The sequence below is a fragment of the Phymastichus coffea genome, unplaced genomic scaffold (genome assembly GCF_024137745.1).
Source record: "Phymastichus coffea isolate CEN01 unplaced genomic scaffold, Cenicafe_Pcof_1.1 PCOF00035, whole genome shotgun sequence".
Taxonomy (NCBI): domain Eukaryota; kingdom Metazoa; phylum Arthropoda; class Insecta; order Hymenoptera; family Eulophidae; genus Phymastichus; species Phymastichus coffea.
This window is the reverse complement of record NW_026706846.1, coordinates 3,129,901-3,418,258: the sequence shown is the minus strand read 5'-3', so window position 1 is coordinate 3,418,258 and position 288,358 is coordinate 3,129,901. Positions and strand designations below refer to the sequence as shown.

The window sequence follows — 288,358 nt, the reverse complement described above, 5'->3', positions numbered from 1 at the left end:
ATTTATTTATTTATAGTTTCTCATGGGCCAGTTCACATAGTTACGAGCATACTGCAAACGAGCTCTACGATGTGCAGCGGTCAACATCGGCCCACAAGCAACATTTCGACCACGCAGTCCAGCTTCGTGAAGGCGATTCCTTACTGTTGTTCGAGAAATGTTTCGAGGCGGTCTTTGTTGTTGTCGTTGTTATTGTTGTTGTTGTTGTTGTTGTTGTTGATGATGTTGTTGTCGTTGATGTTGACGGTTGGGGAAGTTTTGGGCGATGATGTTTGCTGGAGCAAAAGGTTCTTGAAGGGCGTGTCGAATGATTGCTCGATCGTCTCGGCGAGTCGTCTCTCGATGTCTCTCGATATTGTCCAGGGCGTCGCTCGAATCGATTTGTTTCCAAGTATCGGTTGTAGGCACGAGACACTACCGAGGGACTGATACCAAGTCGTTCACCCACCTGCCGATACCTATACCCCTCCTGAACAAGAGTTACTAGCTGAGCGACTTCTGGGGCAGATAAATGCAATCTTGGAGGCATTATGAAAAAAATTAATGTTTACGAAAATCAAGCAGCTGTCAAAAAGTTCTTTAGAATTTACGAAAAGAAAAGTTTAGTTTTGAAAAAAACTGTTGAGTAGTTTTTTACTAAAAAATCGAAGAGTTTAGAAAAAAACTGTTTTTTTATCACGTTTTGGCTTCATAGAAGACGTTAAAAACTTATCGCGCGGAATTTCACAGACCGAGTATTGGATACGCCTTAGGGGTATCAACTTCGATTTTTTTCAAATCAATTTTTTTTAAGCGTAATTGAGGCTTGAATGTATCCATGACCTAAATGAATCAAAATAAGTGACTAATGGATTATTAATTTTTTTTCAGTAAAGAAATTGAAAATGTTATTTTTTTTTCAATTAAAAAGAAAAATTTTTTTTTCGAGTGTAAATCAGTCGTCAATCACGATGGCTAGAGAATCATATTTTATAGTCAGTGGAAAAATTGAAAAAAAAATTTTTTTTTTATTTTTGAGAAAAAATGTTTTTGTTTTCCATTTTTTTCAAAATTAATCGTAAACAGACATAAAATTGTGTAAACAGACAAAAAAAATGGAATTTTTTGATTTTTAAAAAGTTTGCTTCAAGTTAAGGAACAAAAACTTTGTTTCTTTAATTTTTTATAAATTTTGATCAATTGGTCCGGAAAAACCGCTGAACCGATCGCTCCAAAAATTTAAGGGGTTCTTTGGGGGACATTAGACTGTAAAATTTCTCTTTAACCGTACCTTTTCCGCCCATATTACTGAAGATACAGTCAAGTAACCAAAAAAGGGGAAAATGTCACTTTTTTTCACTTTTTTCAATTCAATGTTAGAGATGGAAAAAATTTTTCTCTTTACTAACGTTTCACTGTATTTCATCGGAAATTTTATAATAATTAATTAATATTAATTGCAACGGTAGTCGATTCGATTAATCGATCCGTTTGCGATTCGGTACACTCGCGATGCTAGTATGAACGAATAAGAGTGAAAGAGAGAGGGCACGCGAGAGTTTGAAAAATTCAGTTAAGCTTCAGCTGTTTTCGCAAGAGTACCGCCAATTTAGTTTTGCACAGTTTTTCGCCGTTTTCGCTGATACAAAGTTTTCCTGGATTTCTGAACGTGCGCGAGTGAAAGCAAGCAGCATCACAGCAGCAGCATTTCAGCAGCAACATTTATTGGAGCGAGCAACAATTGTTCAGCGAGCGAAACAGCGCAGCTGATTTGAGGAGCACCTTTTATTCTCTTCAACAATTACGGGTGATCACCGTATTGCACCGCAGAGTAGGTGCACCTTCCTTTTATTGCGCGACAAAATATTAGCGAGAGTATTTTGTCTATCGCGATCATTATTTTTTGTATTCGTGCCGAGCGTTAGTTTTCGTGGCAAAAGTTCGAATTCTCTCTCTCTCTCTCTCTCTCTCTCTCTCTCCCCGTATTATTATTAATCATTGTAAATCCTATCCGCGTTCGTTAGTCTTACGGTCCGTAAAAGACTGTAGTTTATTTGAATTAAACATTATTAATTTTATTCGCCATATTATATCATTTCGTTTTTAAATAGTTTAACAGATCTATCACGGATTAAATTTTAATCCGATTTCATCTAGGGGATTAGTCGAATTAAGGATTAGGTCACTCACACCGAAGATAGATCGAGTCTCACAAGTCAGGTGATTTAACCCTTTTCCTCCCAAATAACATAAATTTTTTCTTAACTTACATCCTCATATCTTTTAATGAAAAAATCGTATGAAAAATTTATCAAGCATCACATCTTGTAGATTTTGACCTCCTCTTTCGAATACCGTTGACAAAATTTACCTAAATTGTAAGCCGGAAACGTTATAGGCCGGTTTTCCGGAAAATTCACAAATTTTTCGCGTTTTTTTCTAAAAAAAGTATATTTTGAAATGGAAAAACTTTGCACACACCATTGGAAACACTGTTATCGGTGTTATAGATGTCTTTTCTTTCAAATGCCGTTGGATTTTTTCCGAAATTCAAAATGGCGAACACAAAATGGCGTTCGAAAGGAAAAATTTTTTTTTTAAACTTGACGAATTTTTTCCTCCAAAACTATCAAGTTTAGTGAAAAATTTCTAAGAACAAAAATGTCTTAAAATTAGTCAAGAAATACTCTCAAATTTTTTCAGATTTTTTTACAGCGAATTTGGAAATTTCGATTTTTTGATTTTCCACGAATTCTAAAATTAACTCGGAAAATTCTGAAAAAAATTGAGAGTACTCCTTGGTAAATTTTAAGACTCTTTTGTTATTATGAATTTTTTTATTGAGTCAATAGTTTTTGAGTAAATAATTAATCAATTTTATTCCTAGTATACATTTTTTTCAAATTGGTTTCACAACATTTAAAAAAATTTCAAGTCTAACAATTATTTTTTTTTGCTACCCTCGCTAAAAGTCGATTTTCCTGATCGCGACGCGATAGGACTTTAGACGAGAGAGTTAATTTTCGAATTCGTGGAAAATCGGAAAATCGAAATTTTCGAATTCGTGGAAAATCGGAAAATCGAAATTTCTAAATTCGCTGTAAAAAAATCTGAAAAAATTTGAGAGTATTTCTTGACTAATTTTAAGACATTTTTGTTCTTAGAAATTTTTCACTAAACTTGATAGTTTTGGAGGAAAAAATTCGTCAAGTTTAAAAAAAAAAATTTTCCTTTCGAACGCCATTTTGTGTTCGCCATTTTGAATTTCGGAAAAAATCCAACGGCATTTGAAAGAAAAGACATCTATAACACCGATAACAGTGTTTCCAATGGTGTGTGCAAAGTTTTTCCATTTCAAAATATACTTTTTTTAGAAAAAAAACACGACAAATTTGTGAATTTTCCGGAATACCGGCCTATAACGTTTCCGGCTTACAATTTAGGTAAATTTTGTCAACGGCATTCGAATGAGGAGGTCAAAATCTACAAGATATGATGCTTGATAAATTTTTCATACGATGTTTTCATTAAAAGATATGAGGATGAAAGTTAAGAAAAAATTTATGTTATTTGGGAGGAAAAGGGTTAAGGTGAGTTCAACTCGGTTGGAAAGAAGACACTGACACGAAAGTATCAAACGTAAAGGCGAATTCACGTATAACTATACGTGATTAACGGAGCGGCGGTTAACTCTGCATCGTGGGAGTTTTTTCGACAATAAATTCCCTTTATATTAGATAACCCACCCCGTTACATAATTAATCTTATTCATGATAAGATTCATGCACTAAAAATAAAAAATAATTTGCTTTAAAAATTAAAGATTCCAAAGAAAAAATGCACTGTTGAACGAATTACTAATGTAAAAGAGACAGAACAAACCATAAAAACTTTTCCTGTAGTAATAAACACACCCAAATCGAAAAGTAAAAGAGTGGTCAGACTGGTTGTCATAAAGACCAATACTAATGATACTACTAATTTAGAAAATGTTGCTCATTACCTAATAAAAGATAAAACTATTCAACCAAACAAAAATCCATTCAAAAAATAATGAATTGATTATAATAAATTTCATGAATAAAGAAAGAATTAATTCTATTGAAAAATCTTACCAGAAAATTACTATCAACAATAAAAATTAAAAAAAGAACAAATTCAAAAAACAACTGTGAAAGTAACAGGTATTTTGAAAGCTTTCACAACAAATGAGAAATACATTGAATCAGACATTAACCAAAGAAACTCCAATCAGTATGATGAAACTTTAAAATATTACATGTTTATGCTAATGATAAGGCTCAATCAGTAACTGCAATAATTGAAGTAACTCCAAATTTATACAACACATCAAAGAAAACAATGACAGATTATTCCATTCAACCAACTTATCAACGGTAATTTGGTAAAATAGAGCATGCTACAGCACAACAAAGGTTAACTAATTTAAGACTTAGAATATCAAGCAATGCATCGATCGCTTGCTTATTGATGCCAAATCCAACGGATAAATAAATAAACAGTAAGAAGAAACATGGATAATGATGGTGAAAGTAATCTACTTACTGAAGAAAAAATAATTAACAACGAAGTTAGCTTCAATAAATATTAAAAATAAATAGAAAAATAAATAATAGTTTGCATAAACATTAGAAGCTTGAATGCCAACTACAATAAATTAATAGCTTTTATAAACAGGTTCCTTATAAGATTTAGAATTCTATTTTGTACAGAAACTTGGAATCTGCAACATGAACAAATTCTAAATATAGATAGATATAATATGTATTACAATAATAGTAAACTAAACACATCAAATGGCGTAGTGATCTATATTAACATTAACATCAAAGTAAACACAGAAATAATATAAATCAATTACTTAAAAAATATATAACTCGAAAATAATATTACTAAACAATAAAGAATTTGTTCGCTGTTTACAAATACCACGACATGCATAAAACTGAATTTCTGAAGTAATGCGATACATTACAAGGCTTTGCCTGAGAGTGTTGCACTATTTGCAGCACCTCAGAAAAGCCATCCCCGTCCCTTGCCGCCCCGTAACCAGCCGGATAATTAGGACCAACGCACGCTCTAATCTAGACCCCACTTTATTTTCATATCCGCCTAGCCATACCCGACAAAACGACGCAACAAGTCGAAGATCGCGATCCGACAGATGGGTGAAAAACAGCGCACGCACACACATACTCCCGACCACGTTTTGCAGGCTGGAGAGAAAAACACGAAAACTTGATTGGGAAATGCAGCGAAAATGCATGTTAATGATACATATAGACCCGTTACATTCCCAGACACTAGCATGGACACTTGGAGAACGCTGATATACCTGGGACAACCAGAAAATCGTCGATGAAGCAGCACCCGGCAATCGCTGTGTCAGGCTGCTGCGCACCATCGGCGACATCCTGAGCGCTATACACACAGACACTGCTGCCGATCACTGACAACACCCGGAGACACACACACACACACACAACACCGGGGTATACACCTGTATCACACGACCGACGGGGAGCGTTCCAGGAGGCGCTTCGGAGACCGGCAACAGAGCACGAGATTGACACGCGGGAGCGAAAGCGGCTATCTTGTAGAGCGATTTAAACTAAAGGAGAGCGAGCGAGACTGACTAGACGAGAGAGAGCGAGACAGACCATACGAAGTGAGTGAACTAGAATAAATACTATACAAATTCAAATGCAAATGTGATGATGAGGGCGCTACGAAGATAAGACCGACTTACAATTATTTTATCATTACAAATAATTTAGCGATGTGACTTAGACATGGAACTTATTAAAATATAAAATTAGAAAAAAATACTTGTATACGGCCGCTATAATCCCCTGAATGTATTAATAAGCGACAAACAATCTGACGAATTAAATTGATAAATTGATTGATGAAATTCGAAACTCTGACGAAACTCGCTGGTGACGTCACGACCAATAAGCGAATTGGAATAAAATTTGATTTTCATCCGCATCAAAAAATAAATAGGAGTAGTGGTAGATCTTTCTCATCAATCAATGCTGGCTGACTTAGTGGAGGGGGGGGGGTGAGGGGATAAATAGTGACGAAAGTAGGAGATAAAATGAGGGCGCTGTACTTTTCTAATTTACCTATTTACCAATGACGAAATATTCGGAGGGCGCTACCGATATCCAAATTAGTATATCGGCCAATAATAGGATTTCTTCTCGAAAAGAGGAGAGGAAAAAATGATCTTTGATCGCGAAAGATTTCGTCCAGTTTGCTACTGGAGGACAGTTCTGAAACCGATCCTCTTTGGAATTTTCTTGTGAGTGGCCTTAGGTGTGTTGATTGGGAAATCAACCGCAGCTAATTCCGAGTAAGTAGTGAAAGTGCCGCTTGTCATCACGTTTAGATAGGAAACCGGCGTAACGTGCCGTAGTTAATTCGCCGGGACGCGTGGATCCGTTGCCGTCGCGATTAAGCTCACGGATCGAAACGCGCTGACCTTCCGCCATTGTCTAACGTTAATGTACAAATGACCGTTTAAATAAAGGATCAAGCAATTTAATACAGTTTCTGAATGATTTCGCCTTGCTGACCATGTTCCCTCTGCATGCTAATTTATATTCAGCCGCGGATGGGATTTTATAGCAACACTTTTATTTAATTTTCTGCACGGTACATACGCGTATGCGATTCGACGAACCACGACCCGAGACAAAGGAGTTAAAGTTGAGCTGCCTCACACCCACTCAACATGAACCAGGAATTTTCAGGGAAGATTACAGCAGTGAGACAACATCAAAGAGGTGTTCATGAAATCGAATAACGTCGGGGTTCTGAAGTTGTTTCAAATTTGAAAGCATTGGACCAACTTTGCCTGCTTTGCGCAATTGTACGGCAGGCAAACCTACCGACGATTTTGGTTTTAGACTCGACTTCCCGACAATCATCGTAGGCTGGAGCGGTGATCTGGCGCCCTTCTAAAATAATCGAGAAACCGAGTCTAACGAGCATTTGTGGTTGCGATTTCGCTGGTGAGGCCTACGTCCTCCAAAACCCCCTTTCACACTGATTAATATTAAAAAGTTTTTAAAACTCAACAAAAATAAGGAAAATAATGTAATAGTTGATGATTTCAACTGTTATACGAGGTGTGATCAAAAAGTAAGGTGAATTTTGAAATTTAGCGGGCTACGTCCGTTCGATCTTCGACTTTTTTATTTGGTTATGTCGGTACACTCGTCTAGAACATACGTTCCAAATTTCAGCTTTGTAATATGTTTGGTTTGTTTGTGAGAGGTATCAAGGTTAGAAGTGTTTTGCGTGCTCCACGATTTGCTGCTGTCTAAAAACATGGATCGAAGAGTTTGCATTAAATTTTGTGTGAAAAATGGAATCAAATGTTCCAAAACACTTGAAATGCTGAAAGTGGCATACGGTAAGTCTACTTTAAGCCAAAAAAATGTTTACAAGTGGTATAAACTCTTCCAAGAAGGCCGAGAAGACACCGACGACGAACCTCGTTCTGGACGCCCCAGCACATCAACAACTGATGAGAATGTTGAAGAAGTGAAGAAAATAGTGTTGGGAAATCGTCGAATAACCATTAGAGAAATTGCTGATGATATTGGCATCTCATTTGGTTCGTGCCAATCAATTTTGACGAGTGTTTTAGACATGAGACGTGTGTCAGCGAAGTTTGTTCCGAAATTGCTCAATTTCGACCAAAAGAAACGTCGCATGAGCATCGCCGAAGAGCTACTGAATGACGTCAACGATGATCCAGATTTACTCAACAGGGTTATAACAGGTGACGAAACATGGGTATACGGTTATGACGTCGAGACTAAGACTCAATCGTCCCAGTGGAGGCATTCTGGATCACCAAGACCAAAAAAAGCACGCCAAGTTCGATCAAATGTAAAGGTTTTGCTTACAGTTTTCTTTGACTGCAGGGGCATGGTGCATCATGAGTTCTTGCCACAGGGTAGAACAGTAAATAAGGAATATTACCTGCAAGTTATGCGCAATTTGCGCGAAGCAATCCGCCAGAAACGTCCGAATTTGTGGAAAAATAAAAATTGGCTTTTGCACCATGATAACGCCCCTGCTCACACATCGTTGCTTGTGCGCGAATTTTTGGCTAAAACCAACACAGTAACGATGCCACAGGCACCGTATTCCCCAGATCTGGCCCCCTGTGACTTCTTCTTGTTCCCAAAACTGAAGAGGCCCATGAAAGGACGGCGTTTTGCCATGATTGAGGAGATAAAGACGGCATCGAAGGATGAACTAAACAAGATGACAAAAAATGATTTTTTGAAATGCTTTGAGGATTGAAAAAAGCGTTGGCACAAGTGCATTATATCCGAGGGGGATTACTTTGAAGGAGATAAAATAAAAATTGATGAATAAATAAATATTTTTTGAGAAAAATAAAAATTCACCTTACTTTTTGATCACACCTCGTATACTTAGCCAAGAAATCATTGACCAGGAATTTCTACAAGTTTCTAGAAAATGGCTATTGTCCGGGTTTCGTGGTATCACCAGACCATCCATTGATGATAACAATAAAAGTTCGTGCATTGATAATTTCTTCATCAAGCTTGATGAGATAAATTATAATACATATCTATTAAGTACGCTATTCAATAACTATTATCCACTGATGATGTCATTGACGGAGATAAAAAAAAGTTCGACACGATACAAATATTATTAAATAAAATTCTAAAAATTAAGCAGCATAGCCAAAACTATAAATTGGAGTGAAATAGAAATACAAATAGATTCAAACCAAGCTACCTCGACTCTTATAAACAACATTAAATAATGCATATAAAAAGCTAAAATGGTTAGCAATATAAGTAATACAAACAATAATATGGAACCTAAAAAAGCATGGATAACTCAAGCAATACTAATATCATGTAAAACTAAAGTAAAACTTTATAACATCTGGAAATCCGATAAAATTAATACAATAGAAAAAAAAAATTACAAAAATTATGTCAAAACAATTGACATAGTTATTAACACAGCAAAAGAAACTTTTGATAAAAATCTTATTCAAACCACAGCTCACAATCCTACAAGCCTATGGTCAATAATTAATAATAAATTTTAAAAAAATACACAAAGAAAAATAATTACATTGACTACGTCATTGATAATAACGCCAAAACTACTGAACCAACAACAATAGCAGACAAAATTAATAAATTTTTTTGCAATATTGGAATAGAACTTAGTAGCAAAATAAACGCACCACTAAGCCATAACGTAAGAATGACAGAAATGAATTCAAAAATCAATGAAATAAAGGAGATCACTGCCAAAATGAAAAATAAAAACGGTGGAGTCGATTAATATGAAAGTAATAAAAACACATGATAAACTTAAGCATTGAAAAAGAAATTTGGCCAAATACACTAAAAGAAGCAGAAATAATACCTATACACAAAACCAAAGAAAATCTTTTTATAATAATTATAGGCCAATATCACTCATCTCTAACATAGCTTTATAGAAGATTGCTACTTAATATCAAGTAAAAAATTTGGCTTCCAAAAGAACAAAAGCACCAAAGATGCATTAAATTATGTAACAAATATTTTATACAAACAACTCGATCTAAGTGATCCAATTGCTATAACTGTTCTCGACCAAAGCTTTTGACACAGTAGATCATACAATTTTACTTGATAAATTATTTAATTATGGTATTAGAGGCAAAGATTATAATCGTATAGAAAATTATTTAACAGATAGAAAACAAATAGTTAAAAAAACAATACAGAGTCAATGAAAAACAGTAAGAACGGGAGTACCACAAGGCACTATCCTTGAATCACTGCTTTTCATATTATATATAAATGATATTTTGCTAACAATGCGAAAAAACACAATTCTCTCTTTCGCAGATGACACGGCTATAATAACTGCTGGTAAAACTTAGCAAGAAGTAGAAACAAATATAAAAAAATAGTTGAAAGAAATTGGTGATTGGCTTGCAACAAACAAACTATCACTAAATATAGACAAAACAGCATACATAAAATTCGGTAACAACTATAATAAAACTCCTAAAATCCTAAAAATATAATATCAATTCATGGTAAGATAATAAACAGTAGATAGCACGAAGTATCTTGGAATAGATTTGGATAGTAATATGAAATAGAACCTTCATTTGCAAGATTTATACAAAAAAATCAAATACTTCACCTTTATATTTTACAAGTTATTAAGAATTATGACAACAGATATCTTAAGGATGCTATATTTTGTACTATTCCATAGTGTAATTACCTATGGAATAGTACATGAAAAATGTATCCGGCATCGGAAGTCCATGAGGATACAAATTTCCAATACAAGGCACTACTAGATGTTAGGACCTATCTATGTTCACAAGACAAATGTAATTTATATTACAATAGATCCTATAACAGATTAACAAACTTTAATTATAATAATGGAAGAGGGGTCAGCCGCCGCGCGCCTTGAGCTGGTCTCTGCTCATTTTTACTGGGTTCTCTCTCGGTAAAGAAAGCCGGCGCTGACTTTCACAGGCTGACATTCGCTCTGGTTGGGGAGGATGATTCAAATAATCGGACACTTTAATTAACTTATATTACATATGACGATCTCATTTATTGACGCCCTTTTCACAAATGTTCGTTACAAAATTTAATTCGCCGTGGCGAGCGCGCTCGCTCAACCTTTTCGCGACCAGGAAACGGCGCCCTGGCGACGATGGAAGTTGCCGCAGGAATAGCCGCAGCACGGTCTTTACTCCGTGGTCAACGAATGGTCGCTCCGGGAACTGGCTCTGCTTCCAAGATAGCTTTTCCTCCCCGGCAGGTATAGCTGTCGCACTAGTGGCAATGGTTCCTCTGCAGTAGGAACCCTGTCCAAGACAATCTTCTCTATGCGGCCCTAATTACTCGAGAGCTCGCGCCTAACTGCCCTTCTTCTCTCTTAATTTCTAAGCCTCGCGCCGCCGCGCTCCCACTTCTCTCGTCAGACAAAATCAGTCAAAATCGCTCTCTCTCTCTCTCTCTCTCTCTCTCTCTCTCTCTCTCTTCTCGCTCTCACTTGCACTCACGGCGACACCTCGCCGATCGTCGCGCTTCTTTCTCTAGATCCTGCAACGACACAAGTATGTAGTCGCTATATAGCGTATACTTGATCGCTGCGTTCATGCGAGGAGAGTGCCGCACACAGGGCCAGCGAACATCGCTATAGCCCTGTCACAATAAAATAAAATGTATATCCACCGAAAACGTCAACTAAATCATTAAAATGGCAGATGAATTCCAAGATTACTATAAACAACATTCAGACTCACATTAGAAAAAAGACGGCTTTAATACGCCCCTTCACAAGGGCTTCATACCAATAAAATTTATAAAAGCTTCTCACTCCGAATCTGAATCTACAATAGCAAAATACAAAATCAAATACCAACCAATTAAAACTGTCTTTAATGTAATAGGTAAAATAATTGGAGATAATAGCAATAAAATAATTTCAAATAAACCAGCATCAGCCGCTAGTAATCCAATTCAACAACCAAATTGCTATAGGATGACTTACGGAGACATCAATTACATAGGAAATAACAAAGCTGTACTTTATTTTGATAGAGATTTACAAAGTAAACTAACTTTTTTAAACTCTGTTTACTCACTTGAGATTTAACCTAAACACAAAGATCTCATAGTACTTGATGACATCGTATTCACCTCAAGCTGCTAATATACCTCTATAAAGCAACATCAGAGAATTTTCCCCCACTACAGAACAACACCTGCAATTTGTCTTACTTGCCCAACAAGATTCAACTATAGCGAAAGAATAAAACACATTATGGACCACAATGCCATACTAGAAAATTATACTACAGCTAGATCAAGACTTATTCGATTCTGGTGAAGAAAAATACCGAAAAAATGCAATAATTTCATAAAAAAATTATCTTAATATTTCTATGAATTCCAAAAACTGCGAAGTGATAATGAAAGCTAATTCATGTGATTGCGTACGTCGATGTTTTTATTTTATTAAAAAATTAAGAATGTGTGCGTGTGTGTACGTGCGTGCGTGTGTGCGTGTGTTCGTACGTGTGTGCGTGCGTTCGTACGTGTGTGTGTGTGTGTGTGTGATGGAATGTAGAAAATTTTAGACGCTTTACAACACCGATTTTTATGCAGTTGGACGAAATAAAAAAGGCAACTCGCATAAATGGCTCGACATTGATATAAATTGCAAACGTTTAAATAATAACGCCGTAAAATGGGGGGGGGGGTAGTGAACAAAAATAAATATCTATAAATAAAAAAAATGTCCGCACGGATACATAATTTATGAAAACTTGGTAATAAAGTTATAATTTGTATTTATCTTAAAATTTTATTGTGAAACACAGTATGCAAACGAATATACGTTCATAATACAGCTTTTTAGCTACAAAAATACTCAAAACGATTCTATACACGAGTAAATATTTATTAAGTTATTCCAAACAAAAAACTTGAAATTTAATTATTTATTTATTAGCGAAGTTGCCAAGATATTAAATGAAAATGAAATAAAAATTTAGCCTTTTAATAAAGAAAATTTACCTGTTAAATTTGTAAAGAACATATTAATAAGTTTATCTGTAATAGCGATTACACAGCCCCACAAAAAAGTATTCAGAACTTTAACCGCGACATACACATCCGTATGTATTTTTAGGCACTGAGTCCGAATCCGTTGTCAAAAATACTCGTATACCCAAACAAAAAAAAGGTTAGAGCCCAAAAAACACCCCAAAATGAGAATGTCTGTAAAAAAATCATAGCAGGGACAAAACCACAAGTACTATATGAAATCGGCCACGCTGAATCTGAATCTGAAATCAGATTTTCCCTACGAAAGCAGGTTTTTTTTCTAATATCAAAAGATAGATCAAAATAGTGAAAATAGGAGGTAATGCTTTAGAAAAAATTTTTTCCACCATGTATAAGTACAGCTCCCGGCACGTACTTTTGCCCACCCTGAGGCGAAATTTGCCAAGCTTTAAATTTTTATATCTCAGCGAAAAAGAGTCGTAGAATAAGAAACTTGACGCCATTAATTATAACAAAAGCTTTAAGTAACGTTAAAATAATATTGTTTGTACTAGAATTAAGTTTTTTATGCTTAAAAAATAAAAAAAAATTTCTTTTTTTTTCCCATGTACAAATTTATTTATTTGCTACCCAAATCAACGGATCATTGAAAATCCAAGAAAATTAAAAAGTGGAACATTCTTCTTCAAAATAAAAGTGACAGAACTCATTTCTGATTTTTTTACACAGAGATATAGCTTTTTTTATAAAAAAAAATCAATTTTTTCATCAGCTCATATCTCGATTGCTACGCATTAAATAAAAAACTTTAAAAATAAAAGTGGTTTCTTTTTTGGTAAAGAATACAAAAATAAAGTGAAAACTAAGATCTGGAACAAATTTTTATTTTATTTTTTCACGCTAGCCATTTATGTTATAAAACTTTATATTTTCGTTACTTTGAAAGTATTATATTATTTTTGTAAAATTTTGTTTTATTAGAAAAAAAGTTTAATTATATTTTATAACAGGGTGAATTAGCCGGTACAAGATGGGTTTATTAAAGAACAAACTCCCTCGATGCAGAGCTAACTGCCGATCCTTTAAACACGTATGAGCATACGTGTATTCGCCTTTACGTTTGATATTTTCATTTCAGTGTCTTCTTTCCAACCGAGTTGAATTCACCTTAAGTCACCTAACTTGTGACACTCGATCTATCTTAGATGTGAGTGACCTAATGCTTATTAGGTCTAATCCCCTTTAGGTGTAAATGGCCTAATGTTTATTCCAATTAATCCCCTAGATGAAATCAATTTAAAATTTAATCGGTGACGGATCCGTTAAACTAAAAGGGAAAGAAATAATGTAATGCGGCGAAGAAAATCAAAATCATTTATGACTAGAAAATTACAATCTTTAATGGGCCGAACGACTTACGCACGCGAATAGGATTTACATTGTGTAACAATAATCGAGGGGGGGGAGAAAGAGAGAGAGAATTTAAAATTCGACCGCGAAAACTAACGCTTTGCGCGAATACACGAACGGTCGCGGTAAACAAAATATTCTGGTAAATATTTTGTCTCGCAGAAAAAGGGAGGTGCACCTACTCTGCTTTGCAATTACGGTGATCAGCCGTAATTGTTGTAGAGAAATCACTGGTGCTCGTCTGGAATCAGCTGTGCTGCCTCGTTCACGAAGATCAGTGACTGCTGCTGTTTTGCGGCTGCTTTAGTTGTTGCTGCTGATATTGCTGCTTGCGACCACTCGCGCACGTATCCAAACAACCGGAAAAACAACTTTTGGATTATTAAAAAGGCATAACATAATGAAATCTATTTGGCGGTATTCTCTGACAAGTAACAGCTGAGGCTTAACTCCATCCTGCGACCTAACCACGATCGTTGTGTCGGAAGCCACACGCCCGTCTACGTGGACCGTGAGCATCGGCCCAGCACCAGTAGCTCCCCGGGCTCTTTTCTCTTGAGCCGTCGCCGGGAGCGCTGCGGGGGACTCCTGTCCATGTTCCACCTGCAGCAGGGCCTCTCCATAGGCCCACTGGCGTTCAGCCACCTCTGCCAACGTCCCGAGCAGCTCTTCTGCATCCTGGCAGTTCATAAAACGTCTCAGGTCCTCATGCACTTGAGACTAGAGATCTTCGGTGAACTGCCAGGCACTCTCCACCTCGTTGAGCCCCAGACGTACATGTCTGAAATCGAGGAGGTGAGTCTGATGCTCGGGGACACGGGGGTAGTTGCAAACCCAGGCTGAGCCTCACAGGTCTCCCTGGATCCAGGGCACTGGCTCGCAGTGTCCGACGTCTGGGGTACGTCGGACTTAAGGGTCTGCACCCCCTGGTCCACGGTGGACTTGGGACGCTTAACTTCTTCCAGATCCTCGGTTTGGGTCGAAGTGTCCCTGAAAGCCTTCTTCGGGGTGACCTACGTCGCGTCTCGGAGAACATCCGCCACCGATCCGTGGTGGCGCTCCCTTCGGGTGGTCCCTCCTACTAGACCCTGGCGAAGCTCCGCAGACCTTCAATTAGTTGCGTCGCATCAGGGCCCAGCTGCAGATCCAACAGCAAACAGCATCTGGGTGACCACTTCGAAGGTCTCTTCCTCCACGACGATTCTCCGGTCCATCTGTAACATCCAAAAGAACAATTTTGGATGAAACTCCATGCGCGAAGAAATAACTTACTATGCTGCAACCCACCGGGTTATGCGTTCCCTTGTTATTCCTTGTATGAACGCCCTGGCCCTTGTCGGTTACCGCTCCCTTCCCATCTCTTGGTCGGGATGATCGGCCCAACCGTCCTTTGTACGACGGGCACGGTCTTTCGAGGCCTACCTCTCCCTAGATTCCTTAATGGGAGGGTTGACGCCCCTTTTTTAACCAGTGACCGTCTTTGGGACCTTCCGAGGTCGACCTCGACCTCTCTTGGTTGGGGCGGATACCCGTAAATGCGATGCCTCGGTGGGATTATCAGCTACGGCCGTGGGGGGCTGTTATTTCGATTCACTCGCTCGATAAATCCCCGCCCGGATCTTCGCACGCTTTCGCGAAATTGCTCGCCTCCAACGGTCCTTCTTCGCGTGGCTCACGAGGTTCGTTGTCGGTCGCTTCCTCGCTTTCTTCTTCGCCCTGCCTATAGTAAGGTTTAAAGTCTTTGGCATGGAAGAGCTCAGGCAGGATCTCTAGCTGATGACCCAGTCTGTACGAGTTGGAACCATACGAGGTGTGTTCAAAAAGTAACGAGAATTTTTAAATTTCGCGGGTTTGGAGAGTCCGCTCGTATAAAATTTTTTTTTATTATGTTGGTACACATGCCCCTGAAGTACGATAAAATTTTCAGTAATATTCATTGCTTACTTTTTAAGTGGCAGCCGCTAACGTTAGACGTGTTTTTCGAGCTCGGCGATTTTCGTTTGTGAAAAAAAATGGATCAAAGAATTTGTATTAAATTTTGCGTAAAAAATGAAATAAAGTGTAGTAAAGTTTGTCAAATGTTAACAAAGGCATATAGTGAGTCTGCTATGAGTAAAGCAAGGATTTATGAGTGGTATAAGCGTTTCCAAGATGGCCACGAAAACGTTGAAGATGACGAACGACCCGGACGCCCAAGTACATCAACAACCGATGAAAACGTGAAAAAAGTGAAAGAAATGGTTATGAACGATCGCCGAATCACAATCAGAGAAGTCGCTGATGATGTTGGCATATCAGTTGGCTCATGCCATCAAATTTTTTCGAATGTTTTGGGTATGAAACGTGTGGCAGCAAAATTCGTTCCAAAATTGTTGAATTTCGAACAAAAACAGCGGCGAATGGAAGTTGCTCAGGAGTCGCTAAATGAAGTCAATAACGATGCAGAACTACTAAGACGTGTTATAACAGGTGACGAAACATGGGTTTACGGATATGATGTCGAAACTAAGGCTCAATCGTCCCAGTGGAGGCATTCTGGATCGCCAAGACCGAAAAAGGCTCGACAAGTGCGGTCGAATGTGAAGGTTATGCTCACTGTGTTCTTCGATTTTAATGGCATAGTGCATTATGAATTCTGGCCACAAGGTCAAACAATCAATAAGCAGTACTACCTACAAGTTCAACGTCGTTTGCGTGAAGCAATCCGAAAAAAACGCCCGGATTTGTGGCAAAACAATTCATGGCTTTTGCACCACGATAATGCGCCTGCTCACACTTCATTGCTTGTTCGTGAATTTTTGGCCAAAAACGAAACTGTAACGATGCCTCAGCCTCCATATTCGCCAGATATGGCTCCATGTGACTTTTTTCTATTTCCAAAAATAAAGAGAACATTAAAAGGCCGTCGTTTTACAAGCATAGATGACATTAAAAGCGAATCGCTGAAAGAGCTAAAAGCTATTACAAAGATCGAGTTTCAAAAGTGTTTCGAGGATTGGAAAAAGCGTTGGCATAAGTGTATTGTATCCGAAGGGGACTACTTTGAAGGCGACAACATTAATGTAGATGAATAAATAAATATTTTTTTCATAAAACGAAAATTCTCGTTATTTTTTGAACACACCTCGTATATCTCTTCAATCACGTACAGATTGGCATATTTCGGCACCAATTTGGCTGATATGCCTTGGACAGCCGAGGAAAAAACCCTGTTTCTTTTCCATGCCCAATCTACAACCTTAAACTCGGGTTACCGTCTCTTCCGATCGTAGTGACCCGCCTGACGCGCAGCTTCCTCCTTTGACTTGGAGTTGGCCCGCTCCCATAAATTAGGGAGCTTCTCCATATGTTCAGCCCAATCTATTCTGATCTTAGGATCTTCTGAACGTCAAAAGAGGTATCGGCTGACACCCAAAGATGAGCATCGCAGGACTATACCCGGTGGCGCTATGAGTTGCCGAGTTCAATGCGAAGTTGAACTTTGACAGGTGTTCGTCCCAACTCTTATGATCACGGCTCACGTACGACGTGATCATGGTTTTCTTAAATTCGGTCCCGTTATTCGATAAGAATACCTCAGGCGCACCAAAGCTAGTGACAATTCGCTCGTGTAATTCCTTTGCGATCATCTTCCCATTGGCTTTGCGTATCGCAACGCACTCCAGCCAGCGAGTAAAAAGGTCTACAAAGACTAGGACATACTCAAAACCTCAAGAGCTTTTGGGCAATGCGCCAGTAATATCACCGGCCACCACCTGCCAGGGTCGTGACACTTGTCTTCGACCCATTAGTCCGCAAGGTGCCCTTTGTTCCACCTAGCATTGTTAACATACCGGGCAACTCTTTACGTACTCCCTGACCAGATCATACATCTTAGGCCAGTAGTACAAGCGCCTAACCCTGGAGAACGTACGCTCTCGTCCTTGATACCCTGCCGTCGGAGCATCATGGACCTCCCGGAGCACGTGGTGCCTTTTCTCTCTAAGCAACACAAGCTTTCACGCTTCCTCGTTGTCGATGGATCTTTTACCGTCCTCATCAGGCTGATAGTGATATATCCTTCTCCAACTACCTTCCATATACGGTGCGAGTGTGGGTCTTCGCATACCTCCTGGTATTACTGTAAATACCAGGCATCATTGGTCTCCGGCTTACTATTTATGGCACTCACTTCAGTTCCGTCCTCCTCATAGGCCCTAAATAATACGGCTAGCACCACATTGAGATCTCTCGTTCGATATTCAATATCGAAGACATTGCCTTGCAATGCTAGCGCCTAACGCGCTAGTCTTCCCGTGAGATTTTTCATACTATGGAGCCATTTCAGGCAACTATGATCAGTGATGATCTTGAAGTGATGCCCTTCAATGTACGGCCGGTACAATGGCCCATACCACTGCCAAACACACTCTCGGAGTTTGTATAATTTCTCTCAGCGTTGTTTAGTGATCGGCTGGCGTATTCAATTACATACTCTACATCGACATCCTGCGTGAGGACCGCCCCGATCCCACTGTCACTGGCGTTAGTTTGTAGTACGAACTGATCGTTAGGATGGGGTGGTTGCATCAATCTTCTTGAATCAATCTTCTGACGAGGTCCTCAATTTCCTCAAGCTGTGTTTCCGTGTCCTCCCACAGTTCTACCGGTGCGAGAAACGCCAATTCCCGCCCGATAGAAACTATCAATTCCCGCCACTTCCATAGGTACTTTTACCTGGGCGTCCTTCAGCCATAATTCATCCTCATCGCGATTCAAAACTGCTCGGAACTCTCTTATAAAGTTCGCGCCTACGTAGCAGTCATCCGTGAGCAGTGATGTAATGACGACTCTTATCTTTCTTGTGATCCCCCCTACCTTTAAGGGGAACATTACGTGACCAATGATGGGGCATGTGCACCCGTCGGCGAGCCTTGCATCGCTCGCCTTGATCACATTAAGTTCGAATCCCATCCCCGATGCCAATCTCAGCTCTAACTGACCCATTACCGTAGATGATGCGCCGGTATCATAGAGTGCGCTAATCTTAAAGTCACTTATGTCTACCCGCACCTTTGGCCTCATCCTCTGGGTCGTATCCACGAGTCGCATTTTTTCTTCCATTCATCGTGCTTCTCAGCGGTTCCTTCCGCTGCTTCTACGACGATGGGCTTGATCTTACTCGTGGAATCCTTCGGCAAGGGAGCTTTCTGTGTGGAAGGGCTCGACCCTTCAGGTCTTCGGGTTGCTCAAGCGCTCATACCTATCGAGTCTTCTCCCTCCTTCACAACTTGTATGTGGCCACCTAGTCCTTCCAGGATGCCACCCCCTTACTCTGCCGAGGGCCGGCATCGGGCTCGATCGCCTTCTGCTCCGTTGTACTGCTAGGTCCCGGGCTCTCTTGATGCCCTACTAGGATGTGTTTGGATCCCTAGATCGCCGACAACTTGCTCTTTCCAGTCGATGACCCATAGCAAGAGGTTGAATTTACTGGAGGCACGAAGATGACCTCTTCTCTTCGCTCTCCTTGCCGTTTCCCTTGTTTCAATCCGGGTAGAACTTACGGCTGAAACCAAGCTTGCCACAAGCGGAACACTGAAGAGGCTTCGTGAAGTCGATCTTCCGCCTCTGTCCTTCTTGCCGCTCGTCAGGAGACCTGGGAGGAGGTGAATTCCTCCTTCTCCCATGCCATCGGCTTTTGTGCTGTTCTGGAGGGCTGTCCTGCCTTTTGCGCAGGAGCTTCTCTCTGACCTCCAGTCGTTCCTCCATCTTCTTATCAGAAGTGAAGGTTTGTGCAGCCTATACCGTTGCTTGTTCGGTAGGCCTCCTGGCAGGGTTCTCTACTCCCTATCTGCGCTGCGAATCTCCCTTCTTCCTTGCACGCTCCTTCCTTTCTCTGGCTACTGCAGCGGTTGATATGCGTGTTGAGGGAAGATCGTCGAGTTGGGGTCTGCGAATACACGTGGACGACGATCGTAAGATAAGGTGTTCTATACTTCGGTCGCCCTCCTGTTAAATTCGCGTATCGACGTCAACTCGCTCCGACGCAGCTGAATTTGGATGTTTGGAAGAAGGTTTGCATGGAGTAAGTCTAATAACCTCTCTAAGGGCATTGGTAGTTCCAGTCTGTTGACAACAGCCACCAGGTTGGACATGTAGTCTCGTACCAATTCATCTTCGCCCTGGAATCGGTTCTGAGTTTCCTGCAACAGCCTTTGTTACTGTTGCGTACTTGTGCCGAACCATTCTTGAGTGTCGGCGACGAAGTCTGCTTAACTGAGCCACTGGCACTTATTATTATCGTACCAGGTCCTCGCTTTACCTTCGAGGATCTCCGATACGGAACAAAGTACTTCATCGTCGGTTAGTCCTACGCCCACGCGCAGGTCCTCTAACCGTGACAGAAACGTGTCCACGCTCTGGGTTCTACTGCCCGCAAATCTCAATTTCCATCCGTGGACAATTTTTCCCACATCTCGGGTTGTGAGAGCCCTGAGGATAAATGGGGAACGGTTCCAGACGATCCGTTTCGTCTTCTTTGTCGAACGGGTGCGGAACTCCCGTACTCCTCTTGATCCTCTTCACCTCCTCCTCACGGTGTGACATCCCTTCTCCTGGGAACGGGTCTCGGAAGAGCCGGTGTGCTTTCCGGAATCGCTGAGTCGTAGTGGTAGGTGAATGTGTCCTTAAAGTCCACATTGCGTCTGGATCGCGGTTGAATCGAGTCGCGCTGGGATGAATGGACTGCATCGGCCATTTTATGCATTCCATCCTCCAGCTCTCGTATTCTCCGGCACATGACCTGCGCCTCTCGCTCCGCACACACCTATATGCCCTGAAGAGTCTGAAGGGTCTCTAGGATCCGACCGACTAGCTTGCGGTTTCGGTTGACTACCTCCTTCAAGTACTCTATTTCCCGGCCGGCTCGCCCATGGATAGTTCTTCCTGGGGTTCCTTCCGGGTCCAGGACTCCTGCGACCTCAGATCTGGGTTGCTCCTTCTCCTCTTCTCTTCCTCCTGGTTTTGGGTGTGAACTCTCTAGATAATGTCATTCTCTTCTTGGTGGCTGGCTTTAACCTCCGATTCCTCATCCAGGCAGACGAATGTCCTTGACTTATTTGTCCAAGTTATTCCCTCTCTATTGATAAGTCTCAGAGGATGGTCGCTGTGCTTCTCTGCGCTGAGGTTGTCCATCTCGTCGTAGATTGTACCGAGCCACGCTTGTCGGGTGCGCCTCCTGCGTCCCGTCATCTGTTTACTGTGCGTGATCTCCTCAAAATCTGCGACGCAGTACTCACCCAGCAACCATCTCCCTAGCCACGCTGCATGCTGGATGACGCTTCCATCCCTGCTCTGCTCTAATTCTGTCAGGTAGTGTTCGCGCTATGGAGAGGTCAGTTCTAATGCCCACGTGTCGATCTGGACTGACAACAGAGCTATCTTGCCTCCGTACGGGTATAGGATGCGGTCGAGGTTTAAAATATCGACCAATTCGAGCACTACCGTTTCCTATCACCCAAGGTATGAGTGGGGTATTACACTAATTAGTGTTACTAATTACTACCCTTACTGCCTTCTTTTCAAGGCGCAAACTCGTGAGATTATGACCGCGTGCAGGCCCCGCAAGCTATCTAATTATAAGATAAAATATCCTACCTATAGCTCGGAGCCCGCTGTTTGGTTCCTCCGCCTGGCTAATATTTCTAGGCTGCACGCTTGGTTCGCGCTCTCTGCTTTTATCGTCGCTCAGGTGCTTCCGGACCCCCTTTATCCACTAAACCGTGGCTCAAATGGGCTAGCATCTGTTAATAAACAATCATTTGGGATTGCTTCGACCTATTAATTATTACCGCTTTCGGCCGTTATTTACAATAAATATTACAATTTTAAAAAAAATAAAGGTCGAAGTGATTCCCTTTTCCCCCTTACAGAGTGTGCACCGCTGACGATCTCACGCTAACACCTCCTCAAACCTTCCTAAGCGCTCGCGCAATCGTCTCTCTCTCTCTCCCGTGCGTCGATTACCTTCGACGCACAATCCTATTCGCATAAAATGGGTCTTAATGCCGCTTGGGTGCCATGTAACAGAGTGTATTAGCTGGTACAAAATTTTCGCCTCAGGGTGAGCAAAAGTACGTGGCGGGCACTGTATATATGTATATGTTGCAGATCGCACTTAACCTCTACTCGCTATAAAAATCATGAAACTAGCTCTTATTACTATTCTAACCTTAAAAAACATCCACAAGTCCGAAATGCCAAAAAAGAACGCTCTCACACTGAGTTCCGCATAGGGAGGTTTTTCGGGTCGTTAATCCCGAATCTGGAGTCAAATTTTGAAAATTTTAAATGACTGATTCAATATGGCTGAGTCTTTTTTAAAAATCAACATAACCCCGCCAATCTTCGTCTTACACCTCAATTTTGCAGATCCCGGAACCCGGTATACTACAGATACGTATGTCCCGACCCTCATACCTTGATCTCCTTAACCCCTAGAACTCTTTAACCTGTGACGCTGTAATCCCTAACCTTCACGCTCCCATTTTTCTAACCTTCGAGTCATTTAACCTGCAATGCTATAACCCTCGACCCTCATAATCCGATTTCCCTAACTCTCGAGCCCTTTAACCTGTGACGATATAACTTCCGACCCTCATAAAATCCTTAAGTCTCCAACGCTTTTATCTACGTTACTGTAATTTCCATTTTTGATCTTCATTTTTTCTATCCTTGATCTTTTCGATCTCTCACTCCACAACCTCAATTCTCAACCTTTGATCCGTTAAACCTACGAAGCTATAATTCCTAATTTTTTTTGAAATTGGTGTGTAGTCTTATTTTTGGTCAAACTCATTCAAGATAAAATGAATAAAATATATTTAACTTATCACACTTCACATTCAAACTTCATTTGAATAAAATCATAAATATATAAATATGTTCTTTTTCATCTATTTTTTGAGATTAGAAAAAAAAACCCGATGTCGTAGGGAAAATCTGATTTCGGAGTCAGATTTAACGTGGCCGATTTTATATAGTAGTAAATTCTCATTTCAACCCCTATTTTGCGGTGTTTTTTGACTAACTTTTTTTGGAGTGTACGCGTATTTTTGACAACAGATTTGTTCCTGTCTCGCAAAAAAAAGTAAACATACAAACTGGCTGAAACTGTGAGCATATATGAGGGACATATATACTAACTGTAACGGGGTATGAATTCCGTTTCAATTCCTTTGCCTCGCCTAATGCGCAATCGTACTGGAATGCGCGCGACGAGATCAAAATTCAATTTTGTTAACTAACCGAGAAGTGGGGAAGGACGGGTATCAGTCAACCAATTTACTAATAGCAAAAGACTAAAGTAAATTAATGTTTCAATCACATACAGACTAGTTTATTTACTATATAATCTACAACGCATTTGGCCTTGCGCATTAACGTTTATTTGGTGTGCGCGACAATCTTACGCGCCGCCATTTTGTTTTCAGTCGCTCGTTCGAATTACTCGATCGCGCGCTCGCTCGCTACTGATTTCTTTACGTTCGCAGACGTGAGGGAAGAGTTAATATATTACGCGCGGTCGTTTAGCAAAAATCATAACGCGAAGCTGGCCAGCTTACCTTATACGTTTAGTCACGCTATCAGGGGGAGCAATTCAGCGTCGTCTCTCAACGCGAGGCTCAGGTTACCGCTTTTCCAAATCAAAAACAAGGCTTTCTCTGTCGTCCTGCTGCTTCCATCGGACCAGCTCGTTGATTTCGTAGCTGACCTATAATGGCGTGTTAGCGGCGTTATCACGATAACAGCAACAACAAAAACTATTGGCAGTCCATGAATCCGATATCTACACTCTTTGCTATAACTGCCGCACTCACTTACGCTGCTACCGGTGCTAGAGTTATTATTCTACTCACTGCTGCTGATTCTAGCGTTACTCTTCGACTCTAGCACGCTGTTAACCAAGACAGGGATATTTCTCGACTCTCGGGTTAATCCTCGACTCTCGTACGCTATTGACAAAGCCAGCGGTACTCCTCGACTAGTCCTTCTTTCTTCGAGCACGTTCCGCCCCATTTTCGACTAAGGTCCCGTTTATAACTTCCCCCGGCCGGTATGTGCTGCCCTCGCAGGCAACCACGCGATCGAGACGGTAGCGCAAATCGGACGCTCACCGTCACATAACATAATAAAAAAAAATATCGATGATCGAATCTACGTAGCTCGCCCAATTTAAAAATCTACCTTACTTTTTAAACCTCGTATATCGCGATTGAAGTGTAGAACACTTTTTTTGTGGCGCTGTGTTATTTATTAATATCATGTTTCTTTTATTTATTAATTTATGAGCGTTAGAAGAGCCGTACATATACTGCCGTCAATATTTATTTGCTCACCCAGAGAAAAAATTACATAAAATTAAAAGTTTTGTTACTAAGAAAGTATTCATCTTATAGAAGCCTCCGCAAGCTCATTTTGTAAGTTCTGGCGAGTACTTTGAGGTACATTTCCTTTAGACCCGATTAATAATTTCTTTCCATGTTTCATCAATACATAAAGGTAAGTAAAAAATAAATAAAATTTTGCCTACTTTTAAGTCCGAATATTTTTATGGGAAATATTTCTACGATAAATCTAAAAGGAGGATTCGAAAGCTTGTTTAAAGAGCTTTCGAATGCAAGGTAGCAGGATGTTTTTTAATGATTAGCTTAAAAGTTACAGACATTTAAAAGAAAAAAGAACAGTTTTTTTCGAGAATTATTAGTTTGGTATCATCTACTCGTACGGGAAAATTTTACTTGGGAAAAATGTGTAATTTATAGCGTAGAATGAACCTAAGTTTTCTCAGATTTATTTCGGAAAACTTTTTTTTCCTACATTTTGGAGTTAATTATTGTACGACTTTGTGGTATTCCATGAATGAAAAAATCGTTATTTTTATTTCTATGTTTTTTCAGTTCTCTGAAGCTGAAATCAATCTAGGAATTTTCATAAATGCAGCAAAAAAAATTATAACTAAAGGTTTTTATTATCTCTAAATTACAAAGTATAAGTAATATAAAGTCATATCCAATGTATCAACAACGTTGAATTCTTTTAGACTCTAAGAATTGGTCACTTCACTTCAAGCGTAATTCAGCTTTGTTTATAAACATACAATGACACCGTGATACTCTAGGTAAACTCAGTTAATAAACTACCAGTTCATTCATACAATTTTTTTAGTCACCAGCATGTGAAAAACTGCGAATTTAGCAATAGAGAGCCGTAGTTAGATCGTGGCTCCTCACAAAAGTGGTAAGAGCAATAGGGATATAGCTAAAATGCTCAAATTATCACGGGGTACTGTTGATTATGACTTAAAAAAGTTTTTAAAATTTGGCATAGTGACCACAAGAAAAAATGCAGGCAAACCGAGGAAGACGACGAAGAAACAAGATGATAATATAGTTCACTTGAGTACTCGAAATCGCCGCCTGACAGCTGTAGAATTACCATCAGAAGTAAGTAAAATTATTGGCAAATTGATTAGTGTCACTACAGTCAAACCAAGGCTCGCAGAAAAAGGTCTTCATGGAAAAATAGCAGTCAAAAAACCACTTTTTAAAAAAGTAAATGTGACTAAGAGGTTGAAATGAGCTAAAGAGCATAAGGATTGGATTGTGAACAACTGGAGGAAAGTATTGTGGAGTGATGAATCGGAATTTGAAGTTTTTGGTTCGAAAAGAAAAATTTATGTTAGGAGGCGCAAGAATTCTCGGTAGTGCATTGTACTTATTTCTGTCAAACATGGTGGAGGATATGTGGTGGTTTGGGGATGTTTTGGAGGGTCCAGAGTAGGGGATTGCATCCGAATTGAAGGAATATTAAATAAAGAAAAATACAAAAATATAGTTCAGAGGAACGTAGTACCTTCCGGAAGACGTTTGCTCGGTCCCAACTTTATTTTCCAACAGGTCATTGATCGGAAACATACCTTATTAAAAACACAATCATTACGTTCAGTTCACTTATTATTAGAAAAATAATAAGCAATATAGTGTCCAATACCTTTAGCATCAAGAGGTGATATATATTTGACTACTCCACATAATATGAACATCTCATCTTCCACTTTTAATGTATTAGGCAGATATTCAATATCAGATTTTTTATTTCCAGCATCAATATTCCACTCCTCTTTGGCATATGTTGATGTACGATAAGCTTCATCAGTATCAATCCACAAATAAGGTCCTAGGATGTACTTTGATTTAGCACTTATTTCTTTACATCTCTTAGAATAATTCAGTTTATCTTGAAATAATTCATTTATAAATGATTCTAAGTTTTGATATTGTTGTAACTACGTAATTATATAATTAGGAAGGGGTGTTATTATTCTTGGAATTCCTCTTCAAATTTTCAATTTTGTATAATGCAATCATATGACTTTATAGTTTTTTCATACTTGCTCATCAATAACAAGAACACTGATGTTAATATTACAATGAATCTCAAGTTTTCCTTCTATTTTTAAAAGTGAATATAAAATATGTGCTCTATTAGTATAAACTACAATGCTTACTCGTAATGCAAAATAATTAATTACAGTATTAGCATAGCATAAGTATTTTCTGATCAGAGTCTTATTCTTGCTGTTTTCCAAAAGCTGCTTGAAATCTATCACTTTGTTTTTATAACACGCATTACTCAAAAGTTCAGTTATTTTATCAAAAGAACATGCATTGACAAATTGATCGTTTCAGTTTTCATTTGGCGCGGCAATTGTTTGTTGCCATTATTATTTTTTGTTTTAACACCACGTTTTGAAGACTTTTTTTGATGAAGACAAAGTTAAATACTAGGACTCGGCTGCACATGAACTCTTTTTCTTAACTCTTGAGCTTCATCAGAAACTATGACTTTTTTTTATCTTTAATGATGATGATAATGTTTTTTTTATCTCTTTTTCAAAATTTAAATAAGTGTGATCTAAGTTTATTGTATTTTCTTAATTATCAACAATAGGGATTGATTCTGGGAATTTGGTTTTATCAGTGTTATCTAAGCATTGTTTATTCTCACATAGTATTGGTTCTGTTGGATCTATGAGTGATGATCAGAAAATATCTCATTATAGTCAACTAATCTATATACTTTTTTCTCTATCTTTTCACTAGCATCAAATGTTCAGTATTAGTTTCTACTTTATTTAAATTTTTTGTATTCTTTGTTTAAACATTCAAGTTGTTGATTGCAGCGCGTGCTAGTAAAATATCAGCATTTACGAGGTATGACAATGAAGTAATGAGACTGACTTAATGCCGCGCTTGTGGTAAACCTGCGACCTTGAAATTCCCTCCCACTTCCCCAGCATCCTTTCCCTCTCCATTGATATATTTACCATCGCTCTAGCTTGCTTAGTTCACCTGCTGTGTCGTGTTGAGTAAACGTGTTGGTGGTGCTCGTCACAAAAATGGAGAAACGAAATCAAGAGCAACGTATCGCGATAAAATTTGCGCCAGATTTAGGCGAAACAACTTCGGAAACGTACGCTAAAATTGTAAAAGTGCATGGTGATAGTGTTGTTCTTAGTCGTGCCCAGGTCTTTCGATGGCATAAAGAGTTTAAGGGGGGGGGGGCGTGAAAGCGTGGAAGACGAGGCGCGGAGCGGGAGACCAGTCGAGATGCGGACTGACGCGAAAGTTCAGCGTATGCGCACCCTAATCCGTGAAGGTCGGTGTTTAACAGTTTGAATGTTGGTCTCGGAACTGGGTATGAACCGTGAAACTGTCAGATACATTTTAATCGACGATTTTGGGATGAAAAAATTGTGCGCGAAGATGGTTCCACAGAACCTTTCAGAGGAGCAAAAGCAGCAGCGAATGACCGTCACAGAAGACTGTTTGGAACAAGTGGAAAATGATTCCACGCTGCTTGATCGAGTTATTAGAGGCGATGAGAACTGGTTTTTCCAATACGACCCGGAAACCAAACGCCAAAGCTCACAATGGTTATCTCCGCAAGCCCCCGCCCGAAAAAAGCTCACATGAGCAAGTCGAAGGTGAAAACGATGATTATTGCCTTTTTTGATAGCCGTGGAATCGTCCACAAAGAATTCGTTTCATCGGGGTAAACCGTAAATCAAGACTACTATTGCCAAGTACTCGAAAGATTGCGAAAACGAATCAACAGGGTGCACCCAGACATCGTTCGTAACTAGATCCTTTATCACGACAACGCGACGTGCCACAACAGCCTCAACAAAGTGTTCCAATATTTGACCTCTAAAGGGATCGCCGTGTTGCAACAACCGCCTTATTCGTCCGATATATCACCCTGTAACTTTTGTTTGCTCCCTAGAACAAAATCGGTGGTCAAAGGAATCCATTTTGAGTCGGTTACGGACATCCAGGCGGCCGTGACGAGGGTACTCGCGGACATCCCAGTTGAACCGTTCCAGATATCTTACGCGCTGAAATCGTTATATAGCTACCCAAGGGAACTACTTCGAAGGAAGCAGAGTTGTACAATAATTTTTAAATATACGATTTTTATGGAATCAGATTTATTACTTAATTGTCACACCTCCTATATCCTTGCAATGCTTTATTAGAAACTTATCAACTCTCAAATGGTATTTTGCATAGATGCTTTTAAATCACCTATGTAAGCTTCAGCCTTTGCCGAGGATGCCACATTATTACTATTATTGAGTGCTGCATAACATTTGTCCAACACATAAACTCTAAACACAAATTACATAATCTGTTAGCAAATTCTTCAGAGTAATAATCATTACTTTGTAAATCAATATCTACCTTATCATTATTGTTCACTTAGGATAGAGCTTCGGCTTTGATTTGTTGTATGTAAATCTGAGTTAGTGTACTTTTTGTTTAATTTTTTGTTGTATCATCTTCATTTTTATCATAATTTATGACATCAGATGGATTTATACTCGTAGTCTGAGAAGTGTCCATATTAAATTCATATGTTTCCAAGAATTTTATAATAAATATCATATCAATTATACTGATGTTATCAAAGTATCTACAACTGGCTGTTATTAAAAAATATCTTAAAACTTTTTCAAAATGTTCTAATTTTTTTATTGTTGTCATGTATCTCACACATTTCAAAAATAAAAGTTTCATTGCTGGATTTTCTTCATTGTAATCAAACCATTTGGAAACAGCATTCAATAAATGTGCCATATCGATTCTCATCCATATATATTGTTATTGTTATTGTTATTATTATTACTTCAAGAACTACGTCCACGTGGAACGCTGCAGAGGTAAACTAAGTACCTGTACGCATTTGTCTTGGTTCCCTATAGTCATGAATATGCAGACTCACCTTCTCGATCATTTTTTAAATGGTGTAGGAGGATAAAGTTGAACACTCATCATGACTGGACCTACAGTTTAGGGTGGAATCCGAACCACCGGAATCACAGTAACACACATATGAAAATTTCATTTCTGAAAATCTTCACATATCCGGGGCTCGAACCCGCGACCTCTTACACAGAAGCCTGGACTCTTACCCACTGAGCCACCGTGACCCCTATATGTAAATCTAGAAACATGCGTTAACCAAATAAAATCAACAGGCAAGCATCTTTAAATGTTCTGAAAGTAATTGAATTGAAAGCCAAATAAGCTCCATTCTGAATTGCTTTCCCCATGTTTGTCACTAATTCATCGGATATGTCTGCTCTAGATTGTATCCAAGTTTGTACAAAACTTACATGAAAACAAGTATTATTTTTTTCAGATATTGCTTGGCACATAAGAACAATCAACTCACCAATGTGTGTGCAGGCAATAGATAAAAAGTTATCGCTCGAGTCTCCATCTGGTCTGTTTATTTTAAATGTTATTGATAAAATAGCATTCAAACATATTACATTTTTCAATCATACTTGTATATCATTATGTAGGCTAATCTGTTCTGGAGACCAGTACACTATGCAAAGGTGATCGTAGCCTACTTTTTATATAAACCGGCTAAACTTGACGTCGTTTTTTATTGATGCGAGGGAGTCAAATAGTTTGATACCACGCGGTATTCATACATTTTTTTTTACAGTATCTTACCTTGCATTTTGCAGCTGTTTCAGTTTATATAAATTATCTGGCTCTGGATCACCATATTTCATTCTTTTCTTTACTTGAGTTCTGCGCCATGCTTTGGATTGGGTATTCATCAACTCATTACCAATTTGAATTTTGGCTGATTTCTGTAATCTTATTTTGTGTATGTGTGTTCTGCCTTTTATGTTATCAGTTATAACAGTAAATTCATCTGAAGAATAATCTGCAGGTTTTTTCATGACAGAATAAATTTAATACAGCCTCACAAATAGGATTAATACAATGCCCCTGTACTTTTATGTAATCGTCATCACTACCCATACTGTGTCTATCAAAACTATAGGCACATGGCAATTTCTTAGATTGTCATAACAATAAAAGTATAATGTCAGACCAGCATTTTTGCAATGAAAGTCCACTACGACTACTTTCATACAACCTAATTACTGGACAGATCTTTTTCCATGAATCGATTGGCAAAGTGATGATGAATACTAATTTTTGGTTTTTTTTTTTTCGTTTTTAAAGTAAGTATTTTCTTTGTGTTCTTACTATCAAAAACTACTAATATGCCTTTGGCTTCTTCATGCTCTGTTAGAATACTATGTCTACGAGGGTGGTCCGATAAGTATTTAGCCTACAAAAGAAAAACGAAAATTTTGGAAAAGTGGCGTTTTATTTTTCAACATAGTCTCCATTTAGTTCGATACACTTGGCCCAGCGATGCTCTAACTTCTTTAACTCGTCTGAAAAATACGTTTCCTCGAGATCTGAAAAGTAGGCTTCCGTGGCAGCGATTACCTCCTCATTCGACTCAAATTTCTGCCCGGCGAGTGACTTTTTCAAGTTTGGAAACAAAAAGAAGTCGCACGGGGCTAAATCTGGAGAATACGGTGGATGGGGCAGCAGTTCGTAGCCTAATTCGACCAATTTGGCTATGGCGACGGCGGAGGTGTGAGCCGGTGCGTTGTCATGGTGGAAGAGCACTTTTTTCTTCGCCAAATGGGGCCATTTTTTCTGCAATTTGACGTCGAATCGGCCCAATAATTCGGCATAGTACAGCCCTGTCACCGTTTTGCCCCTCTCCAGGTAGTCGATGTAGATCACACCTTGTGAATCTCAGAAAACGGTGGCCATCACCTTTCCGGCCGATGGGGCAGTCTTCGCCTTCTTCGGAGCACTTTCGTCGGGTAAAGTCCACTGTTTCGACTGTTCCTTGGTTTCTGGTGTATACCAGTGGATCCATGTTTCGTCGACTGTCACGAAACGACGCAGAAACTCCTTCGGATTGCGCTTAAACAACGTCAAACATTGCTCTGAAGTTGTCTCACGGTTGCACTTGTTGTCCGGAGTGAGGAAACGCGGCACCCATCGCGCCGACAGCTTTCTCATGCCCAAAATTACATGCAGGACATGACCCACGCGGTCTTTTGAGATGCCTACGATCTTAGCTATCTCGCGCACCTTCAATCGTCGATCTGCCAATACGAGATTGTGAATTTTTGTAACGTTATCCTCCGTGGTAGCCGTTTTCGGAGCACCTGGACGTGGCTCTTCAAAAATCGACGTGCGATCACGTTGAAACTCGTTAAACCAATTTTGACGGTCGCCATCGAAGGAGAAGAGTCACCGTATACAGCATCCAAGCGCTTTTTGATTTCGCTGCGCGATTTCCCTTCCAAAAACAAGAATCAAATCACCGACCGATACTGCTCTTTTTCCATTTTTCAAAAATCAACGGACACACTTGCTTTCACACGCTCTCAAAAATAAACTACAACTACGATCCGGCTGAAATCTTGACAGTAACCATCGAGAAGGTTGTGCTACGTGATAGAATATTTCTTTTGCGAGAGTGGCGCTATCGGGCGGTGAGGCTAACTACTTATCGGACCACCCTCGTATTTTGCTCTACCATCTTGAATAAATTCAGAGGATAGATAGAATTTTCTAAAGAATCACACCCTAATTGCCAAACTTCATCATTTCTATTTTTCAATGTGAAATCTTCTTGATATAATTCATAATTAATTATTTTCTCTGACTTTTTTAGAAGAAACTGCTAGTTGACGTTCTGGCATGGTTATTGGGAAGCTTATCAATTCTAAAAAATAAAATCAGTTATCTAATGATAATATCTATTTAAACGTAGTATTCATTTACATCTTCACTTCAAAAAATGTTTTTTCAGTATCATATGAATTTAAAATTTCAACGTTTTACATTACAAATTATACTTACACAAAAATGCACAACTACTGCTGGCCTTCCTCTTTTTTCTGTAGTCATTTTTATTCAAAACTATAAAACACAGATTAGATTGATTTTTCATTCAGCAGCTATTACTCTTTCAATTATATATATTTGTTATTCAAGAAAAAGCACCTGAGCTTTTACAATTGTGTGTGTGTGTGTGTGTGTGTGTGTGTGTGTGTGTGTGTGTGTGTGTGTGTGTGTGTGTGTGTGTGTGTGTGTGTGTGTGTGTGTGTGTGTGTGTGTGTGTGTGTGTGTGTGTGTGTGTGTGTGTGTGTGTGTGTGTGTGTGTGTGTGTGTGTGTGTGTGTGTGTGTGTGTGTGTGTGTGTGTGTGTGTGTGTGTGTGTGTGTGTGTGTGTGTGACTGTAAAAAAATAAAAGAAACTTACATGTGTAGTGTAAGCATGAGTGATAGAATAAGTGCTGCTTATAAAAAAAATTAGAATTCACCACGTTTTTATTTTATTATCCATGACGATAATTCAATAATAAGGAGTACAGAAATCCAAAATGTTTTCAGTTATACAAATATATGTCAAATTATATTACCGAAACATAGTGTATCATACAATATCGTCAGATATTATAATCTGTCAGATGATGATTTGGACATGGACACAATCAATATATGCTAGGGAATCAGTTCAGCAAGAATCTTAAAAAATAATATGGATACTATCGAAAATTTTACGAATACATATTATGAATAGTTATAAAAAATGCATTACATATTTTAAAAAACTCGTGTGTCTGATTTCAAAATTTCAAAAACATTAATTATACTTAAAAACAATAAAATAAGAATTATAAGTCTTTGCTAATTGTGATATCCACCTGTGAGCCAAAAAATTTAAAACAAAGAAAGCGTCCTTCTTTATATTTGAACAGTACAAATATTATAAATAAATAGGTATTTAATGTATCTGATTATTTTATTTCGACAAAGTCCACAGCTCAAGCTTATGTAGTTACTTCAGCTTTTTCAATATAGAGAATCCGTCATTCTTTTTAAGTTTCCTATTGCAAAGTTAACATAAAATCGATCAATAAATGTAGCGAGAACATCGAGCGTTATAATTAATATACATATGCATATTCTGTGTGTGATTACGTTTGACGGTCTCTGTTTGGAGACGCTTTTTCTAAAAACGTTATAACACGTTTTTATCTCATTGCGAAACGAGCTTCATTGATTCACGCATGCGTAGTGTGCAGGCGAAAATTTCGTTTATAATTCTTTACGTTTCAAAAAAAAACTATTGAACTGTTGTGATAAATTAGACCTGGGCAATTTGAATTGATTCGTGGGCAATTTTTGCATCTTTATAAACTACAAAATACCAAAAAACACAAAAAATACAGAGGTTTGTAATGTAACAATAATGCAGGTTATTATAATTTTTTTCTAACAAACGAATGTTGGGTAAATAAATATAATTACTGTAAGGGGGTGTGAATTCCGTTTTCATTTCTTTATCTCGCCCGATGCGCAGTCGTACCGGAATGCACGCGGAGATCGAAATAATCAAGTTTTGCTAGCTAACTGAGAAGCAGAAGAGGACGGATATCAGGCAACCAATTTACTAATAGCAAAGACAACAATAGATTAACGTTTCAATCATGCACAGACTACTTTATTCATCATGTAATCTACAACGCACTTGGCCCGCGCATTTACGCTCATACGATGTGCGCGACAATCTTATATACCGTCATTTCGTTTACAATCGTTCGATCGAATTACTCGCTTGCGCGCTCGCTCGCTACCGATTTCTTTACGTTCGCAGACGTGAGAGAAGAGTTAAGATATTACGCGCGGTCGTTTAGCAAAAATCATAACGCGAAGCTGGCCAGCTTACCTTATGCAATTAGTCGCGCTGTCAAGGGGAGCATTTCAATGTCGTAGTTCAACGCGTGGCTCAGGTTGCCACTATTCCGCTTAAACACGAGGCTCTCTCTGTCGTCGTACTGCTTCCGTCGAACGGATTCAGCAACCTCGTGGCTGGCCTCCGATGGCGTCTCAGCTAGCCACTCGAATTCGCAGAAACAACAAAGAACTATAGGTCGTCTAAAGTTCACGCTCCTTATGGCGTTCACGCGCACGCGCGTCGTTAGGCGTGGTAGAGATATCCATATAAAATCAAGAAAATGATGTATTAAAAATAATGTCTGTCATGCTGCAATTAAGTGAATTTAATAAACGATCGAAGAAATAAAATGGATAATTTGACGACACAAAATTTTTACTGATTTTGCATGTCTACATCTCACAAGAGAGGCAGGGAGGTGTCCGTCACCAATTTTCTCTAAACTTTGCATACGATTAGAGTATCAAAAAATATTAGACACGTATTTTTTTTTAGCAGCCCATACGGTAATTTAGGTGGTAAAAACAGGGTTGCCAATTATAATTATCTACATACGCTTGAAGTGCATAAGTTGGCGAGACGCTAAATTCAAATTATTATATCTCGGTGAAAGAAAAAGATATCTGAACGATTCAAAATTCATTTTGATGGGAAAGACTCATACTTTAAGATATATTAATTAGTTTGACCGAAAAAAATTATCTTATGATCTTACATAACCTCAAATATGTGTAAAAGTCGTGTTTTTTGCACTTGAAAATATTTACAGTGTTTCTTTTGTAATGTTTTTCGTTCCTTCAAATAGGAAACTCAGTTTTGTGGGTCCAATTCCAAAAACTGGCCTAAATCTGGCTCAACTTGAAAATTTCAAATGGAAACTACTGTTGCTTATGGCAGATTCGAATTATGGGGGAAATTACACGTTCAAACGTGATATCAAATTTTACCGAAAAAATTTGTATTTTGAGTCCCAAAGTGGCACCAAAAATAAAAACCTGTGGTTTTTGGGACTTTTTGAATTTCACAAACTTCGCTTGTTTTTGTTTCTTAATTTTTTTCTATTGTTTATTATAAATATTATGCAAATTTTTTTGAAAAATGATTTTTACGCAGTTTTTTTGGCTCAAAAAATAATTTTATTTTAGTTAAAAATTTTTCTGAAAAAACTATTATCAACCAGTTAACAGTTTATTATGATTTCTGTTATTATTATTTTTATTATTATATTGTTATTATTAGGAGATGTATTATTATGAATTGTTATTGATTTTCTTATGTTCCTCATCGTATTGTATACTGCAACGATTACCGAAAATCGTAACGACTCGCGTGTACAGTCAAGCGTGGCTATGCGAAATAGCCGTGATCGGCTTAGGTTAGCGAGAGAGAGAGAGAGAGAGAGAGAGAGAGAGAGAGAGAGAGAGAGAGAGAGAGAGAGAGAGAGAGAGAGCGTTAGGGGCAACGACCGGGAGGGGAGGGCTAGCGAGTTAGTATAGCAGAGTTCGTCAGCCTAGCTACATCGTTGTCTTTCGCCAAGTTACTTCGTTCACAGCAGTGTTAAGGTATTTATAGGAGTGAATAAAAGATATTCTGCGCCGAGTGTTGTGAGTGGAGTGCGTGTCCTGCACCTCGTGCACAGCAACAACGGCTGCAACAACAACCCTGCAGCAGCATTCGCAGCGCAGCCCAACAACAGCAGCCAAAGCAGGTTGAAGCGGCAGCTCTTAGCTTTTGTAAGCGGATACGGTTGGCCACCGTATCCTAATCATCCTTGCGGTAAGTGCACTGCACTTTTGCGTTGATTTTGCATGTGATCCCGCGCAGCGTGCGCGGTGAATTTTGGTAATATTGTTGCGCGTGTGATTAGTCAGCGGCGTCCGCGGAATTAATTCTCTCACTCTCCCCATTCGATTGTACTTGTACACATCGCGTGCATCCAAGACTCTCGGCTACCCTTCTCGTGTATGAGATTTGTTTATTGAAATAAAGTGGTTTGTGAGTAATACGCGACGACCTTATTATTTCGTCTCACCTTGCACCGGTGTTTATGTTTTGTTTCGAGCGCGCCGAGAATTCAGCATAGATCGCGAGCGCGATAGATAGAATCGTTCGACCGAACAAGTTATCGGCTGCGGTCGACGGAGCGCTGGCGTAGCGAGCGCACCAGCACCTCTAGCGGCTAGTACGAGCATAGAAGTTGGTTCGCTACGAGAACTCAGCGCAAGCGCACACCGGCATAAGGTGAGTTAGCGTGCTCTAAGCACGCAGTTAGCCGAGCACCGGTTGGCCGTTACGGCAATTAACATTGCTTGAGTTTAGCGACTAAACGGCAGCCTGTTACAATACCTTTAATCCATTGATGTGCATATGAATATAAAATCTTATCACCAAATAAATAATTTTGTATTTTGACAGCATTAATTATATGTATAACAATAATACTAATAAAAATATTGCAGACACTTTGTTGTTATTCTTTTATTGACCACTGCAAATGCGGAAACCGCGATTGATTAATCATATTGATACTAATATGCGGAAGCAGTGCCGCAATAGTTAACCACTGGATATTTTTGACAATGTTCGGTTTTTGTTATCTTTATAATATTATTTTATTTTGCTCATAAGGAAAAATATAAAAACACGTTTCATGAAAGGTCGAGTTTAGTTTAAAATTGTACTTGTATCACATAACACCTGTATATATTCAGTAAGTGCCAATGCATTTAGATATACAATTCATATAAAAGATTGTTCATAAAATTGTTAAGACTGCTTGAAAATAATTAGTTTTACTATCATCGAAAATTCTGTGCTCAGAATTTGATTGCGTGACTTTTCAAATCAGACTTTTCACTATTCGTACATATTGGATACTATATATATTTAAAAAATGCCTGTTGATGCAAAAGTTGTAACAACCTTACTTTCAATGACATTTGATCGGAGCAATAATGGCGAACCAAACTTTTTAATCAGTGACGAAGAAATGCAATTGCACAACATACTGGAGAAAATAATAAGACAGCATGCAGAAAATTCTGATGTTGATGTTCAAGAATAAACGACATTGTATTTTTGCGATGAAAATGAAATTTATCCAGAAGCTATTGAGTACATGCAAAACGGAGAATCTGAGGATTTTCTAGAAGAATTAAATAATCCATGTGAGCAAGACAAAATTGACTTTAAATATAAAGAAGAAGCAGTAAAGTTTTGGTTGAGTGGAAAAGGTAAGCCTTATTCATTTAATACTGTAAAGCACAAATACAAACAAGTAACTAGCGAGCGACAATTACGACGATGAAAACAGCAAGTTGAAGCAGGAGGCAGTAGATATGATAAATTATTCAAGATATCAGAATATGTTTTTAATAATTTTAATGAAGCTATGATATCGAAGATGACTGTACATGATATTGATTTGAAAAGATGGGCTTTACAAAAAAAAGCTGAAATAGTTATGCCTTTGTTCAAAGCATCGAATTAGTTGATCTGGCAATTAAAAAAAAAACATAATATAGTATCTCGAAAAATCACTAAATTTGTTACAACAGATTCATTAAAAAATATTAATGAAATTGAAAATCAATGTGAAACTTTTAGAGTTGAAATTAAACAATTGCTTACAAGATACGGTGCAAGCAATGTATATAATTCTGATCAGAGCGGATTTAATTTGGAGATTCACAGTGGTAGAACATTAAATTATAGAGGACTGAAATAAATTCAAAGCATAGCACAATCACTGTCTTCCTTAACACACAGCTACACTATTCAACCTGTTATAGCAGCAGAGGGTAATTTTCTTTCACCTTTATTTTTAGTATTGAAAGAAGCAAGTGGAGACTTTGGGCCTCGAGTTAGACAGACATTATTTACACCAGAAAATGTATTAATACGAGCTTCTACATATGGAAAGCTTTCTAAGCAACTACTTCAGACGTGGATGCAAGAAGTATTTTTTAAAAATACTGGGAATTCATCGGTCTTACTTTTAGACTCTTGGAGTGGGCAATGTAATAATACAGTACAAGAAGTTGTACCGGAATAAGTAAGTTTAATGGTAATGACAATACCTCCTGGCACTACAGGTAAAATTCAGCCTTTGGATGTTTATGGTTTTCGATTCTGGAAGTATTTTGTAAGAAAGCTATCTAATTTTATTATTTTAATGCAATACAATATCAATTTACACGAAAGAAATTTTATCATAAAAATGCAATCCCTCGTACATAATCAGTTATCTTCTCCGAGGTATCATAATACTTTTAAGTATGCATGGTTCAAAAGTGGTTATATTGATAGACCTCCAAAATTTGATAATCCTGTTGAATTTTGCTTTGCCATAAAAGAAGAACCTGTATGTACCTACGAAGATAACATTGCAATTATAATTTGTAGTTGGTGTAAAAAAAGTGATGCTTCAATCATTTTTTTACAGAGTATCATTATTGTAAGAATTATATACTATAATTATATAAAATAATTCTCAAAAATGTCAAACATATGTACGGGATAAATAGAAAGTTGTATTTTATATATGTTAATATGTATATGAATGTAATTATTAAAAAAAATAAATAAATAATATTTATAATAAACAAAATATATAATAAAATGTTTTTTTATTGCCACTTTGGGACTCAAAATACAAATTTTTTCGGTAAAATTTGATATTACGTTTGAACGTGTAATTTCCCCCATAATTCGAATCTGCCATAAGCAACAGTAGTTTCCATTTGAAATTTTCAAGTTGAGCCAGATTCGGGCCAATTTTTGGAATTGGACCCAAAAAACTAAGTTTCCCATTTGAAAGAACGAAAAACATTACAAAAGAAACACTATAAATCTTTTCAAGTGCAAAAAACACGACTTTTACACATATTTGAGGTTATGTAAGATAATAAGATAATTTTTTTCGGTCAAACTAATTAATATATCATAAAGTATGAGTCTTTCCCATCAAAATGAATTTTGAATCGTTCAGATATCTTTTTCTTTCACCGAGATATAATAATTTGAATTTAGCGTCTCGCCAACTTATACACTTAAAGCGTATGTAGATAATTATAATTGGCAACCCTGTTTTTACCACCTAAATTACCGTATGGGCCGCTACAAAAAATTACGTGTCCAATATTTTTCGATACTCTAACCGTATGCAAAGTTTGAAGAAAATCGGTGACGGACAGCTCCCTGCCTTCCCTTGTCAGTGCTGTTTTTCTTGAAAATTTGAAACATCTTTTTTCATTGAATAATCTTGTATTTAAGTAAATATACGATAACGAGTGAATATTTCCCTGGGTATGTCGCTCTCTCCTCAAACCCATACACACTTACACACTATATATATATGCATATCATACACAAATATATGATGTTTCTTTCAGCAGTGCCAACAGGTAAGTGCGAGAATGCACGCGCCAATCACCGTTCAATTAGAAAGAGAGAGAGAGAGCGTAACTCATTTACGCGACTCCGAAGCTAGACACGCGGCATAAAGAAGAGAGGAGGAGGAGAGCCCTTCGGTTTACTACTGACGGCATTCAGAGCGATACATCTGAGCTCGAAGCACGTTTCTTTTTTTTACTCGTTTTGCTATCCGTACTCGTTCTTTTACCAATTATTACGATTTGGTTGTCTTCGCGTCGAGTGCATTGTCCTTGCGATCCCGCGAGCAGTGCAGTGACTTTGTCAGTGCCCACGTGTGGACAGAGTGACTTAAGGTGCGTTTGTGCGAGCCGGCGTTGTTGCCGCCCGCCTTCTCTTGTACCTGCACTTACGACGACGCGTCCTCGTTATACCTATAAACAGCGACGGCTACGACAGCCCCAGCGAATGCGCCTTTTATATGTAAGTGCCAGCCCGACTTTTCTCTCTCTTTTTGTCGCTTGCACACCTCTCTCGCACCTACGCTGCGTGTAATCTTTCTTTTGTTCTTTATATATAAAGCTATTATATTACAATTTTGTGCTTCTTTTACTTGTGCCCGATCCTCCACATTTCTAGTGCTTTTCTATTGCGTAGCCATTTGTATATTCCTCATTCTTAGCCGCGACGAAACGACACACGACGCCTTCGTGGGCCCATCGACAAGAAGGCTGTGTAAGAGGCATTTCTGTAACTACAGATTTCGCTTAACTTCAACGGCCCGCTCCGTGTTACTTCATCATCCATTGGACACTTAACTTAAATTAATTATAGCGGGGTATTGCACCGCCCGATTTCCCTCCCCATTCTAATAAATAGATGTTGAACTTTCTGGTAATGATACGCGTATTGACCATCATCCTACATGATGCGTTGTGCTGTGCTATATCTGCATACCGCATGACCCTGTCTATTGTTAATTTCCTGAGAGACGTTTCGCAAGCTGTTAGATCTTCGGTAGAAGCCCTAACGATACGATCGCGAATGGCATCACGCACATGCCGTGGTTGGCCACCATCGTGATTTTTGACTGTCACCAATCTACCAGGATGTGGTCTATTCGGATAATGGATCGCGTATTGCCGAGGAACTTCATGAGAGTTGCGGTTGACAGCGTCAAGTTCTAAAACCATCAGTGTATTCACCGAGAGTGTAGTGTAGATGACGATCGTTTGCATTTCTGCGTCCACGACCATCATTGTTAATTTGCACTATTGCGATGTAAATGAGCGATCACAAAAATGACTCCATCGACAGTCACAAACACATGAGCATTTTGCAGATCATTGGCTTAGTCGATTTTCAACTGTTTTTCTTAATTTCGAATACTATTTTCAAAACTTTTTAAAAATTTTTTTCAAGGGATTAGTTAATTCAATTGGTGATAGGTAACTTTGCTGATCGACGGAGTTATCGTTATGCGTTTTCGTCATGATTCACTCCTTCGCAGAGCAACACAGGCATGGCTGGTTGTTACGAAATCGTTGTATTCATACTTCTTAATAATATGCTGATATGATATTATAATTGGAAAACTAGCTACTCAAAAGAGTACCGATCAGGTACACAGCTAGCAGGCGGCAAGAAAACAAGAACAATGGTAATTTCTCAACAAGTTTTGGTCGTAACAAAATAATTTTTTTTACTATTGTCAAGTTGAACGGTTTGTAATAACAATCACATAAAAGTACATTAATTAATAAAAACAACAATAAATAATTATTAGCTTAGTCTCCATTTGAAATCGGGAGGAATACGTATTCAACATTATCACCGAAATATGTCGATAACATTTTCTCGTGTAAAAAAATATAAGTAACGTAATAATGTAATATTTTTCAAAGTCGATGGAATGCATGTATGACAAACATGAGTTTGTTCACAATAATATTGTTCATAACGCCAGAGTAATCATTTAAATCATCCGAAATTCTACCATACGTTGTCACGTCGCGCCAGTTCGCTTGAAAATTAAAAAAAATGATTAAAAAATAACTCGTATAGGTTCATTCTACATGGATTCAACCGTCAAAAAATTGATATCTTCAATATTTTTGAAATTCTAATATGTTATGCTATGTCAAATATCATGAGACACGTGGTTTTTCTTTTTTTCGAAAAACGTTTTTGAAGTCATTGCGGGTGGGGTCGAAGTTAACACCTTGAAGTCAATATATCGAATATGGAAATTAGCATTATTTCCAAATGATCGACATTTTGGTCTAAATTATGTTAAAAGAAAATTTTTTCCTTCAAAATGTGAGGAATATAATCAGCATTCTCATGATGTTTTCAAATTCTGAATATCTTGAAAAACGATTGCGTAAAATAGCTAGATCTGTAAAATCATTTTTTTTTTTCAAAATCGATTTTCTCGAAAAGTACATCTTCGATTTACGCGAATTTTTTATGTTTTTCAGGACTATATAAGCTATCTTCTGATCGAACCCTAATATACCTTCTGACTCCTTTCATAAAATATAGTTTAACAAACATAAAGTGCCATTTTTTACATGTTTAATCTAGTGTTATACTCAAACAAACATAGTAGAGTATAGTATTCGTCTTGTTATTCCGTATTTTTAAGCACACTTAATCAATTTAATAGAATCTGTTCATTTACAACGATACAGTAATGTTATTAATAGCAATTTTTAACTGTTATCAATTACCATATCAATTATTACCATTTGAATTATATAATTCAAAACAGTGATTCAAATAATTATCAACTACTGCGCCATCTATACGCTCTAGCTTTAATGATAAGTATCAGCTAATGCCGGCGAGCAGGCTGCACTTCAACGCCGGCTGCTCTTTGCAGATGTTCGGATCTGAATAAACAGCTTCGTGTTATCTCTTATATAATATTTCTTTCTTTAACTAATGCATTTTAATTGAAAGCTTTTGAACCAATTATCATAGTGTGCAAATACGTTACATCGAAGTGTTACATAAAACTATGTAGAAATAAGAAATAAATAAACTTGTATGTCATCATTGATGTTTTTGAGAGGTGAAGGTTTACTGACTTTTAAAGAGGAAGTAAAAGCAGTATTTGCCTTAAACCTTTTTTTTTTCGATTCACAACTGACTATTTTTTCTTTAGATTGGATTGGGCTGCGTGAATTTATTAAGAAAGGAATTAGTACTGCCTGCAGGAATTGAAATTATCAACAATGAGTGTACAATATTACCAATGAGCTCAGAAATATCCAGATTTTAGCAAGATTCGTAAAAAGGTTGTGTACGAAGATAATAAACGCCCGTTTAAAGTACTCGGTGATGTAGTTGAGTGAATTGTTGATATCCGAAGAATATCAAAACCGTGATATAACAGAAGACACGCCTGTGTGTTCTCTTTATTATGACAAATTACAAAAAATATCAACAGAAAATCTTGAATAAGCACAAGAATTTGTTTCTTCTACTCCAGCTAGTGAATCTCAAAACAACTTACCAGCTGATTCTCAATCGTCAGTGAACAGTATTCAATTACACGATGAACCGAATAACATTATGATTAGGAATAATTTATCACTATCACTATTGAAATTTCCTTCGAGCATTAGCTCAGCAAACGTAGAAAATAACTTCAATTGCAAACGCAAACAATTATTCAATACGTTCACCGAAGAAAGTGATTGCAAAATTAAACAATTATATGATGTTTCTACGGACAAATTAGTATTTTATAAATACAAGATATGTCACGAATTGAAGAAAATTTCAATTCGATAGTATCAAATATAAATGTGAATTATCAAGAAAAGTTACGTTTAGCAATGCAGATTCCTTCAAGTTTTCAGAAAACTTACATTTTGTTACATATCAAGTACATGATACTACAGATTACATGATCCGAAGCTCATCAAAGCTTGTGCAAACTAAAGGTATATATAAATAGTCTGACCCGTATTATGGAAATCCTGTTGAGAGTGAAGCTATCGATTTAGTTAAAAGATATTACACGTACGATGATCTGGATTGTTCCAGATAAAGTCCCAACAAAAACGACGTCAAAAGTACGAAAATGGATGAAGAAATAACAAAAAATCAAACAATTCTTCGCTCGTAGCATCAAAGAAATTTGTGATTTGATTTGCAAGCAAAATCCAGATTTCAATTTTAAGAGCAAAGTTTTATCAATTGCTCGAAAAATGGGTCATTATTCAACCATTTAACGATTCGTGTTTACGTTCATTGTGCCAATTTCGACCTTTCAGTGACCGTTTTGAAAAATACACTCAAGAAGGGACATTCTGAATTTTCAATTTCAGAAGAAGAACCGTGATTATTCGCTATATTATTAGAGAAAATGATTTTTGTATTCTTCGAGAGTGTAAAGAACGCCAAAACAAAGTTATTACTGGAGAAAATTTTCATGATGAAGTCACTTACGTAATCTAGGAGAATAACGATCTAGTGAAAAAAAACTCACATATTTGATGTTTATTTAAAGGAACTAAACAAGTATGTAGAAAAAATGAGTAAGCATAGACGAATTAAAGAGCTTTAACAAGGTACCATCAGGTTAGAGAAAGAAGCCGGCAAGTTGAATAGCCATTGTCTCATTTTTCATGAAAATTTTGCAAATACGAGGTGTGTTCAAAAAATAACGAGAATTTTCGTTTTATGAAAAAAATATTTATTTATTCATCTACATTAATGTTGTCGCCTTCAAAGTAGTCCCCTTCGGATACAATACACTTATGCCAACGCTTTTTCCAATCCTCGAAACACTTTTGAAACTCGATCTTTGTAATAGCTTTTAGCTCTTTCAGCGATTCGCTTTTAATGTCATCTATGCTTGTAAAACGACGGCCTTTTAATGTTCTCTTTATTTTTGGAAATAGAAAAAAGTCACATGGAGCCATATCTGGCGAATATGAAGGCTGAGGCATCGTTACAGTTTCGTTTTTGGCCAAAAATTCACGAACAAGCAATGAAGTGTGAGCAGGCGCATTATCGTGGTGCAAAAGCCATGAATTGTTTTGCCACAAATCCGGGCGTTTTTTTCGGATTGCTTCACGCAAACGACGTTGAACTTGTAGGTAGTACTGCTTATTGATTGTTTGACCTTGTGGCAAGAATTCATAATGCACTATGCCATTAAAATCGAAGAACACAGTGAGCATAACCTTCACATTCGACCGCACTTGTCAAGCCTTTTTCGGTCTTGGCGATCCAGAATGCCTCCACTGGGACGATTGAGCCTTAGTTTCGACATCATATCCGTAAACCCATGTTTCGTCACCTGTTATAACACGTTTTAGTAGTTCTGCATCGTTATTGACTTCATTTAGCGACTCCTGAGCAACTTCCATTCGCCGCTGTTTTTGTTCGAAATTCAACAATTTTGGAACGAATTTTGCTGCCACACGTTTCATACCCAAAACATTCGAAAAAATTTGATGGCATGAGCCAACTGATATGCCAACATCATCAGCGACTTCTCTGATTATGATTCGGCGATCGTTCATAACCATTTCTTTCACTTTTTTCACGTTTTCATCGGTTGTTGATGTGCTTGAGCGTCCGGGTCGTTCGTCATCTTCAACGTTTTCGTGGCCATCTTGGAAACGCTTATACCACTCATAAATCCTTGCTTTACTCATAGCAGACTCACTATATGCCTTTGTTAACATTTGACAAACTTTATTACACTTTATTTCATTTTTTACGCAAAATTTAATACAAATTCTTTGATCCATTTTTTTTCACAAACGAAAATCGCCGAGCTCGAAAAACACGTCTAACATCTTAAAAAGTAAGCAATGAATATTGCTGAAAATTTTATCGTACTTCAGGGGCATGTGTACCAACATAATAAAAAAAATTTTTATACAAGCGCACTCTCCAAACCCGCGAAATTTAAAAATTCTCGTTACTTTTTGAACACACCTCGTATCTGGTCCCTCGTTCCGAAAAATGCTATTCAAGGATTTGATTAAACAAATACACAGATCTCTATATTTATACCTGTCTGTTACATTCGAGAAGTTACCGAAACTTTAAGAGTAGTCAATGATGACAGACATGATCCAGCGTTTGCTTTGAAAGCTATGAATTTGATAACAAGTGAGTGTAAAAAATTAGTGGATACGATAAATAGTTTCACTGCAATGTATGATAGCGTTTCAGCTCATTTCAAGAATAGATTCCAGTTTCACGACTTAGGTAATGATTATAAGAATGTAAAGTGGATCTTTTCAACGACGGGATATGGAAAGAGCGCATGAAATGGTGTTGGAGTATTATTGACATATTACACTACGGTTCATAACTTGTCTTCATCGCGAATGAAAGTATACAAAACGCTGAAGATTCTGTTGAATATGTGATGAAGTATACCGATAAAATAAGACTTATACATTTGAAAGCTGAAGAACTTGAACTTTCGTACTGACAAGAGCGAAGAATGGAAGTCGGTAGTCTGTGAAAGGCATTCGTAATAACCATATTCGGCAAATGACAAGCAAATGATGAAGGAAAATCTATTGTACAAAGAGCTATAAAAAAAACAACTAAAGATGAATAGATACATGTTCAGTGCTAAATGTTTCTGAAAATAATACTACTAATTACTGTATTTTTATGTGATTTATCAGTCTAAAAATTAATATTAGTAAAATTACTGTATACTGTAAATGATGTAAATGTAATTACTGTAAATGAACAGACTACAAGGGTGGTCCGATAAGTACTTAGCCTACAAAAGAAAAACGAAAATTTTGGAAAAGTGGCGTTTTATTTTTCAACATAGTCTCCTTTTAGTTCGATACACTTGGCCCAGCGATACTCCAACTTCTTTAACTCGTCTGAAAAATACGTTTCCTCGAGGTCTCAAAAGTAGGCTTCCGTGGCAGCGATTACCTCCTCATTCGACTCAAATTTCTGCCCGGCGAGTGACTTTTTCAAATTTGGAAAAAAAAAGAAGTCGCACGGGGCTAAATCTGGAGAATCGGCGGATGGGGCAGCAGTTCGTAGCCTAATTCGACCAATTTGGCTATGGTGACGGCGGAGGTGTGAGCCGGTGCGTTGTCATGGTGGAAGAGCACTTTTTTCTTCGCCAAATGGGGCTGTTTTTTCTGCAATTTGACGTCGAATCGGCCCAATAATTCGGCATAGTACAGCCCTGTCACCGTTTTGCCCCTCTCCAGGTAGTCGATGTAGATCACACCTTGTGAATCCCAGAAAACGGTGGCCATCACCTTTCCGGCCGATGGGGCAGTCTTCGCCTTCTTCGGAGCACTTTCGCCGGGTAAAGTCCACTGTTTCGACTGTTCCTTGGTCTCTGGTGTATATCAGTGGATCCATGTTTCGTCGACTGTCACGAAACAACGCAGAAACTCCTTCGGATTGTGCTTAAACAGCGTCAGACATTGCTCTGAAGTTGTCTCACGGTTGCGCTTGTTGTCCGGAGTGAGCAAACGTGGCACCCATCGCGCCGACAGCTTTCTCATACCCAAAATTTCATGCAGGACATGACCCGAGCGGTCTTTTGAGATGCCTACGATCTTAGCTATCTCGCGCACCTTCAATCGGCGATCTGCCAATACGAGATCGTGGTAGCCGTTTTCGGAGCACCTGGACGTGGCTCATCAAAAATCGACGTGCGACCACGTTGAAACTCGTTAAAGTAATTTTTGACGGTCGCCATCGAAGGAGAAGAGTCACCGCACACAGCATCCAAGCGCTTTTTAATTTCGCTGCGCGATTTCCCTTCCAAAAACAAGTATCGAATCACCGACTGATACTGCTCTTTTTCCATTTTTCAAAAATCAACGGACACACTTACTTTCACACGCTCTCAAAAATAAACTACAACTCCGATCCGGCTAAAATCTTGATAGTAACCATCGAGAAGGTTGTACTACGTGATAGAATATTTCTTTTGCGAGAGTGGCGCCATCGGGCGGTGAGGCTAAGTACTTATCGGACCACCCTAGTACAGCTTTGAAAATTTCGACGTCGAATTTTATGTCAAACGACTTCAATCAACTACTGTTCTGCAAGAAAATTAAGATATATACCATAAACAGGCTAACCTACCTTTAACCTAAATTATATCATTCCCATAAATCCTTACAACCCTTAAAAACCACCCCTGCCAACCCTCAAACAGGCTAACCTACCTGCGATAAATCTGGGTAGAGCGAGTTTAATCGACTGCTTTTCTATTAGGAACCTAAGATCTCAACCACAGATAGGCTTATCTGTTTTCTCCTTGACGTAGTCTATCTCCAGATACCCTTACAACCCTCATAAAACGCCCTACCAACCCCCAAGCAGGCTAACCTACCTAACGCTGGTTAGAACGAGTTTAATCAATTGCTTTTCTATGAGGAACGTAAAATCTCAACCAGATAGGCTTTCCTGTTGTCTCCTTGATGTACTCTATCCTCAGAAAACCCTACAACCCTCAGAAATCCCCTCTACCAACCCCCAAGCAAACTAATCCACCTAACCCTTGGTAGAGCGAGTATAATCAACTGCTTTTCTGTAAAAAAATGAATATCTCATTGACATTGTCTGATATACCCCTCCTCAGGTAGGGGTGGTTTATAAGGGCTGTAAGGGTTCGTGGGGATGAAGTAATTTAGGTTGATGTTGGGTTAGCCTGTCCATGGTATATATCTTAATTTTGTTGTAGAACAGTAATTGATTGAAAACGCTTGACATAAAATTTGACGTCGAAAAGTTCAAAGCTATATGTTCTGAAAGGTACAATATTCATGAAATGAAAAACTTTGAAATTTAATATCTCAAAGAAAAAATAAGCAAACTGAGCAAGCTTAACGGCATTTAAAAGGACTAGACTTCTTCTTTAATATGTCGTTTGTAGTTTTTTCGTGTAGATAATGTCGTGGTGCTACATAACTACAAATATAGGTAAAAATCGCTATTTTCACACTTTTAGATTAAGATATCTCAAAATCCTGACGTGCTGGAGCAATTCTGAGGCCGGATTTGGTTTTAGCGCCAAAAATTCGTTGGGAAAACATATACGAGGTGTGATCAAAAAGTAAGGTGAATTTTGAAATTTAGCGGGCTACGTCCGTTCGATCTTCGATTTTTTTATTTGGTTATGTCGGTACACTCGTCTAGAACATACGTTCCAAATTTCAGCTTTGTAGTATGTTTGGTTTGTTTGTGAGAGGCATCAAGGTTAGAAGTGTTTTGCGTGCTCCACGATTTGCTGCTGTTTAAAAACATGGATCAAAGAGTTTGCATTAAATTTTGTGTGAAAAATGGAATCAAATGTTCCAAAACACTTGAAATGCTGAAAGTGGCATACGGTGAGTCTACTTTAAGCCAAAAAAATGTTTACAAGTGGTATAAACTTTTCCAAGAAAGCCGAGAAGACACCGACGACGAACCTCGTTCTGGACGCCCCAGCACATCAACAACTGATGAGAATGTTGAAGAAGTGAAGAAAATAGTGTTGGGAAATCGTCGAATTACCATTAGAGAAATTGCTGATGATATTGGCATCTCATTTGGTTCGTGCCAATCAATTTTGACGAGTGTTTTAGACATGAGACGTGTGTCAGCGAAGTTTGTTCCGAAATTGCTCAATTTCGACCAAAAGAAACGTCGCATGAGCATCGCCGAAGAGCTACTGACGTCAACGATGATCCAGATTTACTCAACAGGGTTATAACAGGTGACGAAACATGGGTATACGGTTATGACGTCGAGACTAAGACTCAATCGTCCCAGTGGAGGCATTCTGGATCACCAAGACCAAAAAAAGCACGCCAAGTTCGATCAAATGTAAAGGTTTTGCTTACAGTTTTCTTTGACTGCAGGGGCGTGGTGCATCATGAGTTCTTGCCACAGGGTAGAACAGTAAATAAGGAATATTACCTGCAAGTTATGCGCAATTTGCGCGAAGCAATCCGCCAGAAACGTCCGAATTTGTGGAAAAATAAAAATTGGCTTTTGCACCATGATAACGCCCCTGCTCACACATCGTTGCTTGTACGCGAATTTTTGGCTAATACCAACACAGTAACGATGCCACAGGCACCGTATTCCCCAGATCTGGCCCCCTGTGACTTCTTCTTGTTCCCAAAACTGAAGAGGCCCATGAAAGGACGGCGTTTTGCCACGATTGAGGAGATAAAGACGGCATCGAAGGATGAACTAAACAAGATCACAAAAAATGATTTTTTGAAATGCTTCGAGGATTGGAAAAAGCGTTGGCACAAGTGCATTATATCCGAGGGGGATTACTTTGAAGGAGATAAAATAAAAATTGATGAATAAATAAATATTTTTTGAGAAATATAAAAATTCACCTTACTTTTTGATCACACCTCGTATGGTTTGCTTGTGCAAACAATTAAGGTATTTTTGTAGGACTGTGTAATCGGCTGCTCTTGTTTTCTGGCCTGTGTCAGCGCGCCCTCTCGATCAACTCACGTGGTACCCGATTTTCCGACCGCGGACCATGTATCAGCTGACGTTTTCGATGTTCACTTGACTTTTATAAAGCTGAGGCTTTGCTGATCGAGGGCGAGCATAAAAAAAAAACGGTTAAAATTAAGGTCATACGAGGTGTGTTCAAAAAGTAAGGTGACTTTGTAGTTTAAGAAAAAATATTTATTTATTTATCAATATTTATGTTGTCCCCTTCAAAGTAATCCCCCTCAGATACAATTCACTTATGCCAACGGTTTTTCCAATCCTCAAAGCACTTCTCATAAGCACTTTTCGGTATAGCCTTGAGCTCTTCCAGCGATGCAGTCTTTATCTCTTCAATCGTTGCAAATCTCCGTCCTTTCATAGGTCTCTTTAGTTTTGGGAACAAGAAAAAGTCACATGGGCCCAAATCCGGTGAATATGGTGGCTGAGGCATGATTGTGGTGTTGTTTTTGGCCAAAAAATCTCTCACAAGCAAAGATGAGTGAGCAGGGGCATTATCGTGATGCAATAGCCATGAATTGTTTTTCCACAATTCTGGGCGTTTTCTTCGTATTGCTTCTCGCAAACGGCGCAAAACTTCAAGATAATACTGTTTATTGACCGTACGTCCATATGGTAAGAACTTCTGATGCACCACGCCATGGTAATCGAAGAAAACAGTGAACAAAACTTTGACATTTGATCGAACTCGGCGTGCTTTTTTCGGTCTTGGCTCATCTGGGCTCTTCCATTGGGACGATTGGATTTTGGTTTTGATATCATAACCATATACCCACGATTCGTCACCAGTTATGACTCTTTTGAGTAAATCTGGGTCGTCGTTGACGTCATTCAACAGTTCTTGAGCGATGCTCATGCGACGGTTCTTTTGGTCAAAATTTAGCAATTTAGGAAAAAACTTCGCTGACACACGTCTCATGCCCAAATCGTTAGAAAAAATTTCATAGCACGAGCCAAGCGATATACCAACATCCTCAGCAACTTCTCTGATAGTGATTCGACGATTTTCCAGAACAATATTCTTCACTGCTTTATTATGAACGTTTTCATCAGTTGTTCACGTGCTTGGGCGTCCAGAGCGAGGCTCGTCATTGGCATCTTCCCGGCCATCTTGGAAGAGTTTGTACCACTTGTAAACATTCTTTTTACTCAGAACAGTTTCACCGTATGCCACCGTCAACATTTCAAGTGTTTCGGAGCACTTTATTTTATTTTTTACACAAAATTTGATGCAAATCCTTTGATCCATATTTTTCGATAGCAAGAAATCGCCGAGCACGCAAAACACTTATAACCTTTACGCCTCTCACAACCAAACAAAAAATGCTATACACTTGAAACTTGGTACAGATATTCGGGAAGAGTGTACCAATATAACAAAACAAAAAAATCGATAATCGAAAGTACGTTGCCCGTGAAATTCGAAAAGTCATCTTACTTTTTGAACACACCTCGTATATAAATGTGAATACTTTACAATAGTTTTTAACTTGTACCGAAAGCTCGTTCGTTATCAATTTTTAAAGGTGGGCAAGTGAGGCGTACTCGCTTATTAGGCCAATCAATGAAGATTTTTTCGTGACATTAATACTATCAGCAAACCGACTATGCAAAGTTGTTTAATACTATGCGTAGATGAAAACGTATATGTTTGCAACTCGTAACTTTCATTTAATAACTTTTTACAGCCGTTTGAAATTTGCAAAAACATGTTTTTCGCGTATAAAAGCAAAACTATTGAAGTTAGATATGTACCTCAATGGAATAAGTTTTAGATAATAGAATTATCTATAAAATGAGCTATCGCTCATCTCAATGGAGTAACTAATAATCAATATAATTGCAAAAAACATCAAAATTGATCAAAAAAGGTAACATTTCAAAAATTCATATCTCCACATAGAGTGATGTTGAAAGAATTAGCTTATGATATTTTGTAGATTGCATTGTCTTCTTCATGTATGCTAAATCTGAGCTATATATAATTATTAGTTTCGGCACGAAAGTAATGACAATTAAACCTTTTTTTTTTTAGTACATCTTGCAGAATGCCCTGTGGCTCAGCCGTTAGAGTTATACATTATTTGAAAAAAGGTTTTTAAAGCTCAATAATTAAACTACAACTTTGTCATTTGAACTTTTGCTCTAAAATCAGTTTAAAAGGGTGAAATTTGTCGTTGAATATCGGGCAAAATGCGCCCGAGCGTCAAAGAAAGCGAGTGGTGGGAGATACAGATCCCGCGGAGGGGAAGTATATATAGTAATAGAAAAGCCAGGCGCTCGGCGTTTGACTTCAATATTACTTATTTTGATATTATTTACGCTATTTTATTGAAATTTAACTAACAGTTTGAGATATTATTTATAATAATTATAACAATAACCGTTACGTTTTAAGGACACTTATAATGTGATAAATACAAATATATAATTACCAAAAATGAACATGTATTTTGTTTAAATGTTAATGAAATTACTACATTTTTTATGGGGATAAATATATTATAAATAAATATAAATTACGGTATGCCTACATTATAATAAAATATATACATATATTTATATGTTTCGTATTATTTATTTAACAAATATCGAATACGTACTTAATTAACTTGAAAAATAAAAAAAATTTCAGTAAAATAGCGTTAATAATATCAAAATAAGTAATATTCAAGTCAAACGCCGAGCGCCTGGCTTTTCTATTACTATATATACTTCCCCTCCGCGGGATCTGTATCTCCCACCACTCGCTTTCTTTGACGCTCGGGCGCATTTTGCCCGATATTCAACGACAAATTTCACCCTTTTAAACTGATTTTAGAGCAAAAGTTCAAATGACAAAGTTGTAGTTTAATTATTGAGCTTTAAAAACCTTTTTTCAAATAATGTATAACTCTAACGGCTGAGCCACAGGGCATTCTGCAAGATGTACTAAAAAAAAAAAGGTTTAATTGTCATTACTTTCGTGCCGAAACTAATAATTATATATAGCTCAGATTTAGCATACATGAAGAAGACAATGCAATCTACAAAATATCATAAGCTAATTCTTTCAACATCACTCTATGTGGAGATATGAATTTTTGAAATGTTACCTTTTTTGATCAATTTTGATGTTTTTTGCAATTATATTGATTATTAGTTACTCGATTGAGATGAGCGATAGCTCATTTTATAGATAATTCTATTATCTATAACTTATTCCATTGAGGTACATACCTAACTTCAATAGTTTTGGTTTTATACGCGAAAAACATGTTTTTGCAAATTTCAAACGGCTGTAAAAAGTTATTAAATGAAAGTTGCGAGTTGGAAACATATACGTTTTCATCTACGCATAGTAATAAACAACTTTGCATAGTCGGTTTGCTGATAGTATTAATGTCACAAATTACCTCATTTTTGGCTTCATTGATTGGCCTATATAGCAATCGAGGAGGGAAGGGGGGAAAGGCAAAGAAATGAAAGTAATTAAGAAATTATATAAACAACAAATGTCGCAATCAAATCAAATCTAATTCTAATCAAATCAAATTGAAATTACACTTAAACTTCGAGAATACCGTACATTAACAAACCGCAAAATTATACCTATAACCAACTTTTATAAACTCTTAACCTAATGAACACAACGGTGTTACAAAGACGTCTTCACACTAACGAAGACAACGGTGTTCTTAACACCTAATACAATACCAATACAATAAACAAATTAACTAACTTATCGCGCTTACAAATCTAACAGACATACAGCACGCGTCACTCGGCAGATGACCGCCATGACGACGAACCGACTTAGCCTACTTAAACTAAAAGAGAAAGCCGCCCGGCGAGGGATCGCCTTGACGTTACTCTACTTGAACAATTTATGATGCCGACCGTAATTAGGGCAGGTAGCCCACGCGTGCGCGCCTTGCTACCTACCTGACTCTTACGATTACACGCCGCGCCATACCGCTGAAGAGAAAAAGAGAGAGAGAGAGAGAGAGAGAGAAATTAGATTACGAGCCTTGACCTTCAATGCAGAAACGGGAGGCCTGGCTGCGCAAGCAGATGCTGGAATAAGGTATTCATCCTCTTTTCCTCTCGGTTCTTCTCGGCTCCTTGGCGGTGTGTGCATTCGGCTGACCTGACTGCAGATCGACTAGTTATCGTCTGTACTTTCGATCGACTGGAACCTTTCTTGACTGCTGATCGACTCACTACCGTCTGTGTCGCTCATTTTCTTCCACGATTGACAGCTTATTCCTCGTTCTTTCTCTCCCCACTTGACCTACTGATTAAGCGACGCGCGACCAATGCGCTAATTGGTTCGCGACGCGCGCCTGCCTAATCCTGTGTCGGGCATGCACGCCCCTAACTTTCTCTATCTTTCTAACACCTCTATACTCTGTCGTCCACTTGACGACTTCGGGCCGGCTCGGCCTCGCTCGGTAATCTTCGTAAGCTGAAACAAAGACCATGCATTGAGCGCATTCTCAAATGCGCCTAATGCTGGTCACATGCCTTGCCGAGAGAGAGGGGGAATTGGGGAAAATACCGACGAGATTAAGCGCAACGCTTGCTATCGTCACAGACTATTTATTGCATTTTAATAAAGTTATCAAATGAACAAACATATATATGTGATACTTTTTAATCAAATTAAATTTAGAAATATAAACATAAATAATTAATAATATATATAGATATATATTAGAACGTATCGCCGGGGATGGTCGAGTGGGCAAAGGCGTCAGTCTGATATTCCGTCAAAGCGCCATGAGCCGTGGGTTCGAGCCTGCATAGGTGAAGGCGTTTCCATTGTGTCCATCCTGGTATGGCAGGGTGGCGATCTATCGAATTCTGTGACCTTTCATCATTTAACTTCGGTTGCTAAGGTTTATTCAAGGAGCCGGACTGCACTCCGCTACTTCTTCGCAATAAGCCCAGCTTCTAGATATCAAAGGCGCTTCGTCCTGCCTTACCTATATTAGAACGCATAATTAAATTACTTATCATTTTCATTATTACATTTTTTAGATGATACAACATGGAACACGCAATTATTGAAAGTATAATTTTGAAATTTTATAGTATGACTATCGAGCGTTGATGCAGATAAATCAGATTGATTTTCGTTTTCATTGGTTATTTCTTCTGAAACTTTTCTTTTAGAATTTAGTTGTGCTGTTGGTTTATCTTGAAACCTCAATTTCACTGGTAGTTCGGCATAAAAAGGCTTACGTCCATTGGTAACTGATAGGGGCTCATGCCTATTTTTTTGTGGAGTAGTTATTTGCTTATTGCTTGCTGTAATAAAACTGTTTTCTGAAATAAATATTACGAATTAGAAAGTGTTAATAAAGATTTAACTCATATTATTCTAACTAATAAAGTAGTTATTTTAATACTTACTTGGAGTTATTGATAGTGCAATCTTCATTGAAGTCCGACCAATTCATTTCGCAATCAGAAACTTCTTTATGAATTCTTGTTACCTCTGCACTTGTTGATGGCCTTAAATAATCGTCATATTGATTAAATACTTCAGTACTTGTCGATGGCCTTGAAGTATTATTGTTGATTATAGCCTTACATTACATCAGAACGCCATCTTCCAAACTGCTTTAACATTTGCATATTTTCACCAGATTTGCTGAAAAGAGTTGCGGATGTCCTCCGGAAACACTGGCCAGTGTATTTCTTTGGTCCCTTTAAGTTTAAGAATATAGCAATATTCTCCGGAATTTCTCCTATTTTATGCCTCTCCATCGGTTGATGTGTACAAGCAATTTTATAATAGTGCAAGAAAAACCTACCCCTATCCCTAGTTGTATCAGCTGGCCTTAAACAAATGTATTTCTTCACGGTTTTGTAGAATAGATTGCCTACTCGTATTATAAATTAACCAGGATAGTCGTTTTTATCACCATGGATACTGACAAAAAGTTTGTCTCTCAAATCTTCTACGTCATCAGTTTTTATTTTTACTATTTCATTGCATCTGAGACAGATGCATATTCCAAACACAAGGATAATCTGCAAAAAATAATATTACTTTAATGAATGAAATCGAGTTTAAAGATAGCATGAATCATAACCTATATTACCTTTAAACGTAAATACGTATCATCTGATACGTTAGTCATAAATTATATTATTTATTATAAATTATATTATTGTTTATGTATTATACAATCCCAACGTAATGTGTGTACTTTCTTCAGTTGATAACCTTTGACATTATTTTTGATCGTTCACTTTAGGTTTAAAAATATTCCAATGTCAATATCATTATTCACACTCAAAGTTTTTCAAAGCGTACTCCAGACACTTCACAGTGTTGTGGTTTTCATTTATCTTTCAATGAATTGAAGTAAACAATAAGATTGTTCTCTTCTGAATCCGACACTAAACTTTTGTTTTCTTCAAGTCACTTAATATACGTATTATACACTAACTGATATCTTTCGCAAGATTTTTGTGGTAAGGAAGTTGAATGTGCGATTTTCTTCGCCTCCGCGTCAAAGTTGTTCAATACTTCTTCTTCATCTGCTGAATCGTCAGATGATGATTCATGTGTATTTTTTCGTTCACTCATTTTGCACTAAGTCACTTTATCTTTACCAAAGTTATAAGACGGTTTGCTCGGTTAGCAAATGATTTTTTTTCTCATAAAATGTCAATCAATATTATTATTTATTTATTTCTAAATAATCTATTATTCATATATTCAAAATCTCTATTCATCATTGCATACAAATTACAAAAATACTGTGACGGTAAACGTCAAATTAGCGCTAATTGCTTAACCTAGTAGCTGCCTGCGGGGGCAGCACTTACCGGGAGACGAAAAATGTAACAACGGAATTCGGCACGCGAGCAGACGAAACGCGCGCGATTTAAAATGAACCAGTGAAGAATCAGCTACCGATACAGAAGCCAAGGAAATCGAGACCGACAAGCTAATTACCTGTGCGCACGAGAGAGATCGAGAGGCTGTCGTTACAGAGCTACACGGAGCGCAGACCTGAGCCAGAGAAAGCAGCGTCGTTACCTGCGGAATCCAGAGTGTGTGTGGGAGGTTCCGCCATCGAGGGCGAAACCATGTGCGCGCGAACTCGCGATCCGCGGCTTAGAACAGACAGACTTTCCCGTAGTGAGAGTGCGAATTGTTCCCTTCGTCTTCGTACGTCTGCAAAATAAAGGTAAGCTGGCCAGCTTAATCTCGCGACCGCGATTGCATGCATGATAACTAATTTTCCGTACTCGAAGCGAAGCGTGCATGTAATAGCTCTGCTAACAAAGAGCGGCGAGCGATCCGACGCTGTATGTTGTCGTCGTGCGAGCGCTACTGTAAACATAAACACGCGGGCCAATTCTAGTGTAGCATTCAGAGAGGACAATAAAGAGTTTTCGTCCATGATATTAACCAGTACTTTCGACGTGCTTATTCCGTATTGATTCCACTCCTGTAGATATGTTGGTTGACTGACACCCGTTCCCTCTTGCTCTCCGACTTTCTTATTTGATATAGGTGATTGCACGCATCTCTCTACGCGATCGTCCGAATAAAAATAATTAAACGGTAGCAACCCCGTTACAATACATAAAGTATATAGTTTTATTTTGTTATCGCTGCTGATGGCGTTCGTTCGTACATAGTTAAATTTTAATTTAACACTATATTAGGTAACATGCCTAATTACTTGATAAACTATTAATTTTTATAAATTTAAATTAATTATGATTATAACATAACATTAATTTTATGATTCGATATTATTCAAACATATATTAAGCTATATTAAGCTACACCAGAAAAGTTTTACTCGTAACTTCTTACTTTTTGGGATAGTTATAACCTAATTATAATATTCAACACTATGATGTTCCTCTGTATATATAATTATTGTAAGTTTTAGACATTTAATTGAAAACACTGCTTGTATTCACAACTTTCATATTACATAACACTTAATGCAATAAATAAAGTGTATAATTCATAATTTATTTCATTGAGATAAGTGTCTAATATTAATAATTTCTGTTTCAGAAGCTGAATACCCAAACTTTAATGGCGGAAGATGATGTTGAGTGATTCAAAAGTTTATAGTTTTAATTTATAAATAATGTTGACGACAGTATATGCAATATTTGACTGTAAGATGTATATCAAGAAAAATAAATTAATAAATAAATATATAAGGATTATATGAAGATATCGTGAATTCTAATCATCTTAACTTACTTATAAATAAAATTCATGAATATATAATTTCATAAATAGTACTGATTATCTTTGAATAATATCATGATTGGAGATTATTATAAAGACATCCATATATTGAACAAAATCTCTTATTTAACCCTTTGAAACATACATTGTTTAAGTGATCCTATGATCATAAACTGTTGACTCTAGGGTTTTCGGGATCGCTGATTACGAATTTCACGTAAAATTTTAAAACTTCAAGATGGCGATCTATGATAATGGAAGCCTAAACGTTATTTTATAAAAATATTGATGGAAATATTTAGTAGGAGATTTTTAGGATTGGTAATTACGAATTTGATGTCAGCTATTTACAATTCAAGATGGCGGAAGCCAAAACGTTACATTATGAAAATATTAAAGAAAATATTTAGTAGAATGTTTCTCGATTTACCGATTGCGAATCTAAAATCAATTTCTCACCATTCAAAATGACAAATTTGAGATTGCCAAAGCTGCAACATTATTTCTCAAAAACATTGAAAAGATTTTTACTCATAAATTTTTGAGATCACTTATAAAAAATCCAGTCAAACTTAAATTCATTTCAATTATTCTAAATAGTAGTTCAATCGAGTTGATACAAAGAAGTTGAACAGATTTGAAAATTTTTAGTTTTGTCTTGTCTTTTAGTTTAAAATTTTTTTATTTTTTTATTTTGTGTGATTATCAGCAAATAAATAAGTAGTTTTATTTATTTATTTATTTATTTATCAGAGTATATATACATTAATTACACAATCGCAATAAACATACATACATTACACAACTAATAAATTGTGTAATCCAGCAGAGGAAATAGTATTCTTGTTTGCCGGTCTGGACATACTTAAACTTAAAACTAATAAAATAAAATAAAGTAATGAAAAAAAAAAAATATTTGTATAGTTCACTTGAAATTTTATAAACAAAAACTATTAAGTCAAGCAAACTATTATAATTCAGTTAATGTACTTCACAATATTATACACTTATCACCAAAATCGAATGAGCATTGTTCTGGCTCTAGTTCTATTGCTGTAAATTCGTTTTCTATCACTTGCATAGCAGATTTTCTCTATGAGATTAAGTCTGGCCGGGCATGTAAGTCATACTGCATACGTGACTCTATAATAGGGAAACATGCTTTGATGTTGTTGAGAAGAGTAGCACTTACAATTTTTTGTAAAGACTATGTCATCAACAACTATTGTATTTTTATGCTTAGGTTGAAATTTTAGTCCGTGAACGGAATTGGTATAAATTTGGGTGCCTTGTACTCCTCTGCAGAAGTAAAGAATAGCGTTATCATTGCCTAGATAACTGATGTTACTATAAGTCATTCTAATGCAATTTGGTTGTTCTATTGCCTTGCTTGGGACTGACTCAACTTTGTTTGTTATTGCTTTAATGCTGTTAACTTCAGCCATTTGATTTATTATATCAAAAACCGTTTCTATAGGATAACATTTTGTAATGTTCTCATCAGGTGATGATTCCGGTTCTGAGTAATGCTTTTAAAAAAGTTATTGGCTTAAAACCCTTAATGTAGGGTTTATAGGAATCGTCATTTTTTATATCTAGTATAGTTTTATTGATTGTTATATTGTATGATTCAGTGAATTTGTTGGTTAGCCTAATTATGTTTTCCATTTCTTTAGTTGGTCTGTTTAGCATTTTTTTATAATTGTAAACGGTCATTCTAGTGTGATCTATTATTATGTAGGTTACAATTACCCTGAGCATATATGTATGTTCTAATATCTAGTAATATATTGTTTGGGAAAATTGTAGTCCTCATGGACTTCCAATGTCGGATACTCAATTCCATTTTGCCATTTTTCCAATGATATGAGTAAACTCTTGCTGTTGTATTTATCTTTCTTAGTTTTCTTACTCGGTGTAATGTTTTATGGGTTCTGTTGTATCCATAATTTGAGTTTTGTTTTTCTAGTATGTAAATTTTCTATTGATTGAAGTTCTTTAGGTAATTTATTAAATAATGTAATAGCCATAATATAACTATTTTTGATACTGATTTGTCTCAATCTTCTTGGTACTTGTAGGCTGTTGTTTCTTGTTTTCTTGTGTTTATTATTGTATGTTATATAAAGTTCATCCTAATGGTACAATAGTGATTCAAATGAGAAGTTTTTTCCTACATCATGAAGTTGTTTCTCAATGATGAATTTATTTTTTTAACTATTTTAAGTGATCTGTTTTGTAAATTTTATAGTCCTTTAATTCTGCCAAAATAAACTCCTCCCCATGCAATAATTCCGTAAAATACAATGCTATGGAATAGGGCGTAATAGATCATCCTGAGCACTTTCGTGCTCGTTATTCTCGACAATTTGTAAAAGATAAAGGTTAAATATGTGGTTCTATTGTATGAATTTTGTAAGTGAAGGTCTCATCTCATATTGCTATCAAAAGTTACACCTAGGTACTTTATATAGTCTGGTCTTTGAATTATTTTACTTTGTATAGAAATATTGAAGTTTTTGTGTGTGCTATTACAGTTATTTCCAAATTGAAGATAGGCTGTTTTATCAATATTTAATGATAGTTTATTTAAGGCTAACCAGTCATCTACTTTTTGTAATTGATTATTCATCTTTCTTTCAACTTCTATCCAACTCCTACCAGATGCGATGACTGCTGTATTATCTACAAATGATAGGATTTTCTGACATATTCGAAAGAATATTATTTATGTAGAGTAGGAAAAGCAGTCCTAGGATCGTTCCTTGTGGTACTTCCATGTATATTGTTTCAGGTTTACTAATGTTGTTATTTACTTTCACAATTTTTTTCTATTGGTTAGGTAACTTTTGATAAGATTATAGCTTTCCCTCGTATTCCGTAGCATTATAATTTATGTAGCAGTATAGTATGATTTACTGTATCAAAAGCTTTTGCTAAGTCAAGAAAAGTGATAATGATGGGATCTCCTTGATCGAGTTGATTGTATATTATATTCGTTATGTGGTAGAGTGTATCTTTTGTACTTTTCTGGGAACCATATTACTTGTTTGAAATTAGATTGCAATCATTTACAAAACTAGTTATTCTTTTGTAGATTAGTTTTTCAAAAACTTTAGCTAAGTTCGATATAAGTGATATAGGCCTGTAATTTGTTGGTAAATGTTTTTCTTTGGTTTATGAATGGGAATTATCTCCGCTTCTTTAAGTGCATCTGGCCAATTTTCTTTGTCTATGCTAGTGTTTATGATGTGGACCAAGGGTGCTGAGATAAAACTTGTTAATGTTTTAAGTACTTTTGAGTTTATTCCGTCAACGCCACCTTTTTTGTTTTTCATTTTATTGATTATTTCTTATATTTCATATAAATTTGTTGTCTTCAAAAATATAGTTTTGTTGTACATCTCTGGCATTTCTATGTTTTTGTTGTTGGGCATATTGACTTTATTACTTAAGTCTTCCCACGTTGCAGATGAATTCGTTCATTTTATCGGCTATTTTTTGTGTGCGTGTAACTTTAATATTGTTTTTTTTAGTGTTTTTCCCTAATTTATTGTTTAGTATTGTCCATAGATTTCGTGAGTTGCTAGCGTTGAATGTAATTTTTATGCTGTCAAAGTTTTCTTTTGCTTTATTAATTACCTGGTATAACGTTTTAACATATTTCTTAGAATTTTCTTTTTTTACTAGATTATTGGGATCTTTTTTCCAGATGTCATAGAGTTTTTCTTTTGTTTTGCATGAATGAATGATTGCCTTAGTTACCCAGGCATTTCTCGGTTGGTTACTATTATTATTTTTGATTCTGTAATTTGCTGCATTTATACATAATTGAATGTTTCTTATTAGTTTCGTGATAGCTTGGTTAGGATCTGCTATAGTTATTATTTCTGACTAATTTATTGTTTTTGAAAAATTTATTAATTTGTGGAAATTTTCTTTTGGATTGTTATTAATCTGCTTTAAATATTTTTTAATGGAATTAAATATTATTAAAATTGGATAATGATCATTAAAAGGTATGTTAAGTAGGTAAGTAATGTATTTAATATTTTCTAGTTTTATGCAAAAATTGTCTATACATGAGGCTTTACTATTATCATCTATAGAAGGTTGGGTTATGGAGTTGTATCCTGGGCAGTAACCATTTTCTTGTAAAAGTTGTAGAAATTCTTGATCTCGTAATTCTTGACTTAGTGTGTCACAATGAAAATCACCAACTAATATACAATTTTTCTTATTTTTATGTATTAGCAAAATGTTTCGTATACTTGTTAGAAATTCTGTTTTGTGTATGTCGTATAATCTGTAGAAAGCTAATAATATTATTTCTTTTTTATTTTCAAGCTCAATTGTAGTATTTACAATTTTTTTGTTTCCACTATCCAACTTTTGTTTACAAATTGTTGATTTGGATAGTTTCGGTGGTTTCTGTAATTTCATTGTTTATATAGACTACAATACCAGTTGATTTATTCAATTTACTATAATTATAGTGCATAACATAACCATTTATATTGAAAAACTGATGATAATCAAGATTCTATGGTTCTGTGCATACTATAATATTCGGTTTTTTTTCTAAGCTATTAATGAAAGTTAATAGTTTATTATAATTAGCATTTAAGCTACGTATATTTACAGAAAGTATTACATCATTTTCTGTTTTTAACAACTTATTTAGAGTTGCTGTACTGTTGCCATTTATTTCATTCGTGATAATTACATTGTCGGACTCCATTATTTCGTTTTGATTATTTTATTGTTACCCGTTAGGGCTTGGTGTAGTTAAAGAGGCGATTGTTGTACTGCTGTTAATTCTCAATCGCATATTCGTTACCTCGCGTTGTGAATTATTGCGCTCTACTTTATCAAAAAATCTTTGATAATCAGGTTGCATTAGGTAATCTGTCATTTCTATAAATTTTTTAATTTTGTTTTTAAGAATCTCACAGTTTTGGCTGTCATTCACACAGTGAGTAACATCATAATTACTTTTAAATTTGATATTGTAAAAAGTGCAATTAGGACACTTAGGTGTGTCACAACTACACTTATCTGCTGAGTGTTTGGCAGCGCATTTCATACACGTGGTATTTTCTACATTTATTTGTACTATGTCCAAATCTGGATCATTTGTGACATAGTATTATGTTAATGATGTCAAAAACCCTGCAATTCTGATAGCCTGTGAAAATTCCATTTTTGTTTTCTCTTATATGTTTGTTATATTAGCTGGTACTTCAAGTATTGCTATACTAGTTTTTGTTCTTTCATTTGTGCAGAATGCCTGGTTCGGTCAGTCAATGTGATGAATTTTCTTAAATTCATCGCTTTGACTAGGCATTCTGCATAACGCCGGTCGCTCACCAGTCAAAGTGAGTAATACATGATAATTCATCGCTTTCACTAGACGATGTAGTTATTCGTGGCTTACATGATATAATTAATAAGAGAGTGAACGACGTAAACAAAGAAGATGGGAGAGGGGGATATGAATCAGAGTCAAGTAGACCATGTCTATTGAAAATCGCACACTCGTCGGATTATCGTTGGTGCTCGGTGTGACTTGCTGCTGCTCAGTTGTGTTATATTTTGTTTGCAAAGTGTAAAATTCTATTTGCATTTTCTTCTCATAGTTGTGTCATCAGGAATTGCTGTATTTATTTTCTCAGTGTACCTTGGAAAATTTACTGAAAAATGGAACCATTACTAATGGAAATGAATAAAAAATTTAACGAACATGTTAAAGAACTATTATCAGCTAAGGGCGTCAATAGTTTTTTACTTTCCAAAGATGATTACTTGAAGGCTATCGAAGACGTGAAAGAAAAGAAAAGTTGTGAGTATAAGAGGCGTCCCCAAGACTATCAATTTCTACGACGGTATGACGTCGCTGAATTCAGCAATAAAGAGAAGTTGATCTTTCCTGCTAACGAAAACGACACGAAGATTAGATTTTATGCACATACAGAAGAGTTATTCATAATACTGCATGATGCACATAACTCTGTTGGTCATGGTGGTAGAGATCGAATGAGAAGTATTTTGAATGAAAAATACAAAAATATTACAAAAGAAGTAGTTATGGCATATCTCAATCTGTGTGAAATATGTCAAGGTAAACTCAGAGTACCAAGAAAAGGGGTAGTAGTCAAACCTATTTTAAGTACTGAAATGAATTCAAGATGTCAAGTAGATTTAATTGATATGCAATCTCAGCCTGATAGAGTTTTCAAGTTTATAATGGTGTATCAAGATCATCTCACAAAGTTTGTTCAGCTTCGACCTTTAATGTGTAAAAAAGCTGATCTTGTAGCTTACCATCTATTGGATATCTTTCTAACCTTTGGTGCACCGTCTATTTTACAATCGGATAATGGGATGGAGTTCTGTGCAAAAATCATTGAAGAAACTTACAGCTTATGGCCAGAGCTTAAGATTGTCCACGGAAAGCCGAGGCACTCGCAAAGTCAAGGGTCCGTCGAGAGAGCTAACCAAGACATTGAAAATATGCTATCGTGTTGGCAAAAAGAGAATAACACAACTAGATGGGCAGAAGGACTGAGATTTGTTCAATTTATGAAGAACAGGGCATATCATTCAGGTATAAAGTGCAGTCCTTATGAAGCTATGTTTGGATGTAAAGCAAAGGTTGGATTGGCTACTACTTTGACGCCTGACGTGTTATTAACATTAGATACTCAAGAGGAACTTCAAAGTATAATGCACACAGACAAGAATGACACAGAAGAGAAAGAAGATCAAAGTGGGATCGATGAAACTCCGCCGAATCCTCTTAAAGAAAAAGTAGAACAAGTTCGTAAGAAACGAAAAGTTGTTCAATTTAACCTAGAAAAACAAGCTGAAAAAATGATTTCTGCATCGAATGCTAAATTTGCACCTGCAAATTTAGGAGAATCTGTGCGAGTTCCTGTTCCGGATTTAGATAGAAGAAGAAGCGACTCCAGAAATATACTAGCTGTAATTTTGGAGAAAAACAATGATGGTCTGTACAAATTGGGTACAAATCATGGCGTATTGAATCAATTTTACGCCAGAAACCAATTTGCTATTTGCAAAGAACAGTTTATAACCATAAATGACGTTCCAGACAAGATGATATCACTCAGAGAATGTTCGAGATTATTGTCGATGGGCGGTGGACAAGGATACAGTCGGTGCAATTGCCGAGGTAATTGCAAAACAAAAATATGCAAATGTCGTAAAGAAGGAAAACTTTGTAATTCGAAATGCCACCAGAGCTCAACGTGTTGTAATAAATAATTTATTTTATTGACGAGAAATATAAACTTATGATGTACTACAGCCACGAATTTTCATGCATTACTCACTTTGACTGGCGATCGACCGGCGTTATACAGAATGCCTAGTCATTATAAAGAATGCCTAGTCAAAGCGATGAATTTAAGAAAATTCATCACATTGACTGACCGAACCAGGCATTCTGCAGAATGCCCGGGCATTGTACACATTGACTGGATTCATCGCTTTGACTGTAACATATATATGTAAAGCTTTACATTTCTTCTCATAATTATCAAAATTTCTTTGATTTTTATATATTTCAATATCTTTCTCATTAGTTGTAATTGATTAACTTATACCGTGACTTATATACCGTGATTTATATACTGTGACTTTAACTTGGTTTTTTGATTTGTTTTTTTCTTCTTTGCATGTTTTGAAAAGTTTTTTAGTTAAAATATCTTCTAATTTGTTAACATTGTCTTCATTCATACAGTTAATAATTATAGTATCTTTGTTTTTAGAAATTACTTTTTTAGTTTGTATTGTTTTGTCTTTGATAAGATAATGAGCTATTGTATTTTCTAGATTCAAATTATCATCATTATTTATTTTTTTATAACTAGTCTAGGTACTCTTTTATTTTTTGTCTTATTTTTTGCAATAATTTCTGCATATATGTTTTTTAAATTGTAACTCGTTTTATTTTATCTTTCTTTAGTGAGCAATTCTTGCAGTAATTCGTTCTTTTCTTTAGTTTCTCTGTAAAGCTCTTTTAATAAGTTATTTTCTAGTTTTAATGCATGTAATTTATCATAATTATCGATAGTAGTTTTTTCCATTATTTGACCATCTGTATCTTGTTTTTCATGTTCTATTTCGTTTAGTATTTCTTGTCTAATTTGCTCTCTAATTACAGTTTTTATTTTTGCTATGAATTTTGCTACCTCATCTGTTAGTGTGCTATATGGTAGCTGGGAGATTAGTACGGGATCTGTAGTCTCTTTAACCCATTAACGCGCAAAATCGCATTTTTGTGCACACAATTTCAAGCGCCCGACTCATACAGAAAAAGACGGTTTCTTTTTCCCAAAATACCACCTAGGGGGTTTTCGAGGGTGCTCTTTCAGAATCTGGTACCAGTTTTATGTTAAATTGTCAAAAACCTTATTTATTTTGCGTTTTAATAAAAAAAAGACCCATTTTTCCGGTTTTTTTTATTTTTTCTCGATTATTTTCCTGTTGCGGCATTCAAATCAATATTCTATCAACAGAAATCGCGGTCCCGATGTTTGAGCTTTTAGGAACCGCCCGGGGAAATTTTTTTTTCTTCCAGCATTTTTACAAAATGGCTGTTTTTTATGGCAGTGCTGTATGAAAGTTTATAATTTTTTTACTCCAAAAGTATCAACTTTACAAAAAAAGTTAATACTATAATAAATACTTTTAATTATTCAAAGAATACGTGTGAAGTTTTTCAGAGCGGATTAAAAAAATTTTGGATTTTTTTATTTTGACCATATTTTGAAAAATAATAAATTTACGTAAAAATTCTGAAAAATATCCTATGAGTTTTCTGACTAATTATAAGCATATTTTGAAGAAGAAATTTTTTCTGTTCGATTCATTTTTTTCAATAAAAAAAATTCTGAAATTTTTTCCATACTTTCATACACGTTGTTCGAAATCACGTTTTTCCAAAATATCTGATGGTTTCATTATATCAGCTTGAAAAATACCAACTGGCTTTTGTTAAAATACATAAATGATGCTTGTAATGTAAGGCAAAATCTCAGTAAGTCATTCATATTATTAGGCCATTTTTGGAGTAGATTGCGGAGAGGTAAATACATTGATGGATTATAACTAATATTATCGGACTGAAAAGAATTGTCCAATATTTTACTTTTTAGTTTTTGATTAATTTGAAAGGTATAGATGAAGAAAATTACAATGTCTAAAAGGAAAAGTAGTAATGTAAAAAAAGACGTTGCCAACCTGAAATTCAGGTTACAGAATGTGATGAATATTACGATGTCTCTGTAATACCAGACACCGAAGAATCTGGAGATTCTGACGATTTTTCTGAGTCGCATAGCGATTCTGGAGGTAATAATGAGAGCGATTCTGTGGAAACAATAGAGCTTGGCTCTTTGGAAACTTTTAGAACAGTTATAGAATCCTACACTAATTCTCAAACAACTATGACTGGGTTGAAGGCGAAATTGAGTACAATGAAAGTTTGGAAAATGAAATATTATTAAAAGAGTGTGATCGCAAAAAAATTTTGAATAGTTCATTGATAGAAATTTTTGAGTTTTTTTTTCACTTGAAATTAAAAAACATATCATTGATTGTACAAAAGCAAATGGCTATGAACTTTCTTTGGAATACTTAGATAAATTTATTGGAATCATAATTTTCAGGTGCTTCGATAAGAAATTATCTCAAAGAGATTATTGGTCAAAAGATGAGTTTTTGAGATCAGATATAGTGGCATCATGTATGGGCATCAAATAGTTTGAAATGATCAAATCTAAATTAAAACTCCATCATCCCGACGATGAAAATAAAGAAGACAAAGTTTGCCGGGTTAGAACTTTTATAAATATTATGAGAGAAAATATTATGCAATTTGGGGTTTTCTCTACAGCGTCATCAATAGATGAAATAATGATAAATTATGGGCGATGTTCTTTGAAACAATTCATCAAATCAAAACCAATTAGATTTGGAATAAAAATGTGGGGTCTTGCTAGCGCTAACGGATTTTTATTCGATTCTGATATATACTGTGGAAAAAATGGCAAAAGCAATATTTTACCTACAATTTCTCTTGGTAGTCGTGTCGTAATTCCAACATTGGAACAGTTTTTGTTTTGAACTACACCACGTAATATGCAAAAATACCATTTATATTTTGACAACTTATTTTGTTCTGCAAATCTTTTGGTTCATTTAACAAAACTAGGATTGCGATGTACTGGAACAGTTAGACAGGACAGAGTACGTGTAAAGCACAACATAGATAAAAAGAAAGATGAACGTGGAAATTATGAAGAAAAGCACGATAAGAACAGCGGTATCAATTATATCACAGTGATGGATTTTAAGCCAGTCTCAGTATTGTCTACTGCAGCTGGTATAAATCTCATTGGTTCTATTGAAAGATACAATAAAACTGAGAAAATAAAAAAAAACTTGATTCACCAAGAGCGTTTTGTGCATACAATAATCATATGGGTGGAATAGATATTCACGACCAACATTGTAATAAAGTTCTACCTCTTTTTAGATCAAAAAAGTGGACTTGGGTAATTTTTCTTAGATGCATCCAAATGGCAAAAGTCCAGTAAAAAAATTGGAACAAAGGATCTTATTTTAGCTATTGCTAAGAGTTATCTGAAGAAAAAATCTTCAAAAAAAATCTTTACATTGCAGAACAACGTCCCCATCAAAAGAATTGCTCTAATCAAAGTTGCTCTCTAAGGGCTAGAAAGATTTGAAAAGAGTGCAAATTATATTTCTGCAAAAATTGTTTTGAATCTGTTCTTATCAAAAAGTAATACATATAGTATTATTTCGAAAATATCTACAATTATAAAAAAAATAAAAAAAATACAGAAAATTGAATTATAAAATTAAAAAAAAATTAAAAAATATTTAAAAAAATGATAATAAAAAATATTTTAAATTACAGTTTTAGTGATAAAAACTTTTAATAGGATTATGAAAAAATGAGAAGACGTTATTTTTCTCAGTTCTTTGTCATAAGTTAATTCGCAGGAATTTTTTCAGAATTTTTACGTAAATTTTTTATTTTTCAAAATATGGTCAAAATAAAAAAAGCCAAAATTTTCTTAATCAGTTCTGAAAAAATTCACATGTATTCTTTGAATAATTTGAAGTATTTTTTATAGTACTAACTTTTTTTGTAAAGTTGATACTTTTGGAGTAAAAAAATTATAAACTTTCATACAGCACTGCCATAAAAAACAGCCATTTTGTAAAAATGCTGGAAGAAAAAAAAATTTCCCCGGGCGGTTCCTAAAAGCTCAAACATCGGGACCGCGATTTCTGTTGATAGAATATTGATTTGAATGCCGCAACAGGAAAATAATCGAGAAAAAATAAAAAAAACCGGAAAAATGGGTCTTTTTTTTATTAAAACGCAAAATAAATAAGGTTTTTGACAATTTAACATAAAACTGGTACCAGATTCTGAAAGAGCACCCTCGAAAACCCCCTAGGTGGTATTTTGGGAAAAAGAAACCGTCTTTTTCTGTATAAGTCGGGCGCTTGAAATTGTGTGCACAAAAATACGATTTTGCACGTTAATGGGTTAAATTCATTTGAGCGATCTTAGCACCGTTAATGGCTTTTGTTATTGAGGCAGCTCCTCCAACTAAAGCTTCAGAGGTGCACAAAGTGGCAAAAAACGGAATTGAAAAAGGTAGAGCTCCACCCACATTATTTGGAATCGGTAGAATATGAGGCATATTTATTTCTACCTTCAGCTTCCTTCACAGCTTCTTTAGCGGCTTTTATAGCCGAAAGAAGAACAAAGAGATCTGTCATTAGGCACAACACTTCTCGAGGCAGTGTTAATAATTTGTTTCATTGATATCGATAGATTTTTACTTCTTACATTTTTCTTTCTTAGTCGTTGAAAATTTTTCAGTCCTTTGCCTTGTTTTTTTCCTCGTTTTGCAATTTTAACGCCTATATACCAAGCTTACTTTTAATTTTCATTATAGTGGCTACAGCAAACGCAGCAACTTTCTCGCCAAAACTACTACCTTTTGTTTGTACTCTATCCCAAGCCTGTTTAGCTAGAATTTCGTTTTCCGCGTTAATCTTCTTTCGATTCTGATCATACCTCTTTGAAAGACGAAATCATTATGAAACTAAAAGCAGTCTTTTAATAGCTAACGGACTCATTCGTTATTGAATCCATGACGTGTAAGTAAGATGGACTTTTAGGAAAAGAGCAACTGCTTAAGCTTCAAGTCATAAACTGGGAAAATTAACTGTTTACTAACACTAATCATTGATTTTAATGGACCAATAGACTTAGATTGGAAAACGTGTATGTCTACACAAAGTCCTTTAATCAACCCAAGTATAAATTTTTAAAGGATTCATTTCAGCCGATTGATGGTATACAGTATCATGTATTCAGCCAGCATGAGATAGGTGTTTCACCAGATAAAACTCATCCAAACTAGATTATGATTTTCGATGATATAGCCATTGAAAGGCAGGATAACGTGAGAGCATTCTTCTGTATGGGAAGATATAAATAAGTAGATAGTTTCTATCTCTCTCAATCATACGCTCGCATTATATCGTTAAATTTGAGTTCTGAGTTCTTATTTCAGTAAAGCGCCGTAGATTTCAATGGAATTTCGGTCGATTATAAATTTTAAGAAAAACAAGAGATGAAAATTATTTTATATAGTGATAAATGTATTAAAGTAGTGAAAACAACCCCTGAAATTTTTCTTTACAGTACATTTCTTGGGGTATCTCTACTTCTACGTAACAAATTTCCAAATTCAACTGGAAATTGATTGTTACTAGTCAACAAAATTATGCGCCGTATCAATCTTCAAGAGGTTGTATCCCCTAACTATGGTAGGGGTGGTTGTAATTAAAAAAAAATTTCTTTTCCGAAAAAAACTGAAAACGAAATTCAACAGTATTGGTACTGTTTTATTAGAAATTACGTTGAATACTAAAGTAGACTAATACAAGATGTGTTCAAAAAGTAAGTTGACTTTTCAAATTTCACGGGCAACGTACTTTCGATTAGCGATTTTTTTATTATGTTATGTTGGTACACTCTTTCCGAACATCTGTACCAAGTTTCAAGTGTATAGCATTTTTTGTTTGGTTGTGAGAGGCGTAAAGGTTATAAGTGTTTTGCGTGCTCAGCAATTTCTTGCTATCGAAAAATATGGATCAAAAGATTTGCATCAAATTTTGTGTAAAAAATAAAATAAAGTGCTCCGGAACACTTGAAATGTTGTGACTTTTTCTTGTTCCCAAAACTAAACAGACCTATGAAAGGACGGAGATTTGCAACGATTGAAGAGATAAAGACTGCATCGCTGGAAGAGCTCAAGGCTATACCGAAAAGTGCTTATGAGAAGTGCTTTGAGGATTGGAAAAACCGTTGGCATAAGTGTATTGTATCTGAGGGGGATTACTTTGAAGGGGACAACATAAATATTGATAAATAAATAAATATTTTTTCTTAAAAATACAAAGACACAAGAGTTAATCAGATTAAAACCTAAGCCTTTTACAATTACTTAAGCTACTAGGAAAATCAAACGAAGAAAACGGCGAATAAATTTAACAAACTTTAATTAACTAAAATCACTACAGTTTTTGTAGGGCCGAATGACTAACGCTCACGAATAGGATTTTACAATTAACTATTTTCAGTGGGAAAGAGAGAGAGAGAGAGAGAGAGAGAGTAGATTCGAATTCTACCGCGAACTAACGCTCGACGCGAATACAAAAAATTAACGCTAACGCGATTAAACAAAATACCGAATGTATTTTGTATCGCATATTATGACGGATGGTGCACCTACCATGCGATGCAATTACGGTGAGTAGCCGTAATTGTTGTTGCAAAAATCTCAACTGCCACTGCCCCTCGATTATCAGCTGCGCTGCCTCGCTCTGCCTCAATATAACTTTGTTGCTGCTTCTGTACCGCTGCTATTATCTGGCACGGAAATGCCGTTGCACTCACGCACGTAATTGACCCAAAGAAAACTTTACTTTTTGCGAAACAAAGTGCAAAACACAAATCGGCGGTAAACTCTCGTGAACAGCTGAGGCGAAACTGCCTATTCAAAAGATCGCGCGCCCCCTCTCTCTCTCTCTCAATAGTTCGAACTAACGTGCGAGAAGCAGAATCGCGAACGGTTCGATTAATTAAATCGACTACCGTTTCAATTAGTATAATTTATTAGTTTTCAATCTAATCGACTTTTTGAAGGGATTTACGAGTATAAGTATGTATTGAAATGGAAAACTCTACTCACCGAGGAGCTGAACAAACACTTTTGATGATTATACCAAAAAAATTTATCGTTTATATAAAAACGTATTCCACGTGAATTATTTTTTTGTTTAATTAAACTCTATATAAACATGCTAAAGACCAACTTTCAATTATCCAAATAAATCTCTTCGAGATGAATACATTCGTAGTTTTAATTAGCTAAAATAATTATTCTTGAATTTAAATTTTTCAACCCGAAATCTTTTAATGTGAAAGTCCTGAAAAGTCACAAGTACTTTTGTTAATTGTAAATACCATTGTAGAGCTATCAAATTGTACTTTTATGTTATAAAAAAAAATTAACATGTACACAATAAAACAGGTACACTGTCAAAAAATATTGTGTATAAATAATTTGCTTGATAAACATTCGCTTTATTTCAATGCTGTATTATAATTAGAATCATATCTGTGGTTGCATGAGAGAATCGAATAAGTTACTTATTTGTAATTTTACGATTTTTTTTCTATCTTTAAAGTTAGAAAAATATATTATATAGAATACTAACTTATTCGGTGTTTATCATGATTTTGGCAGATCTAGATTGGCTTTTGATTTTTTATGTAAATTATCGATCTTGAGAATAGTAACACTCAAATATGAAGAATTGGATGTTAACTTAATTTCCATACAATTGTCGCTCATCCGGTTCTTCCGAGCAGCCATATGTATATATGTACATGTATTTATAGAATATTTTTTTGCTAAGTATATTTAAATATTTACAAACAATGCCTATTTTCATTCGTCGTAGTCAGTGCCACGATATCTCGCGGGCGAGTTGCACATTACGTTGTGAGTCACCCGGATAGCACAAAACGTTTTCACAACGTTTTTAAAATGTTTTCTACAAAACGATATAACGTTTTGTAAATTAGGTTAAAAACACGTTCTGAAAACGTTTTAAAAACGTAAAATATGTCCGCAGATTTTTAAATATTTATATTTGCAAACGTTTTTATGACGTTTTCAATACAGTTTGAAAAATCGAATCGGGTATTTTGACAGATAATCATCTTAATCGTAAATGTCTTTTGAATTATTTGTGTAATTCTGATTCTGAAGAAGTAAGCGAAAGAATGTTAGAAACTTTAAAACGCCAATCTTTTAAAAAGCATTATAAAAATCAAGAACTTACGAATGATATCACTGGTATTGAAGCCGATACAAGGTTTGATTTTTTCGATGTAATACAAAAATTATATAACGAAAATGATGACGATGAGGAAGAAGATAAAAATTCAGATCCGGAAGATGAGGCAATTTACTTCGATGCATTAACCCATTAACGTCCAAAATGTCAAAATTTCTTGCACGTTTTCAAAGTGATTTTTTCCTATGTAATTGGCGTTGAAAAAATTCTTGAACCACATTTTCTGATGTAAAATTGCATGCTCTTTCAGAATCCGTTGCCAGAATCATGATAAAACTCACAGGAAAAGAGATATGCTCGATTGAAACATAAAAAACACTTAAATTTTCGAAAAAAAAAATTTTTAGGATTTTTTTTTTAAATGTTACGGTAAAGATATCACCTTGCGACCGTGATCAAAGGTGATCATGGGATTTGAAGTTTAACAGGGAATTTTTTTGTTTACCTTGAACCATCGCTTCTTTACAAAATGGCGGAAAAAACGAATTTTTTTTTTTCAATCTTCATCAATTTTTATCTCAAAATCTATGGACTTTAGAAAAAAATTCATAAGAACAAAAATGCCTTAGAATCGCTTGAGGAATATTGTCAAATTTTTTCAGAATTTTTTGAGACATTTTTGAAAATCCCATTTCCCAAGTTTCCCGGAAAATCAAAAATTGTCTTTAAAAATTCTGAAAAAATTTGAGAATGTTCCTCGAGCGATTCTAAGGCATTTTTGTTTTTATGAATTTTTTTCTAAAGTCCATAGATTTTGAGATAAAAATTGATGAAGATTGAAAAAAAAAAATTCGTTTTTTCCGCCATTTTGTAAAGAAGCGATGGTTCAAGGTAAACAAAAAAATTCCCTGTTAAACTTCAAATCCCATGATCACCTTATAACGAGTGAGATTGCCAACCCGTTATATCTCTCTCTCCCTAGTAATGATATGTAAATATAACATATTTCTCCGAACTTATCCTATATATATTTATGAATTTATTATGTTTATATTCATTTATTATTAATATTTGTATATGTAATTACTTTTCGGCTCGAATATAAGGTAAGAGAGAGAGAGAGATGCGAGTACGCAGGGATACTTCCGCGCGCGACCGCGAGGCGCGGAGAGAGAGAGAGACATAGTCGCGCTTTAGCGAGTGACCGCGGGCACTAATCGACGAGACGCAGAGCAGAAAGAAATCGAGAGCCGAGCAGGCAACACGCTAGGGAGTTGCTATCGTGCAGATTTGTCAGCGGGCAGGTAGATTCCTTCGTCTCAACGACTTCCCCTGCTCGCATCTTCGTGGTGACCTGGTGCTTCCCTCTTCTTCGATCTCGGAGTCGTGGCCTTTATCCGGAGAAGAGTTGCGACGTCGCCCGGTCCAGTAGAGGATCTACGCTCGCGTGCTGTAGCTGATAGAGCAGGAGTTCGTCAGGAGGAAACGAGCCGCGGAGTGCACGTGGTGCCCGATAATTTGTGCGTACGCGTTGACGCAAACTGTGCGACTCGTTTGCGTATCTAGAGGACGAGCACCGTCATTGTAAGTACCTGCTGGTTGGTTTACTCTCTCTCTATCCGTTCTCTCAGCGTACTCTCTCCCTCCTTCCGGCCGCTTTTGTTAACTTCTACTGATTAAAAATACTGTTTACCGTTAGTCTCTTTTATTTAATCGTACCCCGACGCCTTATTCAAACGCTCCGCCCTTTCGCGCCTACACCCGCTTTCGAATCTTCGGCTTTTGCGTTCTTCAGCCAACACTACGAATCTGCGCGGATCCGGCTGTCCTGTCACCGGCGTGACGAACACCGGACCTGAGAAGACGGACAGTCCAGGAGGCTCCAGACTTCGCTCGGACATTCCTCATTTAACTTTAGTTATTTCCTTTTTTTTATATTTACGGGGCTAACCGGGCTAAATCCCCGTTATAACCTTTGATCACGGTCGCAAGGTGATATCTTCACCGTAACATTTTTAAAAAAAATCCTAAAAATTTTTTTTTTTCGAAAATTTAAGTGTTTTTTATGTTTCAATCGAGCATATCTCTTTTCCTGTGAGTTTTATCATGATTCTGGCAACGGATTCTGAAAGAGCATGCAATTTTACATCAGAATATGTGGTTCAAGAATTTTTTCAACGCCAATTACATAGGAAAAAATCACTTTGAAAACGTGCAAGAAATTTTGACATTTTGGACGTTAATGGGTTAATGCATCGAAGTAAATTGCCTCATCTTCCGGATCTGAATTTTTATCTTCTTCCTCATCGTCATCATTTTCGTTATATAATTTTTGTATTACATCGAAAAAATCAAACCTTGTATCGGCTTCAATACCAGTGATATCATTCGTAAGTTCTAGATTTTTATAATGCTTTTTAAAAGATTGGCGTTTTAAAGTTTCTAACATTCTTTCGCTTACTTCTTCAGAATCAGAATTACACAAATAATTCAAAAGACATTTACGATTAAGATGATTATCTGTCAAAATACCCGATTCGTCAGCCGTACACATGAGATTGTTATTTACCTTTTGTTTCTTAAATGTGTTTTCTTCTTTATAAGATTTCACGCGGTCACGTAAATTTTCTTCAACATCTTTTTTAAATTTTTCTCTTTTTTGAGCCAATTTTCTACGCATTTGTCTGTCAGACAATAAACTTGGGTGCTTTCTAGAAGACATAACTCTTCATATTCGTAGGCACTGAAACAAAGTATTATATACTTATTATTAAATGTATTTACTAAAGTTAGTCTGTTTAACAATGTCATAAATTTATTTGGCCCTAGAAAAAAATTAAACTCAACGAAAATTTCAAATAATCATTTACGTAATGTAAACATCATTAGAGTTAGCGTCTTTTGGAAAGTCTACACGCTTTTAACTAACTTGACGAAATGTTTCATGAAGAACTATTATTTGTATAAAGAATATAGTTTTGTCAATTAAAAATGAGTAGGGGCGCTACAGTCAGTTGGGCACTTCTGATTTCTCCTACCACTACACGTGCATGCAATAAGGCGCGAGTCTTTAGAGAGTATGCATTGATTTGTTTTTTCTTATTTTTACACATCAAAATTTCTAACCACCATAAAATACAGCATTAACACGAATTCAAGACTACTCAAACTTTTTTATTTGAAAGCTTAATAAAAAAAAGTGAAGCGGCGTCGCACCGAGGCATCAATATTTAATAATTTGTTATGAGGTACGAATACTTACTTTTTTAACCCCAAAATTTCCACACGGGGTAAAATTTACCCCAGCCCTTTTTCAGCAACCTGTACTTCCGTGGTCCTATCCCAAATTAAAGTTATGGCTCCATCTATCGTTAGTTGTGATGTTAGACTACCTGTTCATGCAATTTTGGCGGGTCAGTCTCTCGACAGCTGCCAAATAGAGCGGACGAAAAAATATTGAAAACTTTCAGAGTTATGATTAGTTTTTTGGACTGGGGTTAAAAGAACCCCGTTGTGGCAGGTATGCGACTTTTTGGAGGTGTGGTATTTAAGGGTTAATATAGGAATTTCTTTAAAGTTTTGCAAAATTATAAACAAGCATTTCCTTATTATTTTACCATTAATGTAAGAAAAAAAGAAGTCACGTTCGAGCTTTTGTAAAGATAAGTCATTTGTAAACTCAGTTTCACGAGTACAACTGAGGCCAGAGTGATAATAAAAATTGTGTAAAAGTGTAGTCAGTTTTCATTAACTTCAATTGGTACTGGTTGATGAAATTTGCGATATCTCTGACTACAGGCACCCATTGTAATGTCAAACCTAACTAGTTGATATCCCACGGTGTCAAACTCAAGAGGTAAAATAATTGATCCACGAGACATAAAATTTCTCGTGCATTTCGCAAAAAATATATATAGACCACTCATCGCCAAAATAAAGAGCATAATTATATCTAATGTATGTTCAATTATTCCATACCATTTCATACTTCAAAAACTAGCTAAATGCAAACAATAAAGTCACATAGCCAAGCGCTAAAAATACAAAAACAGATAACTTGGTTCCCCCTGCAACTCTTTCAACAACTTTTAGAAAATAGAATTTATAAGCAGTTTGAAAAAATTCATTATAGAACAATCACTAACAATCACTGCATTGTAGAAGATTCCAATATTGACATTCTCAATAAAGATAAAATGGCAAATTTCTATTCCATATTTGTGGCATACACGTAACGAGCATAAGTATTTAGGAATACATTTTTTACTATAATATGAAATGGGATAAACACATTAAATATATAATACGAAGACCAAGTATCTTATATTGATATTTTCCAAATTAAAAACATTATAGACACCAAAACTCTTATGATAATATATTATGCATTTTTTCATAATATTGTAAAATATGGAATAATAGCTTAGCATGAAGTTTATCCAAACAATTTGAATTTAATACAAAAAATATAAAATAAAATATTAAAAATCCCAAATAAAAATAAATTTCCAGACTTAGAGAATTTTCTCAAGATCAGGCAATTATTCCAACTTGAAGCAATAACTTACCATTAGAACAATCTAAAAATTATTATTTAACTACTAAAAGTGTAACGAGAAACAAAACAATACAATTACCTACATTTTCTAAAAGAATAAGCGAAAAGAGTAGCTATGCTGAAGCTATAAGAATCTACAATAAACTGCCTGCTGAACTTAAGGATCTTAAGACAAGTAGATTAGTTAAAAAAGGCAAATTAAAAAAATTCATATTACAACACAATGACCAAATGTGTAATTATTAATTTGATTACTTACTGCAGAAGTTCATAAACTAATGTGTAAATAAACCGAATAAGATTTATTTTTAATCCGAGTGCAAATTTTAATATAGAAATAATTGATAGCATTAAAAAATACTTTAGTATGTAAGTTATTAATGTTAAATTTTATAGTTTTATTTATGTATCCGGCCTATATACAGGTAACATGTTTACCTCTTTAGGCATTTTTACAAATGTGTGTGTGTGTGTGTGTGTGCGTGTGCGTGTGCGCGCGCGCGCGTGTGTGTGTGTGTGTGTGTGTTTATGTATGTATATATGTATGTATTTATGTATGTATATATATTTGTGTATTCATAGGATTCATATTGAATGTCATATATCAACATGACATTATATGACTGAATAAGAATTCTGTTTAATTGATTGTTGTTTCTGATTGATGTTTCTGTTGAACATGATATTCAATATGAATGCTATGAATACACCAATATTAAAAACATGCAAGATCTTACTCGCATGCATATTGCTTATATAATAGACAATAAATGATTGGTGCAGTTGTTTTTGAATACTGGATTAATTAGATTAAACGATGCAGTTAATAAAGTCTCACCATATTATCCTGGCTATATAGTGATGCGTTTTGCTGTTAAAACTAATTGTATACATAGAGATGACTAATCTTTTTCTAAATAGAGTAGTATAAGTTCAGCTATTCTGTCATATCTTCTTATAGTTTCAATAGCTTTTAGTTCTTTATATTTCATTATTTTCAATTAATCCTAAATAATTATAACAATTTAATTTTAAATTATATCAAATAATTATATAAAAATATAGTTTTATATACAATCATATATACAATAATAATCTTACCTGAACTCTAATAAATTGTTTTTGTTTTATAATGCCAGTTTACGAAATTATCCACTATCACGCCGTAATCCCATTCCAAGTTGTACACAATGAAAGAAAATCTGAAATTGCAGCAATGTTTACTATAAGGCTATTGGTTAAAATATAACTTGAACTATATTATTCACAGTTTAGCCACTATAAATATATATGTCCGTATGTACGTACTTCTAGCACTAAGAATTCGTTGATGACTTTCTCACAGAAAACAATTTCTCAAACTGTCATAACGTTGCATGGGCCGGCCGGCACAGATTTTGGTTTTCACAACACTTACTGCACCTTTGTTCTCTATCGTTGTAGTAGAGAGGCCAGCCAACCAATGACCTTGCAAAGTGAGAGTGACAGCATGTGCGTCTAATCAAGCTATCTCTTTCTACATGCAGTAAATTTCAACATTGCCTCTCAGAAAGCGCATAGTGTGGCAACAGAGATTGAAACTAAACAATGTGAAATTGTCAAAGGTGAAATAGTTTTCTACTAAAATATTACTTTCGTTTCGCGCGCGTGTTTTCATTTCGATTTTTTGTGTCTGATAAAATATATTGTTTCGCACGGACAATTTTATAGACTGTGGTAAAACATTTTTACTTGAAAATATTGAACGACATGAATCGGTGGTTCGTAGTTTACTACGAAGATGAAAATACTGACATTAGTGATGTAAAATCCACGGAGAAGGCTCTTGAAAATGCCAAAATGGGTGTTGTGCCAGATTATTGGATCGACGAAGAAAGACTTGTAGTGAAACTTCCTCCATTTACGACTGATCAGCAATTGAATAAATTTTCATTCAAAAGGATCAAGCCGGAAACATTAGATAATTGGGAAGAGTACCCTATTTTAAAAATTAGATGGGATACAGGTGAGTTTTTAAATTTTCTTTATGAATAAAACGCTCTTCAAGAAAATATGTTAAATTTAGATTAGCCATTAAATTAGTCCTCTACTAAAAAGTCAAATACAACAAAGTTATTCAATATTTAAAATGTTTTTATTTCATATTTATTGATCAATTTTAAATAGTTTATATCAAACCATGCTTTTGACAACTTATCACAAAGGTTGAAACAGCTCGTTCCGGGTATAGAGACTAGAGCTTCTTTCTTCAGTTGATTATATATATATATATAGCTCTTAGATTATTCACTGTAAGAAAGAATGCGAAGGAGTTGAAAATTAATAACTATAAGAGAGCTACTAATAATACAAAAAATCAGTAAAAAAAACAATTGAGAAAATTAATTTTTTATTAATTAAATTTTTTACGTGTTGAAAACGTTCCGTCAAGGTTTAATAATTATTTTGAGCATTATGTCCATATCTATTTGGCTTTGTCAAAAGCATTAGCTAAATGTGCTATTCGAATCATTGCTTACTTCTAAACTACAGACCCAGCAAGTAAATAAATGGAAGAAACGAATATTGTGTAAATTAGCTGAAAAATTAATAATGTATTTATTAACTCTCCTATTTAAAGCACAAGCATAAAAAATTAACTTTTTACTTTTTTTATATTAACATTAAATATTAGTTCTTTCTTGATTTAAATTTATATCTGATGCGATTTTTATTCAGTATTGTAGAAACGTGTATAGAACAATGAACTAAACATATTTTTTTGCTTATAATAAGATTTAAAAAATTAGGTTATATGCCGTTCCTTTACTTTTCTAAAGATAGGGTTTTAAATATGGTATATTCGTTAACATTATTTTTTCATTAGTTCGTGTTACTCCCTAATCGCGCAGACGATTTTCTATTTTATTCTCCTATCTATTTTCTACGTGAGTCTTTTCTTGACAAATTTTTATGGATTTACTACTGTAGGAGTTCATATAGAATATATAGTTACTAATATTGCATAGATTTCTTTATTTCTATTCAATTTCGAACCTTTTTGCAATATTTTAATCATTCCGCATTCTTTGCATATCTTAAAATGCGAGTAATGAAATATGCTATATTTCATTGTCTTTCACGTATTATTGAAGTTACAACCAAAACTAATTATTACGAAGCAGTTAATATGATGAATATTTGCGAAGACCATTCATCGGGTGCAGAAGAAGCGTATCAAAAGCTACAAAATAAAAATCTCAGGAAAACAAGGTCGAAAAAAAACTGGTTCGATGAAGAATACATACAAGAAAAAAAAATAGAAAAAAACCATAGACATGAAACAAAAATAATTGCAACTTTACCTCCAACACCTAGAAAGAACGTACTTTTGACAGAACAATTAAAATCATCTGAAGGTTTGTTTAATAACATTATATTAATTGTCTAACATTTAAACATGGATGTTTTTTAATATTGAATAACTAAGTGTAATAATAAAAATAATAAAAAGAAACAATATTAACAATAATAACAATGTATAACGGGGTGTATATTTGCCCGCGTTATTTCGCGAGAGATCGGTAAATATTTTATACAGCTCGATGCGGGCGTACGACAACCGTACGAGACTATGCCCGGATATTCAGTTACGCCTTAAGGCCCGCGGGAGCGTCGTGAGATCAGTAGCTAGTCTTCTAGATAATTCACCGACGGGAAGAGCGTGGAAAGTTGTAGAGTCAGGTGTAAATGAGAAAATAGGTTACGTAAAATAAATGATATTTATACAGCTTGTAAGTTTACATAGAAAGCAGCGCGGCGATAAAGAGAGAGAGAATAACTAGCTAGCGAGAGAGAGACAAGGTACGCAAGTAGGTACTTACAAATGCGCGCGAGACCACGGAAGAGCCTTATCAACTGCTTGATTACAGGGGGACGATCGACTAGTTCGCACTAGAATAGTCCCACATCTTGCAACACTGCGCACTATTTGCTGTAGGAAGTCTCTTTTTTCTACTGCCGCTGGGCCAAACCAAAATATCTCAGTGAAGATGGGCGATATCTCGACCTCTTTGTGAAAGCCGGCCGGCAAGAACACGTGTGTTTTCGGCCGCGATTCTCAAGCTAATGTCGCGGGAGCGTACCCCCACTCTCTCCTCTACTCTGTCGAACCTAAGTCAGTTCCTGTCGCGCGGCCGTCTCTCTCTTATACGTTAGCGCGCCTTCGGTGTGGATCTGCACGGGCTTATCCTTCCTCTCGCTAGTTCGCGTTGCGGATTAAGTATTCTCTCTCTCTTACCTCGTACTCTATTGTCTGCTGCGACTGCCACTTCTAGGTTTTGTACATAAAGTCACATAAGTTAATATAGATATAAATATATAAGTATATATATATATATAAGAGTGGTTGTTTGAGAGAGAGACATAACGAGTGGTTTATCGCACGTTATAAATGATAATAATTATACTAAGTATTGCACATTTTTCTTATTTGAATAAATAAGTTATCTTTTCAATTTTTAAAAGTCATTCATGCTTTAGTAAAGAGTAACATTTTTTTTATTGATAATTCTTTTTATGATTTTTATTCAGAATTAGAGGATGACGCCTGCCTTGAAATGCAACCGGTGAGAAGAGTTTATGGAAACAGAAAGAAACCAAAAATCATTAATGAAGTCATTTTAAAAAAAGCTCCTGAAAACTTACAAGAAGGACTTTTAAACAAAGTGGAAATGAGTCAAAGTAAGTTACATCCTCGTAATTCTATTCTATTTGACTAAAAAATTAATTAATCATTTCTATTCTATCACTCTGTGCACTTTTTATCATTGTTCTATTTGGGTTTCTGAGTGTGAAAAAAATTATAAATAATTATCTTTTTATCATTTTTTATGATTTTCTTGGGCAAATATATAGTAGTTCATCATAGTTTAGTTTCATCATTTTTTTTTTCATCATAGTTTTTCTTTGAGATTAGTTTTTTACAGCATAGTTTTATCAATGTATTTTTTCGTCCTTGCATTTATTTTAAACTTAAATACTCACTCTTAAATACTTAATCTCTCTTATAGAGAAAAAAAACAAAACCCAGTGAGGCCAATACTTCTACAGCTGAGTTTGAATTTATAGAAACAAATATGCAAGCTACAAACACGACTGATTCATTGGGTGGATTCTGTGCAATGCTTTCCGCAAATAGTAAGTTTTTAATAGTACATTATACGTATAAAGAATTTTGTAGAGTGTTAATTTCATTGATCAAATTTTGTATCATTATTTGTTTTATATTAATTTCAGACACTGGTTTAGAAACAGAAAAAAATTTAATGCCCACTGTCATTGATCTCTTGAAGAAAGTCATAGGTTCGTATGATCTATTTATACTTTCTGATATCTTAATTATATAAATATTTTTATTTCAGCAAGGCAAGATCAAATAATCTTAAACCAGTGTAAAGCTAGTATTACTGCTGGTACACATGCAGTTAATGAGTCATCGAACTCAAAATGGTGTTCACAAAAAGTAGCCTTATTAGCTTACTTAAAAGACATGAAAAAGGTTCACCTTTTTGAGGAGTTTAACAACCAGCTGAAGAATTCACCAAAATTTAAATCAAAAGTTGTAAGTCCATCTTGCACCACTATTCTATATATATTTCTAATCATCGTGAAAATCTTCCCGTACAAGTTGTTTTGTAAAACTGTATTTGATTTCATACAGTTCGTACAATTAAGTATTAATTTTTCATAAAAAATTTAGTTTATCATCAAGTAAATTAAATAAATAAAATGATTAAGCATATTAATTGAAATATTAGACTTTGAAATTGTGTGTGTGAATATCCTCATTTTAAATACCATTTTTTAAGAGAACCTCTTTAATATGTTACGTAATAATTTAAAATTACAAATTCATAAAATCTTACTGAATATATATATACATATATATTCCAGATAAAACTGATGATGGAAAAAATAAATTACGATGACTGGAAAGCTACGACAAGAAATGTACTAAATGCAGTAATGCCTCGAGAGCTGCAGATTTTATATTCTTGTCTTGGCCAAAGCGGAAAACAGCGACTGGAGAACACAAATTTTTACACCCTTTTAGAATGTAATGTATACATTTTGTTTCGTGTAAACCAAAGCTAAGCCTCGCGTAAGTGTTTAAAATAATATTAAAAATTGATTGATGCAAACGTAATACTTATTACAGCGGTTGTTTTACTTGCTTCTCAAGATAAAGAAGGGAAACCTTCAATCAGTGACCAAGATATAAAATCATATATCAGTGAATACTTGAAGTTGTCACCATTCAAAGGAAAAAACTGTAAGTTTTTTTATTGACCATATATTTTTTCCGTTAAGAAATGTTGTAAGGCTAAACGAAATTATAGTTTTAAAAATTAAATTTAATTTAAAATTATTTTCAGATAAACCGAAATCAAAACGAAAACATAGAAAAAGTTCTGTGGTTAACGAAATACTATTTGGAGCTGAACATGCTTCAGATGAGAACGAAAGCGGTAATGGTAATATATGGCCCATTCTCGCTTACGGCGAATGCCTCCAGACCTATATGTCATCGATTTTCATGAAACTTGGTAGGATGATTGTTTATATGAAGAACAATATTCGTACAAATTTTTAGATCAATATATTAATTAATTAAAAAGTTATTAACAATTAAAAAATTTCAACGAATTTTTTTTTTCTATTCATATCTCGCTAACCGCAAAAGCTATCGACACGAATGTTTTTTTAAAATACGCACAAAACTACATACTTTTAAGATAATAATATAGAAAACCATTTTTTTTATTTTTTCAAATGTTATTAACTTTTGAATATAAAAAGTAAATTTTTTTCGATGACGGTAGTCTTGGATTTCAAAAATTCTTTTTCCATTGTATTCCTTGGCCCTTTTTCTATGAAAAACCGTTTTAACATTTTTGTAATCGGCACTTCCAGCCTCGTAATAAACAATAAACTAGTGACGGCGCCGACGCGCCGTTCGGACGGCCGCAGACGCTCGAGCGGCACACTAACCGATTGTAGCTTTCTTGTTGTATTTGTATTTTTTTTTTACTACAATTTGGTCTTTATTACCTCTATTTTATTATACGATTGTTAACCTAATATCAAATTCAGCTTTTATATTAATAATGAAAATGGGGAAAGCTCTAAATAAAATATTCACTTTAATTTTTGTTTTATTTTGAATAAATACATTTGTACATTTATTATAGATATAACAATGGAATTATAATTAAATAACTACAACACGTTCTGTACAATAAATTCATTAGAATATGATACTTTCTTAATTTTTATCTGTTTTTCATTAAGCGGAATAAAAGCATGAGACATTTGTGTTCCACTAATAGTCTTAGCTTTTGCGAAATCTAGTTTTAGTTCTTCTGTTATTTTTGCGTGCTCTTCGTTTGTACAATACGCAAAAGTCATATTCGGTAATGTTGACACTACCCACTCATACAATTCTACAGCATTGCTTATATATTTGCCTCTTAAACTAGCTCGACGGGCTAATCTTTTCACAGTTCCGCCTACTCCATCACACGGACTTTTTCCGTAGTAACTTGCAAAAAAGTGCCACTCTGCATGGATACAATACTTTTGATGATGATGGGCTAAATTAAAAAAATTGTATCGATTCTTGTACTGACTCGCAGCTCCATGAGACACATAAAAAATTTTGTGTACATTGTAGTTCTTACTTTTGATATAATTAATAAGTTTTTCTTGAAACAACGACACTGCTTGTACGTTGTGTTGAAGGTTTTCGGAAATTATCACAAATGATTCCTTCTCTACCTTACCATTTACTTTTCTATAAATAAAAAATGGATGTACCGTTACTTGAGTGTAACGCCAGTGGGCAGCTTGGACTTCATCTTGATGGGTGCAAACATAATTTTCTGCAAAGTCTGACATCACAACTATTTCATCTTCACTCAAATTTTCTATTGTTTTTCTTACAAAGTCACCCTGATTTTTAGCAATATAATTGTGCAGTCTAAACTCTTTCATAAATTTTTGTCGAAAATGTTGAATGAATTCATTTTTTGTATACTACACATCAATTAATTGACATCTATTGTCAGTAATAGCCTATTGCTTAAATTCAAGTGTCTCTATTGAATGTGATTGAAGTACATCGAGGATCTTACATAGTATATTATTTACACCAGGACAGTCAAAACATTCATCATAGTGACATGCTTCCGTTGTCTCTGAACATAATGCTTCATCTAAAATTAGTCGATAATTGAAAGGAATGTGGTCTTGCAATTTGAATTTTCTACATATTTTAAGTATAGGTTCTAGTAGCAGTTTAATATTTTGATGACTGATGCAAACACAAACATTATGAAAACGTTTTGATTCGTCTACTAAAATACATTGCGGAGGGCGATATCGACAAAATGTAGAAAACCCAAGGAACTTACCGTGTTCCTCAGTAAAAAGAGCAAAAATTTCTTTCATACTGTGTAGCAGTAAACGTTTTTGGAGCTTTTCTGATGACTGTCCTAGTTTTACAGTTTTGGTATCCCTCATACCAGGACATTCTCTACTTATTTCAAAATTGAAGAAAAAATCTTTTACCATCTTGATTTGAACATCTGTTAGAGCTGATGACCTATTGCGTTGCACGGGCTGATAAAATATAGTTTCAGTTTCACGAATTTTTTTTGACTCACGAGCAGCATACATTGTACAACCTATTTTTTTCTGCATTTCAGATAGATTCCAAGTAGAATGTGCAAATAACAAAATGTTAATTTTTTCTGAATAATTTTCAGCTTTATGGTACTTTAATTTTAAATCCTGCGTAAATTTTGTTTCAAAATCACTTTGATTATCTGTAATGGCATTTTTGGAGTCTTTGAGGAATAACTTACTGAGACTTAATGTGACAGTATGTAGCTTTTTCTGTATAACTTCAAAATTTTTCTTATCGGCTGTGCTTATAATATCTATGTTCAATTGTTTGCACAATTTATTCACTGTTTCAAGCACTTCATTTTGTTGCTGACACAAACTTAAACTAAAATCTTCGTCTCTAGTGCCATTAGTATCAATGAATGGATTTTGAAATGATTCCGAATCGCACGAGTCTATCTCCATCGGCTCACCTTCCTGGCCTACTGGAGAAACAGATCTATTAATTTCTGATTCAATTTTGCTCTGCTTTTCTTGTTTTATATTTCTCACATAATCTTCTATCGAACGTGGAGTCTGATTATTATTGATCAGATTTTTTCGTTCTTTCATGATCCGATAACATACTACTTGGCAACGTTCACAAAAATTCACCACTTTGCAAAAATGAAGAAAAGGCAGCATAGATCCCATCTGACAATTTTTTGAAATTCCCTTTACGGGCTTTTTCATGTTTATCAAAAATATTTTTGCAATATTTAATGCTTATGGGGCTCGTTCTTACCATTTTGAAAGCACAAAACTTCACTGGAATGGCAGACACAACCTTCTACGTGAACGTTCACGAGAAAACTAAATTTGGAGGACGAACCTCAGAGACTTATCTTTCGGCCAGCCTACCTCACACCTACAAATTTTCTTAATAATAAATATTGTCACTCTCACCTACACTATCTATGAGGCCATAAATTAGAACTGTCATTAGTGCGGCACAGCTAATTGCCAGGTGCTTAAGCCTGACGCCAATAAGCTGTCCAACCGGCGCGTCTTAGGGCCCTTAATTATTATAGATTTGTATCACTAACACAAAAGCTGAATTTATTTGATATTAGGTTAACAATAGTATAATAAAATAGAGGTAATAAAGACCAAATTGTAGTAAAAAAAAAATACAAATACAACAAGAAAGCTACAATCGGTTAGTGTGCCGCTCGAGCGTCTGCGGCCGTCCGAACGGCGCGTCGGCGCCGTCACTAGTTTATTGTTTATTACGAGGCTGGAAGTGCCGATTACAAAAATGTTAAAACGGTTTTTCATAGAAAAAGGGCCAAGGAATACAATGGAAAAAGAATTTTTGAAATCCAAGACTACCGTCATCGAAAAAAATTTACTTTTTATATTCAAAAGTTAATAACATTTGAAAAAATAAAAAAATGGTTTTCTATATTATTATCTTAAAAGTATGTAGTTTTGTGCGTATTTTAAAAAAACCTTCGTGTCGATAGCTTTTGCGGTTAGCGAGATATGAATAGAAAAAAAAAATTCGTTGAAATTCTTTAATTGTTAATAACTTTTTAAATAATTAATATATTGACCTAAAAATTTGTACGGATATTGTTCTTCATATAAACAATCATCCTACCAAGTTTCATGAAAATCGATGACATATAGGTCTGGAGGCATTCGCCGTAAGCGAGAATGGGCCATATATTATAATTAACAATAAAATTAAGATTTTTAAATTGATGTTTAATTATTTCAGATAGCCAAAAACCAAAGAGAGCTCGAATTCCTGACAATTATGATAATGATGAGCAAAGGAAAGCTCGAGAAACTTTGCTGAAAACCATTATCGATGGATCTACCGAAAATGACCGGAACGATTAAGATATTAATATAATTTACTGTAGCTTTGTAATACACTTTTATATAATAAACATGTGCAAATAAATTTTTTTTCTATTAGACGCATTGACAAGACGTTATAATCGTTTAAGCGTTATAGCCAGCATATGAATATATACTTCGAAAACGTTTTTAAAAAGTATTATAAACGTTTTAAACGCTTTTTAAACAGTTTAATAACCCATACAAATTAGTTTGACTTGAAAACGGTTAAACTTTTCGATCGACATAAATGTGTATTTAAAAGCATTTTAAAAACGTGTTGAAAACGTCTCAGAATCGTTTGTGCCTTTCAACCGACGTGAAGACGAATTGGGAAACGTTTTAAAAACGTGTTGAAAACGTCTCGGAAACGTTTGAGCCTTTCAACCGACATAAATATGAATTGGGAAACGTTTCCAAAACGAGTTGAAAACGTCTTTAAAACGTTTGCAATTATAAATAACGAAAAATCGGTGGACATATTTTACGTTTTTAAAACGTTTTCGAAACGTTTTTTTAACCTATTTTGTAAAACGTTATATCGTTTTTCAGAGGCCGTTTTTAAAACGTTTTCACAACGTCTTTGTGTTATTCGGGCAGTTGTCCATTTTTTTTTCCAAACATTATTTTGACTATTATTCTGAATACTGCTTAAATAGTTATCCTAGTATTCAAACAGTTTATTTCTTGTGAGAATTTGTTAAGAAGAAAGAAAGGTTGATTAGAGAAATTGATTTGCATGAAATAAGTTAGTTTTGTGTAGAATTTTGTATCTATACTTATACAAAATCTAGATTTTCGTGCATTATACTCGTATAATGGTTCTATATGAATACGTATAACAAGCTTATTTCTTTGTGTGCTTACAAAAAAGTTTTGCCTAAAAGTATAGAAATAGAGATAACTTTTGACTATTTAAAATTCTCTAAGAGCATAATACGTGCATCTAAAATTCTTCACAAATCAATTATGATCATTTATTTGTTAAGTCTAAAAGATTCTATCAATATGTATCTACACTTTTATGAACACCTTATGAATTTTCAGCATTGAAAATCCATTGAAATGATACTATTAGATTTGCTAAAAGCAGATGATAACATAGATATGATTATGGAAGAATCTTTAGACTTTCAAGAGGAGTTCAAAGACTCTAACGCATATATTGTCAAGGAACAAAATTTGCATACACTACCTGAGGATCCTGAGTTTTCTACAGATAAATGCACTAGCCAGAATGAGCTATTGAGTTTTTGGAGAAGCGGGAAAAGAAAAAGTCTGTCTCTTCGAACGGTACAAATTCATTTCTGCAAGGTGACATCTGAACCACAACTACATCGCTGGACACACCAAATTAAACAAGGTGGTACATAAGTAGTATAGCAATGTATGTTCCAGCACACCTGCGGGGGTCCGTAACCCTTTGTCCTCACTGGCTTAACCCTTTCATGTGAATAATAATTATTATTGTTAACAATTATTATTAACAATATTCGTGGGGGGGTCCCTGGTTTGACCCTTCAATTCTCTGGTCTAACCCTTCAATGTTAATTATTATTAATGTTAGTAATTGTTTATAATTTTTTGAGGAAGGTTTCTAGAGCTCCTATTCCCTAGGGACCCTCTACCTAGTGCTTTCAGTCTAATTAAATTTAAATGTATTTTTTTAAAAAGTTATAGATATATATTATTGACAATTTACTTGCTACATTGAAAATGAAACGAGTAGAAAATAGCGACGATTTTTGAAAAAAATGAAGAGACAGACCGGAGAATCGAACCGGAGTCCTCTGGGTTGGCAGGCTAGCGCACTACCACTAGAGCCAATGCCACATGTACCTTAGAGGATGCATCTTGTGTACGAGGTGTGTTCAAAAAGTAAGATGACTTTGTATTTTTAAGAAAAAATATTTATTTATTTATCAATATTTATGTTGTCCCCTTCAAAGTAATCCCCCTCAGATATAATACACTTATGCCAATGGTTTTTCCAATCGACAAAGCACTTCTCATATGCACTTTTCGGTATAGCCTTGAGCTCTTCCAGCGATGCAGTCTTTATCTCTTCAATCGTTGCAAATCTCCGTCCTTTCATAGGTCTCTTTAGTTTTGGGAACAAGGAAAAGTCACATGGGCCAAATCCGGTGAATATGGTTGCTGAGGCATGATTGTGGTGTTGTTTTTGGCAAAAAAATCTCTCACAAGCAAACATGAGTGAGCAGGGAAAAAAAAATTGAAAAAAATCGAAAAAAAAAATTTTTCGAAAAACCGAAAAAAAAATTATTGCAGTATTCTACGTGAAAAAACAAACATTTTTTCTTCTATAAAATTTTTTTCGATTGTTACAATTTGACGGATATAAAAAATGTTGAAAAAAACTGTCACTTCCAGGAAAAAATGCCCGTGCGCGCGTCATATTTGACGAAAATAAATTTTTGATGAGTGATTCAGATAGGGCTTGGTAATAGGTAAAAAATGGTGTACTTCAAATTTTCGTACGATTTTTTTTCCAAAATTGGCTAATTGTCAAAAATAATAAAAAAATTTCAGAATTTTTAATTTTGCATAATTGTTGCAAAATTTAAAAAAACAATCGATGGCAACCGTGAGTCATACCATTTGAAAGCTCTCCGAAAGACCTTTCAAACGCACTCACGCGCGTCTCTGTACGTTAATTTATACCAGAGATATAAAACTTTGAAGTTAGACTGATTTTGCCCGTGGGGGGGTAAAAGTGGCTGACCGGCACTGTAGATCACAGCTGGTTTGAGGGTGATCAAGCTTCTCCACTACTTTCAGAACGAGAGAGTATCTATGCTTACTACCTTCCCTCTTATCTTATATTGCCTATGACTATCACAAATGCAGATCATAGACGGTTTCAGGATGATCAAACAAACTCATTAGCGCGGACGCGTGACCATCTGCGTTTAATACGTTTTTTGCGGATGACCATAAAGTCACCGGCACGTCAAGATTTATGAAGTTTTTTAGAAAGTGGCAAACTTAAAGTCTTAAAGGAAACTTTGAGCTGTTCACAGTGAAGTGCTGATTGTTTATTATTTAAACAGTAGTAAGTTTTTATATTTTTATAAAATTTATTTAATACTATAACGGGGATTTAGCCCGGTTAGTCCCGTCAATATAAAAAAAGGAAGTAACTAAGGTTAGATGAGGAATGTCCGGGCGAAGTCTGAAGCCTCCAGGACTGTCCGTCTTCTCAGGTCCGGTGTTCGTTACGCCGGTGACAGGACGGCCGGATCCGCGCAGATTCGTAGTGTTGACTGAAGGACGCGAAAGCCGATGGTTCGAAAGCGGGTGTAGGCGTGAAAGGGGGAAGCGTTTAAATAAGGCGTCGGTGTACGAATAAATAAAAGAGACTAACAGTAAACAGTATCTTTTAATCAGTGGAAGTTAACAAAAGCGGTCGGAAGGAGGGAGAGAGTACGCCGAGAGAACGGATAGAGAGAGAGTAAACCAACTAGCAAGTACTTACAATGACGGTACTCGTCCTCTAGGTACGTAAACGAGTCACACAGTTTTCGTAAACGCACGCGCACAAGTTATCGGGCACCACGTGCACTCCGCGGCTCGTTTCCTCTTGACAAACTCCCGCTTTAACAGCTACAGCACGCAAGCGTAGATCTTCTGCAGGGCCGGGCGACGTCGCAACTCCTCTCCGGATAAAGGCCACAGCTCCGCGATTGCAGAAGAGGGAAACACTAGGTCACAATCAAGATCTCAGCAGGGAAAGTCGTCGAGACAAAAGAATCTACTCGCCCGCTGACCAATCCGCACGATGGCAACTCTTTAGCGTGATACTTGCTCGGCTCTCGATTTCGTTCTGCTCTGCGTCTCGTCGATTAGTGCCCGCGGTCACTCGCTAAAGCGCGACTATGTCTCTCTCTCTCTCTCTCTCCGCGCCTCGCGGTCGCGCGCGGAAGTATCCCTGCGTACTCGCATCTCTCTCTCTCTCTCTTACCTTATATTCGAGCCGAAAAGTAATTACATGTACAAATATTAATAATAAATGAATATAAGCATAATAAACTCATAAATATATAGGATAGGTTCAGAGAAATATGTTATATTTACATGTCGTTACTAGGGAGAGAGAGATATAACGGGTTGGCAATCTCACTCGTTATAATACAAAGAAAAAACAAACTATGGAGAATATTATCAAAGCGTGCGAGTTTTTAGAAACTGTGAGTATAATTTTTAAATAATTTAAAAATAATTAAAATAACTTTTAGAATTTTTTTTAATAATAATATTATTATTAAATTTCAGCTTACTAATCCTACCGTACAGGCCGTAGCAAGAGAGCCGTTATATCGGCTATTAATTCTAATATTAATAACTGTAAGTATTTTTTCTCATTATATATTTATTTATTTATTTATTTATTTATTATCATTTATTTTTCAGTTGTAACGATTTGTAGATGAGAGCAGTCCTCAAGCACTGCAAATCCGGGAGATAAAGGCGATTGTCCAACAAGTAAGTATTATTATAAAATTATATCAATTTATATTTTTTATTAATGTTTAATTGTCTTATCTCTTTTCAGTGGATTAAGGAATCTATGGCGGCCAGAATGATGGCGCACCAAGTCGCGTATCAAATTGACAAGATTGTTAATGGTCGTGTGAAGGCAAAGTTGGAACAACGTAAGCGTGCGGACGCTATGAGGAAGCAGCAAGAATCCGCTCGATTGGAATGGAAACGGAAAGCCGACTTAGCTAAAGCGGAGCAAGACGAACTTGCTGCGAAAGTTAAGCGAAGGCTATCCAGCATAAACGAGATTGCTGCACCATCAACAACCGCCATGGTGAAACAAGATAATGTACCATCTTCGAGGATGTCAACATCATCTGCCTCGGTGACATTATCATCATCATCAGCAAGTCGAGATCAACATCACCAGCGACGTCAACAGCAATCTCATCTAAGCAACATCCGCAGGCTGTCAAAGAGACGATGTACAAATCGATATATCACGGGATTTAACTGCTAATGTAAGTAATTACATTATAGAAATAATGAATAAATATAAATTAAAAATAATAATAAAAAAATTTTTTTAACAGAAAAAAATTCCGTTGGTGAAGAACGTCGAGTGTGTTCGACGGAAAGTGATTTTGATTCCGGCCCAACCAACAGTGAGGAAGCCGACTCGCTCCTCTAAGGTCGTCGGATCAAGAAAATTTAAATAATAATAATAATAATATTAAAAAGAAAAAAACTGTATTTTTAATTTTGTAAAATTTATAAAAAAAAGTAATAAAATAAACTAAATAAAAAAATTAATAATGTATTAATTTACTTAGAATCTACCACAGTGGGCCCTCCAACAGAGTGCCCCCACCCCCATTTACCTATTCCACCCACCTACCCATTCACCTACTCCACCCACCTACCTACCCTCACCCACCCACCCACCAACATTCATCTAAAGAGGTTGATAAGGTAGGATGCTGTAGAAGTTGGTAGGGTATTTAGTAAGCTATATGATGGTCTCTCTCATTCTCCTTCTATAGTAGGGAGCATAGTAAGCTTATGCTGGCTAAGTTTGGGCCCTCGGAGAGGGGGTAGCGTCTCTAGCTTGCTAGGTGCGTACGCCGTTTAGTGTGGCTGCTTCTTTCTCTCTCTCTCTCTCTCTCTTAGCGTTATGAGCGCTAAAAGGAGGTCATCGGGCGGGTACCTCACCACCGGGGATATTAATAAAGAGATGCTAGGCCAGGAGCTTGCCGCCCTTATGCGACAAAGAAAAATTTTGATTAATGAAATGTTGCCCCATAACAAATTCCAGCTCTTTAACAATTTAAAGCCCGTTGCACGGGGGCTGGGCTTCAAGTACATCTGGCATAGTGGAGGCAGGTTCCTGGTACGGCGTCGAACTGGCGAACGCGCGCATGTCTTCGATTCTTTATCTGATTTGCAGAACATTGGATCGGCATGCGCCATTGGCACTCGCGTTGGGTCATTGCGGGCGGGGACCCCGCCGTTGGATTCGTGTGCGACCGGAACTGGGACGGAGGTTGCGGTGTGTGGGAAGGGTCAGCAATCGGCGTGCTGACTCGCATCGTTTCCGCGAGGGAGGGGGGTAGCTGCTGCGCTAAGAGCGGGGTTTCTCAATATAAACTCTATAAGAGCGCGGGTTGAGAGGCTCCGTTTATTTCTGGCAGGGAATCCCTCTTACCACGTATTTGGCTTAGCCGAAACTTGGCTGGGACCCATAGTTGACGACCATCTCATAGGGATCGAGGGGTTTACCGTAATCAGGAACGACAGAAATGTGAATGGTGGAGGGGTAGCTCTCTACGTTCGGAACGAACTCAAGGTTAAACGCCTTGAGTTTTCTCTAACCGGCGGGCTCGGGAAGCCTAACACTCCCGAGTATCTTTTCTGTAGCGTGGAATGGAGCGGATACCCTCCGGTACTAGTGGGGGTTATATATAGGCCCCCCCAAGGTACCAATGCAGAAGAACGACGGGTTCTTGGTGCCCTTCGAGACTTGTGTTGTGAGTATAGTCACAAAATTATTATGGGAGACCTGAATGCGGATCTTATGACCCATGCTGATGATGCTAACACCATCAGACGTTTGGCAAGTGAGTTATCGATTCAGGTAGTTCGGCACGGCCCCACACATCGCACTGCAACATCGCGAACGTGGATTGACGTGATCCTTACCGACGAAAACGACTGTTTGTCTGGCTACACTAACGAGTGGCTACCCGGTTTTGGCGGGCATGCAATTATCGATGTCACCATCGATATGTTTCTGCCGAGAGTAGTGGGCCCTGTCTTCTCCTTCAGAGATTACGAGAACATCTGCCCGCACTCTCTGGCCGAGTTGCTGCGGGGCTACAGCTGGGTGGCTGCCGACTCCGTTGAGTCCGATCTGGAGGGTGCGGTGTGCAATTTAAGCACAAATTTAAGAATGGCGGCCGATGCGCTTGCACCGCTTAAAACTATTACTTGCAAGCGCAAGTATGCTCCGTGGTTTGGTCCAGAGCTGAGACTGCTTGTCGATAAGAGGGATGCGGTGCACCGTCGTTATAAACGCACGGGCCGTGCGTCACTCCTCGACGAGCTTATAAGACTCAGCAATGAGGTGGATGCTCGCGTTGAGCTAGATCGGGGCTCGTATCTCCATACCCGGCTCTTGAACGCACTTGATGCTGGGAAGGATGTCTGGGGGGAGATGCGCAGCCTCGGCCTTCTGCCAAAGGGCGGGGGAGGTGATCTGCATGGCTTCTTGGCGGATGAGCTGAACAGCTATTTCGCTGGGGTGTCCATCTCACCTTCAGAGAATATTGACAATGCTATGGACTCTATTTTAACAGCAAGCGAGGACGGTTTTGTTTTCAAACCGGTAACCTATAAAGAGGTTGTCCAAGCAGTTTCTCATTTTTCCTCGCAAGCGAAGGGAGTGGATGGAGTCCCCCAGGGATTGGTGAAGAAGGCTCTATCGGTAATAGGTGCTGCTCTTGTCACCATTTTTAACACCTCCTTCGCCGGGGGGGGTTTTCCGGAGGCCTGGAAGCAGGCAGAATTAATTGCCCTGAAAAAGAGCGGCACACCATCTAATGCGTCGGATTTTCGTCCGATTGCGCTATTATGCTTCCTGTCGAAGGTCCTGGAGAAGCTCGCCCATGACCAGATCACGGGGTTTTTGAACGCGGGAAATTTATATGATCCCCTCCAGACTGGATTCAGAAAAGGCCATAGCACGCAAACAGCCTTGTTGAAGCTTACTGATGACATACGCATGGCCGTCGACAAAGGGAAGGTGACATTGCTGCTTCTTTTTTTTTTCTTTTTTCAGCAAGGCTTTCGACACAATATCACCTTCCAAGCTTCTGCGAAAACTTTTGACGATGGGATTCTCGCGGTCGGCCCTCCTGTGGATAAAATCTTATCTGCAGGGGCGCACGCAAAGGGTCGCATCCGGGGAGGGTGGCTCTGAATGGTTGGGGACTAACCTGGGTGTTCCACAGGGATCTGTTTTGGGGCCACTTCTGTTTTGCCTGTACATCAACGATATGCGGCATAAACTTGATGGACTAGATGTTAAATACATCTTCTACGCGGACGACCTGCAGGTATACTTGCACACCACCAGGGAGGATCTTGCTGGCGGCATTGACAGGCTGTCCAGGGTGGCACACCTAATAGCGGACTGGGCGGAGGCGTCGGATCTATGCCTTAATGCCGGCAAGACTAAAGCAATAATTTGTGGTTCCAGAAGGAACATGAACCTGATCGCTGAGTCGGGGCTTGCTAGTGTTGAGGTGCGGAGGGGTGTCTTCGTTCCGTTCAGCGACGAGGTTACAAGCCTTGGTGTCATGCTGGACAGTAAAATGACATGGAATCCGCATATAAATATGATTACCAAGAAGGTAAACAGGGCTCTTTACACCCTTAGATTCATCCGTGCCTATACCTCGGAAGCACTTAGGAAGAGATTGGTGGAATCTTTGATTCAACCACATCTTGACTACTGTGCGGTTGTGTGCCTGGATGCCTCGCAGGAACAATGTTTAAGACTACAGAGACTTAGCAATTCGTGTGTTAGGTACGTTTATGGTGTCAGGAGGGATGAGCATATCACTCCCTACAGGAGAAGTATGGGCTGGTTACGTGTAAACTCGCGCAGGGAATACTTCACCGCCGTACTAATGTACAAAATCCTGAAGACGCGAGAACCAAAGTACCTGGCGGAACACTTCGAGGAAAATCGGCCTAGGTCTACTAGTAGGGGCGTGAGGGAGGAGCTCAAGGTTCCCAGGGTCAAGACTGAGACCGCCGCGGGGTCGTTCCGGGTGCGGGGTGCTCGTCTGTGGAACTCCCTACCGACCTCTCTTCGTCGCCTGTCAACTTTGGAGTCATTCAAGTTGGCGGTGCGCAAATATTTTTACGACCTCGATCTCTAGCCGCGTTGGAGCGATTGTAGGGGGGATTTTTTCTTCCGCATAGCGCGAGTGGAACTAGGCGGAGGACTGATAAGTAGTATTATGATGACTGCAATGCTCAGTAACTCAACATGTGATTTTTGTGATTTACAGTTTTAAGTTGACTGCAATAAACCTATTGCTAGACTTAACACTTCTCTATATGTTATAATGTTGTTGAAATTGGCCACATCAAGGACCAGTTTCAACATGGACTAAAAATATGTGTATGTGCCTGATGTATATATGTAACTAGGCAAAGTATACTATGTATAGTATACTTGTTGTAAATATGTTTTGCGAATGGCAAATAAACTTCTTCTATCTATCTATCTATCTCCCTCTCTCTCTCTCTCTCTATGACTATAGGTAGTTTGTATCAAATTCTAACAATATATATATATTTTATTTTCGTTTTTATTGAAAAGCATCGTGTACATTGAAGTCTTGTTAATTTTAAACTAATTTTTTAACATCACCACTAATTGGATTATATTGTACAATCAGATCGTGTAATATTAAGCAGTAGGTTGCAGTATCTTCAGGAAAATCGGTCAGAGTTTCAAATTCTAGGCGAACATCGACTGGGGCGCTTTTTAATGATTCATTTTGTTTGGAGCAGTCTATAACTATTAACGGCACTTTATTAATGAAATCCTTTTTATTGAGGAAAGGCTCGTTTTCTTTACCATAGTAAGCGTTTTGAAAATTAGTATACATATCGTAGAGAACAGCAAACTGATTTTGATTGATATTTAAATTGAGATTTCCATATGGATAGCATTGTGAATTGAGGAATAGCTTCACATTACTAATATTACAATGATCAAAATTACTAGAATTAACACTCGCTGAACTTTTACGTTTAGTTTGAAAAGCTAAAATAACAAAGCGAGGCTTTTCCAATTGATTGGAAGTCTTAACACTCCAAACATGGTTTGATGTACGAGGTAATTTTGGATACTCATACATTTCCCAAGTACGATAACTCATAGTAATTGCACGATCTCGTCCAATCTGATTGAGTAATTTGATTTTTTCTTTGTCTGCAACCATCACATATGGCATCAACCATTCAACCTTAGTTAAAGTAATTTTTGATTTTCTGAAGCATCAGGATTCCTTACTGGAATACTTAAAATAGCATTCAAATCATCTTTTGATCTTGTGAGAATAAGTTAATTATCGACATTGACTACAATTTTCCGATAATCTTCAGCAAAGCCCATCAACATACTGAGAGGGATAGTTACATCAAAAAAACCTTGAGCGTTACATATTAAAACTTCATTGTTATCACCATTCCATCCGGCATTTTCAGCGATAGAGCTTTGCCATGGATTGAGTGAAAGCCAATTTTTCATGAGGCTCGTTAAGCCTACATTTTTCACTTTATTAATTTCAATAGCATTTATTTCATATCGTATTTCCTCAAACAAATGACAGAGGGCGTTGTTGACTAATAAAGTGTTCTCCACTGGCGTAGTACCGTCCGGCTTGGTCAACCGACCACAAATATGAATCATACTGCGTGATGGAAGCAGAGATAAATCTTGATGTTGAATTGCTATATGGATTTCATCACTATTATTGAAATATGATAATGAATAAGGCTGATGCGTATGAACTTCATAATGAGATATAGACTCATCGAAAGCGACACCTGAATGAATGTCTAGAATTCCCTCCATATAGTTGTTGTTGTTTTATACAGCACTCTAATATGCATAATATTTTCTTCCACGATTTTCAGAGACTTTCAGTCTTAAGCTTTTCAGGAATTGTCTGTTCTGAGGTGTGAGCGGTCTGATAGCTCGCTGTTGACTGGTTGTTGATTGACATTTTTGTCTCTTAATATATCCTCGACCGGTCTTTATATTGTAAATGATACCCATTACTAAAATATGGTCTTTATATGTACTCGCACTGTGATGACTTCTCCTCGAAAGTTAACCAGGTTTCCGTCTTGATCAACTATACGAATTTGAAAATGATCAATGCTCCTCACAGCGACTGGAAGGTAAATGACTTGAGAGGGAACTTCTATAATCTTATATCCAGGTGGGACTGCTGGGAAAAATTCATGAATAGTACTCGTATGTACTTTGCGATCGTGTATGTAAGAGCCTGTAGTAATATTACACTCTACGTGTAAAGCGTTGACTTTGAGAATAATGACGGGTAAGTCAGAACTATGTGTTTCGTTTTTAACGAGCGTACGTCTAGTGAAGCCTAAAATTGATCCAATAGAATCTTCTGGTTCAAAATGTATTTTTTGACTGCACTGAATGACACTACATAAAGTATTATTATTTTGTTTCAGGCTAAACGATATACCTTTAGATGCTAATGCTTCTTTGAGAAAGCTTTCAATATCTTCTATTTCGTAGCTACCAGTCGGTAAAGTGATAGCTTCTTGACCTTCAATGTAAAACTTATTATAACCAACGTCAATGTTTGGTATTGAATTAAATATTAATAGCTTAACTAGACCAAGAACATATTTTTTGTTTGGTATCAATTCAATCGGTGGAAAATAATATGTTTCGAGTACGGATGATGTTCCCGAGAGACTCAATGTCAGTGTATTCTCCATGACAGATTCATGTCAAATGATAGTCATTCTTTGAATGAGTATTTTATATACTAGTCGTCTTTTCTATAGTTAGTTTAAAAGAAATTTGAGACAAAGATGGCAGCAATTATATGTATTAAAATCTTGATATCTAATATAATTATACATAATTCTATTAACTTTGAGATAAAGCAATAGATCTATAGGACGTTGTAGATTACCAAAACTATCAAAATACATAACCTCATCATCTTCCTTTTTGTATGCCACCCAATGATGCCAACCTGGTCCACGTTTATCATCTAAATTTACAATAGTTCTCTCTTTATATCGTGGTCCATCGGTTGGCAGAGCATTACGCATGAAAACATCTCGAAAATTTGCAATTTTTAGTATTTTAGCATATTTTCTTATATCATGATCTGTCAGTGCTCGATTAGGTAAAGTTACTTTGAGCTTTTTTTTTTTAAACCTTTTCCACTGGAATATGGTTTCAGATGAAGACCTTTACGATATGGTTTCAAATAAAGTCCTTTACCAATAGCAATAGCTTCCATAGTTTTATTATGTCTATGAGCTTCTTTAAATTGATTTTGAGCGGCCTTAGCACAGTTAACGGCTTTTGCTATTGAATCAGCTCCTCCAGCTAGAGCTCCAGTGGCGCTTAAAGCAGAAAATAATGGAATTAAACAAGGAAGCGCTCCACCAACTTTACTGAGAATAGGTAAAATACGTGGTATATTTATTTTACTTCTACCGCCTGCCTTTTTCACAGCTTCTTTGGCTCCTTTTATAGCCGAACGAATAACTACAAGAGCTCGATTGTTAGGCACACTGCTTTTCGAGACCGTCTTAATAATTTAATTCAATGTAACTGACGGCTTTTTGATTTTTCTACATTTCTTTCGTGCTTGGCGTCTTTTAAATCCTCTACATCGTTTCTTACTACCTTTCTTCATATCAACACCCATACCAAGCTTACTTTTAACTTTTATAATGTTGGCTACAGTGAAGGCAGCTGCTTTCTCACCAAAACTGCTATCTTTAGCTTGCACTCTTTCCCAAGCTTTGTTTGCTAGAATTTCGTCAACTTTATTTCTTGTCGCAATATCCTCCAGATTTTGCGCATAAGCAATATCATGTTCTTTAGAAGCAACGTCTAATGGATTTTTACCAGGATCTCCATGTGCCAATCGTTTGTTTAAATTTGTACCAGGACCACAATACTGATATCCAGGTAAGTTAGCTTCAATAGGCAAGTTATTTATAATCTTGTTCACTAGATCACCACCAGTCTTTCTTTTATAGTACGTGATCATACTTCTTCGAAAGACAGCATGTTAATGAAATAAAAGATATATAAGCAGATTTTTTATACCTAACAAACTCATTCATTGAGATTTCGATGATGAGTAAACTACATGGATTTCAAAGAACAGCCTCTTAAGCTTCAACTCATTAATTTCGATAGAGTGGTGGAGACGGAAAAGCAAGAAAAAAGACATGGCGAACTATTGCCTATAGTATCCGTGCCGTTTTCTGTGACCCTAGTAATTGTGGAAAAACTAATTGTTTATTAACATTAATCACTCATCCTAATGGTCTTAGATTTGAAAACGTATATGTCTACTCAAAATCCCTTAAGCAGCCTAAATATAAATTTTTGAAAGATATATTAGAGCCTACTAATGGTATAGAGTATTATGCTTTCAGCGAGCATGAGACATTTGTTTCACCAGATAAAACACGACCAAATTCTATCATGATTTTTGACGATATAGCCACTGAGAAGCAAGATAACGTAAGAGCATGCTTCTGTATGGGTAGACATAAAAAAGTAGATAGTTTCTATCTCTGTCAATCGTACGCTCGCATTCCGAAGCATCTCATTCGAGATAATGTGAATTTACTTGTTTTGTTTCGACAAGATGACGTGAATATTAAGCACATTTACAATGATCATGTTAACTCAGATATGTCTTTTGAGAAGTTTAAAGCAATTTGTTCAAAATGTTGAAGAGACGATAATCATGGGTTTTTGGTTATCGACAGAGACAGACCAATAAATCATGGACGATATAGGGATCAAAGGGATTTGATTCTTTTGCTATAAATATAGAGGAGTGAGTGGATGAAGATTATTTAACTTTAGAAATTACAAGCGTAAACATAGCTGACTTTGAAAGAGAAAAGAAGGTGCTCGAGCAATTATCCATGGCTCGTGATGCCATAAGACGCAAGTATCAACTAATAAAACGCGGTAAAGCTGATTTAGAAAAGACATTGCATGAAACTTTTAAACCTATGGTTGATCCATTGAAGAAACTCGTAGAGGCAACTACTGTTAAAAGTATCGCTACTACTGCTGAACAGCCTTTTAAGAATTTAATCGGTTATTTGGTTTACCTTCGCAAACGGAAAGAACCAAAGAAAGGCAGACGAATGCGGTTGATGTAAGAACTTTATTGATTGGGAGGTTGGCGGAATACACTTGTAGATAACAGAGAAAAGATATATGTATTTACATATATGTATATATATCTATACAGATCACTCTTTGTACTCAATCGTGGAGAGAACCGGCAATGCTCCGACCAACACGAGATCACAGGCTCGACTCGCACCTAGCATACATGCCGTATCCAGAAGAACACATATAATGGTGGCGCTGCTGTCGCTCTCCCTGATTGCCAACTTATACACTAGACAAATGTACTTATAATCCTTTTTTTTTTTTTTTTTTTTACTCCTAAATATATGTTTCCCTTTTACCTCTGTGATAGTCATGCATACAGACTGTTTTAATACAGCCAACGAAAAAGAAAAAGAAAATCGCGTTCGATAATGTTTTCAAGTCAGAAGTAGCAACTGACACTCCCTACAAATCTAGATATTTTAATAGTACTGCTAATGAAAAAATGCTTAAATTCTACATTACAACCGCTTGATCTGCTATTTCTATTGATGATGATGATGATGATCATGATGAATCATCACTTGATACAACTGCTATAAATTTGAACAAAAGTAGTTCAAATGTAACTACAGAACATAGACAACAGCTATTGGATGATTCGATTGTAGGAAACTATGTTAGACTATTGCATGAACCTTAGCAGAAAAGTAATTTAGACAAGACATTTGATGTTCGCTTGCATGAAAATACATATGTCATAGGCAATTCTCCAATTTTCTTCCAAAATGATAACGTGACTGTGAATGATAAAGCATACAGCAAGACGCTTGGTTTAATGGAACTTCTCTTTCGTAAAAAAACTGATTCTAAATTAATCAGTTCATTGGATATTAAAAATTATATAAAAATTCTTGAAATCACTCACGCTCATCGAAAGAGATACGAAACAAATGGAGAATATCGCTATAAGCATGCAAATAAATTCAAAAAGTATATTGGTCCAAATTTATCTTTGAGCAGTAGCGCTAAGAAGCGAAAATCAACTATTGATGGAAGAGGTCTTTTTCCTAACTATAAAATAGCTAGAAAAGGAACGTTATTTGATTACGTATATTGGGATGATCCAAACGAGCTCGTTGATCGATTGAGATTGCTTATTGCCGAACAAACCGCCGGTAATTCTAGTCATGTTAATGAAATTCCTTCAATTATTGAAGAATTACGTGAAGTTGGCTATATATATTAAGAGAATCCTAAATATTACTCAGTAATAAAATGAGTGTTGATGTGTTTGGACGTATATTGAATAAAAAAATGGAGGGTAATCGAGGTCCTCCCGGTGTAGGGTATAAAATCACTAAAGACGGACAATACGACGCGAATGACAAAAGAATTTGTAATATAGCTGATCCTCAGGAGAATAACGATGCTGTAAACTTACGAATGTTGCGAAAAACTAGTGAAGCTAACGTTACTACGCTTACGAGTATGATAAATGATCTTATAAAATCATTGGATACAATAAGATTAGAATTAGTAAAGCATCGAGTAGTTATTAATTAGTTAGAAGAAGATAATAGTTTAGTTAGTTAGTTTATTTATTTACAACTTATATGTTACATTTGGTTTACATTTCTTAAAATACTATTTGTGTCTCGTATCCAGTTTGTGTAGTTGATTATGTATGTGTTTTGTATGTGTGTGTGTGTGTGTGTGAGTGCGCGCGTGCGTGTATGTGTATGTGTTGTGTAAATATGTACCTTTGTAGGTGTGTCTGCAACTCTTGTGTCCCTGTCTTCTGCGCCTGCCTGTTCCTCTTTTCTTCTCATTTTTCTTCTGATTAGTCTTCTCTTTCTCTTTCTCTCTCCAAGATTTGCCTTTTCCGCTCTTCTGTTTTCTTTTCAGCTTTTCCTTTATTACTTTCTTTTTCCTTTTCACCTTTGCCTTTCCTTTGCTTTTGCTCTCTTTCTTGCTAATCATTTCATCTATCTTTCTCCTTATTAAGGCTTTGACACCTTTTTCTTGTTTCCTATTGCTCCCTCTACCTTTCCTTTCCTCAACCTCACTTATTTTTCCTTAGTATCTTATGATTTGTCTTTTAGTTTACCTTTTTCTTGCTCTTCTTCGATTCTTCTTCTTTTTCATTTTGCTCCATCCTCCAATACCTGCTTCCTCTCGCTTGTGTAGTTGCTTTTACTTGTGTCTTGTGTGTGTGTGTGTGTGTGTGTGTGTGTGTGTGTGTGTGTGTGTGTGTGTGTGTGTGTGTGTGTGTGTGTGTGTGTGTGTGTGTGTGTGTGTGTGCATGTGTATGTTTATGTTTGCGCGTATGTTTGTGTTTTGTCTGTATGTGTGTGTATGTATGTGTGTGAAGATGTGTCTGCGAGTCTTGCTTCTCTGTCTTCTGTTTCCGTCTCTCCTTAGGGTCTTGTAAGTTCTTCTTCTTGCTTTTCTTTTTCTTTCTTCTCTTCATTTCTTCTTCTTTTCCATTTTATCTCCATTATCCACGCTATCCTTTCTTTACTTCCTATTATTATTTTTTCCCATTCTTCCCCTTCCTTTCTGCTTTTTTCACATTTTTCGACCGGCTTCCAATTTTCTTCCTCTTTAATACACATTCTGCATCTCTTATTTTCTTCTTTTTCCCAATACCTGCTTCCTCTCGTTTCATCACCTAACCTAAACCTTTCCCTTATTTGCAGGCCTTTTATTCTTCCCTCTCCTTGAATTTCCTTTAACCTATACCTTTTCATTTCTTCTTTCAGCTCTTTCCACTCGTTTATGTATCTTGATTTTTCTAGCTTTTCTTCTAGTTCTTTTTCATCTTTTTTCTTCAGCTCATCTCTTATTTCTTCCCAAAACTCATTCTTCATTTCATCTCCCTCTTCTCTCTCTCTGTATATTTTACTTTTTTCCAGCCTTTTCTCTCTCTGCTCCTTCTTACCCTTTTTATCTTTTTCATTTCTTTCCCTTTTCTTTAATTCTCTCCATGCTTCTTATCTTATTGAGCCATCTCTTTCTTCTCTTATTTTGTTTTCATACTTCATTGCTCTTTCTAATGCTGTTTCTTTCATTTCTTGTCTTCCTGTTGCCCATCGTATTAGGTAACTTGGCGTGTTTCTATCTAATCATAATACCCACTTTATGTATTTTAGTTGTAGTCTCTCTATTTCCTCATATCTCTTCCATCCCCAGATTTCTGCTCCATACATAATCACGCTTTTCGCCAGAGCATCGAACAGGTTCATCCTTAGCTCCCAGTTTTCTCTAAATAGCTTTTCTCCTAGCTCCCATAGTCTTCCGAGTCCCATATTTATTTTCCCTTCTACCTTCTTTATCTGCTTTTTATTTCCGTTATTTCTCCTTATCACATATCCCAAGTAGTTGTACTCTTTAACCATCTCTATCTTCTTACCTTCCCATTCAAATTCTTCTTCCTTCCCCCTTCCTCCTCCTCTCCTACATTTTTTCATCTTTGATTTTCCTACATTTAGTTCTAATCCCATTTCTTCCAGGTATCTTATTAATTTTTTCAGCATCGCTTTCATTCTACTTTCACTCTTTGCCATCATCACTATATCATCTGCATATCCTAACGTCCATATTTTCTTCCTTCCTATCACTACCCCTCCTTCCTGCACCTGCTTGATCTTCACTTCCAGGTCGACGAAGGCAAGATTAAATAGCGTGGTGCTCAAAGGGCACCCTTGCCTTACGCCTTTGTAAGTCTCAAACTCCCCAATTATTTCTCCTCCAACTTTTACCTTACTCCCTGTTTTCTTGTATATTTCTTCTATTCTTTTCCTAATTTTTCTATTTATTCCTTTCTCTTTCATTGTATCCCATATTTTCTTCCTCTTTATTTTATCAAAAGCGGCTTTCATGTCTGCAAAGAATACGAACAGTTTTCCTCCTTTTTTCCTTATTTCCTTCCCTATTATTGTTTTTCATATAAATATCGCGTCCATTGTTCCTCTTGTCTTCCTAAATCCCATCTGCGTATCACTTAGCGTTTCTTTAGCTTCTAGTTCTCTTTCCAGCTTTTTTTCTCAGTATTTCCGCATATATTTTATATCCCGTATCCATCAGCGTTATTCCTCTATAGTTTCCTACTTCTTCTTTCCTCCCTTTCTTATATATTGGTACTATTTTTCCCTTCCTCCATTTTTCCGGATATCCTTCTCCGTTCCATATTCCATTTAAGCATTTTGTCATATCTTTTATCAAGCCTTCCGTGCCTTCCACCCACGCTTCATTTGCTATACCATCTTCTCCTGTCGCCTTTTTCTTTTTCATTTTTCTTATTACCTCTTTTACTTCTCTTTCCTTGATTTCTTCACCTTCCTCTCCTTCGCCGTCTTCGGTTTCTTCCCCTTTACTTTCTTCCTGTTCTTTCTCTCCCAGTTGTTCCTTGAAGTGCTTTATCCATTTTTCTTTTCCTATATTTTCGTCTAATCCAATTCTTTTCTTCCTATTGCCACTTTATCCCAGAATTTTCTTCTCGTCTTATCTGTTCTTATTTCTTCTATCACTCTTTTCCCTTCATCTTCTTTTGCTTTTCTTATTTCCTCTCTGTATTCTCTCTTTGCTTCTAAGTATTTGCCTCTGTCTTCTTCCCCTTTTCTTACCTTATTTAACTCTGCCATCACCCTATCCTTTTTTGCCTTACATTCTTTTCTCCACCAGCTTTTTTTTGATCCTTTTTTTTCTTTATCTTCTTTTTTACAACTGCGCTCTTCACTCTATTTTTTATATCTTTCCATTTATCTGTTCCCTCTATTGCGTCTATCCATCTCTGATACTCCCTTATACCTTCTTCACTCTAGTCGTCTATAATTCTTTCTTCTTCTTCTTTTCTTTCTTCCGCTATTTTGTCTCCCAGTTCCACCTCTATTGGTAAGTGGTCCGATTTTACCTTCTCCTTTATTTGAACCTTTTTTATCGCCTCATCACCTTCCTCGTTACCTACTACATAGTCTATCGTTGACATTCCTCTCGCTCCTATATATGTTATTTCTCCCTCTTCATCTCCTTCTTTTCTCCCATTCGTTATCACTAAGCCCATTTCTCCTAGCCATTTTATCATTTCATCTCCCTTGCGTTTAATACTTTATCTTTGGCCTTAATTTCTTCTAGGTTTTCTTCTGTCTCCCATTCCCTTCCTTCGTTTCCTGTTCTTGCGTTGAAGTCTCCTCCTATAATTATTGTTTTTCCTCTATTCTCCTCTATCTCTTCACTTAGGTATTCATAGTTTTCCTTCTTCTCATGTTGCATATACACCGATGCTATCATGTATTCCCTCCCTCCGATCTTTATTTCTCCTACTATTACCTCACTTGTCCTTTCTTTCTTCCATTCAACTTTATTCATCCCTTTCCTCTCTCTTACCGCCATTATTCCTTCCCCTATTTCTCTCCCCCTTCTTCCTTCTCTTCTTGAGTCCGTCCACTCTATGCTGTACCCTTTCAGTTGTTTCTCCACACCAGTTCTTGCCCCTTGCCTCTTCACCCAGGTTTCCGATAGCCCTATTATGTCGAATTCCCTAACATATTCCCAGTCGTCTTCCTCCATGCTCCTCACCCCCACCACGTTCCAGAATAGTATTTTTACTGCCTTTCTCCCCTGTCTCTCCCTTCTCTTCTCTCTCTCTCTCTCTTTTATTCGTATTGTTTTCGAAACCCTTCCACCCCCTTTCCTACCATTTTTCCCTCTCTCTCGCTCCACCACCATTCTTCTTCCTCTGATTTCACCCCGTTATGCCACATCTTTACCTCTTTACCTTTACTTTTTATTTCTTTCGCTTTCCTTCTTACTTCCTCTCTTATCCTTCTTTGCTTCCACGTCCAGTCCTGATCTATGTATATCTTTTTCTGTGCCAGATTCTTTTTCTTCTTCATAATTCCTTCTTTTTATTCCCATGACGCGCATCTAATTTGCCACATGTTTTTTCTTCTTTCTCTCCGATCATCTCTCTCCGTTTTTCCTCCTATTCTTCACAGATTCACTATCTCTCCTTTCATTTCTAGTACCTCCCTTAACCAGACCTCTGCCTCTCCCTTCTTTTCCCATCTTAACTCACCCTCTAAATCTCTCACTACTATATTGTTTATCCTACTTTCTCTATCCATTTTTTCTCTCATATGCTCTAATTCTTCCTTATTGCCTACTTCTGTTCCTCTTTGCTTCTTGTTTCCTCCTTCTATGCTTTCTTTTAGTTTCACGCACTCCTCTTCTAACTGGTCCATCCTCTCTCCCCATTTTTCCTGCAGTTTCTTTTCTCTACGTTCTGCTTTTTCCCTTTCTTCTTTCGTCTCTTTCTTTCTTTCTTCTCTCTCTCTCTCTCTTGTTTTTTCCTAACTTTTCCGATTTCCTTCTCCCACCTTTCTTCTCTTCTTTTCCCCTCTGCCTCCATTCTTTTCATTTTTCCCATTATTTCTTTAAACATTTCTGTCCATTCTTTCCTTTCCTCCTCCCATACCTCTCTTAATTCTCTTATGTCTGTCCGTATCTTTTCCATTATTTCTTCTGCACCACTACTTTTTCCCACTTCTCTTATCGTGTTGTCCAATCCTTCTCCCCCCTCCCCATCCATCTCGCTTCCCTCGCTCTCACTTTTGCATCTCTTTGCCTCTCTCATTTCTTCTCTATTATTCTCCCTCAGCCCCTCCCCGCTCTCTCTCCCCCCACTACCTTTACTCTTTTCTTCTTTTCCTCCTCTGGGCCTTTCTTATCTAACCTTCCACCTTTATCTCTTAATTTTTCTGTTGTCACAAATCTTTCCATCCTATCCCGTACGCCTTAATTCGACTCTCTATAACTACCCATGATCCCACCTTTTTTCCCTGTCTTACCTTTTCTGTCTCTACCTTTACTTCTTACCGCCCCTCCTCTCTGCCTGCCTTTCCCGCTTTCTGATTTTCTCTCTTAACCTCAACTTTTATTTTTTTTCTTTATTCCTTTCTTTCTGCTTTTTCCTGCTCTTCTCCAGGCCTCTCTCTCTCTTCTCCACTCCTCCTCCTCCTCCACGCTCTTTTCACCTCTATTTCTCTCCTCAAACACTTTTCCTCTTTGACTTTCTCACCAAAACTCGCGCTCACATCCAAGACACGTCCACACTCCCCTCGAGTGAAATCTAACCCTAGAAGAAGATAATATTAATAATAATAATATTTGGTTATGTCGGTACACTCGTCTAGAACATACGTTCTAAATTTCAGCTTTGTATCTATGTTTGGTTTGTTTGTGAGAGGCATCAAGGTTAGAAGTGTTTTGCGTGCTCCACGATTTGCTGCTGTCTAAAAACATGGATCAAAGAGTTTGCATTAAATTTTGTGTGAAAAATGGAATCAAATGTTCCAAAACTCTTGAAATGCTGAAAGTAGCATACGGTGAGTCTACTTTAAGCCAAAATGTTTACAAGTGGTATAAACTCTTCCAAGAAGGCCGAGAAGACACCGACGACGAACCTCGTTCTGGACGCCCCAGCACATCAACAACTGATGAGAATGTTGAAGAAGTGAAGAAAATAGTGTTGGGAAATCGTCGAATTACCATTAGAGAAATTGCTGATGATATTGGCATCTCATTTGGTTCGTGCCAATCAATTTTGACGAGTGTTTTAGACATGAGACGTGTGTCAGCGAAGTTTGTTCCGAAATTGCTCAATTTCGACCAAAAGAAACGTCGCATGAGCATCGCCTAAGAGCTACTGAATGACGTCAACGATGATCCAGATTTACTCAACAGGGTTATAACAGGTGACGAAACATGGGTATACGGTTACGACGTCGAGACTAAGACTCAATCGTCCCAGTGGAGGCATTCTGGATCACCAAGACCAAAAAAAGCACGCCAAGTTCGATCAAATATAAAGGTTTTGCTTACAGTTTTCTTTGACTGCAGGGACGTGGTGCATCATGAGTTCTTGCCACAGGGTAGAACAGTAAATAAGGAATATTACCTGCAAGTTATGCGCAATTTGCGTGAAGCAATCCGCCAGAAACGTCCAAATTTGTGGAAAAATAAAAATTGGCTTTTGCACCATGATAACGTCCCTGCTCACACATCGTTGCTTGTGCGCGAATTTTTGGCTAAAACCAACACAGTAACGATGCCACAGGCACCGTATTCCCCAGATCTGGCCCCCTGTGACTACTTCTTGTTCCCAAAACTGAAGAGGCCCATGAAAGGACGGCGTTTTGCCGCGATTGAGGAGATAAAGACGGCATCGAAGGATGAACTAAACAAGATCACAAAAAATGATTTTTTGAAATGCTCTGAGGATTGGAAAAAGCGTTGGCACAAGTGCATTATATCCGAGGGGGATTACTTTGAAGGAGATAAAATAAAAATTGATGAATAAATAAATATTTTTTGAGAAAAATAAACATTCATCTTACTTTTTGATCACACCTCGTATATACCATATATATGAGCATGGTTTAAATGGATTATACTTATTTATATTAATAGTGAGGCCAACAATAGTTTTTAATGACCAGCCTAAGTCTCTTTCTTGAAATTCTTCGATTTGTTTAAGTATAATATCTTTAACGTTATTTTGAAATAATCTATCAAGATCAGTGTAACGGCGGCTCAAAAAAAAAAAAAACTTATAAAAAATAAGACAAAAAAATACCGACCACACACTTAGCTCGTAAATCACGATGAAAAACTGCGTACAGCTGAATAAAGAAAATTTTTCCTATGAACAGCAGTTTTCGGCTCGCGCATCTGGCAATTTTCGGATGCTGGAGACAATCAAACCGATTTTACGATCGCGTCATCCGGAGTAGCCAGATTGCGCGTATGTTTAGAAAGTAGAGATCTGCAGCGCACATGTGCATCCTGCCAGCAGTACTATTATTTTATTTATTCTTATTATTGCTAATTTCTTTTAAATTAAAGGAAGCACATTTGCTTGCAAGTCTCTTGAAAAATTGCGATATTTATTTTCCCGTATTTATTGGCTTATTTTCTTTGCGAGTCTTGTATGTATAATTGTTGGATGCGCTCAACTTTGCGTTAGACAATTTAAGAATGGCTTGAACGAAAGTTATTAATTATATTTCTTTTAATTAACTCTGATTTTTTCAGTATTTCTCAAATTTTTTTTTTATAATCAATTAATAGTTAAAATTATTAATATCCTAATTGTTTTTAGATAAATATAATTCTTAACTTTTGTTCTGTCATTTAGTTTTATTATAGATTAAGAAACATTTTTGTAAAATTAGAGTACCACACACACAATTAATTTTAAATAGAATTAGTTTAAATAAATAAAGGCCAAAATAGTACATAGAGGGTCATCTATGTGAAGAGAGCCCAAAACACTAAAATGAGGCCACACCCGCACACTCCGCCCCCGGCCAATTAGGGTTCGAACCTTGCTTACGCTGAGATACTCCCCAAATTTTCCAACCAATTAAGTTGAGAAAATTTGAGTTCTTCCTGCCCAAAAATGACAAAGATTTTTGAGTGTGAGTCTCCTGTGAAAAAGTATAAAAGAGATCTTTTCACGAAAATTAGGCAATTATTTTTCTAAATTCAGTTCGTTCAAAGTTAGCAGTTATTTTCCAGTTTAGATTTAGTTCGTTAGTTCAAGTTAATTCGATTCGTGCAACTCTTTTTTTTGACTTCGTTTTGTTGGTGTGTGTGGGAAATTAAGGCGAAAGTAAGTAAAGAAAATTAAACTAAATTCTGTTTTCTCTAACTTCTTTTTGCATCCTTTTCTCTCCGTATTCTTTCCTATTTTAGTTTCGCGGACGATCTACCTTTTAGATAGTTACACTTGATTGCCGAACGTGTGGTCGAGTGCATATTAGATTGGTCCCCCTTTACGTTATTTTATCGCCTAGAGTGTGGTAAAATAACGCGAAGCATTGCTATATTGCCAAGCGTGTGGTGTAGCAGAGCTTCGATTCTCCGTCGCCGAAAAAAGGAATTTCCCGCGATAGTGGTAACGCACGTCCCGGTTATTGTCCGCAAGGATAGACCAAAAAGTGCGCCTGAGAATTGTTTCGTCAACCGGCGTCACATCAGTAGTCTTATAAATGCAAACATTTTCTGTATTGAAATACTTGATTTGAATATCTTCTTCTTGATTTTTCTTTATGATAAATTATGATGCCATTTCTGTATTTATTTTTAAGTTATTATGGATAGCAAGAAATTGAGGTATTTTAATTTGTAAAAGTTGATTTGCGGCAACTAGAAATGTTTTTATATCTAAATGATGTTGATTAACTATACAGACTGTACTAATTCGATTTTCAAAGGATGAATAAATTGGTCTCCAAACAACTCCATCTCCTGGAATTTCATCCTGAATAGCTCTTAATGGTTGTATACTTCCACCAACTTTTATAGTTTTATTTCAATTGACTTCAATAGAATTCAAATGACAAGCACAAGTTTAACACCTTTGTCGAAATGCTCTACTTAAATCAGATCGTTTCATAAATTCATTAATTGAAATTATAGCATTAACTGTTAGATTTCTCCATCTAATACAATCGTCTATATCTAAATCATCCGAATGATTATAAACTTTCCACAAATTTTTAATTGTTTCTTCAAAATAGGCGATAGAAGTCATGTTGTTAGTTATCTAGTTTTTATTGTCTTGTAGAGTCACTTGTCTATAGTTGTATAAAGGATTATTATGATGAAAGGATGGAAAAGGTAGTGAACAGCTCTAAAATGAACTTGTTCTCAGTTGGTAATTAATATTGATTTGTTTAACAAATCAATAAGGATTTAACTAACTACTGAGGAACTACTTGCAAATGGCGTAAGGTAAGGCAAGCTTAGCTCGCAGGCTGTCTCGAGAGACTGCGCTCTTTTACTAGGCCAAAGCGGTTTTTAAAGGTTAATTGAGGGCGCTGCCAGCAAACTGAGGGCTCTGCCTATAAAGTGAGGGCGCTGTAGGCAGTATATGGAAGGGATAGCTCAAACGAAAGAGTGGGGGTGAACCAACTGTAGCACCATCTAACTTATTAATTTAGTATTAAAGGGTTTATATATAGATCTTCAGAATAAAAATATAGTCATTATTGCTTTGAGATACGATTCAGCTTACATATTATAGAGAATAATGGGATTTATATTCTAAGATAGACTATATTTTAGATATTCAAGGCTTTCAGAGTCCTAATAATATTCTTATTTGTAAGGAGTTTGCCTATTTACCAGTATGTTCTAATACTTCACCTACAGTACTACTTTTTAAACCTCCATATCATTAGCTAAAACTGCCTATTGAATATCAAAGTGTTAATAAGTGGTTGGAATTACATCAACATGGTATTTATTTTTATTATCGTTTATTAACATTGATTTTATTTGAAATATTTAATATAATCAATTTTATAGGTATATTATGGAGAAATGGTATTTTACCATATAATTTTTTAAATTGTACTATTCGTAGTCATTTACATAATTGTAGAAATATTTATGTGAAAGGATTACAAAAGAAGCAATGGCTCAAAAAAATTATTCCTGAAAAGTAGGTTCAAATAATATACAATAGTACAAAATTCTAAATTCGAATTTAATTAGTTTTTTTTTTAATTACAGAAATATTTTAGATATCGAAACTGAAATGAGATGTTCGCGATTGGAAGATTTAAGTCTTAAATTTAAACCATCATGCATATATCATAGTCAAAATCGCGAGAATATAGTATGTGCTGCGGTAAATACACAAAAGATACACGATTGGATGATGGAAAGACAAAAACAAGCAAAATCAAAAGGGATTGACACAGTCGAAAGATTTACAGATGACTATAATTCATATAAAAATTCAACTGAATATTTAAAAATAGCTATGTCAGACATTGAACATAAAGATTATAGACAAAGTGTACTCTGCTCAATGTATAATTAAAAATAATAAATATTAAATAAATAATAAAATGTGTACTTATTTAAATAATAAAATAATCATAACGATTGCAAGAAAGGGTGAACGGATGGGAATAAGGTACTCTCCTAGCAGAGATGTTTAGGAGGAACATCTCAAGGAGGTGTCAGTCGAGCGACTGCATTCGTAGTCTCTAGCATTCTCACGAAAACAGTTCCCTTCGTGGAGAGAGCACGCATTGACTATAGACAGCATACGATCCCCTCCGCGCACCATTAGTTAGAGCGTAGAAGAGAGAGAGAGAGAGAGAGAGAGAGAGAGAGAAAGAGAGAGAGAAAGAGAGAGAGCGCACGTTTACTACTATTATAGTAGCGCATCCCCATCAGGCCAGAACTATAGACAGCATGCGCTCCCCTCCTCCTCCCCTTGCTGTGGTCCACACTAAGTCAGAGCTAGATAGATAGATAGATAGATAAGCTTTATTAAGCCGTGGGGTATAACCCCGTAGGCTATGAGCAGAATACAATGCAGATACATTAAGTTAGAGCGCAGTAATAAGCGATAAAGTTATACAAATAAATATTAATTTAAGATGAACATAGGTTAAACATTATAATTAAGGAGTATGAGTGTGAGATTATGACGCATACATAGCAATAAATGATACAATATTCGCATGAGATGGAAAGAATAGAGATATATTGATTGACAATAGGTTAGGTGACAAGATAGATGAGATCACAGAGCGAGGCGTACTAAATGGGATATGATGAACTTAAGTGACTAGTTGTGAACCGGTAAGCAAAACACAGTACGTTATGCTGAAGAGGCCAGAATAAGCACTAAATAAAATCACCAGCCAAAGAGGGTAATTGGAACCAACAAACAAGTTAACAAGCATGGTGGTCAAGCAGATTCAAAACTAAGAACTATCTCGTAAAGCCTGGAGAGATGACGAAGTGACAGAGAAGGTAGATTGTGGATTAGGGTGGAAGTGTGGGTGGGTGTTACAACTAGGAATTGAATGGGGGAAAATTGCAGACCAGGTAGCGACCAGGTGATAGGAGGTACTCTGATGAGGAAGTGAAGGCGAAGACGTTGAAGAGAAGAGGGATAGAAGGAAGTTTCAGGAGCAAGGGAAGATTTGTGAGGTGTTCGGCGTCCACCCTGTGGCGAAAAAGGAGCTGTTCGATCACCATAAAATAGTCATAGAGCCAGCGCCTGAGCCCTACATAGCGAGAAATGTCAAACTCAGTGATGGCCAGCTGGTTGAGGAGATACATGCCATAGGCCGCCGCTGAGAACCTCCAAGCCTCAGTTCTTGGAGCGGGATAGGAGAAGGCCATCGGGGGATTGCGGGAGGAATGCTTAAAATTAGGAGGATTTGGGGTTTTTACATATGTCGTAAGGTAGTACGGGTGTTGACAGCATACGGTTTTGTATGTACGAAGAATGAGAGAAATGTTGCGCTGACTCTCAAGACATAGCCAGCTTAGATGCAGTCTATGGAAGGAGACATGGGAGTCAATGCTTGGTGTGGGGATGAAAGGTATAAAGCCTGTGATGAATCGGACACAAGCATTGAAAGCTGTTTGAAGGGCCAGGGTTCTGGACTTATCAAGTTGCATGAAGGCTATGGATATATAAGAAAAGTGGGGAAAGATATTGATCTTGGTTTGGTGGAAACATTGGTTTGTACCAGGTATTTCCTTGTCTCGATGGTGAGTGACTTTCTATAAAATTTAAGAGAATTTAGACCAAGGTGAACTCTCTTAACAATGTCGGAGATGTGGGGTTTCCATTGAAGAGTCGAGGTGATAGTAAGTCCAAGGCTTTTGACCGATGATGAGAATGGTATCTCAACATCATCAACCTTGAGCCTGGACAATGAGTTTAGGTCAATAGCGAGGACGTGAAGTTCGCTACCAACGATCATGATCTTTGTTTTGGCGACGTTGAGTTGGAGACCGTTCGCTCGCACCCAATCTGCCACCGCCTGTGCATCTAATTGGACCTTCTCAAGCCCCTCAACAATCTAGGAAGGGACGCAGTGATGGTAAATCTGAGTATCATCAGCATAAATCAGGTGCTTGCAGAAAAAAGCACTCATGGGAGGTCATTAATGAAGATGGCAAACAGTAGCGGACCAAGGACGCTTCCCTGCGAGACACCCGTCCGGGCACGCTCCCACCGCGAAACAGTATCCCCATGGTCAATGACAGCTTGCACCCTGTCGACAAGATAGCTGAAGAACCATCGTAAGACGGAGTCACCAACGTGACAAGCTCTGATCTTATTAATAAGCAAGTCATGTGGAATTCCGTCGAAGGCCTTTGAAAAATCAAAAGCGACAAGGATGGTAATTTGCCTCCTATCAATGGCAAACCTCATGTCGTCAAGGACGCCCACTAAAGCAGTCTCAGTAGAGTGTCCCCTACGGAAACCAGCCTGTCTGGAATCCAGAAGGTCATTAGCTTCCAAGTGGTCAGAGAATTGTCGGTGCAATATTCGTTCAAGGATTTTTGAGGGTTCGGACAACTGTGCTATGGGCCTAGTATCAAAAAGAGACTGGGGTGATCTGACCTTAGAAAGAGGACGAATAAGGGTGCGCTTCCACGTGGCTAGGAAAGTAGATGTTTCAATGGACTTGTTATATATTTCAGTAAGGTTGCAGGCTACGGTGTCAAGTCCAAGGAGAAGCATCCCTCCCGTAAGTCCATCACAACCCCTGCCCCTAGAACGCAACGCCCTGATCTCGCTCTCAACATCAGATTGTTTAATTTTTGAAAAGACAAAAGGAGGAAAAGTAAAGGTGGTATGCAAGGGGGAACTGCAGATATTGTCAAATGTAGTGAGGGTTAGGGCTGGAGATCTGTTGACAACTGTGGCAAAGTGTTTATTGAGTTCGTCAGCTGAGAAAAAGAGCAGTGGTGACGGCAGAAGTCGATTGGTTAGGTCGATGTCATGGAGAGTCCTCCACTTGGATTTGGAGCTATTGGCGTGTTCAATGTTATTACGGATGTGGGTATTTTTCTCAGTATCGAGCTCGTTTGAAATGGCAGTTCTTAGGGAGCGATATTGTTGAAGGGCTAAGGATGAGTTGGAGGCTCGAAAGCGTTTGTAGGCTGCGTCACGGATCCGCATTTGGACACGCAGCTTATCAGTCACCCACGGCTTCTTTTTGGCGGAGATGGTAACCAGACGAGAAGGAGCAAGCTCGTCAAAAGCTCCACAAACCGCCAGGGTGAAAGTTTGCTCAAGTTGATCGACTAAAGGAGTGTCTCAACGAAGAAAATCACCCCGGTAATCCCGGGAGACCGAGAACTTGGTGGTGATGAGAGAGTTCAGGACAGATTTATCAATACGATGGAGAGAGCGGGAGGCAAAGGTTTTAGGTTGTTCTTGGGGCGAGGAAAAAAGTATGGAAAGCTCAATTAGGTCATGATAAGGTACAAATGGGGAGAGAGATTTGGTGAAACTAAGAATGTGAGTTGAGGGATTTGTTATGAAAAGATCCAGCGCTGTATGTGTGGCCACTCCACTCTCAGTAATAGGATGGTACGTAGGCTCGATCGAAACAACCCTAAGTGCGTGTGAATCGATCAGATCACGCAATGCCAGGACGTGAGGAAGATGTGATGTAAGGTCGGAGTTGAAATCGCCAGTGATAATGACATCATTGAAGAGAAGAAGAAAGGAAGAGATGGTGTTAAAGAAAAATGATGGCATTTTGGCGGATGGACGGCGGTAGATAACTGCAAATAAAAGTTTTAGGTGGCTTTTATTTTGGATTTCGGCTATCATAAATTTAGGTGAGTTGTTAAATGTGGGATTAGAGGCAGCGAGTAATTTTACTGTCAAACTATTGCGACAATAGAAGCTAACTCCATCACCCTCCTTGCCCTCGCAATCTAGTCGGAAAAAATTATAATCGGCTAGAACGAGGTGGTCATCAGAGATGACATTACAAAGTTTGGTTTCGGAGATGGCAATAATGTCATATGAACTTGTATGTGCCTGTGCTTCAAGGAGAAAGAAGTGCCACGGTACGTTCAGGCCGTTTATGTTGATGTGCGCAACGGTGAAGGAAGATCGAGATGGGATAGAGGCGGTAGCAGAATTATTCACTGAAACCGTTGAATATCATGAGGTTTGAGCTGAGTTAAGGGTTGGCGACTGTGAAGAGGAGGCAGATAAAGTGAACCTTGGTGTATTTGCAAGCGGTCGGATATGAAGATCAGAGCGAGGAAGTCGGAGATCGTGATGGGCACCGCCAAGAGGAGCGAAAGGCGCGGCCGAAGGGTGAGGGTGGTCTGGGGCTTCCGCCGAGCATGCGACAGGTTGGCGAGATGCCAGCCTCGGCAGACCACGCAGGTCAGCCTCCGAGACAATGGGAATGAGCTCCGATTGCGGCTTGGCGCGGCAGAAGACCCGCAAGTTTCGCACCACAGGCCACGCGTATCCGAGGTCATCACTCACTCTTCTGGCCTTACATAGCAGCTCAAAGACAGGCTTGGGATAGATTGGGCGCAGTAGGACTCGTAAACCACCTCCACAGCCAAAGATCGTCTGCGCAGTATGCCCCTTCAGTCTGGACGAAAACTTGATGATTCTGTTCCGAGAGGATGGTGAGTCCAGCAGGAAGGTGAAGAACTTCCTTCGTGTACCTTGACTCGAGTGAGAAGGATTGCGACTGATTTGTGGGCGCAGTAGAGCGAGAAGCAGCAGTGGGATTCCACTCCTTTGTCGCAATAATCGCAGGGAGGTTGTGCTCTCCACCAAAGCCCAGCGTAATGAGGACAGAGGTAGCGGCCTGGAAGAGGGAACCTTGAAATTCAGCTGGTAACCCATGGACCAAGATTTCAGGCTTGTCGACTATTGCGAAGTGGACGTCACGCTCGCGAAACTCATCCTGCATTTTAGTCCAGAGTCCGCACAGTTTCTCAAAGCGCTCAGAATTGAGTTGCGCTTCCTTCGCATGCCGCTCCGCGTTAAGCTGCGACTCCCTGCGAAACCACTCAGGTGCCTCAGACATTGCCGAATAATCGATGTTCCGACCTGTAGACTGTAAGACGTTTCTTGGCGTGTGCAAGAATAGAGGGAGAGTGTCCTGTAGGCGTAGCGAAGATATCCAAGGCGGTATTGGCTAAAGTTGTATCGACGTTCGGCGAGCGGTTGAGGCAGTAGTTAAATTCTGCAGAGTTGTGATTGGCTGGTCTTGAGTTGGGTGAAATGCAAAGGTTATGGCACAGGGAAGTACAGGAGTTGTAGAGGAGGAGTTGATCAGGTCGTCGCACGATCAATCCGCACTTGGCACACACGCGACTTGACATAAATAGGCGAGATAAGTTTAGAAAGAATAGAAGTGCCTATAATAATTTGAATGTTCGCGCGCAATTTCAAGTAGCGCGGATGCGCACGCAACCAACCAGCTATGATAAACTCGGTAAAGTGACCTCTACTGAATCGAGGTGAGATGTAGTCTTAAAATTTAAAAACGATCGATTACAGGTTCGCAGTAATAACAAATAATAAAAGAAAAATGGATAATACAGAGTAGTGGCAAAATGTAGGCAGCACAAAATATTCCTCACTTAACCGACGAGAAAATAGTTGTTCTAGCGATGATATTCGTCGTTGGTAGAGCTAGAACGGCCAGGTAGATGATGAGATGTCCTGGTGCAGTTGTGATACAGCAATTGATTTAGTTAGTAGAGTGACGTATGCAGTGTTGATTCAGGTGAAAGAGGTTAGGTGATGCTGGTTACACAAGTAATGCAAATTCCAGGGCAAAATGCAAATAATTATGCATGAAACAGCGTACACTTGTTAGCCCCGTGGAAGATGCACTACCTGGAACAATTTGTTCGAAAGTGTGATGCCAGATGATTAGATAAACTGTATTTATTGAAGAGCCGTTGAAAAGATGCTGTGATGCTTACCAGAGAGAGAGAGAGAGAGAACGCTCTCTTTCGGCTCTTCTTCACGCCAAGAGAGGAAGAGAGAGAAAGAGAGAGCACGCATCCTCAAGTTAGAACTATAGACACTCCCCCTCCTCCGCACGCTCAGGCCCTATACCAAATGTATGCGTGTGTAGCTAATATACGAGGTGTGTTCAAAAAGTAAGGTGACTTTTCAAATTTCACGGGCAACGTACTTCCGATTATCGATTTTATTGTTTTGTTATGTTGGTATACTCTTCCCGAACATCTGTACCAAGTTTCAAGTGTATAGCATTTTTTGTTTGGTTGTGAGAGGCGTAAAGGCTATATGTGTTTTGCGTGCTTGGCGATTTCTTGCTATCGAAAAATATGGATCAAAGGATTTGCATCAAATTTTGTGTAAAAAATAAAATAAAGTGCTCCGAAACACTTTAAATGTTGACGGTGGCATACGGTGAAACTGTTATGAGTAAAAAAAATGTTTACAAGTGGTACACACTCTTCCAAGATGGCCAGGAAGATGCCAATGACGAGCCTCGCCCTGGACGCCCAAGCACGTCAACAACTGATGAAAACGTTCAAGCAGTGAAAAAAATTGTTCTGGAAAATCGTCGAATCACTATCAGAGAAATTGCTGAGGATGTTGGTATATCGCTTGGCTCGTGCAATGAAATTTTTTCTAACGTTTTGGGCATGAGACGTGTGTCAGCGAAGTTTGTTCCGAAATTGCTAAATTTTGACCAAAAAAACCGTCGCATGAGTATCGCTCAAGAACTGTTGAATGACGTCAACGAAGACTCAGATTTACTCAAAAGGATCATAACTGGTGACGAATCATGGGTATATGGTTATGATATCGAAACCAAAGTCCAATCGTCCCAATGGAAGAGCCCAGATAAGCCAAGACCGAAAAAAGCACGCCAAGTTCGATCAAATGTCAAAGTTTTGCTCACTGTTTTCTTCGATTACCATGGCGTGGTGCATCAGGAGTTCTTACCATATGGACGTACGGTCAATAAACAATATTATCTTGAAGTTATGCGCCGTTTGTGAGAAGCAATACGAAAAAAACGCCCAGAATTGTGGAAAAACAATTCATGGCTTTTGCATCACGATAATGTCCCTGCTCACTCATGTTTGCTTGTGAGAGATTTTTTTGCCAAAAACAACACCACAATCATGCCTCAGCAACCATATTCACCGGATTTGGCCCATGTGACTTTTCCTTGTTCCCAAAACTAAAGAGACCTATGAAAGGACGGAGATTTGCAACGATTGAAGAGATAAAGACTGCATCGCTGGAAGAGCTCAAGGCTATACCGAAAAGTGCATATGAGAAGTGCTTTGTCGATTGGAAAAACCATTGGCATAAGTGTATTATATCTGAGGGGGATTACTTTGAAGGGGACAACATAAATATTGATAAATAAATAAATATTTTTTCTTAAAAATACAAAGTCATCTTACTTTTTGAACACACCTCGTACACAAGATGCATCCTCTAAGGTACACGTGGCATTGACTCTAGTCGTAGAGCGCTAGCCTGCCAACCCAAAGGACTCTGGTTCGATTCTCCGGTCTGTCTCTTCATTTTTTTCAAAAATCGTCGCTATTTTCTACTCGTCTCATCTTCAATGTAGCAAGTAAATTGTCAGTAATATATATTTATAACTTTTAAAAAAAATACATTTAAATTTAGTTAGACTGAAAGCACTAGGTATAGGGTCCCTAGGGACTAGGAGCTCTAGTGACTAGGAGCCCTAGAAACCTTCCTCAAAAAATTATAAACAATTATTAACATTAATAATAATTAACATTGAAGAGTTAGACCAGGGAATCAAAGGGTTAAACCAGGGACCCCCCACGAATATTGTTAATAATAATCGTTAGCAATAATAATTATTATTCACATGAAAGGGTTAAGCCAGGGGGGCCAAAGGGTGACGGACCCCCCGCAGGTGTGCTGGAACATACATTGCTATACTACTTACATATCGAGAGAAAATTGTAAGAATTTTCGAATATACGTTAGAAAATGTTAACTCGGCTCTTGAATCTGGTTTTATAATCCAATGATTTGAGAAGATGGGCTTTACAAGCTTAAAAATTAATTGGAAATGAAGACATAAGATTTACAGCTTCTAAATGGTGGGTTGCAAAGTTTAAGAAAACTCACAGAATTGTGTCTAGAAAAATAAATAAATATATAAAAAAAGTACAGAAAATAGAAAAGAATTGCAAACAAAAGATACAGAATTTTTGTCAAATGTCAACCAATTAATTAATCAAGTAGGTATTGAGAATACCTTTAATTCAGATCAGAGCGGTTTTCAATTAGAAATGCACTCTGGCCGCACCTTAGCAGTTGAAGGAGAGAAACAAGTACAATGTCTTCTTGACTACACCTTGCAACCAGCGATATCAGCAAACGAAGAACTATGATCACCTTTATTTTTGATATTGCAAAAAGGTACCGGGGATTTTGGATCAACCGTATCACAAAAAACCTGGGAAACTGAATTCAGGTAAAATAACTATTCATGTATTGTAAATATGAAATATTAAAAGAAAATCTACAGGTCTCTTCAAAACATGGTTGAAAGAAGTATATTTTCCTAATGCGGGACCTACAACAATGCTATTAATTGATTTTTCGTGGAGCAGTCACTGTCCAGCAGCTGTAGAGGAAGCTACATCGCATGATAAAACGGTACATCTGAAACAAATACCCACTGGAACTACTGGAAATATTTAGCCATTAGATGTTTTTGGATTCCGTAATTGGAAAAATTTTGTTAAGCAATTTTCAGGTATTGTTAACTATATGGACGATGAATTAGAGTTGCATATGAGGAATATTATTATAAAATTACAATCATTAGTCCATAATCAGTTTTCATCCCCACGTTATAAAAATCTATTCGAGTATGCATAGTACATAAGTGGATACCTTGTAAATAAACCGAAGGAATTTGATAACCACGTAGATTTCAGTTTTAGAGATTCATGTGCAACGAATTTTTAAATTCATGGTTGCAATAACGTTGCTATTATTCGATGCGGATGGTGTAAAAAATCTTCGTGCTTGAAGCATTTTTTTGTAGAATACTTATTGTTGAATTAGTATTGTTGAATTTCGTTGTCTGTGTTTTTGGAAAAACAGTTTTTTTTAATCACAACAACCCCTACCATAGTTAGAGGATACAACCCCTTGAAGATTGGTACGGTGCATAATTTTGTTGATTAGTAACAATCAATTTCCAGTTGAATTTGAAAATTTGTTACGTAGAAGTAGAAATACCCTGAAAAATGTACTGTAAAGACCAATTTCAGGGGCTGTTTTCACCCCTTTAATACATTTATTACTATATAAAATCATTTTCACCTCTTGTTTTTCTTAAAATTTATAATCGACTGAAATTCCATTGAAATCTACGGCGCTTTACTCGAATAAGAATGAAAATTATCTAAGGGTAGTTTACCCCCGATACCGTGTAAAAACAAAAAAATTGGAAATACGTCAACTTTAGTTTTCAATGTCCTTTAGGACAATATAAGTTTCGTTGACCTTGGATTAAATTTGTATTTTTCCGAGACAAAAATTAAGAAAACAATAACTTTCGCCCTCTTGAAAAATAAGGGATGCCACCCCTGCGAACTTTGGTGTGCTGTACGATATTTTTATTCAGTAACAAACATTTACCCCAGTTGTTTTCAGAAAGAAATCTTGTATAGGAAAGGAGATATACTGAAAAAACTGTTTTTGGGGTAGAACTGTGGGGGTAATTTTCGTCCCTTTAGACCATTTATTAGAACAAAAAAAAATACGTGTCGCTTATTTTTCAGTCCTCTACAACATATCACAGTTTCATTGGAATTGATTCCACGCACTTTCCTTACCTTCCTTGTTAGTGAGGCTGCTAGACTGTAATGACTAGAACGAATTCTATTAACAGTTCTATTAACAGTATTGCGTGACAATTTTTTATTATTGAACCATGGTTTGCATTTGTTATTGTGATAGCTGTTGATGAAATCGATGCCACTGCCATATGCAATGATGAGTTTGTTTGTGTTTTCTTTGGTGTTTTTATGAGCGGTTGTTTTTAAATCAGTGAATTCCATGCACTGTTGGAAGCATCATTTGAGGTAGCTTTTACACATTGATCAACTTGTTTATTGCCTACGATGCGTATATGTGAGGATATCCAATAAAATTTAATTCGACTTTAATTAATTTTGTTTGTTGAAATTTTGATTTTACTGTTGAGTTCAAACAAGTAAGGATTAGAGTTTAATGTCAAATTTTATGTTTTTCATAGAAGTGAGGGCGCTAAGTGAATCTGTAAAAATGAAAAATTTGTGTTTATTAACGTTTAAAGTACATTCAGTCGCTTTTAAGAGTGCCATATTTTCAGCAGTAAAAATGGAAGCATTTTTATTATTACTAATTAAGGAAGTGGTATCGCGTGAGGGACAGACAAAATTTTTCTTCAGACAGACAGTATCTTATTAATTTTTAACATTAATGCAACCTTTCTTATTTGCTATGAACGCTGGTACTGGAATATATGAGTATGGTTTGAGAAGATTATGCTTATTCATATTGATGAATATTCGATTCATGAAAGCAGATTATACAGAACACCATTCAACACCTTCAATTTCTTAAGATTGTTGATCGAAGAAATTGAAGACTATTTTTAATATATTACCACTGACTTTTATAAGGCTATTAAATTTAAATTTAAGAGAAATCAAATGTGAGTCACATGTCTAATATCTCTGTGCAATCGCCCTACTTACATCAGGATTACTTTCTATATATTCCCTAATATTATCTGATGCTGCCATTGTTTTATCTCTCCATCTAATAAAATCTTCAGTATCAGAAATATTCCGTTAATTTTATATGGTTTTCCCAAAATATTCAATAGAAGGCATATTTTACATATATAACAGTGAAATATAATATAAATTAAAATATAGTATGTCTTATATTCAAAAAGATATTTAAGAGCATAGTTCTCAGTCGAGTGACTTCGAAACTGAGCTGACTACGAATGATTCTCAGCTTTTATGAAAAATAGCGCTGCTCATTAGAGTAGAGAGAAGACAAAAAAATAGTTCACTAAAGACTATAGCTTGCCCTCAAATGGCGAAGGATTATAATGCTCATATGGGATGTGTTGACAAATCAGATCAGATGAAATCATTTTATGAAATCACAAGAAAAAGTAGAAAATGACGGCACCGCTTACTATGGCACTTCATAGATGTCACTCTTGTCAACTCTTTTACAATTTTCCAATTACTCAATCCTGATAAAGATTTGAAATTGAAAGAGTTTCGTTTATTAGTTGTAGATGAGTTGATAGGACTAAATTGCCAAAAGAAGTGAGGATGACCATGTTTAAATAATCCGAAAACTCCTGCTTCAAAAAAAATCAAAACACTTGAAAGTATCAGGACGTCAGTACAGAAACATTTGCCTGGTGTTTATGAAGGACTCTACAAAAATTGTGAGTTTTGTAGTACTAAAAACAATCGAGTTCGATAAAATTCCACTGCACAACAAGCAATATGACTTTATGCATCAATGCGAAGAAAAATTACTTTGCTGAATATCATAAATAAAAAATTACTGCAGCATGGTACTGAATATCAAATTCATATTAAGCAAAGCTACAATTAGATTCTGTTGGTAGAATTTTTCAAATATTTATTCACTACTTTAGATTCATAATCTTTATTTTGAAAATTCGGGACTACACCCGTGATCAGTTACTCTACATTGCAAAACTAAAAAATAATTACAAACATATGTAACTAGTAGAAAATTTTCTAGAATGCTGAAATCAGAATTAGCGACTCCTCAGACTCTCATATAAAAAAAATTATTTTCTAATTTCAAATGTATCACCAGCCATATTGGATCCACCATTTTAAATTTGAAAATCAGATTTCAGATTCGTAATCAGCGACCCTGAAAACCCTTATATATACTTTCATGTCTACGATAAGTGCAGCAGAAAAATGTGCCCCTGAAAGGGTTAACAGAGTTGGTCCAGGGAAAATTTTGACATAAAGTCCCGACAAAAAACAACAAAAATCGAAAGTAAACGGACACATCGAAACACGGAAGGAACTATTATAATATACAATATATAAACTAAGATTAGCTTTGAAATGTCAAAAGCGATAATAGATTTGGTGAAGCGAGTCCTACAGGTATTTCACGCAGCGAATATGAAGTAATCTTGCAGTAAAATCAGGGTAATCACGATCTCATACATCAAACCCTTGAATAGCAGAGATAGTGTTTCTTCACAAGATTGGAACGAGTTTAACGTTAGAGTCGTCTCAGAAGGCATAGAATGGTGAAAAGAAATTAGGCTGAAGAATACTGAGTATCGCGTATATTGTGTTCGGGGTATTTAGCAACAATGGGGCTCTTTCTCGTTCTCCGCGGAGTACATCCAGTGTAAGGTGTTAATAACCAGTGTACCAGGAGAGTTTGAGGTTATATTTATAAAGGCAGGTGAGGAATTCATCCAAACGGCTACAAAAAAGGTTGAAAGCCGAATTATATAACCAGAGAGCGTGAAGGCCGTGTGGATGAACCTACCTAAGTAGAAATACCACTCGGGGAAGTGGAGAGAAATTTGAGATTAGTAAAAATATGCTAAGTGTCTTGAGAAGTAGAGTCTTGGGAGAGAGAGAGAGAGAGAGAGAGAGAGAGAAAGATCGGGAAATTTTATGTTCAAAATCATTGAGGTTAAAAATTTCCTGTTAACCTTGAAGGTTATTCAAAGGTCATTCAATTCTGAGGACTCTTAGAAGAACTCGATTGATGGAAATAGACCAAAGCTTGCTTTAGTAGTTTTGTTTGATCGCAATTAGCGGTGACCTCAAACTCGATCTTGCTTGTATCCTGCAAGGTCATTTCAAGGTCAAAGTTTTTTTATGTCCTCATTTTATATCGGCAATTTAAAGAGCAGATATTCCTATACTTTTACTTTTAGCGTTACCCAGGAACAACAGCGTGGACCTAGTAATTTCTGTTCCCTTTGCATCTCACGTGATTCAATAAATATTTTCTGGCTGTATTATCACAAATGCTCGAACTGCTCTTCATTTACTTCTTGATAGTATTCTAATCGATGGTAAAAAGCACCAACAGCATTTCTGATGATTTAAGTGTAAATAGAATCTGATTCAACAACGATCCTTTGCCGTAATTCATCCAAATTTTAGGATTTTGTTTTGTATATTCGATATTTTAAATATCCCCAATAGAAGTAGTTAAAAGGTAAGAAATTAGTTGACCTAACTGGTCATTTAATGGTGCCTCTTCGTTCTATCCATCAATTAGTAAATACTGCATCTAAGTAAGCGTGAACGGTTCGTGCATAATGAGCTACTGCGTCATCCTGTTGATATCATATGTTATTGAAGTTTTCTCCAATTATTCCTCTCATTGCAGAAACTATTTTATATCAAAGCATAGCTTTATAGTTTTGGGCATTCAATTTGCCATCAATAAAAAATGGCCCTATAATTCGATTATTTAGTATTCCAACCCAAATATTTAATTTTAGTGGATATTGGAATTTGTCCTTTCTTGCCCAATGAGGATTTTCAAATTTCTAGTGTTTACAATTATGCCTATTCAAACTTGCGTCAAGTTGAAATGTAGCTTCATCTGATAATACTATATCAGATACAAAGTTGTGATTTTGAACTATGCGAGCCATCATATCATCACAAAATTCAACGCGACAATCGAAATCATTTTCGTTTAGCTTTGTGTATCAGTGTTACTTTGAATGAATGGAAATTCACTTTCTGTAGTACGCTATGAACAGATGATTTACTTATTCCGTGCTCTTGAGCGGCTCTACGAATGGAAGTATGTGCATCGATAATGAATGTTAAAAAAACATCTAATAATTTCTCTTCACCATTTACTGACCTTGGTCTACCTGATCTAGGTAGATCACTAATAGTGCCGGTATTTTCAAACCTTCTAAGTTTTTTGAACTGTTGAAAATGAAATTATAATTCTATCAACTCTAAATTTTGCATTGAAAATATCTCTCACAGCCCTATGAGATCGCTGCACTGGACCCCAACCTCTCATCATGAGAAGCGTTATTCTTTCTCAGTTAATTTGTTCATTGCACTATACTTTGCAGTAGGTCGTATCCACAAACTAATCAGAATATGAAAATTTAGAAACAAGTAAAATATTTTTTTAAATTGTAAACTATTGCACTGGAATATTTTTTGACGAGTATACCAGAGCAGCTTAAAAGGGCAATAACCAGTATTTCTTCCTGGATAACGCTGAAAATAAAAGTATAGGAACTTCTGCTCTTTCAATTGTCGATATCAGATGAGGAGGATATCAGAAAAAAACTTTTAAATGACCTTGTAGGATACAAGCAAGGTCGAGTTTGAGGTCACCGCTAATTGCGATCAAACAAAAAAACCAAAGCAAGCTTTGATCTATTTCCATCAATCGAGTTATTCTACAAGTAAGAGGTCTCAGAATTAAATGATCATTGAATGACCTTCAAGGTCAACGGAAAATTTTTGACCTCAATGGTTTTGAACGTAAAATTTCCCGCTCTTTCGATTGCTGATGTCAAAAAGGCGCTTTTCTTTTTAAAAAATTGACCTGACCTTGAAAAACTGTCAAGGTCATTTTCAAGGTCAAACCCAAGGTCACTGTTGAACTCCTTGTTAAAAATTACTTCAAAAGTAACCTAGACATATTTTACAACTAAATCACCTGGAAAGTTATTTGGGTGTTTCCAGACTTTTTGGACACCCTGTATGTACTATATAAAATAAGTATTGCTATTTTTTATTTGAAAAAATTTAAATTTGAAAACGCATGAGAGATCATCGCAATCGATGGTCGAACCAATTACAAATCATTTCATCTGTTGTAGAGTAAATTTCTGATTGGTTTTCTAATAAAATAAAAATAGAACCCTAAGATTTGTCCGTTTGGTTGTTTTGTTTGTAAACAAAATGGTAGTAGCTAGCACACGGTTATTCATAACCTTGTTCCTTAACATTCTTAACCTTAATTCTTAACCTTCTTCGTTCCCGCATGTGTTTTTGCTGTGCGCAATCGCATTACGCAATTTGAGTGATAATATTGTGTACGAATTTTGTGGAACTTGGAAGTTTATGATGCTGAGGAGCCTAAAACGATAATTAATTGCTCGGAATTTTTCTGGAACATTGAAAATAATCGAAATTTATGTCAATGATTGAGAAAACCACGGTACAATTATCGATAAAGATAAATTGTCAAGGACTTTTTTGAAGATGTTTTCCTGACTTTTTCGAGGATTTTTTCAAGCATTTTTTTTATGACTTTTTTAAAGACTTTTTTATGTACTATTTTGAGAACTTTTTCTTGTATTTCATATGGACTTTTCCTAATTTTGTTTTTTTTTTCTTTAACACTTTCAGAGACCTACTCTAATAACACTGATAACACTTTTTTATTAAATTTTGTTACGTCTTGACATGTAATTGTTTTTCTTTTCTTTAATGAGTCCGCGATGTAGTAATTGGTCGAACCGACCAAAAACTTAGCAGGCTGAAAAATCAAGGCGCTTGAAGACACCTCATTTCTTTGGCACCTGATTCACGACGCGCGACGGCTAAACTGCTTATGTGAATGCATGTTCGATTTTGCGTTCTTTATTTTTCTATTATTTTGTACTATTCGAATGCATATCACTTTCAAGTTTTATTGCCTTGACTTATATTATAGCGAATTTTTATCTTGAATTATACACCTTATGGCCTTTTACAATGGGTTATCGATTATTATTGATTATTTCTTTTTAAACTGAATCAATTATTACATACATATACCCGAAATTGAGTATTTGAGATTTGTATTTATCGACCTTGACTACATCTCATCTAGGCGAAAACAAATAGTAATATCCAGAGGCGACCAAAGCAGCTGAGTCAACAAATAACAAACCGCGAAGAAAGTAACTACTAGCCAAGTCTTACTATTCATTAAACTATATACTATAAACTATAAATAAATAGTGAAAACATATCTAATTGTATAACAAATCTTGATCACCAAGTCGAAATTTAATAATTTTCAAAAATGTGAAAATATATGTAGTTTTAAATTTAATAGACATATTTTTCAAGGTTAATTAATTTATGAAACATATAATTTAAGAACGAATAAGTTTTATTTACAACAATAATGACAATAAAATAGTTACTAATAAAATTAATCAATAAACATTAAACACATAATTTTAATTATTTATCAACTTCAAATTTTATCTTTTTCATGTAGATTATCATAAGCTTCAGAACAGTAAATATCTAAAAAATCTCTAACACTTAAACTTAAGAAAACAAAACAAAATACAATATGTTTAGTGTTAAATAACTTGATTAGAATTAGTAATTATCTTCAGCTTAACGTGTTCGAAATGTCTGCCGCCACACTCTGTGCAACAATAAAGTCGACGCACGAATTTTCTTTTCGTTGCTTCCAACATTTCGAGCGTGATCGAATCATCATATTGGTACTAGATAGTGTTTTGGTCATTTTCTGACAAGGCATTCAATAACTGTGACAGCTTGTGTTGTAGGAAATCATGGTAGAAATCATGGGAAAAATTCAAATTTCTTGGCATTCATACTGAATTGATGTAAATATAGAAGTCCGACCGTGAATAAATATTAAATGAAATATGTATAGTCGAAGCATAATTGAATTCATCAGTCGATTTCCTAAAATTCAACACCATTTAATTCTGGGAAATTGATGTCTATTAACAATAAATAACAAGTCAAGAGATAAGCGAAAACAGTATTCGATTTCTGATTTCGAGCCAGTTGTTGGACTATTTGAACCATTGGTACTCAAAAGGCATCATCAATATAGTTTTATACATAACTATTAATCAGTACATAGTTGTGTCTAAATGTTCTTTAAGAAAAAAAAACTAGACATAAAATCTTGAGATTTCATGTCTCCACGCGCAATTAAATTGTTTTCTCTCTTAACCTTTGTCATTAAATATTGGTTAGATTATATTTAATTTAAAATATACGATTTTTCTGCATTTATTGTACATTATTTTCTATGCCAAACAACTTTTACTTGCAAAGCTGCGCTATGTCGGCCGATGCTTCCGTTGTCAGAGCTAAGTGGAAGGGATAGCAGCAAACAAGAAGAAAATCTGCGCTCGACCAAAGTGACGCTGTGATTGATTGAAATCATTAATTTGTAAAATAAATTTTCTTGGAAAATATTGAAGATAAAAATTTTGTGAAAATGGCAATCGATTCGGAAAATTTTTTCTACAACCCATTTCTGGAAATTATAATCCTTCTGAGTCACCCTGTATAATATAAATATTTCAAATTATACGGAAAATTAAAATTTTACGCTCTTTTTTATCATCAATCAATCACTAAATCGTTTTGAAAAGTTCCCTGAGGTAGGAGGCCTATGATCACGCCAATACAAGCCACTAGTAACAAGGAAACTCGTGATAATTGCCACGATCTTGATAAAATTGCATGCATATCAGCCTTGCACACCTATAATATTTGTCATTTGTGTTTGTTATTATTATTTTTCCTTCAGTTACCGTTATATTTTACAGTGAATGATTCCAGTGGATAAGATGGAAATACTCTTTTTTTTAATATTTCCACGTATTTTCTAATTACCCAGCTAAAAATAACGATTTTGCGTTTCAGAAGATAAACTGAATTGACGATTTTTTGACTAGGCAATTAATTTCTATAGTCGCAGTTCTATGCTTCGATATACATGCCCGCCTCTTCCAAATTACATGGTCTAAATGAATGATTTATTCTAAAATTTTCATTATAAATTTATAAAATTTTTAATTTTTCTTTTTTTCTTTTAAGTATTTGTGGTGAAATCAAAATTAGAATGGGTAATAATTATTAAAATGACAGATCAGATGATTGAATGATATATTAATACAATTTTTAAAGCGTATGCAATTGAAATTTTGGTTGTGTTTTTCTTCTGTTTGTCAGTTAAAAATTTGATTATATCATGTCAATCAAATCACAAAAACGCTAAGAACTACAGTTATAATTATATTACTTTCATTTCTGAAAAAATATCTTATGAATTTTACGCAAATACACTGTTTAACTTTACAGAAGAAGAAAAGAAATTATACTGGAGTTTTTATACACGCAAAATGTAAAATTTTAATTACGTGAATGAAAGAATTATGAAATCAACGAAGAATCAGCGTTCAGCGACTCTCTGTCACGATGAATATTTTATTAATTGAGAGAATGAGCTTGACACCTTGTCTTATAAAGTTAAAAATTTCGATGCTCCGTAGTCGTATTAATAGATTTTAGCAGTAGATCATGATTTTTAGAAAAGTAACAAGCATATAATTTTGTATCGTGTAAAATTTTATTACGAAGATAACAATTTAAAAAATTTTTTAAATTGATGTTTTAGAACGAAAACAATCTCCAACACTGAAATATTTGTATTTTTAGAATAAATTATAGTATAATAGTATAGTACTCTGGGTGAATAACTAGATATTTTACTTAATTGCTCTGCAAAATATATTTATCGTTTAATATAACAGGAAGATAGGTATCTTTCCGAAGTGTGAATGTCGTATGTATTTATTTGCTTTCATTTACTATTATTCTCCAAGAGTTAAGCCAATTTTGTAGGTCATTTTTTAAGTAATTTTGTAATGTTTTGATTGCTATTGTTGCCGCTGTGTGTACTGTTAAAATAGCTGTATTATCTGCAGATGTCGCATTGTCAAGATATTAATAGACTTTGGTAGGTCCGATGTATATAACAATTATATTGTTAGACCTAGAACACTGCCTTGCGATACTCCTGTTTTTATTAACTTGATATATTTTTATTTATTTTAACTTGATAGGCTCTATTGTGTAAATAAGAATGTAACAATTCGTACTGGGGATGAGGAAGAAATCTCTAGAGCTCGTGCAGTAGCCCTTTCTGACAAACCTCGTCAAAAGCCTAGGCTACATCCAGGAATATACCAGTGCAGGATTGTTTATCTTCAATCGCTTTCCTCGTAACTGATACCTATTTGCTCAATCGTGAAATGGTTACATCTGAAACAGAATTGATGGTCAGGAATGAGTTTAGTATTGTTTTTTTTTAGTATTATTGGGTTCATTCTAGCTTGAATTAGTTTTTCAAAGATTTTATGAAAGTGCTGATAAAAGATTAATCGGTCTATATGAAGCTACCACTTCTTATTCTATACCGGGTTTAGGTATTAAAACAATTTTTGCTAATTTCCACTAGAAAAAAAAAGCAGAGATAGAAGCATGCATTTTTTCAAATTTTGTTTAACGTCGATCTATTTATGCTCCATCAGTGCTAATCAGCGACGGAGGCTTGCAATATGTTTGAGAACAAAGCACATGAAACTTTTTTCAGTGGCACTTGTATCAATCAGCAGGGACTGGGAATCGAACCTTGGCCTACCGGGTGCAAGTCCGTCGCCCTACCGATCAAGCCATTGCAGGCCCCAATCAAGCATGCATTGAAAACAATTGTTAATTATCTTATTGCAATTGAGAGTAACATTTTGATCATTTTTCCTGTGATATTATCAGAACCGGAAACTTTTCTATTCATAATATTATTAATAATTTGTAATATTACCTTTATTTTAATCGATTTGATTGGTGCACTATCTTAGGTGTCGGAGCCTTATATTTCTTCTTCTGTGATTATTCTTTGGCGAGGCTTGAATACTGTACTAAGATGATTTACGAACGTTTCATCTTTTTGCTCGTCCAATCTTGGTCAGTTACCACCAGATTTTCTAATAGGTGGTATAAATGTAGTTGGTCTTTTAAGTCGTTTAGTAGCTTTCTGTAATGAGTAATCTGTTGCTTCTGTAGCACTTATTGATCTGAAATAATTCTGCGTTAGTGTATTTTTTCTTCGTATAACATTTTTTTTAGATCATTGGATGCTTTATTTACTTTAGTTTTATCTTGACTCGATCTATTTATCTGATACCTTTCAATTAATAATCTCTTTTCTTTGATTTTTTGGGTTATTTTAGTGGACGTATTTTGCTGTATTTTATTTTTATTTATCGTAGTAGAGCATTTTTTAATAGTTTCAGCTAGAATTACTTTGAGTGAGTTGATGCTGCTTTCTACATTATTAGTTGTTTTAAGAGAAACGTTACGGGATATGCGTTTATCTATATAAAGAGCATATTTTTTCCAATCGACTGTTATGTTATTGTTACTTTTTTAAATACTTGGTGGTGTAGAGTAATTAGTAATGGCGAATGATCTAATGATAAATTTAATCATGATGATATTTCAAAATAATTTTTGTTCGTACCTTTTACTATAGGAAAATCAAATTCGGAAGCTTGCTTATATCTATAGACCAGTATGTTGGTTCTTCAGTGGATATCCGAATGTAGTTATTTTTTGTAGTATTTCATAGAGTACTCTGCCTCTGTATGTTGAAGTTGATGATCTTGATTCCCATCAAGGATGTTTCGCATTATAATTGCTACTATAAAGCGATTTCCTATTGTATTGAAAAAGTTAGTTTAGTTTTCTTTTGTAAGTGTTATGTTTGGAGGGCAGTAAACATCTGATATTGTTATCGGTTCATTTTTATTTATGACGATTACACTGGTTGCCAGTAAGTATATTTTACTAGCGTAAGTGTGGATGTAGTAATTTGTTTTTGTTTGATCATAATCGCAGCACTTTCGTATGCTTCATTAAGCGGGTGATTGGTTTTATGTATAATATATTTTGGTATATTAAGATAGTTATTACTTGTAAAGTATGTTTCTGATATCAACATGATGTCTATATTTTTATAGATTTAAAATGGTTTTATTCAATATTCCTCTGTACAAGACCGCTTGCGTTCCAGATAGCAAATGTTAGACTGCTCATTATGCCATTTTGTTTACTAGTATAGTTGAAAGATTTAACATAGTATCCATTCTTTACATCAGCTTCTCCATCATATGTTCAAGTATATTATTTGTACTTACTTCGTTAGTATGTCTACTTAGCTTTGCTTGAACAACTGTTTGTTTTAATATTATTTCTCTATATGTTATATTTAGTCTAACTTTATTGACTTTGACATTGAAATTTGAATTTGGATTTTGATGAGCTTGAATACTGTTTTGATTTAATGTTTTCTCTCGTAATCTACGAAATAGTTTTTGCTGTAATTGCTTAAGAACTAGGCATTCTTTATAGTTTGCGGTGTGATATAATTTACAATTTACATATTTTACACCTTCTATTTTTTGATAAATTGGACATTCTTTAGTTTGATGTTGTTCAGCACATTTCATACACATAGCATTTTTGTAACAATAATTTTTTGTATGCCCGTATTCTTGGCAGTTTTGACATTGAGAAAATTCTTTTTTAACGTTCAGTGGCACAAATTTGATCATCGGGTTTAATAGTTCATTTACTTTATAAATTATCTGTTTTTTATAATCATATTCAATTTCAACTGTGAAGAACAGCAATGGCAGTTTTTTGATGTGATGCCTTATATTCTGAATTAACAAGAATTCCCTCCCTCCCTTTTACTCGTTCTAACGCTCGCTATGATGTGCCTCTTGTCCACCTTTAGCTATAAAAAGGTGGCTTCAATGCCTCAAGGGCCGGTAGCCTCAAACATCCTGTTGGTCTGCCGCCACCAGGTTGACCGGCGCGGAAAGATGGTATTGATGATAACGATATGATCCAATGCGTACGTTCACATCTTTGCTAGTCTAAAGTGGCGGGAATGCCCAGGTGAGCTGGCATGACCAAGTTGCTACACTTATAACAGTCGCATTTTTAATCTAACACAACCGCAACTTAATCGAACGCAACTCAAAAAAAACTTAAATTCAACGCAACTTAATATAACGCAACTAAATATAAAGCGTTGAGTCTCGACAGTAGTCTTCACCGATTTCCCTTTTCTGTGCTTTAATCCGAACTATGGTCATGAAAGGAAATCAATGATCAATACCCGCTGTAGCGTTTAATCATTACATGGATAGCGATCGTGTTTTCGTAACTTCAATGTGCCGTAATCCTGCTTTGATGAGGTACTCTAGCACAGCGGGCCCACTATTTACCGCTTTAGTGCTATCTGTGTTCTTTGCTTTTCCTAGCGTAATTAGCGTTTAGCCAGTCTTGAAGCGTGATCTTACCTTATTTAGGCGTGATACATATTGGAAATCCACGTCTTCTGTCTCAAGGAGCCACGTAGGCCTTCATTTGACCGTGCTTATTAAATATGTTTATAACAAAATTATTGTTTCTCTAAAGGTGGCCCATTTTAAAGGAACCACCCCAAAATTTTCTATGTTTGGCATTCTAAAAAAAAATTGTTCAGACAAAAGTTGTTTGGGACAATGAGGGACACCTTTCCCAGAAATCGGATTTGACCTTGAGATTTATTTTCAAGGTTATTTGAAGGTCAAAGTCATTTTTTGAATAGGAACTTATAATTTTGATCCCGGATTCGGAACGAGCGAGAAATTCTACGTTTAGATAAGGTATTATGTTTGGGGTGCAGTTAACCTCCCCTCCCGAGTAAGGTCATGTAGGGGTCAAATTTATTATTTTCTTCATCTACGCACAGGGATGATTGGGCAAGGGTAAGATTAATTGTAATAACCCAATAACTTGCTGGTAATATTTTGCCCCTCCAATTCAATAACTGGACGGTAATATCTTGGTGCAGAACGATATCGGCCTTGAACGTCAAAATTACCTAGGGAGGCTTCGGTACCCAAATCCTGTGAGAATCCGAATCATTGAACGAAGAGAAAGACGTCGACCACGAATACGCAGAAATCGTCGTCGGATTATGGGACAGAACAACGATGATCCATGAATTCTCGGTGTGTTGGCAATGGTTGATTTGGATCATATCTTTGGGTAAAATTCAGAGACGTACTGGAATCCCAAGAACAACAGCCGGTAGAATTTTGCGGCTTCATAGATTTTATCCGTATCACATAACTTTGACTCAAGCTTTGATGCCAAATGATCTCCGCCGCAGACTCGAATTCTGTTATTGGACACAAGCAAGGATTCGTGAAGATCCTGAATTTTTCAGATTCGTAATGTTTTCGGACAAAGCTACATTTCATAGTAATGGGCAACTCAATCGCCATAATAGTCATTATTGGTCTATTCAGAACCCTCATTGGGTACGTCGTGTTAATAATCAGCATAGATGGAGCCTCGTAGTTTGGTGTGGTATAATAAATGGTTATCTGATAGGACCTTATTTTTTCGACGGGAATGTCAACGGCGCAACATATTTTAATTTCCTACAGAATAAATTACAAGAACTATTGGAAGATGTGGACTTGGAAACAAGACGACGATTATGGTTTCTACAGGACGGTGCACCGTGTCATCGCTCACTAATAGTTCGTCACTTCTTGAACCAACGATACCGAAGACGATGGATAGGCATTGGTAGTGACATTACTGAGTGGTGTCCAAGATCACCAGATCTAACAAGTCCAGATTTCTTTTTATGGGGCTATTTGAAAAGTGTTGTTTATGCACAGCAACCAACGACACGGCAAAATATGATGCAACGCAGCATACAAGCTTGTAGAGCTATTCCACGTCACGTTTTGTTGTCCACAGTTGAAAACTTCGAACGTAGAATTCAACACTGCATAAATTTGAAAGCGGTGATTTTGAACATTTTATGAGATAAATTTTTGTGTTACAACCTTGACCATAACTCTATCTGTAGTCATCGTCTTGTCTTCATTGGCTAAGCATTCCCACCTTGCCTTAATTGGCTGGGTAATCAATACCTGTGCATAGATAAATAAAATAATAAATTTGACCTCTACATGACCTTACGCGGAAGGGTTGGGGGGGGGGGGTTAACCGCACCCCACACATAATACCTTATCTAAACGTAGAATTTCTCGCTCTTTCCGAATCCGGGATCAAAATTATAGGTTCCTATACAAAAAATGCCTTTGACCTTCAAATGACCTTGAAAATAAATCTCAAGGTCAAATCCGATTTCTGGAAAAGGTGTCCCTCATTGTCTTAAACGACTTTTGTCTGAACAATTTTTTTGTAGAATGCCAAACGTAGAAAATGTTGGGGTGGTTCCTTTAAAATGGGTCACCCTGTATATAAAATGATTTTTTAGTGTTTGAAAAACTTTCTTTATTATTTTCTCTTTTTTTCCTTTTCTATTTTTCTTTTTATTATTTTCTTTTTCACCTATCAAAAATCACTTAATAAAGCAAACCAAAAATGAAGTCTACTATATCTTTACTTAGATGAATGAAAAAAAATTAGAGCACGGATTCTTGTTCTTCTCGGAAATTAAATAATAGATATTATGATATCCAGAAAAATATTTAATTTAAAATAATTATTCTTGCTACCACATCACCTTCAGACAGAGCTTGGTATTGGTGTGCATCATAGTATTTTCAAAAAAGGAATTAGTTTCCTCATATGATATTAATTCTGTTGATTCGAATATGGACGGCGGTAATTTAAAAATGAATTAGAAGGAAATAGGATAAAATATAATTTTTTAAATTTATAGTTTTCTTTAATGCTTTGCATGTTACCGCTCTCCCTTAATCCTTCGATGGCTCCGTGGCACAACAAGCAGTGACACAACAATTAGAAAACTTTTTAGAAGCGAATCCTACATAAAGTTTAGGAGCTATGGCGAGAGAATTAAGTAAATAGTTATATATTTAAATTGTAGTTCAGAGAAGATATATTATAAAATCCGATAAACATAAAATGTATCCAATGTTTTTAATAGAAAATTTATCGACCGCTATGATCATTTTTTTAGATTTATGAATTAATTCAACAGCTGCTTTCGATGTAGCTTCAATAAGGAATGTTTTTCGCAATAATATTACTGCCACAAATTCTGGGAGTTTGGTAATTATATAATTATTATATTTTTCTTTTTCACATTGATAATTTTTAAAGCGAGTGATATAATAATGACTGGACTCAGAAAATCCTAGTCATTATAGCCTAGAGATTTTCCGTTGCGATTGAACTACGCAGAATTTATAAGAACTCAGCTGGATGATGACAATGATGTTCTCTAAAGGGTTTTCTTTAGTGATGAAAGTATCTTCGCGAAGAAAGGAATATCAAACAGGCAAACTTTGCTGGCATCTCAAGGGAAACAGCCAATATTTAGGAAGATTGATAACTAAGGTAGTTCACTCTATATCTAGAGAAATTCAATAAAATTACGCATGTGTTTAATTACAGAAGCTTGAAAATATGATTATTATACTTTTGTTTTTACTATCGTCATCGAGCTTAATTTGAAACACAGATAAAAATGAATTTCACACACAACAGCACTTTGAATCGAGTTAATAAAAATAATTTATTTATAACACTTATTAAAATAAACATTAATTTGTCATTTTGATTGAAAATCGATTTATTTAAAGTTTGAATGTTTCAATTAAAATGATTAAATAATTGATAACGTAAGGCCACGATAGCTTTAATATATATAATAGGATTTTGTTTGAAATAAATACTTTACTAGAAAAACTAGAGATTACGCTACAATATTGTTGTTATCAATTAATCCTTACATTTTATACTTAGGTGATCAGTTATGGTATAAGCCGGAATTATTAACAACCGACTAATTAGGTCATATTTCCAGAGGGAAACCTTACTGCAGCCACGTATTACGTATTTCTATGAAATAATTTGCGTGCAATGGTTAAAATATCTGGGTTAGAAATAGATGAAGTATACTGGCAGCAAGATGGCGCACCACCGCATAACGCAGCCCGAGTCACAAGATTTTTGGATGACGCTTTTGGTTAATTAAGTTTTCCAAAAGTCTTGTGACGTGCGTTGTTAATTACTTATAAGAAATTGTTTATTAAGCTTACTTACCATACCATCAAAAATTCGATTTCGTTAACCCCGTAATTTCGTTCGTGCGCAATGAGCATTCGACTGGTGTAACATATTGGATGATTGCTATCATCGAATATCTGAACTAAATACGCGCCGACCGCGAAGGAAGAGCCGTTGCAGTGCAAATAAAAGGGGCACGTACAATTAGGGCGCGCGAGTACCAGCGCCTCTGTTAATGCGCGCTTCAACCTTTCAAATGTTACGTGCTGTTCCTCTTTACACTACAACGGTTGATTCTTATGAATGAACTTAGTCAGTGGGACTTTGATCTCACTCTCGTGTTCGATTAAACGCGCGTACCAACCTATCATGCTTAGGAAATGACGTAATTGAGCTGCATTACTCGGCACAGGATAATCTACTATTACGAGGGGGGTCAATAAGTCTTTACAAAATCCAAAAGTCGGCGCTTGTCACGCTGAAATTATGATGTTTTTGGCAAGCAATACTACTATCTAGATATCGTACAAAGTTTCAGCTCGATTCATTAAGGCGTTTTTTTGTGAGCGTTGGTTGAACAAAAAGTTATTGGTTTATTTGAAAAATGGAAAAATCAGAGTCTTGAGCGGTGATAAAACATTTTCATTTAAAAGGCCTTACACCAAAAGAAAGCACAGTTGAGTTGAACGCCGTTCATGGCAAGTCTGCCCCTGTGTTTAAGACTGTTTATAATTGGCTAAATGAATTTAAACGCGGCAGTACAAAAACAAAAGATGAACCTCATTCAGGAGGCCCCGTAGAAGTGAGTACGCCCGAAATGGTCAACAAAATCAACGATATAGTGTTGAGTGATAGAAGATAAAAATTGCGAGAATTAGTTGAGACCACAGGGGTATCAAAGGGTACAATCATTTCAATTTTGCATGAAAAATTGGAGATGAAAAAATTATCAGCAAGATGGGTGCCGCCTTTGCTCACTGTTGAAAACAAACGAACCCGCGTGGTCACCTCTGAGGCTCTTTTGGCACGCATACGTCGTAATCCGGAAGACTTTTAGCGTCGACTCGTAACTGTAGACGAAACAGGGCTAACACCACTACACTCTTGAAACCAAAGAAGAGTCCAAACAATGGATTACCGCAGGAGAACTAGCCCCAAAGAAGGCAAAGACAGTAAAGTCAGCTGGCAACATTATGGCCAAGGTTTTCTGGGATGTGTATGGAATCATCTACATCGACTACTTGGAAAAGGGCCAGACGATCACTGGACAATATTATGCGTCATTATTAGGTCAGCTGAAAGAAAAAATCAGAGGAAAACGTCCTCACTTGAACAAAAGAAAATGCCTCTTTCTTCAAGACAATGCTCGAGTTCACACGTGTGCAGTTTCGATGGCAAAAATTATCGATTTAAAGTTCAAATTAATTGACCATCCACCATATTCGCCTGATTTGGCTTCCAGTGACTTTTTCTTATTCCCTTAACCTCAAAAAATGACTTGCCGGAAAACGATGCACGTCGAATGAAATAGTCATCGCCGAAACAAATGCCTATTTTGAGGTTCTTCAGAAATCATATTTTTCTGATGGTTTAAAAAAACTGGAAGGCCGATTAATAAAATGTATCGACCTTCAAGGAGATTATGATGAAAAATAAAAAAAAATTACACACGCTACTTTTTTTTCCTTCTTTTTGTAAAGACTTATTGACCCCCCCCCCCCCTCGTAGCTTTACCTTGTTATTATCCGGATGCAAACCCTCGGTATCTAACCGATAATTTAAATAAGGTACATCCGTACAAAAGAAATCAAATTTTTCTAAATTGATTTCTAATCCTACACTAACCAAACGTTTCAAAACCTTTTCTTACCATAACACATGGCTCTCAAAATCTGACGACCAGCAAATCATCGATACCAGAAAACGTGCGACTCATACTCTGAGCCGAAAAGTGCATCCATATAAGGCGCGTGAAAGTAGCTGACGCGTTTACCAAACCGAATGGCATTAGCTACAATTTCTATAAACCATGACTTGGGACCGTAAACGCCGCATACTGTTTGTTGTTTTCCGATAACGGAATCTACTAAAATATCGCACGCAGATCTATTTTCGACAGGTAAATCGCTCCGCGCTACCTATCTAAAACCGCGTCTATGCTAGACATCAGATACGCGTCTACTTTCGTTACCTTATTTTCTGGTCTAAAATCGACACAAAACCTCTACCCGCCGTCTTGTTTACGCACGATCATCGGTGCGTTACACCATTGACTATTTAATAGCTTAATTATTTTCGCCTTCTATAGCCGTAAAGATTCTTCCTGCGTAAACGCTAATATCGGGGGCAACATTCAGCGCATCGGCGTCTTTCTCGGGGGCGCATCATCTATATCTATGATGTATTCGATAACTTTCGTAACCGCTGGTGATTCACCAGGTTCCGGGTTAATCCGTCGAACAGATGCCATGATTGTATCTTGTTGAGTCTCCTCATAGCTACTCAACCCTGCACACTGTGTAAACATCTACCGCTTTACTATCCATTTCTGCTAACTGATACTAATCACCTTGGTTATCTGCCTACCAAGCACGATTACTATAACTAATATTATGTCCCACTTATTTCAAAAGTCCACACCTAAAATCGAGTCGTGCTCAAAGTAGATACCACTACTTTCACAATCAACCAATCACTAGCAATTTCCATACTTAGCTTTAAGTCACCCCACATTCGTTGTTTCTCACCTGAGATACCCTGTACGAATATCGCGGGCAATCTTAATCGGTCTCTAAACCGTAAGCCAAGATTCGGCCCTACCACTACTATCTGCGCATCTGAATCTAGCAGCGCTAAATAGACCTGCCCGCCTATGTCGATTTTAATAAAAAACCTATTATCTACTACTGCAATTAACGCTGCATCCGATTCATTTACCGTTTGCTTAGGAAGTTCTGAGTTACACTCAAATCCTTTCCTCATCGAAACGGATAGTGTGTCGATACCAACGACCGAACGTTTACACAACATAACATCATCAGCAAGCTCACCTTCATCATGCGTGACCGTGACCCTTGTCGCAACCTACTCCAACGGGAGCGCAGCGCTGAGCTCACTTTATTAAAAAATAAATCTACCACACGTTCGTTCCTATTTTCGAAGGCAACAGTATTTTCCGAAGCCTGCCAAATTATAGGCAAAATACTTGAACCTGCTTCACTCGCGTACGTGCGTAACGACGGTCTTTTCACTTTGTCTCGTTAGGCATTTCTTGGGCGAGCTTGTCACCGCAAAAATTTCACCAAAATCGACCACATCCCGTGCATCTGTGTATGGTAAAATTTTCTGCATATTTGAACAGTTACAAAAATTAACAACCCTATCTAAGAAAAGAAGCGTAGAACGGGCATTTTCTGCTTTATTCTCGCCTTTCTTTCTTACATTAACTCCAATCTTCTTAACTACAGTGCCTTTATTTTCTCGCGCAGAGCACCTTCTCTATGTAAATGGCCCACTAGATCCATTTTAGGCAGGAGTCGTCGAGCGGTCGACGGATCCCGCAAGCATGTTTCCCTACCTTACATGATTACATGTAGGGCAATCCCTAAAAATGAATCCGACGGTCCCGCAAACTTGACACACCGGTATAGATTTGGTATTTTATACTGGGCAATTATTAGCATAATGCCCTGGTTATCGGTATCTGTAGCAAACTACCCGCGAATTTACCTGAGCTACCATACATTAAGCTCTGCTATTTCCTAATGCATTACAATTAAAACAGGTCCCCGTAAACAGTCAATTTAAATTGCTTCTAAACGCGTTACCTCTCTGATCGCACTGCTGCGGAATCATGCTAGGGGATATATTTGTAACCGGGGCTGACGAAGCCAACACGTTCTGCTGAGCAGGCGCGGCTTTTTTCGCAAGTTGGTTTGTCGTCGACGGCTGCTGCTTACCGATCGCAGCCACGGCAACTTCACCATCCTAGTTTTCTTTTGTTGCTTTGATTTCTTTTTAGATAGTTCGACCACTAAAACTTCCTCTATCTTCTACAGTTTCCACCGATCTTGCTTATCCTGAGACCTTTTAGTTAAAATGTATGCAGATTCCGGTATCAATGTCTCATCCGCGGCTGGTGGCCGTTTCTACCTTTTTCAACTGCCATACGATCCTCTAATGCCATGCCCACCTCTTTAAAACAATTTAAGTCTTTAGAAGTCTTTGTCTCGAGAAATCGCTTATATCTCGGATGTAAGTCTTCAATCAGTATAGCTAATTACCTCTTAATCGAGACTGATGGATTAAATTGGCACAAAATCGTCTGACAAGCCGTGACATAATCAACTATCTTTTCGTCCTCAACCTGTGTTCTCTGCCGAAACTCACTGTAAAGCTGTTCTTTATTAAATCGGCGGCAGAATTTGCTAGGAAACTTTTTTTAAATCCTTAAGTGATTTCTACATATCATGATTAACCTCGTACCGCGAACGCGCTTTGTCGCGGAACGCGGAGCCTATCGCTATAAGTATCTCTTCGTCAGAAATGTCGTAATAACGCTGGCCCGACAGGAAACTCAACGCGTTCGAACCATCCTTACCCGAAAAGCGGAGAGACCAAGTATTGAGGGCGCTCACTCCGTCTGCGGGTATACCATTGATATACTTGACTCGCGGAGGGCTGCCCTCTTTCCTCGATCTCTCTATTTTATTCGGCCTACCTTTTTACGGTGACCTGCTAGTGTCGTAACTATCGATATCCGACGGGCTCGTACTCGCATTGCCTATACTACAATCCCTGAACCGCTCTGTCCTCTTCTGTTTATGTTGCGCCACGTGAGCCACATTTTTTCTGTCGGATATCGAGCGTTCTTCCGACGATGTTGGTATGTATAATATAGATATATAGAGATAACTCAACGTCTCGTTATTTTTAACATTAGATAAGTTAAATTCAACTTGTGCCAGCGCGCATCACACAAATTCGTTTTTAATCTATTCCACACTTGCAGCTTGATCTTTCACAAACACATCTACGCTTTTGTGTTCATTCTCGCGTTCGAAATTACAAGTTATAACTAATCTTAAATTAAAAAATTTATACATCTAGCATCGCTCATCACAATATTTCTTATGAACTAACTAAGGCTTAAAACTTTTTTGAAGTCCTATTTTTTCACGCTCGTGTTTTCAGTACAACGCTTGATCTTACGACAGTCACTCAAGTGCAAAAATGAGGCGAAACAACCTTGAACTGTTTTTCAAGGAGGCTTGTAGAAACTTGAGACAAACATCTGTGTACTTGCCAGTCATCATCGGACGCTGATTTTATTTCAGGCGACATTCAAAGATGTAATCGTGAATTGTTCCTAGGCATGCTCGGCATGATTTTACTCTGATAATTCTATCGTTGATTTTACAATAGTTAGTCATCTGGAACAATTTCAAATTCAGAAATTTCTGAATGCAAATGTTCGCTATTTTGTTACTTTTATAGAATCAATTCAGATAAAATGTTACGACTAATAAATTAAAGTAAATATTCTTTACTTTGTATTATAATCAATTTGTCTTTATATTGTAATCAGTTATATTCTCTTTATCGAAACAAATGATAACGAGAAAACTAAATTTTGGGTGATACAAGAAAAAGAAATAATTGTTTCATACGTGAAATCAATTGTTGTTTTGAATTATTTCAAGTAGTGAATGTCACGTTAAATAAAATACTGTTTCTCTCGATTGTGGTGTTTCTTGTAACAAGGATCTGTGGATCCACCATTTAAGCTCACCTTTCCCATCTGCGCATCTCCACTAAGTCATGAGGATATTTTTTTACGTACACTTACGCTTGGTTTTTGTATATATGAGGTGCAGAATTTTATCCCGGTCCTCCTTGGCGACCTGGTACCTGGCAAAACAGAGAGAGGAATCCGGAAGAAAAGGAGACTTGTTTACAAATTCTCGTGACTTGTTATAAGGGCTATAGATAGATAATCGTTATATCTCATATGAACAAATAAAATTTTTGAATGATGTTTATCTCTTTTATCTAGAGATAAAATGAGTCTTCTACCGATGGTTTTATAAACCTCATGCCATTTCAAAAATTAATATGTTACTGCTCTTTTCTTAATATAGTTAAAAAATTAATTCATATTACGAGCTAACCCGAAAATTCAAAGAAACAAATTGCTTACGTAAATAAAAGTATAAATCTAGCAAATCAAATGGACGTTGCTTTACTTCAATAAACGTTGTAATAACCATCCTAATGCGAAATTGAAAGATGTTGCGCAAAATCATATTATTCTAAAATTTGCATCATTTGTCAACTTTCATATCAAAGCGTATGGTACTCAGGGTTTTACTAAATTTGAATCATCGATCGTCCTATCCATTGGCTAAGGCCTCCATGAGTCAATTAATACTCATTCCTCCTCGTGATGATGAAAATTGTAGATCCGAGGAGCAATGAAAATTAGTGTTTCGACTGAGCAATCACAAGTAGATTCGGAGTTTGAACTAAAAATTATAAGTACTTTTTGTCATAATTGACGAAGAATTTTCACGCTCGGGAATCTGATCAATTTTAAGTAGTTCGTGTAGTGCTGTGCAACTTCAGACCAGAATATGAAAATCGCGATTTTTTTGCCGAGTTACATATTCCTATCAGTGGATGGATCAAATTACGATTTACATGTAAAATCGCAGTACACTTGTTGAAGCATCAATTGCAGGGGTTTACAAGTAATCCTTATCTACGCACGTAAATCTTATGAAACTATTACTACGAATCTATATGGTACATGTACTTGAAGTTTAGTCATATGGTCCTAGTTTCATTTCTTAGATTAACACATAAATGTAGTCTTTACGTAACGATACAGCATTCAAGGAAAATACACTTTTCTAAAAATTCGGCTATCATGACCTATGTACCGTGAACCAATCATCTCCCGTACATTGTGCACCATCTGACATATTTTGTGTATCCACCACCATGCCTGACTACCGAGCATTAATAAATGTGTACTTTCAATAGAGCATCGACCACCGTGCACCAACCACCGTCTACTGTGTGCCTTATACCAACGTACACTGGGTACCATGCTTAGTATACCGAGCATCAACCACCACGCACTGGTTACGCGTACCGTTAACCGTGTGCTGTCTTTCGTATACCGTCTAACATCTGTAATCTCAAAAATCGCTCAAAAGTATATCTCGAACGATTTAAAACTACTCTAAAATGACGCGTTTGGTTTTGTACATGAGGATGGTTCAACTAGTATTTAGTCTCATCGCCCGATGGCACCATTATAGCATGAAAAATATACTATCACGTAGTACATTCTCCTAGATGGCTAATGGCAAAATTTCAGTCGCATCGGATTCGTAGTTTCATTTTGACCGCGTGTGAAAGCGGGGGTGTAAACGGTTTTTTTTTTAATGGAAAAAGAACAATATCGGTGGGTGATTCGATTCTTATTTTTGGAAGGAAAATCGCGCAGCGTAATAAAAAAGCGCTTGGAATCTGTGTACAGTGACTTTTTTCCTTCGATGGCAACCGTTAAAAATTGGTGTAACGAGTTTGAACTTGGTCGAACGTCCGTTTTTGATGAGCCACGCTCGAGTTCCCCGAAAATAGCTGCCATGGAAGATAACATGACAAAAATTTACGATCTCGTATTGGCAGAACGCCGATTGAAGGTGCGCGAAATATCTGAGATAATAGGCATCTTAAAATACCGCGGGAGTATACGAGTATATTCTGGATGAAAATTTGAGCATGAGAAAGCTGTCGACGCAATTGCTCATTCTGGATAACAAGCGCAACCGTGAGACAACTTCAGAGCAGTGTTTGACGCTGTTTAAGCGTGATCCGAAGGAGTTTCTATGTTGTTTCGTGAAACATGGATCCACTGGTATACACTAGACTTCATCTGGCGAATTACCTCTGAAAAAGACGAAGACTGTTTCATCGGCAGAAAAGGTGATGGTCACAGTTTTCTGGGAATCACAAGGTGTGATATACATCGTATACCTGGACAAGGGCAAAATGATGACAGGGATGTACTATGCCGAATTATTGGGCCGCTTCGACGTCAAATTGTGGGAAAAATGGCCCCATTTGGCGAAAAAAAAGTGCTTTTCCACCATAACAACGCACCGGCTCACACGTCCCCCGTAAGCTCGGCCAAATTGGGCAAAATGGGCTACAAACTGCTGTCCCAACCCCTGTACGACTTCTTTTTGTTTTCAAACTTGAAAAAGTTACTTGCCGGGTAAATATTTAAGTTGAATGAGGAGCTAATCGTTGTCACTGAGTCCTACTTTGCAGACATCAATAAAACTAATTTTTCAGTCGGGTTAAAGAAGTTAGAGTATCGCTGGGCCAAGTGTATTGAACTAAAAGGATATTGAAAAATAGTTCATCATTTTTTAAAAATTTTCGTTTTTCTTTTGTAGGCTAAGTACTTATCGGACTATCCTGATATATATTATATCAAAGGTTTTATTTTTTGTTATGTGAAATGTTTTAGTATTCTTTGCAATGGAGTACAATTTCACGGTGGTTCCCAATTCAGGTAGCTCGCAACCATCCTTACAAAATTATTTAAGGTGGGGATTCGGAAAGCGCAAATGTTCCCACGACTGAATGATGCGCCGAGCTAAATGGATCAAAACGCGCTTTAATAAATTTTCCGGAATGAGGAGCGACAATGCGAAATAATAAAACTCGGAGTTATTAACAATCAACTGTAATCGAAATAATAAACTAATTTAACAAAAACAATGGTAAACTTAACTAACAAATACAACTCAAACACGCAAACATAAAAATAACAAACTCCAGCTCGTCACACGATCGACAAAATCTTTTCGCGCCCGAGAAGAAGTTTGAATGGTCGGCAGGACTGCCACCCGCTCCGCCTTCACTATACCGCACTCCGAAATATACAGTGAAATGGCACCCATAACAAAGAAAATTAGCAAACGATCGCGAATGACGAGGTAGCTGACAGATGTGCCGCACTACCCGCTCAACAAGAATGCCCAGAACATGCGAAAGAGAAAATCTGACACCGACCTCGCCCACCTGCCCTTGTCTACATGGCTGCTCCTCATTATACTATCTACTCCTCTGTGTATGTGTATGTGTGTGTGTGTGTGTGTGTGCACGCGCGCGTTAGTGGCGTACGCTTTAGCGTCGCTCTGTGAACTTCTAGACGATTGCCCCCCCCCCCCCCCATCACGGGCAACCACAAACGCCTCTGCGGCAATCCTCCTGCTGCTACCTTACCTCGGGCGTATACCTGTGCTTCCGGGCGAAGTCCCCGTTGATTACTACTATTATTTTATTCGGCAGCCTCAGCCTCGCTCGAAAGTATTTGAGGAAACTCAGCTAGCTGAAAATGGGCGCAAAAGCACGAAGTCGTTTTGCTACAACGAACGTACCGATAAGAAAAGGAATTCTACTAATGGACCAGTCAATGATTACTTCACATAGCATTTATTTATTACTAAGGCTTCCTTTATTGTCTCGACAATCATATATAAATTTTCGGCCTGCGCTGTTATCACGATTTTCTACACGTGGCATATACGGATGTCGCCATCTTATTCGCTACCGCGTACGAGCCACGCTCACTCGCTTACGCTACAATCATTGTACACGCGCGATCGCCTTTTGTCGTTTTGCGATCTCACGTGAGATCGCCGGCGACTTCGTCTTGAACGCGCGAAACTATTAGCACAAAGCTGGCCAGCTCAGCTCGCGAGAACAGCTCTTAACCGAGTCGTCGCTCAGATTAACCTCGATTAGTCTCTTGATCTTTCTAAAGAAGTTGCCTGTATGGAGTTGGGCGTCCGCCTAATTGTTTGCGCACGATCTCTCAGGATGCCCTCTTCTCTCAGTTGATATCCTAATACATATCTCGCGGCACTCTCCTTTTTAAACACCAGGAACAATCGCGCTCTGTAAAGGCTACGTCCGTACATCGCGAGCAGCTATCGTAAACTTTTTCATTCTCTGTATCTATCTCTATCTTCCCGCGCAATGCATGCCCTTAACTCATGTCCGGCAAATGCTGCCCCTCGCGGGCAGTCGTCTTGACGAGGTGAGAGCGCGGATGTACCGTTCATCGTTACAATACACACATACACACATTTTGGCGTGTAGCTCAGAAGAGCAAAACTTTTAATAACAGTGTTATTATTTACACACTAAGTTTATGAAACTAGCAGCGAATAAATCGTTTTGTAATAATAAGAGGTTACGTATTGAAATTGTTCTACTTACTTAACCATTAATGTGACATATGAACATGTAAGATTAGAATAATTGTTGTTCTTTAGCAATCTTGGTTCAAAGAGTAGGGTAAATGGGTAATAGTAATTTGACCCGATTAATTAAAAATAAGTAAAAGATTATTTATAGTAGTCTTTAATATGATCGGGAATTTGGAATATATGAAATTATTTTACTAATACACATATTTTCTCTACAATATGTGTTATTAAAGTTTTATTTTCTATTAACACTTGCAGCTTTAGGTCAGTTCAACATTACGATTTATCTTCCTTTTATTTTTCTACTTAATTAAATACTTTGTAACGAGGTGGGTACCGTTTAATTAATTTTATCCGCGTAATCGTATTGAAAAGCGCACGTAATTACCTATGTTCAATACGGAAGTCGGAGAGCAAGAGGGAACAGGTGTCAATCAACCAACAAATCTACTAATACGGAATAAACACGTCAAAAGCACTGGTTAATATCACATACGAAATCTCTTTATTACTTCTGAATGTTACACTAGAATTCGGCCCGCGTGTTTATGTTTACATACCGCGCTCGCACGACAACAACATACAGTGTCGGAACGCTCGCCGCTCTTTGTTAGCCAAGATATTGTATGCACGCTTTTCATCGAGTCGAGGGATTATTGTTTAGCAATTATATCACGGTCGCGAAATTAAGCTGGCCAGCTTACCTTTTTATTTCAGTTCTCGCACGGATTGCAAGAGGGGAAGGGGGATCCCGTACAGCACGCTGTGTCTTTGTGCACTGTCCGATTGTCGATTGCGGTGTCTCTCGCTCACAGTTTCGCCCTCGATGGCGAAACTCACCACTCACGCACACACTCGTACACACTCAGTTCCGTCAACTATCTCCCGTCGATCCTCGTAGCTGATCTGTCTTCGCGCTCCCAGGAACACTCGGAACAAGGTCAGAAGGTTATGCGGCACGGCTTTGCGATCGGTGATTATTCTGATATGCGGCTCTCGGTATCGGTAGATAGTCCTGCACCTTTGGCCAAGCGTGACGATGACTAATCCCTCACTCGCAGCTCTCCGTATCGGCAGTTAGCTCTCCACTTTGGACTTGTGTATCGGTAGCTGATTGTGCACTTTTGGCTAGGCGTGTCGATGGCCGATCCTTCATTTGCGGCTCTCCGTATCGGTAGTTAATCCTCTACTGGTTCATTTTTAATCGCGCGCGTTCCGCCTCGTCGCGTGCCGAATTCCTTCATTACGTTTTTCGTCTCCCGGTAGGTGCTGCCCCCGCGGGCAACCCCTAGGTTAGGCTATTAGCGCTAATATGACGTTTACCGTCACAACTTCTTTCTTCAACTGAAAAAAGAATCAGACAATTCATAAAATTTCGTTTGTTATTCAATAAGATGTAAAACTAAATAATGTATTAAAATATGTGAATTTTTTAGTGGATAAATGAACTTTTATTACATATTAAGTATTCTATTCGCTTTTTTTATTTGAAACAAGTTCGAAATATTATACGTTAAAAAATTCTCATTATATTATAGTATACTACAAAAATTATATTACTTTTTATAAAAAATATAAAGAAAAATGTATAAAAAGCAACTAATGTTGTATGATGTACATGTACGTTGATCTTTCCAATTTCTCTAGAAATCACCTACGTATCACTTTTCCACAGTTTTATTGTTTTATCATTTTCTAATGCAGCAGATGCTATTATATTATCTGTAGGATGACACGTGGTGCATAATACAACATCTGTAAATAATTATATTCAATTTATGAGTTAATAATAATAAGTTCAAATATGAGTTTGTATGATTCATGCACCTGTATGTCCTTGTAATTTTTGAACTATTTCTTTAGTTTGTAAATTCCAAATATACACCATATTATCTTCTGAGCCAGATACAATCCACTAAAAAGGAGAAGAAATATATATAATACTTTGCAAAATTGCTTTTGGTGAAAATTTATTGAAAATACAAACTTTTCCTCCAGTCACTGAAAAATTCGCAAAAATACAATATTTTTCATTTCTATGGCCTGTGTACGTTTTTAAACATTTTCCTTTGCTGTAGTCCCATAACTTCAATGTATTATCTAGAGTAGCTGCTAAGATATATTTGCCATTTGGTGAAAATTTAACAAACGATACAGGAGGATTATCATCATCAATCAAAGTTTTCAAACACTGTCCAGATGCTGTGTCCCAAATTCGACTTAAATTTAATAAAAAAATTTTTAATTGACGTAAAGATTTTGAGATATGATAAAATATTTGATAATATTAGGCCTACCATAATCCATCATAACTACTGGACACAATCAAAGATCCGTCCCTATTGAAATGAACAGCGCTAACAGGATCTGAATGAGCAGGAAGCGTTTTCAAACATTTACCTGTTCTTACATCCCATATTTTAACACTTTCATCAAACTGAAAAATATGAAAATCATAAACTGAGCGTTAAATGAAAAATAAAATACTTGTAATGATTGTAATTTACCGATCCAGATACAATGAGGTTGGATTGAGGATTAAAATTACAGCAAAAAACATAATTACTGTGACCTTTTAATGTCTTTAAACATTTACCCTATAAATAAAAATTATGATTAAAATGACATATATGTACACACACGCACACACACACGCACACATGTATAGACAGTGTTATCATCAGGTTATTATGATCGAAAATTATTATTTATTTTAAATAATGTTAATTATAAATACTTTCTATATTAAGTCTGAATAACATTTTAAACCTGCCAATAAAAAAATACAATTTTAACATTTTAAAATATGCAATTTTTTTATTTTTCTAAAATTTTAATTTTTATACCTTTTTTCTATGTGAAGAAATGATTTTTAGTATAATAATATACAGGGTGTCTCAAACCACCCGTCCACCCCCCAAAGTGTGCCGAAAAAGTTTTTTTTTCAAAAATTGATAACGTAATTATATATAAATCGAGTACGCTCTATCGATTGGACGTAAAATCAAGTTCCGGTTCCAACCGAAAATGGCCTATTCAGACCGGAAGTGCACGAAAATCCATTTTTTTAAATGAAACATGCATACTTTTTTTTCAGATTCAGATTCTACGGTAAAAAATACGAAAATTTCATAAGAAGAATTATTTGAAAAAATTTAATATTTGACCTCTAATTGACGTCTGAAGTCTGTAATCCACCAGTTCGTACTCAAGCTGCGAATATGCACGTTTTAACAATGGAATAGGATAATGTGGCTGCTCTAAAAGGTTTTCGGGGTCGCTGAGTCCGAATCCAAGGTAAGTTTGATCTTATCAGGTCATTTTAAGGTCAAATCAAGGTCATTTAGAGGTAAAACAAAAAAAAATATTAGATTAATCAAGAATGAAGTACTTTTAAAATTTTAGCCTTAATATTACAAAAATATGAATCTCGTCGTTTTTTCATTTATTCTTGTTATTATTAATCTATGTATTTACATAGCGTACTTTTATGAAATTAGGGGAAATGAAATTCCAAAACAAATTAGTTTAGCGAGATAAAAATCTTTATTCTCAAAACATAACAGAGATTTCGTTGCAGTAGCAACATTTGTTTATAATAACATAAATAATGATAATTTGTTTTATTAGAACCTAACATAATGAAAATTTTTATAACATAATTAGATTTTATCTTCTATTGTTCTGTAAATAAAGTTTTTGTAATTTTAAGGCTAAAATTTTAAAAGTACTTCATTCTTGATAAATCTAATATTTTTTTTGTTTTACCTCTAAATGACCTTCAATTGACCTCAAAATGACCTGATAAGATCAAACTCACCTTGGATTCGGACGCAGCGACCCCGAAAACCTCTTAGAGGAGCCACGTTATCCTATTCCGTTGTTAAAACGTGCATATTCGAAACTTGATCACAAACTGGTGGATTACAAACTTCAGACGTCAATTAGAGGTCAAATATCAACTTTTTTCAAAAAATTCTTCTTATGAAATTATGGTATTTTTTACCGTAGAATCTGAATCTCAAAAAAAAGTATGCATGTTCCATTTAAAAAAATGGATTTTCATGCACTTCCGGTCTGAATAGGCCATTTCAAGTTGGAACCGGAACTTGATTTTACGTCCAATCGATAGAGCGTACTCGATTTATATATAATTGTGTTATCAATTTTTGAAAAAAAAAAAAAACTTTTTAGGCACACTTTGGGGGGTGGACGGGTGGTCTGAGACACCCTGTATATATAAAAAAGTTATTCCATTTTCTTCCATATATACATATAAATTATAACGAATAGATTTATTATTTCATGTGACATGTATACGTACAAGACTGAGACAAGGAATACGAGGTGTGTTCAAAAAGTAAGGCGACTTTTCAAATTTCACGGGCAACGTACTATCGATTATCGATTTTATTGTTTTGTTATGTTGGTACACTCTACCCGAACATCTGTACCAAGATTCAAGTGTATAGCATTTTTTGTTTGGTTGTGAGAGGCGTAAAGGTTATAAGTGTTTTGTGTGCTCGGCGATTTCTTGCTATCGAAAAATGTTGATCATAGGATTTGCATCAAATTTTGTGTAAAAAATAAAATAAAGTACTCCGAAACACTTGAAATGTTGATGGTGGCATACAGTGAAACTGTTCTAAGTAAAAAAAATGTTTACAAGTGGTACAAACTTTTCCAAGATGGCCGGGAAGATGCTAATGACGAGCCTTGCTCTGGACGCCCAAGCACATCAACAACTGATGAAAACGTTCAAGCAGTGAAAAAAATTGTTCATGAAAATCATCGAATCACTATCAGAGAAGTTGCTGAGGATGTTGGAATATCGCTTGGCTCGTGCCATGAAATTTTTTCTAACGTTTTGGGCATAAGACGAGTGTTAGCGAAGTTTGTTCCGAAATTGCTAAATTTTGACCAAAAGAACCGTCGCATGAGCATCGCTCAAGATCTGTTGAATGACGTCAACGAAGACTCAAATTTACTCAAAAGGGTCATAACTGATGACGAATCATGGGTATATGGTTATGATATCGAAACCAAAGTCCAATCGTCCCAATGGAAGAGCCCAGATGAGCCAAGACCGAAAAAAGCACGCCAAATTCGATCAAATGTCAAAGTTTTGCTCAGTGTTTTCTTCGATTACCATGGCGTGGTACATCAGGAGTTCTTATCATATGGACGTACGGTCAATAAACAGTATTATCTTGAAGTTATGCGCCGTTTGCGAGAAGCAATACGAAGAAAACGCCCAGAATTGTGGAAAAACAATTCATGGTTTTTGCATCACGATAATGCCCCTGCTCACTCATCTTTGCTTGTAAGAGATTTTTTTGCCAAAAACAACACCACAATAATGCCTCAGCGACCATATTAACCGGATTTGGCCCATGTGACTTTTCCTTGTTCACAAAACTAAAGAGACCTATGAAAGGACGGAGATTTGCAACGATTGAAGAGATAAAGACTGCATCGCTGGAAGAGCTCAAGGCTATACCAAAACGTGCTTATGAGAAGTACTTTGAGGATTGGAAAAACCGTTGGCATAAGTGTATTGTATCTGAGGGGGATTACTTTGAATGGGACAACATAAATAAATAAATATTTTTTCTTAAACATACAAAGTCACCTTACTTTTTGAACACACCTCGTATAAGAGTAGAAGTTAAAAACAGAGAAGGGAAAGAGAGATACAGTTTAAAGAATTCCCGAATTTCATCAACCCTCGAGCTGGTACCCTGCCACGCTCTAACGCCGAACTCCTACACCCGAATTTCATCAACCCTCGAGCTGGTTACCCTACCACGGTGTAATTCCGAACTCTTAAGGCCAATTTCCTTAACCCACGAGCTGGTTACCCTGCCACTCTCTAACCCCGAACTCCTACACCTGAATTTGCTCATCCCTCGAGCTCGTTACCCTGCCACGATGTAACCCCGAAACACTTAACCCCAATTTCCTTAACCATCGAGCTGGTTACCTTGCCACGCTCTAACGCCGAACTCCTACATCCGAATTTGCTCATCCCTCGAGCTCGTTACCCTGCCACGATGTAACCCCGAACATTTAACCCCAATTTCCTTAACCCTCGAGCTGGTTACCCTGCCACGATCTAACGCCGAACTCCTACACCCGAATTTGCTCAACCCACGAGCTCGTTAGCCTGCCACGATGTAACCCCGAACTCTTAAGTCCAATTTTCTTAACCCTCGAGATGGTTACCTTGGCACGCTCTAACGCCGAACTCCTACACACGAATTTGCTCAACCCTCGAGCTCGTTACCCTGCCACGATGTAACCCCGAACTCTTAACCCCAATTTCCTTAACCCTCGAGTTGGTTACCTTGCCACGCTCTAACGCCGAACTCCTACACCCGAATTTGCTCATCCCTCGAGCTCGTTACCCTGCCACGATGTAACCCCGAAACACTTAACCCCAATTTCCTTAACCATCGAGCTGGTTACCCTGCCACGCTCTAACCCCGAACTCCTACACCCGAATTTGCTCATCCCTCGAGCTCGTTACCCTGCCACGATGTAACTCCGAAACACTTAACCCCAATTTCCTTAACCATCGAGCTGGTTACCTTGCCACGCTCTAACGCCGAACTCCTACACCCGAATTTGCACAACCCTCGAGCTCGTTACCCTGCCACGATGTAACCCCGAACTCTTAAACACAATTTCCTAAACGCTCGAGCTGGTTACCCTGTCATGCTCTAACCCTGAACTCCTACACCCGAATTTGCTCATCCCTCGAGCTCGTTACCCTGCCACGATGTAACCCCGAACTCTTAACCCCAATTTCCTTAACAACCCTCGAGCTGGTTACCTTGCCACGCTCTAACCCGTAGCCCCTACACCCCAATTTCATCAACCCTCGAGCTGGTTACGCTACCACAATGTAACCCCGAACTCTTAACCCCAATTTCCTTAACCCTCGAGCTGGTTACCGTGCCACGCTCTAACGCCGAACCACTACACCCGAATTTGCTCAACCCTCGAGCTTGTTACCCTACAACAACGTAACCCCGAACTCTTAACCCCAATTTCCCTAACCATCGAGCTGGTTACCCTGCCACGATCTAACGCCGAACTCCTACACCCGAATTTGCTCAACCCTCGAGCTCGTTAGCCTGCCACGATGTAACCCCGAACTCTTAAGTCCAATTTCCTTAACCCTCGAGATGGTTACCTTGGCACGCTCTAACGCCGAACTCCTACACACGAATTTGCTCAACCCTCGAGCTCGTTACCCTGCCACGATGTAACCCCGAACTCTTAACCCCAATTTCCTTAACCCTCAAGCTGATTACCTTGCCACGCTCTAACGCCGAACTCCTACACACGAATTTGCTCAACCCTCGAGCTCGTTACCCTGCCACGATGTAACCCCGAACTCTTAACCCCAATTTCGTTAACAACCCTCGAGCTGGTTACCCTGCCACGCTCTAACCCGAACACAACCCGTAGCCCCTACACCTTAATTTCATCAACCCTCGAGCTGGTTACCCTACCACGATGTAACCCCGAAATCTTAACACCAATTTCCTTAACCCTCGAGCTGGTTACCGTGCCACGCTCTAACGCCGAACTCCTACACCCGAATTTGCTCGACCCTCGAGCTTGTTACCCTACCACGACGAAACACCGAACTCTTAACCCCAATTTCCTTAACCCTCGAGCTGGTTACCCTGCCAGGCTCTAACTCCGAACTCCTACACCCGAAATTTGCTCATCCTTCGAGCTCGTTACCCTGCCAAGATGTAACTCGAACTCTGAACCCCAATTTCCTAAAAAACCCTCGAGCTGGTTACCCTACGACGCTCTAACCCAACCCGTAGCCCCTACACCCCAATTTCGTCAACCCACGAGCTGGTTACCCTACCACGATGTAACCCCGAACTCTTAACCCCAATTTCCTTAACCATCGAGCTGGTTGCCCTGCCACGCTCTAACCCTGAATTCGTCCACCCGAATTTCATCAATTCTCGTGCAGGTTACTCTGCCACGCTGTAACCCGTAACTCTTATACCCCAATTTCCTTCACCCTCGAGCTGGTTACCCTGCCACGCTCTAACCCCGAATTCGTCCACCCGAATTTCATCAATTCTCGTGCAGGTTACTCTGCCACGCCGTAACCCGTAACTCTTATACCCCAATTTCCTTAACCCTCGAGCTCGTTACCCTGCCTCGCTCTAACCCCGAACTCTTACACCCAAATTTCATCAATCCTCGATTTGGTGACCCTACCTAACTGTAACCCCAAACTCTTAACCCCAATTTCCTTAAACCTCGAGCTGGTTACCCTGACACGCTCTGATCGCGAACTCCTACACCCGAATTTGCTCATCCTTCGAGCTCGTTACCCTGCCAAGATGTAACTCGAACTCTGAACCCCAATTTCCTAAAAAACCATCGAGCTGGTTACCCTACGACGCTCTAACCCAACCCGTAGCCCCTACACCCCAATTTCGTCAACCCACGAGCTGGTTACCCTACCACGATGTAACCCCGAACTCTTAACCCCAATTTCCTTAACCATCGAGCTGGTTACCCTGCCACGCTCTAACCCTGAATTCGTCCACCCGAATTTCATCAATTCTCGTGCAGGTTACTCTGCCACGCTGTAATCCGTAACTCTTATAGCCCAATTTCCTTAACCCTCGAGCTGGTTACCCTGCCACTCTCTAACCCCGAACTCCTTAACCAAATTTCGTCAATCCTCGATTTGGTGACCCTACCTAACGGTAACCCCAAACTCTTAACCCCAATTTCCTTAACCCTCGAGCTGGTTACCGTGCGACGTTCTAACTCCGGACTCCTACACCCAAATTTGCTCATCCCTCGAGCTCGTTACCCTGCCACGATTTGCCCGGAACTCTTAAACCCAATTTCCTTAACCCTCGAGCTGGTTACCCTGACACGCTCTAACGCCGAACTCCTACACCCGAATTTGCTCATCCCTCGAGCTCGTTACCCTGCCACGATTTGCCCGGAACTCTTAAACCCAATTTCCTTAACCCTCGAGCTGGTTACCCTGCCAGGCTCTAACTCCGAACTCCTACACCCGAATTTGCTCATCCCTCGAGCACGTTACCCTGCCACGATTTGCCCGGAACGCTTAAACCCAATTTCCTTAACCCTCGAGCTGGTTACTCTGACACGCTCTAACTCCGAACTCCTACACCCGAATTTGCTCATCCCTAGAGCTCGTTACCCTGCCAAGATGTAACTCGAACTCTTAACCCCAATTTTCTTTACCCTCGAGCTGGTTACCCACACGCTCTAACGCCGAACTCCTACACCCGAATTTGCTCAACGTTCGAGCTCGTTACCCTGCCTCGCTCTAACCCCGAACTCTTAACCCCAATTTTCTTTACCCTCGAGCTGGTTTCCCTGCCACGCTCTAACCCCGAATTCGTCCACCCGAATTTCATTAATCCTCGTGCTGGTTACTCTGCCACGCTGTAACCCGTAACTCTTATTCCCCAATTTCCTTAACCCTCGAGCTGGTTACCCTGCCACGCTCTAACGCCGGACTCCTACACCCGAATTTGCTCAACCCTCGTGCTGGTTACTCTGCCACACTCTAATCCCCAACTCCTACACCCGACTTTGCTCATCCCTCAAGCTCGTTACCCTGCCACGATGTGACCCCGAACTCTGAACCCCAATTTCCTTAACCCTCGAGCTGGTTACCCTACGACGCTCTAACCCAACCCGTAGCCCCTACACCCCAATTTCGTCAACCCACGAGCTGGTTACCCTACCACGATGTAACCCCGAACTCTTAACCCCAATTTCCTTAACCATCGAGCTGGTTGCCCTGCCACGCTCTAACCCTGAATTCGTCCACCCGAATTTCATCAATTCTCGTGCAGGTTACTCTGCCACGCTGTAACCCGTAACTCTTATACCCCAATTTCCTTCACCCTCGAGCTGGTTACCCTGCCACGCTCTAACCCCGAATTCGTCCACCCGAATTTCATCAATTCTCGTGCAGGTTACTCTGCCACGCCGTAACCCGTAACTCTTATACCCCAATTTCCTTAACCCTCGAGCTCGTTACCCTGCCTCGCTCTAACCCCGAACTCTTACACCCAAATTTCATCAATCCTCGATTTGGTGACCCTACCTAACTGTAACCCCAAACTCTTAACCCCAATTTCCTTAAACCTCGAGCTGGTTACCCTGACACGCTCTGATCGCGAACTCCTACACCCGAATTTGCTCATCCTTCGAGCTCGTTACCCTGCCAAGATGTAACTCGAACTCTGAACCCCAATTTCCTAAAAAACCATCGAGCTGGTTACCCTACGACGCTCTAACCCAACCCGTAGCCCCTACACCCCAATTTCGTCAACCCACGAGCTGGTTACCCTACCACGATGTAACCCCGAACTCTTAACCCCAATTTCCTTAACCATCGAGCTGGTTACCCTGCCACGCTCTAACCCTGAATTCGTCCACCCGAATTTCATCAATTCTCGTGCAGGTTACTCTGCCACGCTGTAATCCGTAACTCTTATAGCCCAATTTCCTTAACCCTCGAGCTGGTTACCCTGCCACTCTCTAACCCCGAACTCCTTAACCAAATTTCGTCAATCCTCGATTTGGTGACCCTACCTAACGGTAACCCCAAACTCTTAACCCCAATTTCCTTAACCCTCGAGCTGGTTACCGTGCGACGTTCTAACTCCGGACTCCTACACCCAAATTTGCTCATCCCTCGAGCTCGTTACCCTGCCACGATTTGCCCGGAACTCTTAAACCCAATTTCCTTAACCCTCGAGCTGGTTACCCTGACACGCTCTAACGCCGAACTCCTACACCCGAATTTGCTCATCCCTCGAGCTCGTTACCCTGCCACGATTTGCCCGGAACTCTTAAACCCAATTTCCTTAACCCTCGAGCTGGTTACCCTGCCAGGCTCTAACTCCGAACTCCTACACCCGAATTTGCTCATCCCTCGAGCACGTTACCCTGCCACGATTTGCCCGGAACGCTTAAACCCAATTTCCTTAACCCTCGAGCTGGTTACTCTGACACGCTCTAACTCCGAACTCCTACACCCGAATTTGCTCATCCCTAGAGCTCGTTACCCTGCCAAGATGTAACTCGAACTCTTAACCCCAATTTTCTTTACCCTCGAGCTGGTTACCCACACGCTCTAACGCCGAACTCCTACACCCGAATTTGCTCAACGTTCGAGCTCGTTACCCTGCCTCGCTCTAACCCCGAACTCTTAACCCCAATTTTCTTTACCCTCGAGCTGGTTTCCCTGCCACGCTCTAACCCCGAATTCGTCCACCCGAATTTCATTAATCCTCGTGCTGGTTACTCTGCCACGCTGTAACCCGTAACTCTTATTCCCCAATTTCCTTAACCCTCGAGCTGGTTACCCTGCCACGCTCTAACGCCGGACTCCTACACCCGAATTTGCTCAACCCTCGTGCTGGTTACTCTGCCACACTCTAATCCCCAACTCCTACACCCGACTTTGCTCATCCCTCAAGCTCGTTACCCTGCCACGATGTGACCCCGAACTCTGAACCCCAATTTCCTTAACCCTCGAGCTGGTTACCCTGCCACGCTCTAACCCAACCCGTAGCCCCTACACCCCAATTTCATCAACCCTCGAGCTGGCTACCCTAACACGATGTAACCCCGAACTCTTAACCCCAATTTCCTTAACCCTCGAGCTGGTTACCCTGCCACGCTTTAACTCCGAACTCCTACACCCGAATTTGCTCATCCCTCGAGCTCGTTACCCTGCCACGCTGTAATCCGTAACTCTTATACCCCAATTTCCTTAACCCTCGAGCTCGTTACCCTGCCTCGCTCTAACGCCGAACTCCTACACCCGAATTTGCTCAACCTTCGAGCTCGTTACCCTGCCATGATGTAACCCCGAACTCTTAACCCCAATTTCCTTAACCCTCGAGCTGGTTACCCACACGCTCTAACGCCGAACTCCTACACCCGAATTTGCTCAACGTTCGAGCTCGTTACCCTGCCGCGATGTAACCCCGAACTCTTAACCCCAATTTTCTTTACCCTCGAGCTGGTTACCCTGCCACGCTCTAACCCCGAATTCGTCCACCCGAATTTCATTAATCCTCGTGCTGGTTACTCTGCCACGCTGTAACCCGTAACTCTTATTCCCCAATTTCCTTAACCCTCGAGCTGGTTACCCTGCCACGCTCTAACCCTGAACTCCTACACCCGAATTTCATCAATCCTCGATTTGGTGACCCTGCCGAACTGTAACCCCAAACTCTTAACCCCAATTTCGTTAACAACCCTCGAGCTGGTTACCCTGCCACGCTCTAACCCGAACATTTAACCCCAATTTCCTTAACCCTCGAGCTGGTTACCCTGCCACGATCTAACGCCGAACTCCTACACCCGAATTTGCTCAACCCACGAGCTCGTTAGCCTGCCACGATGTAACCCCGAACTCTTAAGTCCAATTTTCTTAACCCTCGAGATGGTTACCTTGGCACGCTCTAACGCCGAACTCCTACACACGAATTTGCTCAACCCTCGAGCTCGTTACCCTGCCACGATGTAACCCCGAACTCTTAACCCCAATTTCCTTAACCCTCGAGTTGGTTACCTTGCCACGCTCTAACGCCGAACTCCTACACCCGAATTTGCTCATCCCTCGAGCTCGTTACCCTGCCACGATGTAACCCCGAAACACTTAACCCCAATTTCCTTAACCATCGAGCTGGTTACCCTGCCACGCTCTAACCCCGAACTCCTACACCCGAATTTGCTCATCCCTCGAGCTCGTTACCCTGTCACGATGTAACTCCGAAACACTTAACCCCAATTTCCTTAACCATCGAGCTGGTTACCTTGCCACGCTCTAACGCCGAACTCCTACACCCGAATTTGCACAACCCTCGAGCTCGTTACCCTGCCACGATGTAACCCCGAACTCTTAAACACAATTTCCTAAACGCTCGAGCTGGTTACCCTGTCATGCTCTAACCCTGAACTCCTACACCCGAATTTGCTCATCCCTCGAGCTCGTTACCCTGCCACGATGTAACCCCGAACTCTTAACCCCAATTTCCTTAACAACCCTCGAGCTGGTTACCTTGCCACGCTCTAACCCGTAGCCCCTACACCCCAATTTCATCAACCCTCGAGCTGGTTACGCTACCACAATGTAACCCCGAACTCTTAACCCCAATTTCCTTAACCCTCGAGCTGGTTACCGTGCCACGCTCTAACGCCGAACCACTACACCCGAATTTGCTCAACCCTCGAGCTTGTTACCCTACAACAACGTAACCCCGAACTCTTAACCCCAATTTCCCTAACCATCGAGCTGGTTACCCTGCCACGATCTAACGCCGAACTCCTACACCCGAATTTGCTCAACCCTCGAGCTCGTTAGCCTGCCACGATGTAACCCCGAACTCTTAAGTCCAATTTCCTTAACCCTCGAGATGGTTACCTTGGCACGCTCTAACGCCGAACTCCTACACACGAATTTGCTCAACCCTCGAGCTCGTTACCCTGCCACGATGTAACCCCGAACTCTTAACCCCAATTTCCTTAACCCTCAAGCTGATTACCTTGCCACGCTCTAACGCCGAACTCCTACACACGAATTTGCTCAACCCTCGAGCTCGTTACCCTGCCACGATGTAACCCCGAACTCTTAACCCCAATTTCGTTAACAACCCTCGAGCTGGTTACCCTGCCACGCTCTAACCCGAACACAACCCGTAGCCCCTACACCTTAATTTCATCAACCCTCGAGCTGGTTACCCTACCACGATGTAACCCCGAAATCTTAACACCAATTTCCTTAACCCTCGAGCTGGTTACCGTGCCACGCTCTAACGCCGAACTCCTACACCCGAATTTGCTCGACCCTCGAGCTTGTTACCCTACCACGACGAAACACCGAACTCTTAACCCCAATTTCCTTAACCCTCGAGCTGGTTACCCTGCCAGGCTCTAACTCCGAACTCCTACACCCGAAATTTGCTCATCCTTCGAGCTCGTTACCCTGCCAAGATGTAACTCGAACTCTGAACCCCAATTTCCTAAAAAACCCTCGAGCTGGTTACCCTACGACGCTCTAACCCAACCCGTAGCCCCTACACCCCAATTTCGTCAACCCACGAGCTGGTTACCCTACCACGATGTAACCCCGAACTCTTAACCCCAATTTCCTTAACCATCGAGCTGGTTGCCCTGCCACGCTCTAACCCTGAATTCGTCCACCCGAATTTCATCAATTCTCGTGCAGGTTACTCTGCCACGCTGTAACCCGTAACTCTTATACCCCAATTTCCTTCACCCTCGAGCTGGTTACCCTGCCACGCTCTAACCCCGAATTCGTCCACCCGAATTTCATCAATTCTCGTGCAGGTTACTCTGCCACGCCGTAACCCGTAACTCTTATACCCCAATTTCCTTAACCCTCGAGCTCGTTACCCTGCCTCGCTCTAACCCCGAACTCTTACACCCAAATTTCATCAATCCTCGATTTGGTGACCCTACCTAACTGTAACCCCAAACTCTTAACCCCAATTTCCTTAAACCTCGAGCTGGTTACCCTGACACGCTCTGATCGCGAACTCCTACACCCGAATTTGCTCATCCTTCGAGCTCGTTACCCTGCCAAGATGTAACTCGAACTCTGAACCCCAATTTCCTAAAAAACCATCGAGCTGGTTACCCTACGACGCTCTAACCCAACCCGTAGCCCCTACACCCCAATTTCGTCAACCCACGAGCTGGTTACCCTACCACGATGTAACCCCGAACTCTTAACCCCAATTTCCTTAACCATCGAGCTGGTTACCCTGCCACGCTCTAACCCTGAATTCGTCCACCCGAATTTCATCAATTCTCGTGCAGGTTACTCTGCCACGCTGTAATCCGTAACTCTTATAGCCCAATTTCCTTAACCCTCGAGCTGGTTACCCTGCCACTCTCTAACCCCGAACTCCTTAACCAAATTTCGTCAATCCTCGATTTGGTGACCCTACCTAACGGTAACCCCAAACTCTTAACCCCAATTTCCTTAACCCTCGAGCTGGTTACCGTGCGACGTTCTAACTCCGGACTCCTACACCCAAATTTGCTCATCCCTCGAGCTCGTTACCCTGCCACGATTTGCCCGGAACTCTTAAACCCAATTTCCTTAACCCTCGAGCTGGTTACCCTGACACGCTCTAACGCCGAACTCCTACACCCGAATTTGCTCATCCCTCGAGCTCGTTACCCTGCCACGATTTGCCCGGAACTCTTAAACCCAATTTCCTTAACCCTCGAGCTGGTTACCCTGCCAGGCTCTAACTCCGAACTCTTACACCCGAATTTGCTCATCCCTCGAGCACGTTACCCTGCCACGATTTGCCCGGAACGCTTAAACCCAATTTCCTTAACCCTCGAGCTGGTTACTCTGACACGCTCTAACTCCGAACTCCTACACCCGAATTTGCTCATCCCTAGAGCTCGTTACCCTGCCAAGATGTAACTCGAACTCTTAACCCCAATTTTCTTTACCCTCGAGCTGGTTACCCACACGCTCTAACGCCGAACTCCTACACCCGAATTTGCTCAACGTTCGAGCTCGTTACCCTGCCTCGCTCTAACCCCGAACTCTTAACCCCAATTTTCTTTACCCTCGAGCTGGTTTCCCTGCCACGCTCTAACCCCGAATTCGTCCACCCGAATTTCATTAATCCTCGTGCTGGTTACTCTGCCACGCTGTAACCCGTAACTCTTATTCCCCAATTTCCTTAACCCTCGAGCTGGTTACCCTGCCACGCTCTAACGCCGGACTCCTACACCCGAATTTGCTCAACCCTCGTGCTGGTTACTCTGCCACACTCTAATCCCCAACTCCTACACCCGACTTTGCTCATCCCTCAAGCTCGTTACCCTGCCACGATGTGACCCCGAACTCTGAACCCCAATTTCCTTAACCCTCGAGCTGGTTACCCTACGACGCTCTAACCCAACCCGTAGCCCCTACACCCCAATTTCGTCAACCCACGAGCTGGTTACCCTACCACGATGTAACCCCGAACTCTTAACCCCAATTTCCTTAACCATCGAGCTGGTTGCCCTGCCACGCTCTAACCCTGAATTCGTCCACCCGAATTTCATCAATTCTCGTGCAGGTTACTCTGCCACGCTGTAACCCGTAACTCTTATACCCCAATTTCCTTCACCCTCGAGCTGGTTACCCTGCCACGCTCTAACCCCGAATTCGTCCACCCGAATTTCATCAATTCTCGTGCAGGTTACTCTGCCACGCCGTAACCCGTAACTCTTATACCCCAATTTCCTTAACCCTCGAGCTCGTTACCCTGCCTCGCTCTAACCCCGAACTCTTACACCCAAATTTCATCAATCCTCGATTTGGTGACCCTACCTAACTGTAACCCCAAACTCTTAACCCCAATTTCCTTAAACCTCGAGCTGGTTACCCTGACACGCTCTGATCGCGAACTCCTACACCCGAATTTGCTCATCCTTCGAGCTCGTTACCCTGCCAAGATGTAACTCGAACTCTGAACCCCAATTTCCTAAAAAACCATCGAGCTGGTTACCCTACGACGCTCTAACCCAACCCGTAGCCCCTACACCCCAATTTCGTCAACCCACGAGCTGGTTACCCTACCACGATGTAACCCCGAACTCTTAACCCCAATTTCCTTAACCATCGAGCTGGTTACCCTGCCACGCTCTAACCCTGAATTCGTCCACCCGAATTTCATCAATTCTCGTGCAGGTTACTCTGCCACGCTGTAATCCGTAACTCTTATAGCCCAATTTCCTTAACCCTCGAGCTGGTTACCCTGCCACTCTCTAACCCCGAACTCCTTAACCAAATTTCGTCAATCCTCGATTTGGTGACCCTACCTAACGGTAACCCCAAACTCTTAACCCCAATTTCCTTAACCCTCGAGCTGGTTACCGTGCGACGTTCTAACTCCGGACTCCTACACCCAAATTTGCTCATCCCTCGAGCTCGTTACCCTGCCACGATTTGCCCGGAACTCTTAAACCCAATTTCCTTAACCCTCGAGCTGGTTACCCTGACACGCTCTAACGCCGAACTCCTACACCCGAATTTGCTCATCCCTCGAGCTCGTTACCCTGCCACGATTTGCCCGGAACTCTTAAACCCAATTTCCTTAACCCTCGAGCTGGTTACCCTGCCAGGCTCTAACTCCGAACTCCTACACCCGAATTTGCTCATCCCTCGAGCACGTTACCCTGCCACGATTTGCCCGGAACGCTTAAACCCAATTTCCTTAACCCTCGAGCTGGTTACTCTGACACGCTCTAACTCCGAACTCCTACACCCGAATTTGCTCATCCCTAGAGCTCGTTACCCTGCCAAGATGTAACTCGAACTCTTAACCCCAATTTTCTTTACCCTCGAGCTGGTTACCCACACGCTCTAACGCCGAACTCCTACACCCGAATTTGCTCAACGTTCGAGCTCGTTACCCTGCCTCGCTCTAACCCCGAACTCTTAACCCCAATTTTCTTTACCCTCGAGCTGGTTTCCCTGCCACGCTCTAACCCCGAATTCGTCCACCCGAATTTCATTAATCCTCGTGCTGGTTACTCTGCCACGCTGTAACCCGTAACTCTTATTCCCCAATTTCCTTAACCCTCGAGCTGGTTACCCTGCCACGCTCTAACGCCGGACTCCTACACCCGAATTTGCTCAACCCTCGTGCTGGTTACTCTGCCACACTCTAATCCCCAACTCCTACACCCGACTTTGCTCATCCCTCAAGCTCGTTACCCTGCCACGATGTGACCCCGAACTCTGAACCCCAATTTCCTTAACCCTCGAGCTGGTTACCCTGCCACGCTCTAACCCAACCCGTAGCCCCTACACCCCAATTTCATCAACCCTCGAGCTGGCTACCCTAACACGATGTAACCCCGAACTCTTAACCCCAATTTCCTTAACCCTCGAGCTGGTTACCCTGCCACGCTTTAACTCCGAACTCCTACACCCGAATTTGCTCATCCCTCGAGCTCGTTACCCTGCCACGCTGTAATCCGTAACTCTTATACCCCAATTTCCTTAACCCTCGAGCTCGTTACCCTGCCTCGCTCTAACGCCGAACTCCTACACCCGAATTTGCTCAACCTTCGAGCTCGTTACCCTGCCATGATGTAACCCCGAACTCTTAACCCCAATTTCCTTAACCCTCGAGCTGGTTACCCACACGCTCTAACGCCGAACTCCTACACCCGAATTTGCTCAACGTTCGAGCTCGTTACCCTGCCGCGATGTAACCCCGAACTCTTAACCCCAATTTTCTTTACCCTCGAGCTGGTTACCCTGCCACGCTCTAACCCCGAATTCGTCCACCCGAATTTCATTAATCCTCGTGCTGGTTACTCTGCCACGCTGTAACCCGTAACTCTTATTCCCCAATTTCCTTAACCCTCGAGCTGGTTACCCTGCCACGCTCTAACGCCGGACTCCTACACCCGAATTTGCTCAACCCTCGTGCTGGTTACTCTGCCACACTCTAATCCCCAACTCCTACACCCGACTTTGCTCATCCCTCAAGCTCGTTACCCTGCCACGATGTGACCCCGAACTCTGAACCCCAATTTCCTTAACCCTCGAGCTGGTTACCCTACGACGCTCTAACCCAACCCGTAGCCCCTACACCCCAATTTCGTCAACCCACGAGCTGGTTACCCTACCACGATGTAACCCCGAACTCTTAACCCCAATTTCCTTAACCATCGAGCTGGTTGCCCTGCCACGCTCTAACCCTGAATTCGTCCACCCGAATTTCATCAATTCTCGTGCAGGTTACTCTGCCACGCTGTAACCCGTAACTCTTATACCCCAATTTCCTTCACCCTCGAGCTGGTTACCCTGCCACGCTCTAACCCCGAATTCGTCCACCCGAATTTCATCAATTCTCGTGCAGGTTACTCTGCCACGCCGTAACCCGTAACTCTTATACCCCAATTTCCTTAACCCTCGAGCTCGTTACCCTGCCTCGCTCTAACCCCGAACTCTTACACCCAAATTTCATCAATCCTCGATTTGGTGACCCTACCTAACTGTAACCCCAAACTCTTAACCCCAATTTCCTTAAACCTCGAGCTGGTTACCCTGACACGCTCTGATCGCGAACTCCTACACCCGAATTTGCTCATCCTTCGAGCTCGTTACCCTGCCAAGATGTAACTCGAACTCTGAACCCCAATTTCCTAAAAAACCATCGAGCTGGTTACCCTACGACGCTCTAACCCAACCCGTAGCCCCTACACCCCAATTTCGTCAACCCACGAGCTGGTTACCCTACCACGATGTAACCCCGAACTCTTAACCCCAATTTCCTTAACCATCGAGCTGGTTACCCTGCCACGCTCTAACCCTGAATTCGTCCACCCGAATTTCATCAATTCTCGTGCAGGTTACTCTGCCACGCTGTAATCCGTAACTCTTATAGCCCAATTTCCTTAACCCTCGAGCTGGTTACCCTGCCACTCTCTAACCCCGAACTCCTTAACCAAATTTCGTCAATCCTCGATTTGGTGACCCTACCTAACGGTAACCCCAAACTCTTAACCCCAATTTCCTTAACCCTCGAGCTGGTTACCGTGCGACGTTCTAACTCCGGACTCCTACACCCAAATTTGCTCATCCCTCGAGCTCGTTACCCTGCCACGATTTGCCCGGAACTCTTAAACCCAATTTCCTTAACCCTCGAGCTGGTTACCCTGACACGCTCTAACGCCGAACTCCTACACCCGAATTTGCTCATCCCTCGAGCTCGTTACCCTGCCACGATTTGCCCGGAACTCTTAAACCCAATTTCCTTAACCCTCGAGCTGGTTACCCTGCCAGGCTCTAACTCCGAACTCCTACACCCGAATTTGCTCATCCCTCGAGCACGTTACCCTGCCACGATTTGCCCGGAACGCTTAAACCCAATTTCCTTAACCCTCGAGCTGGTTACTCTGACACGCTCTAACTCCGAACTCCTACACCCGAATTTGCTCATCCCTAGAGCTCGTTACCCTGCCAAGATGTAACTCGAACTCTTAACCCCAATTTTCTTTACCCTCGAGCTGGTTACCCACACGCTCTAACGCCGAACTCCTACACCCGAATTTGCTCAACGTTCGAGCTCGTTACCCTGCCTCGCTCTAACCCCGAACTCTTAACCCCAATTTTCTTTACCCTCGAGCTGGTTTCCCTGCCACGCTCTAACCCCGAATTCGTCCACCCGAATTTCATTAATCCTCGTGCTGGTTACTCTGCCACGCTGTAACCCGTAACTCTTATTCCCCAATTTCCTTAACCCTCGAGCTGGTTACCCTGCCACGCTCTAACGCCGGACTCCTACACCCGAATTTGCTCAACCCTCGTGCTGGTTACTCTGCCACACTCTAATCCCCAACTCCTACACCCGACTTTGCTCATCCCTCAAGCTCGTTACCCTGCCACGATGTGACCCCGAACTCTGAACCCCAATTTCCTTAACCCTCGAGCTGGTTACCCTGCCACGCTCTAACCCAACCCGTAGCCCCTACACCCCAATTTCATCAACCCTCGAGCTGGCTACCCTAACACGATGTAACCCCGAACTCTTAACCCCAATTTCCTTAACCCTCGAGCTGGTTACCCTGCCACGCTTTAACTCCGAACTCCTACACCCGAATTTGCTCATCCCTCGAGCTCGTTACCCTGCCACGCTGTAATCCGTAACTCTTATACCCCAATTTCCTTAACCCTCGAGCTCGTTACCCTGCCTCGCTCTAACGCCGAACTCCTACACCCGAATTTGCTCAACCTTCGAGCTCGTTACCCTGCCATGATGTAACCCCGAACTCTTAACCCCAATTTCCTTAACCCTCGAGCTGGTTACCCACACGCTCTAACGCCGAACTCCTACACCCGAATTTGCTCAACGTTCGAGCTCGTTACCCTGCCGCGATGTAACCCCGAACTCTTAACCCCAATTTTCTTTACCCTCGAGCTGGTTACCCTGCCACGCTCTAACCCCGAATTCGTCCACCCGAATTTCATTAATCCTCGTGCTGGTTACTCTGCCACGCTGTAACCCGTAACTCTTATTCCCCAATTTCCTTAACCCTCGAGCTGGTTACCCTGCCACGCTCTAACCCTGAACTCCTACACCCGAATTTCATCAATCCTCGATTTGGTGACCCTGCCGAACTGTAACCCCAAACTCTTAACCCCAATTTCGTTAACAACCCTCGAGCTGGTTACCCTGCCACGCTCTAACCCGAACACAACCCGTAGCCCCTACACCTTAATTTCATCAACCCTCGAGCTGGTTACCATACCACGATGTAACCCCGAAATCTTAACCCCAATTTCCTTAACCCTCGAGCTGGTTACTCTGCCACGCTCTAACGCCGAACTCCTACACCCGAATTTGCTCAACGTTCGAGCTCGTTACCCTGCCACGATGTAACCCCGAACTCTTAACCCCAATTTTCTTTACCCTCGAGCTGGTTACCCTGACACGCTCTAACGCCGAACTCCTACACCCGTATTTGCTCAACGTTCGAGCTCGTTACCCTGCCACGATGTAACCCCGAACTCTTAACCCCAATTTTCTTTACCCTCGAGTTGGTTACCCTGCCACGCTCTAACCCTGAACTCCTACACCCGAATTTCATCAATCCTCGATTTGGTGACCCTGCCGAACTGTAACCCCAAACTCTTAACCCCAATTTCGTTAACAACCCTCGAGCTGGTTACCCTGCCACGCTCTAACCCCGAATTCGTCCACCCGAATTTCATTAATCCTCGTGCTGGTTACTCTGCCACGCTGTAACCCGTAACTCTTATACCACAATTTCCTTAACCCTCGAGCTGGTTACCCTGCCACGCTCTAATACTGAACTCCTACACCCGAATTTCATCAATCCTCGATTTGTTGACCCTGCCGAACTGTAACCCCAAACTCTTAATCCCAATTTTCTTTACCCTCGAGCTGGTTACCCTGCCACGCTCTAACCCAACCCGTAGCCCCTACACCCCAATTTCATCAACCCTCGAGCTGGTTACCCTGCCACGCTCTAACCCAACCCGTAGCCCCTACACCCCAATTTCCTTAACCCTCGAGCTGGTTACCCTGCCACGCTTTAACTCCGAACTCCTACACCCGAATTTGCTCATCCCTCGAGCTCGTTACCCTGCCACGCTGTAATCCGTAACTCTTATACCCCAATTTCCTTAACCCTCGAGCTCGTTACCCTGCCTCGCTCTAACGCCGAACTCCTAAACCCGAATTTGCTCAACCTTCGAGCTCGTTACCCTGCCACGCTGTAACCCGTAACTCTTATACCGCAATTTCCTTCACCCTCGAGCTGGTTACCCTGCCACGCTCTAACCCCGAACTCCTTAACCAAATTTCGTCAATCCTCGATTTGGTGACCCTACCTAACTGTAACCCCAAACTCTTAACCCCAATTTCCTTAACCCTCGAGCTGGTTACCCTGCCACGCTCTAACTCCGAACTCCTACACCCGAATTTGCTCATCCCTCGAGCTCGTTACCCTGCCACGATTTGCCCGGAACTCTTAAACCCAATTTCCTTAACCCTCGAGCTGGTTACCCTGACACGCTCTATCGCCGAACTCCTACACCCGAATTTGCTCGACCCTCGAGCTTGTTACCCTACCACGACGGAACACCGAACTCTTAACCCCAATTTCCTTAACCCTCGAGCTGGTTACCCTGCCAGGCTCTAACTCCGAACTCCTACACCCGAATTTGCTCATCCCTCGAGCACGTTACCCTGCCACGATTTGCCCGGAACTCTTAACCCCAATTTTATTTACCCTCGAGCTGGTTACCCTGTCACGCTCTAACCCCGAATTCGTCCACCCGAATTTCATTAATCCTCGTGCTGGTTACTCTGCCACGCGGTAATCCGTAACTCTTATACCCCAATTACCTGAATCCTCGAGCTCGTTACCCTGCCTCGCTCTAACCCCGAACTCCTACACCCAAATTTCATCAATCCTCGTTTTGGTGACCCTGCCTAACTGTAACCCCAAACTCTTAACCCCAATTTCCTTCACAACCCTCGAGCTGGTTACCCTGCCACGCTCTAACCCAACCCGTAGCCCCTACACCTTAAGTTCATCAACCCTCCAGCTGGTTACCCTACCACGATGTAAACCCGAACTCTTAACCCCAATTTTCTTTACCCTCGAGCTGGTTACCCACACGCTCTAACGCCGAACTCCTACACCCGAATTTGCTCAACGTTCGAGCTCGTTACCCTGCCTCGCTCTAACCCCGAACTCTTAACCCCAATTTTCTTTACCCTCGAGCTGGTTACCCACACGCTCTAACGCCGAACTCCTACACCCGAATTTGCTCAACGTTCGAGCTCGTTACCCTGCCTCGCTCTAACCCCGAACTCTTAACCCCAATTTTCTTTACCCTCGAGCTGGTTTCCCTGCCACGCTCTAACCCCGAATTCGTCCACCCGAATTTCATTAATCCTCGTGCTGGTTACTCTGCCACGCTGTAACCCGTAACTCTTATTCCCCAATTTCCTTAACCCTCGAGCTGGTTACCCTGCCACGCTCTAACGCCGGACTCCTACACCCGAATTTGCTCAACCTTCGTGCCGGTTACTCTGCCACACTCTAATCCCCAACTCCTACACCCGAATTTGCTCATCCCTCGAGCTCGTTACCCTGCCACGATGTGACCCCGAACTCTTAACCCCAATGTCCTTAACCCTCGAGCTGTTTACCCACACGCTCTAACGCCGAACTCCTACACCCGAATTTGCTCAACGTTCGAGCTCGTTACCCTGCCTCGCTCTAACCCCGAACTCTTAACCCCAATTTTCTTTACCCTCGACCTGGTTACCCTGCCACGCTCTAACCCAACCCGTAGCCCCTACACCCCAATTTCATCAACCCTCGAGCTGGCTACCCTAACACGATGTAACCCCGAACTCTTAACCCCAATTTCCTTAACCCTCGAGCTGGTTACCCTGCCACGCTTTAACTCCGAACTCCTACACCCGAATTTTCTCAACCTTCGAGCTCGTTACCCTGCCACGCTGTAACCCGTAACTCTTATACCGCAATTTCCTTCACCCTCGAGCTGGTTACCCTGCCACGCTCTAACCCCGAATTCGTCCACCCGAATTTCATCAATTCTCGTGCTGGTTACTCTGTCACGCTGTAATCCGTAACGCTTATACCCCAATTTCCTTCACCCTCGAGCTGGTTACCCTGCCACGCTCTAACCCCGAACTCCTTAACCAAATTTCGTCAATCCTCGATTTGGTGACCCTACCTAACTGTAACCCCAAACTCTTAACCCCAATTTCCTTAACCCTCGAGCTGGTTACCCTGCCACGCTCTAACTCCGAACTCCTACACCCGAATTTGCTCATCCCTCGAGCTCGTTACCCTGCCACGATTTGCCCGTAACTCTTAAACCCAATTTCCTTAACCCTCGAGCTGGTTACCCTGACACGCTCTATCGCCGAACTCCTACACCCGAATTTGCTCGACCCTCGAGCTTGTTACCCTACCACGACGGAACACCGAACTCTTAACCCCAATTTCCTTAACCCTCGAGCTGGTTACCCTGCCAGGCTCTAACTCCGAACTCCTACACCCGAATTTGCTCGACCCTCGAGCTTGTTACCCTACCACGACGGAACACCGAACTCTTAACCCCAATTTCCTTAACCCTCGAGCTGGTTACCCTGCCAGGCTCTAACTCCGAACTCCTACACCCGAATTTGCTCATCCCTCGAGCACGTTACCCTGCCACGATTTGCCCGGAACTCTTAACCCCAATTTTATTTACCCTCGAGCTGATTACCCTGTCACGCTCTAACCCCGAATTCGTCCACCCGAATTTCATTAATCCTCGTGCTGGTTACTCTGCCACGCGGTAATCCGTAACTCTTATACCCCAATTACCTGAACCCTCGAGCTCGTTACCCTGCCTCGCTCTAACCCCGAACTCTTAACCCCAATTTTCTTTACCCTCGAGCTGGTTACCCACACGCTCTAACGCCGAACTCCTACACCCGAATTTGCTCAACGTTCGAGCTCGTTACCCTGCCTCGCTCTAACCCCGAACTCTTAACCCCAATTTTCTTTACCCTCGAGCTGGTTTCCCTGCCACGCTCTAACCCCGAATTCGTCCACCCGAATTTCATTAATCCTCGTGCTGGTTACTCTGCCACGCTGTAACCCGTAACTCTTATTCCCCAATTTCCTTAACCCTCGAGCTGGTTACCCTGCCACGCTCTAACGCCGGACTCCTACACCCGAATTTGCTCAACCTTCGTGCCGGTTACTCTGCCACACTCTAATCCCCAACTCCTACACCCGAATTTGCTCATCCCTCGAGCTCGTTACCCTGCCACGATGTGACCCCGAACTCTTAACCCCAATGTCCTTAACCCTCGAGCTGTTTACCCACACGCTCTAACGCCGAACTCCTACACCCGAATTTGCTCAACGTTCGAGCTCGTTACCCTGCCTCGCTCTAACCCCGAACTCTTAACCCCAATTTTCTTTACCCTCGACCTGGTTACCCTGCCACGCTCTAACCCAACCCGTAGCCCCTACACCCCAATTTCATCAACCCTCGAGCTGGCTACCCTAACACGATGTAACCCCGAACTCTTAACCCCAATTTCCTTAACCCTCGAGCTGGTTACCCTGCCACGCTTTAACTCCGAACTCCTACACCCGAATTTGCTCATCCCTCGAGCTCGTTACCCTGCCACGCTGTAATCCGTAACTCTTATACCCCAATTTCCTTAACCCTCGAGCTCGTTACCCTGCCTCGCTCTAACGCCGAACTCCTACACCCGAATTTGCTCAACCTTCGAGCTCGTTACCCTGCCACGCTGTAACCCGTAACTCTTATACCGCAATTTCCTTCACCCTCGAGCTGGTTACCCTGCCACGCTCTAACCCCGAATTCGTCCACCCGAATTTCATCAATTCTCGTGCTGGTTACTCTGTCACGCTGTAATCCGTAACGCTTATACCCCAATTTCCTTCACCCTCGAGCTGGTTACCCTGCCACGCTCTAACCCCGAACTCCTTAACCAAATTTCGTCAATCCTCGATTTGGTGACCCTACCTAACTGTAACCCCAAACTCTTAACCCCAATTTCCTTAACCCTCGAGCTGGTTACCCTGCCACGCTCTAACTCCGAACTCCTACACCCGAATTTGCTCATCCCTCGAGCTCGTTACCCTGCCACGATTTGCCCGTAACTCTTAAACCCAATTTCCTTAACCCTCGAGCTGGTTACCCTGACACGCTCTATCGCCGAACTCCTACACCCGAATTTGCTCGACCCTCGAGCTTGTTACCCTACCACGACGGAACACCGAACTCTTAACCCCAATTTCCTTAACCCTCGAGCTGGTTACCCTGCCAGGCTCTAACTCCGAACTCCTACACCCGAATTTGCTCGACCCTCGAGCTTGTTACCCTACCACGACGGAACACCGAACTCTTAACCCCAATTTCCTTAACCCTCGAGCTGGTTACCCTGCCAGGCTCTAACTCCGAACTCCTACACCCGAATTTGCTCATCCCTCGAGCACGTTACCCTGCCACGATTTGCCCGGAACTCTTAACCCCAATTTTATTTACCCTCGAGCTGATTACCCTGTCACGCTCTAACCCCGAATTCGTCCACCCGAATTTCATTAATCCTCGTGCTGGTTACTCTGCCACGCGGTAATCCGTAACTCTTATACCCCAATTACCTGAACCCTCGAGCTCGTTACCCTGCCTCGCTCTAACCCCGAACTCCTACACCCAAATTTCATCAATCCTCGTTTTGGTGACCCTGCCTAACTGTAACCCCAAACTCTTAACCCCAATTTCCTTCACAACCCTCGAGCTGGTTACCCTGCCACGCTCTAACCCAACCCGTAGCCCCTACACCTTAAGTTCATCAACCCTCCAGCTGGTTACCCTACCACGATGTAAACCCGAAATCTTAACCCCAATTTCCTTTACCCTCGAGCTGGTTACCCACACGCTCTAACGCCGAACTCCTACACCCGAATTTGCTCAACGTTCGAGCTCATTACCCTGCCTCGCTCTAACCCCGAACTCTTAACCCCAATTTTCTTTACCCTCGAGCTGGTTTCCCTGCCACGCTCTAACCCCGAATTCGTCCACCCGAATTTCATTAATCCTCGTGCTGGTTACTCTGCCACGCTGTAACCCGTAACTCTTATTCCCCAATTTCCTTAACCCTCGAGCTGGTTACCCTGCCACGCTCTAACGCCGGACTCTTACACCCGAATTTGCTCAACCCTCGTGCTGGTTACTCTGCCACACTCTAATCCCCAACTCCTACACCCGAATTTGCTCATCCCTCGAGCTCGTTACCCTGCCACGATGTGACCCCGAACTCTTAACCCCAATGTCCTTAACCCTCGAGCTGGTTACCCACACGCTCTAACGCCGAACTCCTACACCCGAATTTGCTCAACGTTCGAGCTCGTTACCCTGCCTCGCTCTAACCCCGAACTCTTAACCCCAATTTTCTTTACCCTCGAGCTGGTTACCCTGCCACGCTCTAACCCAACCCGTAGCCCCTACACCCCAATTTCATCAACCCTCGAGCTGGCTACCCTAACACGATGTAACCCCGAACTCTTAACCCCAATTTCCTTAACCCTCGAGCTGGTTACCCTGCCACGCTTTAACTCCGAACTCCTACACCCGAATTTGCTCATCCCTCGAGCTCGTTACCCTGCCACGCTGTAATCCGTAACTCTTATACCCCAATTTCTTTAACCCTCGAGCTCGTTACCCTGCCTCGCTCTAACGCCGAACTCCTACACCCGAATTTGCTCAACCTTCGAGCTCGTTACCCTGCCACGCTCTATCGCCGAACTCCTACACCCAAATTTGCTCAACCCTCGAGCTCGTTACCCTGCCACGATGTAACACCGATCTCTGAACCCCAATTTCCTTAACAACCCTCGAACTGGTTACCCTGCCACGCTCTAACCCAACCCGTAGCCCCTACACCCCAATTTCATCAACCCTCGAGCTGGTTACCCTGTCACGCTCTAACCCCGAATTCGCCCACCCGAATTTTATTAATCCTCGTGCTGGTTACTCTGTCACGCTGTAATCCGTAACTCTTATACCCCAATTTCCTTAACCCTCGAGCTCGTTACCCTGCCTCGCTCTAACCCCGAACTCCTACACCCAAATTTCATCAATCCTCGATTTGGTGACCCTGCCTAACTGTAACCCCAAACTCTTACCCCAATTTCCTTAACAACCCTCGAGCTGGTAACCCTGCCACGCTCTAACCCAACCCGTAGCCCCTACACCTTAATTTCATCAACCCTCGAGCTGGTTACCCTACCACGATGGAACCCCGAAATCTTAACCCCAATTTCCTTAACCCTCGAGCTGGTTACCCTGCCACGCTCTAACTCCGAACTCCTACACCCGAATTTGCTCATCCCTCGAGCTCGTTACCCTGCCACGATGTAACCCAACCCGTAGCCCCTACACCCCAATTTCGTCAACCCACGAGCTGGTTACCCTACCACGATGTAACCCCGAACTCTTAACCCCAATTTCCTTAACCATCGAGCTGGTTACCCTGCCACGCTCTTACTACGAACTCCTACACCAGAATTTGCTCATCCCTCGAGCTTGTTTCCCTGCCACGATGTAACCCCGAACACTTAACCCCATTTCCTTAACCCTCGAGCTGGTTACCCTGACACGCTATAACGCCGAACTCCTACACCCGAATTTGCTCAACCCTCGTGCTGGTTACTCTGCCACATTCTAATCCCCAACTCCTACACCCGAATTTGCTCATCCCTCGAGCTCGTTACCCTGCCACGATGTGACCCCGAACTCTTAACTCCAATTTCCTTAACCTTCGAGCTGGTTACCCTGCCACGCTCTATCGCCGAACTCCTACACCCAAATTTGCTCAACCCTCGAGCTCGTTACCCTGCCACGATGTAACACCGATCTCTGAACCCCAATTTCCTTAACAACCCTCGAACTGGTTACCCTGCCACGCTCTAACCCAACCCGTAGCCCCTACACCCCAATTTCATCAACCCTCGAGCTGGCTACCCTACCACGATGTAACCCCGAACTCTTAACCCCAATTTCCTTAACCCTCGAGCTGGTTACTCTGACACGCTCTAACTCCGAACTCCTACAACCGAATTTGCTCATCCCTAGAGCTCGTTACCCTGCCACGATGTAACCCCGAACTCTTAACCCCAATTTCCTTAACCCTCGAGCTGGTTACCCACACGCTCTAACGCCGAACTCCTACACCCGAATTTGCTCAACGTTCGAGCTCGTTACCCTGCCGCGATGTAACCCCGAACTCTTAACCCCAATTTTCTTTACCCTCGAGCTGGTTACCCTGCCACGCTCTAACCCCGAATTCGTCCACCCGAATTTCATTAATCCTCGTGCTGGTTACTCTGCCACGCTGTAACCCGTAACTCTTATTCCCCAATTTCCTTAACCCTCGAGCTGGTTACCCTGCCACGCTCTAACCCTGAACTCCTACACCCGAATTTCATCAATCCTCGATTTGGTGACCCTGCCGAACTGTAACCCCAAACTCTTAACCCCAATTTCGTTAACAACCCTCGAGCTGGTTACCCTGCCACGCTCTAACCCGAACACAACCCGTAGCCCCTACACCTTAATTTCATCAACCCTCGAGCTGGTTACCCTACCACGATGTAACCCCGAAATCTTAACCCCAATTTCCTTAACCCTCGAGCTGGTTACCCTGCCACGCTCTAACGCCGAACTCCTACACGCGAATTTGCTCAACGTTCGAGCTCGTTACCCTGCCACGATGGAACCCCGAAATCTTAACCCCAATTTCCTTAACCCTCGAGCTGGTTACCCTGCCACGCTCTAACTCCGAACTCCTACACCCGAATTTGCTCATCCCTCGAGCTCGTTACCCTGCCACGATGTAACCCAACCCGTAGCCCCTACACCCCAATTTCGTCAACCCACGAGCTGGTTACCCTACCACGATGTAACCCCGAACTCTTAACCCCAATTTCCTTAACCATCGAGCTGGTTACCCTGCCACGCTCTTACTACGAACTCCTACACCAGAATTTGCTCATCCCTCGAGCTTGTTTCCCTGCCACGATGTAACCCCGAACACTTAACCCCATTTCCTTAACCCTCGAGCTGGTTACCCTGACACGCTATAACGCCGAACTCCTACACCCGAATTTGCTCAACCCTCGTGCTGGTTACTCTGCCACATTCTAATCCCCAACTCCTAAACCCGAATTTGCTCATCCCTCGAGCTCGTTACCCTGCCACGATGTGACCCCGAACTCTTAACTCCAATTTCCTTAACCGTCGAACTGGTTACCCTGCCACGCTCTAACCCAACCCGTAGCCCATACACCCCAATTTCATCAACCCTCGAGCTGGCTACACTACCACGATGTAACCCCGAACTCTTAACCCCAATTTCCTTAACCCTCGAGCTGGTTACTCTGACACGCTCTAACTCCGAACTCCTACAACCGAATTTGCTCATCCCTAGAGCTCGTTACCCTGCCACGATGTAACCCCGAACTCTTAACCCCAATTTCCTTAACCCTCGAGCTGGTTACCCACACGCTCTAACGCCGAACTCCTACACCCGAATTTGCTCAACGTTCGAGCTCGTTACCCTGCCGCGATGTAACCCCGAACTCTTAACCCCAATTTTCTTTACCCTCGAGCTGGTTACCCTGCCACGCTCTAACCCCGAATTCGTCCACCCGAATTTCATTAATCCTCGTGCTGGTTACTCTGCCACGCTGTAACCCGTAACTCTTATTCCCCAATTTCCTTAACCCTCGAGCTGGTTACCCTGCCACGCTCTAACCCTGAACTCCTACACCCGAATTTCATCAATCCTCGATTTGGTGACCCTGCCGAACTGTAACCCCAAACTCTTAACCCCAATTTCGTTAACAACCCTCGAGCTGGTTACCCTGCCACGCTCTAACCCGAACACAACCCGTAGCCCCTACACCTTAATTTCATCAACCCTCGAGCTGGTTACCCTACCACGATGTAACCCCGAAATCTTAACCCCAATTTCCTTAACCCTCGAGCTGGTTACCCTGCCACGCTCTAACGCCGAACTCCTACACGCGAATTTGCTCAACGTTCGAGCTCGTTACCCTGCCACGATGGAACCCCGAAATCTTAACCCCAATTTCCTTAACCCTCGAGCTGGTTACCCTGCCACGCTCTAACTCCGAACTCCTACACCCGAATTTGCTCATCCCTCGAGCTCGTTACCCTGCCACGATGTAACCCAACCCGTAGCCCCTACACCCCAATTTCGTCAACCCACGAGCTGGTTACCCTACCACGATGTAACCCCGAACTCTTAACCCCAATTTCCTTAACCATCGAGCTGGTTACCCTGCCACGCTCTTACTACGAACTCCTACACCAGAATTTGCTCATCCCTCGAGCTTGTTTCCCTGCCACGATGTAACCCCGAACACTTAACCCCATTTCCTTAACCCTCGAGCTGGTTACCCTGACACGCTATAACGCCGAACTCCTACACCCGAATTTGCTCAACCCTCGTGCTGGTTACTCTGCCACATTCTAATCCCCAACTCCTAAACCCGAATTTGCTCATCCCTCGAGCTCGTTACCCTGCCACGATGTGACCCCGAACTCTTAACTCCAATTTCCTTAACCGTCGAACTGGTTACCCTGCCACGCTCTAACCCAACCCGTAGCCCATACACCCCAATTTCATCAACCCTCGAGCTGGCTACACTACCACGATGTAACCCCGAACTCTTAACCCCAATTTCCTTAACCCTCGAGCTGGTTACTCTGACACGCTCTAACTCCGAACTCCTACACCCGAATTTGCTCATCCCTAGAGCTCGTTACCCTGCCACGATGTAACCCCGAACTCTTAACCCCAATTTCCTTAACCCTCGAGCTGGTTACCCACACGCTCTAACCCTGAACTCCTACACCCGAATTTGCTCAACGTTCGAGCTCGTTACCCTGCCGCGATGTAACCCCGAACTCTTAACCCCAATTTTCTTTACCCTCGAGCTGGTTACCCTGCCACGCTCTAACCCCGAATTCGTCCACCCGAATTTCATTAATCCTCGTGCTGGTTACTCTGCCACGCTGTAACCCGTAACTCTTATTCCCCAATTTCCTTAACCCTCGAGCTGGTTACCCTGCCACGCTCTAACCCTGAACTCCTACACCCGAATTTCATCAATCCTCGATTTGGTGACCCTGCCGAACTGTAACCCCAAACTCTTAACCCCAATTTCGTTAACAACCCTCGAGCTGGTTACCCTGCCACGCTCTAACCCGAACACAACCCGTAGCCCCTACACCTTAATTTCATCAACCCTCGAGCTGGTTACCCTACCACGATGTAACCCCGAAATCTTAACCCCAATTTCCTTAACCCTCGAGCTGGTTACCCTGCCACGCTCTAACGCCGAACTCCTACACGCGAATTTGCTCAACGTTCGAGCTCGTTACCCTGCCACGATGTAACCCCGAACTCTTAACCCCAATTTTCTTTACCCTCGAGCTGGTTACCCTGACACGCTCTAACGCCGAACTCCTACACCCAAATTTGCTCAACGTTCGAGCTCGTTACCCTGCCACGATGTAACCCCGAACTCTTAACCCCAATTTTCTTTACCCTCGAGCTGGTTACCCTGCCACGCTCTAACCCCGAATTCGTCCACCCGAATTTCATTAATCCTCGTGCTGGTTACTCTGCCACGCTGTAACCCGTAACTCTTATACCACAATTTCCTTAACCCTCGAGCTGGTTACCCTGCCACGCTCTAATACTGAACTCCTACACCCGAATTTCATCAATCCTCGATTTGTTGACCCTGCCGAACTGTAACCCCAAACTCTTAATCCCAATTTTCTTAACAACCCTCGAGCTGGTTACCCTGCCCTTTCCAATTTCCTAGTCCGAACCCCGGTTCTCTGTTATTCATAATCCCATTTTCGACATATTTGTAATATCTCTGAAGAAAAGGACATAGGTGAAAAAATTGTAGAAGATAACGTTGAATTTATTTTATTTTTATGATATATTTACGTTATATCAATTCGTCATTTCATCTGATATTGAGATTACATTTTTTGAATATAAAAAGACGATCCGCGCTCATAATCACCGTACATATTGTGAATAACAATGATACTCTATAAATAAATGCTGTAGACGTATTAGTTTCTTACACCATTCACATTTCATAATTGCTATTATCTCACAAATCTCGCAGATTGACTGTTCTGAAATTTCGAAGCAATATTCAACAGCATTGTCGAACGAATCAGGTTTTTTATCTAAGTACCCACTCTTGTACCAAGCATATTTAAATACGCTTTTGAATCTAGGTGAAGATAATTGATTATGTGTGATAGACTATAATTTTATAATATTATTTCTCTCATGTAAACTGATGTCTGATCCGAATAAAATAATGACATCAGATATTTTTCTTACAAAGTTTTTCCAAAATCGAAAACCGAATATATCCAGTGGTTGAATTTTGCCTGTCGTATCCTTAGGAATTGTCATCAATCGGAAATTTGTAACTGCTGGTGTCACTTCTCTTACACTGTCCACTACATGAGTCTAGTAATAAAACAACTATTTTCCCACAGTTAGGAAAAAATACATGTTGCAATCATGTTTGAAGTAATTCACTGGACAGCTTTCCTGATGCACTTGCTCGCAAAAATATATTAGGTGCATTGTATAGTTTTTTTGAAACAATGGGTCGAAACTCTCCGTTTGTTTCTTTTAATACCATGAAAGGGGGTGATAGCAATGTTCCTTCTGCAGATATTGTCGGTTGAATCGTATAACTATACGTAGTCGATGATACTGATTGTACTACTGATTCGACTGTCTTCTTACCTTTTTCGCTCAATGTTCTGCCAGTAAGCATTTCTAAATTGAATCCACTTTGATCGGAATTACATATGTTACTTGCACTTTTGGTTGATAATTCTGTTTTTATGAGGTTAATAAAATTTTGACAATCTAACTTTAAACTAGCCTCATTTTCAACAGATACTTTAGTCACATATTTAGTTATTTTACGCGATACAATTTTATGCTTTTTTTTTGAATAGTAATATCCAATTGGGTGAAGCTTTAAACCAAGGCATATCTAACTCATAATTCTTTTGTAAAGCTCATCTTTTAAGATCTAAATCATGCACTGTTAAATTCCGATCTCAAGCATCTTTGAGTTCTTGCAAAGTATATTCTGAAACATTAAACAGATTCTCTATTTTGGTCCCGCCTGTCAAAATTTGCTGTTTCTATGTTCCCAACTGACGTTCTGACGAAACTTGTTTATATTTACTCTGGACGAAACTTAAAGACAGTTTCTTTTTCTTAACACTTTCCCAATATTCAACAGCTTTTCTTTAATATCCATCGTCGAGTACCATATTTGTTACCGTACAAGTAGGTACCTCAGCATAGTCTACACCATGTATTTCTCCAAATTGCAAAGTTCTATTACTAATTTACTGAGTATGCTGATCGAATATGCTTATATATACTGTAAGTAAATAAAACATGTTTTGAAGTTGGCACCATACAAACCGATATCAAATTAAGGTGCCCGAAGTTGCTCCACTGTTAGATCTTGGCTTATCACATACGTCAACGATTGCGATTTCTATCAAGGAAAAAAACAGTTGCAGTTCCAATCTCACTATTTGAACCACATGATCCGCATTCGTTGATTGTGGTTTCTATAAAGGAAAAAAACAGTTGTCATTCCAATCTTGCTATTCGAACCACATAAACCGCATTCGTTGATTGTGGTTTCTATTAATGAATGAAACAGTTGTAGTTCCAATCTAGCTATTTGAACCACATGAACCGCATTCGTTGATTGTAGTTTCTCTAAAGGAAAAAAACCGTTGCAATTCCAATCTTGCTATTTATACCGCATGAAACGCATTCGTTGATTGTGGTTTCCACATCATGCCACAGTTTGATTTTGTTTTGCCACGCACATACTCGAGTGTGTATGAGGTGGAAAATAAAAGTAAGATTATCTCATGTCAGTATTTTTATATTGGCTAAAACCACCTCGCGAAATACGTACATATACCTATTAATATAGTGAAATCTTTTTGTCGAATGAATTTTTTCGTAATAACATAATAATCGAATTTCCACAGGGATCTGTGATCGATCGATAATATCTTTTGAACATAATGATTTTAAATGAAATTCCCTGTAGCTATTTCGAACTTCTAAAATTTGCATGATTTCGTAGTTGCATTAGCTATTTCCTACCTATACTGTGGGCAAAAAGTAAGGTGAATTTGTTTGTAAAATGAAAAATCTTTATTTATTCTTCTACATTAATGTCATCCACTTCGAAGTAATCCCCTCCCGATAAAATACACTTATGCCAACGTTTTTTCCAATCCTCGAAACATGCCAAATAGTCCCTTTCCGGTATAGCCATCAGCGCCTTCTTCGATTCAGCTCTTATCTCCTCAATCGACTCGAAACGCGTTCCCCGGAGTGGTCTCTTGAGTTTTGGGAATAGTCACACGGAGCCAAATCAGGCGAATACGGTGGTTGCGAAACGATATGCGTCGAATTTTTGGTGAAATGGTCACGAAGAACGAGTGCTGTGTGAGATGGTGCATTATCGTGATGCAAAAACCAAGAGTTGTTGGCCCATAATTCTGGTCTTTTTAGACGAATTGCTTCACGCAAACGACGCATAACGCTCAAATAATATTCCTTATTAACAGTTTGGCCGGGTGGAAGGAATTCATAGTGCAGCACACCACGAAAATCGAAGAAAACTGTCATCATGACCTTGATTTTTGAACGACTTTGACGTGCTCTTTTCGGTCTGGCCTAGCCTTTAGCACGATATTCGCTTGATTGGTCGGTTGTTTCAGGGTCGTAAGCATAAATCCAAGTCTCATCTCCCGTAATCATGCATTTGAGCTTGTCCTGATAGTCAGAAAGCATTGTTTCACACACATCAACGCGGCGACTTTTTTGCAAGAAATTGAGCGTTTTCGGTACCAAACGAGATTTGACTTTTCGTAGGCCCAAATGGTCTTTCAAAATTGTTTTCACAGATCCTTCTGATATTCCGATCATATCAGTAAGGTCTCTAACAGTCTACCGACGATTTTCGAGCACTAATTCCTTCACTTTAATGACGTGTTGGTCATCTGTTGACGTCGATGGTCGTCCGGAGCGCTCCAAGTCATCAACACGTTCTCGACCCTCTTTGAAGTCTTTGTACCACTTATAAACATTTTTCTGCGACATGGTAGAATCACAAAAGGCCTTCCGCAACATCCTCAACGTTTCCGCAGCCGAAATTTCATTCCGCAAACAAAATTTGATGGCACTTCTTTGCTCAATTAAATCAGACATTGTAAAAATCGAAACATGCACTCTTGGTCGTTTGGTAAACACAAGCGTAAATATATTACTGATGATGACATTGACATTAAATTTGTCCCAAATGTCATTCGCAGTCCTACCAACTCAAGAAAAAAAGAAAAAGCCCGAAATGTTAAGCGCGGGAAGTTTAAATTGAAAATTTACCTTACTTTTTGCCCACAGTAATACATAAATATACGTAATTAATTAAACGTTATCTTCTAAAAAATGTGCATATGTCCTTTTATTTGAAGATACTATAAATCATTCGAAATCAAGATTATGAATGACAGGGAGCTGGGTTCCGTATTTCGGAAAATTGGAATGCAGGAGTTCGGGGTTACAACGTGGCAGGGTAACTAGCTCAAGGGTTGATGAAACTGGGATGTAGAAGTTACGGGTTACAGCGTGGCAGGGTATACCGCTCGAGGATTGAGGAAGTTCGGGTGTACGAGTACGGGGTTACAGCCAGGCAGAGTAACCAGCACAAGCATTGATGAAATTCGGGTATAGGCGTTTGGGGTTATTGCGTGACAGGGTAACCAGCTCGAGGATTGAGGAAGTTTGGGTGTAGGAGTTCGGAGTTACAGCGTGGCAGGGTAACCAGCTCGAGGGTTAAGGAAATTGGGGTATAGGAGTTACGGGTTACAGCGTGGCAGGGTAACCAGCTCGACGGTTAAGGAAATTGGGTTTAAAAGTTCGGGGTTAGAGCATGGCAGGGAAACCAGCACGAGGGTTGATGAAATTGGGGTGTAGGAGTTCGGTATTACAGCGTGGCAGGGTAACCAGCACGAGGATTGATGAAATTGAGATGTTCGAATTCGGGGTAAGAGCGTGGCCGGGTAACCAGCTCGAGGGTAGGTGAAATTAGGGTATAGGAGTTACCGGTTACTGCGTGGCAGGGAAACCAGCACGAGGTTTCATGAAATTGCGTTGTAGGAGTTCGGTATTACGGCGTGGCAGGGAAACCAGCACGAGGGTTGATGAAATCGGGGTGTAGGAGTTCGGTATTACAGCGTGGCAGGGAACCAGATCGAGAGTTAAGGAAATTGGGGTTACATTGTGGTAGGGTAACTGGCTCGAGGGTTGATGAAACTCGGATGTAGGAATTACGGGTTACATCGTGGCAGGGTGAACAGCTCGAGGATTGAGGATATTCGGGTCTAGGAGTTCGGTGTTAGAGCTAGGCGGGGTACCCAGCTCGAGGATTGATATAATTTGGGTACAAGAATTCGGGGTAGGAGAATGGCAGGGAAATCAGCACGAGGGTTGATGAAACTGGGATGTAGGAGATATGGGTGACAGCGTGGCAGGGTAACCAGCTCGAGGGTTGAGGAAGTTCGGGTGTAGAAGTTCGGGGTTACAGCGTGGCAGGATCACCAGCTCGAGGGTTAAGGAAATTGGGGTTAAAAGTTCGGGGTTAGAGCGTGGCAGGGAAACCAGCACGAGGGTTGATGAAATTGGGGAGTAAGAGTTCGGTATTACAGCATTGCATGGAAACCAGCACGAGGGTTGATGAAATTGGTGTGTAAGAGTTCGGTATTACAGCATTGCAGGGAAACCAGCACGAGGGTTGATGAAATTGGGTTGTAGGAGTTCGGTATTACAGCGTGGCAGGGTAACCAGCACGAGGATTGATGAAATTCGGGTGCCCGAATTCGGGGTTACAGCGTGGCAAGATCACCAGCTCGAGGGTTAAGGAAATTGGGGTTAAGAGTTCGGGGTTAGAACGTGGCAGGGTAACCAGCTCGAGGATGGATGAAATTGGGGTGTAGGAGTTCGGTATTACAGCATGGCAGGGAAACCAGCACGAAGGTTCATGAAATTGCGTTGTACGAGTTCGGTATTACAGCGTGGCAGGGTAACCAGCACGAGGATTGATGAAATTCGGATGTTCTAATTCGGGGTAAGAGCGTGGCAGGGTAACCAGATCGAGAGTTAAGGAAATTGGGGTTACATTGTGGTAGGGTAACTGGCTCGAGGGTTGATGAAACTCGGATGTAGGAATTACGGGTTACATCGTGGCAGGGTAACTAGCTCGAGGATTGAGGATGTTCGGTCTAGGAGTTCGGTGTTAGAGCTAGGCGGGGTACCCACCTCGAGGATTGATAAAATTTGGGTACAGGAATTCGGGGTAGGAGAATGGCAGGGAAATCAGCTCGAGGGTGGATGAAACTGGGATGTAGGAGATATGGGTGACAGCGTGGCAGGGTAACCAGCTCGAGGGTTGAGGAAGTTCGGGTGTAGGAGTTCGGGGTTACAGCGTGGCAGGATCACCAGCTCGAGGGTTAAGGAAATTGGGGTTAAAAGTTCGGGGTTAGAGCGTGGCAGGGAAACCAGCACGAGGGTTGATGAAATTGGGGTGTAAGAGTTCGGTATTACAGCATTGCATGGAAACCAGCACGAGGGTTGATGAAATTGGGTTGTAGGAGTTCGGTATTACAGCGTGGCAGGGTAACCAGCACGAGGATTGATGAAATTCGGGTGCCCGAATTCGGGGTTACAGCGTGGCAAGATCACCAGCTCGAGGGTTAAGGAAATTGGGGTTAAGAGTTCGGGGTTAGAACGTAGCAGGGTAACCAGCTCGAGGATGGATGAAATTGGGGTGTAGGAGTTCGGTATTACAGCATGGCAGGGAAACCAGCACGAAGGTTCATGAAATTGCGTTGTAGGAGTTCGGTATTACAGCGTGGCAGGGTAACCAGCACGAGGATTGATGAAATTCGGGTGTCCGAATACGGTGTAAGAGCGTGGCAGGGTAACCAGCTCGAGGGTTAAGGAAATTGGGGTTACTTCGTGGTAGGGTAACTGTCTCGACGGTTGATGAAACTGGGATATAGGAATTACGGGTTACATCGTGGCAGGGTAACCAGCTCGAGGATTGAGGATGTTCGGTCTAGGAGTTCGGTGTTAGAGCTAGGCGGGGTACCCACCTCGAGGATTGATAAAATTTGGGTACAGGAATTCGGGGTAGGAGAATGGCAGGGAAATCAGCTCGAGGGTGGATGAAACTGGGATGTAGGAGATATGGGTGACAGCGTGGCAGGGTAACCAGCTCGAGGGTTGAGGAAGTTCGGGTGTAGGTGTTCGGGGTTACAGCGTGGCAGGATCACCAGCTCGAGGGTTAAGGAAATTGGGGTTAAAAGTTCGGGGTTAGAGCGTGGCAGGGAAACCAGCACGAGGGTTGATGAAATTGGGGTGTAAGAGTTCGGTATTACAGCATTGCAGGGAAACCAGCACGAGGGTTGATGAAATTGGGTTGTAGGAGTTCGGTATTACAGCGTGGCAGGGTAACCAGCACGAGGATTGATGAAATTCGGGTGCCCGAATTCGGGGTTACAGCGTGGCAAGATCACCAGCTCGAGGGTTAAGGAAATTGGGGTTAAGAGTTCGGGGTTAGAACGTGGCAGGGTAACCAGCTCGAGGATGGATGAAATTGGGGTGTAGGAGTTCGGTATTACAGCATGGCAGGGAAACCAGCACGAAGGTTCATGAAATTGCGTTGTACGAGTTCGGTATTACAGCGTGGCAGGGTAACCAGCACGAGGATTGATGAAATTCGGATGTTCTAATTCGGGGTAAGAGCGTGGCAGGGTAACCAGATCGAGAGTTAAGGAAATTGGGGTTACATTGTGGTAGGGTAACTGGCTCGAGGGTTGATGAAACTCGGATGTAGGAATTACGGGTTACATCGTGGCAGGGTAACTAGCTCGAGGATTGAGGATGTTCGGTCTAGGAGTTCGGTGTTAGAGCTAGGCGGGGTACCCACCTCGAGGATTGATAAAATTTGGGTACAGGAATTCGGGGTAGGAGAATGGCAGGGAAATCAGCTCGAGGGTGGATGAAACTGGGATGTAGGAGATATGGGTGACAGCGTGGCAGGGTAACCAGCTCGAGGGTTGAGGAAGTTCGGGTGTAGGAGTTCGGGGTTACAGCGTGGCAGGATCACCAGCTCGAGGGTTAAGGAAATTGGGGTTAAAAGTTCGGGGTTAGAGCGTGGCAGGGAAACCAGCACGAGGGTTGATGAAATTGGGGTGTAAGAGTTCGGTATTACAGCATTGCATGGAAACCAGCACGAGGGTTGATGAAATTGGGTTGTAGGAGTTCGGTATTACAGCGTGGCAGGGTAACCAGCACGAGGATTGATGAAATTCGGGTGCCCGAATTCGGGGTTACAGCGTGGCAAGATCACCAGCTCGAGGGTTAAGGAAATTGGGGTTAAGAGTTCGGGGTTAGAACGTAGCAGGGTAACCAGCTCGAGGATGGATGAAATTGGGGTGTAGGAGTTCGGTATTACAGCATGGCAGGGAAACCAGCACGAAGGTTCATGAAATTGCGTTGTAGGAGTTCGGTATTACAGCGTGGCAGGGTAACCAGCACGAGGATTGATGAAATTCGGGTGTCCGAATACGGTGTAAGAGCGTGGCAGGGTAACCAGCTCGAGGGTTAAGGAAATTGGGGTTACTTCGTGGTAGGGTAACTGTCTCGACGGTTGATGAAACTGGGATATAGGAATTACGGGTTACATCGTGGCAGGGTAACCAGCTCGAGGATTGAGGATGTTCGGTCTAGGAGTTCGGTGTTAGAGCTAGGCGGGGTACCCACCTCGAGGATTGATAAAATTTGGGTACAGGAATTCGGGGTAGGAGAATGGCAGGGAAATCAGCTCGAGGGTGGATGAAACTGGGATGTAGGAGATATGGGTGACAGCGTGGCAGGGTAACCAGCTCGAGGGTTGAGGAAGTTCGGGTGTAGGTGTTCGGGGTTACAGCGTGGCAGGATCACCAGCTCGAGGGTTAAGGAAATTGGGGTTAAAAGTTCGGGGTTAGAGCGTGGCAGGGAAACCAGCACGAGGGTTGATGAAATTGGGGTGTAAGAGTTCGGTATTACAGCATTGCAGGGAAACCAGCACGAGGGTTGATGAAATTGGGTTGTAGGAGTTCGGTATTACAGCGTGGCAGGGTAACCAGCACGAGGATTGATGAAATTCGGGTGCCCGAATTCGGGGTTACAGCGTGGCAAGATCACCAGCTCGAGGGTTAAGGAAATTGGGGTTAAGAGTTCGGGGTTAGAACGTGGCAGGGTAACCAGCTCGAGGATGGATGAAATTGGGGTGTAGGAGTTCGGTATTACAGCATGTCAGGGAAACCAGCACGAAGGTTCATGAAATTGCGTTGTAGGAGTTCGGTATTACAGCGTGGCAGGGTAACCAGCACGAGGATTGATGAAATTCGGATGTTCTAATTCGGGGTAAGAGCGTGGCAGGGTAACCAGATCGAGAGTTAAGGAAATTGGGGTTACATTGTGGTAGGGTAACTGGCTCGAGGGTTGATGAAACTCGGATGTAGGAATTACGGGTTACATCGTGGCAGGGTAACCAGCACGAGGATTGAGGATGTTCGGGTCTAGGAGTTCGGTGTTAGAGTTAGGCAGGGTACCCTGCTCGAGGATTGATAAAATTTGGGTTTAGGAATTCGGGGTTAGAGAATGGCAGGGAAACCAGCTCGAGGGTGGATGAAACTGGGATGTAGGAGTTACGGGTTACATCGTGGGCGGGTAACCAGCTCGAGGGTAGGTGAAATTAGGGTATAGGAGTTACCGGTTACTGCGTGGCAGGGTAACCAGCTCGAGGGTTGAAGAAATTGGGGTGTAGGAGTTCGGTATTACAGCATGGCAGGGAAACCAGCACGAGGCTTCATGAAATTGCGTTGTAGGAGTTCGGTATTACGGCGTGGCAGGGAAACCAGCTCGAGGATTGATGAAATTCGGATGTTCGAATTCGCGGTAAGAGCGTGGCCGGGTAACTAGCTCGAGGGTAGGTGAAATTAGGGTATAGGAGTTACCGGTTACTGCGTGGCAGGGTAACCAGCTCGAGGGTTGAAGAGATTGGGGTGTAGGAGTTCGGTATTACAGCATGGCAGGGAAACCAGCACGAGGTTTCATGAAATTGCGTTGTAGGAGTTCGGTATTACGGCGTGGCAGGGAAACCAGCACGAGGGTTGATGAAATTGGGGTGTCGGAGTTCGGTATTACAGCGTGGCAGGGTAACCAGCACGAGGATTGATGAAATTCGGATGTTCGAATTCGGGGTAAGAGCGTGGCAGGGTAACCAGATCGAGAGTTAAGGAAATTGGGGTTACATTGTGGTAGGGTAACTGGCTCTAGGGTTGATGAAACTGGAATGTAGGAATTACGGGTTACATCGTGGCAGGGTGACCAGCTCGAGGATTGAGGATATTCGGGTCTAGGAGTTCGGTGTTAGAGCTAGGCGGGGTACCCAGCTCGAGGATTGATAAAATTTGGGTACAAGAATTCGGGGTAGGAGAATGGCAGGGAAATCAGCTCGAGGGTGGATGAAACTGGGATGTAGGAGTTACGGGTTACAGCGTGGGCGGGTAACCAGCTCGAGGGTAGGTGAAATTAGGGTATAGGAGTTACCGGTTACTGCGTGGCAGGGTAACCAGCTCGAGGGTTGAAGAAATTGGGGTGTAGGAGTTCGGTATTACAGCATGGCAGGGAAACCAGCACGATGTTTCATGAAATTGCGTTGTAGGAGTTCGGTATTACGGCGTGGCAGGGAAACCAGCACGAGGGTTGATGAAATTGGGGTGTAGGAGTTCGGTATTACAGCGTGGCAGGGAACCAGATCGAGAGTTAAGGAAATTGGGGTTACATTGTGGTAGGGTAACTGGCTCGAGGGTTGATGAAACTCGGATGTAGGAATTACGGGTTACATCGTGGCAGGGTGAACAGCTCGAGGATTGAGGATATTCGGGTCTAGGAGTTCGGTGTTAGAGCTAGGCGGGGTACCCAGCTCGAGGATTGATAAAATTTGGGTACAAGAATTCGGGGTAGGAGAATGGCAGGGAAATCAGCACGAGGGTTGATGAAATTGGGGTGTAAGAGTTCGGTATTACAGCGTGGCAGGGTAACCAGCACGAGGATTGATGAAATTCGGGTGCCCGAATTCGGGGTTACAGCGTGGCGGGATCACCAGCTCGAGGGTTAAGGAAATTGGGGTTAAGAGTTCGGGGTTAGAACGTGGCAGGGTAACCAGCTCGAGGATGGATGAAATTGGGGTGTAGGAGTTCGGTATTACAGCATGGCAGGGAAACCAGCACGAAGGTTCATGAAATTGCGTTGTAGGAGTTCGGTATTACAGCGTGGCAGGGTAACCAGCACGAGGATTGATGAAATTCGGATGTTCGAATTCGGGGTAAGAGCGTGGCAGGGTAACCAGATCGAGAGTTAAGGAAATTGGGGTTACATTGTGGTAGGGTAACTGGCTCGAGGGTTGATGAAACTCGGATGTAGGAATTACGGGTTACATCGTGGCAGGGTAACCAGCACGAGGATTGAGGATGTTCGGGTCTAGGAGTTCGGTGTTAGAGTTAGGCAGGGTACCCAGCTCGAGGATTGATAAAATTTGGGTGTAGGAATACGGGGTTAGAGAATGGCAGGGAAACCAGCTGGAGGGTGGATGAAACTGGGATGTAGGAGTTACGGGTTACAGCGTGGCCGGGTAACCAGCTCGAGGGTTGGTGAAATTAGGGTATAGGAGTTACCGGTTACTGCGTGGCAGGGTAACCAGCTTGAGGGTTGAGGAAGTTCGGGTGTAGGATTCCGGGGTTACAGCGTGGCAGGATCACCAGCTCGAGGGTAATATAATAGGAAAGATAATAGGAAAACCCCAAAACACGTCCATTTTTTTTTATCATTTTCTACTAGAATATCATTTTTTAAATTTTTTTAACAAAATTTTTTGATTTTGTAAGGTAAAAATACAGTTTTTCCTTTATACAACGTAGGGGTTGCAACCCCCGGGAACCAAATTGATGTGTGTCTGTTACTTTTTTTTATAAGTATCTTGTGTTTTTTTGTTTCATAAAAAAAATATTCATTACAACTAAAGATATTTCTATAGAACTGCTTTTGGGTGTAGGTTTCATCCCTTAGATAGCTTTTTCCGCCGATAAAAAAAAATACGGGTCTTTTATATTTTTACGAACTATAAGATATGTCAATTGCAGAAAAATCGGAGGCAAAGGGTTGGGGTGGTTCCCTAGTAAGCTTGTAATTATCGCTACATGGTGGCAGTGAAGAGCAGCAACGAAATTAATTATTTTAGATTTGGAGTTGATATATTTTATGAGGAAGCTTATTAACACACCATTGCATGATTTATCTATGGCCTATGCTATATTGATGTTAGCACTAGTGCTAACTGTAATAATACTAGTAATAATACCGACAAGGTTTGTGCAGATATCTATAATGTAACAGATAATGACGGGTACTTGATCGATTAGATTGCCATAACCTAGGATTGCTAAGCATTGGTTATATGAATGTCAATAAATTTTACTCATTGTACAAGTGCTTTCCTACAAGCATAATTGGATGTAGAATATTTTGATATCATTGTTGTCACTAAAACATTTCTAACGAAATCTATTTTAGATAATCATTTATCTATAACTGGATTTTGTCGCTTCCGTCTGAATGCTCCTAGTAAGAATAGTGATTATATGCATGATTTTTTCATAGTTAAATTTTTATTTACTTCAGATCCTAAATTAAATATTCGGAATTTATTATTACAGAAATTAAATGTAATAAACGAAAATTGCTATTTGCTATTGTTAATCGACACAAATTCGCATCCTCTCCTTTCCACTTTTTCAATTGTATCTCCGCTTATTTACCATGCTGTAATGATCTCATTATTAGGCAATTTCAACGCTGAACTTTTCTCTACTATACTACACAAAGCGAAGACCCAATGCAATTTCATTGGTCAAAATTCATTTTTGAGTATTAGTTTCACTTTTTTTTTATATTAAATTGAAAAATGTTTGCATCTAAATTTAGAAGCTAGCCCCCAAGTAAATATTTGAAACTTCATACATATATTTTCCTGGATAACGTTTCGATGAACGATTTGCGAAGATCTTTAGATCTTCAGAGAAACTATTAAATGTTATTACGAATACTAATGCTAGGCAAAATTATAAAGACGACATTTTATCTTTTCAAATTTTCATGACTATACAGAGGTATGTTCAAAAAGTAAGGTGACTTTGTATTTTTAAGAAAAAATATTTATTTATTGATTAATATTTATGTTGTCCCCTTCACAGTAATCCCCCTCAGATACAATACACTTATGTCAACGGTTTTTCCAATCCTCAAAGCACTTCTCATAAGCACTTTTCGGTATAGCCTTGAGCTATTCCAGCGATGCAGTCTTTATCTCTTCAATCGTTGCAAATCTCCGTCCTTTCATAGGTCTCTAGTTTTGGGAATAAGGAAATTCACATGGGCCCAAATCCAGTGAATATGGTGGCTGAGGCATGATTGTGGTGTTGTTTTTGGCAAAAAAATCTCGCACAAGCAAAGATGAGTGAGCAGGGGCATTATCGTGATGCAAAAGCCCAATTCATAATACTGTTAATTGACCGTACGTCCATATGGTAAGAACTCTTGATGCACCACGCCAAGGTAATCGAAGAAAACAGTGAGCAAAACTTTGACATTTGATCGAACTTGGCGTGCTTTTTTCGATCTTGGCTCACCTGGGCTCTTCCATTGGGACGATTGGACTTTGGTTTCGATATCATAACCATATACCATGATTCGTCACCAGTTATGACCCTTTTGAGTAAATCTGGGTCGTCATTGACGTCATTCAACAGTTCTTGAGCGATGCTCATGCGACGGTTCTTTTGGTCAAAATTTTGCAATTTCGGAACAAACTTCGCTGACACACGTCTCATGCCCAAAACATTAGAAAAAATTTCATGGCACGAGCCAAGCGATATACGAAGCGATATCCCCAGCAACTTCTCTGATAGTGATTCGACGATTTTCCAGAACAATTTTCTTCAATGCTTGAATGTTTTCATCAGTTGTTGACGTGCTTGGGCGTCCAGAGCGAGGCTCGTCATTGGCATCTTCCCGACCATCTTGGAAAAGTTTGTACCACTTGTAAACATTTTTTTTACTCAGAACAGTTTCACCGTATGCCACCGTCAACATTTCAAATATTTCGGAGCACTTTATTTTATTTTTTATACAAAATTTGATGCAAATCCTTTGATCCATATTTTTCGATAGCAAGAAATCGCCGAGCACGCAAAACACTTAAAACCTTTATGCCTCTCACAACCAAACAAAAAATGCTATACACTTGAAACTTGGTATAGATGTTTGGGAAGAGTGTACCAACATAACAAAACAATAAAATCGATAATCGATAGTACGTTGCCCGTGAAATTTGAAATCACCTTATTTTTTGAACACACCTCGTATATAATAACAAATGTCAACGCAATAACTCAATCAATCACAAACTGAATTCAGAATCCTATTACGGACCTCCATGAGACGTTTTTTCTACAGATATAAAGCTAGCATGGTGTGTTATAAAAAATTTAAATCAAATTGAAAAACACTCTGGATTTTCTTGTTGAATACGATAGTAGGAACTTTCAGAATACGTTTCCACGTGAAATCAAAATCTAGGACTTGGTCGTTTTTTTTACACATTATACTGCTTTTTCATCATTGTATAGTATCTACACATGTAGTGACGTTTGATAATTAAATAAAGAGGTAATGGATGTTTATAAATAAATTATATAATAAATTATAATCTAAAATTAATTTATTAACACTTTTTACAAATAAATAAAATAATTTTACTCTTTTCTTTAGAACAAAGTATTGAAAAAATATAGCAAATTGCTTTACACTCTTTCAACCACATTTAACACATTTTACATACATTATTTTCTATTTACTTAGATCAGACTTATTCTCTCTGCTTACGTTTCACGCGTTCTTAAGTATTTACCTATATTATTTAAGATAAGTGTTTACGAGTATATACGTATACACATAGGTTTAACTCGCAGAGAAAACTTCTATTAAATATTATTACGATATATTAGTTATCAGTGCTATTTCATTTTTCGTTTACTGAGAAGTACGATATGCAACAATACCATCTTTCAAATTAAAGTTCGGTGAGTTTTTTACCTACTAGTGTTGTCAAGCGTGCTTTGCGCGCACTTGTTATGCCCCTTTTTTCTTAAATAAATTATTTTCTACAGACTAAATAAATTAAAACATTATCCTTATTCCTATTTCCTATTAAGTAAAAATAAAAACGGTTTGCTTAACCATATTGAATCAGTAGTGCATACATACATGTACGCGTATCTCATCTAAAAGTTAGGTTAAGATTTCTACATATTTTCAGTTTTGGAACTGGATTATTACGTTTTTTCACGAGTAAGAATATACGTCTATGCATAATGTAATTGAAATCACATATAATTGTTTTTCAATATAGCAATTAATCAATAAAAATAATATTTCATATCTCAACCAATGAAAATACTGGATGTCGGCGACGCATTTTCCTCGTGATTTTTTTAAGAAAGAACAAGAATGAAAAGTGGCTCTACATTCAAAAGATCATGCGTACTCTCACGATGAAAATCGCACAAAAATATGTTTATTGTGTCAACAAAAGAAAAAAATATGACAAGTATAGGGCCTAAGCTTAAAAGTTTGATTCAAAGTTATACAGATTACGATTCGAATGATGTTCGTTTGCCAACTGCTTTATGTAGTACATGTAGAATTAACTTTTATCGAGAAATAAAGAAGTAAAATGTTAATATTTTTTTCCGAATTACTCAATGTACGAGGTGTGATCAAAAAGTAAGGTGAATTTTTATTTTTCTCATAAAATATTTATTTATTCATCAATTTTTATTTTATCTCCTTCAAAGTAATCCCCCTCGGATATAATGCACTTGTGCCAACGCTTTTTCCAATCCTCAAAGCATTTCAAAAAATCATTTTTTGTGATCTTGTTTAGTTCATCCTTCGATGCCGTCTTTATCTCCTGAATCGTGGCAAAACGCCGTCCTTTCATGGGCCTCTTCAATTTTAGAAACAGGATAAAGTTACAGGGAACCAGGTCTCGGGAATACGATGGCTGCGGCACCATTACTGTGTTGTTTTTGTCCAAATATTGGCGCACAAGCAACGATATGTGAGCAAGGGCGTTATCATGGTGCAAAAGCCAATTTTTATTTTTCCACAAATTCGGATGTTTCTGGCGGATTGCTTCGCACAAATTGCGCATAACTTGCAGGTAATATTCCTTATTTACTGTTCTACCCTGTGGCAAGAACTCATGATGCACCACGCCCCTGCAGTCAAAGAAAACTGTAAGCAAAACCTTTACATTTGATCGAACTTGGCGTGCTTTTTTTGGTCTTGGTGATCCAGAATGCCTCCACTGGGACGATTGAGTCTTAGTCTCAACGTCATAACCGTATACCCATGTTCCGTCACCTGTTATAACCCTGTTGAGTAAATCTGGATCATCGTTGACGTCATTCAGTAGCTCTTGGACGATGCTCATGCGACGTTTCTTTTGGTTGAAATTGAGCAATTTCGGAACAAACTTCGCTGACACACGTCTCATGTCTAAAACACTCGTCAAAATTGATTGGCACGAACCAAATGAGATGCCAATATCATCAGCAATTTCTCTAATGGTAATTCGACGATTTCCCAACACTATTTTCTTCACTTCTTCAACATTCTCATCAGTTGTTGATGTGCTGGGGCGTCCAGAACGAGGTTCGTCGTCGGTGTCTTCTCGGCCTTCTTGGAAGAGTTTATACCACTTGTAAACATTTTTTTGGCTTAAAGTAGACTCACCGTATGCTACTTTCAGCATTTCAAGTGTTTTGGAACATTTGATTCCATTTTTCACACAAAATTTAATGCAAACTCTTTGATCCATGTTTTTAGACAGCAGCAAATCGTGGAGCACGCAAAACACTTCTAACCTTGATGCCTCTCACAAACAAACCAAACATACTACAAAGCTGAAATTTGGAACGTATGTTCTAGACGAGTGTACCGACATAACCAAATAAAAAAGTCGAAGATCGAACGGACGTAGTCCGCTAAATTTCAAAATTCACCTTACTTTTTGATCACACCTCGTATACTAATCCTCTTAAGGGGACCAGAGGGTGTTTCGTAGTGAAAAATTAACACTTTGTTTATTGCCGCGTAGAAATCATTCTACTGAAGATATCGATGTAGGACTTTTTTCAGCTGAAAGTATTCTATATAAGCTTTCATTTTCTTTGTTATAAGTTCCAGAATAATCATTGTACACCTAATATGGACACAACAAAGACCAAGCTCTATTTTTCAAAAAATGGGGCTTTGCCACGCCTTTCTGAACGCCAGAGTGGACAAAAATCGTTTTGTGAGAGCTCATTTTTTTTGTTATGAACCGGACTACAGAATGAGCGGAGCACTTTTCTAAAAAAGATAATTCTTCCTATTTTTTGAGGATAATTTGCAAAAAAATTTTTTTTGAAAAATTAAAATTTCATATATTGGCTCAAAAAAATAGGAAGAATTATCTTTTTTATAAAAGTGCTCCGCTCATTCTGTAGTCCGGTTCATAACAAAAAAAATGAGCTCTCACAAAACGATTTTTGTCCACTCTGGCGTTCAGAAAGGCGTGGCAAAGCCCCATTTTTTGAAAAATAGAGCTTGGTCTTTGTTGTGTCCATATTAGGTGTACAATGATTATTCTGGAACTTATAACAAAGAAAATGAAAGCTTATATAGAATACTTTCAGCTGAAAAAAGTCCTACATCGATATCTTCAGTAGAATGATTTCTACGCGGCAATAAACAAAGTGTTAATTTTTCACTACGAAACACCCTCTGGTCCCCTTAAATATACTAGAACATCTCAGGGTAAGTATCAATGTACTCTTTCTAATTTTTCGAGAGAAGACAAATTTAAAAAAAACAAAAAAAGTTTCGTCTTCACAAGTTAATTCTCAAAACCGTATTAACCGTATTTATTTAAAGCAGTGCACTGAGTGTTTATCGGAAGTGAAGAAAGGGAAAGCTCATGAGTGTAACCGCATAACAAAGTATAACAATGTAAAAAACTATATAAATAATGAATTGCCCTCTAAAACTGAAGAACATTTAATAAGTGAGCTATTAAAAAGTAAGAAGGTATCTACACTTTCAAATGAGTCAAGCAAAAGTGACGTAATAAACTTATCGCAAGAGCACGGTAAGCCTCTCAAGCTATCCTCAAATTCAAATAACAAAAAAGAATCTTTTCCTACTATTTAAATTGATGGTATTAAAAATGATGATGTTGAAAATCCAAATAAACCATGGGGATTAAGTGCTAACACAACTTGCAGTATAGCTTCTTCTCTACGTACAGCTACAAAAAAAACGAAAGTTAATTGACAAAGATTTAAGAAAAAAATTAAGTACTCAAAGTCACCGTCTTGATTCGCTTTTTCACGTAAAAAAGGTGACATTTACAAAGTCTACTGATAAAAAAGTTTCTAATGAAATAAAAGATTTTGTTTTATGTAATAATGTATCTGCATAGTGTCAATATGTGAATGAGCATCGTGAAAATTACGAAGTGCATCTAAAAGTCGGTATAGATGGCGGTGGAGGATTCTTAAAAATATGTTTATCAATTCAAAGTAACAATCAGGCGTTCGTTGAGAAGTTGAATAAAAGATCTCGTTTCAATTACAGCGATAGAACAGCACCAAACAAATTCAAAGATTCCGGTGTAAAAAAACTACTGATTTTAGGAATAGTAGACGAACTTCAAGAAAACTATGTTAATGTTTCTACGTTTTGGTCTCTTTTGAATCTAAATGAACTCGATTGTACTATTGCCGCCGATTTGAAAATGATTAACATATTAGTAGGAATTGTGCCTAATAGGAATAGGAATTATTTTCCTTGCCCATGGTGTAATGCATCAAAAAGTAAGTTACACGATTATGGAAATTACAGAACAATAGCTCAAATTTCCAAGAATTACGAGCTTTGGATGAAAAATGGCAAAAACGGTAAAAAAATGATACAAAGTTATATGAAAATTGTGTAAACTATCCGGTTTTTAAAGACAGTAAAATTTTCGGAGAAGATATTGAGATTATTAGTATAATTCCTCTTCCCGAATAGCATTTAATGATTGGTGTTGTGAATACTTTATATAATCACATGTCTAAAGAATTTGAAGAAGATAATTTGAAGTGGGTACAAGCTTGCAATGTTATTAAAGAAGTCACTTATGGCGAGCCAGCTTTTGCAGGAAACTCGTGTAAGACTCTATTAAACAAAATAGATATTCTTCGTAGTAATTGCAATATAAATTGTTTGAAATACGTGAAATACTTTTCCGACTTTCCATCAGTAGTAGATTCGTGTTTTTCAGATGTATTAAAACCTAATTATGTTGATGCAATAAATAAATTTCGTCAAAGTTATTTAGACTTAAATGTAAATGTTACTTCCTTATAAAAGACCTTATAAAAACATGGAAAAAACGTAAAGTTGCTAATACGCACCCTGAGTTCGCAAATCGTGTATTGAAAACTGTAAGTGACTATAATAGTAGTCATTTATAAGCTATCCTGAGTAACTTGCTACAGTTTTTCGTTACTATTATTTATTTAAAAAGCGTGAATAATATATGTTTATTATCGTTTACAATCCGTTTATAATTATACAATTGATTGTATAATTTATTTCGAAAAATTTTCCATATTATTCTTGTTAATTTATTGTAAATAAATGAGTAAAATTTATTTTATTTATTTGTAGAAAGTGTTAACAAATTAATTTTAGATTATAATTTATTATATGATTTATTTATAAACCTCCATTACCTCTTTATTTAATTATCAAACGTCACTATATGTGTAGATACTATATAACGATGAAAAAACAGTTAAATGTGTAAAAAAAAAGGTCAAGTCCTAGATTTCGATTTCGCGTGGAAACGTTTTTCTGAAAGTTCCTACTATCGTATTCAACACGAAAATCCAGAGTGGTTTTCAATCCGATTTAAATTTTTTAAAACACACCGTGTGCAAAACATTTATGATGGGATCACAAGCTCTAACGCAAAAAAGTAAAAACTATATGAAGCGATGCAAAAGAATAACTGCATCCTAATTTCAACGTTGTAACCAACCCACTGGTCAACAGGAAAATGCAAACTACCTAATTTAATTAATTTAGCCAAAGACATAGATAAAAATACTTTAAGGCATCGTCATGCTTAGATCTAACGTCTGATCATTCACCGGTACTAATCACTCTGCATTTAAAAATTTCTAAAAAGGTAAGCAAATATACGAAAAAGAATGGGCATGAATACTCATTAATGCGAAACGTATTACTTGTAAAAATTCTCTTAAAAAAGTAAAGAACATTAAAAAATGTATTAAATAGCTTAATATAATGCTCATGGAGGCCATAGAAAAATGCTCCATCACAGTATATAAAAAAGAATCAAAAGAATACGTAAATCAAAATTTCTGGAATGGATTAGATTCTTTATTAAGACGTGAAAAATCACTTATTTGACCCAAAACATTGAATGTAATTTCCTAAAACTATCACGGCGAAATATTTGAGGACAACGTATATCTGAAATTTTTAGAAAAATCGGAAAAGTTGTTTGACCCAGAAATTTACAACAAAGTTGGTGGGTGGAGTCATTTCGCAACATCTGTGAGTGGAGTTACTTCAACAGTCCTAACATGTTAACAGACTCATTCGGTTCTTGGAATCGATCTCGGATTTCTCGTGCTAACTTTTGCTGTTGTTGAAGGCACATGCCAAACCATTTACACGCGTCCGCCATAAATTCGTTAAGAGTCAGCCAGATATCTTTTTCGGCTTCGAAACACATGAGAGCAGAACTGGTCAGTACCTGGGACATAGACAACAGCATCTCCTTTTTGGATAGATTGGCGCTTTTTCGCAGGTTATCTAGGCGAGATAGGAACGTGTCCACGCTGACGTAACCTTCGATGGAGAACTTTAATTTTCATTCCATTACAATATGGCCTATGTCGTACTTTGTCGATCATTGGCCCACAGTGTTCTGGTCAGACAAGTCTCAATGTGCTCTGGTCTGTGTCGCAGCTTCAGCATTAAGTCGGAAGACATTTGCTGTCGGCTCGCTTGTCCCCTTGAAAAGACGGAAGTATGGATGCGTCTCGTGTGGTCGTCTTCGCGGGTAATCGATGTGGTACGGCTAGCGTGTTTTGTAGCAATCGCATGTCGTACTGGCAGATGACTTATGGTAGAATATCACCTACCACCGTGTGGAATTTGTTTGGTCTACGTATCGTATGTCGGATTCGAGGGATCGTTTGTCTATTTCGTCTTCGGCCGTTTTCAATCTATTGTCTAAGTTATCTAGTTTATTATTCATTATGTCTGTTGTAGTGCAGAATGTTGATGTTAATTGCGTTATTTCTGCTATATTTCCATTTATTTATGTGAATAGTTGTCGTAACTTCTTGTATTCGCACCTGCGAAAGATCAGGTCATGTATTATGATAGCGAATAGTACTGGCAGTTGAAATTTGTCTCTTTTTTTGATTATTACTGTGATGTTGTCGCTCGCATTGCTGCTGTTATTACTTCTGTTGGATTACTGATTAACTTTTAATACTTCCGCGTCGTCCAGTAATAGCTGTAACGAATGCTCCTTTAATTTTTCGTTCACTGAAATTTCTGAAATTGATGCTATTAGCACTGATCTCCGTGATGCTCTTCCTACTGTTGCATTTTCGCTTTGTGTGATGGGTTCGAAGTCTCTAGCTATGTAGTTATTCAATAGCCAGTTGTGGAAGCATGAAGCTCGTCAGAGCTTGTGACCATCGATACACAGCTCTAGGTATTGTAGATGGTTTTGTATATTTTGATTATCCAAGGACATGGTCCATTCTTGAATCTATTTTCTGGATCGATTTTTAACCTGAGAGTATCCAAAATGGGGCCTCGAACGTATAATTTTTTAGATTTATGTAAAAAATACACTGGAATTTTGTCGAAGGATTATAAGAAATTTTTTTATTTATGCAATTGGTAAGTTTTTTCAAAATTCAAAATTTGCTAAAAAGATCCGAAAAAATTCTCATATATTCTTTAAATAGTTGTGACACTGATTAAAAATCTATAGCGTTATGGGGAATGGTAATTCCCACGAGCAATGCAAAGGCCCGTGCCCAAGCGTCGTATCACAAATTATTTTTAAAGGGGAAGGTAAGGGAGGCTCTTTCGCTCCTCTGAACGATGACGATGGGCCTCGTCACTAAATTAGCATTTTGAGCTTTGGCTTGAGAGGAAAGGAATGTAAGGCGCACACAATAATCACTCGCGATAACCGTTAACAATATTTATTCTCGACTTAACAATAAAGAGAGACGACGCGAATTCACGCGTCGTTCTCAACGCCGCGTACCTGTGCGGACAATCGCACGGGGGCACATTACAATGATTTGAGAGAATACAAAGCAGGGACTCGTTACAATTATGGAATTCGCCGTGCTCACGGAAGATCGCGATTACTTCGCCGACGCGTCGCGCACTCGCGAATGTAGAGAGAAAGAGATAGGGAGATAGAGAGAGAGAGAGAGAGACACGACCTGACCTGGGGGGGCTGCTGGCAGGAATCGCCGCTGATGCCGCTGCAGAAACTGTTGCTGGTAGTTGCTGGCAGGAACTGTTGCTGGTAGTTGCTGGCAGGAACTGTTGCTAGTAGTTGCTGGTAATTCCACCGCAGGCAGGAAATACTGCTGGACTGCAGGCAGGCTCGTGGCAGGCTCGGAGGTGGATTCCTCGATGCTATCGTCGTTGGAAGTCTTCTCTCCTTACTGCTAACTGCTAATCGTCCTCTGCTTCTTTGTCTGAGTTGTTTTCTTTCACGTGCGCACGCTCGACCGTCAAATGATCCGTCTAACTTTGAATCTCGACTCGAACTCTTTTCTCTAATCGTTCGCGCGTCGGCTCGAGCGACGCCGGCGGCTTCACTCTCGCGGGCGGATCGCCGCGGGTCACTCGCGCTCGCTTACTCTCTACTCGCGACGCGTCCTTCTCTCTCTCTTCTTCTTGCCGCAGTCGCTCTCGCTCTCAATTGGCTCCTAATGACGATGCCCGGCTCAGGTATTGGTCCTGAAATAAAGCGGTGCGAGCATCGGTATCGGTTCGTAATTTCAAACGCTCGCCAGAGCAACAGCGAAGGAGCGAAGGAGCGAGGCTGCGAGAGAGAGAGAGAGAGAGCGAGCCAGACAGGGTCGGCTATTCTAGCCAGGGCCCCGTCACATAGTAATAACGATATTTTATTCCTAGATAATTTTGCTATCACCGTATAGTTTTTGAAGAAAAAATTGTGATAGACAATACTACTTTGATATTTGTTTTTTTTTCTTGGCAGCAATGTACATACAAGAAAAATTACTGAAAATAAAATATTCTTATAATTGTCTAAGGAATATATGAGAAATTTTTCTGATTTTTTTGATTTTGTGAAAACTGACCAATTGCTAAGTGGAATAGCTGTTACCGCCGACACCGTTTCCATCATTTTTGTGGGCGAGTATAGGCTCAGGATAGCTGCCCATCAACCGTGCGGAACGCGAAGGCGTAGCAAGGGCGGTACTGTAGCAGCGTATCGCCCGCATCAAGGGATCCCGGTGAGGTGCAACAGTTGAGTGTCAGCGCGAAGCCCTTTTGACGTTGCTGGCTACAGCATCACGTCGCAAACACCAAGTAAGCTGGAATTTGATTTGTGGACGAAGCGTGAAATGTAATCCACGAGAAAAAATTTATGCTCTCGTTCGAATTTCCGTTGAATCGTGTGACGCGGAAGTGTTATGAAATAAGTGCACCAGAAAATCTCTCAGCTTAATTATACACAGGGACATGTAGATTATTGGGGTCAATAAATTCATGCTATGTGTGTGCATTCTAATTACAAATAACAGTATTCAAAGCTTATTTAGTTTTCCTTGCCTGAATCTAGTCCTCGCGCTTGGCAGCGCTTTGTCGCGAACTCTGCAAGAGTGCAGTGTAACTGCAGTCAACAGTAATCGAAGCGGCGGTTGCCTCGCGTCGGGGCGTAGAATATTCTTTATCAACTCAATAATAAAACGTTCCAGTTCGCTACAAGTATAAACTACATCTTCATAATAAAATTTTGATAATGTAGTTTATATTATAAAAAAATTATAAAAATTATTTATATTTATATGTATTTATATTAACTTCTTTCGCTAAAAATACAGACAATTAGTTCAGCGAAACATTGAAGTGACATTCATTTATTGGTATAATATATTTATCACCATTGGTAGACTCCAAATTGTCGACAATTTTCAATCATTAATCACTAGGAGGATTATGTTTTTAATTATGCTAGTCATTCCTTTGTATTGAAATAAAGTCTTACAAATTGCATATTAAAAAATATCGAAAATATTACCAACATAGAAAATATTTATAATTACGATTATTGAAAATCAATAAAAAATTTTGATAGTGAATTAATCTATGTTTGTGTATGTGTGTATGAATAAAAATTTGTTTCTTTACCGAACTTAATTCCAAAATTTTTAATGTTTTATCATCTGATGCAGATACTAAAAGTCTACTGTCACTCGACCAAGCAACATCTGATATTCCAAGTTTATGACCAGCAATAGTTTTTTCAAATTTGCCATCATAAGATCCCCAGATTTTAATCACTTTATCAGCAGCTGAAACAGATAATATATTAATAGAAATAACATATACTGAATTGAAAATTTACTAAATTAATAAATAGTCTATGCAAATTGGAGATTCTTACAAATACTTTCCCTAAATTCATTCTCGTGCTCGATCATCATTTGAGTAATTTAAATTTCTTATTGTTCTTATATATGGACTTTACAAATTAAAACAAATGAAAAGAAAATTATATTTCGAATAGGTGAATTTTGTTTTTATTAAATATTTTTTTTCGTTCCTACCTAAATTTCTAAAAAGGTCATAAAAAATTGAAACAAACTTTCATCAAACAAAAAATTTGTAACTAGAAAGCTGATTAAGAGCCGTGACTAATTCAATTTTCCCGTTTGCTGTTAGCAATATTTATTTATGGGTGGCTCAGAGTGTTCAAAAGTACTCTAGTTGTGAAGATTCTGCTAGACGTTGGACTTAAAAACATGAAATGATATTAAAGGTAAAGAAAGTGCCAAATAAAATATACACATAAAACTGCACTTTACTTAAAAGAGAACACAATTTATTTACCTAAACTATATACGAGGTCTGTCCGGAAAGTATCGGGCCTACGTTTATATCTTCGCGCCATAGTGTTTGAGCAACCTCTACCGGACAGAAACGTCAACAGTAAAGCCTAATAGTTCATGCGCAGCATGTCTTTGTTTACAGTGCCTTTTTCGCGTTCGTCGGATTTTGATATTGTCAAAAATGACTGAAAAACAAGACCAACGAATTTGCATCAAATTTTGCTTTCAACTCGGAAAAACGAGTTCGGAAACTATTGAAATGGTGTAAAAGACCTTCGGAAGCGAGTGTATGAGGAAAACAGGAATAAAAGAGTGATATAAACGGTTCAAGGATGGTCGCACTTCTGTCGATAGTGATTCTCTTTCGACGACAAAAACCGCAGATAATACTGAGCGGGTGCGACTTGCAATCGAACAAGATCGTCGTATGACTGTGCGAGAACTAGAAGAAGACCTTGGGATACCAAAAACTATCATTTCAGAAATTTTAACCGAAAATTTAGGAATGAAACGCGTGTGTGCGAAATTCATCTCAAAATAGCTCACAGCAGAGCAGAAGAACATTCGCTTAGAAAGCTCTGGACAATCTGGAAATGGTCAATAATGATGATAATGTGCTTAGAAAAGTTATTACAGGTGATGAATCATGGTTTTATGGTTATGATCCTGAAACAAAACAACAATCTTCACACTGGAAGCATTCTGAATCGCCAAGACCAAAAAAAGCACGTCAAAGTCGGAGCAATGTTAAGTCAATGTTGATTGTTTTTTTCGATTGTGAAGGTGTTGTACATCACAAATATGCACCAACAGGTCAAACAATCAACAAAGAATATTACGTTCAAATTTTGAAACGTTTGCGTGATGCAGTAAGAAGAAAACGGCCGCACTTTTGGGAAAGTGGTGACTGGCTTCTCCATCACGATAATGCGCCAGCGCATTCATCCAATCTTGTGCAGCAATTTTTGAGCAAACACAATATCGCATTGCTTCGACAACCTCCATACAGTCCCGACATAGCCCCTTGTGACTTTTGGCTGTTTCCAAAACTAAAAAAACCACTCAAAGGACACCGATTCGATGACAAAACAACGGTTGAAAACAATGCGACGAGTGTACTTAAGGCTATCCCTAAAAGTGAGTTCCAGGACTGTTTTGAAAAGTGGAAACATCGATTGAACCGTGTTATTCAATCAAGTGGGGATTACTTTGAAGGATGCCACCCACCAGATGATAAAGAATAACGCTAGCATGAAAATATAAAGGTAGGCCCGATACTTTCCGGATAGACCTCGTACACTAATCGCGCGCATATATAAAATAGAGGTGCCATGTCGCACGCCCCGATCGTTATTCTGGCTTGAGTAGCCGGCAATACGGTGCGGTCGCAACGGACTACCTCTCGAAAACAACCGACCGCTTGACCGGGTAAATTACAGGTTAGACGCTACACTGTAGCCTAACCTACTCGCAATTTGAAATATTATTGTGTGCCTATCGAGATTTGCATTAGTATTTGCATTTTTATTAGATAGATAATAAATTATAATTTGAATATAAATCTAATTTATTTATTCCTATCATTTTATTAATATCATCGTTTCATGGTATAACGAACAGTCGCGCATGACGTCGGTTATAGCCGTGCTATAAAAGACGTAGCCAGTGCCCAAATTGAGTGCATACCTACTATGAACTGCGATTTGCCTCCTGTACTTCTTTTCCAGCTCGCTGAACACATATTCGTCAAGCGCACTTGCTATATATATATATATCATATCGTAGTGGCATAGCTGTACCAGTTACCTCCCTATTGACCAACCGTCTGTGATACCAGTAAGCTAATTTTCATACATTAATGATCGCTTTTTTCATATACCAATAATAGCTTCTTCAAGAGTCAATTAACGAGTTTTCCTTTGCAGCCAAAATTTTCAAATTATAAAGAGGTGTACTCATTCGTTTTTACATGTACACAATAAAATCACTCTTGATGACGGAGAAATCGTAAGGTTTCTTTTGAAAAATGGCAAACGAATTATTCGAAATGCCATCACCGATGTAAGCAATAGTAGAATAGGCTATGAGAATTCTGGTACAATTTACCGATCAAGTAATTTACCATCTGAATCAGTATCAATGGTAATATTACGGGCATGATATGCTGGTATATTCCCGACTAAGTTATCGATGTGTTAAAGGTGTTTGTTTACCGACTTGATAGGGGTTGTGTTCTATTTACTGATAGAGTTATTAGTCTACTTGCTTAGCAACGTAATGGATCTGCTTACCGACATAGTTATTGATCCGGTGTTCGCTTACCGACCAGTTCTATCTTCCCTTCTATATCCCCGATTAGTTCCATAAATGAATGTTGATAACAAAATGTGCGGTGTATTAAAACATTATTGACGTAATTAAAAAAAATTATTTATTCATAGGTGATTCGTCTATACAATATTGTATGTGAATTTATTTAAAATTTATTATAACCTGATTTAGTATAGGTTTGGTGCTGCTTAAATACTTTTCAGTGTAAAATTTCCACTGCGATGATTTACTTTTTTATCGTTGCTATTGGTTTTCATGGTTTGTGAAAGACGAATATATGGAACACTATTACTCTTCTTCATGCTGATGAAAAATGATTACAATAAGCTAAGCAGGTTCTATTTATAGTTTGAGAAAGCCGAAATAATGATGTTTTCAAGATGAAGAAAAGATTTTAACATATTTAACATATTTACCTTCAACATTCAATTTTTAAAACATTATCACTAATAGGATTGTACTTAATTCTATAATTATGTAAAATCAGACAATATACAGCTTGCCTATGGTATATTATCTTTCGTTTCAAGCTCTAGAGATATATCAGCTGGAGCTTGTTTCAGTATCTCGTTTTGCTTTGAACACTGTATAAAGATTGAAGTGCATGGGTTGAGTTTTAAATTGTTTTCTATCTGAAAGTGTCTTGAACATACAATCTTTGTTATAGTAGACGTATTATAGTTGTAAATACATTTGGTAAGACTTTGTGGTTATTATCAATGTCAAAATTTAAATTACCATATGGATATTGCTTAGAATTGAGAAAAACTCTAACATTGGTCACATTACAATGATCGTAATTGCTAGGATTTTCCGTTTCTTCAGACTTGCGTTTAGTCTGAAAATCTAGTATGATAAACCTCGGATTTTCTAATTGATTTGATAGTTTTACCATCCTAATATGTTTGCGATAATTTTCGATACTTATAAATCTACCATGATCGAAAACCCACGAAAATATGTACATCTTTTTAATAAAATCGATTAACTATACCTTATATCTGTTTAACATAATTACGTAAGGCATCAACTACTCAATTCGTATAAGTTCTTATTCAAGAGACTCATATTTATCTTTATTATTAACTCTAACTAGGGATTATAAACTTGTATTGAAATTATTTTTCGATCGAGTTAAAATAAATTCATGTTTTATGATCACGAGAAATTTTTGATTATCTTCAACAAAACTTAAAATTGTTGAGTGTGGTAATGATATATCAAAGTTGTTATTTTAATCTGTTATATTTCAAGTTTTTGTAATATCAAGCCATTCAACATTTTCAAGAAACCTACTCTGATTCTGATTGAATCAAACCTTTTCTAGTATTTGTTATTCCAACATGTTTACGCCTATCTATCTTAATTAATTAATTTCATAATAAATATCTTTAAACGAATAACATTTAATATTATTTATAAACTTTCTACTAGTTACAGCAGTACCATCGTCTTTTCGAAATTTTCCTACAATATATAGAGAACTTTTTGATAGTAAGAAATATAAATCTTGATATTGGATTGATGTTCTGATTTCATCGCTATTATGAAAGTTTTGAGGTGTAAGGCTGGTATGTATAAATTTTATATTGAGCTACAGACTCATAGAAGATCATCGCTGTTTGTATACTAAGTAATTCTTCCATTTTCAAAATTACGGCAAGATGCGAATATGTATCTTAATTTTTCACGGTTTTAGCGTTTCTTCTTCTTTTTGATTGAGTGGTGTTTACAATCATGTTTAGGCAAAGACTCTTTAAAAACAGAATTTTTCGTTGTCTTTGCCTTTTAACTATCTTTCGATAACTGATTTCCAGAGCACATGATGGATTACTTATATAACCACTATTTTATATATAATTTATTAGAGAAGAGAAGTATTTTACAGAATCCTTAAAAAAAAACGTAAAAATATTTTAAAGGTATCTGCTGCATACTCGTCATAAAAAATAAAAAAAGTAATAATTTTTTATTTTTCCAAAATTTGCAAAAACTACCCCTTTATAAGGGGTGAAAAACCGCAATAACATTAACAATTTTGAAAATTAAAAAAAATTTTATTCTTCATGTAATATCTACTAGACATGACAGCTATTATCTCTCTCTAATAATCATCCCTTTGAATAGGTGTATATATTCAATGTCTTTAAAAATTACAAAAAAACTTTAATAAAATAGAAAATATATATTCATAGCATCATTTATTCACCTTGATGAAAATGCAATCCTCTTGGTGGAAAAAATCATCTACTCGTATAATCAATAACTAATCAAAAGTTATTATGAAAAAAAGGATATTAAAAAAATTGATTCTTTTTCTAATTTTTAAAGAAATTGAATGTATAGCTTTCTTATCGGGATGATTAAACCCCTATAAATGGGGTAGATTGAAAAAAAACTCTAGAAATGATTGAGACACTGCACCTTAAAAATTCTATCAAAAAAGTGTTATTTTTTTCAATTTTCATGATTTTTTACTACATCTTTCCCTTACACACTGATTAGAGGTTCTACATCCAGAGAATTGTTTTTATCAAGGCCAATGAATATACTGTTACAGTTTTCTTCTAATTTTTTTAATCAAGCAATTATTGTTCTATTTTTTATATTTGATAATATATTCAATTTTTTTTATATTACGAAAATTAATTCAGCCCCAGTAGCGCTTAGGGACAGACTGTGCAATCCCCTGTTCACTGAGAGGAGTACAGAGAGATAGCAGTTATCATATTTAGTAGCTATTACATGAAAAATAAAAGTTTCATAATTTGAAAATTTTTAACGTTAATGCTGGTTTTCACTCCTTAAAAAGGGGTAGTTGTTACAAATTTTTGAAAAATAAAAAATTATGACTTTTTTTTATTTTTTATGACGAGTATGAAGATACATTCAAAATATTTTTACGATTTTTTTTTATGATTCTATAAAATTCTGAAAAACCAGCAATATTTGTGGTCACTCTTTGAAAAAATAACAGTTGAGTAGAATAAACTACTTCAAATGTTTTTCCGACGATAAAAAAAACACATTTGTCTTATTTTATCATGAACTATAACATATCAAAAGATTATTGAAATCAGTGAGGTCAGGGTTTCCTTGTTAGTAGAGCAATTCACTATTTTTGATTGACTGAAGTTTAATTGAAGAAAGAAATATTCAATGGACCTCAATTTTTTAAATATTTAAGAATGAAAATTTTATTAATACAATATTAGATCAATCATTACCACGATAAAATAAGACAAATGAAAGTGATAATGTAAATATTAATAATGAAACAATTGTTGATGATACTGCGACAAGGGAGGGGGGAGGGGAAAACGAGTAGTGGTCAATTCTTCCGGCCTCGACCGCCGCCAGCGGCACAATCAGTCGATGTATGCAGCCTTTATTTTTAGTTGAGCGCCAGCTACTGTGTCCTCGCATTAGGAGGACAGGTAGCGCTGCAGCATCGGCTGTAGGGTCCTGGTCGCTATGGTTGTCGGGTGGTTCCCCCGTTGTCTCCTTCCGCCGCAGTCGTCGTACGCTGACCTCGTGCAATCACCTACAAGGGATGAGAGAAAAGAGGGAGCGCGCAGTCCTAAACTGACTCGTTCGAAAGAGAGAGTCAATCGGGGGAAAGGGGAACAACGGTTGATTTTAGCCACCCACGGCTGCAGCTCGACGGTTAGTCAGTGATGTTCGGGGCACGGGATTCCTATCTCAGCATCGGGTATATCGGAATGGCGTCTTAGGACGCCTCGTCGACCATCCAATAGGTAGGAGAAGATCCCGCTCGACCGGTTGCGTGATTTACGATAACGATTGTCGAAATAACAATTAGCTCATGCAAACGCGTTCGTTTATCTCAGGACCGACCACGAAAGCTACGGGGGATGAGGTAATCGAACGGGCAGAGTTAATAATAACAATGGGTTAATAAGGACTCGAGTTTATTAAATTAATTTATTTCACCAGGTCAGCCCAAGGTCAATTGCTCGCGATGGTCTGCCTAATCTATCCTGGTAGGGGCGCGAGCGGCGCACCGTGACGCGACTTCGACTTAGTTTGATGACGACTGAGCGGGTGCTGTAATGTGCGGATCGATGTGCGGATACTTTCGTAGATCATGGGCGGTTATGTAAGGTCGGGTGATATCTATGTATGGGAGCTTAACAATCGCGCGAAGACAACTCGTATTAATCGGGCGCGCGCGCGTGGGGAATCCGTTGTTCCTGCGAAAGTCGGAAAAATCCACTTAATCTTCGGTAAAGTCGACAAAGACAAATCGCGTAATGAAAACCGGAGGCAAATAACGCGTGTACAAGATATCGTCGGTCAATCGAAGGTTAGACACTACCCGTTTAACGCAAGGAAGTCCGATCGATCGCATAAAGGAGTTTTCGTCAACACAACATACTCATGAAACTCGTCGTCCGCGCGAAGGTCATGCGGTGCTCGCTTGATGTTTGGCAACTTACAAGGAGAAATCGCACAGAGGAAAGTCGACGGTAAACTAACGCGCGCGCTGAGAATCTGTTGTCCGCGCGAAGGTCGGACGGCACTCTATAAGACGATCTAACAAAGAAAATCGCGCAAGAAGATCGGTGACGAATGAGGCGTGCGTAAGAACTCGTTGGTCACGCGGGGGTCATACGGTGCTCGTTCGATATTCTGACGTTTACGAAGAGAGTCACACAAAGAAATTCAGCGATAGACTGACACGCACGCGGAAGATCAGCCGATCACGCACAAAGGTCGGAAAACTCGTTCGGTCTTTGGCAATTCAACGAAGAAAGTCGCGTAAAGGAAATCGGCGGTAAACTGACGCGTGTGCGGGGAGTTTTGATGTTCGCGCGAAGGTCAGCCGATATTCACTCCATTTTAGTAGCCTAACAAAAAAGGTCGCACATCGAAACCGGCGATAAACTGATGTGCGCGAGGAATTCGTTGTCCGCGCGAAGGTCATACGGCACTCCCAGTAATATGCGACAATCTAAGCTAAGTTCCCATGGAGCAGGTAGCGAGTTCTGATACACGCGAAATTCCACAGACGCGCGAGGGTCAGACGGCACTCCCGGTAATACGCGCGATCTAGACTTAGGGTGAGAAAGGAGTACTCACATCTATGTTCGCTTAGTTTACTGTTGGTGCTGCTGTTGTTATTGCTATGGCTGCTGCTGCTGCTGTTGCTTGCTACTGTTGCTACCGTTGCTACTGGTTACTCACTCGCGTTTTTGCGGCATCTCGGGCTCAGGTGTCCGGTCGGCTTCGGAGCTCAGCGGATACTACTGCCGCGTTTTTTTGGTGAGGTGCCGCTTCTCTTCCTTATCTCCCCTTAGAAGTCGTGCAATTGGTCGGCTTGTTGCTAAGCCGGATGCCAGCGCCGTCTATTTCATTAATTATTACCCGCATATTTTCGTTATTGGTCGAGTCTTGGCGCCTAGTTTCCTTACTAGTTGCGAAGATAGCGTCGGTTTTGTTTCATTTGTCGTGCCACCCCTAATCTGGTACCGATTGGCTTATCCGTTGGCGTCAATATTGCCTATCCTTGTCTAACAGCCGCCCGTTAGCCCTAACGATTCCCCTTGCTCGCGTCCGATCGGTCTCGTATCGGTTGTCTCGTTCGCTCTCACGCGCTTGGTTGCCCCTACTTGGTCTAGCTAGGCCTGCTCTAGTTAGTAGGTGGCTTGCGATCAGCTGATCCCAGCTGGAATCTTTATAGACGTCCAGCTTCCTGGGGGAGTGTCGGTCCGGGTCGTGAGTGCGCGAGGGGTTGTACACGGGCGTAAGGGTCGTGGGCATCGGTTTGGTAGACCTCGAGGGGTAGGAGATCGCGAGATCTCGGACATGTGCGGGTGGGCTTATGCGGCAACAGCTGTACGGTCGCATGTTTCTATCTGGAGCGGTGCTAGCGTACGGTAGGATAGTTTTCTTGTGATAACGTATCATCACAATACATACACTTTAAATAAATATTTCGAACAAGAAAAAGAACTGTAATATGCATAAATATTAGAAGTATTAATGCCAATTATAACAAACTGCTAACTTTTATTACTAGTTTAAATAACAAAAACTTGGTATTATCATATGCACAGAAACTTGGAATGTTGATTATCTTCCGATATTCAACATTGCAGGCTACAATATATACTACAATGACAGTAGAATAAATAAATCTGATGGAGTAGTAATATATATCAGAAATGATATAAAAGAAAACACAGAAGTAGTACAACATAACAACCGTAAAATATTAACCTCTAAGATTACCATGGAAAATAATACTACTACTCTCAGCCATCACATTACAATTATAAGACTGAATTTTGAATGAAATTGAAGTCATATCTAAAAACTAATACAAAAAACAAAAGTAGAATTATTGCTGGCGATTTTGACTTCAACATCTTAAGTGATGACATAATTGATCAAGAATTTTTACAAATCCTATTAGAAAATGTAGTCCAGGATTTAGTAGCATTACTCGACCGTCCTTATAGTACAATAACAAAGGTACTTGCATTGACAACATATATAAAATCGGAAAATTCGAATTATAGGACTTCCAATTCCCCTTAATGATCATTATCCGCTTTTAATGTCTCTGAATTGCTTTAATAAAAATATTGACCTACCAAAATACAAGAACAAAATTAATTTTCAAAAAGTGATAAATACCGCCAAGACTATTCATTAGAATGGTAGTTCATTTATAACTGATCCGAAGCAACCAATAAATTGATAGACAGCATACAACATTGTATTAAAATTAAACCCAAATAAACAGCACCACTCGAAAAAAACAAGCAGATGAAACCAAGAAAATCATGAATAACTAAAGCAATACTTCTATTATGTAAAACTAAAGAAAAACTTTACAAATTATGATGTAATGACCCTAATAAAATAGATAAAAAAAGAAAATTATAAACAGTACGTCAAACTTCTGGATAAAGTTATCAACAAAGCTAAAGGAAGTTTTGATAAAAAACTGATTGAATCATTTGTGAATAACACAAGAAGTTTATGGTCAACAATAAATAATAAATTAAATTAAAATAAAATGAAAACCAAAACTATTGATTACCTTATTGATAACACGAAAATAACAAATTCAAAAGAAATTACAGATAAAATGAACAAATTTTTCTGTAATATAGGTAAGAATCTAAGCAATAGAATTTCTGCTTCACAAAATAATAATATTACCATGTCTACTATGAACCCTACAAGTTTATTTCTAAATCCAACAAACAATTATGAAATTATGGAATTCACGAAACAATTAGTAAAATGAAGAAAAAAAAATGGAGGAATAGATACCGTCAATACCATGTCCAAAAACCTTCATAAATTTTGTTACTCTACAATTTGTTAATATAATAAATACCAACATTGAAACAGAAATTTGGCCAGATGCATTAAAAGAAGCAGTAATTATATCAATCTATAAAGCAAAAGAAAAATACCTACCAACAAACTATAGACCAATATCTCTGATCTCTAGTTGCTAAGATTTTTGAAAAAATTATTCATAAGAGACATACGAAATTTATATACTTTTACAACTTAATATCAAGCAAATGATTTGGTTTACAAAATATTAAAGGAACCAAAGATGCTCTCCAGTATATATCGAATTTGATTTATAAACAACTGGACTTTAGTGATCCCATTGTTATTACTTTTCTCGATCTAGCCAAAGCTTTCGACACGGTTGATCATAAAATTTTACTTAATAAATTATATAAATAACACTGATAAATAACACTGAGGAAGTTCAGATGGAAGTTCCTCAAGGTACAATCCTAGGGCCACTACTCTTCTTAATTTATATAAATGATATTTTACAAACTTTGCCAGATAAAACATTTTCCTCTTTTGCTGATGATATGGCAGTCATCTCAACTGGTAAAAATTAGAAAGAAACAGAAACAAATATGAACAGTTAATTAGATATAGTAAGAAAATGTTTATTCCTTAATAAGCTGTCACTCAATATTGATGAAATAGCTTATATTAAATTCGGAAACTATTGTAATAGCACACCTAAAAATTTGGAAATAAAAATATAAGGTATGACAATACACAGAGTTGAATACATTGAGTATCTAGGAGTGATTTTTGATAGTAACAAAATGGGAACTTCACTTGCAAAATATCTACAGAATGACCAAATCTTTAACTTTTGTCTTTTACAAATTATCTAAAACAATGAATTTCGACATACTAAGGATCATTTCTATGCACTATTTCAGATCATTTGTTCCTATGGAATAATTGGAGGGTGGGGGGGGGGGGGTGGAGCTTATTCAGAATCAATTAAAGGATTACAGAACTTACAAACTAGATTACTGAGAATAGTTAACCAAAACCATTTCATAACGGAAAAACAGCCATTAAATATTGACCAAACCTTCTCTCTAGAATCACTATTATTCCACTATGAAGTTTTATCTCATATGTAAAACGTGAAAGATAAAAAACTAGACATAATAGTATACAACTATCTAAAAAAATAAAAAGAATTAGTATAACATACAGCTTTAACAGAGTTATTACACTCTTCAACAATCTACTAAATCATCGTAAAGTAATGGTCAACTTCGAAAACCACTCTGCATAAAATAGAATATAAAGGAATCAATCATTCATTAATCACTATGTTTAAAGATTTTTTTTTATCCTACATCGGATGTCTATGAGGATACAAATCTCTTTAACAAGATTTTACTGGACGTTAGAACATACTTATGTGTCCATGGTTGTTACAACTTATACGATTGAGCCTATAATATATTAACTTCGTACAATTATACAAAAATGCAAAAAAGAAGTGATAAAGTCCTAAAAGTTATAACAGACTTAACTAATACATTTATAGAATCCCGGATTGACTTAACAGACACTGTGAAAATCGAAGTACAATTAGACATAAAACCCCACACTAAGAGTATTAAATATATACAATTTCTGGAAGCTACAGCTTTAAAATCAGAATCTGAAGTATCTAATTATAAGGAATAATACGAATCCATCGAAACTGTTTTTGACACTATTGATAACATAGCTGTCGAAAACATTAACAAGATTTTAATGCAAAAGACACTGCCAGTCTCTAGAAAATCATTACAATCTGTAAACTTTATCAGGATAACCTACGGAGATATCAACTATCTGGAAAACAACAAAGTTCTTCTCTATTTTAATAGAGGAACTCAAGGAACGTAAGTTTTCACTAATTCAATTTACTCGCTAAAATTTCAACCAAAACATAAAGATCTAATAGTTGTAAGTAATGGAGTGTTCATATCAACTTGCAATTACACCAAGATTATACAACATTAAAGTATGTTCCCACATTACAAGGATACATATGTAGATGGACTCACTTGTCCGGCCCGTCTAAATATGATAAAAAGATAAGATAAATTTGTTAAAAATAGAGCTATAACTGATATATTGCATTATATTTCTAATATTATATACAGGAACCTAGACAAAAGTAGACCTACTATAGCTACTTTTCTAGATCTATCCAAGGCATTCGATACTATTGATTATCAAATCCTACTGGATAAATTGGAGAGCCGTGGAATAAGGGGACACGCTCTGGATTTAATGAAAAGCTATCTTTTCAATAGACATCAGCTTATTAAATTTAATAATTACATGAACGACATAAAAATAATTACCACAGAAGATCAATAAATGTCTTTTGTAAATTCCCAGAAATGTCAGTATCCGACGTGTCAATCAACTGCGCTTCTTGTACCATATCTTTGTTAGCTTTTAACAAATTATTCGCGATTTTTTTCGTATTATTTTTACTACCACCTTTAGTAGGTGAACGCATAAGTTTGTTCAATCTTTTGAAAGGATATGCATTAGAAGTGCTTGGTGTAACTAAATCACTCTTAAACTCTGGTTTGTTTTTTATTTGAAGTCCCGTGAGTCTTTTCTCTTTATCAGAACTAGGAACATTTTTAACATTCATTAGAAATTAACTTAACGTAAAGTGTTACTCCTCGCAAAGCAAACACTTTTTTTTCTGTACCGGAACCACTTGTTATGTCGCGCCTCCGTAGACGTGACATAAATTTATGAATGAATGATGCTATATTCAACAATATGGCTAATTAGATTATTTTAGAGACAGAAATTACCTAGATTAATTAGCTGTTCAGCTTTATTTCGAGGACGTGTAAAACGTGGTCAAAAAATAAAGATACGTGAACACTCGACATTTGTTATTCAGACAACTATTTGTTTATTCGAAATCAGATAACAATGGATAACTAGTGAATTATTTAGTAGTTATTCAGCTGTCACGCGTCGCGAATCAACTGTTGATGATCGCGCTGTAGGTAGCTCGTTGATATTTTTTGACCTATATAAATTTTGCTGAGTTCGGTCAGATATTGGTGATTCGAGAATTGCGTGTTTCACAAAATAGAAATTACGTTGAATGTTTAATCCACTATCTTAGTTTTGATTTATTGCTGATGTTCTCAATAAAAAGCTTACGTATCAGGATAGTTGCATATTGGTACGATACAAAGTAAATCACAGAATAAAAACAAAAATATAAGTTTATAATAATGTAAGATATTCAGCACTTAATCAATTACGTTTTGTTTGTCTTAATATTGAATTGTATTGCTATGTAGATCACAATACATTGTGATATGGTGTGGTAGAGCTTTATTTTAGGATCTTTATTAAGGGGGTATCCCTCGATAGATCGATGAAAAAAGTCTTTTTTTTTTTGCATAGATCGAAAGTACATCATTTCAAGAATGTGCTGTTAAAATATTGGACCGAAATTCAGAGCGGTTCAGCCGCTATAGCTATTTTCGTATAGAAACTCTGGCGCGCAGAGCAGGTAGGCAGCTGCGCGCTCGAGCGGCAAGACGCCCCGCTGGGCGGTGCGCTGCAGTTCGCTTCCTACTTATAATATACAATGGATTAGATGTTTCTCGATCTTCCTTTGTATAAACTGTACGTTCGTTTACAGGGTCAGGCTAGGTGTAGCATAGTAGGTACAAAGATTTCTGGGGAAAGGTAGGGATTCGTTTGGGAGACCGTTACTACAGTTTGCTCAGTTTTATTTCGGCTTTTGGGTAGTGAGCATCGTGTTTCTAGTTTTTACAATTTGAAAATGAGTACTAGTTATCCTAAGGGCGAAAAAGAAGAAGGCTATCGTGCCGCAAAGAGACGAAGATCTTTCCGCGGTAATCAATTCTCAACTGAAGAAGGCGAGCAAGTAGGTATCAGTGCAAGTGCACGAAAATTGGCATCGGCGTCTCTTGAATATGTTCCAGTAAACGCTAGTCATAGATATCGCATAATGGAGTTTATGACGCTGTTTCTTACACTTTCACAAACTCTCTGCTGCCAAAAGTGTAAGGGGCATGTGGAGTTTGAAGAACAAATGCGGCAAACAGGCTTTGGATGGAAATTAGTACTCACGTGCAGGTGTGGCACAACGGCTATTGATACAAGCCCGTATATAAATAACGGTTACGAAGTGAATCGACGAATAGTCTTTGTTATGAGACTGCTAGGCATAGGTATGAAGGGGATAAATTTATTTAAACTGTTGAAATTGCCGCTCATACAGCTGCTGTACTCTTCAATAACGGATTCTATGGTGTACTAAGAATTATGAAATCGCTGCAGTTCAAGATCGGGCTATCCACAGCCAACTACGCGAAGAGCGCTGACGATGAGCGCGTGAAGCGTCAAGAAATCCGCAGCCAAAAATCCACAAAAGCAGCTAGGACTGCTAAAAAACTAAAAGCTGCGAAGTCAAATCAACAGTATGATGAAGAAGAAGGTATCCTTTATGGTGCTGGTATTGCTGATTGAGTGAAAACCAATTTTATTCGATGTGAGTATGAAAAAAAATGCCGTTTTCGCCTGCCGCAAACTTTAAACGCGTTTATCTCCGGATCATTTTTTTTCGATTTGTCGATTTGGCGGGCGCTCTTACTCAGCGAATTTTCAACTTAAAAAAAAAAAATACCATTTGAACGGAAATTAAATAATCTCGTCGATGTACCTATAAAATTCTGTCAAATATTGTTTGTTAACCGCTTTTTTGCATGAACAATAAAAAAAAAAATATATTTTTTTTTTAAAAGTCCGCCATTTTGTTAAATAATTTTTCCGAGCAATAAATTTAGGTTCATCGACGAGAAATATGTCTAATGAAAAAAATGTTTTCTGTATGTTTCAGAGTGATTAGAAAGCCAGGATTTGAACCGCCAAAAAGGAAAAAAAAAAAAAAGTTTATAACTTTGAACGAGTACTGCACATTTGTTTATTACAATATTTCTCTAAAAAAATTTTTTTCTAATTTGTTAAAATTTCAGTAAAACACAGTCTAAATTTCATGAAAAAATATTGAATAGTTTTCTTTTAAAAAATTCCCAAAGTTTTCGTCGATTTTCTACGATCTATTGAGGGATACCCCCTTAACCCATTAACGGTTTTTCGAGACCTGAGTTTGAACTATTCTCATGTCATGAATTCTCGTGGAAAAAATTCAGGAACCATTGTTTCTTATGTTTTCGAGTGTCCTCTTTCCAATGATGCTGGTTAAAATTGTCGCTGAAAAACTTTTACGGTCTAAAAATCAAAAATAAATAAAAAAAACATGATTTTCTGATTTCATTTTTTTTTTTAATTCGACTTTTCGTTCCCTAAACATTTTTTTTAATGCCATTTTTTTGTCATCAGCCATTATGACAAATGAGTTTTATTGAAACATTGGACACAGAAACATAAATTGCAGTCCACACAAATCTTGTTACTTCTGTGACGTCGGGGTCACTCTCAGGTACGCTTGGAGTAAGCGTAAACTCAGGGTTGCTCTGATTTGGCTATCGCGTAACACATAAGCCGGGACGAGCAATATTGTTGCGTTGAGAAAACTGTATGCTAGCGCGGAATGTAATAACCAAATGTTATTAAGAAAACACCAGACTCACGCTTAATGTGTTCTTAAGGGACTTTAATGAAAATTCACCAGACTCACGCTTAATGAATTTCCAAAAAAAAACGGATTGCTTATAGAAAGAAAAGGATAGCCAGATATAAGGTTTTACTTACTTTTATTTTATTTAATTGTTTAATATTAAGGCTGCGCTCTCTCTGCTCTTTGACCTCTTTCTCTCTATCTCTCTCTATATTCTGAATGTAGTTGGGTGGCTTCTTGATTGAATTTATTTTTGTCGACTTCTTGGTTATATAGTCCAATATTTTCTTCTCTTATGTTTCCTCCAGCACTCACTCACTGGTAGTCACTTCTTGTTATGCACTTCCTGGTCCTCACTCCACTTCACTCCTCCAGTCTTGTACAGAGCTTTTTATAATCAGTGGGTGGTTGGGTGAAAATCCCTTTCCTCAGGCCCATGAAGCGATAACGGCCAAATTTTGTATTGGTGGGAAATTTTCTAATCATATCTAGGATTTCTTTATTGGTCTGTGGGCGTGAATTTTCAGAGAGAGAAAGGGCGGTCCCTTTTTAACTTGGGCCCTTTTCTCCAGAGATGGCTCTCGGAATGCCACTTTAACGTTATATATTATAGTAACGCTATAGTTTATAATTACTTATACAAAATCGTACTAAACTTAATTAATTTTTAACGATACATAGTGATTATTACAATAACTCAATTACTATAAATATTTAGAAAAATCCAAACCTTCTATGACTTATTATAAAATACATTATTGTTCTAATATAAAATTATTTATTGGTTATTTGGTGACTAAAAGATGCGCATTATAATAACTTATAATAACCAAAATTGATGAAAATCTATTTAATATTACGGATATTTTCTTGAAATTCGGTGGGAAAAAAAAGATAAATTGTTTTTTTATGATCCCCTTCCATTATCAGCGCGATAACGCTTCACGATGTATACGCGATGATCGTAGGCTAGTGTCAACACATGCGCGTGGGACAAAGCAAGATAGAGCGTTGATTGTAAGGCCGAGTACGCAGGCTCGGGCCACTATCAAAGTTTAAACACTTTATTTCGAATGCGTTTTCATCGTGGGAAATCAGGAAGGTTCCCACTCCGTTCGTCATATTTAATAATTAAATTAATCAAAAAAAAAACTAAGTTACGGTAGCCGTCATACCCCCACACTTAAACGATTGCTAGAGGAGTGCAACGAGGAAGAGCAATCGAAATTTTTATTCTAATTATAAAAATCTTGTCGTATCATGCTGTAATCAAGGTTTTATCATTTTATTTGATATTTTATTAATCTCGAAGATCTTGCCCTAACATGGGAGGAACCCAAACGATGGTTTAACTGCTTGAGATTGTGATGCTGGAATCGAATTACTCTGGTTGTGTTGTTATTTCATTTTCTGTTGTATGTAGAGTCGGATATAACTCCTGTCCAGGAGTGGTGGCAATATTTGCTGGTGATTCTACATCCCTTTTCGCTTCTGTGGGTTTTGGTGCTAAATGTATAAGAAAGGTGGTTAAACTATTCCATATGGCCCCAATCAGATGAAAAGACCACCCATAAATGCTATGTAGAGTTATTCCATTGATGAGGACTTCTATTAATTTTTTTGTAGTTTGGACAATTAGTATAATTGCAAGTATACTGGCACTGAAAGTACCAAAGGTCATAAATTTCATCCACATTTTGTTCCAGGTATTGACTACTAACTGCTCTATTATATTCTCGTTCATTAACTTTCCGATTATTCCGTTACTGTCTTTTATGGTGTGTCCACGAATTTCTCGGGTTACATCATTTATTACTGCAGGTTGCTCCAAGGGGAACAGGATTCTGTTCATTAAATCTTGTAGATCCTTTTCTGTATATATTCCGCTGGTGGCTAGTGAGGGAATATTCTGGTACTTCCAAGTTAATCCAGAAAAAGGCTTAAGAGTGGTGGGAGTTTCTGCTTCTACTGCTCTTGGTAAAAACTTATACCAGTCATCATTGAAATAAAAGAATGTGGGTAGGAGAGCATTGCAATCAACTACTGTCCTATAAGCCTTCAAAATATGTGTTTTGGGAGATAAGAATTTGGTATGGTTTTTATGGATTACTTTTAGTTCAGCATAACATTCGTCTCCTTGCGATACTTTCACATCAACGGGTATACACTTAACGATGTGCACTACCTCTCCTGCTGTCACAGCTATGTATCCGGGTCCTTTCATGAGATTATAGGCAAACTAATTGGGAGATTGACTAGCAATTGCAAGTGCATTTTTCAAAATTTCTCTTTCTTGCTTACAGCGATGTACGACAACATCCTTGTACATACGACTTAATTGTACTTTTATGTGACGTTCTACATATACAAACTTAGAATTTACATACGCAAATATATCTAGGTTGTTCATTGATATTTTCTTACTTAGAAAAAATGCATTATTTTCGACAATATCAACAAATAATTTTGTGTGTTCGGTAACTATAATTTCGTAACCACATAGATTACGTTTAGATTTGGATATTAACGCGAAAGCAATGTCTTGTGTTACTAACGAGTATAAAGTTTGTTCTATTTCACCTTCAATTTGATTAGCTGTCCCTTCATACAATATTTGATACCGATTAAATTTGCATACATCTTTAGGTATACTTTCCCAAAAAGTGTATCCTCCTTCAGAATCTGTACAATGTTCGCTACCTAAAAGACATCTAACGCCATTACGTAATATTATTTGGTTATTATCTAAGTCGACAGAAGCGGTATATTCTTGTAAAGTTACTTTTATTTTACCTTGGACAACTACGGAACTCCAGCTTTCATAAGCATCGGAATAACTACCATAGGTACATTCTCCATTATGATCTACGCTTCCTGCAAGTATAACGGGTCTAACTGTGGTTTGATTAACTTTAATATCTCGAAATACATGTGAATTATCAAAGTGAAATATACCGCTTTTGTGCAAATCATAACACGTTTGTGGGCTTACATCCATTAAATATTCTATTGCGCCATTCTCTATTATGGAATTATGTGAATGCATTCCACAATAATAAACAATTCGGTCTACTTGGACTTTACATTGAATCACTTGAGCAGTTTCATAGTTATTTAACTGTAATAATTGAATGTATTTTCTTGTTACGTTTATTTTTGTAGAAGGTATTTCACATTCTTCCACGTTTAATAAAGATATAGTTGTTATATTAAAAGATCTTGCTTCGCAGTCGTATCTTATGATGGCTGTAACTGGATTAGTTATTGTTAAAAATATTAGTGATAACAGAGAAGAATGCATCATGTTTTCGGTTCTGTAATCAGAAAATATTTCATTATATGTTCCTTTTGTTCAATTATCTATTGTTTGTTTCATAATATATATATTTTCTTTTATGATTTATCTCATTTTATTTTATATTATATTATATTTTTCCTCTCTCCCTTTTTTTCTATTGTGGCTTATTTTCTTTGGTTGATTTGTTTATATGTGAAATTCGGAGTCTATTTGAATGAACTATTTTTGTGCCCCTTTTAGTCTCTATTTTTACATTATGTTTTGGAAGAATACCACGTATTTTATAAGGCCCTGAGTAATGATCCCCGAATTTCCCTGGTTTAGGTCCTGATTTTAAGAAAACGTAATCACCTAAACTAAAGTCTTTTGGATTTATATGTCCATCATAATATTTTTTTGATTTTTTTTAGAGCTAACTAAATTTTCGTAAGCTAATTTTCGTATACTACATAAACGCGCAACTAAATCTACTATATATCCTTTATATGTAGGTAACGTATCGCTTTCACGAAGGGGATTATTTGAGGGCATTCGAGCTAAGCGGCCAAATACAACTTCATACGGCGTATGTTTGGTACTTTCTTGTACACAGGTATTGTAGTTTAGGATAGCTAGGTCGAGCCAATCATCCCAATCGTTGTCAAGATCGGTGTATTGCTTTAAGTACTCAATTAATACGTGATGAGATCTCTCTAGGGAACCGTTCGACTAAGGCATGAATGCTGTGGTTTTTAATTTCTTTATTTTGAATCGCTTGGAAATACGCGTCATTAGTGAACTCAAAAAATTTCTGCCTTGATCAGTAAGCACAGCTTTCGGACATCCAAAAACACAAATGAATTTCTTAAGAAATGCGTCCGCTATTGTTGATGATAAGGGGTCTGCTAATGGGACAGCTAGACAAAATTTACTTGATTGATCCGGTAAGGTTAAAATGTATTCATTTCCTTTTATTGTTCTTTTTAGAAAGCCTACAATATCCATAGCAATTTTATCAAACACTGTAGCACATGTATCAGTTATTATCATAGGTTGTTTGGTCTGTAAACGAGTTAATTTCTTCAATTGACATTCTAGACACTGTTGGATTCGCCTTTGTATATCGTCTTTTAGATTTTCCCAATAATATTCTTGTCTGATCCGGTGAAAGGTTTTTGAAACGCCACAGTGTCCTCCAATTGGGGATTTATGGAATTCATAAAAGATTCCGTCGCGTTGTTCTAAGGGTACATACTCTAACTTATCTGTACAAATTATTAATTTTATTCCACTATTTCTATAGACACTATCTAATAAATACTCTATTTCTGACCACCTATTTTTAAAGTAATATGTATATAATCCTTAATATAAGTTAACGATTCTGGGCGGTCTCCTCGTATGCAGAGTCCAAATTGATGATAGTTCTTCTTCTTCTTTTCTTTTGAAACTTCACCCACTTGTAAGATTAGCTTAGTATTAATTTTCTTAATTTCTATCAATTTTCGAGTGCCTTCATCACAAGGTTGTCCATTGCTGCTTATAAAATAAGCAACATTGTCGTTGCGCACAGTATGGCTTCTTTAACCTTAACTATATTAGCCGTGTCGTTGTCGTTATTTACGGACTCACCCGAACTATTATTCATTGAGTCCTCTTCGGAATCAGTATCTTGTATATTGTGAGGTAGATTCTGATTGGGTTGCACATGTATTTTGGGTATAACTCGTACCTCACCTTCAAGTTCACTATCGTCTAGATCACTTTCTACGTAATCAGGTATCTCATTTCGAGTTCTTTCGGGGTAACGTTTTGAAACAACTTCGACAGTTTCAGGTATGGGCAACTTCTCTACAGGAGGTGTTCTTGGGTGTGGGATAATATTTTTATTATCATTATTAACAGGAATTTTCCGGGGTCGTCCGCGTGGACGTTTTATTGGTTTGATTTCTTCAGTTTCCTTTTGAACTACCAAAGGGTTAGATGACTGTTTCATTTGTTGTCTTTGCCTTCTAGTAACTACATTTATTTCAGGAATTTGATGAGTTTTATCTGCTTCGGTGATTACTGATATGTAACTATTATTCTCTTGTGTTCGTATTTTCCGTCTTCTAAAAGGAATGTAAGTGTCTCCTATTTTGATTGTCTTTGTGTCAAAATTAATACTTGCTTTACTGGAAAAAAGGGAATCAGATCCTATTATGCCTTCGCAATTAACAGGAAAATCATTTTGTACAATATGGAATTTCATTGGCATCTCAAATAATTTCAGTGTTATTGATCCTAAAGTTCTATGGGTTAAACCATTAATATCTATTAGGTCAATTTTATCGGTCTCATCATGAATTCCTGAAGCATACTTTTCCTTTATTAGACTCTGTTCAGATAAACTATTAATCATATACTGTGTCCATCCGTATTTTGGATTATATATATTCAATAAAGGAGGTTCTTCGTCAACGAGTGGCGTATATAAATTATAAATTTTTCTATATTTTTGCATGTTACTATCACTAACAACAGGTTTTACTGCGTTACTTTCGTTTATGCTATTGTTATTATAGTTTATCCTCGTACTGGTGTTGTATAAGAAATTTTTACCTATGATTCCGTGATATAGCATTTGACAATTTGCAACAACATAAAATACAATTTCATTTCCGACTATTGTTAACTTGACAAATCCACATTCTTGATAATCATCTTCAGCAAAAATACTCTGCATGGGTAAGATATTGGACATTTAGATAGGTATATCGTCTGGTACACAACAGGATTTAATGATATTGGTAGTGGAAGTAGAATCAATTAAGAATTGAAACTCTTCACCTGTTTGTTTGCTAATATAAGAGTAAATTAGATTCTTGATTTATCTATCATTCTGACGTATATGTTTTACATTAACTGGTTCTATCGGATTTCGTGATAATGCATCGGCTGTCGCATTGGCTTTACCTGGGCGATAAATTATCTCATAGTCATATTCAGAAATTTGAAAATGCTATTTCAAAACCCTGGTGTTGAGATCGGCTGACTTAAACCAAACTAAAGGTTGGTGATCAGTAATAATAGTGATTTTCCTTCCGAAGACATATGATTTGAATGCTTTGATACTGTGAATAATTGCAAGCGCTTCTTTTTCGTAAACCTCGTAATTCAACTCCGGAACACGTAGTACTCGAGAGGTGTATGCGATAGGTTGGTCCGATCCAATAGTGCCTTGTGAGAGTATTCCTGCTATTGCAATCCCAGAGGCATCAGTACGAATTATGTAATCTTTATCAAGGTTTGGGAATTGTAATAACGGAGCGCTACACAGCAACTCCTTAAGTTCACAAAATGAACTTTCGATTTTATCTGTCCATTCAAACACCGTATCTTTTTGCAAAAGCCTGGTCAAAGGTTTAGCAATTTTCGCAAAATCTTTAATGAATCTACGATAATAACCACATAACCCTAAAAATTGACGTACAGCTTTAACCGACTTTGGTCTTGGGAATTCCTTAACTGCTTCTATTTTTTTCGGATCTGGATCTAGACCGTTTTCACTTATTATATGACCTAAGTAATTAACTCGTCGCATTAAAAATATGCATTTTCCAATCTGCAATTTCAATTTTGCTTTTCATAATCTTTCAACCAACATTCGGAATTTGCGATCATGTTCTTCAAGTGTATTTGCATATATAACTATATCGTCTAAATACACGAACAGATCTAGCCCTTGAAGTCCGCGGAGCAACGTATCCATTAAACGTTGAAAAGTCGCGGGTGCATTCTTCAAACCGAATGGCATACGCACAAACTCATAGTGGCCGAAAGGAGTACTGAAAGCTGTTTTATGCTCATCTTTTGGATGCATCTTGATTTGGTAAAATCCCATGGCGAGATCGACCACGGAATAGAATCTAGCACCTCCTACTTGGTTAAAAATTTGTGTAATGTTAGGTATTGGATACGAATCAGCAATTGTTTTTTCGTTCAATCCTCTCATGTCCAACACCATTCTTCCATGACTGTCTGTTGCCTTAGGTACAATCCATATGGGGATATTGTATGGTGAAATAGATTCTTGTATTATACCAGCTTTTAGTAATTTTTCGACATGATAGTTAATCTTATCCTTCATAGCGTGAGGAAATTGATACTGTCTACTATTTACTGGTACATCATCGATTGTTCTTATCTCATGCAAGACAAGATCGGTTCCTGGTAACTTGTTGCTAGGAAGATAGAAGACATCTCGTACTTCCTTAATGAAATTAACAATGTAACTCTTTTCAGTATCGTTCAGGTGACTTAAATCTAAATAATCTTCTATGCTTTTATTACTATCTTCGTTGGTTTCATCTAAGATTACGTCGGCTATCCCTAAATCATTATCTATATCTTCTATATCTAATTCCTCATTAACGCTGTCTTGTGCAATACTATAAACGTGTCTGACGGCCGAATTAAACGGTACTCCAAAATCTAAGGGTATCAAAATTCGTTTAATATTCTGTCAAACTCGTCAGGACTAAGCTGCATTTTATTGACTTGTGGTCTTGGCATAATTTTTCCGAGGTCTCGTTCTAATAATAGAGGTACAACAAAGTTTTCTCCTCTAAAATTATTGAATCCAAAGTCTATAATAGTTTTAGCTTCTTCGAGAAATAAAGCGCCTAATATTCCTTCGTAAGTCATTCCAAAAGCATCATCGACTACATACAAGATAGTGTAAGTGTCAAATATCCTTATTTCGGTTGTACCGTGGGTTGATATTATTTCTTTTCCTATTCCTCGGACTTGCGTTCTTTGCGTGGTATCAATTTCATTTCCAGGTGACAGAAGACGTTTCTTTATTATATTGCCTTCGGACCCGGTGTCTATTAGGAAGTATTCTTTGGTTCTAGTTGATGGATTCAAAACTTTGACTTTTGGAGAAACCTTTTGTATTGCATTAATACTAACTTCTTCTATTTCTTCTGTACTATGTAAATAACAAAAATTGCTACATTAAACATTATTTTCTTGAAATCGTATGACATGATCTCCTACAATAAATTGTCGCGTTGCGAAATTTATTACAGAATTGCTTTCTGAAAAATATGTAGCCCCTAAAACTACTTCACAAGGTATTGGCAAATCATCTGGTACTAGTTGAAATTCCGTCGGTAAACCAAATATCGATAGTGTAATTGTTCCTAATGTGATAAAGGCCTCTGAGCCTATTCCTTTTAACTGTTTGCATTTAGTACTATTTATATGTTCTGTGTAACTTTGAATCAGTCCTATTTTCATTATGTTAGCTTCTGAGCCTGTATCAATCATAATTTGAAATTTGATATCACCTAAGAAGTTTGCATTAATTATTGGGACTTTAGCTGAAATTTTTGGTTCATTTGTTACGGTATAAGACTGAGCGATATCTCCGTCACATGTAATTGATGCGCTTGATTCGAATTGATCCTCTGCATCGCGCTCTGTTGAGAGGACAGCTGCCCGTTTCCCTGAAACTGATGGCGATATGGTTGTCTTTTTGGACAATTAGCGATATAATGGCCTGGTTGCTTGCAATAAAAACAATTAGTGTTTGGAGTAACACTATTACTATTATAACATTCTTTTGCTGAATGGCCTGACTTACGACAAACTTGGCAAATAACTTCTGTATCACGGTTGTTGCTTAAGTTTTTGCGACACTCTTTCGCTGAGTGGACAGGTTTATCACAAATTTGACAAATAACTTGATTTATCATTCTTATTTGTGTTCGAGTTCGGCAGTCTGCAGCTATATGACCGTTTCTATTACATATTTGACATTTGAGATGTGTTCGACAATCACTAGCAACGTGACCTTTCCTATTGCAAATTTGACATGTTGTAATATTATTCCTTAACTTGGAGAAGCATGAATTTTCTTCGTGACCGACCTTTTTGCAGAAATTACATCGTTTATTATTACTTTCTCTAATTATACTATTGCAATTTAGGGCATTGTGGCCTTCTTTATTGCAATTTTGACAGAGGGTTATTGATCTGAAAGAACGAGAATTATTAGAGGCTCGTGCTCGCAATGTTGATTGTAATTCTAGGTCTTTTTCGACTTTTATGGCATTCTTTAGCGCATTTAGGATGGTGGTGTCACTAGGTAAATTTAGCCGAATTTCAGGCTTTAGTCCTCTTCTAAAGCATTCAAATATGTTTTGTTCAATTATCTGTTTTTGTGTAGGCGTTAGAGATTCTAGATTCTCTTCTTTCTTTTTGGCTTCAATAATTTTACTATTAACAGTCGTAACCTATTTCCAAAAGTTAATACCTTTTCCTCGTTCCTTTGAAACTCATTGCCTAATTCACCTAATAATTGATTTAATGTTTGAATGGGACCGAATATGTCAGCTAAATGGTTTAACAATTCATCTACAGTGGAAAATGTTAGTCCTACTACTATAGCACGTGCTTCTCCTTCTAATTTCGATCTCAAACATTTGGTTAAATTTTCTTCTATGTTTGACGGTATTATGCTTAATGCCTCTTTGCATCCTTCTACAAATTGAGTCCATTGGTTTGGTCTTCCATCAAATGTTGGCACTACACTTAATGCATCATTTAACGATACTACATGTCCTGGTAATGCTTTGGTTTTGGCGTATATTTCTGCTTTGCTATTATTATTGATTTTCGGCGGCATTTTGTGATAATTAATAAAAGGGATCGGTAAATCAATAATAGGGTCGCTTAAGATATGTGAAGTGGACGCAGTTTCGGCTTGACGCAAAGCTCTGTTGGAATTAAAATTTGGATCTAAAGCAGGGCTGTCTTGAATATTATTTAAATCAGGGAGTGACTTGGTTGATCGCCTTAGACCTTCGCCAACTTTACTAATTGTCCAGCTAACACTCGAGGTTTTCGACTGGCTGCGTGTAAGTCGCTTATCCTTGTTTTCGCTCATTAATAAATATACTTATATGCATTTATATATGTCAGACAGAGGGAGAAGTTAAAAAAAATGAAATTTGTACTAGAAGGTGTAAATTTATTTGATGTTTTATTTTGCTAAATATTACAAGATATATATATTTTTACATAATTTTATGTTGATAAATCGTTAAGTAATTACAACTTAATTAAGGAATTTTTATAATCTTTTATTATGCGAAAAATTTGTCTACTCTAGATATCGGCTCACTAGCAGAGAATAAATTGGGAGAAGCCTTACAATTTACATTTTTTTTGTTATCAGTGGTAAAGTCGGACTTAAAAGAGCTTTGGGGATAGAAGGAGGCTCTGAAGATTTCTTTTGTATCTTAATTTTTTTAATCGCGCGCAAGGATCTTTGTAAAACTTCGTAAACTTCCGGGTTTACTTGCGTACCGTCACTCAAGGTTTTTGTTGAAGTTTTGTTTCGTTGAATTTTAATTGAGATATCATTAATATTATAATTCTTTTTCAAGCTCTGATTTTTACAAATTGGAATTTTATATCTCTTCTGCAATTTTTGCTGACATCTAACGCAATGTTCTAAATTTAACAAATGAGGGCATAGAGATTCTCGAAATTTAGCGACCTTTCTCTTAAATTAAATTGATTATTAACTAAGGGCGCAATATGTTGTGGAAACTCGGATAACTCTTGACTTTTTGGTAGTTCCAAGCTTGGTGTAGAAACAATATCCACACGACGGATTAATTCCTTTTTATCCTAGGCGAATTTTGCGTTCAACCCGCTCTCATATACTTCCTTGGTCAATCCAAACTCATGCTTGTTGATTTCTCTTCGGAGAGCTTTACGTTGCGTTTTGGATAATCGTTTTTTAGCGGTACTGTACCTAAATTCCACTATAACAAGTCAAAAGAAAAACCTATCATTTATTAAACACAAATTTTATGCAAAAACTATAACTTATTTATTATTCTACTTATAATCTCAAATTCTCAAATGACTTTGCTAATTTATCTATTTTATATACTAAAACCCTTTTCGTAATTGTATTTCTATTGATTAATTTGTTGTTAATTTTTACTTGTTTCCTAAGATTTCTAACCTGTTTCTTTAGGGCAGTATTTGTTTTGATTAAGTCTACACAAATATTTCCCAAACTAGCTATTTGTTCAATTCTATGCTTATTTTCTAATTCAAGTTTCGCGACACGTGCGCTAAGACTACGACCGTTATTGTTTGTTCTTGTGATATCGGAACTATGATTATTAACCCTATCAATTACGGATATTTGACTGTCCTTTAAATGTGTAATGTCTTCGATTAATTCATCTACCGTGTCGACTACTTCGTTAGAAAAAGTATTAAAACTTACGAACGGTAGTATTACAACTAAACGAAAGACCAAAAATCTTATCTATCTAACAACAAAATTTTATTAAAATAAAAACTTATTCGTTAATCTTTCCCTATTTCTAAGTAAAATAAATGTATACTTTTAGTCAATAATTTTCAAATACGAATTCAATTTTCAATAAGCACCGGTAATTTGTAGTTAGCTACAATTTTGTAATTTTTCAAAACTTACTTCGATAAAATTAATTAAATATTTAATTATATTTAATATATTTAATTAATTTTATTAATTAAATAAAATAATTAAATAATTAAAATAATTAAATAAAATTTATATAAAATTAATGAAAGATATATTTAATTAATTTTATTAATTATATAAAATTAATTAAATATATCTTTCATTAATTGATTCTTTTTCTATATTAAACTCAAGACGGATTTTATTCTATCTATATTGATTGTTTTATTCGTTTAATCAATTTTCTAAAAATTCCTCAGAATTAATTTTTATTACTAATATATTCCTTTCTGGTTAGCGTTAGTTTCTGTCTAGTTTTCTCTTCAAGACCAAGACTTTTTTTTTCTGACAATTTTCCTATTCTGATTTATAATTTTATTTTCATAAAAAATGATTCCTCTCAGAAAACTTTCTTCAAATTTCAAATACTTTTCAAATCCTTTTCTTAAACAACTTAATTTTCTTTATTTTTCTCTAACTCTTCAAATTTCAATAATTTTCTAAATTATTTCACTATTCTTTATTGCAAAATAAATTCCCATTAATTTTCCAAAAATTTCCTAAGTTCAATCCAAATAAACTCCAATTAATTTTTACTTTCAATTTAAGCTATCTTCTTGTTTAACACAAAACTTATTTTCTATTTTCTCAATTAAATCAGTGATTTTCTGACTAATAAATTTGTATTCTTGTTCAAAAAAAATTTTATTTCTTTACTATATTTTATTCTTCACAGATTTCAAATTCAACAAACTACTTTAAGTAGTATCTATTTTTAATTTTCTTTTTCTCTAACTGATCACTGATATAATTCAAGAAAGGAAAGCCCTAACAGTTTTCTTGCAACAATTTAATCCCTCCGGGGACACCACACCAGACTCATGCTTAATGTGTTCTTAAGGAACTTTAATGAAAATTCACCAGACTCACGCTTAATGAATTTCCAAAAAAAAACGGATTGCTTATAGAAAGAAAAGGATAGCCAGATATAAGGTTTTACTTACTTTTATTTTATTTAATTGTTTAATAGTAAGGCTGCGCTCTCTCTGCTCTTTGACCTCTTTCTCTCTATCTTTCTCTATATTCTGAATATAGTTGGGTGTCTTCTTGATTGAATTTATTTTTGTCGACTTCTTGGTAATATAGTCCAATATTTTCTTCTCCTATGTTTCCTCCAGCACTCACTCACTGGTAGTCACTTCTTGTTATGCACTTCCTGGTACTCACTCCACTTCACTCCTCCAGTCTTGTACAAAGCTTTTTATAAGTAGTGGGTGGTTGGGTGGAAATCCCTTTCCTCAGGCCCATGAAGCGATAACGGCCAAATTTTGTATTGGTGGGAAATTTTTTAATCATATCTAGGATTTCTTTATTGGTCTGTGGGCGTGAATTTTCAGAGAGAGAAAGGGCGGTCCCTTTTTAACTTGGGCCCTTTTCTCCAGAGATGGCTCTCGGAATGCCACTTTAACGTTATATATTATAGTAACGCTATAGTTTATAATTACTTATACAAAATCGTACTAAACTTAGTTAATTTTTAACGATACATAGTGATTATTACAATAACTCAATTACTATAAATATTTAGAAAAATCCAAACCTTCTATGATTTATTATAAAATATATTATTGTTCTAATATAAAATTATTTATTGGTTATTTGGTGACTAAAAGATGCGCATTATAATAACTTATAATAACCAAAATTGATGAAAATCTATTTAATATTTCGGATATTATCGTAGGTTCCAGTCAACACATGCGCGTGGGACAAAGCAAGATAGAGCGTTGATTGTAAGGCCGAGTACGCAGGTTCGGGCCACTATCAAAGTTTAAACACTTTATTTCGAATGCGTTTCCATCGTGGAAAATCAGGAAGGTTCCCACGCCGTTCGTCATATTTTATAATTAAATTAATAAAAAAAAACTAAGTTACGGCTAGCCGTTACACTTCTAACTGCGCATTTTCCTTCATTACAATTTTTCTTTGTTTCACAAGTTTTTAGTGAATGGTACTTCTTTTTCTTTGATAAATATTGTCGACTAATCTCGAGAGCAAATTCTTTTGTACCAACTTTTCGACTATTTTTGTTGCACATGTTGTACAAAACAGTAGCATTAGTTATGGTTGATTGAATCAAGCGTTGGAAAATAACGCATGTCCACTTTTTTGATCTTATTATCAGAAGGAGTCTGTTGCAATGATGATCATGTACATCTACGCCCCCCATAAATTTATTATAATAAGTGAAAGCATTTGGATATTGTAAATCGGTTTTTTTCTTCTCAATTTTATCGTAACGTTTAACAGTTGATAGTGGAGTGACACCCGCAGCTGTAGAAAGAGTTGATACAGACTTTGAATCAACAACTGTTATGAAATTCATTTTACTGCCTTTTTCATGTTTCACAACATAAGTACCTTTAGGAGCTTTTTTATCTATATCATTTTTTTCTGCAACTCTGTCACTTCTAACTGTTCCAGTTGCTCTAAGACCAATTTATTTTATATGAACTAGTAATCTAGACTTGTGAAGAGGTTATCAAAATAAATATGGTAAAGAGATATCTTTCTAGGTGGAGTACTGATAAGTAATTGTTGTAGCATTCCAAGAACGACGTTACTCCCTTGAGCACAGTTGGGCAAGAAATCGGATGCATTGAATTTCTTTCCGCATTATATATCGCAATCAAATAAGTAGCCATCTGCACTGCATAAAGCCCACACCTTTATCCCAAATCTAATAGACTTAGATTTTATAAACTGCTTCAGGAAATTCCTTCCAAAATATTTCACCATCATTTCATCGATGGAAAGAGCTGTTGAAAAAAATCCAAATTGTCTGATGTTTTTTCTAAAAATATTTAGCATCTTTCTTACTCGCCACACTTTGTCATTATCATCCTGATCTTCAGGCATTGAGTATTTTATAGACAATTTTATTTTTTCAAATTCATGCCTCGACATTGCTGATATCACCACTTCTGATTTCAACATAGGATCAGTAGACCAATAGTCTCTTTGAGATAGCCTTCTATTGTAAATGGTGTGTATAATTATGCCAATGAAAATGTTCAATTTATCCTCAGTGAGGTTATAACCGTTAGCGAGAGTAGAAGATATAATGTACTTTTTAAATTCTAATGAAAAAAATAGCTCGAACAGTTCAATAAACGAGTAAGATGACAATTTAGTTGTATCTTTTTCAGAGAGCAGTATTTCATTGGACAAAGTTTCGTTGAAAGAGTGTTCCTCCGGTTCCCATCTATACTGATAATTATTCTTCAACTTTTTCTGTGTTGTAGAATAATTACTCAATACTTTTTCGTAAGATTCATAATGCATAAAACTATCAACTTCCGAATCACTGTTACTAGCCTCAGAAAAGTTATCATCTTCAAACTCATCACATCCATCAGATTCAAGAAAATCCGAGTCTTCAGAATCATCAGGATTCGGAATGTAAACAGCATCAACAACATCGTCCTTTTCTATGGCTTCTATTCTTTTTTTCTTCGTACGCGTTACTATCGTTGATTCAATAGCGTGTTTTTTCGTAGGATCAGGCTCACAAATAGGATCAGTTTTCCTTTTTCTAGGCATATTTCTTAGGTATTCAAATTTTTTGAAAATCAAGAAAATATATTATACACTGTATACCGGTATTTACAAGCATTGAGAGCGCAAGTCCGCTGGGATGGTCCTTTACATACGGTTAACAAATAAGACAGTAATTTGTATGTTGCACAAAAATTGTGTAACACGAAACAAAAAGGTGATTGACAAATTCAATAATTTTATTATTCAGGAGTATTCCCAAAAGCTATTGATATACAATACGTGAAATCATTAACTGGCATCATATAAATATATTTTTGAATTTTCAATTCAGAGACTTTTCCGAAATCCCAAAATTTTCTCGGATGATTCTGAAAAAATTTGAGAGTATTTAATAACTAATTCTAAGACATTTTTGTTCTTTGAAAATTTTCATGAAAATCTATAGTATTCGAAAAAAAAATTTGTAAAGTTTTAGATAAAAAATGTTTACTTCGGCCGCCATTTTGTTTATACGAAAAATTTTCATATCCGAGAACCATACTAACTTGTAGTTAAAACCTCGAGGCCGCGATCTATAAGGGTTTTAGGTATTAAATAAAATGCTTAGGGAATGAAAATTCGGTTTAAAAAAAAAATGAAATCAGATAATCATGTTTTTTTTATTTATTTTTGATTTTTGGAGCGTAAAAGTTTTTCAGCGACAATTTTAACCAGCATCATTGGAAAGAGGACACTCGAAAACATAAGAAATAATAGTTCCTGAATTTTTTCCACGAGAATTTATAACATGAGAATAGTATAAACTTAGGTCTCGAAAAACCGTCCTGTAAGCGTTAATGGGTTAACATTAATTTCGTAATTTTGATCAATGCATTGCTAATGTGAAAAGTAGAGAGTGGGGTCTGAGGATGTGATTTTAATAATTGGTTGAATACAATTGGGAGATTTGGTGATAATTTTGGGGTTACGATATATGTTTTATCGGTAATTGTTTCATCCAATTCATATTCTTTAGTTTTCAATGAAGCTTTGTAATTTTGGCTGGCTAATGGCCTATTTAGCACCACGAGCAGATGTGCAATTAAGCTAAATATGGCTCCTAATAGGTATGTCGAGAATCCATATATAGCATGTAATGTGTAACCTCTGAATATTACATTGAATAAGCTTCTACCGCATTGGAATGTAATGACACTCATTATAATGGCGGAACTTATGGAACCGAATTTTGTTAGTTTGGTGATGAATTTATTCCATGTGTTTTCTGCGATTTTGGTCAGTGTCTTTTCTGTGAATATTAGAGTGATAGATTTCTCTCTGGGAAAAAGGATGTGATTTTGTAGTTGTTGCAGGTCTTCTTGAGAATAGATACCACTGGTCGGTAATGACTCTAGTTTAGTTGACTTCCAAGTTGTTTTGATAATTGGTTTCAAAGTCAAAACTGTGTTGACTGTTTTTCTTGATTCTGGTGTAAGGTTCATCCATTGGTTTTCTAATTTGTAGTACTGGAGAATAATTGTGTTGCAGTTTATTTCTGTTCCCATTTTCAGCAGGATATGTGTTTTTGGTGTGAGATAGAACATCTCGATTCCCAAACATACTGGAAGTTGCGAAAAGCACTTGTCCATATGGAGTAGCTGAACTTCACTAGGCGTACATTGTATAATATGTAGCTTTTCTTCTAGTTCTTTTTCCTCTTTTTTCTTTAGCTCTTCTCTTATTTCTTCCCAAAACTCTTCTCTCATATCGTCTCCCTCTTCCCTCTCTCTATATCTTTTACTTTTTTCTAGCCTTTCCTCTCTCTCCTCTTTCTTACCCTTTTTATCCTTTCATTAATTCTCTCCATTCATTATTCCCATTTCATTACTTTCCCCTTTCATTAATTCTCTCCATGCTTCTTTTTTTATTGAGCCATCTTTTTCTTCTCTTATTTTGTTTTCATACCTCATTGCTCTTTCTAACGCTGTTTCTTTCATTTCTTGTCTTCCTGTTTCCCATCGTATTAAGTAACTTGGTGTGTTTGATCCTTTTTTTTTCCTTATCTTCTTTTTTACAACTGCGTTCTTCACTCTATTTTTTATATCTTTCCATTTATCTGTTCCCTCTATTGCGTCTATCCATCTCTGATACTCCCTTATACCTTCTTCACTCCAGTCGTCTATCATTCTTTCTTCATCTTCTTTTCTTTCTTCCGCTATTTTGTCTCCCAGTTCCACCTCTATTGGTAAGTGGTCCGACTTTACCCTCTCCTTTATTTGAACCTTTTTTATCGCTTCATCACCTTCCTCGTTACCTACTACATAGTCTATCCTTGATATTCCTCTCGCTCCTATACACGGAAAGCCTGTGCCATTATAAATAGTAGGGACGAAATCAGCGCGCCACCTATGATCGCATATGCATCACTCTCACAAGAACATACCGTCACCTACTTTTTACGTGACAGTCAGTCACATCCGGATAAGGTGGCAAGCCATGTGTTTTTTTCAGTCATGGCGCTAAGAGGTTAGGTACTGCCCGCCAATTCGATAGATTTACCGCGTATATTTCTCTGCATGTGGTAAAATATTTTTGCATCTCTTGTGAGCGAGAGTCAGATTTTGGCAGCGTTCAGTGTTCTATTTAGCATTTGGGTTATATGGATTGTTGTTGATAAATGTGTCATAAATAAGTGCGAAGTGCTGATATAAATAAGAATTGGCGACATATAAAGATGGGTGATAAATACGTCGAAGATCTTCTAAAACTGTGGGAATATCCTCAATTAGCCAGATCATTTGCTTGTAAGTAAACGTAGTAGAATTTATTTTTTTTTATCTTGACTTTTTGTGTGAAAGTAGTAAAAGACATTTCCATAATATTATTTCAGATTATGGTTACAATTAAGAAAAATTCTTAAATTTGACAGAAGAAAATATTGATAAAATAATAGATAGTAAATCAGAATTGAATCAAGCATTCAAAAAAAAATTTTATCTTGCATTTGTTGCTCCAGTAGTAAATGAAGTCAGTTTAGATATTAATTCAAAATCTCAATTGATTGACGAAAAACAAAGAACTGTGGCAGATAGTAGTTATAACAATCAGTCTATTGCTGCAGATGCCAAATTTATATCTAACCTTGAAAGTGATTTTGATAATATCAATTTAGATAATCCCTTTGATTCGAATAATTCATTTCAAAACGATAGTAACTATTGTGATTCATCAAAAGAATGTGATAAGAAAGAATCATCCAAGATGACAATCAAAGACAAGTTTGATATGTATTGTGGATCTTATTTTGATTGTAATTATCAATCTATTTCATTATTTTATTTTAATTATTCAAAAATAATTACAAGTTTAAAGACAATGAATGTATATTGTGATTGTAATGGCATCTTGTTTATAGTGATAAAACAGAAACCACTGTATAAATTACTTATGTCCACTTTAAATGGACGAATGATTTTATATTATTATGCCAAGTACAAAGAAATTGATGAATTGATGGAAGATTTATCATGCATTATAATTCAAGATGAAATGATGAAATTATTATATGATAATGATACTACACCTTATACGTAAGAAAAAAATTCTGAACAATTTACACATAGGCCAGTTAGTTATAGTATGGAAAACAATTTTCAAAACATAAATAATTTTTTTTTTGCTGTTAAAATATAAATAATCATTTGTGAAAAATTTTAATTACTACTGTTTACACAAAAAGTCGAAAAAAAAATACAACAACTGCATTTTTACAATTATTTTGTATAGTAATCATGTGAATTCTTACATTATTTTTACATGTGTTACAGTCTCTCTAGTAGTGGATACACTGATATAACAGAGCAAATCTTGGAAATTTTCCCAGATGAAAAGCATAATATTGAATTATACTATCGCCCTTATGAAAAATTTGAAATCTCTGGTAAAGTAAAAAAAAAGAATACTTCTGGAACTCTTCACAAGGCTCGTGATTATTATAAAAATAAATTTAACACACTGGGAATTGCTATTATAAAGCTGTCAGCAGCTGAAACTGAAAAAGTAACACCAGGTATGAATATTATTTTATATACTTATACTACTGTGGGCAAAAAGTAAGGTGAATTTTCAATTTAAACTTCGCGGGCTTAACATTTCGGGCTAGTTCTTTTTTTCTTGAGTTGGTAGGACTGCGAATGACATCTGGGACAAATTTCATGTCAATGTCATCATCAGTAATATATTTACGCTTGTGTTTACCAAACGACCAAGAGTGCATGTTTCGATTTTTACAATGTCTGATTTAATTGAGCGAAGAAGTGCCATCAAATTTTGTTTGCGGAATGAAATTTCGGCTGCGGAAACGTTGAGGATGTTGCGGAAGGCCTTTGGTGATTCTACCATGTCGCAGAAAAATGTTTATAAGTGGTACAAAGACTTCAAAGAGGGTCGAGAACGTGTTGATGACTTGGAGCGCTCCGGACGACCATCGACGTCAACAGATGACCAATACGTCAATAAAGTGAAGGAATTAGTGCTCGAAAATCGTCGGTTGACTGTTAGAGACCTTACTGATATGATCGGAATATCAGAAGGATCTGTGAAAACAATTTTGAAAGACCATTTGGGCCTACGAAAAGTCAAATCTCGTTTGGTACCGAAAACGCTCAATTTCTTGCAAAAAATTCGCCAAAAATTCGACGCATATCGTTCCGCAACCACCGTATTCGCCTGATTTGGCTCCGTGTGACTTCTGGCTATTCCCAAAACTCAAGAGACCACTCCGGGGAACGCGTTTCGAGTCGATTGAGGAGATAAGAGCTGAATCGAAGAAGGCGCTGATGGCTATACCGGAAAGGGACTATTTGGCATGTTTCGAGGATTGGAAAAAACGTTGGCATAAGTGTATTTTATCGGGAGGGGATTACTTCGAAGGGGATGACATTGATGTAGAAGAATAAATAAAGATTTTTCATTTTACAAACAAATTCACCTTACTTTTTGCCCACAGTAGTATACACCTTATATCTATGAGAATATGGATTATACTGATATCTACAAATAATTTTCAGCTCAGTCATCAGCAATAAGGGTAGATACGAGTTTATTAAACTCAAAAGAATATTTGAATAAAGAGGAAATATTGCAAACATGGTCTAATTCATATCACCTGCGATTCCAAGATTATGCCAATCAAAGTGTAGCACAAATTCTTTCTCATTATCAAATACTGTTGAGCGATCTCGGTCCTGAACTGGTAATAATTTATTTCATAAATATATAATAAAAAACACAATAACAAATATTAAAGGACTAAAACTAATTGCTATTTATAATTTACAGATTTTATCAGATTTCGAACAAAAATTTGATAAGGATCGTTCAAATAGTTTGATAAACGAATGGCCATCTTTTGCTTTAAAAACTATAAACGTTTTGAAAAAGTTATTGAGTGAGCCTAGTGATGAACCTGAAGCTAAAAAATTAAAACTGTCACTAAAAAAACCGAAGACTAAACTGTTTATCACAAAAAAAATTTTGATCAAAATAATAAATTAGTATTGCCTTTCGTTGAGAATAGTACTAGTTATTCGCAATCTCAACAAGACAAACAATTTGAACACTCACAGCCAGGAGAAGATAATGAATTGGAGCACTCACTATTAAGAGAAGATGAAGAATTAAAGCGAATTGACACTGACTACTTGAATACGGAAGAAGTATTAATGAAAAATAACGAAGCACTTTCCAATCAAAGTAAGAGCAATGAATTTAGTACATACATCAAAATATCTATGTTCATTTAATAAAACTAATCAGTTTATTTTTCATTGTAGATTACATCAGTGCATTAGCTTTTCTCTTATTGCCATCTGCAATATCTCATAAATATGTAAAAAAAGAAGGCGATTGGAAAATATCTGCATTGGATAGCGTTCACTCATTCGTAGAACACGTTGAGGTATATATAATCGATTTTATAATTCGGTACAAGTTGGACTTGTGAATATTTATGATTATACGTGGTAATTATTGACAGATTCCAAAAAATTATGCACAATTGGAAGATTTTATTAACAAGAAATATGAGTATTATTCTGAGCGCACTGACAAGCCACAGCCTTACATTATTTTTTACGGGGCTCTAGATGATATAAAATCTTTTTATGTTGTCATTGGTCGACATAGTTACAGTTGTGACGGGCCAACTCAAGCAGTAGACTTATGCTTTAAATTGTTTTATGCATTAAATTTAGAATATCCGAAAGCTAGTTGTCACTTATGGAGCTTTTTTCATAAGTACTTTTACAAAATTCACGGACACAAATCAACAAGCAGTACAAAGAGCATCACAACTTTTTACAGTAGAATACAAAAACAGTTAGCGTAAATTTTTGAAGGCGTAAAGTCAATTTCAGTTGAATATAAAATTGCATTTGTAGTTCTTAGTTTATAGTTGAATTTTGTCAAATAGCGGTAGTAAATTTTTTAATATAGGTAGAAACATCACAATTCACTGAAAAAATCTTTGTAATTTTTTTTATAAATAATAACAATGGAGACTGACTTGAATAAGCAAATTGAATATATCGCCGCTGTGCTATATAAAAAGTATAAATTCGCTGACAAAGATATTGAATTCATCGTTAATCTTATAAGAAATTTTATAACAAAAACGTACAATCCTGTGTTATTAGACGCACTAAAATCAGGAGTTCTCAAAATTATTGATGATGATATTTCAAATGACATCAAGCGCACTTTTACTAAATAATTGGATCCGTTCAAGGATGTTTCAACGAATAAAAAACGTCTAGCGTTATTTAAAAAAAAGGACTTTACGTTGAACCAACTGTTCATGCTATCAAATGCCAAAAAACTTTTAAGATAAGAGGTAGTTTAGTTACCGTTAAAAACGATCCGATTCAAGTTGTTCATTTGCCACTCCGTCACTCGTTAACTAAAATATTAGAGATCCCAGGGTTATTTAAAGCTATGCTTAATTATATGAAAGACGTGAGATCTCAAACAAAATTGTTGATTAATTTTGTCCAAGGCCGATTATGGCAAAAAATATTATCTAACTTTAAAGAAGACGGTATAGCTATACCTACAGTGCCGCTCACGCACTTTTACCCCCCCACGGGGCAAAATCAGTCTAACTTCAAAGTTTTATATCTCTGGTAGAAATTAACGTACAGAGACGCGCGTGGGTGCGTTTGAAAGGTCTTTCGGAGAGCTTTCAAATGATATGACTCATGGTTGCCATCGAATGTTTTTTAAATTTTGCAACAATTATGCAAAATTGAAAATTCTGAAATTTTTTTATTATTTTTGACAATTAGCCAATTTTGGAAAAAAAATCGTACGAAAATTTGAAGTACACCATTTTTTAGCTATTACCAAGCCCTAGCTGAATCACTCATCAAAAATTTATTTTCGTCAAATATGACGCGCGCACGGGCATTTTTTCCTGGAAGTGACAGTTTTTTTCAACATTTTTTATCTCCGTCAAATTGTAACAATCGAAAAAAATTTATAGGAGAAAAAATGTTTGTTTTTTCACGTAGAATACTGCAATAATTTTTTTTTTGGTTTTTCGAAAAATTTTTTTTTTCGGTTTAAATTATTTTTCAAGGTCGAAAAAAAAAAGATTTTTTTTTTATGTAATTTACGATACTTGTTATGTAGTATTATTGAATGGGTGGAAAAAAATTTTTTTTTCTGGTTTCTCATCTTTTTAGCGTACCGACTGTGAGAAAAAAAAATTGAAAAAAACCGAAAAAAAAAATTTTTCGAAAAACCAAAAAAAAAATTATTGCAGTATTCTACGTGAAACAACAAACATTTTTTCTCTTATAAATTTTTTTCGATTGTTACAATTTGACGGAGATAAAAAATGTTGAAAAAAACTGTCACTTCCAGGAAAAAATGCCCGTGCGCGCGTCATATTTGACGAAAATAAATTTTTGATGAGTGATTCAGATAGGGCTTGGTAATAGCTAAAAAATGGTGTACTTCAAATTTTCGTACGATTTTTTTTCCAAATTTGGCTAATTGTCAAAAATAATAAAAAAATTTCAGAATTTTCAATTTTGCATAATTGTTGCAAAATTTAAAAAACATTCGATGGCAACCATGAGTCATATCATTTGAAAGCTCTCCGAAAGACCTTTCAAACGCACCCACGCGCGTCTCTGTACGTTAATTTCTACCAGAGATATAAAACTTTGAAGTTAGACTGATTTTGCCCGTGGGGGGGTAAAAGTGCGTGAGCGGCACTGTATAAGCGCTTCGTTTGACGATCTCGAGACTGGCAATGGCATGGGAGCACATGCTGGTGTAAACGCAGTTGGTTGCGTTTACGTCACATCACTTGCATTTCCTCCTAGTTTTGCCTCGAAACTTGAAAGTATTGTACTTAGCGATATTTTTTATACAAAGGACCGATCAAAATATCGCGCGAGTAATAGCGAAATTTTTTGTAAGTTGAAAGAAGATCTATGAGAATTAAGAGATACTGGTTTAACAATTACTGTTGAAAATGAAGTATATAAAGTATATCCCATTGCGTGTATTTTCACAGGTGATCATAAAGGTCTTAATTCAATGTTAGGATTTATTAGCTCGTTTACAAATACTCTCTGTTGTCGTATGTGCTATGCTAGTCCTGCCGAAATCAAATTAATGATAGAAGAGTGCACAGCTTTATTACGTAGTAAAGAAAAGTATGAAAACGATATTAAAAGACTTCAAACTGATAATGAAAAGATAAAAAAAATTGTTTGTTAAGAGACTGATGTGAAAGAAGAGTGTTGTTTCGACCAGTTACCGAATTTTCATGTCATTGAAAATCAGTCAACTGATCCAATGCATGACTTGCCTGAAGGCGTCGGAAACTACGATATGACAAAATTTTATCTGCTTCAATTGATAATGGTTACTTTACAATTGATTATGTTAATTATGTTTTGAAAAACATCGATTTTGGCTATGAAAATAGTAATGTACCTTGTGACATAAGTGTTGAATATATGAGAGACAATGGAAAATTAAAAATGCCAGCTGCAGAAATGATGTTTTTCATCAGATATTTTGGATTGATGGTTGGCCAACATGTTGATAAAAAAGATAATGTTTGGAAATTATATATTAATTTTAGAGAAATAATTGATATAGCGACTGCGCCTGAACACACTAGATCCGATTTACTTTGTTTGCTAACACTAATAAAAAGTCATAATCGATTGTATATACTATTATTTGGCGAATTGAAATTTAAATTTCATGCGTTAATTCATTATATTCGTTTAATGTTACAAAATGGGCCCGTCATGAAATTATCCACAATGAGATTCGAATCTAAGCACGTTGAAATTAAAGAAATAATCCAAGCAACCACTTCTCGAAGAAATATATTAATAACAGTTGGCAAACGCCATCAGTTAGCTTTAATGTCTTTAAAAAACGAAAAATATGATGAGTTATACTTAAGGAGGTTCTGGAGGTACATGAAAATGCACAGATTTTTATAAAATTGGAAATCATGACAGATAGTACTATTAGGAATGTGCCTGAATTTTTTCAGTATTTATTACCGCCGAAAATAAAAAGAAAAACGTGTTGAGAATTGCACGTCTTATACACAGGCTCTTACGGGCGAAGCAGGGTGAGAGGTGAATTATCGGTGATTCACATAAATCTAAGCCATAAAAAATGCACGGGCTATCAATAAAAAATGGTCATGTAGAAGATCAATAAATAACGAATCATTTTCCGTTATAAAAATAGTATCTTACCGCGCATTTTGAAAAGATATTAACAATCAAAGATCATATTTCTAAAGGTTATCTGAAATTTTTGATGCTGTTCACGGAAGTGCGGCAACGTCGCAAACACAATATAGCTATACACGCAGTCTTTACAAATACATGCACATGTGCATAGCAATCACGACGACGCGTACTTCTAATAAAAATTTTCTTATAATTAGTCTTATTTGACATAAATTTGTTAACAAATAACAATTTATTAGCATTAAAAACAGTAGGCATTATAGTGAAATACAAAATTTATTTACATAACTTACATATGGTACAACGTTTATTCACAATAAAAGCAAAATAAATAATGTTTAAACGTAAAATGTAGTTTACAGATAAATAATATTCTATGACTCAGTCAACTTTTATCACTTAGTTTAAAATAATAATCACGACTAGTGTACTTTTTTCATTGGCTTTCTAAAAATTTCAATATTTCTTCCAATATTTTCTGTGATTTGATGATAGTTGCTTTACCATTAATAAATCCTTGTAATAATTTTTTGGTTTCATCTTGACCTTGAGATTTAAAAGTACTTAAAATTTGTTCATAGCTAATTCCCGAGGAGCACAATCTTTTCTTCATAGCGATAGAGATAATTCTATCCATAGATTTATAAGTCGGCAGCAGCTTCTGCGTATTCTCTGAGTTGTCTAACATACTAATGACATCAGCGAGCGATTTTTTAGTTTCAACAAAATCCTTAATATTTAAGAATTTATTCGATAGTTTTTCCAGTAAATTGACATCAAAACTGGCATCGTGAGCTCCTTCTACGGAAAGCGAAAGAAGTTCAGTTGCTAAAGTAGTGAGTTTGTAACCACTTTTTCTTTTAGGATATTTTTTTTTTAATAAACTTAGTGAATCTGCAAATCCCTCAATAACCTGCTCATACTCTTCAAGTAAATTTAAAGTTTTTACAGCTAAAATTAGTCGACTAGAGTCGAATGTGCAATTATGTGCGACTAGTAAACATTTTTTTTTAATACTTTTCAAAAATGCTAGAAGCTTAATAAAAACTTGTTTTTGTGGTAAAGTTACTACTTCAACACCATGTTGAAATAATTTATTATATACTTTTGTAAGTCCATTGGCTTTGGATGCTGCATAGTTTATTGCTTGAGTGGGTGTGATGAATGATTTGAAAATCTGGTTTCCAAATTTTACACACACTTGTAAAATTTCATGCTTGAGGCTCAATCCCGACGTCTCTAAGTCAAAAAATAAAATTGCCAAATTGTCTGTTTGGCAAGAAATTGTTTCGCCAATCAAAGTTTCGACACAAGTTGACTCACAGGTCGAATTTTTTTCTAATAATGACATACCACTACTGTACATTTCATTTGCTATGTTAGCTTTTCTATTTTTTAATTGTGATCTTTTTGCTTTCAGTTCTAATCTATTTTTCTTAAATGCTGGAGTAGAGGCTTTTATTTTCTTGTTCAACGAAATTTTGTTACTTTTCACAACATGCTTATTCAAAATGCCCTTGTGGTTTATTCCAGCTCTGTCTTGCGATATTTGTAAGTACGATACATTAAGATTTTTTTCGGCAACCGTTGCACTGAATCTGAAATCAGTTGATTCACTAGTACTGTACAGAAAACCTTTAGGATTCTTATGACACATAGAGTTATTCAAGCTCTCGTTAACTTGGCTGCTAGCTGCACTGATAAATTTATCAGAATTTCCTGATAGTTCGTCAAATAAATTTATCAAACTGTCAAACAATGATGGATTTTTCAATACGATACTAGTTGTTTTATTTTCTTTGTCATCTTTGCTTTGACACCACGAACCACAATTTTTATGCAAATCAAACAGATGATACGGTACATTTTCCAAGGCTGCTTTCATCTTTTCCAAATGTTTTTTGTTTTGATGTACAGCATAGGTAAAGCAGCGCTGTATATGTTTGATAACATCCCCTGTCAACTCGTGGTCGGGATCTGATATTTTTTGAATAGCATACAATTTGCTACCGACATTATTTGTGGTGTGGTTCATGTCGGATTGTTTTATAATAGGGTAATCAATCTCACTCCGGATTGCAGCCATGCTAGAACTGTCGTTGTCTCCGATAAAGACCCCAATTTGGACATTATGTTCTTTCAATATTTTGCTAGCAGTTACTAGCTGCACAGCACCGTCGGCCTCCATCGCTTTAGCAGGTCCCGTGAAATTTTTCCTGCAATCATGTGGTTTTCCCACCCCAGTAAGCAATTCAAGATCACAAATTCGACATTTCCGATTGCGTGTGCAGTAATCTAACACTTTGCCAGTTTTCAGTCCTATAATAGCGCAATATCCATTGAGACTATCATAAGTATGTCCATTTCCTCTTTGCCCCCAACCCATATCAAATGAAGCAAAAACTCGAACTATAGGTTTTCCATTCTCAGTAGAATCAGCATTGACTATCAAATATCCTTCTCTCATTTCTTCTGGCCTAAATAGAAAAAATGAAATTATGAAAAACTTCAACGTTATTATTGATCATTGGTATAATTTTTATTTATTTGAATTGTGAACAGTATATGTTTGTACAATATTATTTAAACTAAAAATATTTCTTATAGGTGGAATGGCTGCTTCTCAACAATAAAAAAAATCATGACTTGATTATCAATTATTATATGAATAATATTAGGAGTGTAGTTCATTAAAAACAATCAGGTAAACCAGTATAAAAATTACTAAGAATAATAAGCTTATTGTAAACAATAAAAAATACTTTAAATTGATCCACGATGACACAATAGTATCACGTCAGTTTGTATAAGTATTGTTATAATATTTGTATAACTATCTGAAGAAAACATGATTAAGGTACAGTTCTTTCTTAATTAATACGCAGTAGTAAACTCACTCAACCTAATCAAGCAAAACTCTTTTAAAATTTTCTCATAAAAAAAAACACATTACTTGAAATGTTCCTTTGCAACTAATTAATAAGTTGATTCAATTTTGCTTGATTCACTTTTTTCAATAAAATAAGCACAATCTCTAATAGCTTACAATAGCTTCTTTAAATCTTCAACGCATTCTTCTGTCAGCATTCGTTCCACAGCAGTTGCCTTTGAGCAGCTTTCTTTAGCCACAGCTTCGACTATAGGCCCAATTATACGCTCGTGATGCTTGAAGGTATGAGCATCAAGTGAAGGCAGATCAAGTACGCTGAAAAATTTGCTAACGTGCGTTTCACCAAAGCCAGTGTGAATAGCTCCTGTAAATATATCACACAAATTAATTTTTACAACACTATATGCAAGAGGGAAATAATTTATTTTTCAGGAAAACGACTGAAAACTTGATAAAAAACAATAATTACCTAAAGCTACCTTCGTGTTGATAGCAAAAGTATTTTTTCCAGTTACTGGATTCTTATACTCTTCTCCACTTTTTACAGAGTTAAGAAGCAAACACTCGTGGCATCGTATGCTAAAAATTGAGGCTGCTCCAAATGTAGTTTCTTTTTCAGTGTATTTCAAATCTAATCTGACATGGCAAAACGTACAATTCATGTTTTTAGACATGAATTCCAAATCTACAATCCGATTGCCTTTCACACAGCACGTTGCATCCGAGTCAACGTCAACTTTTTTTTTTGCGCCTTTTCTCATTCTACCACATTCTGACCGTTGTTCCATTCGCTGACGCGCTTTCTTAGTAACAAATTTACCCTTCCAACGATACTTTTCCGGACCCTCTGATTGTGACATTTTTCAAAATTCTAAATTACAAAGTAAACTTTCTATACGAGGTTAGGTTATACGATGACTACCTCCGCAACTCCTCCATGTGCGCTTGCTTACTGCTACCTTCTGCTACGGCGTGCGTTTGCTTACTACTGCAGACGTGCGCAGTGGTAACAACTTGAGAATACAAATTTCGAAAAGGCGACGTTGCCGCGTCCTCACATCATTTTTCACTTGTATTATGTTTACACTAAATACGAAACTAATGAATAGTTTCGTATATAATAAATTTTTTGCATGAATATTATTGCATTATATTTCATTTTCTTCTATGCAAACAATATTTGGGCTGTGGTTATCGATGGAAAAAAAACTTTAATTTGATTATCTAAAGTTTGTAACAGTGCTTTCAGCCTGTGTTAAAGGATAGGACTCGTTCCCCTTACCCCTTGCCCCTCATGACACTCCAGAACCTCCTTAACTTTTGGGGCTGTACTGAAAGATGAATCTTATAATTTATATTTTCCGAAAAGTAGTCATATGTGCACTGTATCACAGGTAACTTCTAATGACATTAGTTATTCTAAAAATACAGTTTTTCTGGTAGATATTAACGAAGATAATCAAAAATTTGGTATTATCGATAATATTTATGTAATCGAAAATGTTGTTTATTTTTGTTACATACCATTGTATGTTATTGCTTTTGATTGTCATTATTATGCGTATAATGTAAAGAAACATAGCGTGCTTAGAGGAATGATTAAACTCGAATCATTAATATCGAGATTGCCGTGTGTTATTAGGCAAATAAAAAAAAATTTGTATGTTGCTACCAGGCATAAATTGTAATTAAAAACCATACGAATAAAGTATTACTTTATTTAATGCAAATCTCTCTCTCTCCTTATATATATATATATATATATATATATATATATATATATACCGGGTGTCCACAACCACCCGTCCACCCCTTTTATTTCTTTAGCAACACGTTTTTAGGAAATATGATATATACGAAAGTTTTAGCAAATCAATCAAGGATTTTAGCGGTGTCCTTTAGTTTGACCTTGAAGTTGATTTTCAAGGTCATTTCAAGGTCAAATTTCGTTTTTTAAATAGGAACCCCTATTTTTTATACTGGATTCTGAAAGAACACGAAATTTTGAGTAAAAAGTGTTTCCAGTATTTTTTTTATTAGACGCATATTTAGCGAGAAAAAAATTCAGAAAGAATCTTGCCATTGGTTTATTTTTATTTTTATTTTATTTTTATAATTTATTTTATAAAAAATTTTTATTTTTATAACAAATCAAATAAATAAACTGTAATCTGAATAAACATAATAAACTAGCTTTTTTATGAAAACATAAATAATGTCCATTCTTGTTTCCCTAAATAAACTTTTTTTTTATTGGGTTATTTATTTTAGTGTTCGAAATGCGCTCCACCTTGCAAAATGCATGCCTGCACTCTAGCTTCAAAATTATCAACAGCTCTTCTAATTTCTGCTACTTCAAGCGAGCGGATTGCTTCTGTGATTCTGCGAATCATGTTAGCCCGCGTAGTTGGACGCTCACGGTAAACTAAATCTTTTACTCTTCCCCATAAATAATAATCTAATACTGAAAGGTCCGGGGATCGAGGTGGATAATTGACAGGACCGTACTTTCCAATCCACTTATTCGGAAATAAACGATTCAAAGCTCTTCGAATGATAAGCGCAGTGTGCGAAGGACATGCATCTTGCTGGAACCACATGTCACGACGTATCTCAAGATTAACATTTTCTAATAAAGGGGCTAATTCTCTTTCTACAAGATGGAGATATCTAAAGCTATTAAGGTTTCCTTCGAAAAAAATTGGGCCTATGATTTGGTTATCGATAATGCCGCACCATACATTAACTTTCCAAACCCGTTGGTGGTCTTCCATTCTCAGCCAGTGCGGATTTTGCGCTGCCCAATAACGAAAATTCTGCGTATTAACTTCACCATCACTTTTGAAAGTACATTCATCCGAAAAGAGTACGATTCGATGAAAATTTTCTCTTTGGCCACTCGCCCAGTTGCAGAATGCAAGACGTTGTTCAATATCAACATTATTCTGATCTTGATGTAATTCCATTTTGTAGGGATGAAATTTATTGCTCCGAAGAATAACACTGATAGTGGATTTGCTTATACCAGAATCACGTTCCCGGCGCCTTACAGAATCATTTGGCTCAATGATTGCTGATGCGACGATATCCACAGACCGTTCATCTCTAATTCGTCGGCGAATTTTCCTTCCCTTATTGTGATGAGGTTGGACAAGTCCTTCATTCTTGATTCTTCTAGATAGACGCGAAAATACTTTACGAGAATGAGGAAATCTGTTGGGGTAACGCTCTTGCCACAACCTTTCAGCAGCAAGGAATGACCCAGCTTCAAATAAAACTTGTAACATGTCGTGCGCTTCTTCTTTGGAATACACCATAGGTACCTATTTGAAAAGAAAATAAATCTAATTTGTCATTTAGTAAGAGAAACGCAATAAAATGGTTCAAATTCTTTCCGAGTTAAAACTTACCTCTGAAAATGATGAATTTATAATTTATTTCTTTAATGATAGATAATTTCCAACGTCGGGTTTAATTACGAAATCACCTCTGACAAAGTAAACTTAATTTTGCATAGTATTCGTACCGAACATTGCATTTTGACTACTCGAATTTAAAAAGAAAATTTTCATTTTCTTTTATTTATAATTACTACTAGGTGGTACATTTTTACAATAAAGATTTTTAAACAAAAGTTTCATACCTAGATATTTTTTTATGTGGAATCGATGTAAAATCAAAATCCACGATAAAAAAGTACTACACCATTTAAAAAAAACTGACTTCCTGTCCCAGTAGGCTACTTTCGGCCGGAAGTGAATGTTAAAAGCATCACCAATTAATAGGCACAATGCACTTACTAGCACAAGACTTCGAATTTTACTATTCGCTGAATAGGTATTCTACCTAGATTTTAGAAGAATTAGACGGATGGTATGGACACCGGTATCACTGAATTTTTTTCTCGCTAAATATGCGTCTAATAAAAAAAATACTAAAAACACTTTTTACTCAAAATTTCGTGTTCTTTCAGAATCCAGTATAAAAAATAGGGGTTCCTATTTAAAAAACGAAATTTGACCTTGAAATGACCTTGAAAATCAACTTCAAGGTCAAACTAAAGGACACCGCTAAAATCCTTGATTGATTTGCTAAAACTTTCGTATATATCATATTTCCTAAAAACGTGTTGCTAAAGAAATAAAAGGGGTGGACGGGTGGTTGTGGACACCCGGTATATATATATATATATATATATATATATATATATATATATATGTATATACATATTATTTTCTCTTATTTTACAATTTCTTACTAATAAAATAAGTCATTCGCCAAATGAATAATTAATTTTAATTTGTGATTTTAAATCTATTTATATATCTAAATATAAAATTAACTGTTTATTTATATTTCTAAAATAACGCTTTCAAGACTCAACTGTAAGAATAAATTTACAATTGATATAAAGTGATAAATAATGAGTGTCTCAACCAATCACAGTGACAAGCACTCAGAAATCACATGTCCCCCCTGTCACCAATAATTCAGGTGACAAGCCAGCAGTTTAGCAAGTGCTTGTCGCATAATATGTATGTGGTATTTTCGCTAGTTTCATAGGTGGCGCCATGTCACCAACATAGGTTATGGCTCAGGCTTTCCGTGTATATGTTATTTCTCCCTCTTCATCTCCTTCTTTTCTCCCATTCGTTATCACTAAGCCCATTTCTCCTAGCCATTTTATCATTTCTTTTCCCTCTGCGTTTAACACTTTATCCTTGGCCTTAATTTCTTCTAGATTTTCTTCTGTCTCCCATTCCCTTCCTTCGTTTCCTGTTCTTGCGTTGAAGTCTCCTCCTATAATTATTGTTTTTCCTCTGTTCTCCTCTATCTCTTCACTTAGGTATTCATAGTTTTCCTTCTTCTCATGTTGCATATACACCGATGCTATCATGTATTCTCTCCCTCCGATCTTTATTTCTCCTATTACCTCACTTGTCCTTTCTTTCTTCAATTCAACCTTATTCATCCCTTTCCTCTCTCTTACCACCATTATTCCTCCCCCTATTTCTCTCCCCCTTCTTCCTTCTCTTCTTGAGTCCCTCCACTCTATGCTGTACCCTTTCAGTGGTTTCTCCACACCAGTTCTTGCCCCTTGCCTCTTCACCCAAATTTCCGTTAGCCCTATTATGTCGAATTCCCTAACATATTCCCAGTCGTCTTCCTCCATGCTCCTCACCCCCGCCACGTTCCAGAATAATATTTTTACTGCCTTTCTCCCCTCTCTCTCCCTTTTCCTCTCTCTCTCTCTCTCTCTCTCTCTCTCTCTCTCTCTCTGGTGAGTCTAGCACACATCCAACGACAGCTCCCGGATTATACGGCTATTTTGCTAATCTTTTCGTCGCACTTTCTCGAGCTGATTGTTTTAGGTGATGCAGTTTCCAAAGGACTACCAGGCTTTCGCTCATTCGCATCCTTTCGTGCACTTCAGCCCGGGAAATCTGCATTACCTCATCGCTGCACCTGGAAGCTAACCTCCAAAACAATTTTGACATTTCTGCCAACATCACTGGAATCATCATCCTAGCCTTATTCGGATTGCATCTGGCGATCACCATTTACGGAAGATTATGCTTGCTCTGCCGACCTCGCTCCACTTCTTGCCTGCTGCCCACCGACTTTCATCAGTGTATCGATTGAATTTTTACAAATGATTGAGAGAGTAGATATTGCTGTGGAGTCCGTTCTTACAAATACAAAATTTTTTCCTTGCGCTCATCTTATTGTACATACACTGTTCATTTCATGTTTAGTAATTTGTAATGTTGCGATACACCTCATCTCAATTCTGGGTTGCGTTTGATTTGTGCCTATTTTATCGCTCATTTGCATTTGCGACATGTTCATCATTTTACCTACTTATCATTTGTATATGTATCGATGTCTTCGAGGTTGGTTTCATTGATAGCTTGCTGATCGCATTATTCGTCAATCACAATATTTGGGCGCCAAGTTTTCGAATTTATCTGCGTATATTCGCTAAGCCAATTGTGGTGTTTACAGTCCCCGAGATAATCCGCTTTGTAAGCAGCTATTATTCCTGCTTTTGTCACGGCCGGCTACGCTTGTAACCCAAATTACCTGCGATTTTGGCGCGCGAAGGTTTGAAATTTGCGCACTCTATGTCAAATCACAACTGCTTAAAGTGTGATCAAATTTTGCGGCGTCAAGATCAAGTACTTCTTTGTAAGCGTTGTAACAAGTTGTACCACTTCAACTGAGTCCCACAGACTTCCAGGCCTCTTAATTCAAACTCCGTGGATTTTATTTGCTGCAATAACCATTCACTGATTGCTGACACGCACTCTTCGCAATCAACATCATCGCTCTTTCTCACTCCTACTGGCCACGTCCCCGCTGTCTCTTCATTGGCCAAAAAGCGTAGTGCCTCGCCCTCGCAGCCACCGCTCTTGCCCGCAGCGAAACAGCTCTGCACTGTTCTAGTTGATACGCCCCCACTTTTTTCTAGGGCCTTCGGCCTTTTTCCTGGCTCCTTGTCACCACCGCAAACTGCGGAGCTGCCTCTTCCTCAGTCTACTACCTCAACTTCTACTGTCACTTCGATGGCTGAGGCTCCACCGTGGTTCAAGAGCGAGGCTGAGCTCAATGCCAACCGCCACCAAGAGGTTTGCCGGTTGGTGTCAAGGACTCAAGCGGAATTATACACCAGAGATGCACATTTTTCCATCACTGAGGAGCCTGAGATCCTGGTACATGGTCTTCCTAACGACTTCCAGGGTACGCTCATCCAGGCCGCGACAGCCATTCTCCTTGCCCTTGGTTTTGGAGGCAATCATAGTCTCCCTAATATTATTTCTACTCGGGAATGGATCAATACAGCCCCCCCTCTCAAGTGAATCTTTTGCCTGAGCGCCGTTCTTTTGCCTTCTTGTTGGACTCTCCTACCGTACGTGATAGGATCATCCGTTTGTCTCCGAAACTCATGGAACATACTGCTCACTCAATTTTTGGCTGTGGGGGAACTGCCAGGGTATACTTGCGACCAATTTGGCCCAAGCCTGTCTTCGATCTCCTTACTAAGGCGAGGAAGGTCAGTCGGGAGTTGGGTTATGCGTGGCCACTGGTGAAAAATCTCAGAGTCTTCTGTCGCGCAACTCAACACTCTGATTTAATTCCCATTGTCACTGAGGATGACCTTGAGAAGCTAAAACCAATTTGCGCACCTAATCACCAGCCAGCAGAAACTAATGCTCAGCGCCATCTTGATGGTACAAGTCAACACCCGCATCATCCTAACCAGCGGTTGCTCTGACTTCCGGCCCCCGGTGTTTCAGAGCATCTTTTTAAGTTCCCTCCCCCAGCATTTCGTTCACAACTTACAGTTGCTCACATCAATATAAATGGCCTTAATGTTCCGTGGCATTTCGCACTGCTCGAGGCAGAAGCAAATCAAAATTATTATGATGTTATTGCAATCACTGAAACTAAATTAAATAATCTTGTTCAGGATGCTCACCTTAGTCTAAGTAATTTTATGTTATTTCGTTTGGATCGCGTGGGTAGGGAGGGCGGTGGAGTCGCTCTTTTTGTTAGAAATTGTTTTAATGTAAGAAAATTAGTCACTTCCCAACCTATCTACGATAACACTCCGGAGTTCATTGTTGTTGAGTTGCAAAACAAGAACAAAAGTAATGCTAAGTGCCTCTTTGCCGTTGTTTACCGTCGCCCATCCGCTTCAACTCCCACCTTTTTCTTTGACTCTATCTCTCCTTTTCTTCCTCTTTACAAAGACGTCATAATAACTGGCGATTTCAATTCCGACCTTTCCTCCAAACTCCCCCATGTCCAAGCCCTCCGTGACCTAATTGACCAAAATGCCCTCAAAGTTGTCTCTCTTGTACCAACACATCACCCTATCTCCATAAACGGTGACATCACTCATACCACGCTGGACCTGTTCATTACAAATCATTCCACTCATGTTCTCAACTTCTCGCAATCCCTCTCCCCTTTCGTACCTTTCCATGACCTAATTCAACTCACCATCTCATTCTCTGCTCCGATTGAATCTCCTAGATCTTTCATCTCACGCTCACTCCATCGCATCAATAAACCTTCTCTAAACTCTCACATCCTCTCTCTGCTTCCTGAACTCCCGACACCTCACGATCACTCGCTTGCATCTACTGACGTGGATCAACTTGTCTCCTCTTTTGCTAAGGCTGTGGTCGGATCCTTTGATATACTCGCACCTTCTAAGACAGTTACAATATCCTCTAAAAAGAAACCTTGGGTCACAGATTATCTCAGAGTCGAAATGTGCGCTCGGGACGCTGCTTTTAAGCGATTTAAGACTTCAGGTTCCTTACAGGCTCTGGCTCAGTACCGTACAGCCCGCAACCTGGTTTCTAATAAACTTGACATTCTGAAAAACAGTTACATTCGAAATAAGATCGAACAAGCCTCTACACCTAAACAGAAATGGAGAACCCTGCATGACATCGGCATAGCAAACAGGCTCCTACCATCCCCTCTTTCCTTTTTCACTACTGATACCCTTAATAACCATTATGCAACCGTGGTCAATCGTTCTGCTCCTCTCACTTTACATAAATTTGAAAATATTCTCCAGCTTCCTATCACAAATTACTTTTCTTCTTCTTTTCCACCATTCGCTCCTTTTTCCTTCTCCTATATTTTCGAGAGAGAGGTTCAGGATGAGATAAGGGCACTTCATTCTAAGGGTATGGGTATTGATGATCTCACGGCCGAAATGCTTAAAATGGGCTCGGGTGCTATTGGCCCCTCGCTCACTCGCATTTTTAATCATTCCTTCCGCACCTCCACTTTCCCTAAATTATGGAAACAGACCCTCATCCGCCCATTATCCAAAATCAAATCACCACAGACTCCATCCGACACTAGACCGATTGCTCAACTCTCTGAACCCTCTAAAATTTTCGAACGCCTCCTCCATAGACAGCTCTCGAATTACCTTGACAAACACGACATACTTGACAAAAGACAGACAGGTTTCCGCAGGGGGCATTCTACTGAAACTGCCCTTATAGCCCTACTTGACGACATAAGATACGCAATAGAAAAACGAAAACTGACCATCCTCCTCTTATTTGATTTTTCAAAGGCTTTCGATTCTATTCCCCACGACCTCCTAATCACTAAGCTCAGACAGTGTAATGTAGGCGATGACACTCTCCGCTGGTTTTTTTCCTACTTGTCGGATAGGCTCCAGGCTGTTATCGACCAGGGTGGCACTGTATCCAAATGGTTGCGTGCACAGTCTGGAGTCCCTCAAGGCAGTGTTCTCGGCCCCGTCCTTTTTGCCATTTTCATTAATGACCTTCCCAGGGTCCTCTTCTTCTGCAACCATATCATCTACGCCGACGACACCCAGATTTACTCTCACTGCCTGCCCTCTGAAATCGTCTAGGGTCTTGGGAGGGTTCAGCTGGATGCCCGGGCGGTTGCTGACTGGGCGGTCCGGAACGGGCTTCAGTTGAATGTTGCTAAGACAAGGGTGATGATAATTGGTAGCGAACTCTATGTCTCCTCTCTCGACCTCAACTCCTTACCTAATATCATAGTTAACAATATCCCTATCCCTTTCTCTGTCTCAGTCAGAAACCTTGGCCTTACCATCACCTCCACATTACAATGGAAACCTCATATTACAAATATCATCACTAAAGTTTATTCCAGTCTCAATACTCTGAAATTCTATAAGAAATCACTCTCTTTCACCACTCGGAAATACCTAGTTCAGACCCTCATCTTCCCCCATTTTAAATATGCCTCTCTTGCTTTCATAAAACTCGACAAAACTCGCACTAATGCCCTGCAAATTGTCCACAATGCTTGTGTCCGTTTTGTGTCAGGCTTCATCCCTTTCATTCCTTCAACTAACATAGAATCTCATGTCTCTTTTCACCGTCTGCGCCTGGGTTGGCTCACCCTGGAGTCTCAACGTCATATCTCTCTTATCCTTCATTTCTATAAAACAATTTCCTCACTCATGCCCAGTTACCTCACCACTCATCTCTCCAAACCTAATTTACCAACATCAAAAGCTCATCTCGAAACCACCCAAAGGCCTTTTCTTACCCTGCTCCCAGAACGGTGGCTTGGAATTACTCCTACGCCATTTATGGCATGTTTCTCTTAAACCAGCTTTCCATAACCGATTTCAGCATCGATCGTTTATATGAACTAAAGCTCTGGCTAAATTCACTTTTTGCAATTCTTGAACAGCAGCTTTTCTGCAAACGTTTAAACCCTAACAATCCTGCAAACATGTCCTTACTCCTTAAGTTACCTCCTGTTTCCCTGCCTTTTAATGTTTCGGCTTTCACTTCTACCTCCGAGTATCTCCTAACTCCAGGAAAATACCTCTCTTATAATTTCCCACCTTTTAACTCACTTCCTTGACACACCTATGCACATTTCTCACACTCCTGCTTCATTCTTGCAGCCCACCTTCTACCTAACGCAGCCCTCTTCATCATTGTATAGTTTATTTGATGTTTTTGTTTTGTCAACTCTTTAGATACCACTGATCTCCTAGTTTAAGTTAATTTTAGCCTACTCGTTTCTATTCTTAAGTCCGTTGTGTTCCTACTGTACTGCGTATTCCTTGCAATTTTCTAGCAGTCACTGTTATAAACTCTAGTCTGCTTCTTATGTTATTTTTCAGCGCTAATCACTAAGTCTAGTTTTAAGTTTTTATGTTATGATCTTACTGCTTCTCTCAATGTTATGTAATTTAATTTTAAGTTAATCCTTTGCTGTATCTTTTGCTTGGAGCCTACGGGGTTATACCTCATGGCTTAATAAAGTTTAATCAATCAATCTCTCTCTCTCTTTTATCCATATTGTTTTCGAAACCCTTCCACCCCCTTTCCTACCATTTTTCCCTCTCTCTCGCTCCACCACCATTCTTCTTCCTCTGATTTCACCCCGTTATGCCACATCTTTACCTCTTTACCTTTACTTCTTATTTATTTCGCTTTCCTTCTTACTTCCTCTTATCTTCCTCTGCTTCCACGTCCAGTCCTGATCTATAAAGAGGATTATATATTATATTATTGTCTCTCTTCTCTCTCTCTCTCTCTCTCTCTCTCTCTCTCTCTTGTTCTCTCCTAACTTTTCCTATTTCTTTCTCCTATCTGTCTTCTCTTCTTTTCCCCTTTGTCTCCATTCTTTCCTTTTTTTCCATCATTTCTTTAAGTATTTCTGTCCATTCTCTCCTTTTTTCCTCCCATACCTCTCTTAAATCCCTTATATCTGCCCGTATCTTTTCCATTATATCTTCTGCACCACTACTTTTTCCTATTTCTCTTATCGTGTTGTCCAATCCTTCTTCTCCCTCCCCTCCCATCTCGCTCCCCTCACTTTCACTCTTGCATCTTTTTGCCTCTCTCATTCCTCTTCTAATATTCTATCTCAGTCCCTCTCCGCTCTCTCTCCCCCTCACCACCTTTACTCTTTTCTTCTTTTCCTCCTCTGGGCATTTCTTATTCATCCTTCCACCTTTATCTTTTAATTTTTCTGTTATCGCAAATCTTTCCATCACTATCCCGTACGCCTTAATTCGTCTCCCTAATTCTACTCGTGATATCACCTTTATTCCCTATCTTACCTTTTTTGTCTCCGCCTTCACTTCTTACCGCCACTCCTCTCTGCTTGCCATTCCCGCTTCCTAATTTTCTCTCTTACCTCGACTTTTCTTTTTTTCTTTATTCCTTTCTCTCTGCTTTTTCCTGCTCTTCTCCAAGCCCCTCTCTCTCTACTCCACTTCTCTTCCGCCTCCACGCTCTTTTCACCTCTATCTCTCTCCTCAAACACTTTTCCTCTCAAACTTTCTCACCAAAATTCGCACTCACAGTCAAGACACGTCTACTCCCTTCCACGAGTCGAAACTCCGCCTCCTATATGAATTATATTATGATTACAATATTGTATTGAACTGTTACTGTAAACAATATGCTTACTATTACAATCTATACTGCCCTTTCTATCCTTGATAATTTGTTCGTTTCTTTCACCTTGAACATTACTGACATTGCTGAATTTACGCGTTCGTTTTCGCTTACTCTTTTCCTGGATTCAAAGATCATTAAGTATCACAAATACGAAATCGAAGAATCACTATCAATTTTTCCAAATTGCTCTTTCATATTTTGGATATCATGATTATTCATCCGGATATGATTACTCATACATAATGTCACGCTACAAAACAACTCGCGTATGTATTACTGAAAACAATCTATTAGGGATAGGTTTCCTGATCCCAAAATTACCAATGTCAAATGAAAATCGAAACACATTCATAACTATAAACATTATTTTCTAAGGTGGAAGAGTTAGAGAGTGAAGTAATATCCAACAAGATATCCATGACATTTTATCTATTTTGTTCGTAGAAACATTTGTCAGATGATAAGAATACTCAATCTACCAAATTGTACACAATATTCTTCTTATAAAATGACTTCATAAAAAATTTATCAGTCTGCCTGATAAAATCGAATTTGTCGAAATTCTATTATCTTTTCTGATAATCACAGTATCTAAAAAAATCAATTTATTTATAACTTTCACTTTTATTTTAAATTTTAAGTAATTATGATGTTTATTAAAAACTTGAATGATTGTATTTTCTATTCAATGCTGTTTGATAATCAAAAAACTATCATTCACATATCTTAAGTATAATTTTGAAACATATATAAATTTAATTACAAGTCTGGATATGCACATCTTTTCTAGATCATTCAAAACTATGTTAGAAAACAATGAAGAGAATGGTAAACCTATTGGTATTTCTCATTAAAGTAATGCGATTTTAAATTTTTGTACAAATGCTTTTGGTTCTGATTTCAATTATTGAGAAATATATATATCTTATTAAAATGTGTAGATAATATTGAAGCTTGCAAAGAAACGATGATTAAAAATTGAAAATAAATTGTATAAATATACTATTATGGTGAATTTTCGGAATAATATAATGGTGCCTTTCATTTCACAATTGAAGAAGCAGTAAAGAATTAGAAAACAAAAATCAAAGAAATTTCTCTTTTTCCGTTAAATACAAATTGTAATATGTTCCAATTCTCTTTTAAAACAAAGACTTTTTCCTATCATCTTTTAAACAAAACATAAATATGGTTTAGTAATCCAGATCTCTACAATATTCCAAGACCACATTTTTTTAAATCACGTAGCCTATGAGCCTTGTCTAATAAATCTTATCAACTCAATACTTTGCTTCTTATAACATATACTTATAATATATTTATATAGTATACTCATCATTATCAAGGATCAATAACTTATAATGTCTGGAAGATAAATAATTTTTAAAACTATTGGTTCTTTAAAATTTCCAAGATATTACAGTTAAACAAAAAACCTATTCAAACCAATTTATTTTCAGACTTTCTTAAATTATCTGTACGTATATTGTATATATATGTACGAGGTGTGTTCAAAAAGTAACGAGAATTTTTAAATTTCGCGGGTTTGGAGAGTCCGCTTGTATAAAATTTTTTTTATTATGTTGGTACACATGCCCCTGAAGTACGATAAAATTTTCAGCAATATTCATTTCTTACTTTTTAAGTGGCAGCCGCTAACGTTAGACGTGTTTTTCGAGCTCGGCGATTTTCGTTTGTGAAAAAAAATGGATCAAAGAATTTGTATTAAATTTTGCGTAAAAAATGACATAAAGTGTAGTAAAGTTTGTCAAATGTTAACAAAGGCATATAGTGAGTCTGCTATGAGTAAAGCAAGGATTTATGAGTGGTATAAGCGTTTCCAAGATGGCCACGAAAACGTTGAAGATGACGAACGACCCGGACGCCCAAGCACATCAACAACCGATGAAAACGTGAAAAAAGTGAAAGAAATGGTTATGAACGATCGCCGAATCACAATCAGAGAAGTCGCTGATGATGTTGGCATATCAGTTGGCTCATGCCATCAAATTTTTTCGAATGTTTTGGGTATGAAACGTGTGGCAGCAAAATTCGTTCCAAAATTGTTGAATTTCGAACAAAAACAGCGGCGAATGGAAGTTGCTTAGGAGTCGCTAAATGAAGTCAATAACGATGCAGAACTACTAAAACGTGTTATAACAGGTGACGAAACATGGGTTTACGGATATGATGTCGAAACTAAGGCTCAATCGTCCCAGTGGAGGCATTCTGGATCGCCAAGACCGAAAAAGGCTCGACAAGTGCGGTCGAATGTGAAGGTTATGCTCACTGTGTTCTTCGATTTTAATGGCATAGAGCATTATGAATTCTTGCCAGAAGGTCAAACAATCAATAAGCAGTACTACCTACAAGTTCAACGTCGTTTGCGTGAAGCAATCCGAAAAAAACGCTCGGATTTGTGGCAAAACAATTCATGGCTTTTGCACCACGATAATGCGCCTGCTCACACTTCATTGCTTGTTCGTGAATTTTTGGCCAAAAACGAAACTGTAACGATGCCTCAGCCTCCATATTCGCCAGATATGGCTCCATGTGACTTTTTTCTATATCCAAAAATAAAGAGAACATTAAAAGGCCGTCGTTTTACAAGCATAGATGACATTAAAAGCGAATCGCTGAAAGAGCTAAAAGCTATTACAAAGATCGAGTTTCAAAAGTGTTTCGAGTATTGGAAAAAGCGTTAGCATAAGTGTATTGTATCCGAAGGGGACTACTTTGAAGGCGACAACATTAATGTAGATGAATAAATAAATATTTTTTTCATAAAACGAAAATTCTCGTTATTTTTTGAACACACCTCGTATAACAACTGAACATGGTAATCTTATACCCAATATCTTAATACAATCAATCAAATAGCAATGTTTTAAATATTTATTCATACTTTCAAGCCCATGACCATATAATTTTTCAAACAAAGGGACAATGGAATTATGTTTCTTCAAGCTAATGAATATACCTAATAATTATTCATATTGTACTCAGCTTTATTCATCATTTTAATTATAATATATAGATGATTAAGTTGAATAAAAGTAAGTGTATGTGCGCATGTTAAGATTTAAAATTCAAAATAAATGTATTATGAATAAATATTATAATAAAAATCATTAGTATAAAAATACTGTTTAAAATATACGATCACTTCACTTGTAACGCTTGGCTAGTTCGGACGTGTGTTGAGTCGCTCTTCTATATTCGAGTGGTCGTTAATTAGTGATCAAAATAAAAATAAATTCAAACAGTGTTATCTAAAAAAAACAAAATTAAATACAGGAAAATTGAGTCATTAAATCAGCCAATATGGCTGTTCGCGCCATTTGCGCTCCGAGATTAAAAAAAAAAAAAAAGAGAGAAAGCAACCGACAACAGAATATAAGGAACGACGCAAGGGCAATAAATCATCGACTTCCGCGTTCGGTGACGTTTACAGTCGGAAATATGCGCGCATCTGTTGTTTATTGCATATCGCCAATTGCAGCGCGTATTTCCCACATCTGCGCACCGCATGTCCAAATGCAATTATTAGGCTTCTTAGTTTTTTTTTAGGTGAAAATGAACTCCGCTAATCCGGCAATACTCTCGTCTTAGCACGTCTGGGGAAAACCCAGATGTGCTCGATGACCAATGATCTCGAGGCCGTGCGCGTCAATAAAAAAAAGAGAGTTCGCGGCCGGCGGCCGCAGGTAATCAAAGGTCGTACGGACTCTTCCATCCTCGCAATCGCAAGTCCCTCTCTGTTTGGCTCCTCTCGGGCGGGCCTCAAGAGTAGGGAGAATTTTCCGCCTATTTATTCTCGCGTCTTCGGATAGAAAGGAGTTCTGTTCCTTCCGGAAACCAGACAGCTACGGTCGACACTCTGCTCTCTAACGTGCATCTCGCATCACTCAAAGGGGTTGTACGCGACAAGTCCTCTTTCTGCCGCAAGTGCATGTCTGCGACACCGAGCCAAGAAAGGAAACCGTGCGCGCTCAGGTGTGTGAGTGTGTTGGGGTGCGACTGACTCGCTAGTGTCTCGTGATCCCAGTGACGCATTTCAAGGGGACTGACTGCGTCAGTGGAAGACACCCTCAAGTCTCCGGGGTGCTACCAGTTCCTTCCTGCCCATCAGTCGGCAAATTAGGCGACATCGCAGTTTTTGTGTGCCCAAGACGTTGGGGCTGCGGTGCGCCGATGTGTGTGTGTGTGTGGTAGTACCTTCCCTCCCTCTACCTATGTTGGCGTCGACTGTAAGCGAACACACATTTTTTACTCTGAATGGCCATTCACCGTGCGAACTATACAGGCTCCGCGAGCCTCAGGTAATCTATTGTAAGCGTATCCAATCTCTCTCTCTCTTTCTCAATTTTGTATTAGTGGCGTAGTTTTTATTTATAATAGTAAAAAACTCTGTAAGTATTCTATAGGATCTCGATGGCTCTTCCCCACTCACGACTGGGTTTTTAATGCCGGATGAGTATTCCTCACTGTAATAATTTCATTAAAGTTATATTGTATAATTAGGACTTATCATTTATAACACGCAATCATCCATCCCTAATTCCGAACTTATTTACTGTCACGTATTATCTCCTCGGCGCCTTCAGCTTGCCCGTCCAGAGTATAATTCATTGTTAATAATATTAATAATCGTAACATTTAAACTACAGTTTAAACATGGTGCCCCGGGTGAGGAATTGTGTGTTGTAGATGATAGTCTTGATTCATTCAAAATCTGTGGTAAAATTGTGGTTTTAATTAGCAATTTAATATAATATAAAATAGAGAGAAGTTACAATTTTATAAACGTGAGTCAGTGCGAGTAAGGTCCACCTGCGTCTTACTCTCTTCATTACAAAAATCAATTGAGCGAATTAAACGTTGATTGCCGCCATGACCCGCGTTCCGTTGGACAGGCTCGCAGCTATTCAGCAATTCAAGAGCGATGAGATCGCTGCTATCGGCTCGCGCATGCGAGATCGAGCGCCTGACACTCTCAATAAAACAATCGTGCAGACGCGCATTCGCATCGTGGAAGAACGTTGGGCGGAAATACGGAAAATGCACGATGAGATTATGCTTCGCGCTGATGCGACAAGACATGTGTACGTCACAGAAAATCGTTTTGATGCGATGGCTCGCGCTCATGAGGAAACCCTGGACTGGCTGTTAACCAGGATGGTGGAGCTTCCGGATTTAAATAATGATCAGGAACGCGAAAATAACGAAGTTAACTCCCGACGCCGCGCACGCGAAAACGACGAGCTAGACGAGCGACCAGCCAAATTGCCACGTTTAGATTTGCCTACGTTTTCCGGTAAATACGAGGACTGGGAGAGCTTTTCGGACGTGTTCACCACTCTTGTGCACGACGCCCCGTGCCTTGCTAATAAAACTAAGCTTCAGTACTTGAAATCGTGTTTAAAAGGCTCTGCAGCTGAGCTAGTAAAGGACGTGGCCATCATTGGTATTAATTACGCGTCGACTTGGCAGGCACTTAAAGATCGGTTTTATAATCCGCGCTTATCTGTCAATAAACTACTTGATTCACTGGGAAACTTGCCGTATTTGAAGAAGGAAAATGTGAATGATTTACGTCGATTTGTCGACGAAACTCAGCGTATCGTTCGAGCGCTTACGAACAGCGGAGCCCCTGTCGCGCATTGGGATATGTGGCTCGTTCACACAGTAGAAATACGCTTGGATTCGGAATCGCGGAAAATGTGGGAATCGGAACTGATTCAAGGGGATCGGCAATTAGCTCTTCTACTACTCGATGCGGAAAACAATGTAGCTTCGCGTTTTCCAAAGTTTGTCGATCTAGTCGCTTTCTTAGAGAGGCATGCGCAATCATTATTAGTTATCAGCGCTGATAAAGAGGACAAAAAAACTCCTCAGCCAGCTAACTCAAATTCGGGTCCTCGTAAGGTTTACCACGCTCAAGCCTCCGGTTCCGGGAGAAACAAACCGACGACATGCTCTATTTGCTCAGGCGAGCATCTTATTACGCACTGCCCTACCTTTTTAGCGAAGAATGTGCACGACCGACTGAGCGACGTGCGTCGGTTAAGACTTTGTTATAATTGCTTGAGCACGCATAATCTTAAAGACTGCAAATCGAAGCACTCGTGTAAGACTTGTCACCGGAGACATCACTCCCTGATTCACTTCAACAAACGGAATAACAATGGCAATGATGACACCAAGGTTCAAGCTAACGTTGCTCAAGTGAGCGTCGGGCAGGAGCTCTTGGCAAACGCGTGTCGAAAAACCGAATGCAACATTCTTCTTGAGACAGCGCAAGTCATTATCATTGGGCCCGATTATCATTGCCACCGCGCTCGCGCTCTTCTCGATCAAGGATCGGAAGCGACTTTTATCTCGGAAGCGCTCGTTCAATTGCTCCGATTACCGAAGAATCGCGTGCAAACAAGCGTAATCGGAGTAGGTGGTTGTAAAGCGGGGACTGTTAAATCGGCGACTTGCTTCACGTTGCAATCGCAAGTTGACGTGAACTTCAAACTCGAAGTCAATGCTTTTGTGCTGCCGCGACTTACTTCAGCGTTGCCTTCTAGAAGCCTTGTCCAGTTCAATCTTCACCAATTCAAAAGATTACGTCTTGCGGATCCACAGTTCCACATTTCGGATCGCGTCGACCTAATGATAGGTGCTGACTTGTATGGCCAATTGCTTCTTCCGGGTGTGAAAAACTTCACCAACACGCTAGTAGTCGCGCAAAATACCGCGCTCGGCTGGATAGTCTCGGGCCCTACGCACGGCAGTACGCCACGGCAGGCGGTACCTGCTAATCAAGTTACGGTCAAGGCGCTACGACGTGAGGTTAATGATGATTTAAGCGAAATTATCCAGAGATTTTGGACCGTTGAAGAAGTGCCGGTCATTACCAATAAACTAAAGCCAGCTGACGAAGAGTGTGAAAGATTTTTTACGGACACACATGCGCGCGATCGGGACGGAGATTTTCGAGTTCGCCTCCCTTTAATCGGCGAACCGCCGATCGTGGCCGCGGAAACACAACGAATGGCTTTGGGTTCTCTTAAACATCAGCATAGACGCTTCTCAAACGATCCGGAATTAGCAAGCGCGTACGTTGAATTCATGCAGGCTTATGAAGATCTAGGTCATATGGAACGTATCCCTCGAGCAGAGATAAATAACGCGCGAGCCTGATACCTACCCCACCATATAGTTGTCACCGGTACCCCCTTGCGAAAGAAGTATCGCGTAGTTTTCGATGCCTCGCGTAAAACGCTCGCCAAAAATTGCTTAAATGACTTTCTCATGGTCGGCCCACCCCTCCAGAGAGACCTCGCGCTTATTCTACTAAATTGGCGTCGATTTCGTTACGGGTTTACAGCAGATATCGTGAAGATGTTTAGGCAAATACGTGTTGCGCGAGAAGATCAGGATTTCCAACGAATCATATGGTCTCCTTCGCCACAGCAAGCGCCAATCGAATACCGCTTAACAACGGTCACTTACGGCACGGCTTGTGCTCCTTATTTGGCGATTCGCACGCTATCGCAGTTAGCTCGCGACGAAAAATCGCGTTATCCTTTAGGCGCTGAATGCTTAGAAGCAAACACGTACGTGGACGATACGTTCTCGGGAGCAGACGATCTCCCCACCGCTATACGTAAACGCGACGAACTCGTGCAAATTCTCAAAACTGCAGGTGTCGAATTGGATAAATGGGCTGCAAATCATGTGGACTTGCTGCCTCCACGCGACCAATCTAACGATAGCGGCGTAATCAAAGAAATCGACACCAGCAGTGACGTCAAAACGCTTGGCGTACACTGGAAGCCTTCCTCCGACGAGTTTAGCTTCAGCGCACCCAGTCTTAAGCACGGTAGCATAAAATTAACGAAGCGAGCTCTATACTCCGAGATTGCAAGGTTATTTGATCCGCTAGGTTGGCTCTCTCCAGTCACGGTTGTCGCGAAAATCATAATGCAGGACTTGTGCGAAAAGTGCGATTGGGACGAACCGGTATCAGTCGAGATCTATAATAGGTGGCAAAATTATCGCCAATCCCTCGCAGCTCTACCCACTCTCTCGGTTAATCGCTGGCTCGGCTTAGCTCAAAACGCATCGTTTGAGATTCACGGTTTTTCGGACGCATCGTCCCGTGCTTACGCTGCCGTCGTGTACATCCGCATTACTTTCAGTAACGGTCAGTCACGAAGTGAATTAGTTGGTGCTCGGACAAAGGTCGCTAGCGTGAAAACAATCAGCATTCCGAATCTTGAGCTTTGTGGCGCGACCTTACTGGTAAAATACGTGCGTTATTTGCAAAAATTAGATTTCTTGAAGACTGCGTCGGTTCGTTTGTGGTCTGACAGTCAAATCGTCCTCACGTGGCTTAAGAAACATCCTTGTCACTGGAAAACTTTCGTCGCGAATCGGGTATCGTTGATACAAACCGAATTGCCATCAGCTACGTGGGCTCACGTTCCTACAAAACAAAATCCCGCTGATTTGGCCACGCGAGGTGCTACGCCCACCGAATTGAAGTCAGCTGACTTGTGGTGGCATGGACCCACCTGGCTCGTTTCTGAACCGCAAAATTGGCCGCAACAGCCAAGAGCAGTGCAAGCACTGCATACCCAACGGGGATTGACAAAGATCGAGCCGGTGTTTCTGTCACGATACTCTAGTTTAAGACGTCTCTTGCGCATAACGGCTTGGATGTTGCGACCGATTCTTCAACGGCGACGTTCCAATGCCGGCCAAGGCTCTTATGCTAAACTGCGACTTTGCGTAGAAGAGCTCGACAACGCGCGAGCGGTGCTTATAAAGCTCGCGCAAGCTCACGCCTATGATGGAGAAATCACGCTCTTACGGGCTCACAAACCTCTGCCGAAGCACAATTCGCTGTGCAAACTGACGCCGTTTCTCGATTACGACGGTATCTTGCGAGTCGGGGGTCGGTTGAGCAACGCGAATCTGCCGTGTCACGTTCAACATCCGCCGATATTACCACGCGATTCCGCTATTAGTCGACTTTACGTACGAGATGCTCACGAGCGAGCGCTTCACGATGAACCTACACTGACTACGAGTATTCTGTTGCGTTTTGCGTGGATTATTGGAATGCGTCTCTTAGTTAAGTCTGCGATACACAAATGCGTCTCATGTCAACGACATAAACCACGCTTGGCCCAGCAACTTATGGGTAACCTGCCAGCTGAACGAGTAACCCCGAATCGCCCCTTCACGATAACAGGCTTGGACTACGCAGGCCCTATCCGGGTACGAATTTCCAAAGGTCGCGGCCAGCATGCTTACAAGGGCTACATCGTCGTTTTTATTTGCTTCACTACGAAGGCCATACATTTGGAACTGGTTAGTGATTTAACCACCAAATCGTTCATTGCTGCCTTTCGAAGATTTGTGAGTCGGAGAGGCCTGTGCAAGCTCCTTTTTAGTGACAACGCCACTACTTTCAAGGGAGCCGACGCGAAACTTCGAGCGATGTTTCAAGAGGCTTCAACATTCTACAAGGACATTGCGAAGGTGCTAGCTGACGATGGTACTTCGTGGACCTTCATACCACCAACTACGCCGCATTACGGTGGCCTCTGGGAGGCTGGCGTGAAGTCCACGAAGAATCTGCTAAAGAAAACTATTGGCGAGCACACACTTACATTCGAAGAACTGACGACCGTTTTGGCGGAAATCGAGGCCTGCCTTAACTCACGTCCGCTCTGCCCTTTAACTACAGACCCCGAAGACCTGCAAGCTCTCACGCCATCTCATTTTCTTCTCGGCACAGCCTCGGGAGTTGTTCCAGACCAACCTATACCAGCAGTTCCCGAGAACCGACTTGACCGCTTTCAATTATTGCAACGTATGCGCGATCAATTTTGGAATCGATGGTCAAGCGAATACGTTGCACACTTGCCGGAAAGAGGAAAGTGGCGAACGTCAGCAGTCAACTTCGCCGTGGGACAGCTAGTACTGATCAAGGACGATCGTTATCCAGCTGCAAAATGGCCTCTTGGTCGCGTAATTGAATTACATCCAGGGAAGGATCACCTTGTTCGGGTGGTCACAGTGAAGACAGCTGCTAACACCCTCCGCCGACACATTGCTTGCCTAGCCCCCTTGGATTTAGATCAACATCAAGAACTTGCGGATTTGGCCAAACGGGTTCAAGCGAGTAATTGCGTAACTAGGATATAGATATTCGTCCGAAGGACGAAGACGGGCGGTATGTTCGCGCCATTTGCGCTCCGAGATTAAAAAAAAAAAAAAAGAGAGAAAACAACCGACAACAGAATATAAGGAACGACGCAAGGGCAATAAATCATCGACTTCCGCGTTCGGTGACGTTTACAGTCGGAAATATGCGCGCATCTGTTGTTTATTGCATATCGCCAATTGCAGCGCGTATTTCCCACATCTGCGCACCGCATGTCCAAATGCAATTATTAGGCTTCTTAGTTTTTTTTTAGGTGAAAATGAACTCCGCTAATCCGGCAATACTCTCGTCTTAGCACGTCTGGGGAAAACCCAGACGTGCTCGATGACCAATGATCTCGAGGCCGTGCGCGTCAATAAAAAAAAGAGAGTTCGCGGCCGGCGGCCGCAGGTAATCAAAGGTCGCACGGACTCTTCCATCCTCGCAATCGCAAGTCCCTCTCTGTTTGGCTCCCCTCGGGCGGGCCTCAAGAGTAGGGAGAATTTTCCGCCTATTTATTCTCGCGTCTTCGGATAGAAAGGAGTTCTGTTCCTTCCGGAAACCAGACAGCTACGGTCGACACTCTGCTCTCTAACGTGCATCTCGCATCACTCAAAGGGGTTGTACCCGACAAGTCCTCTTTCTGCCGCAAGTGCATGTCTGCGACACCGAGCCAAGAAAGGAAACCGTGCGCGCTCAGGTGTGTGAGTGTGTTGGGGTGCGACTGACTCGCTAGTGTCTCGTGATCCCAGTGACGCATTTCAAGGGGACTGACTGCGTCAGTGGAAGACACCCTCAAGTCTCCGGGGTGCTACCAGTTCCTTCCTGCCCATCAGTCGGCAAATTAGGCGACATCGCAGTTTTTGTGTGCCCAAGACGTTGGGGCTGCGGTGCGCCGATGTGTGTGTGTGTGTGGTAGCACCTTCCCTCCCTCTACCTATGTTGGCGTCGACTGTAAGCGAACACACATTTTTTACTCTGAATGGCCATTCACCGTGCGAACTGTACAGGCTCCGCGAGCCTCAGGTAATCTATTGTAAGCGTATCCAATTTCTCTCTCTCTCTCTCAATTTTGTATTAGTGGCGTAGTTTTTATTTATAATAGTAAAAAACTCTGTAAGTATTCTATAGGATCTCGATGGCTTTTCCCCACTCACGACTGGGTTTTTTATGCCGGATGAGTATTCCTCACTGTAATAATTTCATTAAAGTTATATTGTATAATTAGGACTTATCATTTATAACACGCAATCATCCATCCCTAATTCCGAACATATTTACTGTCACGTATTATCTCCTCGGCGCCTTCAGCTTGCCCGTCCAGAGTATAATTCATTGTTAATAATATTAATAATCGTAACATTTAAACTACAGTTTAAACAATGGCTGATATATTAAAACAAAAAGTGCAGATAATACCGGTAAAAAATCTGGAAGAAATGAGAGCAAAACGCCGACAGAATGGAAAACGGTGCAAAAAAAGACAGAGAAATAGCCCAGATGAACATAAAATTAAAAAGAGAAGACAAACGCACATCAGGGACTACTGGCTTGGAAATAGTGACGATGTAATCAAAACAAGCAACCAGTACGAAATCTTACTAGAAAAAAACGATAACGAATACACAGGTAAAATAAATAACCCACCTTCAACACCTACAATAACTAAAGTCGCGAAACCACCACCTATTTTTGTAAACGGAGTTTTAAATATCAGCCCGTTAAAAACCTTACTTGAACAAGTCGCAAAAAATGAATATATTTTGAAGTTCTTAAAAATAATGAATTAAAAATTCAATTAAATAATCCGGAACATTTTTTCCTAATTATATCGGAACTAGAGGAAAAAAACACTGATTTTTATACTTTCCAACAAAAAGAAAACAAATCATATAAAACGGTTTTAAAAAATATACACCCATCGGTAAATTTAGATGAATTAAAAAATTAAATAAAATCATATAATCATGAAGTGATGAAAATAACAAACATTAAACATAAAATCTCAAAACAACCGTTACCAATATTTTTCATAGAAATTAAAATGAAAGAAAATAACAAAGAAATATATAAAATCGATAAATTAATGCAACAAATAATTAGTTTTGAGCCTCCGCGAAAGAAAAGAGAAATTCCTCAGTGCATGTTTGCCAAGAATTTGGCCAGACTAAAAATTATTGCCACAGAATACCAGTCTGCGTAACATGCGCTAATAATCATTTAACATCAGATTGTTCCATCAAACATAAAATTAAAACTGTGAAATGTACAAACTGCGGGAGAAACCATGTAGCTAGCTACAAGGAATGCAGTGCAAGAAAACTCCTGTAATAAAAACTTTTTCCAGCATTAAGGCCAAAACAGTTTGCAGTATCAAAAGAAGAAAATACCGTTAGACCAAATGTTTCGTATACACAGGCTACTAGCGAGAATGTATTCATACCAAGTGAAGAACCAAATCAAACACAGCCACCTCAATCAAATGTAAACAATAACAATGACAGTCAGCTGGTAAACATGATGACTTAACTAATGAACAGAATGGATACAATGTTAAATCTGCTTACAACGCTCATAAACAAGATTAAATGAATACAGGAATAAAATTTACAATATGGAACGCTAACGGTTTAGCGCAAAGAAGTATGGAATTAAAACCTTTTCTCATAAAAAATAATATAGATATAATGTTAATATCTGAAACACATTTCACCGATAAAAATTTTCTAAAAATATCACGATATATGTTATACACTACAAATCATCCAGACGGCAATGCACACGGAGGAACGGCTATAGTAATTAAAAATACTATTAAACATCACGAAATTGAACCATATAAATATGATTATCTACAAGCAACCAACATCTCAATCACAGACAAGTACGGTCAAATAATAGTTTCAGCATTGTATTGCCCTCCAAAACATAAGATAACCAAGGAACAATACAAAAAATATTTTGATAGCCTGGAAAATCGCTTTCTTGCAAGAGGCGACTACAACGCTAAACATCCATGGTGGGGGTCTAGATTGATAACGCTGAATCTAAAAGGAGCAATTCTATACACAGTGATGAAAACAGAAAATTTAACGCCAATATCAACAGGCGAACCTACATACTGGCCCTCCGATATAAATAAACTACCGGACTTAAAAGACTTTGCAATTATAAAAGGCTTATGTTCTAAAAATATAACAGCTAAATCATGCCTCGAATTAACTTTAGATCACTCCCCAATTATTATTAATTTCGCCTCAACAATAGAATTAAACTTAAAGAAAAACAGCCCCTTATATAATGAAAAAACAGATTGGAATTTATACAGAGAAATATTAAATGAGAAGCTTTCGTATTACATACCACCAAAAACAAAATAAGATATTGATATTGCAATTGAAAATGTCAATAATATTATTTATAATACTGTTAAAAACGCGACTCCAATATACCCTATGAATAAAAAAATAAATTTAACCAACTCTAAAGCTGTATCTGACAAAATTAAACAAAAAAGATTAAGAAAAATTTGGCAGCAAACTAGATTACAAATAGATAAATCGAATTATAATCGATCAATAAAACAAAAAAAAACAAAAAAAAAAATAAACCAACCGCAAAGCTTCTCTCCTCCTATTTTAAAAAATGACAATACATGGGCTGGAACAGACATCGATAAAGCTAATACTTTTGCTAAACATTTACAAAACGTATTCAACACACCGCAACGTAAAATAGCAAAAGATGAAGAACAAAATTTATTAAATAACATTCAAAATAATAATGTAAATAATTATACACATAAGAGCATTAAAACTAAAGAAATAAATCATATAATTCGCCATTTCAAAAATAAAAAAAGCCCGGGACACGATAATATAAATGCAAGGTTATTAAAAGAACTCCAATAAAAGCGGTAAGATATATAACCATTCTGTTAATTCAATTTTTCGCTTACACTATTTCCCTACGGTATGGAAAATAACAACAATAATACTTATATCAAAACCGGGTAAACCGCCCCAACAAGTAACTTCATACAGGCCAATCAGTCTACTGCCAACGTTATCCAAAATCTGTGAAAAAATAATAATTAAAAGACTACATAAAATACTAACAAAATAAAATATAATACCAGATCACCAATTCGGTTTCCGTAATAATCATGCTACAATAGAACAAATAAATAGAGTAACCATATAAATAAGAAATACCTTTGAAAAAAACGAATACTGTAATGCAGTATTTCTTGATGTAACACAAGCATTTGATAAAGTTTGGCACGAAGGGCTATTATATAAACTAAAAAAAATGTTACCAAAAGAACTTTATTTACTACTGGAATCATATCTAAGTTCTAGAACCTTTAAGGTAAGAGTAAATAATGAAACAGCAAAACTTTATCCAATAAAAGCCGGTGTCTCCAAGGAAATGTTCTTGGTCCTATATTATACCTAATTTACTCCCATGATCTCCCCAAAATGGAAGACGTCAGCATAGCCACGTACGCAGATGACACAGCAATATTAATATCACATGTTAATGAAATAACAGCCTCCAACATAATGCAGAAATACCTAGACACAGTTCTTAAATGGTTCAACAAATGGAGGATAGTGATAAATGAAACTAAATCAATTCAAGTAACTTATACAAAAAAGAAAGGATACTGTCCATCGGTATACATAAATAATCACCCAATTCTACAAGGAGAGAAAACTAAATATCTTGGAATGCACATGGATCGAAAACTTACCTGGAGAGACCATATCTGGACCAAACGAAAACAACTCAATCTACAAACGAGGAAATTTTACTGGTTACTAGGAAGAAAATCCAAACTGTCAATCAAAAACAAATTACTAGTATACAAATCCATAATTAAACCAGTATGGACATACGGCATACAACTTTGGGGCACAACCACAAAGTTTAACATCGATATCATAGAAAGATTTCAAAATAAAACAATAAGATACATCACTGATGCACCATGGTATGTAACAAATGAATACATAAGGAAGGATGTCAACATTAAGACCATAAGAGAAGAAATAGAATCAACTTGTAAAAAATATACCAGTAGGATAATGGAACATTCAAATCGTCTAGCAAATGAACTAATTGATACAACACCATTAGTCTCAAGATTTAAAAAGTACAAAACACTATTTATTCATAATTAAAGGAGCACGGCAATAGTATATTGGTACATAACAATGGTGAAGTACCCTCATGAAATTATATCAAATATTTTTGTAACCAATTTTGTAATTGTATAATAAAATTTACTCATTGTTAGCAGACAGTCTGTAAATAAATAAATTGGAAATAAAAAAAAAAAATAAAAATATACGATGCATATTATTTTAGAATTATAAATTAAAAATTCAGACATAGGGAAGAGTGGGAATAAGTATTTTATACCCAATTTAAAACATACAAAATAAACTTCTGAAAATAAGTAGTAAAAAGAAATTTATAAAATAAAATTATTCACTGCAACTATATTAAAATGTTGTGCCAGAATCCTTATGATAGTATTATAATGAACTAAATATAGAATATAATAAGACAAACAATAAAATTAAAGCTTGGAGTATTCAGATTTCTAAAATTAATAAAACAATATAATTAATAAAACAGATATATTATTGTAGGTTACCCAAAGTAGTTAAAGTTTTATATATAGTAAACAAATCATTAAACAAAATCTAAAAGCCAGGTATTAAAAAAACTATAACTGTTTATAAATAAATATTAATGTAATTTTTACTATTATATAAATGTTTCTAGTATTAAGCATTTTTTTTAACTTTTTTTAAAATTAAATTCATATTATTTAAGTTTTTATATACATATTTCTATTAAGTTTCTATACATGAGCAAAAATTCTTTTTATGTAGACTAAAATGGTAAATACTATTTAATCATTCAAATATTGTAAAATAAAATTTTTTAAAAAATTTGCTGAATTTCATTAAATAAAAAAATAATTTAATACTATCTTAGAAATTTCTACATGATATTCAATTATTATAACTCAGCACTACCATACACTAATATTATTACTACTATTATTAGAACTCATGGTATTACTATTTAGGTTCATTTCTACTTAAAGTTCAGTGAATAACTTTTTATCAGCCATTCGATTTATGAATTCACAATTATGAGAAAGATAAAAAAGTTTTTGCTTATTTTAGTGACTAGTAAATAATAAGCTTGATGAAGCAAAAATATTACTTTTATCAAAACTCATGAAATAGTCTACTTCTAATATTGAACATTGCTTCATTTTATATATAGGCATTCTATATTCAAAATTTGTAAATCATAATCAATAATTCAGCAACAACAAAAATTATTAGTTTTCCAAGAGTATTCATAATCAAATCTATTCTATTATTGTGTACACTATACATAAAGATGTGAAATGAATAATGTCAATTAGAAATCTTGCAGTATCCTCTATTGTAGTTCATTAAACCATTATAATTTATTAATATTATTCACTTACAAGAGCTAGCCAACCACTCTCCATTTGGGCTAAATTTAACAGAAGAAACAGCTTTGGTATGACCTGCTAAAGTGTATTTTAAGCTGTAATTAGGTTTCTGCAAATAAAAAATACCAAGAACGATTTATATTTTCGTTTCGTTTAGGTTAAACTCATGACTAAAACTTAAGACATACCACTGCTGAATTACTTTTGCTGGTAGATAGTGAGGTATTAGGAGACGATAACATGATAAATATTTTAATTAATGAAATTAAAAAAAAAACAATAATTGTCTATTTCTATATTGTATTATAATAAAGAAAATTATGAAAAAAGGGGATCGCAAGCTAAGGGTGTTCACAGAACGATTCTGACACTTAAATATGACATGAATTCTGACACCATGACACGTTGAAAAAGGATATGTCATGAGCCACTGCGCAGCAAGCCATGCGCAGGTTATTTCTAGGGATTTTAAAGGGGAGCGTATTTTGAATACAGAATGATAAAAATGAAAACAAACAAAAAGCATGGATTTCTAGAGGAACAACAACAAAATCGAGAAATGGAAATAAAGGTCCGATCGTCAAAGCTTAACGAAGCATGTGCTAATACTGCAGCAACGATGTTATCTTCGATTATAGAAGAACAAAGAAAAGCCTGTGCATTGAAAATATTAGAAGTCATTTATAAGCCTTAAATTGAATTATATTTTTCAATATCTTCAAGGATAATTTATTAGTTGTATATCAAAACAAGCATCAAGTTGTGTATCAAAATAATAGCTATACTAATATATTTAACTGTCAATGAAAATGAATTATCAATTTCTGCTTATTGAATTCATTCTTCAAAAGAGCACGTTTTATAATCAATACAATTTGAGAACGGTATAAATCTTTCAATCGAAGAAACTAAACCAATTAAAATGCTTTTGATGGAGAAGATGCTGCTGCAGTATACTTTCTTTTTTCAAATGTGGTGACTTTTTACTTTAATAATTTTTTTATACATCACAGTTTTTTTTTAAACAACAAATGTAGTAAACAATTATTTTAGAAAATAAAGTAATATTTTAAGACAGCAGACTTGTAAGTGTCAAACCATGCGCATGTTTACATATAATCCTGCTTTATTACAAATTTTACATACAACAATAAGTTTTGATCTCTAGTATTTTATTTCACGCAGATAAAATATAATAATAGGTATAAAAAAATATTGCACTTTGAAGAATTTCAACTAGATAAACGTTCATCCTGCATAATGCATGATAAAATAATCACATTAAAACCTCTAAAATGTTTCATCTCATACATTAGTCTAAAGATTAGTCTAAGATTATCTTTTTCCGATCTTCGTCTGTCCTTTCCCTGCTCGCGCGCGTATCTATCCCCACTACTGGACGCCTATACCTTCGAGTTTTAAATGGTTAGTTGCATTTCATTCTCACCCTCTTTCTCTCTCTCTCCTCTCTCTCTCTCTCTCTCTCTCTCTGCGGGCGTCGACAGACCATAAAATTTTCATTATTCATAAAAGCACTGCAGATCGGGCCACAGTTACTGATAGTAGCACATTCTCTACTCTATTGTTTCTCATTAATTTTTGTTACTTCTTTCAACACCCTTTCTTTACAACTTAATTGGTATATACAGTTACTTTAACGCTACTAGAATTTAATTAGGAATTAGATTGATTTGGAAAATACGCACATTATATACGCGGACAGCTTTCGCAAATTTTTTAAGTTGCAGTTACATTACAAAAGAATATGTCGTTATAATAATTAATGTGTCAATTGTAATGCAATGTGTGGTTTAAGATTTTTTGAGCAAATGTGTACACAGTGAAATAACAAAAAACGATTATTACGGGCGGTTACGGCAATGTTGCTTATATATCTGTTATTAATAAGCGATATAATTTCTCGGTAGAGATGGAGCCTTACGATCTCCGCAATATATTAGATGATTGCCTCATAGAATTAGAGGAGTCTAGAGACGAGTTAGTTGCTGTATTTAATTATCAACGATTAATTAGATGGAGAAACAGACGATTTTGGATGCATCCAATGAATGAGGGAAGACTTTATGGTGAGGAATTTTTCGCAAACGAATTTCAGGATATGAAACAGCATTCTCGATTCAATCGATACGTTAGAATGGATATTGATTTATTTGAGTATTTATTGCAACTGGTGGAATTAGAAATTTCACCTTTAACCAATAAACGAACAGATGCGCTGAGCAACGATTAGCTATGACACTAAGGTAATTTTATAATATAATGCTCATATACGTATGTTCAATGTTCCACGAATCAGTTTTCTTCTTCAATTTTTTATTTGTTACATAAAAGGTATTTTCGGAATTCACTTTTTATCTTTTCCACTTGGTTATAAGTTTGAGATATAAATGATATTTTTATTTTGCTTTTAACTTTGAAAAATAATTTTTTGAAGATTTCTTTCAAAAATACATTATTGCATTGAATAGTCGAAATTGGTTGCATTATTCACATTATTTCATTCTCAGTATCGTGGAGCAATTTTTTTCTTTTCATTAGGATACTTATACAATAATGTAAATACATATGAGTTAAATGAGCTTTTAAGTTTGAGCGTAGAATAAAAGTTGAAAAAAATTTATTGTATGTTATTCGTCATGACAAAAAGCCAGAAAATGTAAATAAATGGCTTACATTTGTTAAGTACAAGAGAAGCAACGATTTTGATTTAATAAAGGAAAGTCGCAGTTTTTAAAAACTTTAATTTTCATTCAATGAATAGCTTTCATATGTTAATCATATCATAGTTTTAGGACGAACAGTATACATTTCTTTTATAATCTGATCATACTACAACTATATTTATACGTGATCTTTTTCACATTCTTAGCAACCGGCGATCAAGTAAATTCCATTGCCGAGGTTTATAATGTTGGAGAATCGCCTCTTTACTACATAATTACCACCACTTGCGATGCTATTTACAGAGTTTCGTCTCCGATATATATAAGCTTTCCTTCAGAACAAAAATGGCGTAATAACGGTAGAAGTTTTGAGCAACGATGGAATTTACCTCATTGCCTTGATACCATTGACGGCAAGCACATACATATACGAGGTGTGTTCAAAAAGTAAGGTGACTTTTCAAATTTCACGGGCAACGTACTTTCGATTGTCGATTATTTTGTTTTGTTATGTTGGTACACTCTTCCCGAACATCTGTACCAAGTTTCAAGTGTATAGCATTTTTTGTTTGGTTGTGAGAGGCGTAAAGGTTATAAGTGTTTTGTGTGCTCGGCGATTTCTTGCTATCGAAAAATATGGATCAAAGGATTTGCATCAAATTTTGTGTAAAAAATAAAATAAAGTGCTCCGAAACACTTGAAATGTTGACGGTGGCATACGGTGAAACTGTTCTGAGTAAAAAAAATTTTTACAAGTGGTACAAACTCTTCCAAGATGGCCGGGAAGATGCCAATGACGAGCCTCGCTCTGGACACCCAAGCACGTCAACAACTGATGAAAACGTTCAAGCAGTGAAGAAAATTGTTCTGAAAAATCATCGAATCACTATCAGAGAAGTTGCTGAGGATGTTGGTATACCGCTTGGCTCGTGCCATGAACTTTTTTCTAACGTTTTGGGCATGAGACGTGTGTCAGCGAAGTTTGTTCCGAAATTGTTAAATTTTGACCAAAAGAACCGTCGCATGAGCATCGCTCAAGAACTGTTGAATGACGTCAACGACGACCCAGATTTACTCAAAAGGGTCATAACTGGTGACGAATCATGAGTATATGGTTATGATATCGAAACCAAAGTCTAATCGTCCCAATGGAAGAGCCCAGATAAGCCAAGACCGAAAAAAGCACGCCAAGTTCGATCAAATGTCAAAGTTTTGTTCACTGTTTTCTTCGATTACCATGGCGTGGTGCATCAGGAGTTCTTACCATATGGACGTACGGTCAATAAACAGTATTATCTTGAAGTTTTGCGCCGTTTGCGAGAAGCAATACGAAGAAAACGCCCAGAATTGTGGAAAAACAATTCATGGCTTTTGCATCACGATAATGCCCCTGCTCACTCATCTTTGCTTGTGAGAGATTTTTTGGCCAAAAACAACACCACAATCATGCCTCAGCCACCATATTCACCGGATTTGGGCCCATGTGACTTTTTCTTGTTCCCATAACTAAAGAGACCTATGAAAGGACGGAGATTTGCAACGATTGAAGAGATTTTTTGTAAAAAAAATTTTTTGTAAAACAAGACTGCATCGCTGGAAGAGCTCAAGGCTATATCGAAAAGTGCTTATGAGAAGTGCTTTGAGGATTGGAAAAACCGTTGGCATAAGTGTATTGTATCTGAGGGGTATCACTTTGAAGGGGACAACATAAATATTGATAAATAAATAAATATTTTTTCTTAAAAATACAAAGTCACCTTACTTTTTGAGCACACCTCGTACAAGCTCGCTCTCATTCAGGTTCACTTTTTTTCAATTACAACAAAACCTACAGCATTGTACTCATGGCAGCTTGCAATCACCGATACGAGTTTACGTGGATAGATGTTGGTGCCTTCGGAGGTGAGAGCGATGGTGGGATTTTCTCAAGGAGTGCTTTTGGTTCTCATTTGCAAGATGAAATTTTACCAATTCCAAAAGAGTATAGTAATTTACCTGGTTCACGGATTGAAGTGCCATATTTTTTCATCGGTGATGACGCTTTCGCGCTAAGACCAGATTTCATGAAGCCCTATTCAGAAAGAAATTTAACTGAGGCACAAGAAGTATACAATTACCGCATTTCTCGAGCAAGGAATTGCATGGAATGTGCACTTGGCATATTAGTTAAAAGATGTAAAGTATTGGAAGGACGCATTGGAATTCATTCTAAAGATATTGACAGAATTGTTCTGGCGTGTGCATGTTTACATAATTTTGTAATGAGCCGCACTCAGTTTGAATCAAGGAGCTGCTCTACACATGGAAATAATAATCAATAAAGGCAGCAACCACGTGATGTTGTAGGTCGAGCAACATTACGCGAAGCTTTGCAAATTCGCAATCATTTGACCAATTATTTTATGAGCCGCGAAGGACAAGTTTCTTGGCAGTTTGAATACATCAACCGTGGAACTAACCGAGAGTTTTAAGATTAACTTATTCTATAATTTTAATTTTCTATTGTTTGTAAAATTATGTAAATATTCACTTTATATATAAGACTTTCATTACCAAAAAATTATCATTATTTTAAGTATGCAATAAACATACGAACTTTAGCGTTGTTCGTCTTTCGCATGACTATTTGTTATTTTACACAGATTAATCTTTTTGCACCGTAGCACATACAAAAAATGAGATCCCATTAATTTCATACCATGTTTCAAGCTATTTCATATAAAAAATTTATTATACTCGAACTACTGCATACTCATTTTTGTTTTACCTGTAACATTATATGTAATACATAAAACCTACTTTATTGTTTCTCGCTGTAGCGTGACGTATATATTACGAGCTACTTTCTAAATTAATGTTTTGTTTTTTTTTTAACAAAAAAAAATAGTTTTGTATCATGTTTTCATTTTTACAATAAAATTAAAAGAAAAAATATATATACATCTTATTTTTCTTCTAATTTCATTTATAAATAATTTTATAATTTTATTTTATTTTTGATAAATAATTTTTGATTAGCCAAGCTTTTAAAATCACAGCTCTTCGAACGCAGATAAACAAATTCATGAAATCCTTAATTACAACGGACATGTTACTTCTATATTTAAAATTGAAAATCACAAAGCTTCAATCATAATTTTCCATTTAAAACCCATTGACTGTATAGTTTTTGTGGCAAAAATCGTTAAAAATCCGTTAAGAATCCGTTTGTACTTGTAAAATATCATTTTAATTGGTACTTCGGCTGATTTTCGTTATTATAAACTATCATTAGGTTATCATTTTCAATTGATATAGACTTTTAATGAGTATAGGCAACTTTTTTCATTTTTCTAACAATTAAACGCTGCATGTATAACAAATCAGCCTAATTGAATGAAGAAGTGTGAGAGTCGGATGTGTGTGCAGTATGATTGTGTGAGTGCATCGGCGACGTGCTTTAGGTTATGTTTGTGTGGTTGCCGGTCGGGGCATTGACTGTTTGTAAACAATCCCCAATCGATTGCAATCGTAGTTTTTTAAAACATTTATGGAATTCATTGTTACTTTGATCATGAGAGTTGAATTGGATGATACCAACGATACCGAAGAAGTCATTTTTGACACCGACAATAAAGATGTGAATGAAGTATTTCTCTGGGTGTTACAAAACTATCCACGAATTTTTCAAAAGGATCACAAAGAACACTTTGATCGTACAGCTATAAGTAATTCGTGGCTAGAAATTGATGACCAGATGCATGAAGATAGTATGTAGAGTTAACATTAATATCCCTTAAGATTAGGATTTTATTAAATACCTACTCTTTTTCTCTCAAGTATTCAATAGTATATAATCATTTATTCATATATTTTCATTTAATGAATATTATGTTCGCAGTCTCTGTAAGCATGGTTAGATGGGCTCAGTTAAAAGATGCTTACAGGCGAGAGATGGAAAAATAAAGCAAAGAAGAATGTATTGGGAGTGGGGCTCCTAGAAGAAAAAGTCTTTTTCCTTTTGTCGACACTATCAGAAGCATGCTATCAACATCTCAATGCATGAGATTGTAAGTTGAAATATATATAAAAAAGTTTGTTATTACAGGCATTACATGTTGAAAATTTCCACAGTGAGACGAGCAATTTTTCTTTCAAGGACAATGGAAAATCATCTTGTTCACAAAATTCAAGATTTTACACTACCAAGTCGTTTAGCAAGAGAAATAACAGCCAATGTCTTCTCATGAGAGCGTTAACCAATCATGAGAAGAGAGCAAATAGGCTTGAAACTAATTTTAACCGAGCACTTAGTTCAGTTCAATCAGCAAAAGATGTTGCTGAGAAAGATCACCACGATTTTGGTGTCAGGAGCCACACCCCGGTCCTCACGGACCGTGAGCATCGGTCCAGCATCAGTAGCTCCCGGGGCTCTCTTCTCCTGAGCCAGCGCTGGCACGCTGTGGCGGATTCCTGTCCATTATCTATCCGCAGCAGAGCCTCTCTGTAGGCCCTTTGGCGTTGAGCCACCTCTGCCCACTCCCCAAGCAGTTCTTCTGCGCCCTGGCGGTTCATGAAGCATTTCAGGTGCTCCTGCACCTGAGACTGGAGGTCCGTTGTGAATCGCCAGGCACTCTCCACCTTATTAATCCCCAGAGGTACGTGTCTGACGTCGAGGAGGAGAGTTGGCTGCTCCAGGATACGGGGGTGGCTTCAGACCCAGTGCGATGCCCCACAGGTTTCCTTGGGTCCTGGGCACTGGCTAGCACTGTCCGACGTCTGGGGTATGTCGGACTTGAGGGTCTGCACTCCCTGATCCACGGTGGACTCGGAGCGAGCCACGATGCGTCCCGAAGAACGTCCGCCACCGATCTATTATGGCGTTCCCTTCGGGTGGCCCACTCCAACTGGACCCTGGCGAAGCTAAACAGATCTTCTATAAGCTGCGCTGCATCAGGACCCAATTGCAGATCTAGTAACATCTGCGTGACACCTTCGAAGGTCTCTTCCTCCACGACGATTCTCCGGTTCATATCTGTAACATCCAAAACAAAAAAAA

General features: G+C 38.1%; 2 protein-coding genes across 2 annotated transcripts; one reads left to right on the top strand and one right to left on the bottom strand.

Annotated features, from left to right (window-relative positions):
- Positions 1-152,349: 152,349 nt before the first annotated feature.
- Positions 152,350-280,987, bottom strand: LOC131663399 (protein will die slowly). Its single transcript, XM_058933791.1, has 8 exons — positions 280,825-280,987; positions 280,649-280,745; positions 207,941-208,104; positions 153,407-153,496; positions 153,197-153,336; positions 152,887-153,118; positions 152,727-152,814; positions 152,350-152,654 (listed from the first exon to the last, which is right to left on the bottom strand). The coding sequence occupies exons 1-8, from the start codon at positions 280,876-280,878 to the stop codon at positions 152,554-152,556; spliced, it is 966 nt and encodes a 321-aa protein (XP_058789774.1). The 5' UTR covers positions 280,879-280,987; the 3' UTR covers positions 152,350-152,553.
- A 1,579-nt stretch (positions 280,988-282,566) lies between these two features.
- On the top strand, positions 282,567-285,641 carry LOC131663417 (uncharacterized). The gene is made up of 4 exons (XM_058933817.1): positions 282,567-282,634; positions 282,868-282,903; positions 283,522-283,754; positions 285,121-285,641. The coding sequence occupies exons 1-4, from the start codon at positions 282,567-282,569 to the stop codon at positions 285,639-285,641; spliced, it is 858 nt and encodes a 285-aa protein (XP_058789800.1).
- Positions 285,642-288,358: the final 2,717 nt, after the last annotated feature.

What these genes read in the sequence shown, in the direction of transcription:
- LOC131663417 (XM_058933817.1), top strand. Translation starts at nt 282,567, where the DNA reads ATGGAGCCTTACGATCTCCGCAATATATTAGATGATTGCCTCATAGAA. An exon ending in TTAGAGGAGTCTAGAGACGA is followed by an intron (nt 282,635 to 282,867) that starts GTTAGTTGCTGT and finishes ATAAACGAACAG; the next exon opens with ATGCGCTGAGCAACGATTAG. An exon ending in CAAGCACATACATATACGAG is followed by an intron (nt 283,755 to 285,120) that starts GTGTGTTCAAAA and finishes GCTCTCATTCAG; the next exon opens with GTTCACTTTTTTTCAATTAC.
- LOC131663399 (XM_058933791.1), bottom strand. Translation starts at nt 280,878, where the DNA reads ATGTTATCGTCTCCTAATACCTCACTATCTACCAGCAAAAGTAATTCA. An exon ending in GCAAAAGTAATTCAGCAGTG is followed by an intron (nt 280,746 to 280,824) that starts GTATGTCTTAAG and finishes TTTTATTTGCAG; the next exon opens with AAACCTAATTACAGCTTAAA. An exon ending in AGTAGTTATGATGGATTATG is followed by an intron (nt 153,119 to 153,196) that starts GTAGGCCTAATA and finishes ATTAAATTTAAG; the next exon opens with TCGAATTTGGGACACAGCAT.